Here is a 288,358-nt window from a genome sequence, read left to right as displayed (position 1 = left end):
GGGTCTTTGCGGCCAGTAGTTTGAAGTAGGTTCTCAAACTTGTTTCTCTGGCATGACGTAAGCCATCTGGGAAGCTGTGTTCAAACTTGCTCTCAGGAATACAATTTGTTGGCAGGGTACTAGATGAGGTGTCTTTTCATTTATGGTATACCCCAGTGAGGTTAGCAGTTTCTTTAGAAATGTCAGATGATTTAGTAGCATGTCCTGGCTTTCTGCCTGAATTAGACAATCGTCCAGGGATGGGTAGATTTGAATATTTCTTTGCCTGCAAAATGCAATGACTGGAGATAGGCACTTTGTGAATACCCTGGGTGCAGTAGATAAGCCAAAGGGAAGTGCAAAGAACTGACAGCACCTGTAGCCTGTTCTGAAGTGTAGATTTTCCTGCAATATTCCCTTACTGGAATGTGCAAGTAAGCTTCATTTAAGTCCAAGGTTGCCAACCAGGCATCTTTGCCTAGCATAGGAAGCAGCTGAAGTGTTAGCATTTTGAATTTTGGGATCACCAAAAAGGTGTTCAGAGTAGAGAGGTCCAGGATAGGATGGCAGGAGCTGTCTTTTCTGGGTACCAGGAAAAGTCTTGCATAAAAACCTTGTCCCCTTTCTTCTACTGAGACAGGTTGAATAGCCCTGATACTTAGAAGAGAGAAAACAGCTGTTGAGCCTCTGCCCACTGATTTGGGGGTAGGTCTGGCCAACCGTTTGGGGCTGTGTAAGGTGTGGAAGAGGAATCTGTATCCTTAAACTATATTTAAAACCAGTTTGTCCTGGGTAATGAGTTCCCAGTTTTTTGCAAGCAGGGCGATCTTTCCTCCTAAAGGAGCAGGCAGTTGTGCAGGGCTTGGAAGGTTTAAGGAAAAGTCATTGTGACAGTTTTCTATAAGGGGTGTCTTACTACTTCCAGCTTTGGAAGTGGAAGCCCTCCACTGCTTAGGCCTGTGAGTACCTTGAGACTGTAGTCTAGGTGGTCTGCTGTTCTTGGGTTTGGACTGAGAAGGCCTGAAAGAGTCAGGAAAGGACCAATTCTTAGAAGGCCAATGCCTACTAAATCTGGAAGGCTGTGCTTGCAGAAAATCTTTAACAGTTTGTATAGATTTAGCTTTTTCCTCCATCTTTTTGAGTAGTATTTCTGCTTTGTTGCCAAACAGGCGGTCTTGGTTCAAGGGAGCATCCAGTAATTTAGCTTTAACATGATCTGGCAAATTTTGCTCCTTAAGCCAAGCATGCCTTCTAAGAGTCAATACCACATTGCAAAGTATGTTTACTGACTTTTCAGCACAGTCAGGAATCAACATCATTTTCTGTTTAAGTAGTCCAATAATATGTTGCTGATACTTTAACATATTAAACTGGCAGTTTAAGGCCCTAATGGCCAAAGTAGCAGAAGTGTATACCTTCTCACACCATCTGTCCAAGGCTCTGGAATCTCTATCAGAGGGGGTAGGGTTTTTGGCAGTAGTAGCCTTAATGCCTTTAGGTCCCTGTAAAATGGTCTCTGGGTCCGCAGTAGGATGCTTGAAGAGGATCTTGTGAGAGTCAGGTACTTAATCTGTCAGGTTTCTTGGGAGTTGAAGGTAAAGTGTCTGGGGGCAAGGCAAGATTCCAAGAAGGCATCATCTACAATGTCCAGGACAGGAGGGATAGCTAAAGGCCTGTGTTGAGGTAGGAGTAAGAATACCCTAAGCCTCTTTTTGGAGTCAGAGTAATCCTGGCTTTCTCAGCAGAAATGCTCCCTAAGAGTGTGCACGGTTTCACCAAAAGAAAAATCTTCTGGAGGGGAAGCAGAGGGTATGGAGTCCTCTGCATCAGAATCCTCATAAGTGGATAAGGGCAAATCCTGGTAATCAGTAGAAACAAATTTCAAAATCCTGATCAGAAGAATCGGAAGGAAAATCAGTTCTGGGTCTCAGTGGATGAAGGCTGGCTTCCTCTAATTAAAGTAATAACGTCTTCAGCCATTATCATTTGTTTTTAGGCATATAGGCCTGACCATGCGGGTTTGGATGTCGGTTTTCTAGGAGTGGGTTGAGTTTTAGGCCTTGAAGATGGCGTCGGTTTGAAATGCAAGTCAGTAGGCCTGAATACACCCTCAGAAGCCAGTGCCTGCACAGCGGCACCGGACCCATCCAAGGCAGAGACATCTGCAGGTTCCATAGTCGAAGAAGCATCTCACGGCATACTGGACTCCAAATGGGTCTCAGTAGAGGCCTGCAAATCTAAAGTAGTGGGTATCGGGGGCTGTGAAAGTGCCTCGCTGAGTACCAGCGAACTGGCGACTTGCTTAACGGAAGCATCAGCAGCAGCTTTGGACCTATGCAGTCTGTCTCTGTCGTTATGTTTTTTCAGAATGTCGGTAGTCGGATGGCTTACCGAAGCCATTGCTGGATAATTAAACAAGAGTACTGAAATAGTTTGATGCAAAAATGAACCGACAAATAGTTTGATTGAATAAGGCACAAAACCGATAGCAAGGGACGTTGTGGTCTGGGCCTAAGCAAGGAATGCAGTACTAATAAATATCTTTGAGGCATTTGCTTTCCACAGGTAATACAATTAACTTTTACTGACATCGGTTTACAGCAAGAAAAAGGATCCCCAACAGGGTACTTAACTTTTTTGAAGACTTCGGTTCTGAAACTTGAAAATGAAAATTTCAGGAGTCGGCCTTCCGGCACTTGCGAACTGCTTCTGGTTCGAGCACTGCACGGAAGAAAGACTGATGTAATGGTATTGGCTGCATGCTTTATACCTCTGACATCATGGAAGGAGACACAGCATCCGACGCAGTACCCAAGACTTTGATATTCAGGCTGGCTGAGGGCTACCCACAGGCAGATAACCCAAATGTAATGACTGCAACAGTGAAACACGAAGAACATCTAGCAGATCTAAATGAAAAATTGAAGAGCAGACTTTGGCACTACTCAGAAGCTTACAAAACAGTCCTGGAGACAGCAAATCTGTATCTGGACTAGATTAGTTACAGGAAAGGTGGGAAAAAGTGCAGATGTGGACTTTTAAACCAGAAAGTTGAAAGAGATGGAAAAACTACCCAAATGGCCAATAAGCTACAATTTCTTTACCCAATCTGTCCAGAGCTCTGGAGTCCTTGTCAGAAGGAGTAGGATTCTGATTCTTGGCAGAACTAGTCTTAGCGCCTTTACATCCCTGTGTAATTACCTCTGGGTCTGCAGCAGGATTTCTGTACAGTTATTTTTGAGAATTTGGTACTCTAATACCCTTCAGGATTAGTGGGAGCAGGTGGGAGAGTGTCAGGGGCTAAGCTGGATTCATGGAAAATATCATCCACCACTTCTAAAATAGGGGTGTGGCCAGAGATCTGTGCCTGGGTAGGTCCAGAAAAGTAAAGTTGAGTACACTTACCATAAATGTTAGAGTGTATTCACTGTTGCAGTCATCATATTTTGGTTATCTGCCTGCAGGTAGCCCTCAGCCGGCCTGAATACCAGAGTCTTCGGATTTCTGCATCAGATGCTGTCGCTTCTTCCATGATGTCAGGTCATCAGATGTGTAAAACATGCATCAGATGCCATTACATCAGTTTTTCTTGCCCCAGATGTCAGGGACCCCCACAATAGGAAGCAATTACATGGTATGGAACACCCCCAGCAAAAAGCAAATACACAATATAATATATGCCGAACAAGGAGGAAAGGTCAAGAGAAGGCAGGGGGCTGGAGGGAGGGCAACCAGGACTGCAACAGTGAATACACTCAAACATCTACATTTATGGTAAGTGTACACAATTTTACTATGTTCATGTTTCACTGTTGCAGTCATCACATTTGGGTTGATTCCGAAAGCTAAGGAAGGGTGGAGGTAGTTAAAGAGCATTAGGGCTAACAATAAGGCCCTGTAAAACTGCTGTGGGAAATCCAGCTCTGGATTTAGAAAATATAGGCATGTGGTAATGCTTGGTGAAAGTATGCATAGAGCACCAGGTTGCAGTTTCCAGGATGTCCCTGGGTGGGACTCCTCTGACAAATGCAGTAGAAGTAGATGCAGCCCTGGTGGAATGTGTTCTTATCCCCTGTGGGGTAGGCTTTCCATGGTGGTTGTAGCAGAAATGGATGCAGTGTGCTATCCATTTGGAAATGGTTTGCTTTGAAATGGCCTTCCATTCTTCCCCTGCAGCAAAGCTAACTAGCAGCTGGTCAGATTTTCTGAAAGGCTTAGTCCTGTCCAAATAGAATGTAAGCTGTGTACGTCCAGAGAATGTGGTATCCTTTCCCCTTCATTCTGTGGATTAGGGAAAAAAGTAGGCAAATGGACTGGTTTAGAGCCACACTAGACACCACCTTGGGTATGAAGGATGGATTAGTCCTGAGGGAAACCCTGTCTGCATGGATAATAATGAAGGGCTCCACTGCCACGAGGGCCTACAGTTCAGACACTCTTCTTGCCTAAGCGATGGCTAGAAGTAAAGCTGTTTTCCAAGAAAGGAATTTCAACTCTGCTATAGCAGCTTGCTCAAAGGGGGGAAGAGTGAGTTTTTCCAATACAAAGTTAAGGTCCCAGGCTGGAGTGGGAGCCCTTCTTGGGGAGGGGGGTCAGTATTATAATGTATCAGAGAAGAGGGGTGGGTCAGTATTATAATGTGCTGATATGGCAGAAGCATGAATCTTAATTGAAGAGAAAGATCGGCTCTTGTGCAGCATTTCTGTTAAATAATCTAAAATATGAGGTAAGCTGGGTACCACTGTGCCCATCCCCTGAAACTGGCTCCAGGAACAGTATCTTTTCCACTTTTCTGAATAGGATTTTCTAGTACTAGCCCTCCTTGCCTCTTGAATGACATCCAGCACCTGCTTACTGCGGGTTGCTGGAGGGGAGGTCAGGGAATTAGCCAGGCTGCAAGTTTCAGGGTTTGAAGCGGAGGGTGCAGAATCTGGCCCACCTGCTGGGACAGCAGGGAAGGGATCTAAGGCAGGTGCCAAGGTTGTAGCACCATCAGACTGTGAAAAGGGGGTACCAGTTTTGGCGTGGCCAGTCTGGTGCAATCAGTATTGTCCTTGGCTTGTCCTGTTTGATCTTTAGTAGAACCTTCGAGAGGAGCGGCAGAGGAGGAAGGAATAAACAGAGGCTTTCCCAGGAAAAGTACAGGGCATCCACTTTCCAAGCTTGACTGTGGGTTCTGGTGCAGAATTTGTTCAGTTGGTAGTTCTGAGGGGAGGCAAACAGGTCTACCTCTGGTGTCCCCCATTTGTTCCTCATGAGCTTGAATATTTTGGGTTCCAGTTTCCATTCATGTGATTCCATAAGATTTCTGCTCAAGTCATCTGCCAGTGAATTTAGTTTGCCTGGCAGGAACTGAGCTTGTAGGTTCACTTGGTAGCTCAAGGCTGTGTTCCACAGGGCCATGGCTAGTCTGCAGAGTGGGTAGGAATGTATTCCATTCCTGCTTGTTTATGTAACACATCACTGATGTGTGGTCTCTCTTTACCAATAGTTGGCCAAAAAAACAGCCTCTGCAATGACGCAATAAGAATTCCAAAACACAGTAAATCCAGCAGCTGTAGCACCTAGGATCATTTATTTGAATGTAGTATAAACTACATACACAGAAGAAATGTAAATCAAATGTAGCATAAACTACATATAAAATAAGTATAAATCAAACCGGTTTCAGCCAAATTAACAATGCCTTCATCAGTGTAAAAATGCAATACCCATTTGTATAATACACAGAGTCACATGATAATCATGTGCTCATTAAGACCAGGGGGAAATAACCCATCTAGTTTGATGATCCACTTTTTTTCTTTCCTATTCAGTATATCATGCCAGCCCATTTTGTTTGATGTGCAGTGATTTTGTCAATAATGAAATTAAATGACGCACTTGGATGTAACAAAGTATGCTTGTAAAGTGCATTGGTTGGTTGTGGTGTCTGATCTCACTAAAGTGTTCACCCATTCTAAGTTTAACTGGACGGGAAGCTTGCCCCACGTAAAAGGATAAACAGTGGCATGTAGCAAGATACACAACCCAATCAGATTGGCAGTTGGCAAAAAAATCCTGTGTCAAAAACCCGACTGGTGTTTTTACTGCTGAAAGAAGTGGATTTTATAAGTCTGGTACAGAAGCAACAATGTCCACAAGGGAAACAACCAATCTGTCACCTAAAAAGATGTTTTGTGATAAGGGCAATTTAGATGATAAAAAATGTTTATAGTGGTTAGAGAGAGACCCCTAAATTTCTGCCTTTCTTGTAAGTGAAAGGACATCTGGATGGTAAAATTGTAGATAATGTAGAGTCAGCCAACAAAATATTCCAATGATGATGAACACTATGAATTAGTTTTGCGGCCATAAGTATTCAAAAAACAAATGACTGAAGCATTAGTAGAATTTTTGTGTTTATATTGTAGCAAGTTGGACCTCTCTAAGCCATCAACATGGCGTGCAGCATTATATATGGAACCGGTATCATATCCCCTATCCTTGAATCTGGTGATAAGATCATGCTTGTAGACTGTAAGCCTGTTCATCAGAACAGATGCGTTTACCACATATAAATTGGGATTTTGGGATGTTATGACAAATGTGAGGAGGATGAAAGCTGGAGGCATGGAGGAGTGAATTATATTGGGGGAATTTGCGATGTACTGTGGTGGACAAAGTATGTTCCTGGTAATACTAACATTCAAAAACATGATGGTATTAAGGTCATAGTTGACTGCAAACTCAATACCCCATTTATTCTCGTTGATAGTTGACAAACTCATGTAGTTATTCAACATCAGACCTCCACACCATCCAGCAGTCATCCAAATATCTTCTCCATATGTCCATTTCATCAAGGTATAGGTTGTGAGAATGATCATAGATTATATGTTCCTCAAAATAAGCCATAAATAAATTGGCATAAATGGAGGCAAAAGCCCACATAGCAGTACCCTTATTTTGAAGATAGCATTCACCTTGATAAAAAAAAAAGACATTCTTCGTAAGAGTATGTTCACAAAGAATGAGAAGAAAAGAATTGAAACCAGGTGGATATAGTTCTGATAATGTTAACCAATATTCAAGTGCATCAATGCCAGCCCAATGAGGGATATTCATATATAGAGCCTTAACATCAAGTGTGCACAGAAACCAACCTGGTTTCAATTGTGTATCAAAAATAACCCTTAAGAATTCCGTGGTATCTTGGATACAAGAACATACCCATTTGAGAAGGGGCTTAAGATATCTGGTTAGATATATAGAAAGAGGTTCAGTTAATGATTTTCTGCCTGCAACAATCAGTCTACCAGGAGGGTTGTTAACATCCTTATGAATTTTTGGCAAACTATATATATTGTGTGGCTGGTTCATCTACAGTAAGATGTTGTAAAGTATTTTGACTGATTATGCCCTCATCTTTAGCTGAGAGCAAAAATTTGTCAATCTTCTTTCTGAATGACTGAGTGGGGTCAATAACCAAGTGTGAGTAATATCTAGCATCCAAAAGTTGTCTTTTAGCCTCCATGTCATATTGTGCACAATCCTGCACAACAGCGGCACCCACCTTGGTCATAAGTATGACAAATTGATTATTAGCCATATTTGAAATAGCCTCCATTTCTACCCTGGTTGTATTATTAGGTTTTAACCTACAGTTTTTGGCATGAAAATGCAAATCCTTGAGAACGGATTTCTGAAACAGAGATACAGTACGATTCATTGGTGGCATAAATGTTGAGTTGTGATATCTAAATTCTTGTGCTGAAACACTAGCTTCATTATCGTGAAAAAATTTAAAATTTCATTTTATACAAAAACTCAAATCATCATCCACCAAACAGTCCTCAGAGACAAAATAAAACAGGGATATATGAAAGGCCTTTATTTAAATACCTTGAGTTCGACATCAGAGAGGGTATAGGAAGAAATATTACAAACATTTATTGTTTCTTGGTGATCAACTGTAGCAGGGTCTGCAAATAGTCAACCCTGCTTGTGTTTCCTCCCACCCTTTCTCCGTTTGGGCCTAAAGGGATAATGTTGCTGGAGCATTTGTGAGCTGGTGAGCCTGTAACACCAGAGGCATTTGGTTCATAACTGGATGAAGACTCATCCCCAGTGGATTCAGGCCCAGAGGATGGTGCCTTTTGGAGAATAGAACATGGGGGTTTCCTACTGATAGTATTTTGTGATTGCTGTGAAAACCTAACCCGCTTGGACGTGTCCTTGGTAAATGGGTCCCCACGTTCATAATCAGACAGGTCTCTAAGGAATTTCTTCCTTTTCCTGTCCTTGAGTTGTTCCAACTGTAATAAATCATTGGTTAAAGTTTTAAAGCCAGAATTGTAACCAGGTTGGATATCAAATTTATTGAGTTCCTCACCCAATTTGGTGACTTTGCCAATGTCAGAATCAATAGTATGTTCATTGTGTGCAATCAAAATATGGACAAAGCTCATTGTGGCCTTACGATGAGCATCAGCCCATTCTTTTAACAAAATCTCATCAGGATTATTTACTAATGGTTGGGTATATATCTGTAGACCACGGGGGATAATGTTCTTGGCCAAATATGCCTTAAGTAATTTACAATGCCAGACATTGCTGCACAATGTCCGCATGCTCTTATTAAGTTGTGAGAATAGTGCCTCACAGGTGTCCTCAGAAGGTGAGACAGAACACCCAAGTTCCCCAGAGTTATCAGTGTTTAAGCCAAAAATGGCCAAATCATCACAATCGGAGGGCAAGCCCCATAACAGTTGACACATAATCCATGGTTGTTCACAGCCAAACAGAAAATATAGTTGTAAAAAGGCAAACCAAGCAATAAATAACTTGGCCAAAATAAAGAACATACAAGATATATCACCAATAACCCAGATCAGTTGTTCTCAAAGCAACCAGAACAATGACAATACCGGCCTAGGATCAAACAATAAACATAGGCCATTATAATATATTCTACAAAGAAATCTAGGCCTATGCACAAGTTAGATGAGACAATCATCCAAGTCCCAGCTGAGTCAGAGTTCTGCAACAATAAAAGTGATAATTGTATGTCAAGAGTCAAACAGAGCCTAATACTCTGAAGGCTGTGAAGAACCAGAAAAAAGAATAAATAAATAAACCTGCTAACATGAGCACTTGTAGTGTAGTCCCCCAAGTGAGATAAAAAGGGGGAAGAGGGCCAAGGAACAGTACACCCTCGCGATTGGGATCCCAACCAACAACCCAATAGTATCAATGAAACACAACTGTTAAGATAATGTCTGAATGGAAAAACAATTGGGAAAATGTCATGACAAAATTGTCTGGCCACAATATGGATGTAAGAACACCTAAAATGTAACTATAGTAACAACTGGAGAAAGACAAAATAAAAAATGTGAGTTTGTGTTACCAGTTAATGATACCACTATAAAGTTGTGAATCGCAACTTAATGTCCCTGCAGTGAAAAAAGTCATAAAAAATAAATTATCAATAATGTACTGCCCTAAAGGCCCTCATTAAAGATATTAACCAACTATAAATTGCGAACCCAAGAACACTTAAAGAATGCAAAGATCGCAAATGCTATGTTATGCTTCTGCCACATGCAAAGACAAGTTATAACACTCAAAAAGAGTGTAGCCCCCAATAGAATATAAATGAACAATCAATATTATCTTAAACCAAAAAACAGTTACATGACAAGCATAATTCTGATGTAAACAAACTATACACGTATAACAAACAATGTTCTTTCAATATCCAAGAATTTCCAATAGATGATGGCACAAAAAAATAAAATAATGGATGCAACGGTATCAATAGTTGTCCTGGAAGAATAAGGTCTCTGAAGGCTGTCAGAGCATTCTGCACAGCTAACATTTCTTTTTGATTGATATGCAAGTGCATCTGTTTTGGGTTCCATTTGCCCATGAGCCCCCCCCCCCCCGTGCATAGTCTGATGCATCTGTTCTTAGGGTTTGGGCAACAGGGGGTAGAGTGAAAGGGAGTCCCTTGTTGTGGTAGCAGGCCTCTGCCTACCAAAGGAACTCTGCCCCTAGACAAGGGATAATAGGAAAAAGAAGTTATGTACCTACCATAACGCTCCATGTTAGCTGTCCATCTCACCTTCCTTCTTGCTGGATGGGTTTGGAGCAGATCCTCGGCTCCAACTCGGCCACTTTCTATAGCTCGAGAGCTCTTTACTGGCTCAAGGCTACCCCTTATCCCAGAATGTCCAGTGTCAGCTACCCAGATCTCATTTGAGATAGCTCACACTAGACAATCATAGAAGATAATCCATTATTATTAAACCTGGATATACAGTAAATTGTCATGGTTTGCTTGGGAAGCAACTAAGAACAAAACAAGTTAGCCAGTGAAACCATTGAAAAACACCTCTCAATCCTCAAAGAAGGGGGAAGGACGCAAAAAGGAAGGTGAGATGGACAAAGTACAGTTGTGTACCTACCATAAATGTAGATGTTCGAGTGTATTCACTGTTGCAGTCATTACAATTGGGTTATCCAGCTGGCAGGCTACCCACAGACTGTCTGAATTCCAAAGTCTAGGTCCGGTGTCGGTTGCTGTCACCTCTTCCCTGACGTCAGTGCACCAGGGGTATAAAAGATGCAGCTGACGCCATTTTCTTCAGTTTTTCTTGCCCAGATGTCAGGTGCCCCTAAAATGGTAGGCTAAATTATGACAATAAGCATGCATGCATAAAAAACAACTTTTCCTTCATCTATAATCAAATACATCACATAGGTTGTATAGAATAGAGAAGTACAGATAAGTCCCAGCAAAGGAAAAGGGGGATGGTGGGAGGGTAACCTGGACTGCAACAGTGAATACACTCGAACATCTACATTTATGGTAGGTACACAACTGTACTATGTTCATCATGTTTTACTGTTGCAGTCATTACAATTGGGTTGAATCCCAAAGCTAAGGTTGGGAGGCTGGTGCTAAGTAGGATTAGGAGAGGCTATCAGGCCCTGCAGACCTGCAGCAGCTAATCCTGCCCTGGATTTAGAGTAGAGAGGTAAATGATAGTGCTTTGTAAAAGTATGCACTGAACTGAAGTTGCAGCCTCCAAGATGTCTTTGGTTGGTACTCCTCTGAAGGCTGCTGAAGTGGCTGCTGCTCTGGTGGAATTGTGGCCTGATGCCCTTAGGCACTGATTTGCCATGCTGTGAATAGCAGAAACGAATGCAGTGACTTATCCACTTTGATATAGTCTGCTTTGAGATGCGCTTTCCTTGTGATCTTGCAGCATACCACTAGAAGTTGTTCGGTCTTTCTGAAAGCTTTGGTTCTGTCCAAGTAGAAGCATAGCTGCCTGTGAATGTCTAAAGAATGCAGAATTCTCTCACCCTTATTCTGTGGGTTTGGATAAAAGGTAGGCAAATGAATTGTTTGATTAAGGGCCACACTGGACACCACCTTAGGCATAAATGTAGGGTTTGTGCGCAGAGAAACCCTGTCAGGATGGAAAATGATAAAAGGTTCCACAGCCATGAGGGCCTGTAACTCTGTGACTCATCTAGCAGAGGTTATTGCTAGGAGCAGATCTGTTTTCCAGGATAGGAATTTAATATCAGCTGTAAAGGCTGGTTCAAACAGAGGCAGTGTGAGTTTTGCCAAGACATAGTTGAGGTTCCATGCAGGTATTAGTGCTCTCCTTGGGGGTCTTATGTTTTTGGCCCCTCTGAGGTACTGCCTTAGTAATGGATGAGAAAAAATAGGTGGTTCTGTATTGCAATGAGCTGAAATGGCAGAGGCATGAATTTTAATTGATGAAAAAGAAAGGCCTTTATCAAGCATCTCAGTTAAGTATTGCAAAATCTGAGGAATATTTGGAACAATCGTGTCAAAACCTTGTGCCTGGTTCCAAGCAGAGAATCTCTTCCATTTTTCTGCATAAGATTTTCTGGTGCTAGGCCTCCTGGCCTCCAAAATAACATCCATCACTGCTTTAGAGAGAGGTGTGCCTTGACTGGCTACATTATCCGCCAAGCTGCCAAGTTTAAGGTCCTGAGTTGGCCGTGCAGTATTTGACTGTCCTGTTGGGTCAATAAGTGAAGAATTTGAGGTAAAGTCCAAGCTGGGCATTGAGACAAGCTCTTTAGGATTGGGTACCAGTGCTAGCAAGGCCAGTCTGGGGCAATCAGTATCATTTTTGGTCTCTCTTGTCTGACGTTGAGGAGTACCTTGGGGAGGAGAGGCAGAGGAGGAAAGGCACATACTGTTACGTGTTTCCAGCTGAAAGATAGGGCATCCACTTTCCATGCTTACTTGTGAAAAGTCCTTGTGTAGAATTTCTGTAGTTGGTGGTTGTGAGGAGAGGCAAATAGGTCTATGTCAGGGCACCCCCAGGTCCTTGTTATTATGGTAAATACTTGTGGATCCAATTTCCACTCGTGGGGCTCCATTAGGTTTCTGCTTAGTCTGCCAGAGTATTTGTCCTTCCCGGCAGGAATTGTGCTTGCAGATGTACTTGGTAAGTCAATGCTGTGTCCCACAAGTTCATGGCTAACCTGCAGAGGGGGTAGGAATGTGTGCCTCCCTGCTTGTTTATGTACCACATAACTGTAGTATTGTCCGTCCTTATCAGTAGTTGCCCTGGATGAAGTAGATCCTTGAAGGCTGTCAGGGCGTTCTGAACAGCTAGCATCTCTTTTTGATTGATATGTAGATGCATTTGACCATGTGCCCAGAATCCATCTTCCTGCCATATGGGCCCCCCAGTCATAATCTGATGCATCTGTTGTCAATGTCTGCCTGGCGGTGGGTAAGGTGAATGGCTGTCCCATAATGTGGTGACAGGCTTTTGTACACCATCAAAACTCCTGTTGCAAGCAGGGAATGAGGGTAATTATTGTTTCCAGGCTGTGGCAATGTTGAGTCCAAACACTTTTTAGATACCATTGAAGTTTCCTCACATGCAGTCTTGCATATGGAATTAGCAGAATGCCATGAAGCCCAAAGCCACCATCTGGGCAGTTGTATTTAAGCTTGCACCCAGGAATATTATTTCTGGAGAGGGTACGAGTTTTGATTTCTTTTCATTTACTGTGTACCCTAGACCTGTTAGTAATCTTTTTACAAATGCCAAATGCTGTAGTAGAATGTCCTTTTCTCTGCTTGAATAAGGCAGTCGTCCAAGTAAGGATATATTTGTATTCCTCTGTCTGCAAAAAGCAATCACTGGTGCCAGGCATTTAGTGAAGACCCTGGGCACAGTAGATTAAGCCAAAGGGCAGTGCAGTGAATTGGTAATGCATTGAGCCAGCTATAAATCTGAGGTATCTTCTGCATGATTGTCTGATCGGGACATGCAGGTATGCCTCTTTTAGATCTAAAGTCACAAGCCAAGCTCTCTTGCCTAGCATGGGCAGAAGCTGCTGCAGAGTTAACATTTTGAATTTTGGGATATCCACGAATATGTTTAGGACAGACAGGTCCAGTATTGGTCTCCAGGCTTTGTCCTTTCTGGGCATCAAGAATAGCCTTGAATAGAATCCTAGTCCCTGCTCTTGTTGTGGTACCAACTGAATAGCTCTCATGTCCATGAGGGATGAAACTTGTTTTTGTGCCTCTGCCCACTGATTGCGTGACAGGTCTGGCATACCGTTTGGTCTTGGCAGGGTGTGAAAGTGGAACCTGTAGCCTTGTGATATGATATTTAGGACCCATGCGTCCTGGGTGACCTTGTGCCAATTTTGTGAAAAAAGTGCTAGTTTTCCCCCCAAAGGGGCTGACAGAAGATAAGTGCTTGGTGCTGGCAGGGGAAAGTCATTTAGTCTGTTTCCTGTATGGCTGTGATTTTTCCTCTCCACTTTTGGAGGTAGAAGCACCCCATTGTTTAGGCCTGTATGAGCCTTGGAGCTGTAATCTGCCTCTGGGATGTCTGCATCTGCCTCTGTGGCCTGTCTGACACTGGAAAGGACCAATTCTTAGTAGGCCAGTTCCTGCTAAATCTGGGGGGGTTGTACCTGCAAGAAATCCTTGACTGTTGGCATAGATTTAGCTTTGTCCTCCATTTTGTTCAACACCTCTTCTGCTTTAACACCAAAGTATCTTGCTGTAATGGAGCATCTAATAGTTTTGCTTTAACATGTTTAGACAGATTCTGTTCTTTTAACCAAGCATGCCTCCTAATGACAGAACCCGTAACAGCGGCCCTGCAGGAGGCCTCTAGAGAATCAAAACCACATTGCAATGTATGCTTACCTACTTGTTCAGCTGCATGCAATAAATCCTGCATTTCTTTATTTTCTGCACATTCTGAATTTGTTAACATTTTCTGTTTAAGTAGTGACATAAGGTATTGCTGATATTTAAGCATATGAAATTGGCAATTTAAAGCTCTTACAGCCAAGGTAGCAGAAGTTTAAATCTTTTTCCCCCCATCTGTCCAGGACCCTAGAATCCCTTATCAGAGGGGATAGGGTTTTTTGCAGTGGAAGCCTTGACCCCTTTGGGACCCTGAGAGATGGTTTCTGGGTCAGCAACAGGGTTTTTATAAAGAAATGTATGCGAATCTGGAACCCTGTAGTATCTGTCTGGCTTAACAGGGGCTGGTGGTAGAGAGTGTGGAGATAGACTGGACTCTGAAAATACATCTACAATATCTAAAACAGGAGATATAGCAAGGGGCCTGTGCTGAGATAATAAAAAAAGTCTCTGAACCTTTTCTTGGATTCAGAGTAATCTTGGCTCTCCCAGTGGAAATGCTCCCTCACAGTATGCAGAGTTCCCCAAAAGAATAATCCTCAGAAGGAGAGGCTGAAGGGATAGATTCTTCAGCATCAGAATCCTCATAGGGAGGAAGTGAATATTCCTGATCGGAAGAGGAATCAGAGGAAATGGAAACCTGGTCTGAAGATTCGTATTCTATCTCTTGCCTAGGCCTCTTATCAGGTGGGGGATGGGAACGCCTGATCAAAGTAATTACGTCTTCGGCCATTTTAAGCATCTGTTTTTTTAAGCATGGTGGCCTGTCCAGGAGAATGCTGTACTTGTTTCTTTGTCTTTAGAACTGCTTTAGTCTTTGCCTTTGAAGCTGAAGTAGGTTTTACATATAACTGTGTAGGCCTGAAAACACCCTCAGAAGCCGATGCCTGCTCAGTGGCTCTGGACCCATCTGAGGGAATAGTTTCAGAGTGTCCAATACCTTGAGTTTTCAGCGGCCTAGTCGGCTCCACATGGAAGTCAGAAGCAGCCTGTGGCTCTGAGGTTGCGGGCGTCAGGGGTTGCGAAAGCGCCTCACTGAGAACCAGCGGCAGGCCTAGCGGGAGCCTCGTCATCGGTTTTGGACCTCAGATGCCTGTCCTCTTTTTCTTTGCGCTTTTTATAAACTCCGGTCGTCAGTTGTTCTGATGGCATTATATAATTAAACCTTCTGCCAAAGTAATGAAATGCAAAATCGTACCGACGCTTAATAGTGCGTTGGTTAAATCTAGCACAAAACCGACAACTAGCAACGTTGTGATCAGGGCCTAGGCAAGGAATACAGTAAGAGTGAAAATCCTTATGAGGTATTTGCTTCCCACAAGAAATACAATTATTAACTTTTTCTGACATCGGTCTGGAGCAAGAAAAAAAGTTTCCCCAACAGGGATTTAGCTTTAATGAAGACTTCGGATCTGAAATTCGAATTTGAAAATCTCAGGAGTCGGACGACCGGCACTTGTGAACTGCTTTTGCTTCGGGTACCACGCGGCAAGAAAGACTGAAGAAAATGGCGTCGGCTGCATCTTTTATAACCCTGGAGCACTGACATCAGGGAAGAGGCAACAGCAACCGACGCCGGACCTAGACTTTGGAATTCAGGCCAACTGCGGGTAGCCTGCCAGCAGGATAACCCAATTGTAATGACTGCAACAGGATGAACATCTAACATGGAACTTTATGGTAGGCACATAACTTCTTTATGTTAAGTTGTCCAATCTCACCTTCATTCTTGCTGGATGGGACAGCATCCCTAGCACCTCAGTCCTGGGTGGCTCATTAGAAAGTACAGTTGTGTACACTTGCCATAAATGTAGATGTTCGAGTGCATTCACTGTTGCGGTCATTACATTTGAGTAATCTGCTGGCAGGTTGCCCTCAGTCGGCCTGATTAACAAAATCTTGGGTCCTGCATCAGTTGCGGTCCCTTCTTTCATGAAGTCAGGTCGTCAGGGGTATAAAACATACAGCAGATGCCATTACATCAGTTTTTCTTGCCCCAGAAGTCAGGTGCCCCCCAAATTGGGTGCAAAATATATAAATAATTTTAAACACAAAAATATATACCTCCAAACAAAAGAAAATACACCAAAAAAGCTTTTAAGTGTAGAAAAATAAAGGTGAGGCATAGTAAGAGAAAAAATCAGGGGGCTGGAGGGAGGGAAGGTAACCAGGACTGCAACAGTGAATACACTCAAACATCTACATTTATGGTAAGTGTACACAACTGTACTATGTTCTTCGTGTTTCACTGTTGCAGTCATTACATTTGGGTAGATTCACAAAGCTAAGGTTGGGAGGATGGATTTATACAGTGTTAGGACTGACTATAAGGCCCTGCAAAACAGCAGTGGCAAAGCCAGCTCTGAATTTAAAGAAAATTGGTAAGTGATAGTGCTTGGTGAAAGTATGAACTGAACTCCAGGTAGCAGCTTCTAGAATATGCCTGGTAGGAACACCTCTAAGAAAGGCTGTAGAAGTAGATGCAGCCCTGGTGGAATGGGATCTGATCCCTTGGGGGATAGGTTTTCCATGGTGCTTATAGCAGAAATGAATGCAGTGGCTTATCCATTTGGAAATGGTTTGCTCTGAAATAGCCTTGCCCTCTGCCCCTGCAGCAAATGCTACCAGCAGTTCAGATTTTCTTCGAGATTTAGTCCTGTGCAAGTAAAATCTAAGTTGTCTGTGTACATCCAATGACTGCAGAATCCGCTCCCCTTTGTTCTGTGGACTGGGAAAGAAAGTTGGCAAATGAATGGACTGATTAAGAGCCACACTGGATACCACCTTGGGCGTGAAGGATGGGTTGGTCCTGAGTGACACCTTGTCCGCATGAAAGATGATGAAAGGCTCCACTGCTATAAGGGCCTGTAATTCAGAAATCCTTCTAGCCGAAGTGATTGCTAAAAGGAAGGCTGTTTTCCAGGAAAGGAATTTTAAGTCTGCAGTAGCAGTGGACTCGAAAGGAGGTAGAATGAGTTTTTCCAATACAAAGTTAAGGTCCCAGGTAGGGGTTGGAGCTCTCCTGAGTGGCCTTAGGTTTTTGGCCCCTCTGAGATGCTGCTTTAACAGAGGATGAGAGAAGAGGGGGGGGGTTCTGTGTTGTAATGAGCTGAAATGGCTGAGGCATGGATTTTTATGGAAGAAAAAGATAGGCCTTTGTGAAGCATCTCAGTTATGTATTGCAAAATCTGAGGTAAATTGGGCACTGCTGTCATCATCCCTTGAGATTGATTCCAGGCGCAGAATCTTTTCCATTTATCAGCATAAGATTTTGTGGTACTAGGTTTTCTCAGCTCCAAAATGACATCCATCACAGGTTTGCTGAGGGATGCTAATGGGGGAATTTAAGTGATTAGCCAAGCTGCAAGATTCAATGTTTGGAGTTCTGGGTGCAGAATTTGGTTGTTCTGCTGTGTCAGTAAGGAAGCTGTCCGAGGCAGGTGCCATGGAGAAAGTTGCGACAGACTGCGTAGGAGTGGGTACCAGTGCTGGCGAGGCCAGTCTGGAGCAAGCAAAATCATCTTTGGTTTGTCCTGTGTGACTTTTAGTAGAACTTTGGAGAGCAAAGGCAGAGGGGGAAAAGCATAGACTGATAGGTTTTCCCAGCTGAAGGACAGAGCATCCACTTTCCAGGCTTTTTTGTGAGGAGTTCTTGTGCAAAATTTGCCCAACTGGTAGTTCTGAGGTGGGGCAAAGAGATCTATGTCTGGGCTCCCCCATTTGCATATCAACATGTTGAAAATCCATGGTTCCAGTTTCCATTCGTGTGGGTCCATGAGATTTCTGCTTAGTCTGCCAAAATATTCAGCTTTCCTGGCAGGAATTGGGCTTGTAGTTGTACTTGATAGTGCAAGGCCGTGTTCCACAATGCCATGACTTGTCTGCAGAGGGGGCAGGAATGTGTACCCCCCTGCTTGTTTATGTACCACATAACTGTGGTGTTGTCCATCTTTACCATTAGTTGCCCTGGATGAAGGTAGTCCTTGAAGGCTGTCAGTCTTTCTGTACAGCTAGCATTTCTTTTTGATTGATATGAAGGTGCATTTGATTCGAACTCCATTTGCCCTGAATGCACTTCCCTGCCAGATGAGCGCCCCCCCCCCCCCATACATAGTCTGATACGTCTGTAGTTAGAGTTTGGGCGGCAGGGGGTGGTGTGAATGGCAGTCCCTTGTTTTGGTGGCAGGCCTCTGCCCACCATAGAAACTCTTGTTGCAGGCAAGGTATGATAGGAATCATTGTTTCCAGGCTGTGAGAATGTTGACTCCATAAACTTTTTAAGTACCACTGATGTTGACTCCATAAACTTTTTAAGTACCACTGAAGTTTCCTCATATGCAGTTAGAAGAATGCAGGAGGCCATGAACCCCAAGGCTTGCAGTACTTGTCTTGCTGATAACAGGGTTTTTGTGGCCACCTGTTTGAAGTAAGTCACCAAATGAATTTGCTTTTCTGGCATAAGGTAAGCCATCTGGGCAGTTGTATTCAAGCTTGCACCCAGGAATGCTACTTTTTGAGTGTGTACTAGTTGTGATTTTTCATTTATGGTGTACCCTAGACAAGTTGGAACCCTTTTTACAAACGCCAGATGTTTTAGAAGAATGGCCTTGTTTTCTGCCTGAATTAGACAATCATCCAGGTATGGATATATTTGAATATTTCTTTGTCTGCAAAATGCAATTACTGGAGCCAGGCATTTTGTAAAGACCCTGGGTGCAGCAGATAAGCCAAAGGACAGATCAGAGAACTGATGATGCAAAAAGCCTGCTTTGAAGCGGAGGTATCTTCTGCAAGATTCCCTGATTGGGATATGCAGGTATGCCTCTTTTAGATCTAGAGTTGCCAGCCAGGCATCTCTGCCTAGCATAGGAAGTAACTGGTGAAGTCTCAACATCTTGACTTTTGGAATGTCCAGGAAAGTGTTTAGACAAGTCCAGAATTGGACACCATGATTGGTCTTTTCTGGGTACCAGGAAAAGTCTGGAATAGAAACATTGTCCCTTTTCCCCTTCTGGTACTAGTTGAATAGCCCCCATGTTAAGTACTTGTTTCTGAGCCACTGCCCACTGATTTGGGGGCAGGTTTGGCCATCCGCTTGGAGCTGGCAACATGTGGAAATGAAATCTGTATCCCTGGGACACTATTTAAAACCCATTTGTCCTGGGTTATAAGTTGCCAAGTTTTTTGCATGAAGTGCCAGTTTTCCCCCCAAAGGGGCAGCTAAAATGTAAGTGCTTGGTAATTCTAAAGGAAAGTCATTGAGACTGTTTACCATAGGGAGGTGTCTTGTTGTTTCCAGATTTGGAAGAGAAGGCACCCCATTGTTTAGTTATGAAAGTCCCTTGGGACTGAAACTTGGTGCTTTTGGCATGTCTGGGTCTGGTTTGAGTGGCTCCGGAAGGAACTTGAAAGGACCAGTTCTTAGTAGGCCAGTGCCTACTAAATCTTGGAGGTTGTACTTGTAAGAAATCGTTCACAGTCTGCATAGATTTAGCCTTATCTTCCATCTTTTTTAGAACTTCTTCAGCCTTATTGCCAAACAGACGGTCCTGCTGCAAAGGAGCATCCAAAAATTTTGCTTTAACATGATCAGGCAGAGATTGCTCCTTAAGCCAAGCATGCCTTCTAAGCACAGACCCAGTAACAGCAGTCCTGCAGAGGCCTCCATAGAATCAAAACCACATTGCAAAGTATGTTTTCCAACTTGTTCAGCTGAATGCAATAAATCCTATAATTTTAGCATATGAAATTGACAGTTTAAAGCCCTGATTGCCAAGGTTGCAGAAGTATAAACCTTTTTCCCCCATCTATCCAGCAGCCTGGAGTCTCTATCAGAAGGGGTAGGATTTTTAGCAGAAGAAGCCTTAATGCCCTTGGGCCCGTGAGAAATGGTTTCAGGGTTCGTAACAGGATTTTTGAAAAGGAATTTGTGGGAATCAGGAACCCTGTAGTATCTGCCTGGCTTTCAAGGGGCTGGAGGCAGAGAATCAGGGGCCATACTGGATTCTGAAATACATCAACAATGTCTAGTACAAGAGGTATAGTTAAAGGCCTATGTTGAGGAAGAAGAAAATCCCTAAGCCTCTTTTTGGATTCAGAAAAATACTGACTTTCCCAGTTGAAATGTTCCCTTAAAGTACGTAAAGTTTCCCCAAAAGAAAAAGCCTCAGGGGGAGAAGCAGAGAAATGGAGTCCTTATAAGTAGGTATAGACAAATTCTGTTCATTAGAAGAGTCAGAAAAAATAGAATCCTGTTCAGAAGATTCATAGTCAAGTTCAGCCCTTGGTCTCTTTGAAGGTGGTGGTGGGGTTGGCTACCACTGATTAGAGTAATTACATTTTCAGCCATTTTGACAATTTATTTTTTAGGCATAGGGGCCTGCACATGTGGCCTAGGTGTCAGTTTTTTAGACAGATCGAGATTTTGGCCTAATATTGAAAATGGTGTTGGTTTAATATACAAATCTGTAGGCCTGAATACACCCTCAGAAGCTGGTGCCTGCATATCGGCTCCGGACCCATCCAAGGTAGACACATCCAAGGGTTCCATAATTGAAGCATCTCGCAGCATACCGAACTCCGAATGGGTCTCAGTAGAGGCCTGCGAATCAGAAGTAGCGGGTATCAGGGATTGCAAAAGCGCCTGAGTACTGGCGAACTAGTGACTGGAGACTGGCTTAGAAGCGTCAACAGTTTTGAACCTCAACAGCCTTTTTCTTTGTGTTTTTTAGGTATTCCGGTAGTCAGATTGCTAACCGACATCATTTCTGGATAATTAAACTGTGATCCAAAATATTTAGAAACAAAAATGTACCGATGACAGATAGTGCATTGATTAAATAAAGCACAGAACTGATAGCTAGGTATGTTGTGGTCAGGGCCTAGGCATGGAATATAGTACAAGTGAAAATCCTTATGAGGTATTTGCGTCCCACAAGTAATACAATTATTAACTTTTACTGACATCGCTAAGGAGCAAGAAAAGGTTTCCCCAACGGGGTACTTAGCTTTTTAGTTGAAGACTTCGGTTTTGAAACTCGAAAATGAAAATTTCAGGAGTTGGCCGACCTGCACTTGCAAACTGCTTCTCCTTCAGGCACCGCACAGCAAGAAAGACTGATGTAATGGCGTCGGCTGCATGTTTTATACCCCTAATGACCTGACATCATGGAAGAAGGGACAGCAACCGACGCAGGACCCAAGACTTTGTTAATCAGGCCGACTGAGGGCAACCTGCCAGCAAATTACCCAAATGTAATGACTGCAACAGTGAAACATGAAGAACATCAGTCTCTTCAGAACCGTGGAAGCCCTGCCCCAGGAGACCAAATCTACTTTGTAATGAGAAATAAATGTATGAGGATCTGCCCAAGTAGCTGCTGCACAAATTGAATCTATGTGCAATCTAGATTGAAAAGCTACCCAAGTAGCTACCGACCTAGTTGAATGACCTTTGGGTCTTGCTGGAAGATCTTTTTGTCACAAATGGTAAGTATAGGCAATGGTGTCTGATAACCATTTTGACAAGGTTACTCTAGAAACTGGAAGGCCTTGTTTGTGGTTAGCAAATGAAAGGAACAACTGATCTGATTTTCTCAGCTCTTTAGTTCTATGGAGATAGAAATGTAGTTGTCTATGCACATCCAGTTGGTGTAATCTGTATTCTGCCTTGTTGGAATGATTAGGGAAAAAGACAGGACATTCAATGGAATGATTCAAATTGTGTTCTGAACAAACTTTAGGTAGAAAAGATGGGTTGGTTCTCAGAGAAACTCTTGTCTGTGAAAAAAGTACAGTTGTGTACACTTACTATCAATGTAGATGTTAGCGTGTATTCACTGTTGCAGTCATCACATTTGGGTTATGTGCTTGCAGTAGCCCACAGTCGGTCTGATTAACAAAGTCTTGGGTCCTGCATCGGTTGCGATCTCTTCTTCCGTGATGTCAGGTAGTCAGGGGTATAAAACATGCAGCCAACGCCATTACATCAGTTTTCTTGCCCCAGATGTCAGGTGCCCCCTTAATGGGAAGCAATTATATATGTATATACACAAAAGGATATACCTCCAATAAAAAAGCAAATACACCAAAAAGCTTTTAAGCATAGAAAAAGAGAGTAGGGGTATAGCAAAAAAAAGTCAGGGGGCTGGAGGGAGGGTAACCATGACTGCAACAGTGAATACACTCAAACATCTACATTTATGGTAAGTGTACACAACTGTACTATGTTCTTTGTGTTTCACTGTTGCAGTCATCACATTTGGGTAGATTCCCAAAGCTAAGGATGGGAGGAGGAATTTAGAAAGCATTAGGATCAGCTATAAGGCCCTGCAAGACTGCAGTGGCAAAGTCAGCTCTGGATTTAGAGAAAATTGGCAAATGGTAATGCTTGGTGAATGTATGCACAGAACTCCAGGTAACAGCTTCTAGGATGTCTCTGGTAGGGACACCTCTGAGAAAGGCTGTAGAGATAGATACAGCCCTGGTTGAATGGAGTCTGATCCCCTGCGGGATAGATTTTCCATGGTGCCTATAGCAGAAATGAATGCAATGGCCTATCCATTTAGAAATGGTTTGTTTTGCAATAGCCTTCCCCTCTGCCACTGCAGCAAATGCCACCAGCAGTTTTTCAGATTTCCTTTGAGGTTTAGTCCTGTCCAAGTAAAACCTAAGTTGTCTTTGGTTTGTCCTGTTTGATCTTTAGTAGTACTTTGGAGAGGCAGAGGAGGAAAGACATAAACTGATAGTTTTTTCCAGCTTAAGGACAGAGCATCCACTTTCCAAGCTTGTTTGTGGGGAGTCCTTGTACAAAATTTGTCTAATTGGTAGTTCTGGGGGGAGGCAAACAGGTCTAGATCTGGGCTCCCCCATTTGTTTGTCAACATGTTGAAAGTGTTTGGTTTCTGTTTCCACTCATGTGGGTCCATGAGATTTCTGCTTAGTCAGTCTGCCAGTTTATTTAGTTTTCCTGGCAGGAATTGAGCTTGTAGATTCACTTGGTAGCTCAAGGCTGTGTTCCACAGTGCCATGGCTAGTCTGCAGAGGGGGTAAGAATGGGTACTCCCCTGCTTGTTTATGCAACCAAACAGTGGTGGTGTCCGTCTTTACCATCAATTGTACTTGAAGAATGTGGTCCTTGAAGGCTGTCGGATCATTCTGTTCAGCTAACATTTCTTTTTGATTGATATGCAGGTGCATTTGATTTGGGTTCATTTGCCCTGAATGCACTTCCCTGCCAGGTGAGCCCCTCATGCATAGTCTGAGTCTGTTAGGGTATGGATGGCAGGGGGTAGTGAATGGTAGTCCCTTGTTTTCATGGCATGCCTCTGCCCACCAAAGGAATTCTAACCGTAGGCAAGGTATGATAGGAATCACTGCTTCTAGATCCTGAGAATGTTGACACCATAGGCTTTTTAGATACCACTGTAGTTTCCTCATATGCAGTCTTTCATATGGAATTAGAAGAATGCAGGAGGCCATGAACCCCAAGGCTTGCAGTATCTGCCTTGCAGAAAGCAGGGTTTTTGTGACCACAAGTTTGAAGTAGGTTGTCAAATGAATGTTTCTGTGGCATGAGGAAAGCCATCTGGGAAGTTGTATTCAAGCTTGCTCCCAGGAACAGAATTTGTTGACAGGGCACCAGGTGTGATTTTCTTTTCATTTATGGTGTACCCCAGACAAGTTAGCCCCCCTTGTACACAAGCCAGATGATTCAAAAGTATGTCCTGGCTTTCTGCCTGAATTAGACAATCATCCAGGTATGGGTATATTTAAATATTTTTTTGCAAAATGCAATAACTGGAGAGAAGCACTTTGTGAATACCCTGGGTGCAATAGATAAGCCAAAGGGCAGTGCAGAGGACCGATAGTGCATGTAGCCTGCTTTGAAGCATAGGTATCTTCTGCAAGATTCCCTGATTGGGATGTGCAGATAGGCTTCCTTTAAATCAAGTGTTGCCAGCAAGGCATCTTTGCCTAGCATAGGAAGCAACTGGTGAAGAGTTAGCATCTTGAATTTTGGAATCAACAAAAAAGTGTTTAAAGTAGACTGCGAAGGCCTGGAAGAGGCAGGAAAGGACCAATTCTTATAGGGCCAATGCCTACTAAATTTTGGAGGTTGTACTTGTAAGAAATTTTTAACAGTTTGCATAGATTTAGCTTTTTCCTACATCTTTTTAAAAACTTCTGCCTTGTTGCCAAACAGGCAGTCTTGATTTAAGGGAGCATCCAAGTAATTTAGCTTTAACATGATCTGGCAAGGATTGCTCCTTAAGCCAAGCATGCCTTCTAAGTACAGACCCAGCGAAGGCAGCCCTGCAAGATGCCTCTAGTGAACATTGCAAAGTATGCTTTCCAACCTGTTCAGCAGAATGCATTAAATCCTGTAAATCCTTATTTTCAGCACAATCAGAAATCAACATTTTCTGTTTCAGCAATCCAATAATATGCTGCTACTTTAACACATGAAACTGGCAGTTTAAGGCCCTAATGGCCAAGGTTGCAGAAGTGTATACCTTCTTACACCATCTATCTAGTGCCATGGAGTCTCTATAAGAGGGGGCAGGATTTTTGGCAGTAGTAGCTTTAATGCCCTTGGGTCCATGTGAAATGGTCTCAGGATCCGCAGTAGGATTTTTGAAAAGGAACTTGTGAGAATCAGGAATCCTGTAATATCTAACTGGTTTTCTGGGAGCAAGAGGTAGAGTGTCAGGGGCCAAGCTAGATTCTGAAAAGGCATCAACAATGTCTAGTACAGGAGAGATAGCTAAAGGCCTGTGCAGAGGCAGGAGTAAGAAATCTCCAAGCCTCTTTTTAGGATCAGAGAAATCCTGACTTTCCCAATGAAAATGCTCCCTAAGAGTATGCAAGGTTTCACCGAAAGAAAAATCCTCTGGGGGGGAGCAGAGGGAAGAGAGTACTCAGCATCAGAATCCTCATATGTAGATAAGGGTAAAGCCTGGTCTTCAGAGGAAACAAATTTCAGAATCCTGGTCAGAAGTATCATAAGCAATCTCAGTCCTAAGTCTCTTTGAGGGGAAAAGGTTGGCTTCCCCTGATTAAAGTAATAATGTCTTCAGCCATTCTTATTTGTTTTTTAGGCATAGAGGCCTGACCATGCAGTCTGGCCATCTGTTTTCTAGGCATGGTTCGAGTTTTAGTCCTTGAAGAAGATGGCATTGGTTTAATATGCAAGTCAATAGGCCTGAATACACCCTCAGAAGCCGATGCCTGAACAGCGGTTTCGGACCCATCCAAGGTAGAGACATCCGCAGGTTCCACAGTTGAAGTATCTCATCGCAATCCGATAACCCAAATGTGATGACTGCAACAGTGAAACACGAAGAACATCTAGGTATGGAGGGCGAAGACATAGGTCATGGAGTTCTGAAACACGTCTGGCAGAAGTAATAGCAACTAGGAAGAGAGAAAATTCAAAGAACATGATGCTGCTGGTTCAAAGGGTGGCAGTATCAAGGAGGCCAGAACCAAATTGAGATCCCAAGGTGGAAGGGGCTCTTTCACTGGGGTATAAGTAGAGATGTACCTCTCATGAAGGCCTTAGAGTTTGAGAGACATTATGCTAGAGTTAAAAACTCTATGGCAGCTAGTTGTACTCTGATGTTAGCAGCAGCTGCACCAGCTTGAAACTGTGCTGTTATTAAATCCAAAATCTCGTATATAGGAGCTGTAAAAGGATCTAAATTTCTGAATTCTGCCCAGTAAGAGAATCTTTTCCATTTGCTAGCATAAACCTTCCTTGTAGTTGTCTTATGGAAGGAGACAATATCATGCACTGCTGGGGAAATGTTAGGGAGCCTGGCTAAAATTGGAAGTGGAGTAACCAAGCTGTGAGCTTGAGAGATTGGAGGGATTGGTGTAACCCGCCTGACTGATGAATCAAGAGGTCCAGAATCCAAGGCTGGGCTAGAAGGTGGGGGTGAAGGAATGGAAACCAAATCTGTCAAGGCCAATAGGGAGCAGTGAGGATCATCTTGCAACCCGATTTTGCTTTCTGAATGACTTCTGGAATTAGGGGAAAGGGGGGAAATGCATAAAAGAATCCCTGAGGCCAATCGTGGACTAGAGCATCCCTGGGTGTCTGATCTGGAGGAGGAACAAGGGAGAAGTAGCTGCTGCATTTGTTGAGGGGAGAGGCAAAGAGATCACTGCAAGGCTGGCCCCATTGCAGAAAATAAGATCCACAATTTCCTGTTTCAGAGACCACTCGTGAGGCATGAGGATAGCCCTGCTGAGCCTGCCCACTATTACATTGCATTTCCCAGGGATATGGGCTGCTGTCAGAAAACATTGGGAAGAAATAGCCCATTGCCATAGTCTGAGGGTCTCTCAGCACAAGGTGTAAGACCTGGTTCCGCCCTGTTTGTTGACGTAACAAACCACTAACATGTTGTCCGTCTGTACTGCAATAGTCCCAGCAGGGAGTGTGTCTTGAAGAGTTTGCAATGCTAGGAGCACCACTCATCTCCAGGACATTGATGTGCAAGTGGTACTCGTGATGTTGCCAAGTGCCTTGGATTTTCTTCCCTAGATAATGCCCCCCCCCTATCAGGGAAGCATCCGTGGTCACTGTGGCAACCGGATGGGATTCCATGAAACGTCTGCCCTGAGTCACTAGTGGGGAGACCATCCACCAGTAAAGGTCTCTTTTGCAAGATTCCATAATTAGCATCATGTGAGACATGGGTAATTCCTGGAAGGATCATTGTGTGAAAAGAAGCCACTGAAGGCTTCTCATGTGAAAGCATGTTAAGGGAACTAGAAGAATGGCTGCTGCTATGGACACTAGAGCTTGAAGTACAGTTGTGTACCTACCATAAATGTAGATGTTTGAGTGTATTCACTGTTGCAGTCATTACACTTGGGTTTATCCTGCTGGGCAGGCGACCCACAGTCAGCCCGAGTTCCAAAGTCTTGGTCCAGCGTCAGTTGCTGTCACCTCTTCCCTGACGTCAGTGCACCAGGGGTATAAAAGTTGCAACTGAATCCATTTTCTTCAGTTTTTCTTGCCCCAGATGTCAGGTGCCCCCAGATAGGAAGGCTGAAAAGATATAAATATGCCAAACAACCATGCATATATTACTATAAACATTTCCTTCATCTACAAGCAAATACACCACATAGGTTGCATAGAGTTGAGAAGTACAGAATAGTCCCAGCAAAGAGGGGGATGGTGGGTGGGTAACCTGGACTGCAACAGTGAATACACTCAAACATCTACATTTATGGTAGGTACACAACTGTGCTATGTTCGTGTTTCACTGTTGCAGTCATTACACTTGGGTAGAATCCCAAAGCTGAGGTTGGGTGGCTGGGTCTAGATTGGATGTGGCGAGGATAACAAGCCCTGCAGAACTGCGGTGGCAAAGTCTGCTCTGGATTTGGAGTAGAGAGGTAGGTGGTAGTGCTTGGTTAAAGTGTGCACTGATCTCCAGGTTGCAGCTTCTAATATGTCTTTGGTTGGTAGCCCTCTGAGGAAAGCTGCTGAAGTGGCTGCTGCTCTGGTAGAATGAGGCCTAATGCCCTTAGGCACAGATTTGCACAGAAGCGGATGCAGTGTCCTATCCATTTGGAGATTGTCTGCTTTGTAATGGGCTTTCCTTGTGATCTTGCAGCATATGCTACAAACAGTTGCTCAGTTTTTCTGAAAGCTTTTTTGTCCAAGTAAAATCGTAGCTGCCTGTGTATATCCAAAGCGTGCAGAAGTGTTTCCTCTTTATTCTGGGGATTTGGGTAGAAAGTAGGCAAATGAATGGTTTGGTTTAAGGCCACATTGGAGACCACTTTTGGCATGAATGTTGGGTTTGTTCTAAGAGAAACCCTATCTTGATGAAAAATGAGGAAAGGTTCCACAGCCATCAATGCCTGTAACTCAGACTCTTCTTGCTGAAGTTATTGCTAGGAGCAGAGCAGTTTTCCATGACAAGAATTTAAGGTCAGCTGTGCTGGCTGGCTCAAATGGAGGCTGTGTTAGTTTTTCTAAAACAATATTGAGGTCCCAAGTAGGTACTGGTGCTCTCCTATGGGGTCTTATATTCTTTGCCACTCTGAGGTACTGTCATAGTAGAGGATGTGAAAAAAATAGGAGGATCCGCATTGTAATGAGCTGAAATGGCAGAGGCATGGATTTTAAGAGATGAAAAAGATAGGCCTTTGTCCAACATGTCAGTCAAGTATTGCAAAATCTGAGGTATATTAGGGACCCAGTGGGTCGAGCCCTTGTGCCTGGTTCCAAGCACAGAATCTCTTCCATTTTTTTGCATAAGATTTCCTAGTGCTGGGCCTCCTGGCTTCCAAAATTACATCCATAACAGCTTTAGAGAGAGAGGTGCAGTCTGAGTGGCTACATTATCTGCCATGCTGCCAGGTTTAAGGTTCTGAGTTGACTGTGCAGAATCTGATTGTTTTGCTGTGTCAGAAGATGAGGGATTTGAGGTAGAGGCCAAGGTGGGCCTTGGGACAAAGTCTTTAGGATTGGGTACCAGTGCTGGCGTGGCCAGTCTGGTGCAATCAGGATCATTTTTGGCCTTTCTTGTCTGACTTAGAAGCACCTTGGTGAGAAGAGGCATCGGAGGGAAGGCATAGACTGTCAGGTTTTTCCAGATGAATGATAGAGCATCCACTTTCCATGCTTGAGAGTGATAAGTCCTTGTGCAAAATTTCTGTATTTGGCAATTGTGAGGGGAGGCAAAAAGATCTATGTCTGGGCGTCCCCATTCCCTTGTCATGTTGAACACTTGTGGATTTAGCTTCCATTCGTGAGGATCCATGAGATTTCTGCTTAGTTCGTCTGCCAGTGTATTTTTTGTTCCTGGCAGGAATTGTGCTTGCAGATGTACCTGGTAGGACAGTGCTGTGTTCCACAAAGTCATGGCTTGTCGGCATAGGGGGTAGGAATGCGTGCCCCCTTGCTTATGTACCACATAACTGTGGTATTGTCCGTCTTGATTAATAGTGGTCCTGGATGTATTAGGCCCTTGAAGGCTGTCAGGGCATTCTGTACAGCTAGCATCTCTTTTTGATTGATGTGAAGATGCATTTGTTCCTTGGGCCACATGCCCTGAATACATATTCCTGCCATATGTGCTCCCCAGGCATAATCCGATGCAGCCGTTATTGTCTGCCTGGCTGTAGGCAAGGTGAAAGGCTGTCCCTTGTTGTGGTGACAGGCCTGGGACCACCATCAAAACTCCTGTTGAAGGCAGGGGATCAAGGTTATGATTGTCTCTAGGCTGTGACAATGTTGAGTCCAAACACTTTTTAGATACCATTGTAGTTTCCTCATATGCAGTTTTGCATATGGAATTAGTAGAATTCAGGATGCCATGAAACCCTGGGCCTGCAGAATTATTCTTGCAGAGAGCTGGGTCTTTGTAGCCATCATTTGAAAGTAATGAGTCAGTTGCCTTTGTCTGGTGTGAGATAAGCCATCTGGGCAGTTGTATTTAAGCTTGCACCCAGGAATACTATCTCGAGAGGGCACTAGTTTTGATTTCTTTGCGTTTACTGTGTACCCTAGGCAAATTAGCAACCTTTTTGCAAATGTCAGGTGCTTTAGAAGAATGTCCTTGTTCTCTGCTTGAATAAGGCAGTCATCCAAGTAGGGATATATTTGAATTCCTTTTTGTCTGCAAAATGCAATTACTGGTGCCAGGCATTTTGTGAAGACCCTGGGTGCAGTAGATAAGCCAAAGGGCAGTGCAGAGAATTGGTAATGCATTGAGCCTGCTATAAATCTATCTGAAGTATCTTCTGCACGATTGTCTGATTGGGACGTGCAGGTATGCCTCCTTGAGATCCAAAGTAACTAGCCAAGCCTCCTTGCCCAGCATGGGCAGAAGTTGTTGTAGTGTTAACATTTTGAATTTTGAAACATCCAGGAAGGTATTTAGGATTGACAGGTCCAGTATTGTTCTCCAGGCTTTGTCTTTTCTAGGTACTAAGAAAAGTCTTGAGTAAAATCTTTCCCCTGTTGTTCTTGTGGAACTTTTTGAATAGCTCCCATATCCATAAGAGCAGCAATCTGTTTTTTGTGCCTCTGCCCATTGGTTTTGTGGCAGGTTTGGCATACCTTTTAGTTTTGGAAGCATGTGGAAGTGGAACCTGTACCCCTGAGAAACTATATTCAGCACCCATTGGTCTTGGGTGATCATGTGCCAATTTTTTTTGAGAAAAGTGCTAGCTTTCCCCCTAGGGGTGCTGTCAACTGTAAGAGCTTGGCATTTGCAGAGGAAAGTCATTGTGACTTTCCTATAAGGTTGTCATTTGTCTTCTCCTCCTTTGGGGGCTGAAGCACCCCATTGTTTAGTTCTGTAGGAGCCTTGCGGCTGAGATCTGCCTCTTGGGCATCTATCTGCCTCTTTGTGGCCTGTCTTGACACTGGAAAGGACCAATTTTCTGAAGGCCAGTTTCTGCTAAATCTAGGTGGTTGAACCTGTAAGAAATCTTTCACCGTTTGCATTGACTTTGCTTTATCCTCCATTTTAACACCTCTTCTGCCATAACACCAAAGTATCATGCTGTAGTGGAGCAGCCAATAATTTTACTTTAACATGGTCAGGTAAACTTTGTTCTTTCAATCAAGCATGTCTTTGAATAACTGAGCCTGTAACTGCGGCTCTACAAGAAGCCTCTAATGAATCAAAACCAGATTGCAGAGTATGCCTTCCCACTTGTTCAACTGCATGCAATAAATCCTGCATTTCTTTACTGTCAGGACTTTCTATATTTGTAACCATTCTCTGCTTTAACAATGACATGAGATACTGTTGATATTTTAACATGTGAAACTGACAGTTTAAAGCTCTTACAGCTAAAGTAGCAGAAGTGTAAACTTATTCCCCCATCTGTCCAAAGCTCTGGAATCCCTGTCTGAGGGGACAGGATTTTTGGCAGTGGAAGCTTTAACCCCTTTAGGACCCTGAGAAATTGTTTCTAGGTCTGCAGCGGGGTTTTTGTAAAGAAATTTATGAGAGTCAGGGACCCTGTAGTACCTGTCTGGCTTTACTGGTGCAGGGGGTAAAGAATCTGGAGACAGACTGGATTCAGAAAAAACATCAACTACAATATCAAGCACAGGGGGCATAGCCAGGGGCCTGTGCTGAGGCAATAAAAGGAAATCTGAGCCTTTCTTGGATTCTGAGTAATCCTGGCTCTCCCAATGGAAATGCTCCCTCACGGTCTGCAGGGTTTCCCCTAAAGAATAATCCTCAGGTGCAGTGGCGGCTGGTGACTTCAAATCACAGGGGGGCTGCAGGAGACGCTGAATGGGCGGGGTCAAAGGGAAGGGGTGTGGTCAACCATAAAGGGGAGGAGCTATGCACAAAACCACAAAAAAACTAACTTTAATTAAATACGCTGCCCTGGGTGGCAAACCATCATTATGAAAGTCCAATCAAGACAAAAATAAGTGTAGAAGAATAAAAATATTTCAATGCATTGGCTGCATGACAGCTTACTTAATATCTAGATGGAAACAAAAGGTTGTGAGGCATGAAAAATAAATTACTTTTAAATACATTACTGGAATGCCAGTCAAAATCAAGTATAAGAAAAACCAGAAGCACTCAACTCAAACTACTTCTCCTTGCACTGCAGTTCTAATTATAATATATTCAGCTTTATTAAAGTACCAAGCAACATGCTGAAAGTAGAAATCTATGTGATGCCCCCACTTGTAAAAATGTTTCTTATCCAAAAAGACCTGCTGCCTGACAACGCTTCATGGGGAAAACATGATAAAAGTAAAAATGAAAAGCAAACAAGAAACAAGCTCAAGATACATTGCTTAAAGGATTACTGTACAGGTTATGGACCACACATGATTGGCATTCTGTTTAGTTTACGGGTAAAGCCTGTAGAGATGACTGGAAGTCTCCAACAAGTGTAATGAGCTTTTTAAAATAATGGAATCCTGTCCTTTAATACCCAAGGCTTATACATTATCTAGTCAAGTATTCTCTGCATGGCAACAACAGAAAGGCTTTCAATGTTGGCAATTCTTTAACAGTATGCTTATTAAAGCTTACTTGCATCTTACGATGTCAGACAAGCTTACCTTATGGTCATTAAAGCATTGCTACTTAAACACAGAGCAACAGGCACTTTGAGTAATAAGCATAAATCAACAGTACAAAAATATGACAGAAACCAGACCATTCTGCAAAATCAAGGACAGATGAAAAGCCACTGTAGTACTTATGCAGTGTGTCCTCCCCATCCAAGGTAGATACAACTACTCCTTGCCTTGCTTGGACACATCCAGAGTCACTACATGGGGAGTGGGTGCAACAAGCATGTCACAATTTGAAATCTCTCTGGCTGACTGTGATGGCCCTGACACATTTGTCATACCTCTCAACTTCAAGAGCAAGAAATCTGGACAAAGCCATACACAGAAGTGGGACAAAGGCACAACAAGAAGGACAATTTTTAAATATTGCTCTAATAAACTTAGAAAGATAATAGAATAGGTCTTGCATTAGTATGAATTTTCTGAAGGGTATAAAATCTGAAACTCAAATGTCTGTCATTTTCTAACTTCAGTCTTTAGTGATTTGTCACTAATTTGCCAAAAACACAATTTTATGAAAAATGGACCAAAAATGTGATGCAAAAATATAAAATAGACACACAATACAGCTTCTACCTGTCAAAGAAGGGACACTTTAATATTAGTACTGCTACCTTGAGCAGCTGACAAAATAAAAGAATCTACATGCATTTCAAGTAATCTATAACTTTGATTATTACAGTTATTTCTTAATTGTAAACCCTCCATGTTTTCTTCCAAAATTGCTATTTTACGGAGGGATTATTAGGGGGAAGAGCAACATTTTGAGCCAAAATTGGGGACAGTTGAGAGGTTGGCTATGCCTAATTCTATAAAGCAATTTATTTGCATGTACCTCTCAACCTGTTAATGCAGTAAATCTGAACAAGGCCAAATATATTGGGGGCACATATAAACAGTACTAAAAATTGCTCTTGTATAAATTGAGACAGTTGATAGAATGGCTCTTACTTTAACATGCATTTTTATGAAGGTTATGAAGTCTGAAACTTATTATTTAGTGACTTCTGGCAAATCATTTAGGAATTAAAACTACAAATTTTATGAACAACAAACCAAAAATAAGAAGCAAAAATCTATTCATTCTTTGAAAATCTGGACAGTTGGGAGGTATAGTTCAGCTGGGCCTGTCTGAGTTTGCTGCCCTTCCCCCCCTGACAAAATAATGGTTGAACTGGAGCCTCTGCAGCCATTCCAATTAACCATTACTTGGCTATTTCACTCCATTTACCATAAACACTAATGTGCATACTGCTTTACTTCAATGATTGGACTTCATTTGAAAGTTTTATTTTGTATTTTACAGCACAAACATTAAGTAATCTGTTAAACAAAGCAATGCAGTCTCACAATGAAAACTTAGCATTAAAACTTCTCTGCCCTTGAAACTCACATTCATTGAAACAGCATTGAAACCCACATTCAAAGAAAATACATTTTGCCAGTGGCAGATAAAGATTAATTTTGGGCTGTTTTGAATCATAGGCCCCTTGCATATGAAACATACATGTGCTCTTTGATACACCTTCCTCATTGTACTAAAAATTATATTCCTTGTACAATACAGTACACTTGTTAGAGGGTGTTTTAAATTTGTTTTGAACATTTTTCCAGTAAGCAATGAAACAAAACATATGCACCCATAATGGCAAAACTGCCCAGTTGAGAACATTTATCATAAAAAGTCTACTCAGACTTCCACAGTCCACCATTATTAGTAAATATACACAATTCTACAGTCCACCATTATTAGTAAATATGCACAATTCCACAGTCCACCATTATTAGTAAATATGCACAATTCTACAGTCCACCATTATCAGTAAATATGCACAATTCTACAGTGCACCTTTATCAGTAAATATGCACAATTCTACAGTCCATATTCAGTGAATTCAGTTCTTGCCATAGCTGTCAACCTTAGCACAAAAACCTGGACGAAGCCAATAATGGGGGAATACAGTCCCAAAAATAGGGACAAATTTAAAATATTCATCTTATAAACTTAGAAAATTGCTAGAAAAAAGGTTGTGCTACTATGTATTCTGAAGAACATGAAGTTTGAAATTCAAATGCCGGTCAATTCTACTGCGGACAGAACAAAACAATTTTCAGCAGAGACACAGGGATTAATACTGCAGACACGTCTTTGTAAAATGGCAGGGCATCAGAGCAAATCCACACAAACACAGGCAGGAGATGCAGACTCCAAACAGAAGCCACCCCAACCAAGAATCAAACCAGAAAACCTATAGCTGTGAGGCAACAATACTACCACCGCACCATCAATTATGCAAGGAATTAAACATTCAGAAACCTGAAGTCTGAAATTCAAATGCCTGTCAATTTTACTGCGGACAGAACAAAACCAATTTTCAGCAGGGATTAAAACTGCAGACACGTCTTTGTAAAATGGCAGGGCACCAGAGCAAATCCACACAAACACATGGAGGAGATGCAGACTCACACAGAAGCCACCCCAACCAAGAATCAAACCAGAAAACCTATAGCTGTGAGGCAACAATACTACCACTGCACCATCAAATCTGCAAGGAATCAAACATTCAGAAACCTGAAGTCTGAAATTCAAATGCCTGTCAATTTTACTGCGGACAGAACAAAACAATTTTCAGCAGAGATGCAGGGATTAATACTGCAGACACGTCTTTGCAAAATGGCAGGGCACCAGAGCAAATCCACACAAATACAGGGAGGAGATGCAGACAGTAGCCACCCCAACCAAGAATCAAACCAGAAAACCTATAGTTGTGAGGTAACAATACTATCACTGCACCATCAATTATACAAGGAATTAAACATTCAGAAACCTGAAGTCTGAAATTCAAATGCCTGTCAAATTTACTGCGGACAGAACAAAAACAATTTTCAGCAGAGACGCAGGGATTAAAACTGCAGACACATCTTTGTAAAATGGCAGGGCACCAGAGCAAATCCACACAAACACAGGCAGGAGATGCAGACTCCACACAGAAGCCACCCCAACCAAGAATCAAACCAGAAAACCTATAGCTGTGAGGCAACAATACTACCACTGCACCATCAAATCTGCAAGGAATTAAACATTCAGAAACCTGAAGTCTGAAATTCAAATGCCTGTCAAATTTACTGCGGACAGAACAAAGACAATTTTCAGCAGAGACGCAGGGATTAAAACTGCAGACACATCTTTGTAAAATGGCAGGGCACCAGAGCAAATCCACACAAACACAGGCAGGAGATGCAGACTCCACACAGAAGCCACCCCAACCAAGAATCAAACCAGAAAACCTATAGCTGTGAGGCAACAATACTACCACTGCACCATCAAATACGCAGGGAATTAAACATTCAGAAACCCTTAAGTCTGAAATTCAAATGCCTATCAATTTTATTTAACATTTTTAATCAGGACAGTCTGACTTGGAACAAATAAACAAATTTTCAGCGGAGGCCCAGGAAGAAATAATGCAGACATGTCTTTGTAACATGGGAGGGCACAAAAGCAAACCCACACAAACACAGGGAGAAGATACAGACCCCACAAAGAAGGAACCCCAGCCAAGAATCAAACCCAAGAACCTGCAGCTGTGAGGCAACAATGCTACTACTACACCATCAAATATCAAGCATTGCAACATTTACAAACCACAGATATTATGAGGAACAGATCAGATCAAATATGAGGTAAAAATCTGAAATTTTTTACAAATGGTGGTGGGTAGGGAACTCAAGTCTTTAACACCTGCATACAGGGTACAGGGTTCAAGCCTGAGGCATTCCCTACCACACCACCATAAGCACCTGGGGCATTTTCACACACACACACACACACACACACACACACACACACACACACACACACACACACACACACACACACACACACACTCCAGTAAAGCACAAGCACCATACACAAACTAAACTCCAGTAAAGCACAAGCACCATACACACAAATAAAAAGAAAAATAAACATTGTAAATTGAAAGGCACCTTACCTGAATACATCCAGAGTTAACGTACATACATCCTTCCCGCGCAATACTGAAGACCCGCGAGATCCACATGCTCCTTCCCGACGCCGACGAGATCCCTAAGGCACTGTCCCGAGTCCCTGCTGCTCCTCTTGCAGTCCGGACGCGTCCCATAATCCTGGCGGGTCTGTGCACTGTAAAAGTGCACAGACGCTCTGTGTCCCCTATGGGACGGCGGCTGCCTTGAGCATGTGCATAGACCGATAAGCCGGGACTCGGTCTATGCGCATGCGCGAAGTCCGCGAATTTTAAAAAAATATTTTTTTTTATTTTTCATTTCTTTTTCTTTCTTTCTTTTTGAGGGGGCTGCAGTCCGGCAGCCCTATGCCACGAGCCGCCCCTGCTCAGGTGGTGAGGCTGAAGGAATGGACTCTTCAGCATCACAGTCCTCATAGGGAGGGAGAGAATAGCCCTGATCAGAAGAATCAGAGGAAATGGAAACCTGATCAGAGGAATCATAATCAGTGTCTTGCCTAGGCCTTTTGTCAGGAGGGGAATGGGAGCCCCTGATTAAAGTAATAAGATCTTCGGCCATTTTAAGCATCTGTTTCTTTGGCATGGATGATTGTTCTGGAGAATGCTGCACTTGTTTCCTTGTCTTTAATGGTGTTTTTGACTTTGCCTTTGCTGCTGTAGTAGCCTTAATTGTAAGCTGTGAAGGTCTGAAGACACCCTCAGAAGCCGGTGCCTGCTCAGCGGCTCCGGACCCATCTGAGGTATAGTTTCCTTAGGCCCAATACCTTGAGTTTCCACAGGCCTCGGGGCCTCCATGTGGCTGTCGGTTATGGCCTGTGGCTCTGAGGTAGCGGGTGTCAGGGGCTGCGAAAGCACCTCACTGAGAACCGGCGACTGGCCTAGAAGAGGCTTCGTCGTCGGTTTTGGACCTCAGATGCCTTTTTGTCTTTGCATTTTTTACATATTCCGGTCGTCGGTTGTTCCAACGGCATTATATAATTAAATCTTCATCCAAAATAATGTAAAGCAAAATCAAACATACGTTTAATAGTGCGTTTATTGAATCTAGCACAAAACCGACAACTAGTAACAGTGATCAGGGCCTAGGCAAGGAATGCAGTAAGAGTGAAAGTCCTTATGAGGTATTTGCTTCCCACAAGAAATACAATTAAATTTTACTGATATCGGTCTGGAGCAAGAAAAAGTTTATCCGATGGGGTACTTAGCTTTATTGAAGACTTCGGTTCTGAAATTCAATTTTGAAAGTCTCAGTAGTCGGCCGACTGGCACTTCCGAACTGCTTTTGCTTCGGGCAACTCGCGGCAAGAAAGACTGGAGAAAATGGCGTCGGTTGCAACTTTTATACCCCTGGCGCACTGACGTCAGGGAAGAGGCGACAGCAACTGACGCCGGACCAAGACTTTGGAACTCGGGCCGACTGCGGGTTGCCTGCCAGCAGGATAACCCAAGTGTAATGACTGAAACAGTGAAACACGATGATCATCATATTTGACTTGAATTCCTTTGCTCTTCAGCAGAAGTGACACCTATTGTCGAATAATGAAAACTCTTTCCTGAGGCAATTTTACAACCATTTGTCTTGTGTTATCTGCTCTTATGTATGTAATAGACTGACAGGGCAAAAAGGCAGATTTTTCAAAGTTTACTGTGATGCCTAGTTGAGCACTGGATGTGATGGTGCAATCTTGTGCCTCTAAGTTGTTGCCTGGTGGTAGCAGTGAGGAGCCAGTTGTCCAGATAAGGAAACACCTGGAATACTAGACGTCTCAGGTGAGCCGTAACTACTGCCATGCATTTGGTGAACACCCTGGGGGCTGTGGTGAGACCACAGGGCAGAGCTCTGAATTGGTAATGACTGGCCCCTAGCCGGAAGCATAGAAATCTCCTGGACCGTCTGTCCATTTTCATATGGTAGTACACATCCTGAAGATCTATGGAGCACACTCAATTGTCCTGACCCAGAAAGGGGAGAATGGACTGCAGTATTACCATCCAGAACTTTTCTTTTTGTACAGATTTGTTTAATCTGCTGAGATCCAGAATTGGTCTCCAGTCCCTCTCTTTTTTGGCAGCAAAAAGAATCTCGAGCAAGTTCCAGATCCTACTTGGTCTGCAGAGACTTCCTGGATGGCTCTTTTTTTTTTTTTAGCAGCCTTGAAACTTCTTTGATTGCCTGATCCCTTAGATTGGGTGGAACATCTGGGATGGATTTTTTTGAAACAAGAGAGGGTTTGATGGAAGGGAATCTTGTAACCTCCGGACAGAACGGATAGTACCCATTTATTTTTTGTAATGTTTTGTCAGGCGATTGGGTACAATGAAAGCCTTCTCCGGACTGCCTCCAGAGTTGAGCAGTTGGGCTTCCCTTCAGGGATGTTGATAGGGTTTGGAAGAGAGCGTATCTGTCACCCTGATTTTGCGGACCCCCTCTGCCATGATGGTGGTGTCTGCCATTTTTATTGTTCCCCCTGAGGGTAAAATCACTACGTGCGTCAGGCAAGGGTCCCTGGGATTTTCAAAACCACATCTTTCCACCCTTCTGACCCTTTGGATATGGTCTGGTAGGAGTGGAAAAAACGGACTCCCACATCAGAGAGAGTCTTGACTTCCTGCTGGCACCTGGTAAGACTGTCTTTCACCTGAGGCCCAAAGAGAGGAGCCAAAGGGGGCATTGGTGAGGTACGCTCTGAAAGGTTCTGCAAACTGACAGAGCCACAGCCGAGAATATCTCCTAAGAGCCACTCCTGTTCCTGCAGCTCTGCTCGGTCCATTGGCTGCATATGAAATAAACCTTATGGAGGAGTTGACTACTGAATTTAAAGTCACCAGCTGGGTAGCTACCTTGGCTGAAAGCTCCCTCAGCTGTGGGATCTTGTAGGACATCTCCAAGCTCTTTTAGGAGATCTCTCTGAAGCCTAGTAAAGTGGGAAAGATAGTTCATGGACCTAAGGGAGGAGGATGCTGATGAAAACATTCGCTTCCCATATCGGTCCATCGTATGAGAGTCTTTATTCGGTGGATGGACAGATGAGGCTTCAGCTAACTCTCTGTGGCTGCTGCTACCACAATTGCATCAACTGGGACACCTTTAGTCAGGAACTGTTTGTCTTGGGGAGCTGTGATAAATTTATTAAGTCTCCTGGGGACAGGTTCCATGGAATCTGGAGCTGACCAAGCCTTTCGAGACACTACTGACAAGAGTGGATCAAAAGGCAGAGGACACCTAGGAGGTGAGGAGGTCGGGAACCAAATGCATCCAGGTATACAGACTCGTCCTTGGAGGGGGGCTAGGGAAGTCTACTTATGCCTCTGCCTAAGAATCTCGAGGATGTCCAAAAAGGATACATCTTCAGAGGGGGACCTTGGGGACCCATGCAATTCATCCAGGTCTGTATCTGAGGTGACAGACTCAGGGGAGTCTTGGTGCTTCCTCTTGCATTTTTTCTTCCGGAAAGCCTGCTTAGAATGCTCTGGGGAGGTTTCAGAAGAGGGTTCACCCAATGGGGTGTCCTAGGGCATAGGTTCCCTATGCTTTGGGGCTGGAGGAGCAGAGTCTGGCACAGGCACCGAGGGGGACAGAGCCGATGGGACCGATAGCGGGGCCATTTGTGGGGATAGCACTCTCCACATGACCTCGAAAGAGTCACGGTCTCAACACAGAGAGGGCTCCAGCTCTGAAAAGACAGTAATCCCACTCTGCGCTGAGGGCGATGGCTCCAAGGCTGATGTGGGAGCAGAGCTCAACTGAGCTGATGCTCAGAGAGGGAGAGCGGGGTCGGACAAGGGTCTGATGCCACTTCCCCCCCTCAGAGCCGAGACAGCTTCGGCACCCAGATACCTCAATGGAAGAACCAAGGTAATCTGAGCCAACATCGTAGCCCAAGGAATCACTATCAGAACGTCCATGGACTCTCCAGCTCCAAATTAAGCATAGTCAGAGGAATCGAAGCAGATGGAGCAGAGGCCTGTTGAGGAGGGCTCAAAAGCATTTTTGCAAGGGCCTGTGACTTCAGCAACCTACTGACCACTCTCTCCATGTCCTGATCCGACAACAGAGGACTGAGAGGAGTGGGAAAATGAGGAATGACTGGCTTTGCTCTAAAGTAAGGGTGATTGTGGGCACTGAGCGAATCAGCTCCAATGAAGGAGACCTAGCTCGTTTGTGGCTCCAAGGTACCAGTTGGAGCCAAAGGAGGTGTAGTCTTGTCTGTGCTAGAGGGCACTAACACACTTGGTTTGTCAAGCTCACAGGTCGGTTCTGAGCATGGAGCCGAAGGCTTGACTGACTTCAAAGATTTCACTGGCTGAGATGCTTTAGCCGGAGAATCCTGTTTCAATAATCCATGGAGGATTAGCTTGTTTTTTGCTCCTGCAGGACCCTTGGACTAAAGGCATGACAAAACAAGAGTCCTGCAGGTGTAGAGTCCCCAAGCAGTACACACAACTAGTGTGCCCATCTGTCAGAAATCTTCTGACAGCATGAGTCGCACTTTATAAACCCTGAGGTTTTAGCTTCCTTGCACATTTTTAAGTACCACAAAATGACACTACAATAATGAAAAAGTATATTAAGACCTTAAAGGAGAGCATCTAACTTAAATGGCTGTCCTTAAAGGGGGGGGGGGGGGGGCGAGAAAACTAAGTTAAATGAGTTCAGGGAACAGAAAGCCTAGCAACTAAGAGGTAACGGCCAACACAGCACAAAACACACAAAAAAGGACGAGATAAGGGTTTACGATACGACTAAATAAACTTACAAACTACTATAACAGAAAAAAATGCATCAATTTTTCAAGTAAATTATTTGACTTTAAAAAGAGAAAAAAGTTATACTAAGCTTGAGCCAGTATTGACGCAACCTCTCAGCTAAATTGGCAAACGAGATCTGGGTAGCTGATGCTGGGCATTCTGGGATAAGGGGTAGCCTCGAGCCAGTAAAGAGCTCTTGAGCTATAGAAAGTGGCTATAGAAAGAGCAAAGGCTCTGAACCCATCCAGCAAGAACGAAGGAGAGATTGGGCAACTTAACATTCATTGTTTCCAGGTCCTGAGAATATTGACACCATAGACTTTTTAGATACCATCTGCAGTCTTGTTTATGGAATTAACAGAATGCAAGAAGCCATGAACCCCAGGGCTTTCAGGATTTTCCTTGCAGATAGCTGGGTATTTGTGGCCAGTAGTTAGAAGTAGGTTGTCAAATGAACTTGTTTCTCTGGAGTGAGGAATGCCATCTGGGAAGCTATGTTCAAGCTTGCTCCCAGGAATACAATCTGTTAGCAGGGTAATGGGTGTGATTTCTTCTTGTTGATGGTGTACCCCAGTGAAGTTAGAAGTCTCTCTACAAATGGCAGGTGCTGTAATAGCAAGTCATGACTCTCTGCCCGAATCGGGCAATCAGCCAAACATAGGTAAATCTGAATATTTCTCTGCCTGCAAGATGCAATGGCAGGAGCTAGGCACTTTGGCTTATTTACTGTGCCCAGTGTATTTACAAAGGGCAGTGCAGAGAAGTTATGGTGCCTAGAGCCTGCCCTGAAGCTTAGGAATTTTCTGCAGGATTCCCTTATTGGGATGTGCAGGTAAGCTCCTTTTAAGTATAGATTTGCCATCCAGGCATCCTTAGCTAGCATAGGAAAGAAGCTGCTGAAGTTAGCATTTTGAATTTTGGAATCTCCAGAAAGGTGTTGAGAATAGAAAGGTCCAGAATAGGACACCAGGAGTTTTCTTTTCTGGGAACCAGGAACAGTCGAATAAAAACCTTGTCCCTTTTGTTCTGCTGGAAGAGGTTGAATAGCCCTGATACCGAGGAGAGAGAGCACTTTTTTGGGACCTCCGCCCACTGGTTTGGGGGACGGTCTGGCCATCCACTTGGGGTTGGGAGTGAGTGGAAGTGGAATCTGTATCCTAGGGAAAGAGTTTAAAACCCATTTGTCTTGGGTAAGGAGTTCCCAGTTTTTTGCATGCAGGTCAAGCCTTCCTCCTAAGGGAGAAAGTAGTTGAGCAAGGCTTGGTAGAGTTAAGGATGTCATTGTGCCATTTTTCCATAGGGGTGGCTTACTACTCCCTGCTTTGGAAGTGGGGGCCCCCACTGCTTAGATCTGTGCACAGCCTGAGACTGAAGTCTTGGTGGTCTGCTGCTCCTGGGTTTGGACTGAAGGCCTGAAAGGGACTGGAAAGGACCAGTTCTTTGAAGGCCAATGCCTACTGAATCTAAGTGGCTGTACTTGCATCTTTTAACAGTTTGTATAGATTTATCTTTTTCCTCCATCCTTTTGAGGGCGACTTCTGCTTTGTTGTCAAAAAGGTGCTCTTGGTGTAAGGGTGCATCCAGTAAAGTACAGTTGTGTACACTTACCATAAATTCAGATGTTCGAGTGTATTCACTGTTGCAGTCATTACATTTGGGTAATCTACTGGCAGGTTGCCCTAAGTCGGCCTGATTAACAAAGTCCTGGGTCCTGTGTCAGTTGCTGTCCCTTCTTCCCTGATGTCAGGGGTATAAAAAATGCAGCCGATGCCATTACATCAGTTTTTCTTGCCCCAGATGTCAGATGCTCCCCAAATGGGGAGCAAAATATATATACAAGTAATAAAAAAACAAAAATATACCTCCAAACAAAAGCAAATACACCAAAAAGGCTTTTAAGCATTGTAAAAAAAAGTAGAGGTATAGTAAGAGAAAAACAGGGGGCTGGAGGGAGGATAACCAGGACTGCAACAGTGAATACACTCGAACATCTACATTTATGGTAAGTGTACACAAAGTACAGTTTTGTACCTACCATAAATGTAGATGTCCGATAGACATGCAACTGCAGTCATAACATGTGGGTTGTCCTGCCTCAGGCAGCCCTCGGTCGGCCGGATTCCAAAGTCTGGGTCCGACATCGGCTGATGTCGCATTTCTCTCCATCAGAGCGGCTGGAGTACATAAGCATCAGCCGACACCATCTTCTTCAGTGTTTCTTGCCCCAGATGCCAGGTGCCCTCCAAGGAAGGCTGTAATCAAATTGGAAGTCAAAAACAGGATTCCAGAGAAATAAATGAGCAATAAAACAAATACACCATAACAGATATCCCCAGCCAAGAGAAACAGGGATAGGTGAGGGTCCTAGGCATAGAGGGGTATGGAGGGTGGGAAAATCCGACTGCAGTTGCATGTCTATCGGACATCTACATTTATGGTAGGTACAAAACTGTACTACGTCCTTCAAGAATGCAACTGCAGTCATAACATGTGGGGAGAATACCATAGCTTAGCTGGGGGAGGAGGTATGCTCTAGGAAAAGGATGGTGTGGCAATCAAACCCTGCAGGACTGCCGTAGCAAAGCCTGCTCTGGATCTGGAGTATAGAGGGAGATTGTAGTGTTTGGAAAATGTATGCACGGAGCTCCATGTAGCAGCTTCTAGAATGTCCTTAGTAGGCACCCCTCTTAAGAATGCTGTAGAGGTGGCTGTAGCTCTTGTGGAATGTGGTCTGACATTGGCTGGAACAGTCTTTCCATGAAAGGAATAACAAAATCTGATGCAATGTCCAATCCATTTTGAAATTGTCTGTTTTGAAATTGCTTTTCCTTGGACTGCAGGGGCGTAAGCTACAAACAGTTGTTCAGACTTCCTACTGGCCTTGGTTCTGTCTAGGTAGTATCGAAGTTGTCTGTGATTGTCCAAGGTATGTAACAGTCTTTCCCCCTTATTCTCAGGATTGGGGAAGAAAGTAGGCAAATGAATAGCTTGATTCAAAGAAACCCTAGATACCACCTTAATGAAACCCTGTCTCTGAAAAATTATGAACGGTGGTATTGCCATTAGGGCCTGTAGTTCCGAAACCCTTCTTGCTGAGGTAATTGCCAACAGGAAAGCTGTCTTCCATGAGAGAAATTGCAAGTCAACTGAAGCTGCTGGCTCAAAAGGAGGTAGAGTCAGCTTTTCTAGGACAAAATTGAGGTCCCAGGCTGGCACTGGGGCCTTTCTTGGTGGCTTGATGTTCTTGATTCCCTTGAGGAATTACCTTAGCAAAGGGTGTGAAAAGACAGGAGGATCAGTGTTATATCTAGCTGAAATAGCTGATGCATGTATCTTTATGGAAGAATATGAGAGGCCGTTCTTTAGCATATCCGCCAAATATTCCAAGATGAGTGGGATGTTCAGCAAGTGATGCATCATGCCCCTTGCTGGTATTCCAATTGCTGAACCTCTTCCATTTTGCTAAGTAAACCTTTCTGGTGGATGGTCTTCGAGCCTCTGTTAGTATCCGCTGAACTTCCTTGGAGAGAGATAGGTTGAGGTTATTTATGGGATCTCCCAGGCTGTTAGCTGCAGTGTCTGAAGGTTTGGATGCACTGTTTTGAGGTTGTGTTGAGTCAAAAGTAGTGGCCATTGGGGAAGGGCCCACCTCCTGGTGTGACATATGCTCCTTAGTAGTGGGTACCAGTGTTGTCTTGGCCAGTCCGGAGCTATTATGGCTTGGCTGGAGCAGCAGGAAGAGAGTCAGGGGTAACACTAGAGTCAGAATATAAATCATCCAAAACATCAAGTACAGGAGGAATAGCTAAGGGCCTGTGCTGGGGCTTCTTAAGGAAAGTCCGAAGGCGTTTTCTGGAATCAGAATATTCCTGGCCTTGCCACTTGAAATGTTCCCTCATGGTATGCAGAACTTCCCCAAAAGAAATATCCTCAGGCAGGGAGGCCGAGGGGATGGAATCCTCTGCATCCGAGTCCTCATAGGTCTGGAAGAGCTCTTCCTGGCTATCAGAATGGACAGAGCCCTCAGAGTCTTCATCTGACGGAATAGGGTCAGAGGGTTCAACCCGGGGCCTTTTATCAGAAGGAGGCTGGGATCCTCTCTCAGGATGGGCCTGTGAACCTCTAATCATAGAAATTAAATCAGCAGCCATAGACATAATTTGTGTCTGTGGAGTAGGCTGAGGAAAGCTTTTAGTAGTAAGATGCTTTGTTTTGCTGGCTGCCTTAGCCCTGGTGTAGGCCTTAATAGACATGGCCATAGGAGGCCTGGCAGCTCCACGTGCAGGAGTGACCTTGTCTACAGCAATGGTCTCGGGCATTTCCTCGGTTTCGGGGTCCGGAGGAAAATCAATAACTGGCGTCTGAGTGATATCCGGAATCGGAGTCGTCGGTAATGCGGTGTCTTCAGTTCAGAGCGGTGGAGAGACCGTCTCTGAGGGAACCGGAGCACCCGTGATAGGTTTTGGCGTGGAGTCGGTGGCAAACGGGGGCCGAGGATGTCGGTCCCGGTCTTTTCATTTCTTGGGAGTTTGTGATGTCGGAAGATCCGACGGCATTGTGTAAGCAAATTTATCACCGAAAAAATCTTCCGCGAACTCCGCCCGGCGCCTGAGTGCGCGCTTGTTGAAGCGAGCACCAGCTACACAGGCCGAGACATCGTGGCAAGGAAGACAGTAAGAGTGGAAATCCTTATGAGGTATTTGTTTACCACAAGAAAGACAATTGTTAACTTTTTCTGTAATTTCTGACATCGGCTGAGGCAAAAAAAGGTCCCCAACGGGGTACTTAGCTTTTTTGACGACTTCGGAATCGAAGAATACAGGAGCTGACCGACCGGCACTTGCGAACTGCTTCTGCTTCGGGCACCGCACGGCAAGAAAGACTGAAGAAGATGGCGTCGGCTGATGCTTATGTACTCCAGCCGCTCTGACGTCGGAGAGAAATGCGACATCAGCCGACGTCGGACCCAGACTTTGGAATCCGGCCGACCGAGGGCTGCCTGAGGCAGGACAACCCACATGTTATGACTGCAGTTGCATTCTTGAAGGACATCTGTACTATGTTCTCCATGTTTCACTGTTGCAGTCATTACATTTGGGTAGATTCCCAAAGCTATGGTTGGGGAGGATGGATTTATACAGCATTAGGACCAGCTATAAGGCCCTGCAAAACAGCAGTGGCAAAGCCAGCTCTGGATTTAGAGAAAATTGTTAAGTTGTAATGCTTGGTGAAAGTATGAACTGAACTCCAGGTAGCAGCTTCTAGAATATCCCTGGTAGGAACACCTCTGAGAAAGGCTATAGAAGTAGATGCAGCCCTGGTGGAATGAGATCTGATCCCCTAGGGGATAGGTTTTCCATGGTGCTTATAGCAGAAATTAATACAACTGCTTATCCATTTAGAAATGGTTTGTTTTGAAATAGCCTTCCCCTCTGCCCCTGTAGCAAATGCTACCAGCAGTTCAGATTTTCTTTGAGATTTAGTCCTGTCCAAGTAGAATCTAAGTTCTGTGTACATCCAATGAATGCAGAATCCGCTTTCCCTTGTCCTATGGATTGGGGAAGAAAGTTGGCAAATGAATGGACTGATTAAGAGCCACACTGGATACCACCTTGGGCATGAAGGATGGATTGGTCCTGAGTGACACCCCGTCCGCCTGAAAGATGATGAAAGGCTCCACTGCCATAAGGGCCTGTAATTCAGATATCCTTCTAGCTGAAGTGATTGCTAAAAGGATGGCTGTTTTCCAGGAAAGAAATTTTAAGTCTGCAGTAGCAGCTGGCTCGAAAGGAGGTAGAGTGGGTTTCTTCAATACAAAGTTAAGGTCCCAGGCAAGGGTTGGAGCTCTCTTGGGTTGTCTCAAGTTTTTGGCCCCTCTGAGATGCTGCTTTAGCAGAGGATGAGAGAAGGGGGGGGGTTCTATGTTGTAATGAGCAGAAGTGGCTGAGGTATGGATTTTTATGGAAGAAAAAGACAGGCCCTTGTGAAGCATCTCAGTTAAGTAATGCAAAATCTGAGGTAAATTGGGCGCTGCTGTGCTCATCCCTTGAGATAGATTTCCAGGCACAGAATCTTCCATTTGTCAGCATTAGATATTCTAGTACTAGGACTTCTCACCTCCAAAATGACATCCATCACAGGTTTTCTGAGGGATGCTAAGGGGGGAATTTAAATGATTAGCCAAGCTGCAAGATTCAATGTTTGAAGATGAGGGTGCAGAATCTGGTTCTCCGCTGAGACCTGCCATGGAGAAATTTGTGACACACTGCGCATGAGTGGGTACCAATGTTGGTGAGGCCAGTCTGGAGCAATCAAAATCATTTTTGATTTGTCCCGTTTGACTTTTAGAACTTTGGAGAGCAGAGTCAGAGGGGGAAAGGCATAGACTGACAGGTTTTCCCAGTTGAAGGACAGAGCATCCACTTTCCAGGCTTTTTTATGAGGAGTTCTTGTGCAAAATGTGTCCAACTGGTAATTCTGGGGTGAGGCAAAAAGATCTATGGTGGGCTCCTCCATTTGTGTGTCAACATGTTGAAAATCCATGGTTCCAGTTTCCATTCATGTGGGTCCATGAGATTTCTGCTTAGTTCGTCTGCCAGAATATTCAGCTTTCCTGGCAGGAATTGAGCTTGTAGTTGCACTTGTTAGCTCAAGACCGTGTTCTACAATGCCATGGCTAGTCTGCAGAGGGGGTAGGAATGTGTACCCCCCCCCCGCTTGTTTATGTTACCACATAATCGTGGTGTTGTCCGTCTTTACCATTAGTTGTCCTGGATGAAGGTAGTCCTTGAAGGCTGTCAGTGCATTCTGTACAGCTAGCATTTTTTTGATGGATATGAAGGTGCATTTGATTTGGGCTCCATTTGCCCTGAATGTACTTCCCTGCCAGATGAGCCCCCCATGCATAGTCTGATGAGTCTGTAGTTAGGGTTTGGGTGGCAGGGGTGGCAGAAATGGCAGTCCCTTGTTTTGCACCATAGGAACTCTAGGTGCAGGCAAGGTATGATAGCAATCGTTTCCAGGTTGTGACAATGTTGACTCCATAAACTTTTTAAGTACCACTGTAGTTTCCTCATATGCAGTCTTGCATATGGAATTAGAAGAATGCAGGAGACCATGAATCCCAAGGCTTGCAGTATTTGTCTTGCAGACAGCAGGGTTTTTGTGGCCACCTGTTTGAAGTAAGTCACCAAATGAATTTGCTTTTCTGTCTTAAGGAAAGCCATCTGGGCAGTTGTATTCAAGCTTGCACCCATGAATGTAATTTTTTGAGAGGGTACCAGTTGTGATTTATTTTCGTTTATGGTGTACCCTACACGTTAGAACCCCTTTACAAATGCCAGATGTTTTAGAAGAATGGCCTGGTTTTCTGCTGAATTAGACAATCGTCCAGGTATGGATATATTTGAATATTTCTTTGCCTGCAAAATGCAATTACTGGAGCCAGGTACTTTGTGAATACCCTGGGCGCAGTAGACAAGTCAAAGGGCAATGCAGAGAACTGATAATGCAAGTAGCCTGCTTTGAAGTGTAGGTATCTTCTGCAAGATTCCTTGATTGGGATATGCAGGTAAGCCTCTTAAATCTAGAGTTGCCAACCAGGCATCCTTGCCTAGCATAGGAAGTAACTGAAGAGTCAGCATCTTGAATTTTGGAATGTCCAGGAAAGTGTTTAGACAAGTCCAGAATTGGACACCATGATTGGTCTTTTCTGGGCACCAGGAAAAGTCTGGAATAGAAACATTGTCCCTTTTCCCCTTCTGGTACTAGTTGAATAGCCCCCATGTTTAGGAGGAAAAGTACTTATTTCTGAGCCTCTGCCCACTGATTTGGGGGCAGGTCTGGCCACCCTCTTGGAGTTGGCAACGTGTGGAAATGAAATCTGTATTTAAAACCCATTTGTCCTGGGTTATATGTTGCCAGTTTTTTGCATGAAGAGCCAGTTTTCCCCCCAAAGGGGCAGCTAAGAGGTAAGTGCTTGGTAATTTTAAAGGAAAGTCATTTAGACTGTTTACCATAGGGTGGTGTCTTATTTCCAGATTTGGAAGTGGAAGCACCCCATTGCTTAGTACTGAAAGTCCCTTGGGACTGAAACCTGGTGCTTTTGGAGTGTCTGGGTTTGGCTTGAGAGCATCTGGAAGGAGCTGGAAAGGACCAGTTCTTAGTAAGCCAGTGCCTACTAAATCATGGAGGTTGTACTTGTAAGAAATATTTCACAGTTTGCATAGATTTAGCTTTATCTTCCATCTTTTTTAGTTCTTCCGCCTTATTGCCAGATGGTCCCTGCTGCAAAGGAGCACCCAACAGTTTTGCTTTAACATGCTCATGCAGAGATTGCTCCTTAAGCCAAGCATGCCTTCTAAACACAGACCCAGTTACAGCAGCCCTGCAAGAGGCCTCTAAAGAATCAAAACCACATTGCAAAGTATGTTTTCCAACTTGTTCAGCTGAATGCAATAAATCCAGTAAATCTTTTTTCCACACAGTCAGAAATCAACATTTTCTGTTTAAGCAGTCCCATGATATGCTGTTGATATTTTAGCATATGGAATTGACAGTTTAAAGCCCTGATTGCCAAGGTTGCAGAAGTAAAAACCTTTTAACCCCATCTATCCAGCGCCCTGAAGTCTCTATCAGAAGGGGTAGGATTTTTAGCAGTAGAAGCCTTAACACCCTTGGGCACCTGAGAAATGGTTTCAGGGTCCGCAACAGGATTTTTGAAAAGGAATTTTTGGGACTCAGGAATCCTGTAGTATCTGTCTGGTTTACTAGGGGCCGAAGGCAAGGAATCAGGGGCCATACTGGATTCTGAAAACACAATATCTAGTAGAGAAGGTATAGCCAAAGGCCTATGCTGAGGAAGAAGGAAATCCTTAAGCCTCTTTTTGGATTCAGAAAAGTCCTGACTTTTCCAGTGGAAATGCTCCCTTAAGGTATGTAAGAGGTTTCCTCAAAAGAAAAATCCTCTGGAAGAAGCAGAGGGAATGGAATCCTCTGCATCAGAGTCCTCATAAGTAGGTATGGTATGGAATAAGTAGGTATGGACAAATCCAGGTCATTGGAAGAGTCAGAAGAAACAGAGTCCTGTTCAGAAGATTCATAGTCAAGGTCTGACTTTGGATCTGAAACTCAAACACGAAAATCTCAGGAGTCAGCAGACCGGCACTTGCAAACTGCTTCAGCTTCGGGCACCGTGTGGCAAGAAAGACTGGAGAAAATGGCGTCCGCTGCATGTTTTATACCCCTGACGTCAGGGAAGGGGTGACAGTAGCAGACGCAGGACCCAAGACTTTGGAATTCAGGCCGACTGAGGGCAACCTGCCAGCAGGATTACCCAAATGTAATGACTGCAACAGTGAAACACGAACATCAGAGTCCTGTTCAGAAGATTCATAGTCAAGGTCAGCCCTAGGCCTCTTAGAAGGGAGGGGGTTTGACTACCCCAGATTAGTGTAATTAAATCTTCAGCCATTTGATCATTTGCTTTTTAGGTATAGGGGCCTGAACATGTGGCCTGGGCATCTGTTTTTTAGACATAGATCGAGATTTAGGCCTTAGTATTGAAGGTGAAGTTGGTTTAATATGCACGTCTGTAGGCCTGAATACACCCTCAGAAGCCAGTGCCTGCACAGCGGCTCCAGACCCATCCAAGGTAGAGACATCCACAGGTTCCATAGGTGAAGCATCTTGCGGCATACTGGACTCTGAATGGGTCTCAGTAGAGGCCTGCGAATCAGAAGTGGCAGATATCAGGGGCTGCGAAAGTGCCTCACTGAGTACCGGCAAACTGGCGACTGACTTAGAAGCATTGTCAGCAGTTTTGGACCTCAATGGCCTGTCTTTTTCTTTGTTTTTTTCAGTATTCTGGTAGTCGGATGGGTAACCAACAGCATTTCTGGATAATTAAACAGAGAACCGAAATATTTAGAAGCAAAAATGTACCGACAGATAGTGCGCTGATTAAATAAAGCACAAAACAGACAGCAAGGTACGTCGTGGTCAGGGCCAAGGCAAGGAATACACTACAAATGAAAATCCTTATGAGGTATTTGCTTTCCACAAGTAATACAATTATTAACTTTTACTGACATCAGTAAGGAGCAAGAAAATGTTTCCCCAACAGGGTACTTAGCTTTTAGTTGAAGACTTCGGTTCTGAAACTCAAACGAAAATTTCAGGAGTCGGCCGACCGGCACTTGCAAACTGCTTCTGCTTCGGGCACTGTGCGGCAAGAAAGACTGATGTAATGGCATCGGCTGCATGTTTTATACCCCTGACGTCATGGAAGAAGGGACAGCAACCGACACAGGACCCAAGACTTTGTTAATCAGACCGACTGAGGGCAACCTGCCAGCAGATTACCCAAATGTAATAACTGCAACAGTGAAACACGAAGAACATATTAGCTTTAACATGATCTGGCAAGTTCTGTTCCTTAAGCCAAGCATGCCTTTTAAGTACAGACCCAGTGACAGCAGCCCTGCAAGATGCAAGCATCAAAACCACATTGCAAAGCATTAACTCTTGTAAATCTTTGTGCTCAGAGTCAGGAATCAACATCATTTTCTGTTTAAGCTCATAATATGCTGCTGATACTTTAACATATAAAACTGGCAATTTAAAGCCCTAATGGCCAAAGTAACAGAAATATATACCTTCTTATCCCGTGTTTAAACCTCTAGAATCCCTATCAGAAGGGGTAGGATTTTTGGCAGTAATAGCCTTAATGCCTTTTGGTCCTTGGGAAATGGTATCTGGATCCTCAGTAGGATTCTTGAAAAGGAATTTGAGAGAGTCAGGTACTCTGTAGTACCCGTCAGGTTTCCTGGGAGCTGGAGGCAAAGTGTCTGGGGTAAGGCTGGATTCCAAGAAAATATCTACAATCTCCAGAACAGGAGGCATAGCTAGAGGCCTGTGTTAAGGCAGGTTTTAAACATTCCCCAAGTCTCGTTTTGGATTGAGAATAGTCCTTGCTTTCACAGCGGACATGATCCTCAAGGGTATGGAAGGTTTAACCAAAAGAAAAATCTTCTTGAGGGGAAGCAGAGGGAATGTAATCCTCATAAGTAGATAAGGGTAAATACTGGTAGAAGGAACAGAGATATCAGATTCCTGATCAGAAGAATCCGAAAGAAAATCAGTTCTAGGTCTCTTAGAGGGGAAGGCTGGCTTCCCCTAATTAAGAGAAGGTCTTCAGCCATTCGAATCATTTGTTTTTGAGGCATATGAGCCTGAGAATGCACTTTGGTCATCTGTTTTCTAGAGGCTTAGTGCGAGCTTTAGGCCTGAGGAATTCTATATTTTTAGCTTGAAACAAAGTCGATTTGATATGAAAATCGGTAGGCCTAAATACACCCTCAGAAGCCAGTGCCTGCACAGCAGCTCCAGACCCATCCAAGGTAGAGACATCCACAGGTTCCATAGTCAAAGTAGCATCTCGCAGCATACCGGACTCAGAATGGGTCTCAGTAGAGGCCTGTGAATCTGTAGTACCAGGTATTAGGGGCTGCAAAAGTACCTCACTGAGTACTGGTGGATTGGTGACTAGCTTATCAGAAGCATCGTCTGCAGTTTTGGACCCATGCAGTCTGTCTTTATCCTTATGTTTTTTTCGGGAGAGCGGTAGTCGAATGGCTTAACGAAGCCATTTTGGAGTATGGAGGTAGAGAACGAAAGCATTTAGCTACAAAAATAGCCAGACGACAAATAGTTTGGGCATTGAACAAGGCACAAAACAGACAGCAAGGGACGTCGTGGTCAGGGCCTAAACAGGTGATGCAGCAAGGCCAATTGTTAATTTTTTCTGACATCGGTTAGAGCAAGAAAAACGGATCCCCAACAGGGTACTGATCTTTTTGAAGACTTCAGGTCTGAAACTCGAAAAAAAGTTGTGTCTTACCAAAACATTCCATCTGTATTGTTGATCCTTGTTCAGTCATTATGCATGTGTATCGGTGCCGGCCATTTTCCAAGCTTGCGTCAGGTTCAAACTCTCGAGCTAAACACTTGCCTATAAATCCCCTCTCCATTACTTCAGATTGAGTTTGCAAGTCAAAATAAGGTAGAGGCTACCTCTGGTCAAATAACCTAAGAGAACCAGATGGTGAGATCCACTAGAAGCCACAGGAGTGGGAAGGATGGAGGGTCGTAATGACTGAATGGGGATCAACAATACACATGGAACGCTATGGTAAGGCATAACTTCTTTATCTGATATTGTTAATCCTCATTCATTCCTTACGCATGGGACAGAGTCCCCAGCTACCTCTATTCCTGGGAGGCTCTCATGGAAGGACATTCCTGAGCACCATAGAACCAAAAGATGCTCTTCCCCTGGAGGCCAAATCTAAATTTGTAACGATTGATGAAGGTACGATGCATAGCCCAAGTTGCAGCTGCACAGATGTCATGTAAAGAAGCTCTGGCATGGAAGGCAGCAGAAGTTGCCACCGACCTTGTTGAATGAGCTTTCATGGTAGTAGGCAATGAGATATTACGTTGTCTATAAATGAAGGTCACAGTCCTTCAACCATCTAGCTGTGACCTTAGCAACAGCAGATCCTAATCTAGGTCCAGAAAAGGCCAAAAATAACTGGTCAGATTTACAAAAGGGTTTAGTCCTGTTTAAGTAAAAATGTATTTGCCTGTGGATAACTAGGGTATGTAGGCAATACTCTCCTCTGTTTGAATGATTGGGAAAGAAAACTGGCAATTCAATGGCTTGATTAATGGACATTTCAGAGATCACTTCAGGCAGAAAAGTTGGATTAGTTCTCAGACGCACTCTCTCTCTATGAAAAATCAAGTATGGACTCTTGATACATAAAGCTTGAAGCTCAGAAATACGTCTGGCAGAAGTAATGGTGACCAAAAAGAAGGTTTTCCATGACAAATACTTGAGGTTGCAAGAGGAGGCTGGTTCGAAAGGTGACATTGTCAGAGCTTGTAGAACTAATGATAAATCACATGGCTGAATAGGTTCTCTAAAAGATGGCTTCAGATGATTCATACCTTTTATGAAGGTCTTGCGCAATTTATGGGACATTAGAGGAATCTTGGGACACCCTCATGAAAATTAGAAATTGCAGCCAAATGAACTCTAATGGTAGAGGCCGATAGACCCAACTGAAAAAGGTCGGCCAGATAGTCTAGTATCGACATTGGTGCTGAAAAGGGGTCTACTTGTTGATCTTTCAGCCAACAGGTAAATCTTTTCCACTTGCTCAGATAAGTAATTCTAGTGGAAGACTTATGAGAAGCAATAAGAATATCACGTACTCGTAAAGATCATTCTGCCTGGCAATCAAGGGAATTGGAGTAGCCAAGCCGTGAGCTTCAGGCTGTTCAAGTTAGGATGAATCAGGTTCTGTGGATGCGAGATCAACTCTGGTGTTGGATGGAGAATCCATGGTCGATCTAGTAGGTGAGGCCAAAGGAAGGGGAACCAAATCTGTCGAAGCCAATATGGTGCTATGGGGATCACCTTGCTCTTCAACCGACAGGAATGAGGGGAAAGGGTGGAAATGTGTAAAGAAGACTCAAGGGCCAATTGTGGACAAGAGCATCCCTGGGTGACTGTCCCGGAGGGGGAATTGGGGCGAAGTAGTTGCTGCATTTGTAGTTGGTCAGGGATGCAAAGAGGTCACAGTAAGGATGGCCCCAGCGGTGGAAGATCTCCGCCACTATCAAGGGATTCAGGGACCACTTGTGAGGTTGAAGAATGCACCTGCTGAGTGTCTGCTATCACATTGAAACTCCCAGGAATGTGCGTTGCTAGAAGAAAACGGTAGCCATTGCCATATCCTCATGGCCTCTCGACAAAGGGGGTAAAGATTTGGTTCCACCTTGCTTGCTGATGTACCAGACCACAACCATGTTTGTCTGATTGAATCGCAATTGTCCCACATGGCAGCAGGGGATGGAATGCTTGCAAAGCCAGAAGCACCACCCTCAGCTCTAGAACATTTATATGCAGATGCACCTCTAGCGCGGACCAAGTGCCTTGGACTGTCTGTCCCTGACATAACCCCCCCACCCTATCAGGGAGGCGTCCGTGGTCACTATGGCCTTGGGTTGCTGGGGGGAGAAGGGGCGAGACCATTGTGATGGATTGCGTCATCCACCAATTTAAATCCCTTTTGCACCTGTGGGTTACTCGAATCATGGCTGAAAGAGGATGCTGAAAAGGATACCATTGGGTGAGCAGGGGCCACTGTAGAAGCCTCATGTGAAACCTGGCCAGGGGAACAATGGTGATGGTGGCTGCCATGGAACCCAACAGCTGCACAACTGAGTGAGCAGTGGATTTTTTCCTTGAAAGGATTGGAATTAGTTGTTGCTTTATCCTTAGAATTCTGTGCTCTGGAATAGCAGCTCTGCAGTTTTTTGCATCCAAGATAACCCCTATGAATTCTGTCGACAGATGGGGTGAGATTGAATTTTTACCAGTTTATGGTTCTGCCTAGCCTTTGAGCAGGGAGGAAGAGTATGCCAGGGCTTTTTCCAGTAGATGTCTGGTGGGGCGGAAATGAGCCAGTCTAGGTATAGAAACACTTGGAATCCTTGAAGTCACAAGTGAGCTGCGACAACTGCCATGCACTTTGTGAACACTCTGGGGGCTGTAGAGAGTCCGAAGGGCAGTACTCTGAACTGGTAGTGACTGGCTCCCACACGGAAATGCAGAAATCTTCTTGATGGCTTGTCCACTTTTATGTGGTAGCATGCATCTTGAAGATCTATTGAGCACATCCAATAGTCTTTTTCCAAAAGCGGGAGGATAGACTATTGTGACCATCTGGAATTTTTGTACTCTCACAAACTTGTTCAATAAACTGACATACAAAATTGTTCTCCAGTTCCCGGTTTTCTTTGGCACCAAAAATAGTCTTGAGTAGAATCTGGACCCTATCTGGTCTGGAGGGACTATTTGGATGACTCTCTAACAGCTTTTCTATCTCTAGTGCTGCTTCCTCCCTTTGACTGGGTAGAACACCAGGAAGGTTTTTTGAAGGGGCAGGACAAAGAACGAAGGGGATATGATAACCTCTAGTTATAATCCTTTGTACCCAAGAATTGGTGGTAATGGTTAGCCAGGCAGAAGGGTACAAGGAGAAACATCCCCCAACCACCTCCAGAGGAAAGGAGTTGGGGTGCTCTTCAGGAGCGCTGGTAGGATTGACCAGGGAAGGAATCCCTGGAACCCTGGTTATGCGGACCCCCTCTGCCCTGAAAGGAGCATCTTCCCCGAGAGTTTCCCCCTCTGCCTCTGGGGGAGAACTCTGCCTGTGTGTCACGGAAAGGACCCTGAGATTTCTTGAACATATCTTCCTACTCTTTTGGATTCAGGAGAAAGCACGTTGAGGGGAAGAATAACGGACACCTATGGCAGAAAGCGTCTTACCGTCCCCTGTTCACATCTGGCCAGTCTGCTTTTAACTTTGAGCCCAAACAACGAGGTGGCCTCAATAGGAGCATTAAGAAAAGAAGCCTTAAAGGGTTCTGTGAAATTGCACGAGTGCATCCAGGCGTGTCGGCTCAAGACTGCAGCTGAACCCACTGCTCTAGCTGCTCCTTCTGATGCAAGAGATATCAGTTGCATAGAGGAGCTATAGATTCAATGGTGGCCAGCTGAGAGGCCACTGTCATGGGCCTCAGACACGGCACCAGCCAAGGTTTCAGGGAGCTTTGGAAATCAGATCCCTTTGAAGCCTGGTAAAATGTGCCATATAATTCATGGCCCTGATAGTAAAGGTCACTGAAGCAAAGGTGCTCTTCCCTATCCTGTCCAGGGCCCGGGATTCTCTCAGGCAGATGGACAGTCTGGCTTTCTTCTTACACAAACTTTTCCGGTGGACCACCTCCGCAGGAGAAGCTGGAGAAGACAGCAGAAAAGGGGATTCCTGTGGGAATATATAGACTTCAAAGGCAATGGAGGAGGAGAATTAGAAGGAGTCTTTGGAGACGGGTGATCACCTCTCAAGGAAGGATAGTTCCTGAGGGGTGGGATACCTCTGGCCAAGAGCACTTGATCCACAAGATGCAACACACGTTTGAAAAGGCTTCTAGTGGACCTCACAGACTGAGGGAGAAACAGGCCTGTCCACAGAAGAGGCAAACTCTGTGCCCATCTCATCTGTCCGCACAGAGGACAATGGTACAGGAGACTGGACTACGGTTGACTACACCAAAGAAGTTATCAGTGCCGAGGTCATGGTCTGCACAGACCCAGGGATCGGTGTCGAAGCAGTTGTAGGTGCCGAAGCTGGAACTGAAAACTGGAGTAAAAAATAAAGGCGTCAGTTCCGCGGAAGACCTCTGAGCCAATGCGGTCAAGGTCTGCACCAACTGAACTGTCTGTGCCGATAGTGGTAATAGTCTGTGCCAAGGAGCCCCTCGGTGCCAATATAGTGAAGGCTGCTGAAGAAGACTGAGCAGAGATCACTAATGGAGCCGATGGCCTCTGTGCCAAAGATCTAAGCACCAAAAGCGCTGGGGCTGACCGAGTGAGCTCCGGAGCCAAAACTTTAGCCTTTTTAGGTTTTGGTTGGCGGGAGTCCCCAGCCGGGGATGAAGGCAAAGATTTAGCCTTAGTACGAACATCCAAGATTTTCTTATGGGCTCTAAGAGGGGTTGAGGCCTCCGACCCAGAAATAGCCTCTGAAAAGGGAGATTTAAGAATTCCCTTCAGTAACAGCTTGTTTTTCTTTTTCAACAAGGTTTTATTCGAAAAGTTCTCACAAATAGTACAGAATGGGTCAACAGACAAATGGGAAGCTCCCAAACACACACAGACTGTACATCAGATGTAGGAAGTTTGTGTCCACAATCAGAACACCGCTTAAACCCCGGACTACCTTTATCTGCCATGACAGCAAATTAATAGAAAAGGTACCAGCAATGGTACAAGAGAGTACCCGAAGGTATGAGAAAAAGGGGGAAAGGATTACCAACAATGGTAAAGAGAGATACCTTGCAGTAAAGATAAGATTAGCAAAACCTGAAGAAATTATGTACGCTAAATGTGATAGGGTAAGAGACAATGAAATATAAACTTTTCTGACAGAAAAGTAACCTGAAAAACTATCAAACAACAAACTGTACTTAGCTCGAGAAGTAGCTTGACATGACCGAATGGCAATGCGGCAAACAAAATCTAGGGTAACAGGGAAAGGTGGATTATGGGTAAGAGTTTAGCTCAAGAGTTTGAAGCTGACACGAGCTTGGAAAATGGCTGGCTCGGTTCTGAGGTTGGAACCAATACCCATACCCATGCGTAAGGAATGAATGAGGATTAACAATATCAGATCGAAAATTTTTAGGAGTCGGCTGACCGGCACTTGCGAACTGCTTTGGGCACCGCATGGCAAAAAAGACAGATGTAATGGCTTTGGCTGCATATTTTATACCCCTGACGTCATGGAAGAAGCGACAGCATCAGACGCAGAAATCCGAAAACTCTGATATTCAGGCCGGCTGAGGGCTACCTGCAGGCACATAACCCAAATGTGAGGACTACAACAGTGAAACACAAATAACATCTCTCTTCATAGACTAGGGGAAATCCTGAGACTCCCAATGGATATGTTCCCTGAGGGTGTGAAGGGTTTCCCCAAAGGAAAGGTCTTTTGGTGGGGATACAGAAGGAATGGATTCCTCTGTATCTGAATCCTCATAAGCAGTCAGAGGTGGTTGTTCCTCTTCCAAATCTGAATAATCAGATTCCTCAGAATTCTGAGGTCAATTTCAGAAGGGTGTCGTTTCCTTTTAGAAGTTGTGGCCTGGCTAGCCCTAATGAGGGAGATGAGATACTCCATTTTAAGCATTTGTGCTTGGGGTGGTAGAGCAGGAGCAAGATGGTGGCTAGCAGCAGATTTTCTAGGAGTGGCCTGGCTTCTAGGCCTACAAGTATCCATCGGTCTGACAAATGATAGTCTGATGAGAAGACGTCTGTTTTTATCTAGTAGTGCAAGAGGCCTCCTCGCAAGCCAGTGCCTGTGTCGTGACTCCAGACCCAACAGAGGCAGACACAGCAAAGGCTCAGAAGATGAAGATTTCTGCAGCATACCGAACTCCAAAAGGGTCTCGGTAGAGGCCTGCATAAATACTGAATCTGGCATCAGGGGCTGCGAAAGCACCTCACTGAATTCTGGAGAATTGATGACCTGCTGAGCGGTACAGTAGTCGGAAGGCTTAGCCTTGTGTGGTCTATCGCTGTGTTTTTCAGAATGTTCACAGATTGTTGGCTGATGCCATTTCAGAATGCAAAGATGGAAGATGAAAATACCAGTCTACAATAAAAGCTCTACAGCGAATGGTTCTTGTGTTAAAGAGGGTACAGAACCTGCAACGGGGGATGTCACGGTCCGGGCCTAAACAAGTGACGCAGTATGAATGGAAGTCTGTGTTAAATCTGCTTTCCACAGGCAAGACAAGTAACTTTTTCAGACACTGGTTAGTGCAAGAAAAAAGGATCCCCAATAGGCTACTTTAGCTTTAGATGTTTTCAGCTGTAATTCAAACTCTGGTAGTGACTGACTGGAACACTTGCGAACTGCTTCTGCTACGGGTTCCATGGTAAGAAAGACTGATGTAATGGCGTCAGCTACCTAGCTTTATAGCACCGATGACCTAACACCAGACTACAGGCAACAGCAGCAGACACAGAAAAATGACAGGTATTCAGGCCAGACAAAGTGTACCACAGCAGGGATAACCCACAGGTAATGTCTGCAACAGTGAAACACTAAGATCACTGGTTCCCGTCAGGGCTGGCCTTAGCCGAAATGGCGCCCTAGGCGAAGTAGTGCTCCGGCGCTCCTTAAGCCCGACCCACACTACAGTCATGAAACATTCCTATTTGAGTCACACCCACAGGGTCACTCCCAAGAAAGCCATTCCAGTCACTTCCTTAACGTATTTAAATGCATAGGAAGAATAACATTGCAAGGCATCTAACTACAACTAACTACTTCTGCATAGTATTTTCTACTTTAAATACGAGACCAGATCATGGTCGAATAGGGCCCTAGGCAGGGTAATAGACTGCCCCCCCCAGAGCAGCCACTCCTGCAGCAACCCCCTCCCCCCAGCAGCGGCCCCCTCTTCAGCCATTCCAGTGTTCCATTATTTGGTTATTTCTCAGTTACCATGCATAATGTTCTCTTATTTGCTTCTACAGTCATTACAGATATTGAAATAAAATAGCACAAACACAGGTAGCCATTTGCTAAATACAGTCTTGCAATGAAAACAGACTTGGCATAAGCAGTAAACCTCTCTGCCCTTGAAACTCACATTCATTGAAATGGGAAAATTCATGTTCATTGAAACGGCATGAAAACCCACATTCATAGAAAATGTATCTGGCTAGTGAAGAATTAAGTTTACCTTTGGGCTGTTTTCAAAACAGACTCCTTGAACACATTTTTGGGCCATGCATCCTTGTATTTGTTCTTTGATTCACCTTCCTGATTGCACTGAATTATATTCCTTGTATAATACAGCACCACTTGTTAGAAAGTGTTTTAAATTTGTAGTTTTCAACATTCTTTTAATAAGCAATGAAAAAAATGTATGAGCCAATAACTACCCATTTCAGAAATTTTCAAACATAAAAGGCCACTCAAAACTTCTCGCATCATAATCCACCAACAGTACTCCATACTCACAATCTCTGCAGATGTAAAATCATGTGAATTCCACATTAAAGAAATTTGTACCTAATGAAGAGGTTGCTACCGGCAAATAAACTTCACATATGCCATGGAACAGCTAGTCACTGTTCCCACGAGAGGAGAAAATATACTAGATCTCATTGTCACAAACATGGGGACAAAATGCTCCACACCGGAAGTATATCCCTCATTGGTGAGATCTGATCATAAACTAATCTCACTGGAAATCCACATCCCGCCCCCACCCCAAGCAAAAAAGACCATAGTGAAGAACTTCTCTAAAGCAAACTTCACACTACTCAAGACTGGTGTGGTATCCTTCAAGGCCCCTGAGCCAAAGGAAACCACAACCCAAGCTGCGGAAGCCCTTACAAATGCCTTCTATGAACACCTCCAGGACTGCATGGATCAGGCAATCCCAAATAAAACCAAGACTCTTTCCACAAAGGGCAAACGTCCAGTCTGGTGGACCCCAGCCATTAACAAACTTTACAATAAGAGGAGAAAGCTATTACATGATAGAACAAAATCCATAAAAGGGAAGTCACCCCTGATCATTATTAGTAAAAAAATACGAGCACTCATAAAATCAACTAAGGCCAATTTTGAGAGAAAAATTGCCATGGATTCAAAGGACAATCATAAGGCCTTTTTCAGCTATGTTAGGAACCTGGGTGGAAACTCCCAGATATGCTCAAAATTAGTCCAAAATGATACAAAAATCACTGAACCCACAGACATTGCCAACATACTGGCAGACAGGTTCAGTGCAAACTTCACCCTCCCCCCTAAAGGAGAGATAACTATCCCAGCCGAGTGTAGCCTCCCGGGCATCTCAAATGCGCAGGTGAAAGCTGCTCTCTCTAAAGCTAAAACACAGCATCAATGGGACCGGATGGTGTCCCCGGCTGTGTGCTACACGAGCTAAATGAGGAATTAAACCCGCACATAAGGCAGCTGTTTAATCTTAGCCTTACCACAGGATACGTGCCCAAGGAGTGGCGTACGGCAACTGTGGTCCCACTCCACAAAGGCGGTGCCTCTACGGACCCTGGTAATTACCGCCCCATAAGCTTAACAAGTCTAGTCTGCAAAGCTATGGAGAGGATCATAATGGAGCTCATAAACAAAGTTATAGGGGACTTGCAGACATTGGACCCGACCCAGTTTGGCTTTGTCAAGGGAAGATCATGCCTTTTGAACTTGGTTGACTTCTTCGAAACAGTCACCAAGGCCATTGATGAGGGAAAGGCAGTCCATACAGCCTACCTTGACCTTGCAAAGGCTTTCGACACAATACCCCACTCGGGTATTGTAGAAAAACTTACCAGCTTAAATGTAAACCCATATGTCACAAGATGGGTTGCAAACTGGCTTAAGGACAGAACCCACAGGGTTAGAGTTGCTGGCGCTGTGTCAGACTCCAAGCCGGTCACAAGTGGTATCCCACAGGGCTCGGTCCTTGGCCCCTATTGTTTGGCATCTACTTCTCAGAAGTACAGGCCAACATGGGAGGACTTTGGCTGACAAAGTGTGCAGACGACTGCAAACTGGGCGCCATAGTGGAAAGTGCATCAGACACGGATATCCTTCAGAAGGGACTCACGGAAACAGATAGCTGGTGCCAGAGCCATGGCCTGAAGTTAAACGCCAAAAAATGTATAGTCATACCCTTCGGGAAAAACAAGGTAACCCCAAGCTACCATATAGGTGGCAATCCACTAAGCACAGAAGAGGTTATCAGGGACCTGGGGACCCAGGTTGACAGTGGCCTTTCTTTTGACACTCACATTGCTAAAGTGGTTAGAAAGACCTTCTACATTGCCCACCTGATCATGAAGGGATTCACATCCAGATCTAGTGAGGTCATTGTTCCCCTGTACTCTTCACTTATCAGACCAATGATCGAGTACAATGCCCCATTCGGGATGTATCTCACCCGACATCTGCAGCAATTGGAGAGACCCCAAAAGTTCCTCACCAAAAGGATAAAGGGACTCCAAAATCTGTCATATGCTGCCAGATTGAAGAAACTCCAGCTCTATTCAGTCGCATACCGTCTGCTCAGAGGTGACATGTGCCTGACATACAAGGCCATGTCCAACCCGGAATTAATGGACATGCTCCACCTCAAAAAATCCAAATCCACCAAAACCACTAGAGCAAGCGACTTAAACCTTAGCACGGATATAAATAGACGTGCTGGAGGGATAGATTTATCACTCAGAGACTCCCTATGCTGTGGAATAAAATCCCGGTCCATGTGAGGCAGAGCACCTCGCTGACTCTGTTCAAGAGAAATCTAGACCTGTGGATGGGAGATCATAGGTTTACCCCAGGAATCATCTCTGTGTCACTGCTGGACAGAGGCACAACAAACTAATGGGCACAGTATTTTTTCATATAAGGGGTGGCGTAAGCCACAATAATTTGGGCTAGGCTTATAAATGCCTTAGGGCAGATAGCCTAGTATAAACCTATGAACCTATATCAATGTTTTATCTACAAATTCAGTGCATGCTTTCCTTGAAGAATTAATTGCCTATATTGCATTAAAAAATTGGTAAGTTGGTAATACTGCAATAGGAAATGACCAAGTTCATAATCACTAGGCATCTCATATAAAGGACAAAGGAGTGTAGAACCCCTATCGCCTTAAAATGCACTAAATAATCAACAATCATATGGGCAATATAATTATCAACACGCCATCTACATGGTGTGGGAGCAGAATCTACAGCCTTCTGCACCAAAGGCAATTATGATACCAACACTGCTTTCAGATTTTACAACAGTGTGCCATTTCATAAACAAAAAACAGCTAGTTGCACATAGACACATTTACACTTGTTACAGTATTTTTTAAATTTGTAGTTTTGAACATTTTTCCAGTAAGCAATGAAACAATGTATGCACCAATAATGCCAAAAACTACCCATTTCCTAAACTTCCTTCCAATCAAAGAAATCTATGCAAAATGCCCCCATCTTTACTGACAACAGAAGCACACACTTAAGAAATACTACAGCAAGTCTGTAAAAAAAAAAACTGGAAGAGATATCTCTGTTAACTTACAATTGTGCATGCATGCATATCTTTAGTGCATGATATACATCTCGCACACGCACATCTTTTGTAGTTCAACCAATCGCTGAATACACAAAGAACATGAAGATCCTGGCCTAACCTTAAATTATTACTCAAATAATTAACCGTAGAGTAATACAAGTTCCAATCGACTCCTTGTTAACTGAAAGAAATGAAATAACTTAACATGAAAGATCATCTGTAACGCTGTCTTTTCAACTTAGTCTGATCTAGCAATGATTTATCAATGGTATTTCTGGCTAATTAGATATTACCATATCCGCTTTCCAATGGAATAATTTACAGACACATTGAGAATGTTATACGTTTTGGACTTATTTTATTTTACAAGGGAAATGGACAATTTTATGGGAAATGCCTGACTTAGCTAGGATCCTTAGGCATTCTGATTTGCAAAGCCATCCATAAACCAGAAGACAGCTACTACTGCAAAATGATACTGGCTTCCATCACTGCTACATGGAATGTTTTGTTCTCAATAATGCAGGTAATTTTGCATCATATGATTTAATAGAGGGGACCTAATCTTTGAGCTCTACTGCAAATGTTGGCTGTTAACATTTGACACATTGTATTACTTTAATACATTACCTAAGCTGCTATGTTTTTTTTTGTTGTTGACTTTCTCATAGGTGGCCAGAAATTTCATTTTTCCCCTACTATCTAAACTGTTCTTCACTTTTTAATGTGATTGACTTGTTACTTTCTTCAGTGTTCCGCTGTGCACACTGAAGTTTCAAGTGTTGTGTTTCATGTATTGTACTTTCTGTATGTCCCTGAAGAGAGACATGGACCCAGCATAAAGATTATATCAGGCATACAAATCCACCATTCAAGGTTAATGAAGTAACAAATGCCTTCCCATCAGTGAATGGATGGCATAAGGTAACCCATTTGAACAGAAATGAAATCCTTACTTAACTCTGAGGCTTCATGGAGTTTTGGCATTTGCATCGTTGGTGTTTTTTCTACTGCCTCTAACAGTAAAAAAAAAAACATATTGATAATTCCTAATGTTAGTGCAAACACAATGGAAGGATTCTTCCTGTAAAGGGATGTTATCGACCAAGTCATTTAAATATGATAAATTAGCGGTTGGCCTAATGGTTAAGGTGTTTGCCTTACAAACACAAAGTGCAGGGTTTGAGTCACACAAGGGATAATTGGCTAGGCTTAAAATAGCTTATAAGGGCAGTTAGCCTATGAACCTAAAATAGACATTAAGCAAAACAGCAGGAGGCTATCCAGATAATACACAAGTCCACATTAAGTTAAAAAAAGAAGTTATGTTCTTACCATAACGTTCCATGTGAATTGTTCATCTCGCCTTTGTTCTTGCACATGGGTTCGGAGCTGATCCTCTGCTCCGAGATGGCCACTTCTACAGCTCTGCATCTTGAGAAAACTCAAGGCACAGTCCTATCCCACAATCCCCTAGTGCTAATCCTCAGATCTAGTTTGCTAACACCAGAAGATAACAATGTGCCCCAGGCGCTAGCAGTAATTTAAAGATAAGGGGCAGCAATGCCATAAATATCTAGGTACTGAGAAGTGTACCCGGACAACAGAAGAAGCCAGAGACTGAAAAGAAGGTGTTGAAGACAAGCTGAACTGGAATCCAAATCATCCCATTCTCCAAAAAAAAACCATAGGCCGGGGGATGGAGGGTGGGTAGTAAGAACAAAGGTGAGATGAATAATTCACATGGAACGTTATGGTAAGAACATAACTTCTTTATGTGAAATTGTTCAATCTCGCCATTTGTTCTTACGCATGGGTAGCGTCCCTAGCTCCTTTACCCTGGGTGGCTCATGGGAGAACATTCCCGAGGACCGTGGAACCAAAGGAGGCCATATCTTTGGAGTTCTTGTCCAACTTATAATGGAGAATGAAGGTATGAGGCTTTGCCCAGGTTGCTGCCGCACAAATAGTATCCAACGGCAGACAGGTTGCATGGGCTAGAGATGTGGCCATCGCCCTGGTAGAATGAGCCTTGGGTTGAAAAGGTAATTGCTGTTTTGTCTGTGAATAGATAAATTTTATACAATCAGTGAACCATTTAGACAAGGTAACTTTCGTAACCGCCATACCTTTTTTTGGTCAGCAAAGGATATAAATAGCTGGTCTGATTTTCTGTCATCTTTTGTCCTTTGCAAATAAAACCTGAGTTGTCTGTGGACGTCTAACTTATGCAGCATATATTCCAACTTGTTAGTGTGATTTTTGAAAAAGGTGGGAAGTTCGATGGATTGGTTAATATTTGAAAGTGAACAAACTTTTGGGAGAAGAGATGGATTGGTGCGTAATGTCACTATCAGAGTGGAAAATCGAGTAGGGAGGTCTAACAGCGCGTGTAATTCCGAAATTCTACGAGCGGAGGTGATAGCCACCAAGAATAAGGATTTCCATGACACGAACTTGAGAGGCAGTGGAGGCTGGTTCAAAAGGGGGTAACATCAACTGGGATAAAATTAGGTTAAGATTCCAAGGAGCAACTGGGTTACGAATGGTAGGACGGAGGTGGAAAGTGCCTTTCATAAATGCCTTGCAAAGCCTGTGGGACATGATGGAAGAATTTCTTTCACCCACATGAAAGTTCGATATGGCCGCCAGTTGGACTCTAATTGTGGACGATGATGCTCCTTCTTCAAAGATCTTAGAAACTCCAAAATTTTGTGCACCGGTGCTTCTGTTGGATCTAATCCTTGTTGTAATGCCCAATAAGAAAAATGTTTCCACTTGCCAAGTCTTTGTAGTGGATGGTTTGAGAGAGGAAACAATTATGTGTTTAACTGCAGGGGACAAAAGGCTTGACCTGGCTAGGATGAGAAGAGGAGCAGCCAAACTGTCAATTTCAGGGCCTGCAGGGATGGATGAGGGGCTCCTGATGCATGGGTCAAAAGGTCTGATGCATGGGTCAAAAGGTCTGGAACTGGGTCCAGAATCCATGGCTCCTCGATTTGATGGGCCTGAAGAAAGGGGAACCAGATCTGTCGAGGCCAGAATGGGGCTATTAGAATTATGGTCCTTTCCAGAGGTTTGGCTTTCTGTAGAAACCTGGGGATTAACGGAATGGGTGGAAAAGCATAAAGGAGACCCGGGGGCCAATCGTGAACCAGTGAATCTCTGGGGACGCTCCCTGGTGGAGGGAGAAGGGCAAAGTAGCTTCTGCATTTGGCATTCATCGGCAATTCAAAAAGGTTGCAGCAAGGCTGGCCCCACTTGCGGAATATCACTTCCGCCACTTGACATTTCAGAGACCACTCGTGGGGTAACAGGATGGCTATGCTCAACTTGTCTGCAATTACATTGGACGTCCCGGGAATGTGCATTGCTATCAGAAAGCGTCCGGTGGAGACGGCCCATTGCCAGATCCTGAGGGCCTCTCTGCATAGTGGATAAGACCTTGTTCCTCCCTGTTTGCTGATGTACCAGACCACTGACATGTTGTCTGTCTGGACTGCCACTGTTCCTTGAGGTAAGACGCCGTGAAAGTGTTGCAACGCTAGAAACACCACTAGGACATTGATGTGCAGTTTGCATTCTGTTCTGGACCATTGACCTTGGACCGTCTTTCCCTGGAACAAACCCCCCCCGCCTGATCAGGGAAGCGTCCGTGGTTATTGTCGCTATCGGAGTTGGTAGGGTAAAAGGCCGACCTTGTGTCAAGTCTTGAGATAGCGTCCACCATCCCAGATCCTGCTTGCAGCAGGATGTGATCAGAATTTCGTGCGACAACGGCAGGTGCTGATAGGACCACTGGGCGAACAGTAGCCATTGAAGGATCCTCATGTGCATTTCTTCCTAGAGGGACTGCAACCAGAGTGGCAGACATTAATCCCAGGACTCTCAAAACCTGTTCTGCTGTTGCTCAAAACCTGTTCTGCTGTTGCTTTTGTCTTTTTAAGGAGTACTGCAATTTGCTCCCTTAGTTTTGAAACCCTTTCTGGTGGGAGGCCTGACCCTAACTAAAGTAGTGTCCAGTTCTGCCCCTATAAATGAGATACGCTGTGATGGCGATAAGGTAGATTTTTCGAAATTGATTGTAACGCCAAGACGGGAACAAAGACTGATTGTGTAATCTCTTGCTTGGAGCAGATGATACTCGGTGGTGGCGGAGAGGAGCCAGTCTAGATACGGAAACACCCAGAATCCTTGTCTCAAGTGAGACACTACTGCCATACACTTGGTGAACACCCTGGGGGCTGAGGTGAGGCCAAACGGCAGAGCTCGAAACTGAAAGTGACTGGCTCCTAGCCGGAAGCGCAGGAATCCCCTGGACAGTCTGGCCATCTTTATATGGTAGTACGCGTCCTTGAGATCTATACAGCACATCCAGTCTCCTCCTTGCAGAAAAGGAAGAATTGACTGTAGCGTGACCATCCAAAACTTCTCCTTCACTACGAAAGTGTTTAGTTTGCTGAGATCCAGAATTGGTCTCCAGTCCCTTGTCTTCTTTGGAACTAAAAAGAAGCTCGAGTAAGTTCCGGATCCTATTTGGTCTGCCGGGACTGCTTGGATGGCTCTTTCTGAGCAGCTTTTGGATCTTGAAGGCTGCCTGATTCCGCAGATTGGGTGGAACGTCTGGGAATCTTTTGGTGGTAGGGGGAACGTTTATGAATTTTATGTCGTAACCTCTGGTAATTATAGTTTGTACCCACGAATCTGAAGTTAAATTTCGCCAGGCCAACGGGTACAAAGTTAAGCGTCCCCCGACTACCTCCAGAGCAGGACACTCGGGCCTCCTCTCAGGAGTGCTGGAAGGGCTTGCCAGAGAAAGTATCTCTGTCGCCGTGGTTTTGCGGACCCCCTCTGCCACTTGGTCGGTGTCTTCCATTCCTTCCCCCTCCTCTGCCTCTGGAAGGGGCATTATCACTGTGTGTGGACTGAAAGGAACCCTGTGTCTTACGGAACCACATCTTTCTGCCTCTTTGCCCTTTGGGGTATGGTCTGGAAGGGGCGGAAAAACTGACTCCTACAGCAGATAGGGTCTTCCCTTCTTGCTCACACCTAGTGAGGGTCTCCTTTACTTTGGGGCCAAAAAGAGAGGCACCATCAAACGGGACGTTAGTAAAGGAAGACTTGAAGGATTCCGCAAAGGAGCACAGCCGCAGCCAGGATGGTCTAAGTGCAATCACTGAAGCTGCCTCTACTCGCACCTTCGGCCGCATATGAAATGAGCCTCATGGAGTAGTTGACTACAGAGTTAAGGGTATTAAGTTGTGCTGTCACTTTCTCAGTAACAGCAGCATCTGTACGACCCTGGAGAGTATCTCAGAGTTCCTTGAGGAGATCCCTCTGTAAACGCGTAAAATGCGTCAAGTAGTTCAGCGATCGCATGGGAAAAAAATCGCAGAACTGAAAACGCGCTTCCCATATCTGTCCATCGTCCTGGAATCCTTATTAGGAGGATGGACAGCGGAAGAGGACTCTGACATGTCCTTCTTAGTGGCTGCCGCCACCACCATAGTATCCACTGGAACACCCTTGGTAAGAAAACTCTTGTCCTGGGGGGCTGTTATAAACTTATTCGGTCTGCGGGGAACTGGTTCCATCATGTCAGGTGTCTCCCAAGCCCTACGAGCTATCAAGTCCATAAGGTCATCAAAGGGAGGGGTCACCCAGGAGGTAGAAGGTAGAGCCCCGAATGCCTTCAGCAATACTGATTCATCCACCGAAGGGTTGTGGCTGCCAATCCCCCCTCTGTTTTAGGATCTCCAGGATGTCCGCAAAGGAGACATCCTCAGAGGGGGACCGTGGGGACCCTTCTGCTTCATCTAAATCTGTATCTGATGCAAGAGATTCCTGTGGGGAATCTATGTGCCTCCTCTTGCACAGTCTCTTCCTTGGTACTTCTTCAGATGGGGCTTCTGGAGAAGCGTCCGAGGAACCGGGAGCACCCTCTGGGGGCAGCTGAGGCATTGGGTCTCGACGCTTTGTAGGAGCAGAGGATACAGAAGTCGAACGTGGGCCCTTGGGGGGGGGGGAGAAGTAGAATCTGATGAGATGTCTGTTTCGACAAGACCTTCCTCATGGCGAAGGCACCGGTACCCGGATCCAAAGACCTTCCTGGTTTCGAGAAACCAGGAACAATCCCCGAGATCAGGGGTCCGGGCTCTGACCCAGAGGATGGTGCTGAACTAATCTGAGCCGAGGCTCCTAGGGGGAGAGTCTGTACAGACAGCTCGGTTCGACTGTCTGCCCCGGAACCCAGGAACGATGGTCGGCTACAGGACCCCTCGATCCGTTCCGAGGGCGAGGTCAATGGTACCGAAAGCACGGCTGTAGGCTTCAGTATTGATGGTTCTACCATCATTGGAACTTCGACTCTCGGCTCCGAAGACTCGACAGGTCTCGAAGGAGCAGTAGATTACCCAGGGAGGGCTTCGAGTTTCGAAACCAGCTGGGACGGAACCGATCAATTTGGAAAGGGCAGAGTTCTCCATTAACTTCTGTATCACTCGATCCACATCAGAATCAGATAAGGGTCTCGAAGAGCGGGTCGAAGGGGCCGAAGTAGTCACCGAGTGAAGGATAGATGGCGGCAGAACCTCCGAGACCGGCTCCAAGACCGGAGTCTCGATCAAAGATATACATTAGACAGCCGACTCCGAAGTCTGTGGAGCCGGTGTCTGAATCTTAATTGAGGTGCTCGGAGCCGATGACTTTGGCTCCGACACTCGCGAAGACTTGGACCCCTTCGAAGACTTGGATACCAATTCAGCCTTGTCAAGGGCCTCCTGAAATTCGGGTTTTAATAAACCCGTCTACTAACTTCCTGCGCCTCTCCATCATGACCCTCCTACTGAAGGAATGACAAACAGAACAGTCCTCCTGTAAGTTGAGAGGGCCAAGACAGTAGATGCAGGAAGAGTGGTTATCCGTGATGGACATTTTCTGTCCGCATTGACATTTCTTGAAGCCTGATTTTTGTTTCTCAGACATGTTGTAATACCCAGACATATATATATATATATATATATATATATATATATATATATATATATATATATATATATATATATATATATAAACACCTGAAAATTTAAAGGTATGTATATAACACACCCACAAAAAGACTAAGGACTTGAGCCTTTCCTAAAGAAAAAAACACCCGTTAAACCAGACAGGATAATAGGCCTAAAAAATTGCCTTTAGAAAACTTTATAAAAAAATAATAGTAATAATAAAACTCACACTACAACTACACTAGTAAAAGACTAATATATAGTTATCAAATATCTATACTAATTAAAGTCAAGTTAGAGAAAACTTCAAAAAAAATTGAAAAACTTTACTGGCCCGAGCTTCTGCAATGCATCTGCGGTCACAGCAAACTAGATCTGAGGATTAGCACTAGGGGATTGTGGGATAGGACTGTGCCTCGGAGCTTTCTCAAGATGCAGAGCTGTAGAAGTGGCCGTCTTGGAGCTGAGGATCGGCTCCGAACCCATGCGTAAGAACAAACGGCAAGATTGAACAATTTCACATGCTAGGTTTCATACTCTTGCCCTCAACTGCGTTTGTCCATCTGGTGCCTTTGAAGTCTCGACAGTTTGAGATGCAATGTACATACTTAGTTTGCTTTCTTTTTGGTACCAAATTTGGCTCACTTACTAGCACTTGTTCTCTAGTTGTAAAGGTCAGCTGCAGTCCTAAGTTCTTGATACCCCTGGCAAGACCACAACTTTCCCCATTTTGTACACAATTGTATGCTGCAAACATTTCCTTGGGGGCTGCCTCATTTTCAAGTAATGGGTAAATTTATTTTATTCAGATTATTAAATGTGGTTATGGGCCGATCCAAGAAGGTCCATTTGAGCTACAGACTGCAATTATAAGACTGAACAAGAAGTGACTTACTCCAAATTGAATAACGTTTGCTCTGGCACCACTGAGCAGAAGGATGAAGTCATGACTATGACAAGGTGACCCACATCTGACTACTAGCATGGCAACTACAGGAACCGGGTGGGGGGATGGATATGAGCAGCAAATATCAGCTCATGCACTGGGGGGTGTTGTGTAGGCCCCACATTTTAGTGACACCTAATGGTAGGTGGGTGATTACTTGTGGAAATAGTCTGGAAAGCTTGAGCTATTGCAGTGGTAAGAGCACCACTGAGTAAAGGGGGAAGGCATGTATTGAAGCACTCACATCTCTTCCCAACCAGGCAGCTATTGCAGAATCCAAAAAAAAAAACATCCACCAAGGAGAGGTTAAGGCAGGAAGGGCACTGCTACGGGACTGGCATTTAACCCTTTCCAAAATTCCTGACTCTCGGCTTCCAGGAAAAAATGGCTGGTAAAGTTCTCCAGATAGGAGCAAACAGGCTGCAGGGAACTTATCCAGTATACTGGACACCTTATTCTCACCCAGACTGCAGGGAACTTATCCAGTACAGGGGACACCTCACTCTCACCCTCAAAAGAACCAACAGGAACAAGAGGAGCCAGTGCTGGGCAATTCCTGTAGAGTAAAAACAAAGAAAATAAATATTAGCTATCTCTACTGGCATAAAGGGATAAAATCCTGTGACCCAGGTGACCAGAATTCAGTCACTAACTTAGGCACCTGCTGGAGCTGGCATAGCACAAACAGGAAGGATAAGGCAGATGTTTGGCTCACCTGTTTCAGGGTCAGAGGAAGCAATTATTGCAGATCTTATGACATCAGTTCTGAGGTTAAATACTGATCATTTTGTCTCATTTTCTTAGCCCCCTTTTCATTAAGCAGTTGAGTAACACTTGCAGCGCCCTATAGTTACCCATGTGAAACTTAAATTCAACATCTGCAGTACATACCATAGGGTTTATAAGCCGGAACAACTTTTACATTATGGTCATAATTACTTTTACCAAGAACAATCATTACATTCGTAATCACTTCCGAGTGTACCAACAGACAATGTGCAGATTGGCATTATGACACGCAATATGATAGTTAAAATAGCTAAAGACAATACAGTGACATTATAGAACACTTGCACACCAATTTGATATGCCTAAAATGTTAGCCCCCTTCGCAAAAACAGCACAATACATGTAAACTTGAAACTTCAAATCGAAGCAAACAATCTGCATGGTTTTCCTTCTTGACTGCAGCACATTCTCATATGAAAATGTACGTCGTCAAAACAGGTGTTACAGCTGTACTGCCACTGAGCTCCAGGTAGTTTCACTATGCAAGCGCATTTCACTACCAGTTCTCCAAATAATATACATTAAAAAAAAAATCCCTTCGTACGAACGCCCAATGTACACGCACCTGGAGAGGAAAACTGTCTCAGAAGACAACTTCTGTAGAGAAAAAGTACTGAGACAACCAAGTCTCCCGCAGAATCAAACTTAAACTCCTTTTCCATGTTCACAGTGATGCCTGTGCAGACGTAGCAATGTTAGTTGTATCCCGGTCTCTACATATGGTTTACTTATTTTAATTTACTTTTCTTATTAGAAAAGTAAATTAAAATAAACAAATTGCGCCCTTTACGAGGCCGACCTGCACGGCGCCCTAGGCGGTCACCTAGTTCGCCTATGCCTAAGGCCGGGCGTGGTTCCCATGGCATCAGAAATTGGTGGTACAGCCTCAGCAGACATGCTCTTGCCATGGGATTGTGCAGCATCTGCATAGGTACCTGCTCTATCTGATACGACTGATCCAGATCCTTCTACCAGGCCAGAGATGGCCACAGTCTGAGGACCAGATGGAAGAGGCTCAGTGGTTGATGAAGGCTGTAGGGTCTTGGCCTTTTTTGGCAGTTCTGAAGGAACTGATCCGCTTAAGGAGTTGGTTTTCTAGATAAAGATTTAACACATGCAAGCAGCTGCGGAGGGTCGTGGGTACAAACACCTGGCAAATAGGGCAGGCCTTGTGGTTGCGCGACCGACCCAAACAGAAGAGGCACTTCTTGTGGATGCCCTTGTGGGGGATCTGGCGGCCGCACTGACATCCCCTTTCTGGATGACATTAACAGGCAATAAAAGTTAAAAGGACTGAAAAGGTACTCAATGGGGTACTTATCTGAATTTAGTAGAATCCGATGTCATCAGTAGCAGTAATACCTGCAGTACAACTGGTGGCTGAAAAGTAATGAGGGCTGGTGCGTGCCAACATCACTTATGGCCTTTGTTCCCTCGGCCACGCCTGATGTTAAACACACCTCAGGAGGACTGAAATCTTTTGTATACTGGCCGTACACACACGAGACAAGAGTAAAGCCATATGTAGAATACTGCAACATGGGAATAGGACATCAACCTCATGTTGATCAGGATCGAACACAGGAATGGCTAAGGAGAGGTGAATTCAAACCAAAAGATGAAAGGTTAACAGTGGCAGCACATGACTGTGGACTACCTACATGATTTACAAAGTCCATTGAACATGTGGGAGACCCAGAGAAATTTAGGTTTTGTAAAATAGAAACAGTTGCACTCCTTGTTGATGGCTGTGACATACTAATGGCATAATAATGTGGCAAGACTGTTGCACTGCAGATTGTGCAAACATAATACTGAAGTAGTTGGAAAACACTGGACGTATGAGCCACAAACCATCACAAAAGATTAAGTCTACATCACATAGGATCATCCATTACCAACAGCTCAAAAGACATCTGTGAAAAAAAAAACAAAACAGATGTGGTGGTCCATGAAAAGACAATAAAAGTAGTAAAAGTACAGTTGCGTACACTTACCATAAATGTAGATGTTAGAGTGTATTCACTGTTGCAGTCATTACATTTGGGTAATCCTGCTGGCAGGTTGCCCTCAGTCGGCCTGAATTCCAAAGTCCTGGGTCCAGCATTGGCTGCTGTCACCCCTTCCCTGATGTCAGGGGTATAAAAGACACGGCAGATGCAATTTTCTTTAGTTTTCCTTGCCCCAGATGTCAGGTGCCCCCTAAAAGGGTAGCCAAAATGTATTTATATATATATAAATACATGCACCAATATAAACTTTACCTTCCTCTACAAGCAAATACACCACATAGGTTGTATAAATCAGAGGAAGGATAGGTACCATCAGAAGAAAGGGGGATGGCGGGTGGGTAACCTGGACTGCAACAGTGAACACACTCAAACATCTATATTTATGGTAAGTGTACACAACTGCACTATGTTCTTCATGTTTCATTGTTGCAGTCATTACATTTGGGTAGAGTTCCAAAGCTAGGGTTGGGAGGCTGGAGCTAAATAGCATTAGGCGCGGATATGAGGCCCTGCAAAACTGCAGTGGCAAAGCCTGCCCTGGATTTAGAGTAGAGTGGCAGATAGTGCTTTGTAAAGGTGTGCACTGAACTCCAAGCAGCAGCCTCTAAAATGTCCTTGATTGGTACTCCCCTGAGAAAGGCTGCTGACGTGGCTGCAGCTATGGTTGAATGTGGCCTAATGCACTTGGGCACTGGCTTGCCATGGTGTAAGTAGCAGAAATGAATGCAGTGGCCTATCCACTTTGAAATAGTCTGCTTTGAGATAGCCTTTCCTTGTGATCCAGCAGCATATTCCACTAGAAATTGCTCTGAAAACTTTGGTTCTGTCCAAGTAGAATCTAAGCTATGTCCAAAGAATGCAGAATTCTCTCCCCCTTGTTCTGTGGATTTGGATAAAAAGTTGGCAGATGAATAGTTTGGTTAAGAGCCACACTGGACACCACCTTAGGCATAAATGTTGGGTTTGTCCTCAGAGAGACCCTGTCTGGATAAAAGGTTCCACAACCATGAGTGCTGTAGCTCTGAAACTCGTCTTGCAGAAGTTATTGCTAGGAGCAGAGCTGTTTCCCCAAGATAAAAACTTTATATCAGCAGTAGCAGCTGGCTCAAAAGGAGGTAGGGTGAGTTTTTCCAAGCCATAATTGAGGTCCCATGCAGGCATTGGTGATCTCCTTGGAGGCCTTAAATTTTTGGCTCCTCTGAGGTATAAGGGATGAGAAAAGATTGTTGGCTCTGCATTGTAATGAGCTGAAATGGCAGAGGCATGAATTTTAATAGATGAAAAGGATAGGCCTTTGTCCAGCATCTCAGTTAAGTATTGTAAAATCTGAGGAATACTTGGTATAGCTGTATCAGTTCCTTGTGCCTGGTTCCAAGCACAGAATCTCTTCCATTTTCCAGTGTAAGATTTTCTAGTACAAGGCCTTCTGGCTTCCAAAATGACATCCATCACAGCTTTACTGTGAGGTGTGTTTTGTATGACATTATCTGCCATGCTGCCAAGTTTAAAGTCCTGAGTTGGCAGTGCAGGATCTGACTGTTTTGCTGGGACAGTAGATGAGGTATTTGAGGTAAGGTCCAAGCTGGGCATTGAGACAAGTTCCTTAGTATTGGATACCAGTACTGGCGGGGGCTAGTCTGGGGCAATCAGTATCATCTTTGGCTTCTCCTGTCTAGCCTTTAGGAGTACTTTGGGGAGGAGAGGCAGTGGGGGAAAGGCATACACCGATAGGTTTTTCCAGCTGAAAGATAGGCTGTCCACTTTCCATGCTTGTCTGTGATAAATTCTTGTGCAGAATCTTTTTAGTTGGTAGTTGTGAGGGGAGGCAAATATATCTATGTCCTGGCATCCCCATTTCCTTATGCTGAAGACTTGTGGATCCAGTTGCCACTCGTGGGGATCCATGAGGTTTCTGCTTAGATAGTCTGCCAGAGTATTTTTCCTTCTTGGCAGAAATTGTGCCTGCAGATTACTTGGTAAGTCAATGCTGTGTCCCACAAAGTCATGGCTAGTCTGCAAAGGGGGTAAGACTGTGTGCCCCTCTGCTTGTTTATATATCACATGACCGTGGTGTCTGTCCTTATCAGTAGTTGTCCCAGTCCTTGAAGGCTGTCAGGGCATTTTGAACAGCTAGCATCTCATTTTGATAGATATGTAGATGCATTTAGTTTGATGTGCATGTGCCCTGAATGCATCTTCCTGCCATGTGGGCCCCCCAGGCATAATCTTATGCATCCGTTGTTAGTATCTGCCTGGCTGGGGGTAATGTGAATGACTGTCCCTTGTTCTGGTGACAAGCCTTTGCCCATCGAAACTCCTGTTTCAGGCAGGGAATGAGAATAATCAGTTTCCAGGCTGTGGCAATGTTGAGTCCAAACACTTTTTAGGTACCACTGAAGTTTCCTCATATGCAGTATTGCATATGGAATTAGTAGGATGCCATGAAGCCCAAAGCCTGCAGAAGTTTTCTTGCAGATAACCAGGCCTTTGTTGCCAACATTTTGAAATAGGTAGTCAGTTGCCTTTGTCTGGCATGAGCTGTATTTAAGCTTGCACCCAGGAATCTTGTCTCTTGAGAGTGTACTAGTTTTGATTTCTTTTCAGTGACTGTGTACCCTTAGACATGTTAGAAGTCTTTTCACAAATGCCAGATGCTGTAGAAGAACGTCCTTTTTCCCTGCTTGAATTACACAGTCCAAGTAAGGATATATTTGTATTAGTTTGCAAAATGCAATTACTGGTGCCAGGCACTTTGTAAAGACCCTGGGCACAGTAGATAAGACAAAGGGCAGTGCAGAGAATTGGTAATGCATTGAGCCAGCCTTGAATCTGAGGTATCTTCTGCAATTTTGTCTGATTGGGACATGCAGGTATGCCTCTTTTAGGTCTAAAGTCACAAGCCAAGCGTTCTTGCCCAACATGGGCAGAAGCTGCTGCAAAGTCAACATCTTGAATTTTGGTATATCCGGGAATGTGTTCAGAATAAATAGGTCCAGTATTGGCCTCCAGGCCTTGTCCTTTCTGGGTACCAAGAACAGTCGAGTAAAATTCTTGTCTCTCCTCTTGCTCTAGTACTTGTTGAATGGCCCCCATGTCCATGAGGGATGAGACTTGTTTTTGTGCCTCTGCCCATTGATTTTTTTGGTAGATCTGGCCAGCCATTTGCCTTTGGCAGGGTATGGAAATGGAACTTGTAGCCTTGTGACACGATGTTTAGAACTCACTTGTCCTGGGTTATGATCTGCCAATTTTGAGAATAAAGTGCTAATTTTCCCATTAAGGGTGCTGCCAGGAGATAAGTGCTTGGTGCAGGCAGGGGGGAGTCATTGGGACAGTTTCCTGTATGGTTGTGATTTGTCTTCTCCAACTTTGGAGGTAGAAGCACCCCACTACTTTGACCTGTATGAACCTTGTGCCTGGGATCTGCCTCTAAGGCATCTGGATCTGCCCTTTGAGGTCTGTCTGACACAGGAAATGAACAATTATTTGTTGGCCAGTTCTACTAAACCTAGGTGGCTGTACTTGTAAAAAATCTTTGACAGTTTGCATAGATTTAGCTATGTCCTCCATTTTCTTTAACATCTCTTCTGCCTTAACACCAAAGTATCATGCTGTAAAGGTGCAGCTAATAATTTAACTGACATGCTCAGGCAGATTGTTCCTTTAACCAAGCATGCCTCCTAATTACAGAACCTGTAACTGCAGCCCTGCAGGAGGCCTCCAAAGAATCAAAACCACATTGCAAAGTATGCTTTCCAACTTATTCAGGGACCCTGTGAAATAGTTTCTGGGTCTGCAGCAGGGTTTTTAAAAAGGAATTTATGAGAGTCAGGAACCCTGTAATATCAGTCAGGCTTAATAGGAGCTGGAGGTAAGGAGTCAGGGGTAAGACTAGACTCAGAAAACATCATCTATAATGTCTAACAAAGGTGGAATGGCTAGTGGCCTGTGTTGAGGTAGTAAAAGGAAATCCCTGAGCCTCTTTAGATTATGAAAAATCTTGGCTCTCCCAGTGGAAATGCTCTCATACTATGCAAGGTTCCCCCAAACGAATAGTCCTCTGGAGGAGAAGCTGAAGGTATAGATTCTTCAGCATCAGAATCCTCATTGGGGGGGAAGAGAATATTCCTGATCAGAAGAGGAAGAGGAAGAAGAAATGGAAACCAGATGTGAAGATTCATAGTCTCTTGCCTAGGCCTCTCAGGAGGGGGATGGGAACCCCTGATCAAGGTAATCAATTCTTCGGCCATTTTGAGCATCTGTTTTTTGGGCATAGAGGCCTGACCACATGGCTCTTGAGTTTCTTTGCTTTAGAAGGTGCTTTAATCTTTGCCTTTAAAGCTGAAGTCTGTTTAATGTAAAGATGTTTAGGTCTGAATACACCCTCAGAAGCCGGTGCCTGCTCAGCGGCTCCAGACCCATCTGAAGAAATAGTATCCAAGGCTCCAATACCTTGAGTTTCCATTGGCATGGCCGACTCCACGTGGGGGTCGGCAGCGGTCTGTGACTCTAAAGTAGTGGGCATCAGGGGCTGCGAAAGCACCTCACTGAGAACCGGCAACTGGCTTAGGAGAAGCTTAGTCAGTTTTGGGCGTTGGTTCTCTCCTTTTCTTTGCGTTTTTTGTGAACTCCGGTAGTCGGATGGCTATCCGATGACATTTCTGGATAATTAAATCGGAGTCCAAAATAGTTTAAAGCAAAATCATACTGACGCTTAGTGCGTTGGTTAAATCTAGCACAAAACTGACAACCAGAAACGTTGTGATCAGGGCCTAGGCAAGGAATACAGTACGAATGAAAATCCTTATGAGGTATTTGCTTTCCACAAGAAATACAATTTACTTTTACTGACATTGGTCTGGAGCAAAAAAAAAAGTTTCCCCAACGGGGTACTTAGCTTTATTGAAGACTTCGGATCTGAAACACAAAAATCTCAGGAGTTGGCCGACCAGCACTTCCGAATTGCTTCTGCTTCGGGCAACGCGTGGCAAGAAAGACTAAAGAAAATGGCGTCTGCTGCATCTTTTATACCCAACAACCTGACGTCAGGGAAGGGCCGACGCAGGACCCAGGACTTTGGAATTCAGGCCAACTGAGGGCAACCTGCCAGCAGGATTACCCAAATGTAATGACTGCAACAGTGAAACATGAAGATCATTGATCTCGTTACACCCGGTGACTACAATGTCTTGCGTACAGAGACAAAATCATAAAGTGTCAGGATTTGCAGGCAGAAACAAAAGCAATGTGGAAGAAAGATATCCAAACAGTTCCAATTGTATAAAGAGCAACGGGCCTTAAAAAAAGAATCCACAATCGTATTTAGATATGTTACAGATACACATGCAACTCCATACAAATTGCAGGTTTCATTACTGGGCACATTACAGGTACTGTGAACAGCACTTCTGGATGACAAAGATTGAAAAAACACTAATTTCATGAACTTTATACTTTGAGTTAGGAATGGGGTCCATTCCCATCATAGTATTAAAAACCCAAAAGATGTGGAGAAATTAAAAATAGGGAGAGACTTCCACTGCCATCTGTAACTGACCATTACTTTCAGACTCAATCTGTCAGAAACAGTTGCCAGAGGTTCAGACTTCCTGACAAAACCTTAACTCTTTCAGAATGGGAGTGAGAGAGGATAGTCCTGAATATATTCAGACTTGGTCCTTTGTTCTGGGGGTACGACCCTTCTTTTTGGAAAACCTACCATTGCTTTTTCAAAGCTTGCTTACCAATAGCTTGCTGGGTCTATTTTGCTTTTTAAAGAAAATTGAAGGGATAACATTAATCCCCCTTGGTAAACTTGGAGAAGGTAGACTGAATAAAATTAGAAATCCTTTCAATTAGCTTGTGCCTCTGAACATTAAGGACCTGTGCAGATGATGGACAAAGCACTGTTTTTTGGGCCAAGGGGTAGTTGAAAATGCCATTTTTAACATCTGGGAGATTTTGAAAATGCAAGCAAAACTAACAGTTCTAGTGTCAGCAGCACTGGAAGTGGCATAATCAGAACAATTAAGCACATTGCAAAGGGTGATTAGCGACGACACACAGAAGCAATCAAATTGCACACATCAGTTTTTTTTTCCTCAGAAGAGGAAATGGATGCCATAATATGCCTCATTTTTAGAGGAGACAACCATAAACTAATGCTAGACAGTTGAAAATTCTAAAAATTACATTTTCTCCCAAATCTATCAAAGGCTTTCGCAACCTTGTCAGGTGTAGACTGAATGATGCAGATGTTTAAGCAGCAGGTGGGCTCACCAAAGCAACAGTTGCCGGATCTGAAATGGGATGAGTGCATAAACACTTTGTAAAAAGTTCTCCAATCTTATCTACTTTAGAGGTAGGATGGCAAGCAATCAAGTTGCAGGCAATGTCAAGAACATCGTCCAGAATTGAAAGAACAAAAAGGAATGGGGTAGGCTCCAGAAATTCCAGTTATAAATCATACTACTTTTGCAGAGACTTTGGAATACCATTATGCTCTCACTGAAAACTGATTCATTCTGGAAATAGTTTCAGAAAAATAATCCTCTGAAGGGGATGGCTGAAGCTACACATTTCAGAATCAGAAATCTGAGACAAATGTCTTTCTACTCTTTTGTGATTCAAAAACTTGTACAGAAAATAAATGTATTTTACCAAAAAGAGCTAAACTGAAAGGGTCAAGATTCTGAATTAAACCAAGTTCAATAAATCAATCGTCCAAAGTGTCTAAGGAGAGATAGTTAAAATGGACAGAGGAAGGTGCAGCAGATGAGCCCCTTCAGTAGGGCTGACCCAAACATTGCCCTGGTCCTAGAATCAGCAGAGTAATGTTTTGAGAAAATATGGACAGAGGACCAAGTGGCTGCTTCAAGAATGGAATGTGTAAGCACTCCAAGAAAAGCAGTGATAGCAACTACTGACCTAGTGTAGTGGGTTCTGATCCCCTCTGGTGCTGGTTTCCCATGATGATTATAACACAAGGCAATGCATTTGGCTATCCATCCAGAGATGATTAGTATGTTAATTGGCCTTTCCGCTTTACTTCCAGCAAATACCAAAAGCAAATAATTGCATTTTGTATTTTAATATTACCCAATCTACATGGTGTGTGCATGTCCAATGAATGCAGTCTATTTCCCCTCATTTTGAGGTTTGGAAAGACAGGGAGGTTCCCTTTTGGCATAAATGTGGGGCTGGTACAGAGAGTAACCAGTGTCTCTATGGAAAATTAGACTAGGTTCACCACAAAAAGGCTTGAAGTTCAGAGAATCTCCCAGCAGGAACAGCAGCATTAGACAGCAAATTTCAAGGTGGTTTTCTTTATATATTGGCAGAGATGGTAGGGTCAAAGGGATGTATGTTCAAGCTTCTTTAAGACTCACTTTAGATCTCAGTAAGAGACATGGGCCCTTTTTTGTGGTCTCAATTCCCTTCAGGAACAGTTTTACAGTACTGAAAAAAAATGTGTGTGAATAGGCATCCAAGCTTAAGACAGAAGCACTGCCTTTTACAGAAGCATGACAGAAGTTGTAAAGTTTAAGGTAGTGTAGGACCTGGTGCAATTGGACTTGCAATAGTTTTTTTAATGCATCAGTGACAGAATCCTAACAATTTTGAAATGTAGGATTTTCCAGTGCTTGGTCTTCTGTCTTCCTTTACAAAGGAGATCCTACAGATCCTAACGTGGTGCCTGGATGGTATCTGTATCAAATTATCCTTCCTGCCAGCTTTATTTGGTCCAAGAGGGGATGAATTGTGGACCACCTGTTCTGTGTGACAAGGTCCATTTTTAGAAAGCACCTAAGGCTCATTTCTGGCCAAGCTGAGAAGAATGAAGAACCAGTGCTGCCTGGCCAGAGAGCTCATCCTCCTGATTTTCTAAGTACACTGGGAGACGAGGGTCAAGACAGAATTAGTCTTGTCCGTGTGAAGGGAAAAACATTAATCCCTCTGGGGCTCCCTTGAGCAAGGCCCACTTTCATTTGAGAACTCCTAGGACCCAAGGCATGCCTGAATCCACCAAATGACTTCTTGATGCAGGGAGTGCTGGCCCCATGACTTTCACTGTGTGCAGTCTGGTTAGGGAAATCATTAAGACACATCATTGTACAAGGACCTGATCCATGTCAGATATGGAGTTTTTTCCCCAGAATGTCCTGAAAGTACTGAGTTCAAAGGACTTTGTCCTTGAGGCACACAGCTGCTGTTCCCTGAAAACCAAGTTATGCAGAGAGAAAGGCTATCTTAGTTGACAGCTGTACGTTAGATTTTTGTAGGTTCAGAGTAAACTCTAGGCTGGAAAAACACTCAATGCTGTGATGAAGGAATGTGGTCAAGTCCTCCTGAGAAGGTGGCAACTGAGGCAGTCCAAGTACAGGTAAATGTGGATGCCCCATGTCCTGCACTAAACTATCACTGGAGCAAAGCAGTGGGTGAAGATTTTGGACAGTGGCCAAGCCAGAGGCCAAGGGACAAAACCAACTGACCAACCTCCCTAGCCTTGAAGTGATTGAACTGCCTGTGGTCCTCTGCTATGGGATCTGAAGAGTAGGTGTCCTTCAGGTTCAAGGAAACCTTGATGTAGGGTTCAAAGGTAGTAGCCTTTGGAGGTGAACATTTTAAATTTTGCAACAAGCAACATGCTTAATTATGAGAGGCCTAAAATAGGACTCCATGAACCTTTCCTGTTTTGGGACCAGAAACAACCTAAAAACAATGTCCCGATGTCTTTTTGCTGTAGTGGTTCTAAAGACCCTTGGGCCAGGAATTGTAGGAACTTGAGCCTAAGCCTCAGTTGATCTTCAGAAGGGGGAATGCCGAGTATGTAGAAGTGCTCACAAAAGCATTCTGTATCCCGACTTTTCCAGGCTTAGAACCCACCTTGAGAATTTTAATCTGACCACCTTATCTTTCCAGATTGTGAAACAGCAGGCATGAGTGGTTGGGAACAGGGAAGTAGCTCCTCACCAGGTTGCTGGGGACCACCAGGCTTGGATTTTGGGATGGCTTGCCATTTTCAGGTGAATTTTCCCTTTAACCCTCCCTCCTTACTTTTGACCTAAAAGGCAGGAAAGGACCATGTCAATTATGGCTGAACCTACATGGGGACCTAAAGAAAGCCAATTAGAATCCGTCTGCTTGGTCTTTTGCCTTCCCACTGAGTTTGGGGTCCAAAAAGAAAATCCTCGTCTAAAGAGACAAAGGATTTCAGCTTTAACATACACTGGAACAGACTGTTCGCTTTGGCCAACATGTCCCCTGATAACTGGGATTTGTGGCAGCTGCCCTGGTAGACATTTCCAAAGCAAAGCCACACATTCATAGAATGCTTGGCAACTGGCATCGTAAAGATCTAGCAACTCCTTTTAGAGAACCATACTTTCACTCGCCTCTACATGTTTCATCTCACCCAGGAACCTCACCTAGTTCTTAATCAGAAGCTAGCAATTTAGTTATGTTGGCTATGAGAGCACTATATTTTTTTTGCCAAATTATTCAAAACTATTCTATCATTTGTGAAATGACTTCAGAAGAATGGCCCTTGGCTCCCTTGAATGTAGACTGTCTTTGTGGAGGACATCACCTCAGGATTGATAAGATTCCTATACAGGTGCCAGAGACTCAAACACTCTACAGACTTAGTCTGGTTTCCTAGGAACAGGGTTTGTGTGTCAGTCTGCAGGGATGCATCTTTAATTACATCCTTCATCAAATCTAACAAGAGAGTATTAGAGGTCTTTGCTCAAGATGACCAAGAAAAAAGTTATGTATCACCATAATGTTCCATAGTTATTGGTTTTCACTGGTTTTCAACCTGTGGGTCTGATCACTTGGCCACATTTTCTAGCATCAGATCTGAGCTCCAAGCTCCTCCCCTACCCATAATGTCCCCATCTCCCTCTTCCCCTCAGATAGTTTCCGCCCATAACACCCTGACCTAACCAAGAGCTAACAACTTGGTATCAGTACCTTGAAAGCGCTACAAGAAAGACAAAGCCTTGCCAGTGCACCACAGCCCACAAAAGGCAGGTGGGAAGAAGGGATGGATGGTTGAAGACAAATGAAAAGCAACAACTCAGATGGAACATTATGATGAGTACATAACTTTATCTGAAGTTTTCATTTGCTCTTCAACACATGGGGCAGAGTCCTAGCTACCACAAGACCCTGGGAGGCCCTCATGGAAGGATATTCTGAAGCATGGCAGAGCCAAAGGATGCCCTGTCTCTACACACAAGATCCAACTTATTGTGGGAAATAAACGTGTGAGAAGGTGTCCAAGTAGCCGGAGAACAAATGTGATCCAAGGAAACCCTAAATGCAACTGAAGTAGCCGTAGACCTAGTAGAATGTGCCTTAATTAACCTGTTGGAGATAAAGGATTAGCTGTATATGCCCAAAGTATGCACCGAGAGATCCAATGAGAAATAATTTGACACTGGTTTCCCTAAGAAATGGTTAGAAAAGGAAACAAAGCTGATATGAATCGTGGAAGGACTTTGTTCTATGCAAATAAAAGCGCAACTGTCTGAATGTCAAGTGCAGTTTATAAACTCTCCCTTATTCTGGAAGTTGGTGAAGAAAACGCAGACTGATAACCTGATTAATGTTGGATTCCGAAGCCACTATACAGAGAAAGGAAGGGGTCGTGTGCAAGCATACCCTATCTTTATGGAACACCACATAAGGAGACTTAACAGATGAGGCCTGAATCTTGGATACTTTTGGCCAAAGGCTGTCTTCCAAGACAGAAGTTGCAAATCCACTGTAGCTGCAGGTTCAAAGGAGGAAAAAAACAAGGCTTGTAGAACTAGAGTAAGATCCCAAGGTGACATAGGGTCCTTGATTGGGGGCAGAAGTAAAACAATACCTTTCAAAGACTTTAAAAAGCTTGGAAGAAGCTAGGGAAGCCAAACTGTCTCATATATGAAAACAGGAGATGGCTGCCAGCTAACCCTTAAACCGTAGAAAAGCTGGCACCCTGATGAAAAATATCTGCCAAAAACTCCAAGATAACAGCAACTGAAGCAGTGAAAGGATCCAAATCATGTTGAGATGCCCATATTGAAAAACATTTCCACATACTGGAGTAAACTTTCCTAGTGGACAATTTGAGAGCTGCTACCAAAATCTTAACCAGAGATGACAGCTCGGGAGTCCTAGCTATCACGAACTGGAGCAGACAAGCTGTAAGCTTCAGACTGACTAGATCTGGGTGTGGGATCCCTGAGAAATGACAGATCAGATCCAGAGCTAATGTCCAAGGAGGACACACTACATGAGACCACAGAGAGAGGGAACCATACTTGGCAAGGCCAAAAGGGGGCAATCGGATCACTAAGCTCCCCAGCCATCAAGCTTTCTGAATGAACTTTAGGATCAGGGGAAGTGGAGGATAAGCATACAGAAGAGACTGGAGGGCCAAGAATGAACCACAGCATCTTTGGGGGGGCTGGTTCAGAGTGAAATACTCACTGCACTTCGCACTGGAAGGAGAGGCAAAGATCACAGGCCAACCCCACTTCAGAAAGATTTGCTCTGCTACTGAAGGATTCAGAAACCACTCAAGGCACCAGAATAGATCTGCTGAGCCTGTCCATCAGAATGCTGGACCTCCCTGGGATGTGCATTGCCACCAGAAGATGGCTGGTGGAGATCGTCCACTCAATTTCATGGGTTCACGACAAAAGGGATAAGACCTGGCTCCCAGTTTGTCGATGTACCAGACTACAGGCATGCGGCTTGTCTGGACAGCAATCATCCTTAGGGGAAGATGGGCATTAAGAGAAGAGAGCTTGCAACACCAGCAGCATTGCCCTCATCTTCAGGACATTGATATGCAATTTGATCTCCAGATTAGATCATGTTCTTTGGACTGTTCTTCCCATGCAATGCCCACCACCCGAGAAGGGGAGTCAGCAGTGGTCATCAGGGCAGGGAGGATAAAGGGACAACCCAGAAGATCCAAGAACTGAAGCCAGGTAAGCAAATCCCTGCATGCTATTGACACAGGAACTGGACGGGATAATGGTAGACCTATTAAGGACCATTGTACTGCTAGGGGATATTGAAAAGCCCTCTTATGTAGGATGAGCTGTGGGGATGACTGATCATGGCCACCACGGACCCAAACACCAAAAGAACTGATTCTGCAGGAGGATATTGGTTCTGAACAATGTACAACACATGTCTGAGGGACTGAAGTCTGTCTGGGGTCAGAAAAACCTTCCTCTGAATGGTGTAAGCTCCAATAAAGTTGAGTTTGAACCTTATCCAACAGAGACTTGAGATTTATCGTTACACCTAACTGATGGATGGCTTGGAGAAGGAAATCCCTGGCTTGGTAGAGGCATTACCTGGTGGGGGCAGAGAGGAGCCAATCATCCAGGTAGAGGGAAGACCTAGAACCTCTGCAGCCGCAGGTGAGCCGCCACCACTACCACTTTGGTAAAAACCCTGGGGGTGGTGTGAGACCAAAGGGTATTGCCTTGAATGGGTAATGTTTGGACCCTAGCTGAAAGAGGAGGAAACTCAGAGCGCCTGTCCATTTTTATGTGATAGTACGCATCCTGGAGGTCCACTGAGCATATCCAATAGCTTTTCTGCAGAAAGGGCAGAACTGATTTGGAGAGTGACCATCTGGAATTGTTTTGGCAACAGACGCATTTAGGGTTGAAAGATCCAGAATGAGTGCCTAAAGTCCCCAGTCATCTTTAGCACTAAAAAAACCTGGAACAGATGCCCAATCTTGACTTGTCTGGGGGGGTTGGCTGGATGACTCATTTTTCGAGCAGCTTAGAAATTTCCAGTGCTGCCTCTTCCAGTTATGCAGGTGGAAAATCCAGGTGGTGTTTGGGCAGGATTGACATTTGAATGACAGGGACCAAGTATCATCTGAAAATGATTTTCAACACCCAATGATAGTCCGACTCCCAGGCTGTTGGGTGTAGTGAGAAACGTCACCTGACTGCCTTCAGAAATGAACAGTTGGGCAACCCTTCAGAGCTGTGTGGGTCTGTCCAGGAATGGAGACGCCTCTGGTTCCTCAGACCCCTCGGCTGCGAGGGTGGCATCTGTCATATCCTCCTCTGCCTCTGGGGAGAGCAAATCCTGAGAGAGTCCTGGGAACAGCCCTGAGACTTCTGGAGCCACATCTTCTTCGCCCCTAGCTGATTCTGGGAAAAGAACAGGAAAGGCTGAGAAGCAGATCCCGATGGTAGACAAGGTCTTTCCATCTTTCTCGCTCTGGACCACCATGTCCCGTACAGTCTTTCCAAAAGAGTGGAACCATCATACAAGGCATTAGTGAAAGATGCCTTGAAGGGCTCAGAAAATGCACAAAGCCACAGTTGGGCGTGACGCCTGATGGCAATGCCTGTACCAGCCCCTCTAGCAGTGCCTTTGGTAACATGGGACCGCAGCTATATAGATTTGTTGGAAATGGGAGTGTTGCCCATATGGGAGGAGAACACCTTTTGTCACTCCACTGACATGGACCCAGGGGCAGACTCAGCGACCTTGAACAGGTCTCACGTCTGATCATATGCCGCAAACGTGGCTGAAGCATAAATCCACTTTCCAAAATGGTCCATGGCCCAAGACATCCGGTTGATGGACCGTAGAGCTCTCCTGAGCAAGCTTTCTTTGTGGCCACTGCCATCCACCATGGCATCAACTGGGGACCCTAAGACCACTGTTGCTTGTCTGACGGAGCACACAAAATCCTATCAGGGCACTTTTGAATGGGATCCACTGTGGCAGGCTCTTTTCCATGCCAGAGATGCAACTAAATTAAGTGGATCTGCAGGAAGGGACACCCAGGAGGTAGAGGGTACTGTGCCAAATGCCTCCAGAAACACTCATCCAGGTTGGGATTTTGGACACCCCCCCCCCAAAGCTGGTGGAGAATTTCCATGATGTCTTCAAAGTACCCCCCCAAAGCTGGTGGAGAATTTCCATGATGTCTTCAAAGTACATATCGGGGGGGGGTGACCGAGGGGAAACCCTCTCCAAAACCCTCTCCCCTTCCTCTAAATTGGTGTCTTCTGTGAGGGACTCCAGGTGCCTCCTTTTACAAGTATGTTTCAGGGGAGGCTCCTGGGGGGGGTTGCGGAGGGCTCGGAAACTTATGGCTGTTCCCGTGGAGGAGCTCTCTAGGGTGGAGAGGCAACAGGCTGTTCCTGAAGGGGCAGAATGGCAGAATTCAGACCAGAAAGAGAAATCCAGGACAGACTCAGAGGACAACAGTGTCAAGGGTTTCGACGGAACAGAGGACCCCTCTCCACCACACTGAAAGTAAAAAGAATCTCGGAAGCTGGGCAGAGATCGGGTCCGTAACTGTCAACATGGAAGCCAGACCAGAGCCTTCAATTGCCAAGACTGAGTGGAAGGGCAGCTTCCGAAAGCCCTGTAGCAGACACCACCCCCTTAGATCTGGCTCAGATGGCTACAAGCTACTCAGAGCCAAACCGGTGAATGTCAATGGTCTGTGTCGAGGTACAATCTGTGCTGACCCAGGCCTCAAGAACCCCAAAACCGGGGGTCGGATCGGAGAAGGAGTAATGGCTATAAAGGTGACCTGCATGCTCCCAGCCCCGGAAAGGGGAGGAAAGACTCCCAATCTGGATGAATTTCCACATCATCCTGTCCACCTCAGCTTTGGAGAGGCTGCAGGTGGACCTGGAAGAGGAAGCCACAGAAACTGGCCTGAAGGGGCACCAGGGAGAGACTGATAAATGGGATCTGCCCAGAGATACTTCTGGCTTCGGGGAAAAGCAAGATAAACGGAGCAGAGGGGAACCCGGGCTGGTAGCCGGGCAACCACTTCTTGGGCCTATCCCAGTGTTTGTGCTTCTCTCTGTTCCATGTAGCAGGAGATCAAGTCCCAGAGACCAGGGAGGTAGAAGCAGAAGTTGAAGTAGGGGCCGCCGAGGAAGGTGGAGGAAGGAGCATGAGGATCAACTTGTCCCTGTTGATCAATGCACAAGGAGCTGAATCCTGCGTAGATCGAAAGTACAGTTGTGTACACTTACCATAAATGTAGATGCTAGAGTGTATCCACTGTTGCAGTCATCACATTTGGGTAATCTGCTTGCAGTAACCCTCAGTCGGCCAGATTATCAAAGTCTTGGGTCCTGTGTTGGTTGCAGTCTCATCTTCAATGACGTCAGGTAGTCAGGAGTATAAAGCATGCAGCCGTCATTACATCAGTTTTTTTTGCCCCAGATGTCAGGTGCCCCCCCCTAATAGGAAGCAATGTTAGGGGTCGCCATAGTGGAACTCCAGTCCGCTGTTTGGTAGTGGATTTTTACGTGCAGAGTTACCAGCCCTGATGCACAACCGTCAACGAAGGCATGCCCATTCACTCATGCCTCCACACAAGACGCTCTAGCTGAGAATTGAACAGGACAACGTCTTGCTGCGAGGCGACAACGCTACCGCACACACAGACACACATACAAAGTTATAACTTCAACAAAAACGCAAATACACCAAAGCTTTTAAGCATTGTAAAGGAGAGTAGAGTTATAGCCAAAAGAAGTCAGGGGGATGGAAAGAGGGTAACTAGGACTGCAACAGTGAATACACTAACATCTACATTTATGGTAAGTGAACACAACTGTACTATGTTCTCAGTGTTTCACTGTTGCAGTCATCACATTTGGGTAGATTCCCAAAGCTAAGGCTAGGAGGAAGAATTTAGATAGCATTAGGGCCAGCTATAAGGACCTGCAAGACTGCAGTGGCAAAGCCAGCTCTGGATTTAGAGAAAACTGGCAAATGGTAATGTTTGGTGAAAGTATGCACAGAACTCCAGGTAGCAGCTTTTAGGATGTCCCTGGTAGGAATGCCTCTGAGAAAAGCTGTAGAGGTAGATGCAGCCCTGGTAGAGAGTGGGGTCTGATCCCCTGTGGGATAGGTTTTCCATGGTGCTTAAAGCAGAAATGAATGCAATGGCCTATCCATTTAGAAATGGTTTGCTTTGAAATAGCCTTCCTGTCTGTCCCTGCAGCAAATGTCAACAACAGTTCATATTTCCTTTGAAGTTTAGTCCTGTCCAAGTAGAATCTAAGTTGTCTGTGTACATCTGAGTGCAGTATCCATTCCCCTTTGTTCTGTAGGTTAGGAAAGAAGATCGGCAAATGAATGACCTGATTAAGAGCCACACTTGATACCACCTTGGGCATGGAGGAATTTATTCTGAGGGACACCCTGTCCACATGAAAGATGATGAAAGGCTCCACTGCCATAAGGGCTTGTAATTCAGAGACCCTTCTTGCTGAAGTGATTGCTAAACGGAAAGCTGTTTTCCAAGAAAGGAATTTTAAATCTGCAGTAGCAGCTTGCTCGAAAGGAGGAAGAGTGAGTTTCTCCAAAACAAAGTTAAGGACCCATGCTGGAGTTGAGGCTCTCCTGGGTGGTCTTAAATTTTTGGCCCCTGAGGAATTGCTTGAGCAGCAGTGGACGAGAGAAGGGGGGCGGTTCTGTGTTATAATGAGCTGAAATGGTGGAGGCATGAATTTTGGAGGAGGAAAAAAGAAAGGTCCTTGTGAAGCATCTCTTAAGTATTGTAAAATCTGAGGTAAACTGGGCGCTGCTGTGCTCATTCCTTTAGACTGGTTCCAGGCACAGAATATTTTCCATTCGTCAACATAAGATTTTCTAGTACTAGGCCTCCTTGCCTCTAAAATGCTATCCATCACTGGTTTACTGAGGAATGGTAAAAAAAGATTAGCCAGGCTGCTAGGTGTTTGAAGCTGAGGGTGCAGAATCTGGTTCTCCTGCGGAAACAGAGTAGGAGTCTGAGGCAGGTGCCATGGGGCCAACAGTGGCACTGTGCAAGAGGGGGTACACACCAGTGTTGGCGCGGCCAGTGTGGTGCAATTAAATTCATCCTTGGTTTGTAGTGTTTGATCTTTAGTAGTACTTTGGAGAGGAGGAGAGGCATAAACTGATAGGTTTTTCTAGCTGAAGGACAAAGTATCCACTTTCAAAGCTTGTTTTGTGGCGAGTCCTTGTGCAAAATTTGTCCAATTGATAGTTCTGGGGGGAGGCAAACTGGTCTATATCCGGGCTCACCCATTTGTCAACATGTTGAAAATCGTTGGTTCCAGTTTCCACTTGTGTGGGTCCATGAGGTTTCTGCTTAGCCCGTCTTGCCAGTGTATTTAGTGTTCCTGGCAGGAATTGAGCTTGTAGATGCACTTGGAAGCTCAAGACTGTGTTCCACAATGCCATGGCTAATCTGCAGAGGGGGTAAGAATGGGTACCCCCTGCTTGTTTATGTACCGCATGACAGTGGTATTGTCAGTCTTTACCATTAATTGTCCTGGAAGAATGTGGTCCTTGAAGGCTGTCAAAGCATTCTGTACAGCTAACATTTCTTTTTGATTGATATGCAGGTGCATTTGACTTGGGTTCCAATTGCGCAATACACTTCCCTGCCAGGTGAGCCCCCCATGTTTAGTCTGTTAGGGTTTGGGCGGCAGGGGGTAGAGTGAATGATAGTCCCCTTGTTTGGGCGGCAGGCCTCTGCCCACCAATGGAACTCTAGATTTAGGCAATGTAGGATAGGAATCACTGCTTCTAGATCCTGAGAATGTTGACACCATAGGCTTTTTTAATAACATTGTAGTTTCCTCATATGCGCATATGGAATTAAAAGAATGCAGGAGGCCATGAACCCCAAGGCTTGCAGTATTTGCCTTGCAGATAACAGGGTTTTGTGGCCACTAGTTTTAAGTAGGTTCTCAAATGAATTTGTTTCTCTGACATGAGCAAAACCATCTGGGAAGTTGTATTTAAGCTGGCTCCCAGGAATATAATTTGTTGACAGGGTACCAGGTGTGATTTCTTTTCGTTTATGGTGTACCCCAGACAAGTTAGCACCCTCTGTGCAAAGGCTAGATGATTCAAATGTATGTCCTGACTTTCTGCCTGAATTAGACAATCGTACAGGTTATGGGTACATCTGAATATTTCTTTGCCTGCAAAATGCAATGACTGGAGCTAGGGCACTTTGTGAATACCCTGGGCGCAGTAGATAAGCCAAAGGGCAGTGCAGAGAACTGATAGTACGTGTAACCTGCTTTGAAGCGTAGCTATCTTCTGCAAGATTCCCTGATTGGGATGTGCAGGTATGCTTCCTTTAAATCTGGTGTTGCCAACTAGGCGTCTTTGCCTAGCATAGGAAGCAACTGGTGAAGAGTCAGCATCTTGAATTTTGGAATCACCAAAAAGGTGTTTGGAATAGACAGATCCAGTGCAGAATAGACAGGTCCAGTGCAGAACGCCTTGAATTGTCTTTTCTGCATACCAGGAAAAGTCTCTAGTAGAAACCTTGTCCCTTTTCCTCTTCTGGTACCAACTGAATAGCTCCTATTCCTTTTGAGAGTACTTGCTTTTGGGCCTCTGCCCTCTGATTTTGCGGTAGATCTGGCCAATCGCTTGGGGGTTGGTAACGTGTGGAAGTGAAATCTGTATCCTTGGGACACTATTTAAAACCCATTTGTCCTGGGTAATGAGTTCCCAGTTCTTTGCATGCAGAGCAATCTTCCCCCCAAAGGGGCAGTCAGTTGTGAAGTGCTTGGAAGTTTTAAAAAGAAGTTTTACCATAGGGGGAGTTTTATTACTCCCAAATTTGGAAGTGCCCCCCCCCCCACTGCTTAGTCCTGTGCGTAACCTGGGAGTGAAGCCTGGGTGCTCTGCTGGATCTGGGTTTGGACTGAAGGTCTGGAAGAGGCAGGAAAGGTCCAATTCTTAGAAGGCTAGTGCCAACTAAATCTTGGAGGTTGTACTTTTAAATCTTTAACAGTTTGCATAGATTTAACTTTTTCCTCCATCTTTTTAAGAACAACTTCTGCCTTATTGCCAAACAGGCAGTCCTGATTTAAGGGAGCATCCTGTAATTTAGCTTTAACATGATCTGGCAAGAATTGCTTCTTAAGCCAAGCATACCTTCTAAGTACAGACACAGTGACAGCACCCCTGCAAGATGTCTCTAGTAAATCAAAACCACATTGCAAAGTAAGTTTTCCAACTTGTTCAGCAGAATGCATTAAATCCTGTAAATCCTTATTTTCAGCACAATCAGGAATCAATCTCAATTTCTGTTTAAGCAATCTAGTAATATGCTGCTGATACTTTAACATATGAAGCTGGCAGTTTAAGGCCCTAAGTGCCAAAGTTGCAGAAGTGTATAACTTCTTAACCCATCTGTCCAGCGTCCTGGAGTCTCTATCAGAGGGGGTAGGATTTTTGGCAGTAGCAGCTTTAAAGCCCTTGGGTCCCTGTGAAATGGTCTCAGGATCTGCAGTAGGAGTTTTGAAAAGGAACTAGTGAGAGTCAGGAACCCTGTAATATCCATCAGGTTTTCTGGGAGCAGGAGGAAGAGTCAGGAGGCCAAGCTAGACTCCGGAAAAGCTTCAACAATGTCTAGAACAGGAAGTAGGGCTAAAGGCCTGTGCTGGGGCAGGAGTAAGAAATCCCTAAGCCTCTTTTTAGAATCAGAGAAATTCTGACTTTTACAACGAAAAAGCTCCCTGAGAGTATGCAAGCTTTCACCAAGAGAGACATCCTCTGGGGGAAGCAGAGGGAATAGAGTCCTCAGCATCAGAATCCTCATAGGTAGATAAGGGTAAATCCTGGACAGAGGAAACAAATTTCAGAATCCTGGTCAGAATATCATGAGCGAACTCAGTCCTAGGTCTCAGAGGGGGAGGGTTGGCTTTCCCTGATTAAAGTAATAAGGTCTTCAGCCATTCCTATGTTTTTAGGCATAGAGGCCTGACCATGCAGTCTGGGCATCAGTTTTCTAGGCATGATTCGAGTTTTAGGCCTCGAAGAATATGGTGTTGGTTTAATATGCAAGTCTGTAGGCTGAACATACCCTCAGAAGCCGGTGCCTGCACAGCAGCTCCGGACCCATCCAAGGTAGACATCTGCAGGTTCCACAGTTGAAGCATCTCACGGCATACCGGACTGCGAATGGGTCTCAGTAGAGGCCTGTGAATCTGAAATAGCGGGTATCAGGGGCTGCGAAAGCACCTCACAGAGTACCGGCAAACTGGTGACTGGCTTAGAAGCGTCACCAGCAGCTTTGGACCTAGGCAGCCTGCCTCTGTGAATCTTTGCATTTTTTCGGAATGTCTGTAGTCGGATGGCTTACCGAAGACATATCAGGATAATTGAACTAAGCACCAAAATATTTAAAAGTGAATATACACATGACGGATAGTTTGTGGTTTAAATAAGGCACAAAACTGACAGCGAGGTATGTCGTGGTCAGGCCCTAGGCAAGGAATACAGTATGAATGAAAATCTTTGAGGTATTTGCTTTCCACAAGAAATGCAATTATTTACTTTTACTGACATCGGATTAGAGCAAGAAAAAATTTTCCCAATGGGATACTTAGCTGTTAGTTGAAGACTTCGGTTATGAAACTCAAACGAAAATTTCAGGAGTCTGTCAGCCGACCGGCACTTGCGAATTGCTTCTGCTTTGGGCACCACATGGCAAGAAAGACTGATGTAATGGCGTTGGCTGCATGCTTTATACCAGACTACCTGACGTCATGGAAGATGAGACCGAGACCGCAACCGATGCAGAACCCAAGACTTTGATAATCAGGCTGATTGAGGGCTACTGCAAGCAGACAACCCAAATGTGATGACTGCAACAGTGAAACACAAAACATCAGGTGGTGTCCAAGTGGGTAACCCCTAAGCAAACCATGCACAGGGAAGCTTCTGTCCACACCATGTGCATTTCCAGAACCGTGGCTTAGTGGTCTCAGCCATGGTGACTGAAAGCACATACACACACTACCAAGTTAGAAAGGAAAGAAAGGGAAAGAGGGCTTTTTTTTTTTTTTTTTTTACAGGTTTAGAAGAACACCTGAGCACAAGGGTAGGTGGTAAACTAGAACAAAAAACACTAGAGAGAAAAAATTGATAAATACCAGGAACCTGGAGCAATGGACCATGATGCTTGCAAGAAGAGTGACAAATGAGATCTGAGGGGGAGGAGGAAGACTGGGCATTATGGGTAGGGGAGCAGTTTGGAATCTGATCTGATTCTAGAAAATGCTGCAGAGTTGGATCCGTGCCAGATCAAAGTCCCACAGGTTGAAGAGCAAATGAAACCTTCAGAGCAATTTTTTCTTGGATTGGGGGTCTTCCCGAACTTCCATTTGAAGGACTCATTTTATGTAGTGTCCCTGAAAGATCATGTGGTGAAGGTGACTGACTGTAGAGTATCATCTAAGTTGGCATATGACCCTGTACAAATTTGGTCCATGTGTCAGATGATCCTGAGTCATAAGAGGATGAGGACACCTGTGTGGAAAAGCTTGACAGGAGAGATTATTGGAGCAGAATGGTTTTTAGGATCAAACTGCTTGGATCTTATTAAATCTGAGACCTTCTGAACAAGTTCTGCTGGGATGTACATAAATTGTGGGAGCGAAGGCCCATTACGGTTGAAGCTGGAGCAAAATTGACAAACCGTGTTTGGAGGCTTGGGCCTGAACTTGGCTGTGGTATCGGGTAGGAAGACAGTACAGTTTTGTACCTACCATAAATGTAGATGTTAGAGTGTTTTCACTGCTGCAGTCATTACACTTGGGTTATCCTGCAGTCAGGCGGGCCCGCAGTCGACCCGAGTTCCAAAGTCTTGGTCCAGCATCGGTTGCTGTCGCCTCTTCCCTGATGTCAGTGCGCCAGGGGTATACAAGAAGCAACCAACGCCATTTTATTCAGTTTTTCTTGCCCCAGATGTCAGGTGCTCCAAAAAATGGTAGGCAATACATATTGCTAATAAAACATACAAATAAGGAAAAAAAAAACCTTCAGTAACCAGCAAATACACCACATAGGTAGTATAGGTTAGTCCCAGATAAGAAAGAGGGGCTGGCAGGTGGGTAACCTGGAGTGCAGCAGTGAAGACACCAACATCTACATTTATGGTAGGTACAAAACTATTATGTTCGTGTTTCACTGCTGCAGTCATTACACTTAGGTGGAATCTCAAAGCTGAGTTTGGGTGGCTGGCTCTATAGAGGATTTGGTGTGGCTATGAGGCCCTGCAGCACTGCAGTGGCAAAGCCAGCTCTGGATCTAGAATAGAGAGGCAAATGGTAATGCTTGGTAAAGGTGTGCACTGAACTCCAAGTTGCAGCTTCCAAGATATCTTTGGTAGGTACTCCTCTAAGGTAGGCAAAAGTGGCAGTTGCCTGGTGGAATGTGGTCTAATATTACTAGGTACAGGTTTCCCATCCTCTGTGTAGCAGAACCAGATAGTGTCCTATCCACTTTGAAATGGTCTGCTTTGAAATGGCCTCTCGCTGTGATCCTGCAGCATACAATACAAACAATTGTTCAGATTTTCTGAAAGCTTTTGTTTTGTCCAAGTAGAAGCGCAATTGCCTGTGTATGTCCAAGGAATGTAGAAATCTCTCCCCCTTACTCTGGGGATTTGGATAAAATGGTGGCAAGTAAATAGTTTGGTTAAGAGCCACACTGGATACCACCTTAGGCATAAAGGTAGGGGTTGTTCTTAAAGAAACCCTGTCTTGGTGGAAAATTATGAAAGGCTCCACTGCCATTAGTGCCTGCAGTTCTGAGACTCTTCGTGCTGAGGTTATTGCCAGAAGCAGAGCAGTTTTCCATGATATATATTTTAACTCTGCTGAATTAGCTGGTTCAAAAGGAGGCAAAGTGAGCTTTTCCAAAACAAAAGAGGTCCCAAGTTGGTGCTCTCTGGGGCGATCTTATGTTTTTAGCCCCTATGAGGTAGTTTTAGCAATGGGTGAGAGAAAATAGGAGGATCTGTGTTGTAATGAGCAGAGATGGCAGAAGCGTGAATCTTAATGGAAGAGGATAGTCCTTTGTCCAGCATTTCAGTCAAGTATTGTAGTATCGGAGGAATGTTAAGGACCAGAGGATCAAGGTTTTGAGCCTGGTTCCAGGCACAGAATCTCTTCCACTTGTCTGAATAAGATTTCCTGGTGCTAGGCCTCCTGGCCTCCAAAATAACATCCATAACAGCTTGAGAGAGAGTAGTAGTCTGTTTGGCTAAAGAATCTGCCATGCAGCCAGGTTTAAGGTTTTGAGCTGACTGTGCAGAATCTGATTGTTTTGCTGAGTCAGAAGGTGTGGAATTTGAGGCAAAATCCAAGGTGGACCTTGAGCTAAGTTCTTCAAGATTGGGTACCAATGCTAGCGTGGCCAGTATGGAGCAATCAGAATCATCTGTGGTTTTTCTTGTCTGGTTTTTAGGAGTACCCTTGTAAGAAGAGGCAGAGGTGGGAAAGCATAAACATGTAGGCTTTTCAAGTTGAACGAAAGAGCAACCACTTTCCATGCTTGTGTGCGATAAGTCCTTGTGCAGAATTTTTGTAGTTGGTAATTCAGTGGTGAGGCAAAAAGATCCATGTCCGGGAACCCCCATTTTTGCATCATGCTGAAGATTTGTGGATTTAATTTCCACTCGTGAGGATCCATGATGTTTCTGCTCAAGTCTGCCAGTGTTTTTCTATCCTGGCACGAACTGTGCTTGCAGATGGGCATGGTAGGTTAGAGCTGTGTTCCACAAGGTCATGGCTTGTCTGCATAGGGGGGTAAGAATGAGTGCCCCCTTGTTTATGTACCACATTACAGTGGTGTTTGTCTTTAATAGTAATTGTCCTGGATGCAGAAGATCCTTGAAGGCTGTAAGGGCATTTTGTATAGCCAACATCTGTTTGATTTATGTGAAGATGCATTTGGTCTGTGGTCCATTTGCCCTGAATACATTTTCCTGCCATGTGTGCTTCCCAGGCATAATCAGAGGCATCTGCTAAAGTCTGCCTGGGTGTGGGAAGAGTAAAAGACTGACCCTTGTTGAGGTGACATGCCTGTGCCCACCATCGAAACTCCTGTTGTAGGCAGGGAATTATTGGTATTACCATCTCCAAACTGAGAATGTTGAGACCAAACACTTTTTAGATACCATTGTAATTTCCTCATATGCAGTCTTGCATATGGAATTAGTAGTATGCAGGATGCCATTAATCCCAAGGCCTGCAGAATTTTTCTTGCAGGGAGTTGGGACTTTGTTGCCATCAAGTGAAAATACTGAGTCAGTTGTCCTTGTTTGTCTAGCGTGAGATAAGCCATCTGGGCCGTTGTATTTAAGCTGGCACCCAGGAATATTCTTGCGAGGGCATTCGTTTTGATTTCTTTTCGTTTACTGTGTACCCTAGGCAGCTTAATCTTTTTACTAACGCCAGATGCTGTAGAAGAACATCCCTGCTCTCTGCTTGCATCAGGCAGTCGTCCAGATATGGATATATTTGAATTCCTTTTTGTCTGCAAAATGCAATTACTGGTGCCGGGCACTTAGTAAAGACACTGGGCGCAGTAGATAAGCCAAAGGGCAGTGCAGAGAACTGGTAGTGCATTGAACCAGCTATGAATCTGAGGCATCTTCTGCAATTGTCTGATAGGGACATGCAGGTATGCCTCTGAGATCCAAAGTAACAAGCCAAGCTTTCTTGCCCAACATGGGAAGGTGCTGTTGTAGTGTCAGCATTTTGAATTTCGTAACATCCAGGTAAGTATTTAAAATGGAAAGGTCCAGAATGGGTCTCCAGGCTTTGTTCTTTCTGGGTACCGGGAAGAGTCTCGAGTAAAATCCTTGTCCTTTTTCCTGCTGTAGTACTTTTTGAATAGCTCATGTCCATGAGAGTTGTAATTTGTTTTTGTGCCTCTGCCCACTGATTTTGTGGCAGGTCTGGCATTCCTTTTAGCCTTGGAAAAGTGTGAAAGTGGAACCTGCAACCTTGAGACACAATATTTAGCACCCATTTGTCTTGGGCGATTGCTTGCCAGTTTTGAGAAAAAAGTGCTAATTTCCCCCCTAAGGGAGCTGAGTTTGGCATTGCAAGGGGGAAGTCACTGGGACTATTTCCTGTAAAGTTGACTTGTCCTCACCTCCTTTTGGGTTTGAAGCACCCCACTGTCGTGGTCTGTAAGATCCTTGTGGCTGAGATCTGCCTCTTGGGCATCTGTATCTGCCTCTTGGTGGTCTGACACTAGGTCAATTTCTGCTAAATCATGGTGGCTGTACCTGTAAGAAATCCTTCACTGTTTGCATAGATTTTGCCTTAAACTCCATTTTCTTTAATACCTCTTCTGCCTTGATACCAAATAAATTATCTTGCTGCAAAGGAGCATCCAATAATTTTGCCTTAACATGACCTGGTAAACTTTGTTCTTTTAACCAAGCATGCCTTCGAATCACAGATCCTGTAACTGCTGCTCTACAAGAAGCTTCTAATTAATCAAAACTACATTGCAAAGTATGCTTTCCCACTTGTTCAGCTGCATGCAATAAATCCTGCATTTCCTTATAGTCAGGTTGTTCTGCATTTGTACTCATTTTCTGTTTTAATTGCGACAGTAAGTATTGATGATATTTAAGCATGTGAAACTGGCAATTTAGAGCCCTCACTGCTAATGTTGCAGAGGTGTAAACGTTCTTTCCCCATCTGTCTAAAGCTCTAGAGTCCCTATCTGGATTCATAGCCATGGAAGCCTTAACCCTTTTGGGACCCTGGGAAATAGGTTCGGGGTCAGCAACAGGGTTTTTATAAAGGAATTTGAGAGAGTCAGGGACTCTGTAGTACCTGTCTGGCTTGACTGGAGCTGGGGGTAAAGAATTGGGATTTAAACTAGATTCAGAGAACACATCCACAATGTCCAACACTGGCGGAATAGCAAGGGGCCTGCGCAGAGTCAGTAAAAGAAAGTCTGAGCCTTTTCTTGGATTCTGAGTAATCCTGGCCCTCCCAATGCAAATGCTCCCTCATGGTATGTAAAGTTTCCCCAAAAGAATAATCCTCAGGAGGAGCTGAAGGAATGGATTCTTCAGCATCAGAATCCTCATGGGGGGGTAAAGAATATCCCTGGTCTGAAGAGGAATCAGAATATATTGATACCTGGGGTCAGAGGAATCAATCTGTATCCTGCCTAGGCCTTTTATCAGGAGGGGGATGGGAACCCCTGATCAGCGTTATCAAGTCTTCGGCCATCTTTAGCATCTGTTTTTTAGGCATGGATGCCTGTCCAGGTGAATGCTGTACTTGCTTTTTTGTCTTTAATGTAGATTTAGTCTTGGCTGTAGTAGCAATGGTAAGTTGCGTAGGCCTGAAATCACCCTCAGAAGCAGATGCCTGCTCAGTGGCTCCAGACCCATCTGAAGGGTTAATCTCCATTGGTCCAACACCTTGAGTATCCAAAGACCTAGGCACCTCCATGTGGGAGTCGGTGGCGGCCTGTGGTTCTGAGCGGGTGTCAGGGGCTGCAAAAGTGCCTCACTGAAAACTGGAGAACCGGCAATTGGCCTTGAAGAGGCTTAGTCAGTTTTGGGCATCAGATGCCTTTCCTTATCTCTGCGGTTTTTGTGCATTCCGGTCGGTTGTTCCGATGGTGTTGTATAATTAAACCTTCGCCCAAAGTAATGGCGAGCAAAATCAAACAGACATTTAATGGTGCGTTTGTTAAATCTCGCACAAAACCGACTAGTGACGTTGTGATCTGGGCCTAGGCATGGAATACAGTAAGAATAAAAATCCTTATGAGGTATTGGCTTCCCACCAGACATACAATTAACTTTTACTGACATCGGTCTGAGGAAAGAAAACGTTTCCCCAATGATGTATTTAGCTTTAATGAAGACTTCGGTTCTGAAATCGAATTTGAAATCTCAGGGGTCGGCCGACCGGCAATTGCGAACTGCTTTTGCTTCGGGCACCATGTGGCAAGAAAGACTGAAGAAAATAGCGTTGGTTGCTTCTTATATACCCCTGGCGCACTGACGTCAGGGAAGAGGCGACAGAAACTGACGCCGGACCAAGACTTTGGAACTCAGGCCGACTGTGGGCCCGCCTGACGGCAGGATAACCCAAGTGTAATGACTGCAGCAGTGAAACACGAACATCTGCAGTCATGAAGCAGGCAGCCATGGCCTGAATCCAGTCTTCTGGGAGGTCTTCCCCTCCCCTCTCAGTAATGAGAATCCAGTCAGAAGCGGATGCCTGCCACATGGCTCTGGATCCAAATTAAGCCTGAGGGTTCTTGGCCCAAGCAGACGTCAGCCCCACCAGTAGGCATGGTGGCTTCAAAAGGGATCCCGCAGAGACCTCAGCAACATGGGAAGCAGAGAAGGTTATAAGACTGCCTTGCCTTCAATAATCTTGAGCCTGGGATAGCTGGTTCTCAAAACTTTTCTTCAGGATTTTCTTTTCTAAAGGAAGACCGATACGGATTTGATGCCACAGAGGTCATAAGCTGCTGATGTTCTTAGTGCAGTTTTAAACAGGTTTTGGACCTTCACTTAACTATATGAAAATTAAAGTAGACCTGCTGGGGCAGTTTGGCATATCAGGCAGAGCAAGCAGTGTGTGGAAAATCCAGTGAGGAATAACCTTTTCCACACTCTACACAGACATTAGATAACTAGTCTAGATGTCAGGGAAATTAACATATATACAAAACCTTTTCTTCTCAATGTGTACTTAAGCATTAGAAGTTTTCTGGCTTCAGACTGGCTGACAGCAAGAGAGAACTGAAAAATGGTGCTGGCCAATGACCCTTTATACCAAGATGTTGAAGGGAAGGGCACTGACCAAGCCTGAAGGAAGGAAACCTCTAGTATTCAAGCCTACCTTGGGCTTCTGCAAGGTAGGAAATCCCAAGAGTAACTACTGCAACAGATCAAACACAAACTTGTATTAAAGAAATAAAGACAAGTGAAAACTCCTGCTGGATGCAAAAAGTTGACATTTTATTGTTCAACTTTAACTGGTGCAGTAAATTCAGGACATGGGCAATATTGGCTCAAATGCTATTAGCAAACAAATTGCCCCTGCAGTGTTCATCTTGTAAGGCAAGGATTATAAATAGTTTTCTGTGGAACAAAATAAAATAAATCAGCAATACTTCAAAACTATACACTTGCTTTCAGTAAGTTCTTCTGAAATGCAATGCAACTTCCAGTTGAGTTGCTCTTCAACATTCATTTATTGCCATTCTTTAGTGTCGAGAGTTTGTATCCTCTGGAAAAGACAAAGTGCTGGCTTCAGCTACGTCCATCGGGTGCACATAAAGTACCTATTAATTTAGTCTTATACAAATTATCCAAATGGAGAGGTCAAGTCACAAATGCAAATACAAAACCTCAGTAATAAACACCTGCACTGCTTGACCACACTGCTTGTGGTATAAACAATGAGATCCATTTTAAGTGGAAAAAAATCCCAAGTTACACTGGAATGAGTAAAATAACGCAGCAGTACCCCACGTTTGCTAATTATGGACACCACAGTTATCAGCAACATTTTATTCTGCTTAACATTATGCAACAGTTAAGCTTTCTGACAATTAGGTTCAAGTGAAAATCAAATGTTTAAGCTTTAAATGAAAGCTGCTGACAAAACAGAACAAACGTAAAGTAATATGCTCAGCCAGGCTGCAACTACTGTTCTGGCTGTCAGCATTAGATCAGTCATGTTTTTCCACAAAGTCTACTTAAGTATATCTTGCTCTGAAATTACTTTGGCTCCACTTTATCACTGCAATGTAGAATACAAATCTATATTACACTCAAAAGCTACAATCAGCAATACTTTCACAGAACACGTGGGAATTTAAAATATTTGCTTTCCTGAAACATGGCAGGAAAATGCCACCATGTGACAAATTTCTGCTAAAACAAGCAGATACTACTAACACATTTACTCATATTTTCTCTGCAAAAAAGTGAAATTTAGACTTGAGACAACACATACCGTCACAGCAAAGTCTTAATTACACATTCCTTGCTCTGCAGCAATAGGTGGACCCAACAATAAGACTTTATGAACAATGTAAACAGTAGTTCTTAACTACAGCATTGCTGTCCTATGTAGCACAGTTCTAAATGCCTTGAGATTTTAAGGCTTAAAACAGGGGGCCAAATGGACCATACGCTTAAGGCTCCTGAAGCAAACTTTTTCAAGCCTATATTGAGATGTGCACTGCTGGACCTCTCAATCTAATCTCCAGCATCAGTGCATTTACTTAAACTGTAAACCAGAAAGCAATGTTACATTTCACTCTGAAACATACTTTGGACCAATTTACAGAAGCAAATATGTATGGTATCACCTAAATATCCTTTTTAGAAAAATAACCAGTAGCAAAATTTTTGATAAACAGACTTCTCTGTATATCACTGTGAACTGCGTACTCCTTCCAAAACACATGCAATATTTTTAAAGCTAAAACTGTTTTTTTGAAATACTATGACTAATACTCACACTAATGAACTACAGCAAGATAATGCTCTGTCCAGCTGAGTACATTTGAAATAAGAAATGGTTTAGGAGGAAAATGTTTAGAATTTACCCTACCAACAGAATTAAAAATATTTTAAATGAAATACAGAAACCGTAACATTTTCTAAAAGATTTTCTATTCAAAACCACTAGTGAATACAGCATCATACAAACATTAGATTTAAGACAATCTATGAAGCCAGTCAGCCTTTGGCTGTAGACATCTGTGCAAAATCTCAATTTATAAATCTTTTTAAAGGGTCAGAATTTAAGCATGGACACCAACACTAAGAAAAAGCAGAATAAGAACGCTATATCTATACAAAACATCTGGGTTAACTTCACAAAGCATCCCCCCCAATTTAAGACATTATATGCCACATTAGCCTGCATCAAATTAGCTTTTGCAGACAAGATATCCGCACCTCAATGAACAGAGGACTCTTGCCACAGCTAAACTATACGTTTCCAGAACTTCTACTGACATTTAGCAGACTGCAAAATTTGACCAAATCTTTCCCAAAAGCCACAAAAGACTGTATGGCTCATGAATGGCATTCACATCAGGGCAGGAAACTAGCTACTACATGGTAGTAAAAATGTGATATTCCCTTACTTATAAGGTTATCCGTAGAATATTCAATTTTTTCTCCAAAGGGCCATTAGCAAACTCCTGAATCATGACTTGCAGCAAAGTAGAGAGGTAATAACGGGATTACAATCTATATACCTATAAGTGTTTTTTCTTCATCTGTGCCAGTAGTTAACCACAAGTTGTTTTGCTTTTAAACAGTATTTTTATCCCAGTTTCCCCTTGCACTAATTCAGACCACTATAACTTCCTGCTGTTACCACTGTTAAAAATTAGGGCCAGAGCATATGAATACACGGAATAAGCCATTAGCCTTGTGGTGTCGTGTTTTTCCTCCTAACATTTTCACTCCCACAAATGGCAACGGTCAGAAGTAATGCTGATGGCCCAGTGAAGTGTGCATGATTCCATATATTCACAGACATCCAAGCTGCAGAACTGTCAGGCAGGAGAAGCACTGGGTCTCAGCTTACTGCACACACTGGAAGCATTGCCAGCACCACTTCTCTGGAGGTGTATCCACACACTGAACTGCAGCTCTCATATTAGGATGGGTATATGCTGGCCATTCATTCCCCAAGTAACTCCCTCTTCCAGCACCGGATCAACTTGCATCATTGGGACTGGTAAGTCAGTGGTTCACCCCTGTGCACTACAGAGATTCTTAGACTTATAAGACACAGGCAAAGTCACTACAATACTAAAACTACCATCTTATTTCACCATTCTTGCAATACGTGACATCTTATGATATTAATGAAATGAATGCAATGCTTAAATTCTGGACCATTTAATCAGGACTGTTTTAAATAAATGAAATGTCTGAAAACAATGCAGATCTCAAAACTCAGACTCGCTACAAAAATTAAATTTAAAAATGGAGAGGGGCTACAGCAATTTCTAGAAGTGCAAGTGTGTGTGTGTGTGTGTAGGAGAGTATTTTCTTATTTCCTGAAAATAAATGCACGTTGATAAAAGTAGCAATTTTCTGGTTTACAGTGCAAGTTTAAACTGGAAGGAAATGATGCTGGAGACAGGTTTATTGAAGATACCACCAAAATATTTGGCAAACGTTCCAATATTAAGAACTGTAAACATTATGCTTCCCTTTTCAATTGGCAGCACTTTGAGAAGACAAAAAAAGTCAAAACCAAATGTGCACAGAAATCTCTAGATAAACTGGAAAACCTGCATCTTACCAACCATATAATAACTTATGTTCCCAAACGATAAATTAACTGTGATAGTTTAACTCAAACAAAATGGTTTCTGTACAGCTAACCTGCATGAAATGAAATTAAAATTTGTGCTGTTTGATGATCACAGTATATTACATTTAAATACATATGCTCTGTTATATTCCTGGCACCCAGGAGAATTATATAATTAAATATACATTTCATGTAGGTGGCAGCTTCTTTACATAATAGTTTTTCAAAAATAGTTTATAGCTGTATATAAATAAGCCACCTACATAGTTAGATTCATACTTTTTGCATGAAAACTATAGATCTCTCATTGTAAAGTATCAACATTTTTAATGTTAATAAAGCTGATGTAACTGAAATGGAAATGTTTTCATTTTCCACAAAGGAAATAGCTATTTTAGGAAAAGTCTAGAACAACACTCATCAGTTGTTTTATCCTGAGCGTCTGGCCTACAGAAGATAGCAGCTTTTTTTTCCATTTTTTTTTGCTTTTCATGCATGCTCACACTCACCCTAATACACACATGCAACTCTTTCACACGCTGGGTAGGCCACTTTATGCTTCCATTCTGCTCACAGGAAGCATGTAGCTAAAGTGTACACTAGCAAACACCTTAAGGCAACGGTTACAATGGGGGTCCAACAGCAAAAAGGTCACTAGTTTCAATAAGGATAAGTAACAAACACTAACTCTTCACTGTAGTCATATTTAAACCCTCCATAGTTTTAAACTTCTCATTTTGTGCAAATTACTTAAACCTTCTACCATTTAAGGCAAAGGCCTCATACTGTAAAGGTCAGAGAATACATACTTCTGTTTGCTCACTTGCTACATTAACATATAAAGTATGTTCAGAGTAAATTTAAGTTTGTGACACTGGTTCCCCAGTGATTAAGACGACAAACAGAAGTCTAGTACAGACAAGAAAACAAAAATACTTGGGAAAAAGAAAGCAGCGGTAACAGAGAGAAAAAACTCCCCCATATTGCCAAGGGAGAAGAATGTTCTCTAACTGAATTTTCTCTGATGGTCATCTTTTAATAACTCATTTGGAATTTTAAATAAATAAGCTTAGTTTTTTCCACCAAAAAGGAGCACTTGGAATTGTGAACAGACAACTAATGCCATGGCTCGGCTTGTCGTTGGTCAAATTCTGCTATTAGCCTTTTAATGTGAGACAGTTTATTGTGCAAATATTCACATCTGTGCTTTTCTTCATGGTAATTAGGGTTGTTCTACAGAGGAAAAGAAACCAGAGTTAGGAACAGAAGCATCACAGAATGAAAAAAATTCAAGTTCATATATCAGTTTACTGGTCGAGTTAAGAATCAGTCCAACTCCACATTTTTCTGCCTCATCCTCATGATCAAACAATGCCAACCGTGGGTAAAAATTGATATACCCACACAGTCGTGGATTACTGTTTAAAGATCAACTGTATGATGACACTCTCAGTACCACAAGCAACAGACTACTGTTACTAGATTACACAGTCAAGTCTCACTCGCATGCAGCTCCAATTTGTTCTGGATATCGTTATGAATGTCACAAGCAGCAGCAATGAGTACATCACAGAACTAAACCAAATGTTTCCACATTTCAGCAAACAGAAGCATTCATAAGCACAGGTCATTAAAGAGAAGCATATGTATACAAACCTGCTTAATTTTCTTGTATTCATGCAGAACTTCATCCAGGATGGTCTGTAAATGAGGGGAAAAAAAAAGTGGACTACATTCCTTTCAATAAGCAGATTAAGTTATGTGCATGCTTACAGAACTAGGAAAAAAATAAAGGAATGTTTACTTACAGTAACAGTTCTTCAGAAGTACAGTATGTATACGAGCCTGCCTCACAGAAAAACTGCTAACCCAAGAAAAAGGGTCAGTACTGCAAACACTCAGCCTATCCGCATGGCTTACACCCCCAGAGGCAGACCTTCTGGATATTAAGGAAGCTAGGAGGCTCAGCACAAAAATACTATTCTGCAAAATGGGAGAGATTTACTGCCTGGTGCCACAATAAGGGTCAAAGCAGCACCCATGCCACTCTGACTTTGGTTTTATACTACCTGAGCTCCTGCAGAAGGGATCATACTCCTCAATCAAAATTCATGCCTCCGCTATCTTTGCTCATTCTCCAACAGAGCTGCCTTTGTTCTCATCCCCTGTTAATACAATTCCTTAGAGGGGTGTCGCATCAGACCACCTAGACCACCACCCACTCCAGCATGGGGCCTTAACTTTGTCCTAGAAAAACTGACTACCTCCTTTTGAACCAACTGCCTCAGCAGAACTGAAGCACCTCGCTTGGAAGTCTGCCTTCCTGATGGCCACTACCTCAGCCAGGAGGGTTTCCGAGCTTCAGGCTCTCATGGCCATTGAACCTTTCATTTTCCATGCAGACAGGGTGTCTTAGAACCAACCCCTCCTTTATGAGTAAGATGGTATCTGACGTGGCCCTTAATCAGGCTATTTATCTCCCTACCTTCGTTCCAAACCCACAAAATAGGAGTGAAAGGATTCTCTACACATTAGATGCGCGCAGACAGCTTAGAAACTATCTGGATAGGACCACGTCTTTCAGAAAAAGTACAGTTGTGTACACTTACCATAAATGTAGATGTTGAGTGTCTTCACTGTTGCAGTCATTACATCTGGGTTATGTGCCTGCACGGAGCCCTCAGCTGGCCTGAATATCAGTCTTGGATTCCTGCATCGGATGCAGTCTTCTTCCACGATTGTCAGGTTGTCAAGGGTATAAAACATGCAGCAGACGCCACACCTCCATCAAAAATCAAATACACCAGAAAGCCTAAAAAGTACAGTTGTGTACACTTACCATAAATGTACAGGTTAGAGTGTATTCACTGTTGCAGTCATTACCTTTGGGGTAATCTGCTGGCAGGTTGCCCTCAGTCGGCCTGAATTCCAAAGTCTTGGGTCCTGCGTCGGTTGCTGTCTTCCCTTCCATGACGTCAGGGGTATAAAACATGCAGCAGACGCCATTTTCTTTAGTTTTTCTTGCCCCCGATGTCAGGTGCCCCCAAAAGGTTAGCAATATCATATAAATATACATGTATCAATACAAACTTTACCTTCAACTACAAGCAAATACACCACATAGGTTGTAGAAGATAGAGAAAGAAAGATAACCTTTAGAATGACGGGGATGGGCAGGAGGGTAACCTGAACTGCAACAGTGAATACACCAACATCAACATTTATGGTAAGTGTAGACAACTGTACTACGTTCTTCGTGTTTCAAAGTTGCAGTCATTACATTTGGGGAGAATCCCAAAGCTATGGTTGGGAGGCTGGAGCTAAACAGCATTAGGTGCTGCTATAATGCCCTGCAGTGGCAAAGCCTGCACTGGACTTAAGAGTAAAGAGGCAAATGGTAATGCTTTGTAAAGATGTGAACAGAACTCACAGTAGCAGCCTCTAGAACGTCTTTGGTTGGTACTCCTCTGAGTAAGGCTGAAGTAGCTGCAGCTCTGGTGGAATGAGACCTAATGCCCTTGGGCACAGGTTTATAGGTTCATAGGTTCATACTAGGCTATCTGCCCGAGGGCATTTATAAGCCTAGCCCATAGTTTTGTGGCTTACGCCACCCCTTTAGTTTGGAGAAACTATGCCCATTATTTTGCTGTGCCTCTGTCGAGCAGTGACACTGAGGTAACCCCTGGGGTGTATCTGCGATCTCCCATCCATTGGTCAAGATTCCTCTTGAACAAGGCCAGCGAGGTGCTCTGCCTCACATAAACCGGGATTTTGTTCCACAGCATAGGGAGTCTTTGGGTGATGAATCTATCCCTCCAGCACGTCCTATTAATAACAGTGTCGAGGTTTAAGTCTCCCGCCCTTGTGGCTCTGAGGGATCTAAATTTTTTGAGATGAAGCATGTTCATCAAATCTGGGTTTGACATGGCCTTGTATGTCAGGCATAGGTCACCTCTGAGCAAGCGGTAAGCAACTGAATATAACTGGAGTTCTTTCAGTCGGGCAGCATAAGACAGATTTTTGAGACCCTTTATTCCTTTTGGTGAGGAACTTTTGTGGCCTCTCCAGCTGCTGCAAGTGTCGGGTCAGATACATTCCGAATGGGGCATTGTACTCGATCATTGGTCTGATGAGTGATGAGTATAGGGAGACTATGACTTCCCTTGATCTAGATGTGAATCCCTTCATAAGGTGGGCAATGTAGAAGGTCTTCCTAACTACTTTAGCAATATGAGTGTCGAATGAAAGGCTACTGTCAACCTGGGTTCCCAGGTCCCTAATAACTTCTTCTGTGTTCAGGGGATTGCCACCTATATGGTAGCTAGGGGTAACCTCATTTTTCCTGAAGGGTATGACTATGCATTTCTTGGCATTTAACTTTAGGCCATGGCTCTGGCACCAGTTATCCGTTTCTGTGAGACCCTTCTGAAGGATATCTGTGTCGGATGTGTTTTCAACTACGGCGCCCAGTTTGCAGTCATCTGCAAACTTTGTCAGCCATAACCCTCCTGTGTTTGCTTGTACTTCAGAAAAGTAGATGCCAAACAAGAGTGGGCCCAGGACTGAGCCCTGTGGGACACCACTTGTGACAGGCTTTGAGTCTGACATGGCACCAGCAACTCTGACCCTGTGGGTTCTGTCACTCAGCCAGTTTGCAACCCATCTTGTAATGTATGGGTTTACATTTAAGTTGAGTTTTTCAATGATACCCGAGGGAGGTATTGTATCAAAGCCTTCGCCATGTCTAGGTAGGCTGTATGGACTGCCTTCCCCTCGTCAATGGCCTTGGTGACTCTTTCGAAAAAGTCAACCAAGTTTAGAAGGCATGATCTGCCTTTGACAAAGCCAAACTGGGTTGGATCCAAAGTCTGCAAGTTCCCTATGTCTATTTATGAGATCCATTATGATCCTCTCCATGGCTTTGCAGATAAGGCTGGTCAAGCTAATGGTACGGTAATTTCCAGGGTCGGTGGAGGCACCGCCTTTGTGGAGTGGGACCACAGTCGCTGTGCGCCACTCCCTGGGTATGTATCCGGAGGTGAGACTAAGATTAAACAGCTGTCCTAACTGTGGGTTTAATTCCTCATTGAGTTCATGGAGCACACAGCCGGGGACACCATCAGTCCCCATGGATGCTGTGTTCTTTGCCTTGGAGAGAGCAGTTCTCACCTGGGCGTTAAGAGATGTTTGGGAGGCTACAATCATTTGGTATAGATATCTCTCCTTTAGGGGTGAGAAGTTTGCACTGAACCTGTCAGCCAGTATGTTGGCAATGTCTGCAGGATCAGTAATCTTCACATCATTTTGAACTAATTCTGAGCATATCTGGGAGTTTCCTCCTAGGTTTCTGACATAGCTAAAGAATGCCTTATGGTTGTCTTTAGAATCCTTAGCTATTTTTTTCTCAAAATTAGCTTTGGATGATTTTATGAGAGCTCTTAGCTTTTTACTTATAGTGATCAGCGGTGTCTTACCTTTTAAGGATTTTGCTCTATCTTGTAGTAGCTTTCTCCTTTTGTTGTAGAGTTTGTTTATGGCTGGGGTCCACCAGACTGGACGCTTGCCTTTGGTACAAAGAGTCTTTGTTTTGCTTGGGATTGCCTGATCCATGCAGCCCTGCAGGTGCTGGTAGAAGGCATTTGTAAGTGATTCAGCGGTTTGAGTAATGTTAACCGCCGGCTCAGGGGCGTTAAAGGAGACCACACTAGTCTTTAGAAGTGTGAAGTCGGCTTTCGAGAAGTTCTTTACTGTGGTCTTTTTCATTTCGGGTGGGGCGGGATGAGGACCTCCAGCGAGATTAGTTTGTGATCAGATCTCACCAGTGAGGGGTATACTTCCGGCGTTGAACATTGTGCTCCCATGTTCGTCATGAGATCAAGTATGTTTTCTCCTCTTGTGGGATGGTGACTAGTTGTTCCATGGCATTTGAGTTTATGAATTCCAGGAACTTTTGGGCTAGAGTGTTTGGGCTTGAGTAGTGTTCCCAGTCTATATTAGGGTAGTTGAAGTCATCTAGTATGATGGTGTTCGGAGATACATTTATCCCCTCCAGTGTTTTCAGGAAGGCCAAATGAGGTTCCTGAGTTTGCGAGGGTGGCCTGTAACATGCTACAAATTGCAGAGCAGTCTTGCCTATGATTAATTGCACCTGGATGGTTTCCGATGCATCGTGCGATGCCACCAATCTTGAGGTGTGGATGTCCTTGATGAATATGGATACCCCTCCTCCTTTCTTGGTATTGTCCGGGTTTTGGGGCCTAACGCATGATATGAGGTAAAACCTGATAGTGCTGGGGTGCTCTCAGGAGCCTTGAACCAGGTTTCTGTCACAGCACAGACATCGATGTTCTCCATACTGAGAAGGGCCTCGAATGCGTGCATCTTGAGGTTGAGACTTCTGGCATTGAGCAGCATTACCCTTAGTTTTTCTTTGTTTTGTTCTAGGGTGGTAGGTTTAGAATTTGAGCCTTGCCTAAAAAAGGCACTATGGGGGTGGCAAGAGCCTTTGCCAAAATCCGGAATCCCAGGGGTGACAAGTGCAAGCCGTCCCTTGCGAAGCAGCGTGGCTTGTCCAGCATGTCATCCCAGGCAGACAGACATTGGCTCCCCTTTGAATGACACCAGAGTTTAAGCCAATTGTTAAAGCCGATCATCTTATCTCTGTATTGTGGCATCATTCTTGGTGAAGGTAGGATACTGCTCAAGGTCAGGGTCATACCTGCTTGGGCTACATAATCAGAGAGCTCCTCTATGTCTCTTTTCATGTAGCCCAAGGAGGTACGTCTCAGGTCGTTAACACCAGCGTGGACAATGATTGAGTCGTACTTGTACCTGCTGTTGAGAGACCTGAGTGCATGCGTTATGTGGCGGATTCTAGCACCCGACAGGCAGCTTACTGTGACCTTCTCCTTAGTCTGGTGAGCGGGACGTCAGTGTGTCTGACTATGGAGTCACGAATGACTAGTGTGTCTGGCATTGTGTTTGGCCTTAAGGGCTGTGACTGCTTGACACTCTGACTGTGTGGTCTATGTGTTGCAGGTGTTGTGTTCTGAGGTGGTAGTTGTTTGGGTGTCTGCTTTGGTGGCCTCTGCTGTTTTGGTAGATTTTTGATCAGAGCCTCCAAGTATGTCTGTGTGTTTATGTGTATGATTTGAGGTTGTGATTGTATTATGTGAGACTGGGTCTATAGTGTGTGTGGTTACCTTCTCCTCCTGTCTGGTCATGCCAGTCCTATGTTGAGAGAGCTCAGCCTCCAGTTTGGCCGTATAGTTGCATCTCTCGCATGTACTTGTGTTTTGTGGGAGGAGGAGAGGGTTGTCTGTGTACATGAGGCAATTGTAACATTGCCTCAATATTCCCAGGTTCACCAGCTGAGCAGGAGAGGACATTAGCAACTGATCCCTTGACATGCTAGAAGGAATAGACAGAAAACTTAAGAAAAGGTTCTTGGGGATGTGGGTGACCGAGAAATGGGGTTTGCTTTTTTGGGGTACTTTCTATAACAAGAGTGCTGTATCGAGGTGATAAGTACTGTAGGAGCAAGTGCTTCGCTATACAGATAGAGAATAGTCTACTTGGGAGTCAAGTAGAGATAATTTATAGTTGTAGGATACACTAAATAGAACAGTAGTATACTTTGAGGAAGGTAGTTTTAAGGGAAAATTTGAAGAGTGGACTTTAGGTAGCCCTAATAGTTTAAATCTGATTAACCGGCGCTGCCCTAGTGTGCAACGGTAGCAGCTCCGTGCTAAATCGCGCTAACGCGTGCTTTATAGCAGGGGGCTGGAAAAACCAGGAAATGACCCAAAATGGCCGACGAATTACTAGTTGCTGCTTCTAACCACTCCTCTGAGGACAAACAAGCAGCTCAGTACTCCCCACTCCCACTGGTGAGTAAAGAAACTACCTCTGGCCACACAAGAAAATGGAGGAACACAGAAACCAAATACAAAGCCCAGGGATCAGCAAAATCTGATCACTGGAACAACTAGCTGGTAACTAGCTAGGAAAGCTACTTACCATAGTGTAAGTAGCAGAAACGGATGCAGTGGCTTATCCACTTTGAAATTGTCTGCTTTGAAATAGCCTTTCCTTCTGACCCCGAAGCATATGACACTAGTAATTGCTCAGTTTTTCTTAGAGCTTTAGTCCTGCTCAAGCAGAACCTTAGCGGTCTGCGAACTTCCAAGGAATGCAGGATTCTCTCCCCTTTGTTCTGCGGATTTGGATAAAAAGTTGGCAGATGAATTATTTGGTTAAGAGCCACACTGGAAAACACCTTAGGCATAAAAGTAGGATTTGTCCTCAGACACCCTATCCAGGTAAAATATGATTAAAAGGTTCTACAGCCATGAGGGCCTGTAGCTCTGAAACTCTTCTGGCTGAAGTAATTTCTAGAAGCAGAGCTGTCTTCGATAAGAACTTTATATTAGCGGTAGCAGCTGGTTCAAATGGAGGCAGGGTGAGTTTTTCCAACACATAGTTGAGGTCCCATGCAGGCAATGGTGATCTTCTAGGGGGCCTTAAATTTTTGGCTCCTCTAAGATACTGCTTTAGTAAAGGATGAGAAAAGATTGGTGGGTCTGTGTTGTAATGAGCTGAAATGGCAGAGACATGGATTTTGATTGATGAGAAAGATAGGCCTTTGTCAAGCATCTCAGTTAAGTATGGCAGTATCCGAGGAATATTTGGTTCTGCTGTATCAGTTCTTTGTGCTCGATTCCAAGCACAGAATCTCTTTCATTTGTCAGCATAAGATTTTCTAGTACAAAGCCTTCTGGCTTCCAAAATGACATCCATCACAGCTTTACTGAGAGGTGGTGTTTGTATGATTACCCATACTGCCAGGTTTAGAGTCTGTTGCTGATTGTGCAGTATCGGATTGTTTTGCTGGGACAGTAGTTGTGGTATCTGAGGCAAGGTCCAAGCTGGGTATTGAGAAGTTCCATAGGACTGGGTACCAGTATTGGCGGGGCCAGTCCAGAGCAATTAATATCTTTGGCTTCTCTTCTGACTTTTAGGAGGACCTCTGGTAGAAGAGGCAGAGGAGGAAAGGTGTAAACTGATAGGTTTTTCCAACTGAAGGATAGGGCGTCCACTTTCCATACTTGTCTGTGTTAAGTCCTTGTACAGAATCTTTTCAGTTGATCATTTTGAGGAGAGGCAAATAGATCTATGTCTGGGCTACCCCATTTCTCTGTTATCATGCGGAAGACTTGTGGATTTAGTTTCCACTCGTGAGGATCCATAAGGTTTCTGCTTAAATAGTCTGCCAGAGTGTTTTGTTTTCCTGGCAGGAATTGAGCTTGAAGATGTATTAAGTAGGTCAAAGCTGCGGCCCACAGTGCCATGGCTAATCTGCAAAGGGGATAAGTGTGTGCCCCCTTGCTTGTTTATATACCACATGACTGTGGTGTTGTCTGTCTTTACCAGTAGCTGTCCTGGATGAGTTAAGTCCTTGAAAGCTGTTAGGGCATTTTGAACAGCTAGTATCTCTCTTTCTGGTTGATATGTAGATGCATTTGCTTTGGGTCCCATATGCCCAGAACGCATCTTCCTGCCATGTGGACCTCCCAGGTATAATCTGATGAGTCTGTTAAGGTTTGGCTGGCAAGGGGTAGAGTGAAGGGCCGTCCCATATTTTGGTGACAGGCCTTTGCCCACCATAGGAACTCCTGTTGCAGGGAGGGAATGAGAGGAGACTGTGAATGTTGACTCCATAAACTTTTTAGGTACCACTGAAGTTTCCTCACATGCAGTCTTGCATATGGAATTAGTAGGATGCAGGATGCCATGAAGCCCAGAGCCTGCAGAATTTGTCTTGCAGAAGACTGGGTTTTTGTTGCCAGTTTGAAGTCAGTTGCCTTTGTCTGGCGTAAGGTAAGCCATCTGGGCAGTTGCATTCAAGCTTGCACCCAGGAATGTTCTTTTGTGAGGGTACCAGTTGTGATTTATTTTTGTTTATAGTGTACCCTAGGCAGGTTAGAAGCCTTTTCACAAACACCAGGTGTCGAAGAAGAGTGTCCTTGTTCTCTGCTTGAGACAGTTGTCCAAGTAAGGATATATTTGTATACTTCTTTGTCTGCAAAATGCAATTACTGGTGCCAGGCATTTTGTAAAGACTGTGGGCGCAGTAGATAAGCCAAAGGGCAGTGCAGAGAATTGGTAATGCATTGAGCCAGCCTTGAATCAGAGGTATCTTCTACACGACTGTCTTATTGGGACATGCAGGTATGCCTCTTAGGTCTGTCACCAGCCAAGCATTCTTGCGCAGCATGGGCAGAAGCTACTGCAAAGTCAGCATTTTGAATTTTGGAATGTCCAGGTGTGTTCAAAATTGACAAATCCAGTATTGGCCGCCAGGCCTTGTACTTTCTGGGTACCAAGAATAGTCTTGAGTAAAAACCTTGTCCTTTTTCCTGTTCTGGTACTGGTTCAATGGCCCCCATATCCATGAGGGACGTAACCTGTTTGTGCCTTTGTCCACTGATTTTTGGGCAGATCTGGCCAACCATTTGCCATTGGCAGAGTGTGGAAATGGAATCTGTACCCCTGTGATACTATGTTTAGTACCCACTTGTCCTGGGTTATTAACTGCCAATTTTGAGCAAAAAGTGCCAATTTCCCCCCTAAGGATGCTGTCAAAACATAAGTGCTTGGTGTAGGCAGAGAGAAGTTATTGGGACTGTTCTGTAGGTATGCGCTTTATCTCCCCGATTTGGAGGTAGATGCGCCCCATTGTTTTGACCTGTACGAATCTTGCGCCTGGTATCTGGAACCCTTTGGGCTTCTGGATTTGTCCCTTTGAGCTCTGACACAGGAAAGGACCAAATTTTTTGTAGGTCAGTTGTCTACTGAATCTTGGTGGTTGCACTTGTCACAGGGTCAGCTGGGTTTCTAAATAAAAATTTATGTGAGTCAGGGACTCTGTCAGGCTTACTGGGAGCCGGAGGTAAAGAGTCAAGGGATATGGCTTGACTCCGAAAACACATCATTCACAACGTCTAAAACAGGGGGAATGGCTAAAAGGCTTGTGCTGAGGGAGAAGGAAATCCCAGAGCCTTTTTTTGATTCTGAGAAGTTGACTCTCCCAGTGAAAATGCTCCCTCAAAGTATGCAAGGTTTCTCCAAATGAATAATCCTCTGGAGGAGATGCAGATGGAATAGACTCCTCAGCATCAGAATCTTCAATTCCTGATCAGAAGAGGAATCAGAAGAAATAGAAACCTGATCTGAAGATCAGTGTCTTGCCTAGGCCTCTTATCTGGAGGGCGTCGTTTTTTTTTTTAGTTTTAGAAGTTGTCTTTGCCTTTGGTTTTGCAGCTGTCGTTGGTTTGATATATAAATGTTGAAGTCTGAAAACACCCTCAGAAGCCGGTGCCTGCTCAGCGGCTCAGGACCCATCCGAGGGAGATACATCAGTCAGTCCAATACCTTGAATATCTTGAGTTATGCCAGACACCACATGGGTGTCGGTAGAGACCTGCGACTCGAAGGTAGCAGGTATCAGGGGCTGCGAAAGTGCCTGAGTACCGGCGACTGGCTTAGAAGCTTCAGTTATGGATCTCGACTGCCTTTGTCTGTCCTTTTCTTTGCGATTTTTTAATGTACTCCGGTAGTCAGATTGCTATTAGACATTTCTGGGTAGTTAAATGTTTCCAAAATATTTTGATGCAAAAATATATAGACGCTTAATAGTGCGTTGGTTAAATCTAGCACAAAACAGACAGCCAGGCACGTTGTGATCAGGGCCTAGGCAGGGAAAACTGTATAAATGGAAATCCTTACGAGGTATTTGCTTCCCCCAAGTAATGCAATTAACCTTTTTCGGTAAAAAGAAAGAAAAAAGCTTCTCCAACGGGGTATTTGGCTTAATTGAAGACTTCGGTTCTGAAACCGAAACTCGAATATTTCAGTAGTCGGCCGACCGGCACTTGCGAAATGCTTCTGCTTCGGGCACTGCACGAAAGACTGAAGAAAATGGAGTTGGCTGCATGTTTTATACCCCTGACGACCTGACATCATGGAAGAGAAGACAGCAACAGACGCAGGACCCAAGACTTTGGAATTCAGGCAGACTGAGGGCAACCTGCCAGCAGATTACCCCAAATGCAAGGTCTGCAATAGTGAAACACGAAGATCAAGAAGGAAAGGTAGAGCCAAGAGAAGTCAGGGGGCTGGAGGACTGGAAAGTACAGTTTTGTACCTACCATAAATGTATATGCTAGAGTGATAATACAGCTGCAGTCATAACAGATGGGTTCTCCTGCAGTCAGGCGGGTCCTCGGTCGGCCGAATTCCAAAGTCTAGGTCCGGCGTCGGATGTCGTCACTTCTTCCCTGACGTCAGTGCGACAGGGGTATAAAAGAACCAGCAGACGCCATTTTCTTCAGTTTTTCTTGCCCCAGATGTCAGGTGCCCCCAGAAGGAAGGCAATACATAAAGTTATGTAGTAATGCAATGCAATATAATCAAAAACAGTAGTTGCAAGCAAATACACCAAAAGGATACCCCTAGAGGGGAAGGAGGGAGGGAAACCTGGACTGCAGCTGTATTAGCACTCGAACATCTACATTTATGGTAGGTACAAAACTGTACTATGTTCATCTTGCATACAGCTGCAGTCATAACAGATGGGTAGAATCCCAAAGCTAAGAAAGGGGTGGTAGGCACTAGGTGGAACTAGGAGGAGCCAGAATGCACTGCAAGACTGCAGTGGCAAAGCCTGCTCTAGATTTAAAGTATAATGGTAGGTTGTAGTGCTTGGAGAAGGTATGCACAGAACTCCAAGTGGCTGCTTCCAAAATATCCTTGGTAGGAACTCCTCTGAGGAAGGCTGCAGAGGTGGCTGTGGCCCTGGTGGAATGAATTCTAATGCCTGTAGGTACAGTTTTGCCATGAAAGGAATAGCAAAAGCGTATGCAGTGGGCTATCCATTTTGAGATTGTCTGTTTGGAAATTGGCTTTCCTTGAGCTCCTACTGCATAGGCCACAAAGAGCTGTTCTGATTTTCTGAAAGGCTTTGTTCTGTCCAAATAACGCAGTTGTCTGGATGTCCAAGGAATGTAGTAATCTCTCCCCTTTGTTTTGAGGATTAGGATAAAAAGTAGGTAAATGTATGGCCTGATTTAAAGCTACCCTGGATACCACTTTAGGCATAAAGGATGGGTTGGTTCGTAAGGAAACACTGTCCTGATGGAAGATGATAAAAGGCTGGACAGCCATGAGAGCCTGTAGTTCTGAAACTCTACGAGCTGAAGTGATGGCCAGAAGGAAAGCTGTTTTCCAGGACAAATATTGCAAATCTGATGAGGCAGCTGGCTCAAAAGGAGGCAAAGTCAGTTTTTCCAGAATGAAATTAAGATCCCAAGCAGGTATTCGTTGTTTCCTTGGAGGTCTTAAATTCTTAGCCCCTCTGAGGAACTGTCTTAATAGAGGGTGAGAGAATAAAGGTGGATCAGTGTTGTACTCTGCAGAAATGGCTGAGGCATGGATTTTGATGGAGGAGAACGAAAGTCCACTGCTTAGCAGTTCAGCCAAATATTGTAGTATTTGAGGTAAATTCAGTTTTCCAGGGTTCTGGCCCCTTTTCTCATTCCAGACAAAAACGTTTCCATTTTGCGGAGTAAGCTTTTCTAGTGGATGGCCTTCTGGACTCCAAAATAACATCCTGCACCTCCTTGGAGAGTAGAGCCTGCTGTGATGCTAAGGAATCTTCCATGCGGCTAGATTGAGTGTTTTTAGCTGACTGTGAAGAGTTTTGAAGCTGTGCTGAGTCAGAAGAGGAGGCATTAAGAGGCAGGGTCCATGGTGGGGAATGCGTCAGGCTCCTCAGGAGTGGGTACCAGTGTTGCCTTGGCCAGTCTGGAGCAACGAGGATCATCTTTGGTCTGTCTGCTCTGGTCTTCAATAGGACTTTGGGCAGCAGAGGAAGAGGCGGGAAGGCATAAACTGTCATTGATGTCCAACTGAAAGAGAGAGCATCCACTCTCCAGGCCTATGGATGGAAGATCCTTGAGCAGAATTTTGTCAATTGATGATTTTTGTGGGAGGCAAAGAGATCTATGTCTGGCCTTCCCCATTCTTGGATTTCTGTAAAAACTTTTGGATGCAACTTCCATTCGTGTGGATCTGTCATATTCCTGCTTAGGTTGTCTGCCAGCGTGTTTTCCTTGCAGTTCCATTTGTAAGTCCATGGTCATGTTCCAAAGTGACATGGCCAGTCTGCATAGGGGATAAGAATGTGTTCCTCCCTGCTTGTTTATGTACCACATAACTGTGGTGTTGTCCGTTCTTCTCAATAGTTGACCTGGTTGTAGAAGGTCCTTGAAAGCTATAATAGCATTTATTACTGCTAGCATTTCTTTTTGATTGATGTGAAGGTGCTTTTCTTTTTGGGACCATTTGCTCTGAATACACCGGTCTGTCATGTGCGCCCCCCCAGGCGTAGTCAGAGGCATCTGTTGTGATGACGATTTGCTTGCGGCTTGGTGAATGGAAGACCTGTGTTTGACATGCTTGAGCCCACCACAGAAATTCCTTTTGCAGACATGGAATTAGTGGCATTGTTTCCAAACTGTGGCTGTGTTGAGACCATATGTTTTTTTAGGTACCATTGTAGTTCTCATATGCAGCTTTGCACATGGGATTAGTAAGATGCAAGATGCCATGAATCCCAGAGCCTGCAGGATTTTCCTTGCAGTCAGCCTGGTGCAATTTGCCAGTGTTCTGAAATATTGAATTAGTTACCCCTGTTTCTCTGGCATGAGGTAGGCCATCTGGGTGTTTGTGTCCAAACTGGCACCCAGGAAAATTATCTTCCGAGAGGGTATTAGCCTTGATTTCTCTTTGTTGACTGTGTACCCCAGAGAGTTTAATAACATTACATAAGCCAGATGTTTCAGAAGAATGTGCTTGCTGTCCGCTTGGATCAGGCAGTCATCCAAATAAGGGTATATTTGTATCCCTTGAAGTCTGCAGTAGGCAATTACTGATGCCAGGCATTTCGTGAATACTCTGGGCGCAGTAGAAAAGCCAAAGGGCAATGCGGAGAATTGATAATGGGTTGAACCTGCAAGAAATCTGAGGTATCTTCTGCAATTTTGTCCGATTGGGACATGCAGGTATGCCTCCTTGAGGTCCAATGTTACCAGCCAAGACTCCTTGCCCAGCATGGGAAGTTGCTGCTGTAGAGTTAGCATCTTGAATTTTGGTACGAGTAGGAATGTGTTTAGGATGGAAGGATCCAAAATAGGTCTCCAATCTTTCCCCTTCCTTGGCACCAGAAATAGCCTGGAATAAAAATCTTGACCTTGTTCGGGTGTAGGTACCTCTTGAATAGCTTTCATGTTTATAAGATCTGAAATTTGCTTTTGTGCTACTGTCCTTTGATTGTGTGGCAGGTTTGGCATGCCTCATTTTTGGAAGGGTATGAAAATGGAATTTGTAGCCTCTGTTTATAATGTCCAGGATCCATTTGTCCTTTGTGACATGCCAATTTTTTGAGAATAGTGCCAGCTTTCCTCCTAAGGGGGCTGCCATTTGAGACCTGGTTGGCATGCAAAGTCATTGGGTTTGCTTTATGAAAGATTGTGAGTTGTCCTCACCACCTCTGTGTAGGAGCTTGCCATTGTCTGCCTCTGTACAATCCTTGTGATTGTCCTCTGCCCCTCGGGCGCCTGTATCTGCCTCTGAGGTCTGTCTGTGGCAGGAAGACCAGTTTTTGGAAGGCCAATTTCTACTAAAACGTGGGGGTTGAACCGGCAGAAATTCTTTCACAGTTTGCATTGATTTAGCCTTTTCCTCCATTTTCCGTAATACTTCCTCAGCATTTGCCCCAAATAGTACATCCTTTTGAAGAGGGGTGTCTAGTAGTTTAGCTTTGACATGATCAGGCAAGGCTTGTTCCTTGGGCCAGACATGCCTACGTATGACTGAGCCTGTAACAGCAGCTCTACATGAGGCCTCTAGAGCATCAAAACCACATTGTAAGGTATGTTTACCCACTTGTTCTGCACTATGCATCAAATCCTGCAACTCCAAGTCTGGTTGTTCAGGTTGTGACATTTTACTTTTCAATTGAGATAACAGAAACTGTTGGTATTTTAGCATATGAAACAGACAGTTTAAGGCCCTCATGGTTAAGGTAGCCAAGGTATATACCTTTTTTCCCCACCTTTCTAAGGATCTGGAATCTCTCTCGGAAGGCAATGGATTTTTGGCAATGGAGACCTTAACTCCCTTGGGCCCCTGTGAGATGGTTTCTAGGTCAGCAGCATGGCTTTTGTATAGAAATTGGTGTGAGTCAGGAACCCTGTAGTACTGGTCAGGCTTAACTGGAGCTGGAGGTAGAGATTCCAGGTTAAGGCAGGCCTCCGAGTAAACATCATCTAGGATGTCCAAGACAGGAGGTATAGCCAGAGGCCTGTGCTGGGGTAATAAAAGAAATTCCCTGAGCCTTTTCTTGGAATCTGATTAATCCTGGCCTTCCCAGTGGAAGTGTTCCCTTAAGGTATGCAAAGTTTCCCCAAATGAGTAATCCTCAGTGGGGGATACAGAAGGAATAGACTCCTCTGCATCAGAGTCTTCAAAAGGGGAGTAAGACTGTTCCTGATCAGAGTGTTCTGAAATAATGGAGCCCTGATCAGAGGAGGGGGAATCTTCCTCCACTCTGGGCCTTTTGTCCGGAGGTGGCGGAGAACCTCTGATTAGAGTAATTAAATCCTCAGCCATTTTAAGCATCTGTTTCTTAGGCATGGGGCCTGGAGATGGGCCCTGTGTAGCTGGTCTCTTAGGGTGCAAGGTTGCTTTAGACTTGGTGAAAGCCTTGATGGAGAAAGAAGAGGCAGGTCCGAAGACACCTTGAGTGGAGGTGGACCTGTCCACATTCTGCGTTTCAACGCCAAGAGTGGCTTCGGTATCTGTAGCCGGGGTGTGGGCTGAGGAGCCTGCGACCTCGGGTACAGGTGACACTGCCAAAGATGTGTCGTCTGTAATCAGGGGCTGCGTAGGCGCCTCGCTGAGAACTGGGCTTTGGCATGGTGTCGGTAGAGGTCGTGGACCTATAGTGTCGGTCCTTGTCTTTGCGTTTTTTAGAAAAAACCAGAGTCTGAGTATCCAACGACATGGTATAGTTAAATGCTTTTCAAAAAAAATGCTGGGCGAACTCCACCCGACGCTTAATAGTGCGCTTGTTGAAAGTAGCACAAAAGCGACAGACCGAGACGTCGTTGTCTGGGCCTAAACAAGGTATACAGAGGGAATGGAAATCCTTACGCGGTATTTGCTTCCCACAAGAAATACAATTAACTTTGTCTGACATCAGTCAGAGGCAAGAAAAAAAAAGTTTCCCCAAAGGGGTACTTAGCTTTTAAGACTTCGGTTTCCAAATTTTTCGTAATCTCAGGAGCTGGCCGGCCGGCACTTGCGAACTGCTTCTGCTTCGGGCACCGCGCGGCAAGAAAGACTGAAGAAAATGGCGTCAGCTGGTTCTTTTATACCCCTGTCGCACTGACGTCAGGGAAGGACTTTGGAATTCGGCCGACAGAGGACCCACCTGATGGCAGGAGAACCCATCTGTTATGACTGCAGCTGTATGCACGATGAACATCAGTGAATACACTCGAACATCTACATTTATGGCAAGTGTACATAACTGTACTATGTTTCTTGTTTCACTATTGCAGTCATTACATTTTGGTCGATTCCCAAAGCTAAGGAAGGGAGGAGTACGTTAAAGAGCATTAGGGCCAGTTATTAAAACCTGCAAGACCGCAGTGGCAAAACCAGCTCTGGATTTAGAAAAAATGGGCATGTGGTAATGCTTGAAGGTATGCAGAGACCTCCAAGGTAGCAGCTTCTAGGATGTCCCTTGTAGGGACTCCTCTGAGAAAGGCTGTAGGAGGGAGATGCAGCCCTGGTGGAATGTGATCTTTTCCCCTGTGGGATAGGTTTTCCATGGTGCTTATAGCAGAAATGAATGCAATGTGCTATCCATTTAGAAATGGTTTGCTTTGAAATGGCCTTCCCCTCTGCCCTAGCAGCAAAGCCAACTAGCAGCTATTCAGATTTTCTGAGAGGCTTAGTCCTGTCCAAATAAAATCAAAGTTGTCTGTGCACGTCCAAAGAGTGCAATATTCATTCTACTTTGTTTTGTGGATTACGTAAAAGGTAGGCAAATGAATGGACTGATTAAGGGCCACACTAGACACCACCTTGGGCATAAAGGAAGGGTTGGTCCTGAGGGAAACCCTGTCTGCATGGATGATAATTAAGGGCTCCACTGCCATGAGGGCCTGTAATTCAGACACTCTTCTTGCTGAAGTGATGGTTAGGAGGACGGCTGTTTTCCAAAAAAGGTATTTCAACTCTGCAGTTGCAGCTGGCTGAAAAGGAGGGAGAGTGAGCTTTTCCAATACAAAGTTAAGGTCCCAGGCTGGGGTAGGGGCTCTCCTGGGGGGGGTCTTATATTTTTGGCCCCTCTGAGGAATTGCTTTAGAAGGGGGAGAGAAAAAGGGGTGGTTCAGTATTATAATGAGCTGAAATGGCAGAGGCATGAATTAATAGACTTGAAGGATAGGCCCTCGTGGCGCATTTCTGTTAAGTAGGGAAGGATACGAGGCAAGCTGGGTGCCATTATGCCCATCCCCAGAGTCTGACTCCAGGGAATAGCATCTTCCCACTTTTCAGCATAGGATTTTCTAGTACTAGGCCTCCTTGCCTCCAGAATGACGGCTAGCACCTGCTTACTGAGGGATGCTATTGGAGAGCTTAAGGAATTAGCTAGGCTGCAAGGTTCGGGGTTTGAAGCAGAGGATGCAGAATCTGGCCCGCCTGCTGGGACAGCAGAAAAGGGGTCTGAGGCAGGTGCCATGGCTCCAGCAGTGTCATACTGTGCAAGAGGGGGTACCAGTGTTGGCGTGGCCAGTCTGGTGCAATCAGTCCTTGGTTTGTCCTGTTTGATCTTTAGCAGAACCTTTAAGAGGAGAGGCAGAGGGAGAAAGACAAACAGAGGCTTTCCCAGGTAAAGGACAGGGCATCCACTTCCCAAGCTTGACTGTGGGAGTCCTTGTGCAGAATTTGTCCAATTGATAGTTCTGAGGGGAGGCAAACAGGTCTATCTCTGGAGTCCCCCATTTGTTCCTCAAGGAGGTTGAATATTTTTGGTTGCAGTTTCCATTCATGTGGGTTCATCATGAGATTTCTGCTTAGGCAGTCTGCCAGTGAATTTAGCTTGCCTGGCAGGAATTGAGCTCGTAGGTGCACTTGGTAGCTCAAGGCCGTGTTCCACAGAGCCATGGCTAGTCTGCAGAGAAGGTATGAGTGGGTTCCCCCCTGCTTACTTGTGTACCACATAACTGTGGTGTTTGTCGGTCTTTCCCAATAAGTGTCCTGGAAGAATGTGGTCCTTGGAGGCTGTCAGGGAATTCTGTACAGCTAACATTTCTTTTTGTTTGATATGCAGGTGCATCTGTCTCGGGTTCCATTTGCCCTGAACGCACGGCCCTGCCAAGTGAGCCCCCCCCATGCATAGTCTGATGAGTCTGTTAAGGTTTGGGCGGCAGGGGGTAGAGTGAAGGGAGGCCCTTGTGGTAAGCAGGCCTATGCCCACCAAAGGAACTCTTTATACAAGGAATGATAGGAATCACGGATTCCAGGTCCTGAGAACGTTGATACCATAGGCTTTTTAGATACCAGCGCAGCTTCTTCATATGCAGTCTTGCATATGGAATTAGTAGAATGCAAGAGGCCATGTACCCCAGGGCTTGCAGAATTTTCCTTGGAGATAGCTGGGTCTTTGTGGCCAGTAGTTTGAAGTAGAATGTCAAATGAACTTGTTTCTCGAGTGAGGAAAGCCATCTGGGAAGTTGTATTCAAGCTTGCTCCCAGGAATACAATTTGTTGGCAGGGTACTAGGTGAGATTTCTTTTCGTTTATGGTGTACCCCAGTGAGTTTAGACATTTTACAAATGCCAGATGTTTTAATAGCAATTCTGCATTTCTGCCTGAATCAGACAATCGTCCAAGTATGGGTATATTTTAATATTTCTCTGCCTGCAAAATGCAATGGCTGGAGCTACACACTTTGTGAATACCCTAAATGCAGTAAATAAGCCAAAGGGAAGTGCAGAGAACTGAAAGTGCATGGAGCCTGCCCTGAAGCATAGGTATTTCCTGCAAGATTCCCTTATTGGAATGTGCAGGTAAGCTTCCTTTAAGTCTAAGGTTGCCAACCAGGCATCTTTGCTCATCATAGGAAGCAGCTGTTGAAGTGTTAGCATCTTGAATTTTGAGATTACCAAAAAAGTGTTTAGAATACAGAGATCCAGGATAGGACTCCAGGAGCGGTGTTTTCTGCGTACCAGGAAAAGTCTTAAAAAAAAAAACGTATCCCCTTTCTTCTGCTGGGACAGGTTGAATAGTCCTGATACTTGGAGAGAACACCTACTGTTGCGCCTCTGCCCACCGATTTGGGGGTAGGTCTGGCCAACCGTTTGGGGTTGGTAGGGTGTGGAAGTGGAATTTGTATTCCTTGGGAAACTATATTCAAAACCCATTTGTACTGAGTAATGATTTCCCAGTTTTTTTGCATGCAGGATAAGCTTTCCTCCTAAGGGAGCAGGCAGCTGAGCAGGGCTTGGAAGGGTTAAGGTCAAGTAATTGTGCCATTTTCCGTGGGGGGGGGGGGCTTACTACTCCCCACTTTGGAAGTGGGAGCCCCCCATTGCTTAGGCCTGTGCGCAGCCTGAGACTGTAACCTAGGTAGTCTGCTGTTCATGGGTTTGGACTGAGAAGGCCTGGAAGAGGCTGGAAAGGACCAATTCATTGAAGGCCAATGCCTACAAAATCTTGTAGACTGTACTTGCAGGAAAACTAACAGTTTGCATAGATTTAGCTTTTTCCTCCACCTTTTTGAGGACTTCTGCTTGGTTACCAAACAGGCAGTCTTGGTTTAAGGGAGCATCCAGTAATTTAGCTTTAACACAATCTGGCAAGTTTTGCTCCTTAAGCCAAACATGCCTTCTAAGTACAGACCCAGTGACAGCAGCCCTTCAAGATGCTTCTAAAGAGTCAAAATATTGCAAAGTATGTTTACCAACTTGTTCTGTAGAATGCATTAAATCCGGTAATTCTTTGTGTTCAGCACAGTCCGGAATCATTTTCTGTTCAATTAGTCCTATAATATGCTGCTGGTACTTTATAACATATGAAATTGGCAATTTAAAGCCCTAATAGCCAAAGTAGCAGAAGTATATACCTTCTTACCCCATCTGACCAAGGCTCTAGAATCTCTATCAGAAGGGGTATGGTTTTTGGCAGCAGTAGCCTTAATGCCCTTTGGTCCTTGGGAAATGGTCTCTGGATCCGCAGTAGTATTCTTGAAGAGGAACTGGCATAATGGTTAAGGTGTTTGCCTTACAGACACAAAGTACAGGGTTTGATTCTCACGGGGTAATTGGCTAGGCTTATAATGACCCATAAGGGCAATTAGTCTAGTACTTATCTATGAACCTATGAACTTGTGAGAGTTGGGTACTCTAATACCGGTCAGGTTTTCTGGGTGCTAGGGGTAAAGTATCTTCAGAAAGGCTAGATTCCAAGAAGGAATCATCCATAATGTCCAGAACAGGCAGGACAGCTAAAGGCCTGTGCTGAGGGAGGAGTAAGAATTCCCTAAGCCTCTTTTTGGAATCAGTAATCCTGGCTTTCCAGGTGGAAATGCTTCCTAAGACTGTGCAAGGCTTCATCAAAAGAAAAACCTTCTGGAGGGAAAGCAGAGGGAATGGAATCCTCTGCATCAGAATCCTCATAGGTAGATAGGGGCAAATCCTGGTAATTAGAAGAAACAAATCAATCCTTTTGAGAAGAATCAGAAGGAAAATCAATTCTAGGTCTCTTACAGGGGGAAAGGCTGGTTTCCCCTAATTAAGGTAAAAGGTCTTCAGCCATTCTAAGCATTTGTTTTTAGGCATATGGGCCTGAGCATGCGGTTTGGACGTCTGTTTTCTAGGCATAGGTAGACTTTTAGGCCTGCATGAAGAAGATGGCGTCTGTTTAAAATGCAAGTCTGTAGACCTGAATACACCCTCAGAAGCTGGTGCCTGCACAGTGGCTCCGGACCTATCCAAGGTACAGACATCCGCAGGCTCCACAGTCGAAGCATCTCGCGGCATACCAGACTTCGAAAGGGTCTCAGTAGAGATCTGAGAATCTGAAGTAGCGTGTAACAGGGGCTGCAAAAGTGCCTCACTGAGTACCGGCAAACTGGCGACCAGCTTAACGGAAGCAAAGCCGGCAGTTTTGGACCTATGCGACTTGTCTAGCCTTACAGTTTTTCAGAATATCGGTAGTTGGATGGCTTACCGAAGCCATTTCTGGATAGTTATACAGAGTACAAAAATAATTTACTGCAAAGATAGACAGACAAATAGCTCGGGGGGTTGAACAAGGGACAAAACGGACAGCGAGGGATTTGGTCTGGGCCTAAGCAAGGAATGCAGTACGAATGAAAACCTTTGAGGTACTTTACAATTGTTAACTTTTACTGACATAGGTTAAGAGCAAGAAAAAGGACCCTCAATGGGGTACTTAGCTTTTTTGAAGACTTCGGTTCTGAAACTCGAAAAGGAAAAATTCAGGAGTCGGCCGACCAGCACTTGCTTCTTCTGCCTTGGGCACTGCGCGGCAAGAAAGACTGATGTAATGGCATCGGCTGCATGTTTTATACCCCTGACGACCTGACGTCATGGAAGAGAGCATCCGACGCAGGAATCCAAGACTGATTATTCAGGCTGGCTGAGGGCTACCTGCAGGCAGATAACCCAAATGTAATGACTGCAACAGTGAAACACTAAGAACATCTGACCAGCTGCTGGTCAACTTCGCTCCAGGGGCAGAGGGGAAACCTATATCCAAAGCAGACCATTTCTAAATGGATATCACACTGCATCCATTCTCCTTTCCTGGCAAGATACCTCCCAAATCAATCAGAACACATTTTACAAGGACAACATCAACTTCTACTGCCCTCCTTAGGGTCGTTCCTACCAAGGATATTTTAAAAGCTGCCACCTGGACATCAGTTCACACCTTCACTAAACACTACCAACTAGCTATTTTCTCCAAATCGAGGGCAGGCTTTGCTTCAGCAGTCTTGCAGGGCATTGGTGCTTCCACTTAAAGCAGTGCAAGCCTAATCTATGCCTCCTTCCCTTACGTTTTCGGAAACTATCATATCGTCTCAACGATACGAATTTTGAGTTTCTGAAAACTCGAGCTTCTGACAGACCTGATACAATAATTAAGGCAGTACAGAACTGCTTCAATGGGAGAGAGAGTTAAGTGTCAAGTATAAAGCGATGAGAGAAACACTCCGTAAATTACAGTGGGTTAGTGTATGTGCATCAATATCAGCTTTGAGTTTCTGAAAACTCGAGCTTCTGACAGACCTGATACAATAATTAAGGCAGCACAGAACTGCCTCAATGGGAGAGAGAGTTAAGTGTTAAGTATAAAGCGATGAGAGAAACACTCCGTAAATTACAGTGGGTTAGTGTATGTGCATCAATATCAGCTTACTAAAACTGCAGAATAGGAGTCACTTTCTGATCTCAACACAGAAGTTTCAGTACTGTTGCACAAAGTACAGTTGTGTAAGAACGTAACAGCAGATGAACTCAACACTGCAACAGTAGCTTTTGGTTATTTAGTTGGTTTCCTACCTAGGAAGCATCAATTGGCCTACTTCAATACATCTGGTTCCCTCTCACACCTTCCCTCTGGCTGCTAACTGGCCAGCAAAAATAATCAGCCAGAAGGCATACCTCCTTGATTTTGACTCAAAGTTTAGCTCTGTTCCTCAATCTCTCCTAAGTCTGGTGAGCTTCATAGAAAAGGCGGTGAGTTTTACTTAGACAAACAGAATGACAGACTTTTTTACTTCAGAAAATGTACATTAATTCAGATGCATTTGTCAGCATCTTAACAGTACTAATATTTTAAAAAGTGTTCTTGATTACTTCTGGATCTATCCTCCTTCAGCAGACATTTGTCCCAGATTCAGAGAGCTATGCCAGAAGGAAGTTACTTCAGGACTTTTTTGAATAAGGGTCCAAGAGCCTCTTGATAATGTACCTTGCAAAGCTAGTTATGAACCTGGGAAAGGAACCCAGTTTGTAACGCTTTGAGGACCAATTGCACCCCTTTCCAGTATGCCATTGTAGAGGATAAGGCTCTCGCAGTGTACCTTGATACTACCTGGAACCAATTTGCTATGGTAGGAATAGCAAAAAGCAACAGCTGAGGACAGCCATCTAGAAATAGTTTTGAGACCGGTTACAGTTTTCTCAGTCCCACCATAAGAAATAGCTGATCAGCTTTTCTAAACAATTTAGTTCCGCCAAGACAGCACCTAAGCTGTCTGTGTACGTTTAGACAATGTAGAATTTCTTCTCCCTAGTTTTGAGGTTCCTGGTAAAAACACCAAGAGATGGACAGCCTGATGCAAATAAACAGACTACTTTAGATGCTGGAGCAACAAGAGCAGTTTTCCAAGTAATGAACCATAAGTCTGCCACGTGAGTGGCTTCAAATGGAGACATGGTTAGTTTTTCCAGCACAAAGTTAGTCCTAAGAAGGAGCCATTTTTTAAGTGGCCTTGTGCAAGACTTTTTTCAAGAACTGTTTTAATGAGAAAAAATGGACTAGGTGGGATTGTAGACAACCATACTGAAATGGCTGCAAGATGAAACTTTAGAGGAACAAAACAGGTCACAGGTTAGTAACTCAAATATTTGAGTCAGTGGCATAATCCCTGTTATGGTCCTAGTTACTGGCTAGGCACAAAGTAGAAAATCTTCCATTTGCTGATGTACGATTCCCTAGTAGCAGTTTCTTGCCTCCTTCAGTACCTGGTTACATGTATTTATGAAGGAGCTGCCTAAAAAGGTATAAGAATTTAATCATCCAGGCAATCAGTTGTAGTAATTTGAGACTGGGGTTAGCCATCCCTGGTGTTGACAGAAGATACAAAGAAAAACTGCAGCAACTGCCCCAGCCAATTCTATAAGGGAAAAAGGAAACCTGAATTCTGAGATATGTGCAGTCGCCACCCATGCAGTTCCCTCTTGATAAGGCCCAAAATGAGAATCTGCAATTCCTGAGGATAACATTGGGTCCACATGAACCCTAGAAACCCAGTCTTATATGAAGGGGTCAAAGAGTGGTTTTGAGTATGTATCTGGAACTCCAGACTGGTGAGGAAGGAGGCAATCCATGTTAAAGAATCCTAACTTCTAGAAAAAGACACTGCAAAGATAAGCAAGCTGTCTAAATGAAGACCTACACATCTGCAAAGGGCTACTCCAGGGGCTAGGCTCTTTACGAATACTCACAATAACCCAAAGGGTAATCTAGAGAACTAACAGTGCGACTCAGAATCTGAGAAAAAATATCTAGCAGACGTTTCCAAGCAAATTCTTTTAGTACCAAAATCTGAAATAATGACTTTGTCCCTGTGGCTTAAATGCACTATATCCATCGCATATAGGGTAGCATGCAACTGCACAGGGAGAGACTGAGGTTCTGGGTGTAACAGATACACTGGCAGGAAGGGAGGGGAGAATGCAGGTATAGTCCTTCTAAAGATATAGAGTGTCCCTTTTTGTAGAAAGGTCGTATGTATTTAATGTTCATCTCCCTCCTGCCACCTCTGTGCCATGTTTGCCAGAACTAGGCAGCGACTTCAGACAAAAATTAAGCTGTAGACTAGGGGTATCCAACAGGTGGCCTTACAGTCACAATCTGGCCCACCAAGGCATTTTATCTGGTCCACTGTATATCCTATAAGAAGCGGTTTTGAATGGAAAGATACGTTGGACATGGTAATGTGGCACTACCCTGTCCCCAAACCTTGCCAAGTAGGTAAATGACCCCTAAGCCAAAAGGGGTGCATAACACCCCTGCTGTAGACAGATCGCTGCTCCTTGGAGGTCTTTTAGTTGCTTCCTGAACAGCAGCAAGTACTGAAGTCACTTCCTCCTGGCGGCTACTTACTTGACTGGTGCTATTCAATCAGCAGTCAGCTAGGAAGGTGTAGGAGGGAACCAGAGCTTTTGAAGCAAGCTGGTTGCTTTCAGGAAACAACCCAAATAGTCAAAAGGATAATGAAGTAATGGGAATGATCAATTTTAATCATACTTCACAGTATGTCTGCAATAAACTCAACTATTAGAAAAAGACTCAAAATTAATGGAGCATAACTGAATTGTATATTAAGAGCATATAACCCAAAATAAGCAGAAGATATTGTTGTAGCATGATTAACTCCAAAAAATAAAGCCCATACACTATCAAATTTTAATCCAGTTGTAACCAATATGGAGAGGAATCTCAACTAAATTTTAGATGGTAAATTACTGTAAATTAATACAAAATTTAAAAGGGGTGCTCAGATTAAAACTCACTAATTCAGCAGGTTGATAACATTTTAATATGTACTGTCTAAATTATTTAAATCAGAACCTCCTGACATTATGGCATCATTTAGTTCAACATGAAAACAGTAAGTTTTTAACTTGGAACAACAACTATAACCTGGAGAAACTCCTGTTTTTCCATGCAGATTAATTAAAGTTAAGTCCCTGTGTCTGCAAAACACTATGACCAATCAAAACAGTTTCGAGCTACAGTGAGAGTCCTAACCTAACATTAGGGTGGGAGGCCTTGTGATCATCTGTACCATAATTCTTTTATACAAGTCCTTCTACTCACTTTTGCCAGAGTCCTACCCAGGGTTGCCAGACGTCCCTATATGGGCGGGACTGTCTCGAGATCAGCAGCCTGATAGTCCCACCCTGCCGGTTTAAATCCCGGCCAGCCTCCGCTTTTTTTTTTTGATTGGCCCGTATACCTGGCATACGAGCCAATCAAAAATCGCTAAACACTGAGCTTCTTGTGTTCCGCATTAAACAGAAGTAGCTCAGTGTTTGATTTTTAATTGGCCCGTATGCCAGTATATGGGCCAATCAAAAATCGCTAAACACAGAGCTACTTGTGCTGAATGCGGAACTGCAATGCATTAAACACAAGAAGCTCCGTGTTTAGTGCAGAGCTACTGTTCTATAATGTGGAACTCTGTTCCGCATTAAAGACTTTTTTTTGGTCTTCACTTGCCGTGATCTTCTTTTTTTTTTGCCCCTACCTGGCTGGTTGGAAATCTGGCAACCCTGGTCCTACCTCAGATGTCACTGTTACAATATAAAAACTGATGGACAATGCAGTGAAGCAGCGGTTTGCGCAGTCTCACAGCAAGAGGTTCTCCGATTCGATTATGGGCTGGGGTGCCTTCTGTGCGAAGTCTGCATGTCCTCCCTGCATTCATGTGGGTTTCCTCTGGGTGCTCCGGTTTCCACTCGCATTACAAAACATTGCATCTGGAGAATTTCTCCCTAGGCCTCCACTGAAAACTGGATCGTTCCAAGTCGCACTTTTCCAGTAAACAAATATTAAAATAAAGGTATGCTGTCAAACTATGGACAGAAAATTAAAACAGAAGGAAAAGGCTTTTTCCTGGGCCAAAATGTTAACATTCGAGGGTTAGCCTGCTTTAACAGCAAAGCACACATTCTTAAAGAAAGCACTGCAATGTTTCATGCAAACCCAACATGGTGGAGACTGAGGAAACTAAACAGCCAAGAAATGCTACAGATAAAAGCAGAGGATGAATAGAAACATGTCAAAAAAGGAACCACTACCAAAGTCATGTTTTACTCATAACAAAGCTTAGGTGTCATGTTAATTTACACGAGGGAAAACATTCTGGTAGTACACAATATATTAGAGTCTAGTTCTCCTTTAAACTTCTATACACAAAAATCTACACGCTACAGAACACCTCCAAATAAGAGCAGTGGAAATCCACAAACTGAAATGACACTAGTTCAATTTACATTTAGTCTAAACAGCATTTCTAACAGTTCACAGACTTCCCCTCAAAAGGGATTTCACATGAAGCAAATTTATGGAAGTATACTTACTAAGAAAGATGACAAATAGGATCAAGCCCTACTTACTTTTAGCAGTAGATGTTCATAGAACACATTGCCTGCTACCTTCTCCTATGCCAGTCTACTAAACTCAGAGTCCCTCCTATTGACTCTGTGGGCGTGATGGGCAAATCTGTTACAAGGGATGTCGCACAGACAGCATTCAGCTTTAGGGTGCAGCAGAAGATGAGATGGAAACTAGCTTTGCAAATAACCGCTGATCCAAACCAAAAACCACATACAAAGGCTGCAGAACAGCATTCAACAGCAACCCAAATGCCAAACTATGTATATCCAAAAAGGGGGACGGGGGTGGCCACTGTCAAGTAAGGCGGTGTTCTACAAACCTCTATAGTTACCAATACATTTGTGCAAGTCCTAGTTATGTTCCAACACTGATTTCCTGGCATTCAGGTAGATTCCCAAAGCTTACCCAACCTGGGCGGAGGAAGGATAAGGGTCCAGGAGCCAATGGAAATGGTCCTAGTGAAGCCTGCTCTGAATGTGGAAAATGCATCCCCCACTAGTAGTGCTTCATAAAGGTATGGACAGAGGACCAAGTTACTGCCTCCAGAATACTAGAGCATTATTCCTTTCCAATACGCCACTGAAGCGAAAAATGACCTGGTGGGTAGGTGTAAAGAAAATACTGTCAGACAACCAACAAGCAATGGTTTGCTTAAATACAGGATAGCACTTTTTTGCCCTAGAGAAGGAAATCAGCTTTTGGCCTTCATGAAGGGTTTCTTTACATCAAGTTAGTACCTGAGCTGCCAGTGCACATCCATGGTATGAAATATCCCTCTCCCTCTTACTCTTAAGATCTGGGAAGAATAGAGGGAAGTTGAGAGTGAATTCTGAGACCTTTCAGCATGAGAGAGGGGTTAGTATGCAACACAACCGTGTCCCTGAGGAAAATGCGAGAAGGTTGTCCCACCGTGACAGCTTGCAACTCAGACTCACCTTGCAGACGTTGCAGCAATAAGCAAAACAGTTTTCTAGGTCAAGCACTTCAGATCAGCCTGAGCAGTTTATTCGAAAGGTGGCAAGGTCAATTTTTCTACAACATAGTTGAGATCTCAAGGAAGACTAATTTACTTGCAGCTACGTCTTATATGCAGTACTCCTTTCATGAACTGTTTTACCAAGAGAGACAAGAAAAAGCAGGGATCCAATTTACAGAGATGGCCACTAAGGCACCTTAATGGATGCATATGATAAGCCATCCTGAAGTATCACACACAAATTTCAAGGCCAGAGGGATGCAAACCTCAGGGGACAGCCCTTTTCCCCATTTAGGTACTAGTTGGAAAATGCCATCAGTTTGTAAATGGAAGACTTTCTAGTAGCATGTTTCTGATCTCCTTTAACACCTGCTGCACATCCTCATGAAGCAAGCACCTAAACAGTCAAGATTGAATCACCCTAGCTGTAAGCTGTTGCTCCAAACTGGCAAGACTGAGTAAATCCAGAGGGTGTGGAAATACGTGGCAATTGCCCTTGGGCAATACCATTAAAAGGGAAAATCAAGATTGCCTGGGCCAATAGAGGTAATCACAATACTCTCAATCTTCAGAATTACCTTGTGAATTAGGGTGAAAATGCATACAGGAACATCCCCATCCAAAGGAACAAGGCTGCATCTGCACTTCAAGCATGGCTGCAAGGATATCTGGAACAAAATCTCCAGCTGTTTTGTAAAGGCGGCAAACTTCCATCGGAAGCATTCCTCACATTTGGGCTAGATCCTGGATCACTCACTTGTGATCCACTTGTGTGGGTCTACCCAGGATCTCAGTCTGTCTGCCGCAATGTTTTACTCTGATGGGATTTCTGAGGTCTGAAGTCTCAGCATGCTTTACAGCCAGCTCAGTGTTAACTAGCACAGAGGGTATGACCTTGTACCCCCTTGCTTGATGGACCACATCACTGTGCTGCTGTCCATAACCACAAGAGGATCTGGAGTCCACAGGTGGTGAAAGACTTCCAAGGTGTGGATCACCAAAGTGTGGATCACCAACATTTTGTTGACACTGATGTACTTCCATGCATCCTTGGAACTCCACTTGGCTCATAGCTCCCCATGCAAAGTTAAGCAAATCTGTCCAGACATATTACACTACAACAGGTTGGAAGAAAGGAATTCCTGGATTGATACTCAACTGTTCTCTCCACCAACGCTCATCTGATAGACAGCACAGACAACTGGGAAGCAAAAGAATGCAGATGCTGTTCCATCAGTTTTGTACATACTATCGAATTTTCCTGATGTGGAGACAAGCCAGTGGTATGGATGCTATCATTCCTAGAATTTTTACAAATTGTCTTGCCAAGGTGACGCTACTCCTTGAGAATTCCTGAAATACAGTGTATTAGGACAGGATCTTGTCTTCGGAAGAAAGACCTTTTTTTGTTCGAGTCAAGTACCCCAGGAAGACTAGTCTTTGTAAGGATGGGCAGGCATAACTTCAGAGGTTCAACTTGAACCCTAGCTGAGAGCAAGGTCAAAACCTTTTCTAAAGATTTCCAAACACCTGCAAGCAAACTCTGCATAATGCAGTAGATAGCCGCAAGAGCAATGCAACTGATAGTGCAAACCAGACACTAGATCTCATAACTCGAAGCACGGAGCAATGGGGATAATATGCATCCTTCAGGTCCAGGATCAAAATGAAGCAGTGGTCTGGCAGAAGAGGATGCACCATCTTGCAGGGTAAGCATCTTGAACTTGGGGACCTTGACAGGTACTCAAAGGACAGGTCCACCACCTGTCTCCAGTTTTTGTTTGGGGAGTAGGAAAATTCTACAGTGGAAACTTCTCTCTGAAGGAGTAACTGGCCCTATGACCCTGATTTTGACTAGCTGCTTGAATGCTTAACTTCATTACAAGGGAGAAATAGTGGGCTCACAGGGAAGGGAAAGAGTGGAGCCACACACTCACACTGTCACTATCACATGAGAGGGATGGCCATGTAGAGGAACAGCCTGGGATCAGTTAGACTCAGTAAGCCACAGAGAGGTGGTGGCCTTCAAAAAGTGCAAAGAAACAAGCACTTAACAAGCAGAAGGCATTGTGTTGTGGTCACATACTTCGCTTATCCCCTTGCCCAAGAGGATGTGAACAGGCAATTTTATTACTGAGATGCCAGTGAGAGCAAACAAAATTGCTGAACAACCCCACCAAGATGGCGCACTCAGCACCAGCTGAAATCTGAAGAGTGAAAGAATTAATGGACTGTAAATCAAGGGGAGTGTTGAAGGTCACCAAGCACAGGGTCAAACGAGATCTAGGGAAAAAAATATGCTCTTACATCACTGATGTCTTAGTTGGATTTTAGTCTCAAAAATCAGAATTTAACATTTCCAAAAAGTCATGAGGTGAACATACACATGTACACTCCCCACTGGCAAGTGAATAGGCCCTAGAGCCGGGTTGAATTGCAGTTACTAAAACAAGCAAGGCACAAGTCAGCCATAAAAAACAGCAAGAAGGCATTATACTGAAGAACAAACAAGAAGCACCAACTTCATGTCTACAGAGAGGGATGGTTACTTAGTAAAAGAGCAGGTTGGACCAAAGGATAACAATGACCAAGCTTGCCAGGAACAGGTGAAGCAATCACTGGAAGCATCAAACACAGCAGCATGCAAGACCATAGCCTGTGCAGATGGGCTGAATGCTCCCAACAGCACAGGCAGACAAATACCCTCTCCAACACAAGCCCTGATCGTGACCACAGTTGGGGAAGGACTATAAATCCAATTCAGAACTAGCAACGTTTGGGAAAGCAACCCTCCTACAGAAAAATGTTGCATTCACAGCAGTGAGAGGGCTTGCTTGTTGCTCACAGTTTCTGGTTGTAACAGAGAAATGGGAAACCACCTGCTCAACAGATGTGAACCCCCCCCCCCCCCTTGAGGAAGGAGGTCACTACCAACAAAACCCAGAGTACAGGACACCCAGAAAAGGTAGGACCCACAAGGAAGGGAAAACACCCTCACAAAACTTCCATGCCACAGGTTCAAGAACTCAACGGCAGACAAACATGCTTTATAAACAAATTCAAAACTCCTAAAGGTAGACAGTGTCCATGAGTGAGAAGCCCTTAAACCAAAGGGCTGAAACCAGTCTGTACTGATGTCCAGTCAGCCTGAAAGACAAAGAACAGCCATAAGGCTTAAGTTACTCAATGCTTAGCAGAGCCGAATACCTAGTCCTGTAGTATGTCTGCTACTTCCTCTGAACTCCACTTGGGATTTTTCTACGTCTGTGTCATACCTCAGAAAATACATTTAGGAAAAAGAGGCCAACTCCTATTCATCTTCAACAGTGGTGCAGTCAACACTTCCGGGAGTCATGCCTGCAACAGACTGATGGCTGGCCTGACTTCTAGGGTTGCACCTTCCCCCTGCTGGTCTTGGCAGACACCATCAGGGCATCAGTGGTTTAACACTAGCATGGGCAAACACCATCTTCAGATTTTTTCTTGATCTGGTTGGAAAAACAGCTTCTCCAAGACATCAAAACACTAGTGGACCCAGGGGAAATCAGAGGGGACAATAAACTACCCATGAGCAATAACCTGCCTCCCTGTCTTCATGCACACTCTGTGGAAAGCGTTCCTGGTAAGCAAAGAGAAGAATGGTAGGTATAAAGAGAAGAGGTTACCCATCCAACCTCAGGATGCCCAAGCAGGAAAGCAGAAAGGATGGTGGGAGGCAATAGGTGCTGCAGTAGTGAATAAACTATCTACAATTACAATAAATTCCTAACACAACTGTATCATGTTCATTCATCACTTTTGGGAAAACTCCCATAATACAAGGACAAATGGATGTTTGGCCCAGACAGGGTTACTAGGAGAGCAGACACTGGAGGAGAGCCACAATAAAGTCTGCTCTGACCCTGGACAGTCTGAACTGTAATATTCTGGAACAGATGTGGACAGAAGACAAGGTGGTTGTTTTCAGATTAGACAGAGTACTGACCACTCCCCAATGACTAGTATAATGGCCACTGACATGACCTCGCACAGGCTTTGTCTAGCAGGAACAGCAAAAAAAATTTAGCTAGCAAGCTTTTTGATTAAATGCTTTCCCTCCGTGCTTCTTGCACAAGATGTAGACTATCCGACTTTTCAACTTTAGTTCTCTACACATAAAAATCTCAGCTATGTACAGCCAAGGAATGCAAGGCTGTTCTTTGTTTTGGGGCCTTGAGAAGACTGCCTGATTCAAGGATGCCACTACCCTAGGAATTAGAGTTGAGTTTATATATAGTATGACCCTGTCCCGCACACCCAAAGCGAGTGCTCTTTGCACATTAAGGCTTGTAACTCAAATTCTTCTAGTAGAAATGACAGCCATCAAAAATACAATTTTTCAATAATTAACTGATTCAGAGGATGCCAGGACGAGTTCTTGCAGTGCACAGTTTAGGTCCAATGGTGGAGTAGTGTCCCATTTGGGAGATCAGAATTGGAGTACTTTTGACTGGAAGTTGAAGTAACTCCATTTAGGAGCTACTTAACTAGTAAATGAGAATAAGCTGGTGTGCGCGTGTGTGTGGGGGGGTGACATGATGAAACATGTATAGAAGCAAAGTATAGCTGTACTTTTTAAACATCTGCTACCTGAGCACCAGACACAATCTGAAATGGAGTCATGAGCACTATTTGCCAAGTGCAATTTCCTCGTTAGTTTCCTAACCTTCCTCAATACTTGGCCTGTCCTTCAAAAACATACACGTGGAAGGGATGAAGTTCATCCAAGCTGTCAGCATTAGGAGTGTAATAAGGGCCCTTTTTAAGAGTCAAAAGAGTTGCACTCAGAGGCAACACTGACTCAGACCTTGCTAGATTTGGCAGAAAGGAGAGCTAATACTGCCTGGCAGCATTTCTGGACCTTCCTCATTGATCTTTTGCAATCCCTTGGGGATCACACGCACTGGAGAGAAAATAGAGAGGAAAAGACCTTCACTCAAATGTATACAGAAAGCATCCCTCTTCCTGGAGTTGCTGTCCTGCACCAAAACATTAAGTGACATGCTTTACAGAGAAAGGAAGATGGTCTACTTCGGGCACACTGCACCTAAGGGTCAAATCCAGAAAGACATTCCTATTCAACATCCATTTGTGAGGGTGTGTGACCTGTTCAACATATCTGCTGATATGCTCTCAAGACTCCATAAGTGTCAAGCTTGACTACTGGGCTATCTCAAAGGCCTACAGAGCATTCAAGAATGGGTAACCCCCCTCCATGCTTGTTGACTTAACATATCACTGATGATTTTCATAAGGATGTGAATGGTCAGGTCATTCCACAGAGTCCAAATCTTTCTGGATGATTTTTTTTTTTTAGTGAAAACTCCCATAAAGGAAAGTTGTGTAAAATCTTACCATAACCACAGATGTCCTCTTCCATGTTGCAGTATTCACTAGTGAGTTTACCCTTCTTCCAATCAGCTTGGCCAGCCAGGTTTCCAAAGCTTTTCCAGTCCCCGATGGTGCGGATGTCGTGTTGGCAGGTATGTAGGCCATAAATGTGACATCTGTGCACAATGGTCCTCAGAACCGAGGAAGCCCCACATGGAGCCAGTCCTGATGGCCTAGCCTGTACAGAAACAGAGGACAGCAAGTGCAAGGATAAGAGTGGGATGGTGGGAGGGAAGGAATACTGCAACATGGAAGAGAAGGACATCTATGGTTATGGTGAGATTTTACACAACTTTCCTATGTCCTATTCCAATGTTGCAGTATTCACTAGTGGGGGGAGTACAAAACTCACTGTTGGCTCGGAGGTGGTCTGGATGAGGATTCCAGGAACCCATGCAGGATAGCCCTGGAGATGTGGTCCAATTTATAGTGTCTGGTGAAAGTGTGCACAGAGGACCAGGCAGCTGCTTCCAGAATGGAGTTGGCGTCTAGGCCTTTAAAAAAAGCTCAAGAGGAAGCCATGGCTCTTGTGGAATGGGCTCTGACGTTTCCCAGTGTATTCCCATGGTGTGTGCAACAAAAGGAAATGGCTCTAGCAAACCAAGAAGAAATGGTTAGTTTTCCCACAGCTTTCTCCAGAGCCCTGGGGTGGAAGGAAAAAAGAAGTTATGTTCTTACCATAACGTTCCATCTGAGTAGTAGACTTCATTCTTCTGCACATATGGGTATACGGATCAGATTCAGATCCGAGCCGGCAAAACTTTTCAAGCATCAGCTCAGAGCTCCTCCCTAACCTATATTACATCACTTCCTCCTATCTAGCCCCAGATCGAGTTTGCTGATACCAAGTGGTAACAACCACAATCCTAAACAGGAAAAACCTGAAGAGTGAGGGGGATGGAGGGAGGGAAGGTGCAGAAGAATGAAGTCTACTACTCGGATGGAACGTTATGGTAAGAACATAACTTCTTTATCTGAAGTAGTTGACTTCATTCATTCTGCACATATGGGACAGAGTCCCCAGCTACTAGTATTCCTGGGAGGCCCTTATGGAAGGATATTTGAGCACCGCAGAGCCAAAGGATGCTCTCCCTCTAGAAATAAGATCCAATTTATAATGAGATGAATTAATGAGATGAATGTGTGCGAATTGGCCCAAGTCGCTGCCGCACAGATATAGTCTAACGGAACTCTTGACCAGAAAGCTGCAGAAGTGGCCATTGCTCTAGTGGAATAAGCCTGCAATACACCAGGAGGAGATAAACCTTTGTCCTTGTAAACGTGTGCAATACAGAGAGTGATCCACCTTGCTAAGGACACTTTCAAAACTGCTTTGCCCAAAAATGGTTTTGAAAGACACAAAACTGATCAGACTTCCGGAAGGGTCTAGTCCTTTGGAGGTAAAAACAAAGCTGTCTATGGACATCCAATAAATGAAGCTTACGTTCACCTCTATTTTGGAAATTTGGGAAGACTGGCAAATTTATAGATTGATTAATATTGGCTGCTGAAGAAAGGAAGGGTTTGTACGCAGAGAAACCCTATCCTTGTGGAAAACCAAATAGGGGGCAAGGAGGATAAGGCCTGCAACTCAAACTCTCTTGGCTGATGTGATGGCGACCAAGAAGGCGGTCTTCCATGACAAAAACTTAATCGGAACTGAACCGGCTGGCTCGAAGGGGGAGAGGTCAAAGCCTGAAGGACTAAAGTCAGATCCCAGGGGGGCACAGTTTCCTTAACTGGTGGTTGCAATAAAAAGGTGCCCTTCAGGAAAGCTTTACACAATTTGGCAGAAGCCAGAGCAGCCTTATTTTCACCCACATGAAAATTAGAGATGGCAGCCAGCTGAACCTTGATGGTAGAAGCACTTGCGCCTGATCGAAAAAGATCAGCCAGAAAATCCAGTATGACCAGAATGGGGGCTGTAAACAGGTTCAGATTGCGCTGAGGCCCAAACGCAAAAGCATCTCCACTTGCTATTGTAGAGTTTCCTAGAGGAGGCTTTAAGCGAAGCTACCACAATATTCTTAACAGGGGACAAAAGTCCGGGAGTCCTGATGATCATGGAAACTGGAGCAGCCACGCAGTCAGCTTGAGACTGCCCAGGTTGGGCAGGGGCAAGCCGAGGGGTGAGAAATCAGATCTGGCCATGGATCTGGAGTCCATGGAGGAGCCAATAGGTGAGACCATAGGAAGGGAAACTACACAACGCGGCCAGAAGGGAGCTATGAGAATGACTTTGCACTGCAGCCGGCAAGCTCTCTGAAGGAACTTGGGAGTAAGCGGTAACGGGGGATAAGCATACAGTAGCCCGGGAGGCCAAGCATGGACTACAGCGTCCCTGGGGACATCCCCCAGAGGGGGGATCAGAGCGAAGAAGTTGCTGCACTTTGCGTTGGAAGGAGATGCGAAGAGATCGCAGGAAGGTCGACCCCAAACACGGAAGATCTTCTCCGCCACCGATTGTTTCAGAGACCACTCGTAAGGCAGAGGGACTGCCCTGCTGAGACTGTCCGCTACAATGTTGGAGCGTCCCGGGATGTGCGTTGCTATGAGGAAACCGGCTGGTGGATATGGTCCACTCCCAAACCCTCATGGCCTCGCGATAAAGGGGGTAAGACTGGGTCCCTCCCTGTTAGTTTATATACCAAACTACAGACGTCTGATTGAATGGCTACCGTCCCCGGAGGTAGGACAGGGTGGACGGCTCTCAATGCTAAAAGCACTGCCCTCATCTCCAGGACATTGATGTGTAGCGTGGTCTCTAGAGGGGACCACGTGCCCTGGACTGTCCTTCCCAGGAAGTGCCCCCCCCCCACCCGAGCTGGGAAGCGTCCGTAGTCACCATGGCTTGAGCCGGAGGGGCTAGAAAGCTGCGGCCCGCGAAAATGTCCGCTGATTGAAGCCACCACTGGAGTGACGTTCTGCATGTCAGATTGATTCGGATGTGGAAATTCATCGGAAGGTCTAGCCAGGACCATTGAACTGCTAGATTCCACTGAAGGACTCATGTGAAGATGTGCAAGATGGAGGATAGAGATTGCGGCTGCCATTGAACCCAGGGCCCTGAGAACATCGGCTGCTATGACTACAGAGTGATCCAAGATAGCCGATGCATGGAGTCTGAGATTTTCTATCCTTTCCGGGGTGGGAAAAATCTTTGAATCGAATCCAACCGTGCCCCAATGAAATCTATGATCTGAACTGGAGCCAGGTGGGACTTGTTGATATTGATAGTGATGCCTAACTTGTGAGCCAGACCGAGGAAATAGTGTAGGGCTCGACACGAGACGTTTGGTGGATGCAGCGAAGAGCCAGTCTAGGTAGGGGAATACCTGAATGCCCTGAAATCTCAGGTGAGTCGCTACGACCGCCATAACCTTGGTGAACACCCTGGGGGCTGTGGTGAGACCACAGGGTAGGGCTCTGAATTGAAAGTGACTGTCCCCTAGCCGGAAGCGTAGAAACCTCCTGGAGCTCCTGTGGACCTTGATGCGATAGTGAGCGTCCTGGAGATCCAATGAGCACATCCAGTCGCATTCTCTCAGAAACGGTAGAATGGACTGTAGAGTGACCATCCAGAATTTCTGTTTCTTTACCGTCAGGTTGAGGATAGACAGGTCCAGAATGGGCCTGAGGTCCCAGTCTCCTTTGGCACTAAAAAGAACCTGGAGTAGATGCCTGATCCAGATTGATCTGGGGGGACCGGCTCAATGGCTCACTTTTGTAGTGGCTTCGAAACCTCTAAGGCTGCAGCCTCTCTGTGAGCGGCTGGAACATCTGGAAGGCGTGCTGGAGTTATGGGACATGAAATGAAGGGGATAGAATATCCTCTGGATATGATTTTTAACACCCAGCGGTCTGCAGCAATGGACTCCCCCATGCTGCTGGATGTAAAGAAAATCTTCCCCCAGCTGCCTCCAGAATAGAGCAGCCGGGCAACCCCTCAGGGTTGATGTGCGGGTCTGTCAGAAAAGGGTTCCCTAGACCCAAAGTTTCTGGGACCCCCTCTGCCTCTGGGACTGCATCGGTCTTGTCCCCCTCTGCCTCTGGGGGACGAATATTCCTGAGCGTCACAAAAGGACGGATTTCCAGAACCACATCTTCTCTTGCCCCTTTTGGTTCCTGGAATAGGACCTCTGGGGGTTAGAAAAGCAGATTCAGACAGCTGACAAAGTCTTTCCGTCCTTCTCACTCTGGGTTAGTGTCTCACGTACAGTCTTCCCAAAAAGGGATGATCCATTGAAAGGGGCGTTGATGACAGACACCTTAAAGGGGTCTGCAAATTGACAGCCTGATCCAGGCGTGACGCCTCAAGGCAACGCCTGTACCAGCAGCTCTAGCGGCTCCCTCTGTAGCATGAGAGAGGAGACGCATAGAGGTATTTGTCACTGATTTCAGTGTAGTCATCTTCGCAGTGAAAGACTGCTTGTCCTGTTGCGACAGACTCCAGGGGCGACCCGTTAGTTCTGATATAAGGTCTCGCTGCAGTTGGATAACGTGCCAAGTAATTCAGTGCACGAATAGAAAATGTCACTGACGAGTACATGCACTTCCCGAAACGATCCATCGACCTGGACTCTGGTGGACGAACAGAGGAACTCTCCTGTGCCAGTTCCTTCTTTGTGGCAGCTGCAACCAAAGTGTCTACCGGGGCTCCTTGGACCATGCCTGCCTGACGGTGGGGAAAGAATTTTGTCTGGTCTTTTGGGTATAGGCTCTACGGTGTCAGGATCCTTCCATGCCCTAGTGGTGATGAGGTCCACCAAAGGGTCCGCTGGAGGGGAGACCCAAGAAGTAGATGAGCCCGCTCCAAAGGCCTCCAGGAATACTGACTCATCTGCAGTGGGTTTGGGGGCTGACCAACCTCCTCTTTGGTGGAGGATCTCCATAATGTCTCCGAACGAGACGTCCTCGGTAGGTGATCTGTGGGAACCCTCTCCGTCATCCAAGTCTGTATCAGTGGTAACAGACTCAGGGGAGTCCAAGTGCCTCCTCTTACACTTGTGCTTACGTGGTTCCTCTCCAGTGGGATACGCTGGAGAGGATTAGTAAAACTTCGGGGGTTCCCTGAGGGGAACAACCTGGGGTTGCTTTGGCACGGGCTGTCCCTGAGACAGGGTAATGGGAGCAAAATCCAAAATCAGAGGGCTCTGGGCAGAATCCGAGTAGGTAAGCTCTGGTCTCAACCCCCTGAGAGAGAGAACCCTTTCCACTGCCCCGAACGCCGATGGAGAGCACACCTCCATAGAACATACTGAAGAGGCTCTCCCCGGCACCGAAGCAGGGATCGCAGCCGACGGAGGGGTAGTCCGGGCACAGAGGATGGGACCCAAAAGAGTGAGATCTCAACCCTCTGGTCCGACTTCCCTGACCACGGCTCAGAGTCTCCTGGATCTGAGACTGGATCAGAGGAACTCAACGTGACGGCTGGCATCGAGGAAACAGTAACAGGCCTAACAGCCCACTCACACACACACTTAAACAGGGATTGGGCTTAGGCGGGAAACCAGTATAAACAAAAACACTTTTTTACAACTACACGACGATCGAACACGAAGGGAGGAAAAAAAGGGAAAGGTATTCACACTCAACTATCACAAAAAGACCAAAAACCCTTACCACCTTGCTTAGAGCTCAGAGACCACGATGCTGACTGAGCGGCAAACAAGATCTGGGGCTAGATGGGAGGAAGTGATGTAATATAGGTAAGGGAGGAGCTTGGAGCTGATGCTTGAAAAGTTTTGCCGGCTCGGATCCGAATCTGATCCGTACACCTATATGTGCAGAATGAATGAAGTCAACTACTTCAGATCAAACAGTTGGTCTGATTTGCATAAAGGCTTTGTTTTATGCAAACAGAATCGAAGTTGCCTGTGTACACTCAGGGAGTGGTGGACACTGTCTCCCTGAGGACTTGGAAGGTGGGTATGTGAACAGCCCGATTTAGGGAAAGGTCATTGAACACCTTGGGGGTGAAGGAGGGATTAATCCTGATGGTGACCCTGTCCATATGGAAAACCAGGAAGGGAGGGGTAGCCATAAGGGCTTGGAGCTCAGAGACCCTCCTGGTGATGTCAGAGACCCTCCTGGTGATGTCAGAGCTACTAGTAGTACTGTCTGCCAAGTGCAAAATTTCAAGTCAGCCTTGCCAGCTGGTTCAAAGGGTGGCAGAGTGAGTTTTTCTAGGACATATTTAAGGTCCTAGGAAGGAGGGGTCGGTTTTCTGGGGGGTCTTAAGTGTAAGACACCCTTTAGGAATAGCTTGGCTGGAAGTCTGGAAGCTAGCAGAGGTTCCATAGGCAAGCAGGCAAAAATGGTAGACAGGTGTGCTTTTAAGGAGGAGCAAGACAAGCCTGTCCTTAGGAGTTCACACAGGTAGGACAGAAAGAGGCAGGTGTCCAGTGGCTCCATCTGTCTTTTGTTACACCACATAGAAAACCTTCTCCATTTTGAGAGATGAAATTTCCTTGTGTTGGGTTTCCTGGCCTCCTGCAAGACTGAGAACACGCCCTCGTTGTACAGGTGTCTGAAGGGAATCTGAATCCTATCAGCAACAGGGAGAGGTGCAGGGATCTCCACTGTGGGTGAATCTGTGTCCCCTTGTGCTGTGCGAGTAGATCCTCTGGGTTGGGGTAACTTGTGGTGATTGCCCTTGGAGAGATGAAGTAGGGGAACCAGTGCTGCCTTGGCCAATAGGGAGTCACCAACAAGAGTTTTGTGGAGTCTTGCTGAATTTTCAGTAGAAGACTCTGGATCAGAGGGAAGGGGGAGAAAGCGTACAGGAATCTCCCCTTCCAAGACATTAAGAAGGCATCTGCTTGCAGTGCCTTCGGGTCGTGAGTTCTGGAGCAATACTCTGGAGTTGCCTGTTTGTGGAGGCGGCGAACAGGTCTGTGGAATACCCCACCTGTGGATCAGATCTAGGAAAACATCGACAGCATCCATTTGTGACCATCTGAGGTGGTTCTGCTTAGAAAGAGTCTGCCTGACAATTGCACTTGGATGTAGGCTGCCTGGAGGGAGATCCCCCTGGGAGATGGCCAGACCCCATACCTGTAGGGCTAGCCTGCAGAGAAGGTAGGACTTCGTCCTTCGTCTGTTCAAGTACCACATCACTGTGGTGTTGTCTGTAAAGATCTTTAGGGTGCCCTGTCTGAGGAAAGGCTGAAAGGCCTGCAGGGCAAAAAGAATGGCTGACATTTCCTTGATGTGCCAGTGTCTGTCCACAAAGCTTGCACCGTTCGTGTCCAGAGTCACCCCCCATCCCAAATCTGACATGTCTGTATGCATGACTTGGGAAGGGAGGAGATCTGCAGAAGAAGGCCCAGGTTTTGGGCTACCAGGGCCAGCCACCACTTCAGTTCTTGGTGGAAGCAGGGTAGGAGTGAGATCCTGAACTCGAGGAGGTGAGAGTACTGGTTCCATACAGAGTGTAGATAACACTGCATCTTCCTCGTGTGTAACCTTGCCAGAGGTACATGGGAATAGTGGCTATGTGCTCAAGAACGCAAAACAGAAATCTACCAACTAAAACAGCTGGTGCAAAGTAGCAAACAAACACCAACTGTACCACAGCTAGGAAGTTTATTATAAAACAGGTAAGCGCTTTCAGTGATGTGCCCCTTCATCAGACAACTCAAACAATTCATTCCTTATATAGTAGAAGCACCTATCAATTAAGCCTTAAAGATACAATGTTAAATACAAATGCTTTAACATTTTCCACTCTAGTATCTTGAATATGCATATATCTGGTTCAAAAATTCACAAATATTAGAACACATTATGTATACGAGTCATGGTTAATGGCATAATGGTTAAGGTGTTCACCCCACAGACAACATGCAGCATTCAACCCTCACATGGGGCAACCGTCTAGGCTCAAAATGGCCCACAAGGGCACCCAGCCCAGCACCAATTCATGAACCTATAAACCTTTATTAAAATTGCTAAAACCATGTCCTACTATGTAAATATTTTTTTTTAAAACAAACATGCAACATAGATATAAATATATGTAGTGCACTAACAACCTGTAAAATATAATATGTATGTGTATGAAAAAGCATGAACTATAACAGTATCCAAGTATAAATATGTATGCACGTGTATAAAAAATATATATAAAAAAATGTATATAAATATCTAGAAAATATAAAAATATACACGTACATATGTAGATAAAAATGTATGTATATAAAATGTATATACATAAGAAATACAAACTTAGTATGGCATAATGGCAGAACATAAATGCAATAAATAAAATTATACATTAAAGTTCTAAAATCCTAACAGTCAATGTTTAAGTGGACAAGCTTTTAAGAATGGTTTCAAGGACACCATATTGTTAAGACCTGGTGGTTTACAATCCATTTTTGTTCTGCAACCTCAGTGTCATTCGACAAATCGCCCCCTCTCAATCTCTCTGGCAGGACTTTTAGAACAAGTAACTTAAAATTATGGTCTGGTCCCTCCTCCTTATGCATGGCTTTAGCACTACTCTCTTTACAATTCCTGATGTCTCTGTAGTGTTCCAATATTCTCTCTTTCAACTGCCTGTTAGTCTTACCTATGTAGAAACTAAAACATACTGTGCAAATAGGCAAGATACACTACATTAGATGCTGTACAATCAGCATATTGACTGCTGTTAAAACTGAAACCCTTAAATGGGTGTACGACGCTTCTACCACTGTGAATATACTTGCAGGCTGTGCAATCTCTACATATGTAGGTACCCAATCTATCAGATCCATTCTTGGTTGATGTATCATTCCTATAGCAAAGATGACTAATGCTGTGTTATTCCTAAATGTAAAATTAGGTTAAGGCCCAATAATGCCTTGTAGCTCACTAATTGTGGAAAGAATACCCCAATTCTTGGTAACCACTTTACAGACTACTAGCAAATGTTAACGGCATCCTTAGGGTGTTATCAATAACCCCTTGGATATGGCTAGTCATATTAATGATTTGAGTATTTGGTTCAATGCTCCCTTCATAGAAATAAGGTCTGCACCTTTCCCATCTCTATTACTCCAACCTTTGTTAATACATTCATCTATATCACATTATATCCCCTCTCTAAAAATTCTATCTTCAGTAGTTGTAGAGCACTAGCTAGTTCACTGTCATTGTTGTACAATCTCATGGTCCTGTAGACTTAACCCTTAATGATATTCTGCTTGGTATGGTTAGGATGCATTCTTGTGCTATGCAGGTAGTAGTTCTTCCCAACAGGTTTCCTATATAGGCTGGTTTTAAAATGAATTAAATCTTTCCTAACCTTAACACCCAAGAAATCAGTCTCATGTACAGAATACTTAGATGTGAACCAAAGGAACGTACAATGGCAACGTTTTCATTTTGAGGCATGTCTTAGGCATAACCTTGTGCCTAGAGGTCTCCGTGTATTGACAATGCCCATATATGGACAAGTTTATCCTGAACTACTCAGACAGTGGCAAATTATTAACCTACAATGCAGTGCAAGGTATTTACATTTTCTGATAGATTTTTTTTGGCCACAAGAATATGAACTGGCCAAGGACATTAATGTTCTATATAATAAAATACTTGACTCCTACCCCTCTGAATTAGTTGGTGTTAAACTTGAAACCTTACATGACAACATTCTGAATTATGAAAAAAGGCTATTCAACGTCAAGACAAGTTAAATAGGGATTTCAAAGATTTTCAAATGGGGGATGTGTCCTCTTGGGCTAGAGAACGCCCCCCCCCCCATGAATAATACACGTCAACTTGCGTCACAAGAGCCAATCGCAATAGTGAGGCAGCAAAGTGCTATTTTGAATGAGCAGCCACCTAACGCCCTCCACATTACATGCGACGTACATGAAAAGTAGCAAAATGGCTACCAAATGTACAGGCGTAACAAACTGTTCTGCACAATTACCTATTGATTTAATGGACATGCAGACTCCAAATGGAGATAGCAGGCATCTGCAATCTTCCAACAACGGAATGATGACACCAGCAGGGTCCAGCTCAACTAACGAAGTGAATTGTTTTTTTACTACAGAAGCCTTTACCCATCAGGGGACGTCCAAGGAATCGGCAACAGCAAATACCAAGGAGTCTGGAAGGGCACAACAGGAAAAGATTCAGGCAAGTTTAATTTTCAATATTTCCACTCATACGCTTACTGAAACTCAGACTATGGTGTTAAATAAAAGCTTAACTTTTGTGCCAGTGAAGAAAGCACATCTACCTGAAGTTCTAAGATTTGCATTGGTTTGGCAGCAGTCTAACTTTAAGAACTATGTTTGGTACCAACACTCAAATGAATAAATGTATTTTTAAGAAGCCCAGCACATATGTCCCCCCCAGTAATGCTATTACAGACACATTTACTGAAGTATGTGACAGATTAGAGAAGTATTAAATGCTGGTAATTGTTCTGAGACTTTTTATAATTTAAGCACATCTGAATACAAAGACCTGGAAGAGTTGAAACTAATGAACTCTATTGAGATACAGCCTGCCGACAAAGGAGGGATTGTTATTATAGACAAGGGACTATATCTATCTTGAATTAGAAGTTATGCACTTACCATAACGTTCCATCCAAGTAGGTGGATTCATTTGTCTGCAACCTGTGGGTATGGATCCGATATCGGATCTGAACAGGCATGGTTTATCCAGCTATGGATCCGAGCTCCCAGCTCCTCCCCTCACCCATAATGCCCTGCTCTCCCTACATGACCTCAGATCAAGTTTGCCCTGCACCAACTACCCTAACCAAAGGGTAACGCACCCTATGCAGGAAACGGACAAGGCCAGGGGGATAGGAGGAAGGGATGGTTGCAGACAAATGAATCCACCTACTCAGATGGAACGTTATGGTAAGTACATAACTTCTAAATCTGAAGTAGAAGAATTCATTTGTCAGCAACCTGTAGTACAGAGTCCCCAGCTACCTGAATCTTGGGTGGCCATCATGGAAGGATATTCCGGAGCACCGCGGAACCAAAGGATGCTCTACCTCTAGAAGTGACATCCAGCTTGTAATGAGTAATAAAGGTATGAGATGAAGCCCAAGTGGCTGCTGAACAAATGTCATCCAGAGGAACCCTAGACTTAAAAGCCGCTGAAGTAGAGAGAACGGGTCGAATGAGCATGGACTCCTCCAGTGCGGGCCTCCCAGAGGCTTGGCACGCCAACAGAATACACTGAGAAATCCAGCGTGACAAAAACTTTGGAAATTGGTTTACCCAGATTGAATTTGGCAAAAGAAATGAACTGGTCTGATTGCCTATGACCAGCTGTCCTATGAAGGTAAAAACGAAGCTGCCTGTGAACATCCAAGGAATGCAGCTTGTATTCGCCTTTGTTTTGATACTTCGGGAAGAAAACAGGGAGGTTGATGGACTGATTAATGTTAGCTTCCGAAGCTACTTTAGGAAGAAAGGAGGGATTGATCCTGAGGTACACCCGGTCAGGATGAAAAATCAAATAAGGCAGTTTCATGGATAGGGCGTGAAGCTCTAAAACTCTCTTAGCCGAAGTAATGGCTACCAAAAAAGCAGTCTTAAAGGACAAGTGTTTAAGATAGACTGTGGCCGCAGGTTCGAAGGGGGAGCGGTCAAGGCCTGAAAAACCAAGGAAAGGTCCCACGGGGGAACCGTTTCTTTGACAGGGGGTCTGAGCAAAAAAGTGCCTTTTAGGAAGGTTTTGCATAACTTAGCCAACATAAGAGGCCCTGAATCGTGTCCAACGTGGTAATGCGATATGGCCGCCAGCTGAACTTTAACCGTGGAACTACTGGCGCTATCCTTAGAGAGTAGTAAGGAAGTCTAGAACCAAAGGAAGGGGAACAGTGAAAGGATCTAGGCCTTGCCGCTCTGCCCAAATGGAGAAACGCTTCCATTTACTGCGGTAAATTTTTCTGGTACAGGGCTTGTGGGCCGCTACCAGAATGGCCTTTGAAGCAAGCACAGGCAGCACAGGCAGAGACGTCGTGGTCTGGGCCGAGGCAGGGAAGGCAGTAAGAATGGAAGTCCTTATGAGGTATTTGTTTACCACAAGACAAACAATTAACTTTTTCAGTTTTGTCTGACATCGGCTGAGGCAAGAAAAGGTTCCCCAACGGGGTACTTAGCTTTTTTGATGACTTCGGTATCTGAAAACACAGGAGCTGGCCGACCAGCACTTGCGAACTGCTTCTGCTTTGGGCACCGCGCGGCAGGAAAGACTGAAGATGGCGTCGGCTGATGCTTTTATACCACAGCCGCTCTGACGTCAGGTAAGAGGCGACATCAGCCGACACCGGACCCAGACTTTGGAATCCGGCCGACCGAAGGGCTGCCTGAGGCAGGACAACCCATATGTCAGGACTGCAGTTGCATTCTTGAAGGACATTGGCCTTAACTGGGGACGAGATACCAGGAGTCCTGATTAGGAGTGGAACTGGAGCAGCAAAGCAGTAGCTTCAGGTTGTCCAGTTTCGGAGTTGGCAGGTTTGACGGGTGTGATATCAGATCCGGAATGGGATCTAGAATCCAAGGTGGATTCACTGAATGAGACCTTAGGTAAGGGAACCAGATCTGTCAAGGTCAGAACGGGGCAATGAGGATCATTCTGCACCCCAACCGAGAGGCTTTCTGAAGTACTTGTAGCATCAGAGGTACAGAGGGGTATGCGTAAAGAAGACCGGGAGGCCAAGCATGCACCAGAGCGTCTCTCTGAGAATCCCCTGGAGGGGGGATTACAGCGAAAAAACTGTCGCACTTGGTGTTTAAAGGAGAAGCAAAGAGATCGCAACAGGGAGTCCTCCACTGTGCGAAGATACATTTCGCTACTTGAGAATTGAGAGACCACTCGTACGGGGAGAGAATGGTGCGACTGAGCTTGTCCGCTAGGATGTTGGTCCGACCTGGAATATGCGTTGCGATGAGAAAGCGGTTGGTGGAGATCGCCCATTCCCACACTCATGGCTTCTCGACATAAGGGGTAAGACCTGGTTCCCCCCTGTTTGTTGATGTACCAGACCGACATGTTATCTGATTGAATCGCAATTGTTCCCAGGGGAAGGAGGGCCTGAAGTGCTTGCAACGCCAAGAGCACCGCCCTCATTTCCAAAACATCGATATGCAGGGAGGTCTCTGAATCGCTCTACGTGCCTTGGACCATCTGGCCCGCAAAATGCCCCCCCCCCCCAACCCGAGGCGGGAAGCGTCTGTGGTCACCGTGGCGAGAGGGGGAGATGCACAAAAGGGGCGGCCCCTGTGGAGGTCCAGAGAATGAAGCCACCACAACAGAGACTGCTTGCAAGCCTTGCTGATTGCAATGGGATGATACAGGGGGAGGGAAAGAAATGACCATTGCACCTGAAGTGTCCATTGAAGCACCCGCATGTTCAAGCGGGCGTGCAGAAGAGTAATCGCTGCCGCCATAGAACCTAGCGCCCTCAGGATCAATTCCGCAGGTGATGAGCTGGAGTGAAGGATGGCCCGCACCTGGAGTCGCAGATTCCGAACCCAGTCGGTTGTGAGAAAGGCTCTTAAATTTCTCGTGTCTAACCTGGCTCCTATAAATTCTATTCTTTGAGTAGGGACCAGGTTGGACTTCTGTATGTTTACCGTGATGCCTAGCTTGGGAGCTAGACGAAGGAAGGAGTCTCTTGCCAGAGTAGATGCCTTGTTGGAGCGGTGAGAAGCCAGTCGTCTAGGTACGGAAAAACCTGCACCCCCTGAAGCCTCAGGTGGGCCGCAACAACTGCTAACACTTTGGTGAACACCCTGGGGGCTGTGGTGAGACCAAAGGGAAGGACCCTGAACTGGTAGTGACTGGCTCCCAGCCGGAAGCGAAGAAACCTCCTGGATCATCTGTCCATCTGAATGTGGTAGTACGCGTCCTTGAGGTCTGTAGAGCACATCCAGTGTTTCTCCCCTAGAAGGGGGAGGATGGACTGCAAAGTGACCATCCAGAACTTCTCTTTGGGAACTGACAGGTTCAACAGGGACAGGTCTAGAATGTGTCTGAGGTCCCCAGTCTTTTTTGGGCACTAAAAAGAACCTGGAGTAGAACCCTGATCCGATCTGGGGGGACGGGCTGGATGGCTCTCTCTCAGCAGATGGCCAATTTCTGCTGAAGAGGCCTCCCTCTGATCGGGTGGAACATCGGGGAGGATTTTTAACTTTGGGAGATGAATAAAGGGGATCTTGTAACCTCTGGATATAATCCGGAGTACCCAGCGGTCCGATGTAATGGACTCCCATGCCGCTAGGTGCTCCGAGAAACGTCCACCAACTGCCTCCAGAGTGGAGCAGCCGGGCAACCCCTCAGGGTTGCTGCGTGGGCTGTTCAGAGAATGGTTCCCTGGACCCTAAGTTCCTGGGAGCCCCTTTGCCCCTAGGGCGGCGTCCTCCCTGTCCTCCTCTGCCGCGGAAGGACTGGTTGTCCGGAACGGGTTGGAAATGCTGCGACTTCCGGAACCACATCTTCTCCTGGCCCTTTTGGTTCCTAGAGTAGGACCTCTGGGGCACAGAGAAGCGGACTCAGACGGCAGACAGCGTCGTCCCGTCCTTCTCGCTCTGAACCAAGGTATCGAACAGTCTTGCCAAAAAGGGCAGAACCGTCAAAGGGGGCGTTCGCAAAAGACGCCCTGATGGGCTCTGTAAAATCGCAGTGGTGCAGCCAGGCCTGCCGTCTTGTGACTAGGCCCGCTCCCGCAGCTCTAGCGGCTCCCTCGGTAGCGTGGGAAAGTAACCGCATAGAGGTGTTAGTCACCGAATGAAGAGTGGCGATACGGGTGGAGTGCATAAGTTTGTCCTCCTCCGACATGGACTCTGGGGGGGGGGGATGCAGCGTATTCCTTGATTAGATCGCACTGCATCCTGATGACGTGTGCCAAATAGTTGAGCGCCCTCACTGAGAAGGTCGCTGAACTAAACATTCGCTTTCCCAAACGGTCCATCATCCGAGACTCCTTGCTCGGGAGATGGACTGAGGGACTCTCCTGGGCGAGTTCCCTCAGTGGCTGCTGCCGACAACATGGCATCTACCGGGGGTCCCTTACTCCAGTGGGCCCGGTCAGCAGGGGGGGGGGGGCTTAGGATCCTGTCGGGGCTCTTAGGGATTGGCTCCACGGTGTCCAGTTCCTTCCACACCCTGGTGGTAATAAGGCCCATCAGGGGGTCGGCAGGAGGGGACACCCAAGAGGTAGACAGGCCCGCTTCAAATGCCTCCAAGAACACTGACTCGTCCGAGAAAGACTTTGGGGCAGACCACCCACCTCTAATTCGTAACATTTCCTCAGGGGGTGATCTTGGGGAGCCTTCCCCTTCCTCCAAATCAGTGTCTTCAGTCAGACTCGGGGGAGTATGTGCCTCCTCTTGCACGAATGCCTGCGAGGTGCTTCCCCTCAGGGGGGGGCTGTCCGAGGAGCCCTCGCCAGCAATGTCCAGAACCGCAGGAACTGCTTGGGGCAGTGAAGCGGGCTGTCCCAGTGGCCGGGTGATGGAAGCCTGGCCCAGAGCAGATGGAGTGCGGGACGGAGCCGAAGCAAGGGCCGGGGGTTCGGATGCCCTCAACAGAGCCCTCTCCACTACATCAAAAGCTGAGGGGGAGCCAGTCTCGACAATAGGATCCGAAAGTCGGCTCCCCCTCGACAACAGGATCTGAAAGTCGGCTCCCCCTCGGATCCGATGAGTGGATCGGAGCCGTCGCCGAGCCCCTCTGATCCGAGGGACCAGTGTGCTCCGACAAGGACGGCGCCGAAGGCACACTGAGTCCCTCGGATCCGAAGCTCGGGCCAAGGCTCCGAGAGGTCGGATCTGATCCGAACCCGGGTAGCGGGTCGGAGAAGGAGCAATGGGCTTAAAAAAATGGGGTCGAGCTCCCCCCCAGAGGGGGGGGGGCAGGAGCACTCCCATCTGCATCCGGGCCTGGATGAACCTTTGCATCATCCGGTCCAGATCAGCATCGGAGAGGCTGTAAGCAGACCTCGACGAGGCTACAGAGGTAGGCCTTGAGTGCCGCCTCGATAGCCTCGACTGAGATCGGGTCTCCTCATCCTCAGGCTCCGGTGAAAAGCACGGGGACCGGAGCCGAGGAGGGGGAAAAGCCAGCAGCCAGAGAGGCCGGAGGAGAAGCCCGCTTAGCCGGCGGGGCCGAAACGGAGGTCTCGGCCCGCCGCTTGTGGTGCTTTTCTCTCCGGTCCTTTTTCCTGGCTTCCCTCTCCTCCGACCCTTTGGTGGGAGTTTGAATCCCGGGTGGAGGAGGGGAAGCAGGCAAGGCAGGGACTGCCGAAGCAGTGACCACCAAGAGGGCGGGGGCCGAAGCAGAGTCTGGGGGCAAGAGTCCCGCCAAGACTAGCTTCGACCTCCACTCCAATGCCCTGGGGTTGAACCCTGCACAGATTGAACACCCTGAAGTGAGGTGTTCAACCCCAAGGCATCGAACGCACAGAGTGTGGCCATCAGCAGGGGAAAGCTTATGGCCACACTCGGTGCACTTTGAAAACACAGCCTTTGGGGCCTCAGACATTACTATTTTTTTTTTTTAAAATAGTAAACTAAAAAACACTCACAAAGGCCCCAAAGAAACACACACACACCAACTATGCAGCCAGCGAGGGGAGGGTAAAAATAAATTAAATTAACCCAAAAATTATAAAAATAGAAGGGGAACCTATATCTTTCACACAAATTTAAAGTTTAAAACAATTTTAAACACCCTTTAACAAGAAAATATCAACTTAGCTTTAGGAGCTCAGAAGACCAGCCTACACCATGCGCGGCAAACTAGATCCGAGGTCATGTAGGGAAAGCAGGGCATTATGGGTGAGGGGAGGAGCTAGGAGCTCAGATCCATAGCTGGATAAACCATGCCGGTTCGGATCCGATATCGGATCCATACCCACAGGTTGCTGACAAATGAATTCTCCTACTTCAGATCAAATGTTTGAATAGTTAAATAATGATGTAACATATCAATCTGTATCATGCATTGTTGTGAAGGGCATTATAGATGGTTTCCTTTTTGATCTGTTGATTACAGGGATGGTTGATGAGCAATTAGAGTATTTTACTGTGAGCAGCCCTACTATTCCAGAGGTATATGGTTACCCAAGATCCATAAAAGTCTGTATATACCACCAATGCACCTCACTGTATCTAGCAAAGGGTGGGTGACATAGTCCCTTTCGATTTTTGTTGAAAAAATCTACACCCATTACTGAAAGATTGTGATAGTGTGCTTAAAGACTCAAACATTCTTGGAAACTCTTAGATCGAAATGGGCTGAGATTAATGGTGATAGCAGTTGTTTCCTTGTGACATTGGATGTAGAATCACTTTTCACAGTCATCCCCAGTGAATGGGGTATTGACAATGTAAGGGAATTACTTATTACAAATCATACCAGGAATAAATGCGAGTTGATTTGTGCATCTTTGGACATCATTTTGACCAACAATGTTTTCATTTTTCACAAGAACAATTTACAGAAAGTTGCCATGGCTATAGGCACAGCTTGTGCCAATAGCTACGCCAACCGTTCCCTTGTACAATGGGAACAAACTCATGTATTATCTAATGCTAAATACAGTAAGCATATTAGCTGGTACACTAGATTTGTGGAAGACATCTTTTTGCTATGGAATGGTACTGAGACTGAATTAAATGAATTATTTGCTTATTTGAACAATACTACTACGTTCCTTAGGTTCACATCTAAGTATTCTGTACACGAGATTGATTTCTTGGATGTTAAGGTTAAGAAAGATGATTTAATTCATATTAAAACCAGCCTATATAGGAAACCTGTTAGGAAGAACTGCCACCTGCATAGCACAAGCATGCATCCTAACCATACCAAGCGGAATATCATTAAGGGTCAAGTCTACAGGACCATGAGACTGTAAGACAGTGAACTAGCTAGTGCTCTACAACTACTGAAGATAGAATTTTTAGAGAGGGGATATAATGCACACTATATAGATGAATGTATTAAAGGTTGGAGTAATAGAGATGGAAGGTGCAGACCTTATTTCTATGAAGGGAGCACTGAACCAAATACTCAAATCATTAACAATAATGTGACTAGCCATATCCAAGGGGTTATTGATAACACCCTAAGGATGCCGTGAACATTTGCTAGTAATATTAATTCTGTCTGTAAAGTGATTACCGAGAATTGGGGTATTCTTTCCACAATTAGTGATCTACAAGGCATTATTGGGCCTAAACCTAACTTTACATTTAGGAATAACAGAACATTAAAGAATCACCTTTGCTATAGGAACGATACAGCAACCACCAAAAATAGATCTGATAGATAGGGTACCTACATATGTAGAGACTATGTAGAGACTGTAGAGACTGCACAGCCTGCAAGTATATTCACAGTGGTAGAAGCTTCGTACACCCCATTTAAGGGTTTCAGTTTTAACAGCAGTCAATATGCTGATTGCACAACATCTAATGTAGTGTATCTTGCCTATTGCACAGTATGTTTTAGTTTCTACTTAGGTAAGACTAACAGGCGGCTGAAAGAGAATATTGGAACACTACAGAGACATCAGGAATTGTAAAGAGAGTAGTGCTATAGCCATGCATAATAAGAATGAGGGACCAGACCATAATTTTAAGTTCCTTGTTCTACAAGTCCTGCCAGAGAGATCGAGAGGGGGCAATTTGTCGAAGGACAAGGAGGTTGCAGAACAAAAAATGGATTATGTTGTTTAACGCAGATCCACCACCAGGTCTTAATATGGTGTCTTTGAAACCATTCTTAAAAGCATGTCCACTTACACTGACTGTTAGGATTTTTAGAACTTTAATGTATAATTTTATTTATTGCATTTATGTTCTGTCATTATGACACTAAGTTATGTATTTCTTATATGCATTTTTATATACATAAATTTTTATCTACATATGTACATGTATATTTATATATTTATATATTTTCTAGATATTTATATACATTTTTTCTTTTCTATATATTTTTATACACATGCATACATACGTATACTTACATAGATACTGTTATATTTCAACATCCTTTTTCATACACATACATATTGTATTTTACATGGTGTTAGTGCACTACATATATTTATATCTATGTTACATGTTGTAGTTTGTTTTTAAAAATTTTTTTTGCATAGTATAACATGGTTTTAGCAATTTTAATAAAGGTTTATAGGTTCATGGATTGGTGCTGGGCGCCCTTGTAGGCCATTTTGAGCCTAGCCAGTTGCCCCATGTGAGGGTCGAATGCTGCATGTGGTCTGTGGGGTGAACACCTTAACCATTACGCCATTAACCATGACCCATAGGTTCATAGGTTAGTACTAAGCTAACTGCCCTTTCGAGCCATTTTAAGCCTAGCCAATTATCCCTTGTGAGACTCAAACCCTGCACCTTGTGTTTGTAAGGCAAACACCATAACCATTAGGCCACCCTCCCAACCCTATATACATGTGTTCTAATATTTATGAATTTTTGAACCAGATATATGCATATTCAAGATATACCAGAGTGGAAAAGATTAAAGCATTTGTATTTAACATTGTATTTAATTATTTTTGTGAGTTGTCTGATGAAGGGGCACATCCCTGAAAGCGCTTACCTGTTTTATGATTAACTTCCTAGCTGTGGTACAGTTGGTATTTGTTTTTATGTGCTCAAAAAGTCAGAGGAATTCCCTTGTAGTCAGGATGGGCGAGAGGACAGCCTGTAGATGGTGGGTCAGGGAAAGCACTTTTTCCTCCGGTAGGAAGGCCACCCTGAGGTCTGTCCTGATTCCACATCCTAGAAAGACGTTTTGTGTAGAATTTAGTTGGGATTTGGGGAAGTTTATGAGGCACCCTAGAGACTGTAGCAGGCACAGGAACTCATTTGTGTGGACGAGGAGGGTTTGTCTCTGCTGCTTGAATGAGGTCGTCTAGGTATGGAAAATTTGCATTCCCCCTTGTCCTGCTGTAAGTAATGACTGGGGCTAGGCATTTTGTAAATACCCTTGGTGCAGTGGAGAGTCCAAAAGGGAAAGCACAGAACTGAAAATGAGAGGAGCCTGCTTTGAATCTGAGGAATTTCCTGGAGGATTGTTTTATGGGAATGTGCAGGTAGGCCTCCTTGATGTCCAGGGTCACCATGAAGTCCTGAGGAAGGATGAGGAGAAAAAGAATGGTAGTGTTATCCTGAAGGAGAGAACCTTCATGAAGAGGTTGAGACTGGAAAGATCTAGGATGCGTCAACATGGTCTTTCCTGGGCACCAGAAAATTCTGGAGTAGAAGCCTTTCCCTTGAGCCGGGGGGGTTGGACTAGTACTACAGTGCCTTGCAGTAACAGGTTGTTTAGGACCTCGGGTAGGAGGGACCTTTGAGGGGGAAGAGATGGGTAGTCTTGGAGGAGAGATCCAAGACGTGAAGTAACCCTCCTCCAGGATTGTCAAAAACGATTTGTTGGATGTCACTAGGGCCCATGCAGGGAGGCAGTGAGAGAGACAGGAAGACAGAGGTATGGTGGGAGGAGGTGGGGGAAGAAAGGGTGGCAGGCAGACACTGCCTGCCCTTTCTGGAAAGGGAGGTCTCTGGGGCAGTGGTCTGAGGAGTCCTAGGCTGAGTAGATGGTTTCCTGTGGGGTCTTCTAGACCAGTTTTCCTTATGAATTGTGCCTTGGCTGGGTAGTTTCTCTGGAACTTTGGGATTGGAGAGACAAGGAAATGCTTTAGGTCTTGGAATTCTTTCCCTTTTTGTTGGGAGTGACTTGAAAAGGTCAGCCACCTAGGTGCCAAAAAGGGCAGAGTGATCCAAGGGTGCATCCAAGAGTTTGGCATTGAAGTAATCCGGGAGGGGCTGTAGACACAGCCAGGCGCATCTCAACACAGAAGTAGATGCAGCTGACCTGGCAGAGACCTCAGCTGCATCATATGCACACCTGAGAGTTTAACTTGACAGATGAGCCCAATCAAAGAAGACGGGGATGCCTTTGCAACAGTCAGGGATATCATTGAGATTCCATCTGGATCAGGTCACAGAATCTTTTTCGAGTCTCAGACATGTCTGAGCATTACCATTTAAAATGTTCTTAAAGTTGACTTTGTCCCCGAAGGGAAGGTCTTCCACAGGTGAGTCAGGTTCTGCAGAGGCTTCTTCTGGGGATCCATACCCCAGAGGGGAAGAGATCTGTGAAGAGTAGGACAAGGAATCCTCCAAGGAGTCCGACATTTTCTCCTCTGCATGTTGGCTAGGTGTTCTCTCAGACAGGAGAGGCCTTGGGCTGAGAAGAGGTGGAGCAGCCGAAGGAATGCCTGCAGTATGCCTACCAGGAAAGCGTTGTAGAGGCTCTGGCTAAAGGCCTGCCAGTTGGGCAAGGCTTCTGGGGTTGATGGAATATGCCTAGTCTTATATTTCTTCTTGGTAGGCCTAGCCAGTGTCTGGCTGGCGGTAGGCCTGGAAATCACTAGAAGCAGTGAAGGTCTGGTCCAAAGTGCTCCAACCGGACATGTCGTCCGTTCTGGATTGTGTGGCGGCCTGATAGGTGCCCGCTTTATCTGAAGTGGAGGATGCCAGTTCCCTGGCCAAGCGGACGGGCTACAGGCTGAGAATCAGTGGAGGGAGGCGCAGTGGAAGTAGATTGCGTGGGCATGGCCTCTTCCTGGCTGGGTCGGATGGGGCACTGGAGGCGGCTTCCATACAGAGTGTGATCTGTCTAAGGCACTGGTTTTCAAGGTACAAGTCAAGTGCCTGAAGTTGGCGACAAAGGGTCTTGGGGATGAACGACTTACAAATGGCGCAGTTTTTACAATCGTGATCCCTGCCCAAGCAAGAGACACACTGGTTGTGGGTGTCTTTATGGGGAATCTGGCAACCACAGTTGCACTTGCACTTACTGGACATTAACAGACTATAGTACTACAAAATAAGGACTGAAATAAATCCCCAACAGGGTACTTATCTTGATGGGAAACTGATCCAACGCCCATAAGTAGCAGGAACACCTGGCGTACGTGTTGGCAGGTGAAATGTTCTGAGGGCCGGTGCACTCGGACGTCACATTTATGGCCCACGTACCTGCCAACATGTCAGATGTCCGATGCACCATCAGGGACTGGAAAAGCTTTGGAAACCTGGCCAGACAAGCTGATCCAAAGGGTAAAACCCACTAGTGAATACTGCAACATAGGAATAGACATTTTCCTTTACATGCATTTCTAATGTCCTTGTTCTAAACAACATGGACATGTACAGCCCCCAGAGAGGTTTCCCAGGCAGTATTTAAGGAGTCTGTGGCGTGTCCAAGTGCCCTGTGCCATTTTGTGGATACCCCTAGGTTGAGATTACCAGATTCATTTACCATGAGAGCATTTTATAGGATGCAAAATGGGGGCAAGAGTCTACAGAGAGTGCGGCACCATTGGTGTTGAGATGTTACTGTAACACTTCCGCATAGGTGTTTACTAAGCTAATGACCACAAGGGCTTTTTTTTAGCCTAGCCATGCATTCCAAATCTGACTAGTTCTGTTGCCCCTGATGACTAAACAGGGGTCTGGGAGATTAATTTACAGGCTGCTTGTGTCCATTAGAGACATAGGTACCAAAACCAGAGATTAATTTCCTGTTCTCTATCCAACTGTTCAAGTTGCACTTGAATGAGGTTAGGAAGGAAGTCTACTTCACATGGATGGGTAGCCTTTCCCAGAGAAGGGGCAGTCTCTAGGACACATACCCGTCTCTCCAGCAGGTCCCATTTCAGGTAAGTCTTTAGAATGGGTAATTCTAGTGTTTATGCAGATATGCAGGAGGTCCATCAGAGTGGGGTCTGACTTGACTGCTTTGGACCTGGATGCCATACCTTTGTTTATAAGTTGCACAACAGAATTAATTCCTTATTACAGTAGATACGCAAGGGTAAAATGCTGGATTACTGGTCAGTGTGTATCCTCAAGTCCATGACTACTCTGTCAACTCTTATGGGTGTGTTGTCAATATGAAAGTTACCAGGGGAGGGTGGACTTCCTGAAGGATACTAGTATGCATTTCTTGGCATTGTCCATGGCTGTCTGTGCCAGCCCTTCACAGAGAATATTTGTGTCAGTGGGGGATTCAATAACAGCTCTTAATTTGCAATCTGCAAATGCATTCAGCCAGAGGCCACTGACGCAAGCCTTGACTTCACAGAAATGCCAATAAGAACGGTCCTGAGATCGCTTCCCAAGGGACTACACTTTTGACTGGCCTCTTACCAATGCAACCATTATACAAGAGACCATGTACCCCAGATCCTAAGAGGAATTTCCTTGCTGTGATGGTGTCCTGTCAAATCTAGTAATGCTCCTAGGAACAGCACCGTGGTCAGCTGCAACTTGGAAAACAGATTTTTTATTGTATCTTTTGTTGACAATAGCCCCACTACAGTAAAACGCTGGGCCCGTGTAATGGTACACTACAAGGCCTTCGAAAGCCCCCTTTATGGAATCTACCCAAATCAGGCAATTGATGATAAATATGTACACCCTTGGTCCTACAAAAAGTAATTACTGGAGCCAAGCACTTTTTGAATATTTTGGGTGCAGCAGACAAAACAGCCAGCAGGTGAACTGGAGGTGAAATCCCACTGAATTCAATAAATACCTTCTCTGTATCTTTGCAATGGGAATGTGGAAGTAGGTATCCTTTAGGTCTAATACGGCCATGAAAGGTAGTAGGGATGAAAGACCAAGACACCCTTGAAATGTAAGCAGTTTAAATTCTGGTACTAACAGGAACTTGTTTAGCCTAAAAAAGTCTACAGGCCTCGGACTCCCTTTTCTTGGTACAAGAGAGTTGCGCAGAATCCTGTATTTTCCTCTCACATTTGAAGAGCATTTGCTCCCAGAGTGCAATGAACTAAAAAAAATCTGCGCTTGATTTGTAGTCTAACCCCCCATCTCAGAATGCAGAGAACCAACTAATCCTGGAGTACATTCTGCCACAAATCAGACCCAGGTGACCCCCAATTTTCAGTGTGTGTGTGTGTGTGTGTGAGAAAGGAGTATGATATATGAATCAAGAGGGCTGGGTGGGATTTCTAGGGAACCGTGATTAGGTAAGCTTGACTGAGCCATAGCTGTTCCCTCTGCTAGTCCAAGCCCTGAGGGCTACAGGCTTATCCTTTTACTGTGACTTATTTTCTGCAGCACACCCTTTGTTTTGTTTACACTTCTGTGGTTTGGGCAAAAGTGCCCAGCTCTTACAGGGCAGGTATGGACGTACTTTGATATCTAGGAATGAAAAAAGACAACTGCTTGATGTGCATCATATCTTCCCTTTTTCCTTCAGCTTCTTAAATTCTCAGCCAAGGGTCAGAAGACGTCTCATCTAACTGGGGCTTTAAGCCCTGTATAACAACTAGTGTCACAAGAGCCACCCTTCTTGGAATGCCTAATCACCTAGGATTGTGCATCCTCTCTACCTATCTTTTCCTTAATCACCTCTGCCTTAGACTAATGGAGGAATGCTCTGGCCAGTTTTACGTGTTAAGACTCTAGTAATCCAGAAGCCCCACAGTATAACTAGACTTGCAGACGTTAGTGTTGCTCCCTTACAGCACCTGGTTCTCTGGTGTGTTACCTTCTGTGGGGAATCTACATGTCCTTCCTAGATCTGCACAAGGCTTCCATCAGTGTCTACAGTTTGTTCCAACATTCTCACATATGACTCCATAGATGAAGTGACACCATTACTGAATTTTGCATGCAGAGCGTTTGTAGTTTTGTACTGTCTACTGCAATGGACTGATGCTATCTTCAGGGCTTCTGTGCTTAAGCCTGATGTAAAGCATAGGTCCTGGCTACCCTGTGAGCTTCAACAACAAAGTAAGCATCTGAAAGTGAATGAACACAATACAAAAATTTTCTTTCATCCATTTCTACCTTGCCCTCTGCCTGTCAATTTGTCCTTCTCCCCAGTCTTAGTTCTCATCCTCTTCCCCTCATTTCTATCCTTCCCTGCCTGATAGTTTTTCCTCCTCTTTCCAGTCTCAGACACCTTATCCTCTTCTCTACTGCCTTCTACCCATCTTAACTACTTGTTAACTTACTCAAACCCCACTAACTCTATCCCAGTTATGTGCTCTTTGAAACCTGCCACTCCCCATTCTTTAGTTACTACCACATCTACTTCAAAACTCTTGGTCTTTGCTCTTCCAAGAGAATGCCGTGGTTGCCTTCTGTAACCAACTAACCACTCCTTTCCAGCCTACAGTGACACAAGTGCTCTGGTCTGACAAAATCTCTTGCCCCAATACCTCCACAATACCCACCACACCATTTTCCCACTTAAATGTGCCCACATCTTCTAATGCCTGCCTCATAATGCATACTTATTGTCCTTCACCAGTTTCCCTATAAATACTTCAGTGTTCCACCAAAGAGAAGAACCAAATATTTTTTTTTGTTACTCAGTGTCCCATACCCATTACTAATGATGCATACAACTGCAGTTCAAGTCCAACACCTCCCCTTAAAGTTCTGTTCAACCAATATGAGCTACCTTCTCATTCATGAGTAATACGCACTTGTCTCCAAACTAAACAGTTTAGTCTACAAGTTGTCGAATGCCATAGTAAGGCTGCCTCTGCAGCACTCATTCCCTTTTTCCCCGTGTCACTGTACAAATATGTGCATATTTTGAGTCCTACTTGGCCCCACTTACATCCCTCATTACCAACTCACTATTGTCTCCACTTTCTCATTTCGTTAGCCATCCCTTTTCCAACTCTCTACAAAAAAATTGCCTTCAAGATTTTAACATCACTCATATCCATTTTTTACTCTGTCTTGCCCAGTTTATACCAATGCTACATCTTTACCCTTCAAATCTGGAGTACTGGCGAAATTGTTTGGTCAGGTGTACAATCTTTTCACAATGCGGGTGAAAACCCTCCCTTAGATATTCTTACATTTAAGAACATCTTGTTCCACTCCTCACCTTAACCTGGCAACTTGGAATAAAGACACCACTAATGCCATCCTCACCCCCATTCCAAAAACCCACTTCCAATAAGGCCTTTGGAGATTGCCAACACTGGATATCCACATTTTCACAAGAAAAAAAATACTGCTAGGTGATGTGGTTGTCAATAGATTGGACAAACTAACTCCCCTACATCTAGCATGAATGCACATTGTTTCACACAACTAAATAATAACCCCACACATTATAGCAAAACATCAAATTCCCTATTAGACTGGAATTAGTATAAAACCCTAGCAAATACACCACAGGCACAATGTCACTCTCCTTGATCATCGTCAAATCTATACAACCAGATGTCTCTCACCCAAACAGCGTACTTATAAAATGCACAACCTTCCAAGTTTACCCCAGAAATGTTCATTACTACACTATCATCTATTAACTGGAACTGCCTAAACATCCTCCCCTTAGATAATGTTGTAAATTCAACAACTTTTCTAAATATCCTGAATAGCCTTGCACTTCCTAGAAGGAAGAGACCATTCTCCCTCTGCACAAAGGAAGAAACTCAAACTTTAAAAAGTTTAGACCTATAGCAATCCTCTCTCCCCTTGCCAAAATACTTAAAATGTATAGAAAAATAATTACTAATATCTCCTGCAGAAAAAAACTCCTATCCCCAACACAACATGGCTTCCATCCTTCCCATAGCACTAGCACTGACCTCCTCACCTATATATAGATTCCGACAAAGCTAGAGATAATGAAAAACTACTAGCTTCCTTATTTGTAGGCTTGTCTAAAGCCTTCGACACAGTTTGTCACAGCAAACCTCTACTTCAAAGGTCCTCACTAATTCTCTCTCAGCCCACTTTTGTAGTTTAAAAACTACCTGTCCAATAGATATCAGTCAGTACAACAGCACTCCATGCTTTACCTCCCACTCACCACCAGTGTACCATAAGGCCCTATATCCTTTGTCCGTTCCTCTAACATTTTCACCACCACCCTCTACACAACCACCCTAATACAATACGCAGACAGTTCCACTCATTTGCACATCTGACATGGTACACCTCCAAAAAATCTCAGGAAGCAGCCACCGAAAATGGCTTCGTAACTCAACTCATGCTCAACTACTCCCCAAATCCCTCTGATGAAAAAACAAAAAAGTCCAGTCTCTCAATAATACAATCATTGAAGTCACCTTTCACAGCAAATAAGGGGTGATTGTAGATGACATTTGACCTGCATATAAAAAAACAGAAAAACTCAAACTAAGGATGCTTACAGAGCCAAAAACTCTCACCAACACAACTAAAACTATACTTGCCACTACTTACCTCCTCCACCACACTTCTTTATGGTGCTCCCATCCTTACCAACATTAAGGTTTCACAAAAATTAAAACCTGAATAATGCTATAAAAAAGTTGCAAAATTTGCAAGAAATACCCCTTTCAGAACCCATCACTGTATAGCACTAAAATGCCTAAATTAGCTAGAACGGCCTCATCAACTAAGACAGTTCATCACCATCCATTTGCCTGTCCAGCACTAAAAGCCATTCTAGACAATTATGTTCCCAATTGGTCACTGCAACCCAGTGACCAAAACTTCCTGTCTACAAACCTATCAAATCTGTTGGGCATTGTCTGCACTTGTACAAGGTTGCCAAGGCCTGGAACTTCTTACCTGTATTTATTAGGTCAATACCTTCTCCCATCTTTCAAAACCGCTAAAAGACTTGCTAGCTAAAATTTGGATCTGTTCTTGCTCAAAGCAAGAATAAACTGTATTCCTAAATGTGAACAAGTACCTTTTCATTCCTTACACCTCCTTACCATCCCCTTCATTTACTTCATTACTTCTACCAAATTCTCTTCCCCGACTTCTCCTCTAAATATACCATAAGCCTGTTTTCCCTCACTTCATACAGCAATTGCACTTATCTTTAAATTTCTAAACATTAAATTGTCATACAACTTGAATAGATTCTTAACCAAAACTTTTTATATTGTCTATTTTTTAAACCGATATTTTGTTTTATTTTTGAAGACTGTAAAATATTTTTTTTTTTAAACACCTTTATGTAATCAGTTGTGACAGGCAAATTTACTTTCATATAAAAGTAAACTATATTAACATGAACTTCACAACAAGAATATTAAGATGAACTTCACAAAATACAGTTGTGTACACTTACCATAAATGTAGATGTTAGAGTGCATTCACTGTTGCAGTCATTACATTTGGGTAATCTTCTGGCAGGTTGCCCTCAGCCTAAATTCCAAAGTCTTGGGTCCTGCGTCAGTTGCTGTCTTCTCTTCCATGACGTCAGGTAGTCATTGTCTTTAGTTTTTCTTGCCCCTGATGTCAGGTGTCCCCAAAAAGGTAGCAATATGATATATATAAATATAAATATACATGCATCAATATAAACTTTACCTTCATCTAAAAGCGAATACACCACATAGGTTCTAGAAGATAGAGAAGGAAAGATAACTTCAGAATGACAAGGGGATGGTGGGAGGGAAACCTGGACTGCAACAGTGAATACACTTGAACATCTACATTTATGGTAAGTGTTGTCTACATTTATGGTAAGTGTACACAACTGTACTATGTTCTTAGTGTTTCACTGTTGCAGTCATTACATTTGGGTAGAATCCCAAAGCTATGGTTGGGAGGCTGGAGCTAAACAGCAATAGGTGCGGCTATAAGACCCTGCAGCACTGCAGTGGCAAAGCATGCCCTGGAATTAGAGTAGAGAGGCAAATGGTAATGCTTTGTAAAGGTGTGAACAGAACTCCAAGTAGCAGCCTCTAGAATGTCTTTGGTTGGTACTCCTCTGAGAAAGGCTGCTGAAGCAGCTGTAGCTCTGGTGGAATGAGACCTAATGCCCTTGGGCACAGGTTTACCATGGTGTAAGTAGCAGAAACGGATGCAGTGGCTTATCCACTTTGAAACTGACTGCTTTGAAATAGCCTTTCCTTATGATCCTGCAGCATATGACACTAGTAATTGCTCAATTTTTCTTAGAGCTTTAGTCCTGCTCAAGTACAATCTTAGCTGTCTGTGTACGTCCAAGGAATGCAGAATTCTCTCCCCTTTGTTCTGCGGATTTGAATAAAAAGTTGGCAGATGAATTGTTTGGTTAAGAGCCACACTGTAAACCACCTTAGGCATACAAGTAGGATTTGTCCTCAGACACCCTGTCCGGGAGAAATGATAAAAGGCTCTACAGCCATGAAGGCCTGTAGCTCAAACTCTTCTTGCTGAAGTAATTGCTAGTAGCAGAGCTGTCTTCCATAAGAACTTTATGTCAGCGGTAACAGCTGGTTCAAATGGAGGCAGGGTGAGCTTTTCCAACACATAATTAAGGTCCATGCAGGTAGTGGTGATCTTCTAGGAGGCCTTAAATGTTTGGCTCCTCTAAGATACTGCTTTAGTAAAGGATGAGAAAAGGTTGGTGGTTCTATATTTTAATGAGCCAAAATGGCAGAGGCATGGATTTTGATTGATGAGAAAGATAGGCCTTTGTCAAGCATCTCAGTTAAGTATTGTAATATCTGAGGAATAAGTAGTTCTACTGTATCAGTTCCTTGTGCTCGATTCCAAGCACAGAATCTCTTCCATTTGTCAGCATAAGATTTTCTAGTACTAGGCCTTCTGGCTTCCAAAATGACATCCATCATAGCTTTAATGAGAGGTGTCGTTTGTATGATTACATGATTAGCCATGCTACCAGGTTCAGAGTCTGTAGTTGACTGCGCAGGATCTGATTGTTTTGCTGGGACAGTAGTTGTGGTCTTTGAGGCAAGGTCCAAGCTGGGTATTGAGACAAGTTCCTTAGGACTGGGTACCAGTATTGGTGGGGCCAGTCCGGGGCAATTAATATCATCTTTGGCTTCTCGTCTGACTTTTAGGAGGACCTTGGGTAGAAGAGGCAGAGGAGGAAAGGCGTAAACTGATAGGTTTTTCCAACTGAAGGATAGGGCATCCACTTTCCATGCTTGTTTTGATGTCCTTGTGCAGAATCTTTTCAATTGATAATTGAGAGGCAAATAGATGCCTGGGCTCACCCATTTCTCTGTTATGCGGAAGACTTGTGGATTTAGTTTCCACTCGTGAGGATCCATAAGGTTTCTGCTTAAATTGTCTGCCAGTGTTTTGTTTTCCTGGCAGGAATTGAGCTTGAAGATGCATTTGGTAGGTCAAAGCTGTCCCCCACAGTGCCATGGCTAATCTGCAAAGGGGATACGAGTGTGTGCCCCCTTGCTTGTTTATATACCACATGACTGTGGTGTTGTCAGTCTTTATCAGTAGTTGATCTGGATGAAGTCCTTGAAGGCTGTTAGGGCATTTTGAACCGCTAACATCTTTCTGGTTGACATGTAGATGCATTTACGTTGGTGCCCATGTGCCCAGAATGCATCTTCCTGTCATGTGGGCCCCCCCAGGCATAATCTGATGCGTCTGTTAAGGTTTGGCTGGCAGGGGGTAGAGTGAAGGGCCTTCCCATGCTTTGGTGACAGGCCCTTGCCCACCACAGAAACTCTTGTTGCAGGCAGGGAAAGAGGAATCAGATTCCAGACTGTGTGAATGTTGACTCCATAAGCTTTTTAGGCACCATTGAAGTTTCCTCATATGCAGTCTTGCATATGGAATTAGGATGCCATGAAACCCACAGCCTGCAGAATCTGTCTTGCAGAAGACTGGGTTTTTGTTGCCATCAGTTTGAAGTAGTCAGTTGCCTTTGTCTGGCGTGAGGTAAGTCATCTGGGCAGTTGTATTCAAGCCTGCACCCAGGAATGTTATCTTTTGAGAGGGTACCAGCTATGATTTCTTTTTGTTTGTGTACCATAGGCATGTTAGAAGCCTTTTCACAAACGCCAGGTGTCGAAGAGTGTCCTCCTTCTCTGCTTGAATGAGGCAGTCGCCCAAGTAAGGATATATTTGTATACTTTGTCTGCAAAATGCAAGTACTGGTGCTAGGCCCTTTGTATAGACTCTGGGTGCAGTAGAAAAGCCAAAGGGCAGTGCAGAGAATTGGTAATGCATTAAGCCAGCCTTGAATCTGAGGTATCTTCTGCACAACAGTCTTATTGGGACTTGCAGGTATGCCTCTTTTAGGTCTAAAGTCACCAGCCAAGCTTTCTTGCCCAGCATGTGCAGAAGCTGCTGCAATGTCAGCATTTTGAATTTTGGAATGTCCAGGTGTGTTCAAAATTGATAAATCCAATATTGGCCACCAGCCCTTATCCTTTCTGGGCACCAAGAACAGTCTTGAGTAAAAACCTTGTCCTTTTTCCTGTTCTGATATTGTCCGAATGGACCCCATATCCATGAGGGACGCAACCTGTTTGTGCCTCTGCCCACTGATTTTTTGGCAGATCTGGCCAACTGTTTGCCATTATGCAGAGTGTGGAAATGGAATCTGCATCCCTGTGATACGATGTTTAGTACCCACTTGTCCTGGGTTAACAACTGCCAATTTTGAGCAAAAAGTGCTAATTTTCCCCCTATGGGCGCTGCCAAAAGATAAGTGCTTGGTGTAGGCAGAGGGAAGTCATTGGGATTGCTTTCTGTAGGTTTGCGCTTTATCTCCTCCAGATTTGGAGGTGGATGCGCCCAATTGCTTTGACCTGTAGGAGGCTTGCGCCTGGTATCTGGAACCCTTAGGGTGTCTGGATGTGCCCTTTTGAGCTCTGACACAGGAAAGGACCAGTTTTTTGTAGGCCAGTGTCTACTGAATCTTGGTGGCTGCACTTGTAAGAAGTCTTAACAGTTTGCATAGACTTAGCTTTGTCTTCCATTTTCTTTAAAACCTCTTCTGCCTTAATACCAAACAGAGTCATGCTGTAAAGGTGCATCTAGCAATTTAGCTTTAACATGATCAGGCAAATTTTGTTCCTTTAACCAGGCATGCCTCCTAATCACAGATTCAGTAACTGCGGCCCTGCAGGAGGCCTCTAAAGAATCAAAACCACATTGCAAAGTATGCTTTCCAACTTGCTCAGCTGCATGCAATAACTCCTGCAAATCTTTATTTTCTGCACATTCTGAAATCAACATCATTTCTGTTTCAGCAATCCCATAACATGTTGCTGGTACTTAAGCATATGAAATTGACAATTTAAGACCCTGATTGCCAAGGTTGCTGATGTATAAACCTTTTTTCCCCATCTGTCCAGTGCCCTTGAATCTGTCAGAGGGGGTAAGATTTTTTGCTGTTGAGGCCTTAACTCCCTTTGAACCCTGTGAAATAGTTTCAGGATCAGCAGCAGGGTTTCTAAATAAAAATTTATGCGAGTCAGGGACCCTGTAATACCTGTCAGGCTTACTGGCAGCCGGAGGTAAGGAGTCGGGGGTCAGGCTTGACTCGGATAACACATCATCCACAATGTCTAAAAACAGGGAGAATGGCTAAAGGCTTGTGCTGAAGGAGAAGGAAATCCCTGAGCCTCTTTTTTGATTCTGAGAAGTCTTGACTCTCCCAGTGAAAATGCTCCCTCAAAGTATGCAAGGTTTCTCCAAATGAATAATCCTCAGGAGGAGATGCAGATGGAATGGACTCCTCAGCATCAGAATCCTCATAGGGAGGTAAAGATAATCCCTGATCAGAAGAGGAATCAGAAGAAATAGAAACCTGATCTGAAGATTCATAATCAGTGTCTTGTCTAGGCCTCTTATCTGGAGGGGGATGGGTACCCCTGATCAAGGTAATAAGGGGTTCAGCCATTTTGATAATCTGTTTTTTAGGCATAGAGGCCTGTGCACGTGGCTCAGGAGTCTTTTTTTTAGTTTTAGAAGTTGCTTTTGTCTTTGATTTTGCAGCTGACGTCAGTTTGATATACAAATGTTGAGGTCTGAATACACCCTCAGAAGCCGGTGCCTGCTCAGCGGCTCCGAATCTGTTGGTCTAATACCTTGAGAATCTTGCGGCATGCCGGACTCCACATGGGTGTCGGTAGAGGCCTGCGACTCGAAGGTAGCAGGTATCAGGGGCTGCGAAAGCACCTACCAGCAACTGGCTTAGGAGAAGCTTCGTTGGTTTTGGATCTCGACTGCCTTTCTCGGTCCTTTTCTTTGCGTTTATGTACTCAGGTAGTCTGATTGCTATCCGACGATATTTCTGGGTAGTTTAATCAGTTTACAAAATAATTTGATGCAAAAATATACAGACACTTAATAGTGCGTTGGTTAAATCTAGCACAAAACAAGCCAGGCACGTTGTGATCAGGGCCTAGGAAAGGAATACAGTATAAATGGAAATCCTTGAGGTATTTGCTTCCCACAAGTAATACAATTAACTTTTTCTGACATCGGTAAAAAGCAAGAAAAAAGTTTCCCCAAAGGGGTACTTAGCTTTAGTGAAGACTTCGGTTCTGAAACTCAAACTCGAAAATTTCAGTAGTCTGCCGACCGGCACTTGCAAAATGCTTCTGCTTCGGGCACTGCGCGGCAAGAAATAAAGAAAATGGCATCGGCTGCATGGTTTATACCCCCTGACGATCTGATGTCATGGAAGAGAAGACAGCAACTGACGCATGACCCAAGACTTTGGGATTCAGGCTGACTGAGGGCAACCTGCCAGCAGATTAACCAAATGCAATGACTGCAACAGTGAAACACGAAGAACATTGTGAACAATATACTTCACATACATTGCTATATTATTGTTCTTAAAATGTTTTGTAATAATGTGGAGCTTTTCTTCTTGGGCCTCTGGTGAAAATGGGCTTTATACCCAGTTGTACTTTCCCAATAACCAAATGTCGATCACTAAAACAAACTTAAGAAATCCAGTCTCCAAGGCTTCCTTTCTAACTCGTGCATTACAGCTTGCATACTAACCACACCTATACCAATCACTAACCCTCCCCCATAAGCCTTTACACAGGGTCCTCTCACTTCTTCACTCCCTACTGTATTTTCAGGTTTACTCAGTCCTTGTACAACCCCTAACCAAAGCCACTGACATTCTCCAATATTTGCTTCATTGGTCTTTCAAGCCTTTTAAGTACATACAACAGCACACTTTTGCAGTGCTGTACTTCAATCATAAGGCTTACATACATAATACAATGTTTGCATTCCACACATAAGCAGTCACCTAATGTCACAATGACATGAACAGCATGTGGCATACAACTACTAGACACAACATACATGTATTTATGTATACATATTACTTGCATACATAGAAAATTTATTTTATACTGAATGTGTGTAATAAATCTCATGGATATGCTTAAAGGCAGTTTTAAGACCCCCTCCCCCAAAACCATACTTTGACCCCCTGTAGAAGTTAAGGTGTTAAAACTGATTCACTGCAATAAAGGAAAGTTCACTTGTTTCCATTTTAACCTAAATTAGCACAGATTAGGACAGTCAGAAATCATAGAAGGCAAACGTACTCTGTTTAACATCTCACACAAACACGATTATGGCTAGCCAATTTCTGTTAGTGAGAAGCACATTTTTAATCATAAGTGCAGTGATCACGACAGAGGTTTTATGGCTATGAATGACAGCAGCAAACAAATACATGTGGTTATTGCAGCAATTATGGTGGGACTGATTGTAAATGACAACAGCAAATTAAACTGAAAAGAAAATGACCACTGTTTTACAGTTAGAGAGGCAGTCTTGAAAAGCTCATCTTAAGTTTTTTTTTTTTTTTTGGCTCTTGCAGGTTATTTTTAACAGTTGGGACACTGGGTTTTTCTATCATTTTAAATTACAGTAATCGGGATAGGGGTGGTGGGTGAGGAACAAACGGCTACGGTTAATTTGTGGAAAATATTACCATAACCATAGATGGCCTTTCTCTTCCAGTATTCATAAAGTACAGTTGTGTACACTTATCATAAATGTAGATTTTGTGTATTCACTGGTGCAGTCATCACATTTGGGTCATCTGCTTGCAGTAGCCGTCAGTCGGCCTGATTATCAAAGTCTTGGGTCCTGAGTCGGTTGCGGTCTCATCTTCCATGACATCAGGTCATCAGGGGTACAAAGCATGAAGCCAACGCCATCAGTTTTTCTTGCCCCAGATGTCAGCTGCCCCCCTAATGAGGAGGGATTAAATACATATAAACACACACACAAGGTTATACCTCCAACAAAAAAGCAAATACACCAAAAAGCTTTTAAGCATAATAAAGGAGAGTAGAGGTATAGCCAAAAGAAGTCAGGGGGCTGAACGGAGGACAACCAGGACTGCAACAGTGAATACACTCGAACATCTACATTTATGGTAAGTGTACATAAAGTACAGTTGTGTACACTTACCATAAATGTAGATGTTAGAGTGTATTCACTGTTGCAGTCATTACATTTGGGTAATCTGCTGGCAGGTTGCGCCTTCAGTCGGCCTGGATAACAAAGTCTTGGGTCCTGCGTCGGTTGCGGTCTCCTCTTCCATGACATCAGGTCATCAGGGGTATAAAACATGCAGCCAACGCCATTTTATTCAGTTTTTCTTGCCCCAGATGTCAGGTGCTCCCCCAAATGGGGAGCAAAATATATATATATTGTATATAAATATACAACAGAAATAAATGTAAATGCACTTTTAGCAACAAACTTTGCCTTCATCTAAAAGCAAATACACCACAAAGGCTTTAGTATATAGTGAAGGAAATAAAAGTTATAGAAAAGGGGGATGGCGGGTGGGTAACCCGGACTGCAACAGTGAATACACTAACACCTATATTTATGGTAAGTGTACACAACTGTACTATGTTCTTCATGTTAAACTGTTGGTCATTACATTTGGGTAGAATCCCAAAGCTATGGATGGGAGGATGGAACTAAATAGTATTAGGAGTGGCTATAAGGCCCTGCAGAACTGCAGTGGCAAAGCCTGCCTAGATTTGGAGGAGAGAGGCAAATGATAATGCTTTGTGAAGTATGAACAGAGCTCCAAGTAGCAGCCTCTAGAATGTCTTTGGTTGGAACCCCTCTGAGAAAAGCTGCTGAGGTAGAGGCAGCCCTGGTGGAATGTGACCTGATCCCCTTGGGCACAGGTTTACCATGGTGCAAGTAGCAGAATCTAATGCAGTGGGTTTATCCACTTAGAAATAGTCTGCTTTGATATAGCCTTCCCATCTGACCCTGCAGCAAATACTACCAGTAGTTGCTCAGACTTCCTTAGAGATTTAGTCCTGTTTAAGTAGAATCTTAGTTGTGTGTTCATCCAATGAATGCAGAATCCACTCCCCCTTGTTCTCTGGATTTGGGTAAAATGTTGGCAGGTGAATTATCTGGTTAAGAGCCACACTAGATACTACCTTAGGCATAAAAGGATTGGTCATGAGGGACACCCTGTCAGTGTAAACTGTAATAAAAGGCTCCACAGCCATGAGAGCCTGTAGTTCTGAAACCCTTCTTGCTGAAGTGACTGCCAAGAGGAAAGCTGTTTTCCAAGATAGAAATTTTGTATCCGCAGTAGCTGCTGGTTTCAAAAGGAGGCAGGGTGAGTTTCCAGCACAAAGTTGAGGTCCCATGCAGGAGTTGGTGATCTTCTGTGAGACCTTAAATTTTTGGCCCCCTCTAAGGCACTGTTTATGCAGGGGATGAGAAAAGAGGGGAAGCTCTGTGCTGTAATGAGCAGAGATGGCAGAGGCATGTATTTTTATTGAAGAAAAAGATAGGCCCTTGTGAAGCATCTCAAATATGTAAAATCTGAGGAATATTGGGTTTTGCTGTAGGTCTGTTCCTTGTGCTTGGTTCCAAGCACAGAATCTCTTCCATTTATCAGCATAAGATTTTCTAGTACTAGGCCTTCTGGCTTCTAAAATGACATCCACAGATTTACTGAGAGGAGGTGTTTGAATAATTAAATGATCAGCCATGCGGCAAGGTTCAGAGTTTGGAGCCGAGTGTGCAGAACTTGATAGTTCTGCTGAGACAGTAAATGAGGTATTTGAGGCAAGTACCATAGAGGAAGCAGAGACATTCCTTAGAATTGGGTACCAGTGCTGGAGAGGCCAGTCCAGAGCAACTAGGACCATTTTTGTTTTTCCTGTCTGACTTTTAGTAAGACTTTGAGAGAAGAGGCAGAGGGGGAAGGCATAGACTGAAGGTTTTTCAACTGAAGGATAGGGCATCCACTTTCCATGCTTTTCTGTGATACATTCTTGTGCAGAATTTGTCCAGCTGATAATTTTGGGGAGAGGCAAATAGATCCATGTCTGGGCTCCCACATTTCTGTGTTAACATGCTGAAGATGTGTGGATCCAGTTTTCATTCGTGTGGGTCCATAAGACTTCTGCTTAGGTTGTCTGCCAGAGTATTCTGTTTTCCTGGCAGGAATTGAGCTTGAAAATGTATTCAAGTCAAAGCGGTGTTCCACAATGCCATGGCTAGTCTGCAAAAGGGGGTAGGAATGTGTACCCCCCTGCTTGTTTATGTACCACATAACAGTGGTGTTGTCAGTCTATCAGTAGTTGTCCTGGATGAAGCAAGTCCTTGAAGGCTGTCAGAGCATTCTGAACAGCTAGCATCTCTTTCTGGTTGACATGCCAATGCATTTGTTTTGGGTTCCATTTGCCCTGAATGCATCTCCCCGCCAGGTGGGCCCCCCCCCCAAGCATAGCCTGATGAGTCTGTAGTTAGGGTTTGGGTGGCAGGGGGTAGAATGAATGAGTCCCTTGTTTTGGTGACATGTCTCTACCCACCAAAGAAACTCCTGTTGTAGGCAGGGAATGAGAGGACTTTCAAGACTGACCATGTTGACTCCATAAACTTAGGTACCATTGTAGTTTCCTCATATAAAGTCTCACACATGGAATTAGTAGAATGCAGGATGCCATGAACCCCAAAGCCTGCAGAATTTGTCTTGCAGATAACTGGGTTTTTGTTGCCATTTGTTTGAAGCATCTCAGTTGCCTTTGGTGCAAGGTAAGCCATCTGGGAAGTTGTATTCAAGCTTGCACCCAGGAATGTAATTATTTGAGAGGGTACCAGTTGGGATTTCTTTTCATTTATTGTGTGCCCTAGGCATGTTAGAAGACTTTGTGCAAATGGCAGATGTTGGAGTGTCCTTGTCCTCTGCGTGAATGAGACAGTCATCCAGATAAGGATAAATTTGTATGCTTCTTTGTCTGCAGAATGCAATTACTGGTGCCAGGCACTTTGTAAAGACCCTGGGCGCAGTAGACAAGCCAAAGGGCAGTGCAGAGAATTGGTAATGCATTGAACCAGACTTGAAGCGGAGGTATCTTCTGCAGGATTCCTTGGATTGGGATATGCAAGTATGCCCTAGTCACTAACCAAGTGTTCCTGCCCAGCATAGGCAGTAGCTGTTGTAAAGTCAGCATTTTGAATTTTGGAATATCCAGGAATGTGTTCAAAATCGATAAGTCCAGTATTGGACACCAGACATTGTCTTTTCTGGGTACCAGGAAAAGTCTTAAATAAAAACCTTGTCCTTTTTCCTTTTCTGATACTGGTTGAATAGCCCCCATATCCAGGAGGGACAACTTGTTTCTGAGCTTCTGCCCACAGATTTTGTGGCAGATCTGGCCAACCGTTTGGAATTGGCAAAGTAGGAAATGAAATCTGTACCCTTGGGATACTATGTTTAATACCCACTTGCCCTGGGTAATTAACTGCCAATTTTGAGCATGAAGTGCTAGTTTCCCCCCCAAAGAGGCTGCCAAAAGATAAGTGCTTGAAGGTAGAGGGAAGTCATTGAGACTGCTTACTGTAGGGTTGTGCTTGGTTTCCTCCAGATTTGGAGGTGGAGGTGGAGGCACCCCATTGCTTTGACCTATAAGAACCCTGTGATTGGTATCTGGAGCCTTTTGAGCACCTGGATTTGCCTCGAGTGGCTCTGCTGGACACAGGAAAGGACCAATTTTAGTAGGCCAGTGCCTACTGAACCTGGGTGGCTGCACTTGCAAGAAATCTTTTGCATAGATGTAGCTTTGTCTTGCATTTTCTTTCCATAATATTTCTTTGTTTTTCATTATTTTCCACAACAAAACACTCACAAGAGTAAGCTAGTGATAATTAAGGTAGTACTAACAATATATTTAAAACATGTTTACACTATTTACATGAATGCTTTCATATTTTTTCTTAGTGGTAGAGAAAAAAGGTAGTTTCCTCCAGGGTTAATGTCTTAGAATATTGGTTTCTAAAACATGATCTGTTCCCATGATGTAAGCGGACAGTTTTCTCTGCCAAAATTTTATGCCAGAATGATATTGAAGATCTGTTCCCATAACTTAAAGATTATATGGATTATTGTTTTGTTTGTTTAGTATTAACTTGTGGGCTAATATATGTTTTATCGCTAATGTTTTAAAATTTTCCCATGAAGTTTTAGATGGGGTTAACCAGTTTGTAGCTATGTAGAGTTTCATTAGTAGAAAGATATTAATTAGGGTGGTCATTTGGGTTTTAGATAGGTTGTTTGGAGGGATATGTAGAATTGTAAATTCCCAAGTAAGCGTTGAAGCTTGGTATCCCATTTTTTGTAATTGTAGTTTCAGGGAATTCCAAAGTTTAAATATACATTTGCAGCTCCAGAACATATGCAAAAGGTCAGCAGTTTCATCTTTACAATGTGGACATTTTGGTGAGTTTTTAGGGTTACATTTATGCAAGCTAAGGCGCGTGTAATATGCATTACTGTACATCACGAGTGGAGTGAAAGCTAGCGTCTGAAGGGAAATAGAATTTTTCGTTAAATTAAATGCTTGTAGTATTTTATTTTCCTCAGTCGATGGTATTTTTTCCCTCCAATAATTAGGCAATAGTAGCTGGTCTTGAAATTTCATGTCTTTCAACAATTTGTATGAACATGCTATAAATTTCCTATTTTGAAGAAGAGCTTGCCATAATGTAACACATTTCATTAGATCGTCTTTATTAATGGATATGTTTTGAAGATAACTTGTAGACATTTCTTTGATCTGTCTCAAAATCAACAGATATGATTTAGGAAGGCCCAGTTGATGTCTTAATTCATGAGCAGAACCATTAAGATATGGGTATATATCTTGTAGTGTTAAGTTAGCAAGTGGGAACCTTTCCAGATCTATTAGTTGATTATTGATTTTCAGGTTAGGATTTTTATGAATAGGTTGTAGGATTAACATATGATGGAAGAGATTTACTGATCTAAAGAGTTTTTGTGTTAATGATATAGTTTTTAATGTGTTCCATTAGATTATATGTTGTAATGTTTTCACTATTTAAAAAAGGTAATGCTTTGGGGTTTATGTTCAAATTTTCTATATGTTTATATCCCAGTCTTAACCAATATGGGAACCAATTTTTACTTCGTGAGTCGTAGTTTGCAGTTCTTAGTGTTCTATTCGCATTTATGATTTGGTAGTTTTCAAAATTAGGTAGATCTAGTCCTGCTCTACTTTTCGGGGTCAATTTATCATAAGATATTCTACTTTTTTTGGATCCCATATAAATTTAGCAAATTCAGTATGAATTTGTTTAAAAAATTTCTTGGGTATTAGTATCCGAGCAGACATAAAAATGTATAATAATCTGGGTAAAATATTCATTCTAATGATAGACACTTTTGCTAATGTCGGTAATTTCAGATTTTTCCATCTCTAAATCACATATGTGCTCCCAGTTTTGTTTAATATTAAGAAAAAGATTTTTGTTATCTGTAGAGAATGTAATTCCTAGATATTTGATCTTTTCCTCAGAATTAATTTTTCCTACCAGTGGTAAAAGTGAGAAAGGTTTTGGAGATCTTAAGGGAAATATATTGTTTTTTTTAAGGTTTATTTTATATTCTGATATTAGTGAAAAATCATTAATAGCAGATAGTATTTTTTTGAGTGTCCGATATTGGAGTTGTACAGTATATGTTAAGGTAGTCTGCAAAAGCAGACAAGGAGATTTTTGTATTATATATTATTGGGGCATTGTGGTAAATATTTTGTTTAAGGGGTAGCTTTGTCTTCCATTTTCATTAAAACCTCTTCTGCCTTATTACCAAACAGAGCATCATGCTGCAAGGGGGCATCCAACAATTTAGCTTTATCATTGAACAGGCAGATTTTGCACCTTGAGCCAGGCATGCCTTCTAATCACAGATCCAGTAACTACGGTCCTGCAAGAGGTCTCCAAGGAATCAAAACCACATTGCAAAGTATGCTTTCCAACCTGTTCTGCTGAATGCAATAATTCCTGTAATTCTTTATTTTCCACACCATCAGAAATACATTTTCTGTTTCAGTAAGCCCATAACATGCTGTTGATATTTAAGCATATGAAACTGGCAGTTTAAGGCCCTAATTGCCAAGGTTGCAGACATAAACCACCTTTCCCCATCTATCCGGCACCCTGGAATCTATCAGAGGGGGTAGGATTTTTGGATGTAGAGGCCTTTACACCCTTTGGACTCTGTGAAATAGTCTCAGGATCAGCAGCAGGATTTTTGAATAGATATTTGTGGGAGTCAGGAACCCTGCAATATTGGTCTGGCTTGCTAGGAGCCGGAGGTAGGTAATCAAGAGCCATGCTTGACTCCGAAAACAAAATGTCTAATACAGGAGAGGTATTGTCAAAGGCTTATGCTGAGGAAGAAGGAAATCCCCAAGCCTCTTGATTCAGAGAAATCCTGACTCTCCCAATGAAAACGTTCTCTTAAAGTATGTAAAGTTTCTCCAAAAGAGTAATCCTCAGGAGGAGATGCAGATGGGATGGATTCCTCTGCATCAGAATCCTCATAGGGTGGAAGAGAAAATTCCAGATCAGAAGAGGAATCAGAAGAAATGGAAACCTGATCTGAAGATTCATAATCAGTGCCTTGCCTAGGCCTTTTAGCATGGGAGGTTGGGAACCCCTGATCAAGGTAAGTCTTCAGCCATTTTGATAATCTGTTTTTTAGGCATAGGGGCCTGAGCACGTGGCTCATGCGTCATTTTTTTTTTTAAGACATAGAAGTTTTTGACTTGTTTTTGAGGCTGGAGTCTGTTTAATATAAAAATGCTGAGGCCTGGAAACACCCTCAGAAGCCGGTGCCTGGTCAGCGGCTCCAGATCCATCCAAGGGAGAGACATCCACGGGTTCAATGCACAATCTCGCAGCATACCGGACTCCGAATGGGTCTCGGAAGAGGCCTGCAACTCAAAAGTAGCGGGTATCAGGGGCTGCGAAAGTGCCCGAGTACCGGCGACTGGCTTAGGAGAAGCTTTGCAGTCTGTTTTGGACCTAGACTGTCTGTCTTTCTTTGCGCTTTTTGTGAACTCCGGTAGTCAGATTGCTAAGACTACATTTCAGTATAATTAAATCTTGAACCAAAATATTTAGAAGCAAAAATATACAGACATTTAATAGTGCGTTGTTTAAATCTAGCACAAAACCGACAGAAAGGCACGTTATGATCTGGGCCTAGGAAAGGAATACAGTACAAATGAAAATCCTTAAGAGGTATTTGCTTCCCCACAAGTAATGCAATTAACTTTTACTGACATCGGTAAGGAGCAAGAAAAAAAAGTTTCCCCAACGGCGTACTTGGCTTTAGTTTGAAGACTTCGGTTCTGAAACTCGAATGCGAAAGTTTCAGAAGTCGGCCGACCGGCACTAGCAAATTGCTTCTGCTTTGGGCACCGCACTGCAAGAAAGACTGAATAAAATGGCGTCTGCTGCATGTTTTATACCGCTGACGACCTGACGTCATGGAAGAGGAGACAGCAACTGACGCAGGACCCAAGACTTTGTTATTCAGGCCGACTGAGGGCAACCTGCCAGCAGATTACCCAAATGTAATGACTAACAGTAAAACACTAAGATTTGTACTATGTTCTTGTTTCACTGTTGCAGTCATCACATTTGGGAATTCCCAAAACGAAGGATGGGAGGAGGAATTTAGATAGTATTAGGATCAGCTGAAAGGCCATGCAAGACTGCAGTGGCAAAGCCAGCACTGGATTTAGAGAAAATTGGCAAATGGTAATGCTTGCTGAAAGTATGTACAGAACTCCAGGTAGCAACTTCTAGTATGTCCCTGGTAGGGACACCTCTGAGAAAGGCTGTAGAGATAGATGCAGCCCTGGTTGAATGGGGTCTGATCCCCTGTAGGATTGGTTTTCCATGGTGCTTATAGCAGAAATGAATGCAATGGCCTATCCATTTAGAAATGGTTTGCTTTTAAATGGTCTTCCCCTCTGCCCTTGCATCAAATGCCACCAGTTCAGATTTCCTTTGAGGTTTAGTCCTGTCCAAGTAAAATCTAAGTGGTCTGTACACATCTAAGGAGTGCAGCATCCATTCCCCTTTGTTCTGTGGATTAGGAAAGAAGGTTGGCAAATGAATGGACTGATTAAGAGCCACACTGGATACCACCTTGGGCATGAAAGAGGGATTGGTTCTGAGGGACACCCTGTCCGCATGAAAGATGATGAAAGGCTCCACTGCCATAAGGGCCTGTAATTCAGATACCCTTCTTGAAGTGATTGCTAAAATCTGCACTAGCAGCTGTCTCGAAAGGAGGAAGAGTTTCTCCAATACAAAGTTAAGGTACAAGGCTGGAGTTGGGGCTCTCCTGGGTGGTCAAATTTCTGGCCCCTCTGAGGAACTGCTTCAGAAGTAGATGAGAGAGGAGGGGAGGTTCTGTGTTATAATGTGCTGAAATGGCTGAGGTGTGAATTTTGGAGGAAAAAGAAAGGCCCTTGTGAAGCATCTCAGTTAAGTATTGTAGAATCTGAGGCAAGTTGGGTGCTGCTGTGCTCATCCCTTGAGATGGTTCCAGGCACAGAATCTTTTCCATTTTTCAGCATAAGATTTTCTAGTACTAGGCCTCCTTGCCTCTAAATATCCATCACTGGTTTACTGAGGGATGGTAAAGGAGAGATTAGGTAATTAGCCAGGCTGCTAGGTTCACAGTTTGAAGCAGAGGGTGCAGAATCTGGTTCTCTTGCTGAGACAACAGGGTATGGATCTGAAGCAGGTGCCATGGGGCCAACAGTGACACTGCGCAAGAGGGTGTACCAGTTTTGGCGTGGCCAGTCTGGTGCAATCAATAACATCCTTGGTTTATCCTGTTTAGTAGTACTTTGGAGAGGAGAGGCAGAGGAGGAAAGGCATAAACTGATATTTTTTTCCAGCAGAAAGACTGAGCATCCACTTTCCAAGCTTGTCTGTGGGGAGTCCATGTGCAAAATTGTCCAACTGGTAGTTCTGGGGGGAGGCAAACAGGTCTATATCTGGGCTCCTTCATTTGTCAACATTTTGAAAGTCTTTGGTTCCAGTTTCCACTCGTGCGAGTCCATGAGGTTTCTGCTTAGTCCGTCTGCCAGTGTATTTCGTTTTCCTGGCAGGAATTGAGCTTGTAGATGCACTTGGTAGCTCAAGGCTGTTTTCCACAGTGCCATGGCTAGTCTGCAGAGGGGGGTAAGAATGGGTACCCCCTGCTTATGTACCAAATAACAGTGGTGTTTTCCATCTTTACCATTAGTTGTCCTAGAAGAATGTGGTCCTTGAAGGCTGTCGGAGCATTCTGCACAGCTAACATTTCTTTTTGATCGATATGCAGGTGCATCTGACTTGGGTTCCATTTGCCCTGAATGCACTTCCCTGCCAGGTGAGCCCCCCATGCATAGTCTGATGCATCTGTTAGAGTTTGGGCAGCAGGGGGTAGAGCGAATGGTAGTCCCTTGTTTTGGTGGCAGGCGTCTACCCACCAAAGGAACTAACCGTAGGCAAGGTACGATAGGAATCATTGCTTATAGATCCTGAGAATGACACCATAGGCTTTAGATAACACTGTAGTTTCCACACATGCAGTCTTGCATACGGAATTAGAAGAATGCAGGAGGCCATGAACCCTAAGGCTTGCAGTATTTGCCTTGCAGAAGGCAGGGTTTTTGTGGCCACTAGTTTGAAGTAGGTTGTCAAATGAATTTGTTTCTCTGGCGTGATGAAAGCCATTTGGGAAGTTGTATTCAAGCTTGCTCTCAGGAATATAATTTGTTGATAGGGTACCAGGTCTTTTCGTTTATGGTGTACTCCAGACAAGTTAGCACCCTCTGTACAAAGGCCAGATGATTCAAAAGTAGGTCCTGGCATTCTGCCTGAATTAGACAATCGTCCAGGTATGGGTATATTTGAAAATTTGCCTGCAAAATGCAATGACTGGAGCTAGGCACTTTGTGAATACCCTGGGCGCAGCAGATGAGCCAAAGGGCAGTGCAGAGAAAGTACAAAGGGCATTGCAGAGAAAGTACAGTGGTGTACACTTAATATAAATGTAGATGTTGGAGTGTATTCACTGTTGTAGTCATTACATTTGGGTAATCTGCTGCCAGGTTGCCCTCAGTCGGCCTGAATAACAAAGTCTTGGGTCCTGCGTAGGTTGCAGTCTCCTCTTCCATGAAGTCAAGTCATAAGGGGTATAAAACATGCAGCAGATGCCATTTCAATCAGTTTTTCTTGCGCCAGATGTCAGGTGCCCACTCCAAATGGGGAGCCAAAATATATAAATAAACTGTACATATATATAAACGCACCTTAGAAACATAAAATTTGTGTTCAACTAAAAGCAAATCACAAAGGCTTTTGAGTATAGTGAAGGAAAGAAAAGGTATAGAATGGGGGATGGCGGGTGGGTAACCTGGACTGCAACAGTGAATACACACACAACTGTACTATGTTCTTAGTGTTTCACTGCTGCAGTCATTACATTTGGATAGAATCCCAAAGCTGGATGGGAGGATGGAACTAAACAGCATTAGGGGCAGCTATAAGGCCCTGCAGGACTGCAGTGGCAAAGCCTGCCCTGGATTTAGAGAAGACAGGTAAATGATAATGCTTTGTGAACCTAACAGAGCTCCAAGTAGCAGCTTCAAGAATGTCTTTGGTTGGGACCCCTCTGAGAAAAGCTGCTGAAGCAGAAGCAGCCCTGGTGGAATGGGATCTGATCCCCCTTGGGCACAGGTTTACCATGGTGCAAATATCAGAAACGAATGCAGTGGCTTATCCATTTAGAAATAAATAGTCTGCTTTGATATAGCCTTCCCCTCTGATCCTGCAGCAAATGCTACCAGTAGTTGCTCAGACAGATTTTGTCCTGTTTAGAATCTTAGTTGTCTGTGCACATCCAATGAATGCATAATCCACTCCCCCCTGTTCTGCGGGTTTGGGAAAAATGTTAGCAGGTGAATGGTCTGGTTAAGAGCCACACTGGATACCACCTTAGGCATAAAAGGATTGGTCCAGAGGGCCATCCTGTCCGGGTAAAATATAATGAAAGGCTCCACTGCCATGAAAGCCTGTAGTTCTGAAACCCTTCTAGCTGAAGTGACTGCCAAAAGAAAAGCAGTCTTCCAAGATAGAAATTTTATATCTGTAGTAGCTGCTGGCTCAAAAGGAGGCAAGGTGAGTTTCCAGCACAAAATGTTCTCCTAGGAGGACTTACATTTTTGGCCCCTCTGAGATACTGTTTTAGCAGTGGATGAGAAAAGAGGGGAGGGCTCTGTGTTGTAATGAGCTGAGGTGGCAGAGGCATGGATTTTTATTGAAGAAAAGACAGGCCCCTGTCAAGCATCTCAGTTAAGTACTGAGAAATGGGAGGAATACTGGGCTTTGCTGTGCCTATTCCTTGTGTTTGGTTCCAAGCACAGAATCTCTTCCATTTATCAGCATAAGATTTTCTAGTACTAGGCCTTCTGGCTTCCAAAATGACATCCATCACAGGTTTACTGAGAGATGTGGTTTGAATAATTAGTTGATTAGCCATGCTGCAAGATTCAGAGTTTGGAGCAGTGTGAGAGACAGGAGGTGTTTGAGGCAAGTACCACGCAGGAAGGTGTGATATTCCTTAGAAGCGGGTACCAGTGTTTGCGAGGCAAGTCCGGAGCAATTTTTGGTTTTTCCTGTCTGATTTTTAGTAAGACCTTGGAGAGTAGAGGCAGAGGGGGAAAGGCATAGACTGATAGGTTTTTTCCAGCTGAAGGATAGAGCATCCACTTTCCATGCTTTTTTGTGATGAGTTCTTGTGCAGAATTTGTCCAACTGATAGCTCTATTTGCCTCTCCCCAAAACTATGTCTGGGCTTCCCCATTTCTGTGTTAACATGCTGAAGATTTGTGGATCAAGTTTCCATTCATGCGGGTCCATAAGATTTCTGCTTAGGTCGTCTGCCAGAGTATTTTGCTTTCCTTGCAGGAACTGAGCTTGAAGATGTATCTGGCAAGTCAAGACTGTGTTCCACAAGGCCATGGCTATTCTGAAAAGGGGGTAGGAATGGGTACCCTCTGCTTGTTTATGTACCACAACTGTGGTGTTGTCCGTCTATCAGTAGTTGCCCTGGATGAAGTCCTTGAAGGCTGTCAGAGCATTCTGAACAGCTAGCATTTCTTTCTGGTTGATATGCAGATGCATTTGGTTTGGGCTCCATTTGCCCTGAATGCATCGCCCTGCCAGGTGGGCCCCCCCAAGCATAGTCTGAGTCTGTAGTTAGGGTTTGGGTGGCAGGGGGTAGAGTGAATGACCGTCCCTTGTTTTGGTGACATCTCTGCCCACCAAAGAAACTCCTATTGGAGTTTGGGAATGAGAGGAACCATTGTTTCCAGGCTGTGACAATGCTGACTCCTTAAACTTTTTGGGTACCATTGAAGTTTCCTCATATGCAGTCTCGCATATAGAATTAGTAGAATGCTGGATGCCATGAACCCCAAAACCTGCAGAATTTGTCTTGCAGACAACTGGGTTTTTGTTGCCATTTGTTTGAAGTATGTTGTCAATTGCATTTGTCTGGCGTGAGGTAAACCATCTGGGCAGTTGTATTCAAGCTTGCACCCAGGAATGTAATTTGAAAGGGTACCAGTTGTGATTTATTTTTGTTTATGTTGTACCCTAGGCATGCTAGAAGCCTTTTTACAAATGCCAGATGTTGAAGAAGAGTGTCCTTGTCCTCTGCCTGAATGAGAGAATCATCCAGATAAGGATAAATTTTAATATTTTTGTCTGCAGAATGCAATTACTGGTGCCAGGCACTTTGTAAAGACCCTGGGTGCAGTAGATAAGCCAAAGGGCAGTGCAGAGAATTGTTAATGCAAAAGACCTGCTTTGAAGCGGAGGTATCTTCTGCAAGATTCCCCGATTGGGATATGCAGATATGCCTCTTTCTAGTCTACAGTTACTAACCAAGCATTCTTGCCTAGCATAGGCAGTAGCTGTTGTAAAGTCAGCATTTTGAATTTTGGAATGTCCAGGAACGTATTCAGAATCGATAAGTCCAGTATTGGACGCCATGAATTGTCTTTCCTGGGTACCAGGAAAAGTCTTGAATAAAATCCTTGTCCTTTTTCCTGTTCTGGTACCGGTTGAATAGCCCCCATATCCATGAGGGACATGACTTGTTTCTGGGCCTCTGCCCACTGGTTTTGTGGCAGATCCGGCCATCCGTCAGGAATTGGCAAAGTATAGAAATGAAATCTGTACCCCTGGGATACTATGTTTAATACCCACTTGTCGTGGGTAATTAACTGCCAATTTTGAGCATGAAGTGCTAGTTTACCCCCCAAGGGGGCTGCCAAAAGATAAGTGCTTGGAGATGGTAGAGGAAAGTCATTGAGACTGCTTACTGTAGGGTTGTGCTTTGTTACCTCCAGATTTGGAGGTGGAGGCACCCCATTGCTTTGACCTGTAAGCTCCCTGTGATTGATATCTGGAGCCTTTAGAGTGCCTGGGTTTGCCCTGAGTGGCTCTGTTGGACACAGGAAAGGACCAATTTTTAGTAGGCCAATGCCTACTGAACCTGGGTGGCTGCACTTGCAAGAAATCTTTTACAGTTTGCATAGATTTAGCTTTGTCTTCCATTTTCTTTAAAACCTATTCGGCCTTATTACCAAACAGAGTATCATGCTGCAAAAGGGCATCCAACAATTTAGCTTTAACATGATCGGGCAGATTTCGCTCCTTGAGCAAGGCATGCCTTCTCATCACAGATCCAGTAACGGCAGCCCTACAAGGGGCCTCCAAGGAATCAAAACCACATTGCAAAGTATGCTTTCCAACCTGTTCTGCTGAATGCAATAAATCCTGTAACTATTTTCCACACAATCAAAAATCATTTTCTGTTTCAGTAAGCCCATAACATGCTGTTGATATTTAAGCATATGAAACTGGCAGTTTAAAGCTCTGATTGCCAAGGTTGCAGATGTATAAACCTTCTTACCCCATCTATCCAGCGCCCTGGAATCATCAGAAGGGGTAGGATTTTTGGCTGTAGAAGCCTTAACACCCTTGGGACCCTGAGAAATAGTCTCAGGATCAGCAGCAGGATTTTTGAAAAGAAATTTGTGGGAGTCAGGAACCCTGTAATATCTGTCTGGCTTACTAGGAGCTGGAGGCAAGGAATCAGGAGCCATGCTTGATTCCAAGAACACATCAACAATGTCTAATACAGGAGGTACTGCCAAAGGCCTATGCGCTGAGGAAGCAAGAAATCCCCAAGCCTCTTTTTTGATTCAGAGAAGTCCTGACGCTCCCAGTGAAAATGCTCCCTTAAAGTATGCAAAGTCTTTCTAAAAGAGTAATCTTCAGGAGGAGATGCAGATGGGATGGATTCCTCTGCATCAGAATCCTCATAAGATAGCCAATTCCTGATCTGAAGAGGAATCAGAAGAAATGGAAACCTGAAGGTTCATAATCAGTGCCTTGCCTAGGCCGCTTAGCAGGGGGGGGGGTTGGGAACCCCTAATCAAGGTAATTAAATCCTCAGCCATTTTGATAATTTGTTTTTTAGGCATAGGGGCCTGAGCACGTGGCTCATGCGCCTTTTTTTTTTTTTTTTTTTTTTTTTTTTTTAGACAGTTTTTGTTGATGGCATCAGTTTAATATAAAAATGTTGAGGCCTGAAAACACCCTCAGAAGCCAGTGCCTGCTCAGTGGCTCTGGACCCATCCAAGGGAGGACATCCACGGGTTCAATACTTTGCAAATCTCGCAGCATACCGGACTCCAAATGGGTCTCTGTAGGGGCCTGCGATCCAAAAGTAGCGGGCATCAGGTGCTGTGAAAGCACCTCACTGAGTACCAGCAAACCTCCGGTAGTCAGACTGCTAACGGACGACATTTCAGGGTAGTTAAATCTTGAACCCAAATATTTACAAGCAAAATAGTGCGTTGGTTAAATTTAGCACAAAACCGACAGCAAGGCATGTTATGATCAGGACCTACGCAAGGAATACAGTACAAATGAAAATCCTTATGAGGTATTTGCTTCCCACAAGTAATGCAATTATTAACTTTGGCTGACATCGGTAAGGAGCAAGAAAAAGTTTCCCCAACAGGGTACTTTGCTTTAGTTTGAAGACTTCAGTTCTGAAACTCAAACAAATTCCAGGAGTCGGCCGACTGGCACTTGCAAACTGCTTCGGGTACTGCGCGGCAAGAAAGACAGACTAAAATCGCATCGGCTGCATGTTTTATATCCCTGACGACTGAAGTCATGGAAGAGGAGACAGCAACCGAAGCAAGACCCAAGACTTTGTTATTCAGCCTGAGGGCAACCTGCCAGCGGATTACCCAAACGTAATGACTGCAACAGTAAAACACGAAGAACATCTGATAGTGCGTGTAGCCTGCTTTGAAGCATAGGTATCTTCTGCAAGATTCCCTAATTGGGATGTGCAGGTACGCTTCCTTTAGAGTGTTACCAACCAGGCATCTTTTGCCTAGCATAGGAAGCAACTGCTGAAGAGTCAGCATCTTGAATTTTGGAATCACCAAAAAAGGTGTTTAGACAGGTCCAGAGTAGGACGTCATGAATGGACTTTTCTGGGTACCAGTACAAGTCTTGAGTAGAAACCTTATCCCTTTTCCTCTTCTGGTACAGTTTGAATAGCCTTTATGCTTAAGATAGAGTACTTGCTTTTGAGCCTCTGCCCAGTGATTTGGGGGTAGATCTGGCCAACTGTTTGGGGTTGGTAACGTGTGGAAGTGAAATCTGTATCCTTGGGACACTATATTCAAAACCTATTTGTCCTGGGTAACAAGTTCCCAGTTTTTTGCATGTAGAGTTGAGAAGTGTTTGGAATTTTTAAAAGTTAAGTCACAGACAGTTTTACCATAGGGAGGAGTTTTACTATTCCCAGATTTGGAGGGGGAGGGGGGGGGGCATTGCTTAGTCCTGCACGTACCCTGGGACTGAAGCCTGGGTGTGCTGCTGGATATGGGTTTGGACTGAAGGCCTGGAAGAGGCAGGAAAGAACCATTTCTTAGGTCAATGCCTACTAAATCTTGGAGGTTGTACTTGGAAGAAATCTGTAACAGTTTGCATAGATTTAGCTTTTTCCTTCATCTTAAGAACTTCTTCTGCCTTATTGCCAAACAGGCGGTCCTGATTTAAGGGAGCATCCAGTAATTTAGCTTTAACATGATCTGGCAAGGATTGCTCCTTAAGCCAAGCATGCCTTCTAAGTACAGAACCAGCGACAGAAGCCCTGCAAGACGCTTCTAGTGAAAACCACATTGCAAAGTATGTTTTCCAACTTGTTCAGCAGAATGCATTAAATCCTGTAAATCCTTATTTTCAGCACAATCAGGAATCATCATTTTCTGTTTAAGCAATCCAATAATAGGCTGCTGATACTTTAACATATGAAACTGGCAGTGTAAGGCCCTAATGGCCAAGGTTGCAGAAGTGTATACTCTTACCCCATCTATCCAGCGCCCTGGAGTCTCTATCAGAGGGGGTAGGATTTTTGGCAGTAGTAGCTTTAATGCCCTTGGGTCCTTGAGAAATTGTCTCAGGATCTGCAGTAGGATTTTTGAAACGGAACTTGAGAGTAGAGAATCAGGGGCCAAACTAGAGTTCGAAAAGGCATCAACAACAATATCTAGTACAGGAGGGATAGCTGAAGGCCTGTACTGGGGCAGGAGTAAGAAATCCCTAAGCCTCTTTAGAATCAGAGAAATCCTGACTTTCCCAACGAAAATGCTCCCTAGGAGTATGCAAGGTTTCACTAAACGAGAAATCCTCCGGGGGGGGGGGGGTGTCGGGTCAGAGGGAATACAGTCCTCAGCATAAGAATCCTCATAGGTAGATGAGGGTAAATCCTGGTCAGAGGAAACGAATTTCAGAAAACTGGTCAGAAGTATCATAAGCAAACCTCAGTCCTAGGTCTCAGAGGGGGTAGGTTGGCTTCCCTTGATTAACGTAGTAAGGTCTTCAGCCATTCTCATTTGTTTTTTAAGCATAGAGGCCTGACCATGAGGTCTAGGCATCTGTTTTCTAGGCATGGTTCTAGTTTTAGGCCTTGCAGAAGATGGCGTTGGTTTAATATGCAAGTCAGGCAAGTCAGTAGGCCTGAATACACCCTCAGAAGCCGGTACCTGCACAGCGGTTCCGGACTCATCCAAGGTAGACATCCGCAGGTTCCACAGTTGAAGCATCTCGTGGCATACTGGACTCCAAATGGGTCTCGGTAGAGGTTTGCGAATTTGAAGTAGCGGGTATCAAGAAAGCGCCTCACTGAGTACCAGCGAATTGGCGGATGGCTTACTGAAGACATATCTGGATAATTGAACCCAGCACCAAAATATTCAGAAGCGAAAATATACAGACGACAGATAGTTTGTGGTTTAAATAAGGAACAAAACTGACGGCGAGATAAGTCGTGGTCAGGGCCTAGGCAAGGAATACAGTACGAATGAAAATCTTTGAGGTATTTGCTTTCCATAGGAAATGCAATTATTTACTTTTACTGACATCGGTTTAGAGCAAGAAAGTTTCCCCAATGGGGTACTTAGCTTTAGCTGAAGACTTTGGTTCTGAAACTTTCAGGAGTCTGCCGACCGGCAATTATGAACTGCTTCTGTTTCGGGCACAGCAAGAAAGACTGATGTAATGGTGTCGGCTGCACGCTTTGCACCCCTACCTGACATCACGGAAGATGAAACTGCAACCAACAGAGGACCCAAGACTTTGACAATCAGGCTGACTGAGAACTACTGCAAGCAGATAACCCAAATGTGATGACTACAACAGTGAAACACAAAGATCATGAGGGATTCTCCATCTAGGTGGCCCAAACGTTCAGCCAGTACACAAAGACTTGTTACTGTAAGATATGTGGGATGTCGCATGAAGGCAGCCGGATGCATAAACTAAGTGATATCCGCACATACCACCCTCAGAACTGAATGCCCCACTCAGAACACCAGCCCAAGGATAACAAGGAAAGGCAAACTATCATTCAGAGAAATACAAGGACCAATGAGGAAGGAAGGTGGAATAGAATACTGCAACATGGAAGAGAAGGACATCTATGGTTATTAGTAAGATTTTACAGAACTAGTCTATGTCCTTCTATTCTCATGTTGCAGTATTCACAAAATGGAGAGTACCAAAGCTCATGAAAGGGAAAAGGGGGATGGAATAGAGGAAACATCCATAAAACCATGCAGGATTGCTCTGGCAAACCCTGCTCTGGATCTGGAGATGCCATCCAGCTTGTAATGTTTGGTAAAAGTGTGGACAGAAAATGTAGCTACCTCCAAGATGAAAGCAGTGTCCAACCCCTTGAAAAAGGCCCCAGATGAAGCAACAGCCCTAGTGGAATGAGCTTTCACTGGGGAAGAAAGATTTCCATCATGGAAAACAGCAGAAATAAATGACCTTAGAAATCCATGGAGTGTTTTGACACAGACTTTCCCAGCATTCTTGGGTGAAAGGAAAGAGTTTCTCTGACTTCAAGGACTTTGTTTTATCCAGGTAAAATCCGAATTGTCTATGCACATCCAAAGTATGCAACACCCTTTCACCGGAATTTTGAGGGGAGGGAAAGATAGACTGGTAAATTAGATTGGTTAAGGGACAAATCAACCACATTGGGTATGAAAGAGGGGTTAGTATGTACAAAGCCTTTGTGGAAAATGAGGAAAGGTTGACATACTACTAAAGCCTGGAGTTCACAGACTCCTAGCAGAAGTGACTGCCACCAGCAGCATAGTCTTCCAAGTGCAAAGCTTTAAGGAAACCATGGCAGCAGGCTGAAAGGGGGGCTTGGCTAAGTTCTTCCAGTACAAAATTCAAATCCTAGGGTGGAGGAACAGCTTTCCTGGGAGGTCTGACATGGATACCTTTAAGAAAAAGCTTAACCTCTAGCCTACAGGCTAAGTGAGGGGACAGATGTAGACATACAGAAATGGCAAACAAATGGGATTTTACAGAGAAAGCCAATCAGACCTTAAGCAGCTCACACACGATGAAACTAGAGGGATATCCAGTGAAAATGGATCTAGCTGTTTCTTTAGACACCAGATGGAGAACCTCTTCCATTTAGACAAGCAGGATCTCTTAGTAGTAGGTTTTCTGGCCTCCAGCAGGACTAGAAGCACGTCCTCAGAAAAAAAGGTGTCAAAAAGGGATTAGAAGCACATCACCCAAAGAGTTAGGCTCAGGGTTAAGTGTGGGTATAAGAGTGATCCCTTATCTTGTGAGGAGATCCACGTTGTGAGTTGCTGTGAAGACTGCCCTTCGCTAAATGCAGAAGAGGGAAACTGTTGTCTTGGCCAAAAGGGAGTCGCCAACAAGATTTTTGGTTTGTCCTGCTGAATCTTCAGCACAACTTCCAGAATAAGTGGGAAGGGGGCATGCCTAAAACATCCCCTTCTATGATATTGTAAGGGCATCGACCTTTCATACCAGAGGATCTGGTACAAAACTGTTCAGAGTGGAGGCAAAAAGATCTATTTGAGGTGTACCCCATTGGTGAGAATGTTCAGAAACATCCCTGTGGAGCATCCATTTGTGAGATTAAGTCATGGACCCGTTTAGTGTGTCTGCCACATTTTGAGCTGAAGGAATGTAAGTGGCTGGTAAGGGGACGTTTGATTGGGAAGCATCTCCCACGCCTGAAAAGCCAACCTGCAAAGCAGATAAGACTTTGTTCCCCTCCCGTTCACATACCAAAGGGCTGTGGTGCTGTCTTTAACAGCTACATGGGGTCTGGGCGAAGACGTCGGAAAGCTTGAAAAGGAAAAATCAAAGCCTTCATTTCTTTGAAGTTAACATGTTCCTTCTTTACAGCAGGGGACCAAAGACTCTGGACCTTCAGATTTCCCAAGGTTGCTCCAAACCCCAGGTCTGAGGGGGTCTGTGAAAGTACAGTTGTGTACACTTACCATAAATGTAGATGTTGGAGTGTATTCACTGTTGCAGTGATTACATTTGGGTAATCTGCTGGCAGGTTGCTGTCAGCCTGAATTCCAAAGTCCTGGGTCGTGCATCGGTTGTCTCCTCCTCCATGACATCCAGTCGTTAGGGGTATAAAACAAGCAGCAGACGCCATTTTCTTTAGTTTTTCTTGCCCCAGGTGTCAGGTGCCCCCCAAAAAGTGGCACAACGATATACATAAAAACTATATATACATGCATCAATAAAAACTTTACCTTTGTCTACAAGCAAATACACCACATAAGGCTGTAGAAGATAAAGGAAAGAAACTCCAGAATGAAAGGGGGATGGTGGGTAACCTGGACTGCAACAGTGAATACACTCTAACATCTACATTTATGGTAAGTGTGCACAACTGTACTATGTTCTTAGTGTTTCACTGTTGGTCATTACATTTGGGTAGAATCCCAAAGCTATGGAAGGGAGGCTGGAGTTAAACAGCATTAGGTGCAGCTAGAAGGCTCTGCAGAACTGCAGTGGCAAAGCCTGCCCTGGACTTAGAGAGCCAAATGGTAATGCTTTGTAAAGGTGTGAACAGAACTCAAGTAGCAGCCTCTAGAATGTCTCTGGTTGGTACTCCGAGAAAGGCTGCTGAAGTAGCTACAGCTCTGGTGGAATGAGACCTAATGTCTTTGGGCACAGGTTTGCCATGGTGCAAGTAGCAAAAACGAATGCAGTGGCTTATCCACTTTGTAATAGTCTGCTTTGAAATGGCCTTTCCTTCTGATGCTGCAGCATATGTCACTAGTAATTGCTCAGTATTTCTTAGAGCTTTAGTCCCGCTCAAGTAGTCTCGTCAGTGTACGTCCAAGGAATGCAAAATTCTCCCCCTTGTTCTGCGGATTTAGATAAAAGGTTGGCAGATTAATAGTTTGGTTAAGAGCCACACTGGAAACCACCTTAGGCATAAATGAAGGATTGGTCCTCAGACGCCCTGTCTGGGTAAAAATATGATAAAAGGCTCCACAGTCATGAGGGCCTGTAGCTTTGAGACTCTTCTTGCTAAAGTAATTGCTAGTAGCAGAGCTGTTTTCCATAATGAGAACTTTACATCAGCAGTAGCAGCTGGTTCAAATGGAGGCAGGGTGAGATTTTCCAACACAATTGAGGTCCCATGCAGGTATTGGTGATCTTCTAAGAGGCCTTAAATTTTTGGCTCCTCTAAGATACGGCTTTAGTAAAGGATGAAAAAAGATTGGTGGCTCTATTGTAAAGAGCCGAAATGTCAGAGGCATGGATTTTAATTGATAAGAAAGATGGGCCTTTATCAAGCATCTCAGTCAAGTATTGTAATATCTGAGGAGTATTTGGTTCAGCTGTACCCGTTCCTTGTGCTCGATTCCAAGCACAGAATCTCTTCCATTTATTAGCATAAGATTTTCTAGTACTAGGCCTTCTGGCTTCCAAAATGACATCCATCACAGCTTTACTGAGCGGTACTGTTTGTATAACTACATGATCAGCCATGCTGCCAGGTTCAGTGCCTGGAGTTGATTGCGCAGGATCGGATTGTTTTGCTGGGACAATAGTTGGTCTTTGAGGTAAGGTCCAAGCTTGGTATTGAGACACGTTCTTTAGGAGTGGGTACCAGTATTGGCGGGGTCAGTCCGGGGCAAATATCATCTTTGGTTTCTTGTCTGACTTTTAGAAGGACCCTGGGAAGAAGAGGCAGAGGAGGAAAGGCGTAATCGGATAGGTTTTTCCAGCTGAATAATAGGACATCCACTTTCCATGCTTGCATGTGATAAATCCTTGTGCAGAATCTTTTCAATTGATAATTTTGAGGAGGCAAATAGATGTACGGGCTTCCCCATTTCCCTGTTATGCTGAAGACTTGTGGATCTAGTTTCCACTCGTGAGGGTCCATAAGGTTGCTTAAATAGTCTGCCAGAGTACTTTGTTTTCCTGGCAGAAACTGAGCTTGAAGATGTATTTGGCAAGTCAAAGCTGTGTCCCACAGTGCCACGGCTAATCTGCAAAGGAGGTATGAGTGCGTGCCCACCTGCTTGTTCATATACCACATAAACGTGGTGTTGTCAGTCCATCAGTAGTTGCCCTGGATGAAATAAGTCCTTGAAGGCTGTCAGGGCATTTTGAACACCTAGCATTTCTTTTTGGTTGATATGTGATGAATTTGTTCTGGGGTCCATATGCCCTGAATGCATCTTCCCGCCATGTGGTCGCCCCAGGAATAATCTGATGCGTCTGTTAAGGTTTGGCTGGCAGGGGGTAGAGTGAAGACCCGTCCCATATTTTGGTGACATGCCTTTGCCCACCATAGAAACTCCTGTTGTAGGCAGGGAATGAGAGGAATCATCGTTTCTAGACTGACAATGTTGACTCCATAAACTTTTTAGGTACCACTGAAGTTTCCTCATATGCAATCTTGCATATGGAATCAGTAGGATGCAGGATGCCATGAAGACCAAAGCCTGCAGAGTTTGTCTTGCAGATAACTGTTGCCATTAGTTTGAAGTAAGTAGTCAGTTGCCTTTGTCTGGCGTGAGGTAAGCCATCTGGGCAGTTGTATTCAAGCTTGCACCCAGGAATGTTATCTTTTGAGAGGGTACCAGTCGTGATTTCTTTTCATTTATAGTGTAACCTAGGCATGTTAGAAGCCTTTCCACAAACGTCAGGTGTTGAAGAATGTCCTTGTTCTCTGCTTGAAAGACAGTCATCCAAGTAAGGATATACTTGTATACTTGTCTGCAAAAAACAATTATTGGTGCCAGGCATTTTGTAAAGACCCTGGGCGCAGTAGATAAGCCAAGGGGCAGTGCAGAGAATTGGTAACTGCATTAAGCCAGCCTTGAATCTGAGGTATCTGCTGCAGAATTGCCATATTGGGGCATGCAGGTATGCCTCTTTTAGGTCTAATGTCACCAGCCAAGCATTCTTGCCCAGCATGGGCAGAAGATGCTGCAAAGTCAGCATTTTGAATTTTGGAATGTCCAGGGAGGTGTTCAAAATCGATAAATCCAGTATTGGCCGCCAGATCTTGTCCTTTCTGGGTACCAAGACCAGTCAAGTAAAAACAGTGTCCGTTTTCCTGTTCTGGCACTGGCTGAATGGCCCCCATATCCATGAGGGACGTAACCTGTTTGTGCCTCTGCCCATTGATTTTTTTGGCAGATCCAGCCAACCGTTTGCCATTGGCAGAGTATGGAAATGGAATCTGTATCCCTGTGATACTATGTTTAGTACCCACTTTCCTGGGTTATTAAATGCCAATTTTGAGCAAAAAGTGCTAATTTCCCCCCTAAGGGTGCTGCCAAAAGGTAAGTGCTTGATGAAGGCAAAGGAAAGTCATTGGGATTGTTTTCTGCAGGTTTACGCTTTTTCTCCTCCAGATTTGGAGGTAGAAACACCCCATTGCTTTGACCTGTAAGAATCTTGTGCCTGGTATCTGGAGCCCTTAGGGCGTCTGGATTTGCCCCTTTGAGCTTGGTCTGACACAGGAAAGGACCGATTTTTTGTAGGCCAGTGTCTACTGAATCTTGGTGGCTGCACTTGTAAGTCTTTTACTGTTTGCATAGACTTAGCCTAGTCTTCCATTTTCTTTAAAACCTCTTCTGCCTTAATACCAGAATATGCTATAAAGGTGCATCCAGTAATTTAGCTTTAACATGATCAGGCAAATTTTGTTCTTAGCCAGGCATGCCTCCTAATCACAGATCCAGTAACTGCGGCCCTGCAAGAGGCCTCGAATGAATCAAAACCACATTGCAAAGTATACTTTCCAACCTGTTCAGCTGCATGCAATAATTCCTGCAATTCTTAATTTTCTGCACAGACACCATCATTTTCTGTTTCAGCAATCCCATAACATGTTGTTGATACTTGAGCATATGAAACTACAGTTTAAGGCCCTAACTGCCAAGGTTAAAGACGTATAAACCTTTTTTTCCTCTCATCTATCCAGTGCCCTTGAATCTGTCAGAGGGGGTAGGATTTTTTGCTGTTGAGGCCTTTGGACCCTGTGAAATAAATAGTTTCAGGATCAGCAGCAGGGTTTCTAAATAAAAATTTGAGAGAGTCAGGGACCCTGTAATATCTGTCAGGCTTGCTGAGAGTCAGAGGTAAGGAGTCACGGGACAAGCTTTACACCGAAAACACATCATCCACAATGTCTAAAACAGGGGGCATGGCTAAAGGCCTGTGCTGAGGGAGAAGGAAATCCCTGAGCCTCTTTTTTGATTGAGAAATTTTGACTCTCCCAGTGAAAATGCTCCCTCAAAGTATGCAAGGTTTCTCCAAATGAATAATCCTCAGGAGGTGATGCAAATGGTATAGACTTCCCTGCATCAGAATCCTCATAGGGAGGTATAGATAATTCCTGATCAGAAGAGGAATCAGAAGAAATCGAAACCTGATCTGAAGATTCATAATCTGTCTTGTCTAGGCCTCATCAGGAGGGGGGATGGGAACCCCTGATCAAAAAGGCTGAAGACCTTATTACCTTGATCATATTTTTTAGGCACAGTGGCCTGTGCACATGGCTCATGCATCTTTTTTTAGTTTTAGAAGTTTTTTTTCTTTGGTTTTGCAGCTGTCATCTGTTTGATATAAAAAGGTTGAGGCCTGAATACACCCTCAGAAGCCAGTGCCTGCTCAGTGGCTCTGGACCCATCCGTGGGAAATGCATCCATGGGTCCAATACTTTGAGTATCTAGCGGCGTGCAAGACAACACATGGGTCTCGGTAGGGGCCTACGACTCAAAAGTAGCGGGTTTCAGGGGCTGCAAAAGCGCCTCACTGAATACTGGCGAACCAGTGACTGGCTTAGAAGCTTAGTCGGTTTTGGACCTAGAAGTCTGTCCTTTTCTTTGCGTTTATGTACTCTGGTAGTTGCTATCAGACGACACTTCTGTGTAGTTAAATCTGTTTCCAAAATACTTGAGGCAAAAATATACCGACGCTTAATAGCGTGTAGGTTAAATCTAGCACAAAACCGACAGCCAGGCACATTGTGATCAGGGCCTAGGCAAGGAATACAGTATAAATGGAAATCCTTATGAGGTATTTGCTTCCCACAAGTAATACAATTATTAACTTTTCCAGACATCGGTATGGAGCAAGAAAAAAGTTTGCCCAATGGGGTACTTAGCTTTAGTGAAGACTTCGGTTCCAAAACTCAAACTCGAATATTTCAGGAGTCGGCCGGTTGCTTACGAAATACTTCTGCTTCAGGTGGCAAGAAAGACTAAAGAAAATGGCGTTGGCTGCTTGTTTTATACCCCTGACTACCTGACGTCATGGAAGAGGAGACAGCAACCGACGCAAGACCCAAGACACTGGAATTCAGGCAGACTTGAGGGCAACCTGCCAGCAGATTACCCAAATGTAATGACTGCAACAGTGAAACACGAAAAAAATCAGCTCCTGCATAAGACAAGGAGGCTGCAGAGGAATACCTTGGTTCAGTGAGATTTACCAAATCCATCACTGCAGGTTTTTCTTCAGACAAAGAAAAGGAAGAACAAAATCCAGGGGATGTGCATGCAGACCAGACAGATTTCAGATACCACTGGAATTTCCTCGGAGTTTGGACAAGGGTAGCATGGGAATAATGGATGCCATGAATCCTAGAAGTCTGCGAAACTATTAGGAGTTGCTGGAAGCAGGCTGAGAGAGACTGCACTTTCTGAAGGGGCAGAAATGCCACCATAAGATCTGTCCTTATCCTGTACCCCAGAAACACCTGGTCCTGAGGAGTGAGGGAAGACTTCTTGTAATAGACAGTGAACCCCAGGCTTAGAAGCAAGCTGATGGTTGTATGGAGATTCTCCAGCAGAATTTCTGGAGGAGTTACTTGAATGAGGTTGTTCAGGTAAGGATAAACATGGATTTCTTGAAGCCTGCAAGACAACACGAGCCTTTCATTTCATGAATACGCTTGGGGCAGTTGACAGCCCAATGGCAAAGTACAGAGCTGAAAAGGAGATGAAGCAACAGAAAAACTTTCTGAAAAGGGGCTGAATGGGGTTATGAAGATATGCATCTCTGATGTCCAGAAAAAGCAGAAAGGCCTGTGGCAGTAAAAACGGGAACAAGGATTGGAGGGAAAATATGCATAAGGTGGGAACCTGAAAGAGTCTCCATAGGCAATCCTTCCTGGGAACTAGAAACATCCTTAAGAAATAATGTCTTGCTCTTTGCAGGGAAGGGACTTCTGAATGGTTCCCTGTAAAACCAAGTCCTGACGTACATAAGGGAAAGAGAAAACTGGTCCTGAAGGGATTGGAGGGATAGCCAAGAAGGGTGGAATGGACTTCCAATATCTGTTTTGGACAACTGAAAGCACCCACTTGTCTGTAGTAATGTTTGCCCAAGAAAAAAGGGAGTGAAACACTGGGAAAGGGGAATATTTTTAAGACTGGGCAGGTAGACAACTTGGGTTGTCTGGAATGGGGGGCTTTTGAGTAGTGGCAGAGTCCTGGAACAACTGTGTGGCCCTTTCTAGGAAGTGGAAGGAAGGATACAGGACTGTTTCCTCACAAAAAGTGCCTTGGAAGGATAATTCATGTGGTACTTAGGAACTGGGGACACAAAAATGCCCTTCAGTTCCTATAATTCCTTCCCTTTTTCTTGGAGACTTGAAAAGGGCGACTGCATTTGCTCCAAAGAGTGCAGAATTTAACAGCAGCATCCATAAATTTTGCCTTGATATCAGGCAAGAGCTGTAATTTTAACCATCATCTACGGACAGAGCCAAATGCAGCTGATCTTGCAGATACTTCAGCTGGATCACAACTGCAGTTTATGGAATGAAGAATCACTTGGAAAGAGGCTGTCAAGAGGGAGGAGAGCTGAACCTTGACGAGTCCAGAAGGTCTGACAGCAGCTGCGAAGCCTGAGAGAGCACAGCAAAGACATATTTGGACATACGAGTGGTAATTAATGGCCCTGAAGGCCAGTATAGCTGAAGTAAAGACTTTTACCCAGCCTCTCCATCATCTTACTGTGGAAGGCAAAATGTTTAGAAAGGTCCAACAGCTCGATCTATAGGAGAACACTTAAAGAAAAAGTACAGTTTTGTACCTACCATAAATGTAGATGTTCGAAGATCCACATTGCTGCAGTCCTTACTTATGGGGTAGTCCGCTGTCCTCGGTCGGCCCGAATACCAAAGTATTAGGCTGACGTCGATCATGGGCGCCTAGATCTGACATCAGAGCATCAGGGTATAAAGGCGCATGATCGACGTCATATCCTCAGTCTTTTCTTGCCCCAGATGTCAGAAGACCCAACTAGAAAGGCCACAGCCAAAAAGAGAATACCTCCCAAAAACATGCCCAACAACAACCATCACCTAAAGCATAGCACCAAGTCAAACTACAGTGGGGAAGGAGGGAGGGTAAATTGGACTGCAGCAATGTGGATCTTCGAACATCTACATTTATGGTAGGTACAAAACTGTACTATGTTCTTCATCTCACATTGCTGCAGTCCTTACTTATGGGTAGAATCCCAAAGCAACGGGAAAGGGAGGATGGTAAAAATCATAAAGCAGTAGGGGCCGCTAAAATGCCCTGTAAAATTGCAGTGGCAAATCCAGCCCTAGACTTAGAATAAAGAGGAAGGTGGTAATGTTTAGAAAAGGTATGCACTGAACTCTAAGTAGCTGCCTCCAAAATGTCTTTTGTAGCTACCCCCCTTAGAAAGGCCGTAGAAGTAGCAGTAGCCCTAGTGGAATGAGGCCTGATCCCAGCAGGAATCTCCTTACCATGATGGGAATGAGGCCTGATCCCAGCAGGAATCTCCTTACCATGATGGGAATAACAGAAAGAGATACAAAACCCAATCCATTTTGAAATAGTTTGTTTTGAAACAGGTTTACCCTGTGAACCCAAAGCAAAAGAAACAAACAATTGCTGAGACTGTCTGAACTCCTTGGTTCTGCTCAAATAATGACGCAACTGCCTGTGAATATCCAAAGTATGCAAAATTTTCTCCCCTTTATTTTGGGGGTTTGCATAAAAAGTAGGCAAATGAATAGTTTGATTTAAGGCCACACTAGAAACCACTTTAGGCATAAAGGAAGGATTAGTACGCAAAGATACCCTATCCTTATGAAAAATCAGGAAAGGCTCCAATGCCATGAGGGCCTGTAATTCAGAAACCCTTCTTGCAGAGGTAATGGCCAACAAAAAAGCAGTTTTCCATGACAAATACTTTAACTCAGCAGTAGCTGCAGGCTCAAAAGGTTGTAGAGTAAGTTTTTCCAACACAAAATTGAGATCCCAAGCAGGAGTAGGAGCTCTACGTGGGGGTCCTATATTCTTTGCCCCTCTCAGAAATTGCTTAAACCAAGGATGAGAGAATAAAGGAGGGTCACAATCATAGTGAGCAGAAATGGCTGCAGCATGGACCTTTGAGGAGAAAGACAAACCCTTGTCCAATAACTCAGTAAGATATTGAAGAACAACACTTAAATCAGGTTTGGAGACATCAAAGTCCTTTCCTTTGCTCCAAATAAAAAATCTCCTCCATTTATCAGCGTAAACTTTTCTGGTACTAGGCCGCCTGGCCTCCAAAATAACATTCAAAACTTGTTGTGGAAGCTGAGACCCTCCAGAGTCTAAAACAGAATATGCCAGGCTGTGAGATGCAGAGACTGAATCTTGACATTGAGGAAGTGACTGTCCTCTTGTGACAAAAAGTGCGGAATCAAAGGCAGAGGCCATGGAGGTTCTCGTACTAAACTCCTCAGTAGTGGGTACCAGTGTTGTCGAGGCCAATCTGGTGCTATCAAAATCATGGTTGGCTTGTCTTGTCTGGCCTTCAAAAGTACCTTGGGAAGAAGAGGCAGAGGTGGAAAGGCACATACATGCAGACTGTTCCAACTGAATGATAGAGCGTCCACCTTCCAAGCTGTGTGATGAAACATTTTTGTGCAAAACTTTGGCAACTGGTAATTTAGTGGAGAAGCGAACAGATCTATGTCTGGAGTTCCCCATAACACTGTCAACTTTTGAAATACATGAGGATCCAATTTCCACTCGTGAGGATCCACTATTTGTCTGCTCAATACATCTGCTAAGGAGTTCTGTGCTCCTGGTAGAAACCTTGCCTGAAGATTGAGGTGTAGATTGAGAGCAGTTTCCCACAGAATCATCGCTTGCCTGCAAAGAGGATAAGAATGGGTTCCCCCCTGCTTGTTGATGTACCACATGACAGTGGTGTTGTCTGTTTGAATCAACACCTGCCCTAGGTGAAGTAAATCTTTGAAAGCCATCAATGCAAACTGGACTGCTAACATTTCCTTCAAGTTGATATGCAAATGTTGGAGTGTGACAGGCCACGTGTTTTGCACCCATTTTCCATTGAGGTGTGCTCCCCAAGCCTTGTCCGAGGCATCTGTCGTTAGAATCGGACTCTCCTCTGGCCGGGTCACAGAGAGTCCCTTGTTTAGGTGACATTCCTGCGCCCACCACAAAAACTCCTTCTGAATGCAAGGTATTATCTGAATGACAGTGTCTAGATCTTGGCAGTGCTGTGTCCATACATTTTTGAGATACCATTGAAGCTTCCTCATATGCAATTTGGCATTGGGAAGCACCAGAATACAAGATGCCATGAACCCCAAGGCTTGAAGGACTGTCCTTGCAGTCAGCCTGGACCGGAGAGACATTTGATGGAAAGAGAAAGGCTTCTTTGTCCGGGGTCAAAAAAGCCATCTGGGAAGCTGTATTCAGTCTCACACCCAGAAAGCACATGTCATGAGAGGGTACTAGACTGGACTTTGTTTCGTTCACAGAATACCCTAGGCATCTTAACACTGCCATCACATACTGTAGATGAAGAAGTTCTTCCTTTTCTTGTGCAATAATCAGGCAATCGTCCAAATAAGGATAAATCTGTATTCCTCTTAGTCTGAAAAAGGCTATCACTGGAGCCAGAACCTTCGTGAACACTCTGGGCGCAGTAGATAAGCCAAAGGGCAATGCAGAGAACTGATAATGTAAATTTCCAGCCCGAAAACGCAGGTACCTCCTGCAACTGGGCCTGATAGGAACATGAAGGTAAGCCTCTGAGATCCAGAGTAACCATCCAGTGATCTTTCCCCAACAGAGGTAAAAGTTGTTGTAAAGTCAGCATCTTGAACTTTGGAATGTCCAGGTAAGTGTTGAGGATAGATAAATCCAAAATTGGTCTCCACGTGTTCCCTTTCTTTGGAACTAGAAACAGGTGAGAATAAAATCCTAGGCCCAGTTCTGACAGAGGAACTGGCTGTATAGCTCCTATCTGAAGAAGTAAAGAAATTTGTCTGTGAGCCTCTATCCTTTGCTGAGGAGGGACGTCTGGCATGCCTTTGAAAGGAGGCATGGTATGGAAATAGAACTTGTAACCTCGGTTTATAATGTCCAATACCCATTTGTCCTGGGTGACTAAATGCCAATTTTGCTTGAAAAGAGCCAACTTTCCTCCCAAAGGAGCTGCCAGGCAAGAAGGATCTGGCAGCTGAAAATGCAGGTCATTGGGCCTGTTTACGAAAGGACCGGCCCCTGCCCTCACCAGCAGATTGAGCAGGCGAACTCCATTGTCTCAGCCTGAAGGTATTCTGAGCTCTGTCCCTACCACGCCGAGATCTACCCCTAGACTGAGAATCAGAAGAAGGGTACGTCCACCCCTTAGTAGGCCAAGTTCTACTAAACTTTGGAGGTTGTACCTGCAAAAAATCTTTAACAGTCTGCATAGACTTAGCCTTGTCTTCCATTTTCTTTAAGACAGACTCCACAGGAGGACCAAACAAAACTTCAGACTGTAAAGGGGCATCCCGAATTCTAGACTTAACATGCTCAGACAAATTCTGATCCTTAAGCCAGGCGTGCCTACGAATAACTGAACCAGTGGCAGCCACCCTAGAAGAAGCCTGTAAAGCATCAAAACCACATTGCAAAGAGTGCTTACCCACCTGTTCAGAAACATGCACTAAATCCTGCAATTCTTTACACTCTATGCCCTCTGCCAAAGCATCCACTTTAGATCTTAACTGAGAAAGGAGGAAATTTTGATACTTCAACATATGAAACTGGCAGTTCAAAGCTCTCATTGCTAAAGTAGAAGAGGTATACAACTACTTACCCCATCTATCCAAAGCTCTAGCTTCCTTATCCAGAGGAACCGGAGTCTTAACAACAGAGGCTCTAACACCCTTAGGCCCCTGACTAATAGTTTCTGGGTCCGCCCTAGGACTCTTATACAGATATTTATGAGCCGCAGGCACCCTGTAATACCTGTCCGGTTTAACTGGGGCAGGAGGCACAGAATCTGGATTAAGGGGAGCGTCCGAGAAAACATCTGAAACAACATCCAAAACCGGAGGTATAGCTAAGGGTCTATGCTGTGGTAAAAACAAGAACTCCCTAAGTCTCTTCCGTGAATCAGAGTAATCCTGTCCTTCCCACTCAAAATGCTCCCTCATGAAATGCAGAGTTTCTGAAAATGAAAAATCCTCCGGAGGAGAAGCAGAAGGAGTGGAATCCTCTGCATCAGAATCAGAATAAGGAGGGAAATCTTGAATGTCTTCAGCAGAAGACTCAATCATCTGAGGCCTGCTCCAAACTTTCCAACTCTGGCTCCATCCTGGGCCTCTTATCAGGAGGGGGCATAGAACCTCTAATTAAAGTAATCAAATCCTCTGCCATTTTAAGCATGTGCTTTTTAGGCACAGACCCTGACGAACCAGAACTGACACCAGAGGAAGGCAAAACAGACCTGCCCTTAGAAGGAGCCTTAGAAACAGTAACAGAAGGCCTAACCACCTTAGGCATAGAAGGCCCCTTCAGCCTGACCTGCCTCCTGAGAGGCCACATCATGTAAAATCAAAGTTTCCCCCTGGGACTCAACAGAAACGCAATCTAACCTCCGTTTTATAGTGCGCTTATTAAACCTAGCACAGAACAGACACCCAACTACGTCGTGCTCCGGTCCCAAACAAGGAATACAAAGCGAGTGGAAATCCCTATGCGGTATCTGTTTCCCACAAGAAATACAATTATTCACTTTTTCTGACATCCGGTAAGTAACTGAGGCAAGAAAAAACAAAAATATTCCCCAATGGGGTACTTAGCCCAACTTGGTATCGGTCTGAAACTCCGAAAACGAAAAATTTCAGAACGCCGAACGGCACTTGCAACGCTGCTTCTGCATCGGACCATGCGGCAAAAAAGACTGAGGATATGACGTCGATCATGCGCCTTTATACCCTGACACTCTGATGTCAGATCTAGGCGCCCATGATCGACGTCAGCCTAATACTTTGGTATTCGGGCCGACCGAGGACAGCGGACTACCCCATAAGTAAGGACTGCAGCAATGTGAGATGAAGAACATCTGCTGTCCTCTGGCACCTTTTAAAATCTATCTAGCCTTCTTGAGGCAAGAGATTCAAAGTCAGACTCCTTGGATGCTGACAAGAAGGCATCCCAAAAGGCAGGCAACAGGGGGTATTGCAGAAAGGGAAGGGGAGACTATCTGTAAGACCATAGTACTGCTTCTGCACCTCAGACTTGAGAGCAGTCCCACCAGAAGTCTCTCATACTAGAAATGGATTTCTCCAAAAGAGATGTCCTCCTCAGGGGAGTCAGTACCATTTGACTATTTCAGGGGAGACATAACCCAAAGAAGCTGTCTGGGTGGAAAGAGGAAACCTCTTCAGAATGCACCTACACCAAAGGAGAGCTCCTTGGAAATGAAGTGGGAGAAACCGGGGGAAGAGAAACAGCAGAGGAATGTCACAAAGCAATAAAGGCATTAAGAATGCCCTGTGAAAAGGCTTGCCAGTCTGGAGTAGGGTAGTGAGGGGTAAAACATGCTTTTACTTTAGTTTCCTTTTAAGATGAGGATTTGCTTTAGGCCAAGTAGAAGGGACCGACATAGACCTACCCTCTGGCACAGATGGACCGTCTTCATTGGCTATGTAAACAGAAGTACTTAGAGAGCATTCGAAGAGATGAGCCATGGTTCGCCCTTACCACCCTAACCAGACATCTGCGACACCTCTGTGGACATGCTAATGGCAACTTCCTTAGTAGATTCTGAAGCTGTACACACCACAGGAAAAGTGCCAGCAACCCATATGGCCCTCTGGGCCTTCAGCTTCGAGAGAATGTCCAGATTCTGAGGTGCAGCCAAAGATTTGGGCCCAAGTCTTTTGACCCTCTTCGGAGGTTCACCAGATGTACTCTCCATAGCAAGTGCTAGTCACTAGTCTCTGGTTCTCCAGATAAATAGTTAAGGCAGACAGACAGCGGAGTGTCAGACAGAAACCTGAAAAATCGTGCACACCTTATAATCGTGTGCAGACCCTAGAGAGAGAACGGACACTGCTTGCGATTACCCGTGTGTGGAATCTTTTCCACAAAGGCACTCTTTCTTGGATGACATGAATCTCCAAAAACATGCAGCAGCAAAAAATGAATACAAGAAAAAACACCAAAAGGGCACCAATCTGAAAACAGCCAACACTTTGCAATCAGATGAACGAGAGAAGATGGCGTTTGGACTGGCAGCAGAGAAGATGAGGATGGAATGTGTGGACGTCACTTATGACTTGTGTATCCTGCTGCCTTTGTGCGATGCATCTTGCAGTAGTAAAAGGATTTTTTTTTTACTGGCTGTTCAGGTTGCCTAGGCAGAGAATCTCTCACGTTATGAATACTACAATATGGGAACAGGAGGACATCTATTAGAGCTGAAGGAACTGAGGTGGCAGCAGCATACACATAACTACTGCCATCATTAGAAACTGACATGGGAGGGGGCAGTGAATGATGGCAGCAAACTGACATTACTGTAGTCACAGTAACTGATGTCTAGGGTGTCTGAGAATGACAAAGTACATTACCTTGCCTGGTACCATGACCTGGGATATGTGTGGCTGCAAAAGGGATGCGGCCATTTCTTTTACTTTCTTTGCAAAAATGAAGATGATTGAATAAACCAATGGATGCTTTAGGTAATCCCTGTACAACTAACTCAGGAATGTCTATGTATTTGCAGGACACCTTATTCTTCCTTTAAAATGACTATATTACCTGTGCATAAGCCAAGCCACTAAGAATTGTTATAAATCTCAAGTTATGCACAAGTACATATGGTATGTACATTATACACACATCCATATATGTAAATACAATTTACATGCACACAAACATTTACACCCACATACATATAAACAATGCAAGCATTTGCATACTGCCAGATGAGGGGACAATCACTGACTATATACAGAACACACATGAAAATCACTTGCATTTTAATTTACAACTTAAATATGAACAATGTTAAATAATGCAGAATTGTGTAGTTAACGCAATATCTGTCTTGTCCATAGCCGGACTCAATTAGCTCAAAGTGGATTAGAAAGACTCAGTCCTTCTCTGCTTGTTTCACTGCTCTCAAATTTCACTAATGCAACTCTCTCATGTGCTCAGTGACAGAGCTGCTCTTCAGTGATGCTACCAATTTCTGGGACCCTTTTCTCCTTCAACATCCTACAAAATGTATCCCTCTTTCCTTGGTCTTGATGATCTACCTCCTTTGCCATCCCACAGCAATAGCTTCCACACTTCTTTTCCCTGCAGTGCGTTTCCAAGTTTCCTTTTCCATATTTTGCTCTACAGATCTCTGCTTTTCTATGCAGAGCTTCCTTTTTCTGATTCTCTGCCATTACTCCCCTGAACAGATTTAACTGACAAAGGAAAAACTCATCTCGGACATCTACCTACCTGTTGACATTCAAGGAGATGCAGTGTCAGCCATTTTGCCTAAGTGACTTTGGAAACAGATTTTCAAAACTTGGATCCTGAAAGACAGGAATAACTGGCCAAATTTTCAAAAAGATTTAGTCCCAAGTAGAAACGTTAATTGTCTATGCACATATACACAAACACACAAAGACATACTTGGCGGCTCTGATCAAAAATCTACCAAAACAGCAGAGGCCACCAAAGCAGACACCCAAACAACCACCACCTCAGAACACAACACCTGCAACACATAGACCTCACAGTCAGAGTGTCAAACAGTCACAGCCCTTAAGGCCAAACACAATGCCAGACACACTAGTCATTGGTGACTCCATAGTCAGACACACTGACGTCCCGCTCACCAGACTGAGTAAGGAGAAGGTCACAGTAAGCTGCCTGTCGGGCGCTAGAATCCGCCACATAACGCAGGCACTCAGGTCTCTCAACAGCAGGTACAAATATGACTCAGTCATTGTCCACGCTGGTGTAACGACCTGAGGCACCTCCTTGGACTACATGAAAAGAGACATTGAGGAGCTCTCTGATTATGTAGCCCAGGCAGGTATGACCCTGACCTTGAGCAGTATCCTACCTTCACCAAGAATGATGCCACAATACAGAGATAAGATGATCAGCTTTAACAATTGGCTTAAACTCTGGTGTCATTCAAAGGGGATCCAATGTCTGTCTGCCTGGGATGACATGCTGGACAAGCCACGCTGCTTCGCAAGGGACGGCTTGCACCTGTCACCCTGGGATTCGGACATTGGCAAAGGCTCTTGCCACCCCATAGTGCCTTTTTAGGCAAGGCTCAAATTCTAAACCTACCACCCTAGAACACAAAAAGGAAAAAACTAAGGGTAATGCTGCTCAATGCCAGAAGTCTAAATCTCAAAATGCACGCACTCGAGGCCCTTCTCAGTATGGAGAACATCGATGTCTGTGCAGTGACAGAAACCTGGTTCAAGGCTCCTGAGAGCACCCCAGCACTATCAGGTTTTACCTCTTATCATGCGTTCCGCCTCCAAAATCCGGACAATACCAAGAAAGGAGGGGGGGTATCCATATTCATCAAAGACACCCACACCTCAAGACTGGTGGCAAAGCACGATGCATCGGAGACCATCCAGGTGCAATTAACCATAGGCAAGACTGCTCTGCAAATTGTAGCATGTTACAGGCCACCCTCACAAACTCAGGAACCTCACATGGCCTTCCTGAAAACACTAGAGGGATAAATGTATCACCAAACACCATCATACTAGGTGACTTCAATTACCCTAATATAGACTGGGAACACTACTCAAGCCCAAACACCCTAGCCCAAAAGTTCCTGGAATTCATAAACTCAAATGCCATGGAACAACTAGTCACCATCCCCACAAGAGGAGAAAACATACTTGATCTCATCATCACGAACATGGGAGCACAATGTTCAACACCGGAAGTATACCCTCACTGGTGAGATCAGATCACAACTAATCTCGCTGGAGGTCCTCATCCCACCCCCACCTGAAATAAAAAAGACCATAGTAAAGAACTTCTCGAAAGCCGACTTCACACTTCTAAAGACTAGTGTGGTCTCCTTTAAGGCCCCCGAGCCGACGGAAAACAGTACTCAAGCCGCTGAATCACTTACAAATGCCTTCTACCAGCACCTGCAGGACTGCATGGATAAGGCAATCCCAAGCAAAACAAAGACTCTTTGTACCAAAGGCAAGCGTCCACCCCAGCCATAAACAAACTCTACAACAAAAGGAGGAAGCTACTACAAGATAGAGCAAAATCCTTAAAAGGTAAGACACCCTTGATCACTAAGTAAAAAACTAAGAGCTCTCATAAAATCATCCAAAGCAAATTTTGAGAGAAAAATAGCTAAAGACTCAAAAGACAATCATAAGGCCTTCTTTAGCTATGTTAGAAACCTGGGAGGAAACTCCCAGATATGCTCAGAACTAGTTCAAAATGATGTGAAGATGACTGATCCTACAGACATTGCCAACATACTGGCCGACAGGTTCAGTGCAAACTTCTCCCCTCCCCCCCAAAAGGAGAGATATCTATACCAAGCGATTGCAGCCCCCCAAACATCTCCAACGCCCAAGTGAGAACTGCTCTCTCCAAAGCAAAAAACACAGCATCCATGGGACCTGATGGTGTCCCCGGCTGTGTGCTCCACGAACTCAATGAGGAATTAAACCCACAGCTAGGACAGCTGTTTAATCATAGTCTTACCTCTGGATACGTACCCAGGGAGTGACGCACTGCAACTGTGGTCCCACTTCACAAAGGCGGTGCCTCCACCGACCCTGGAAATTACCGGCCCATTACCTTGACAAGCCTTATCTGCAAAGCCATGGAGAGGATCATAATGGACCTCATAAATAAAGACATAGGGAATTTGCAGACTTTGGATCCATCCCAGTTTGGCTTTGTCAAAGGCAGATCATGCCTTCTAACTTGGTTGACTTTTTCGAAACAGTCACCAAAGCCATTGATGAGGGAAAGGCAGTCCATACAGCCTACCTCGATCTGGCGAAGGCCTTTGATACAATACCCCACTCGGGTATCATTGAAAAACTCATCAGCTTAAATGTTAACCCATACATCACAAGATGGGTTGCAAACTGGCTGAGTGACAGAACCCACAGGGTCAGAGTTGCTGGCGCCATGTCAGACTCAAAGCCTGTCACAGGTGGTGTACCACAGGGCTCAGTCCTGGGCCCACTCTTGTTTGGCATCTACTTTTCCGAAGTACAAGCAAACACAGGAGGGTTATGGCTGACAAAGTTTGCAGATGACTGCAAACTGGCCATAGTAGAAAACACATCTGACACAGATATCCTTCAGAAGGGTCTCACAGAAACGGATAACTGGTGCCAGAGCCATGGCCTAAAGTTAAATGCCAAAAAATGCATAGTCATACCCTTCGGGAAAAACAAGGTTACCCCTAGCTACCAAATAGGTGGCAATCCACTGAGTACAGAATAAGTTATCAGGGACCTGGGGACCCAGGTTGATAGTAGTCTGTCATTCGACACCCATGTAGCTAAAGTAGTTAGGAAGACCTTCTACATTGCCCACCTTATCATGAAGGGATTCTCATCTAGATCAAGGGAGGTCATAGTCTCCCTATACTCATCACTCATCAGACCAATGATTGAGTACAATGCCCCATTCGAATGTATCTGACCCGACACTTGCAGCAGCTGGAGAGGCCACAAAGTTCCTCACCAAAAGGATAAAGGGTCTCAAACATCTGTCCTATGCTGCCCGACTGAAAGAACTCCAGCTCTATTCAGTCGCACCGCTTGCTCAGAGGTGACCTTTGCCTAACATACAAGGCCATGTCAAACCCAGATTTGATGAATATGCTTCACCTCAAAAATCTAGATCCGTCAGAGCCACAAGGGCGGGAGACTTAAACCTCGACACGGCTATTAATAGGACGTGCTGGAGGGATAGATTCATCACCCAAAGACTCCCTATGCTGTGGAATAAAATCCCGGTATATGTGAGGCAGAGCACCTCGCTGGCCTTGTTCAAGAGAAATCTTGACCAATGGATGGGAGATCGCAGATATACCCCAGGGATTACCTCAGTGTCACTGCTCAACAGAGGCACAGCAAAATAATGGGTATAGTTCCCCATACTAAAGGGGTGGCGTAAGCCACAAAACTATGGGCTAGGCTTGTAAATGCCCTCGGGCAGATAGCCTAGTATGAACCTATGAACATACAATAAATGCAAATATTCTCCTTTATTAGAAAAATTTGGGAAGAAAACTTGCAGGTCAATGGATTAATATTTAACTCAACCTTTGGCAGAAAGGAGGGGTTAGTCTGAAAAGATACTCTGTGGAAAATTATGCAAGGTGGTTTTACGCAAAAGGTCTAATTTTGAAATTCTTCTCGCAGAGGTAATGGCTACCAAGAATAAAGTCTTCCAAGACAAGAATTTCATATCGTGAGTGGCAACAGGCTCCAAGGGATGACTAGTCAACGCTTGTAGGACCAACATCAAATTCCAAGGTTCTCCGGCTCTTTGAAGGTTAGTTTTATATGTAGGACTCCCTTTAATAAAGTTTTACAGAAAGTGAGATACTAAAGAGGAATCTTGGAAACCATTATGGAAGTTTGAGACAGCTGTTAAATGGACCCGTGCTCCAACACCGAATTAATCTGAACTGAAAAGGCGTCAAAGCCCTTTTTCTACAGACCAAAAAACAAATCTGCTCCTTTTACTATAAATTTTTCTGGCAGACAGCTTATGGGAAGCCAAAAATATTTTTCGTACAGGGGAAGATGGGTTATTTTGCCTGGCAATTACTGGAAGTGGAGGTATCAAGCTGTCAGCTTGAGGCATGATAGGTTTGGATGGATCAAACCCTGAGGGTGCGACAGTAATCCTGGAGTTGGATCCAGAGATCACGGTCAGTGAACCAGGTGAGGCCAAAGGAAAGGAAACTAGACTTGTCTGAGCCAACAGGGTCCAATGAAGATTACTTTGATTCTCAGCCGAAGTGCTTTCTTTAGAAATTGTGGAATGAGAGGAAAGTATGGAATGCATAAACAGTCCCGGGTCCAATCATGTACTAGAGCATCTCTCGGGACTCAGGATTAGGGAAAAGTAGCTACTGCATTTGTAGTTGGTGGGAGACGCAAGTAGATCACAGCAAGGCTGACCCCAGTGACAGAAAATCTTCGTCGCTACTTCAGGAATGACGGACCACTCGTGAGACGGGACAGAAAGTCTGCTCAGCTTGTTCACAACCACATTGGAATTCCCAGGAATGTTCACTGCAACCAGAAAGCAGTTGGAAGCAATCGCCCATTGCCAAACTCTCATGGCTTCCCAACACAATGGGCAAGATCTGCCCCCCCCATTTGACATATCAGACAGACAGGTTGTCTGACTGGATAGAAACTGTCCACAATGGGAAGGCAGACTGGAATGCTTGCAATGCCAGAAGCACCACCCTCTCATCTAGGGCACTGATATGCAAATTGGCCTCTAAGAGGGACCAAGTGCCTTGGACTCTTTCCCTGAAAATGCCCCCACCCCATCAGGGACGCATCTGTGGTCACTACAGCCTTGAGCTGAGAGAGTGAGAAGGGAGGACTCCATAATTCCATTTCTGGCTTCATCCAATTCAGATCTTGCTTGCAGAGCTTTATTATGCAGACTGGGTAGGGGACATGGGATGTGTCAATAGGGACCACTGTGATCCAGGGAGCCACTGTAGAAATCTCATATGGAATCTTGCTAGGGGAACTAATAGTAATCGTTGCTGCCACTGAGCCCAGCAGTTGAAGTACTGAATGAGCTGGGACTTTGTCCTGAGAGAGTATCACTGAGTTGAGATCTTAGCCTCTGAAGCCTGTGAAGAGGAAGGGCAACCAGGCAAGAGACCTTGTGTTGAATGTTGCTCCTATGAATTCTAGGTTTTGAGTAGGTGCTAGTTTTAACTTATCCATTTACTGCGATCCCCAAGAGTAGTGCTAGCTGTACAGTGTAGTGCAAGGTGAAAAGCAGTAGATGCTTGGTGGGGGCAGTAAGGATCCAATCGTATAGATATGGAAACACCTGGAATCCTTGTAGTCTCTAGTGAGCTGTTACTACTGCCATACATTTGAACACACTGAGGGCTATGGAGAGACCAAAGGGCACCGCTTGAAACTGGTAGTGATTGGCTCCCAGCCAGAAGTGGAGATATCTTCTGGAGTTTGTCCATTTTTCTATGGCAGTATGCATCCTAAAGATCTATCGAGCACAGTCTTTCCAGAAACGGGAGGATAAACTGAACTGTGGCCATCCAGAATTTGGTATGTCTGACTAACTTTAGTATGCCAAGGTCCAAAAAGTACAGTTTTGTACCTACCATAAATGTAGATATTAGAGTGCTAATACAGCTGCAGTCATAACAGATGGGTTTTCCTGCCGTCAGGCGGGTCCTCGGTCGGCCGAATTCCAAAGTCTAGGTCCGGCATCGGTTGTAGTCACTTCTTCCCTGACGTCAGTGCGACAGGGGTATAAAAGAACCAGCAGACGCCATTTTCTTCTTGCCCCAGATGTCAGGTGCCCCCAGAAGGAAGGCAAAACATAAATTTATGTAATAAAGCAAATGCAATATAATCAAAAAACAGTAGTTGCAAGCAAATACATCATAAAAGAATACCCCAATGAGGTTGTATGAGGAGGTGTTAGCCATTAGAGTGTTAGCCTGTCCCAAGAGGGGAAGGAGGGAGGGAAACCTGGACTGCAGCTGTATTAGCACTCGAACATCTACATTTATGGTAGGTACAAAACTGTACTATGTTCATCGTGCATACAGCTGCAGTCATAACCGATGGGTAGAATCCCAATGCTAATAAAGGGGTGGTAGGCACTAAGTGGAACTAGGTGGAGTCAGGATGCCCTGCAAGACTGCAGTGGCAAAGCCCGCTCTAGTTTTGGAGTATAATGGTAGGTGATGGTGCTTGGAGAAAGTATGTACAGAACTCCAAGTGGCTGCTTCCAAAATATCTTTAGTAGGAACCCCCCTGAGGAAAGCTGCAGAGGTAGCTGTGGCCCTTGTGGAGTGAGATCTGATGCCTGTAGGTGCAGTTTTACCATGAAAAGAGTAACAAAAGCGTATGCAGTGGGCTATACATTTTGAGATGGTCTGTTTGGAAATAGGCTTCCCTTGAGCACCTGTAGCATAGGACACAGAATTGCTCTGTTTTTCTGAAAGGCTTTGTTCTGTCCAAATAAAGGAGCTGTCTGTGAATGTCCAAGGAATGCAGTAGCCTCTCCCCTTTGTTTTGTGGATTAGGGTAAAAGGTAGGCAAGTGGATAGCCTGATTCAAGGCTACCCTGGATACTACACCTTTGGCATAAATGAAGGATTGATTTGTAAGGAAACTCTGTCCTGATGGAAAATGATGAAAGGCTGCACAGCCATGAGGGCTTATAGTTCCAAAACCCTGCGTTGCTGAGGTGATAGCTAGAAGGAAGGCTGTTTTCCATGACAAATATTGCAGATCTGTTGAAGCAGCTGGCTCAAAAGGAGGCAGGGTTAGTTTTTCTAGAATGAAATTGAGGTCCCAAGCAGGTACTGGTTGCTTCCTTGGGGGTTTTATATTCTTAGCCCCTCTGAGGAACTGTCTTAAGAGAGGGTGAGAGAATAAAGGAGGATCAGTGTTGTACTCTGCAGAAATGGCTGAGGCATGGATTTTGATGGAGGAGAATGAAAGTCCACTGCTTAGCAGCTCAGCTAGGTACTGTAGTATTTGAGGTAAATTCAGTATTCCAGGATTCTGATCCTTTTTCTGATTCCAGGCACAAAACAGTTTCCATTTTGCGGAGTAGGCTTTTCTAGTAGAAGGCCTTCTGGCCTCCAAAATGACATCCTGCACCTCCTTGGAGAGTAGGGTCTGCTGTGAATTTAAGGAATCCTCCATGCGGCTAGATTGAGTGTTTTCAGCTGACTGAAGTGTTTTGAAGGTGTGCTGAGTCAATAGAAGAGGCATTAGAAGCAGGATCCATGGTGGAGAATGAGTCAGGCTCCTCAGGAGTGGGTACCAGTGTTGTCTTGGCCAGTCTGGAACAATGAGAATCATCTTTGGTCTGTCTGCTCTGCCTTTTAATAGAACTTTGGCCAGCAGTGGAAGAGGTGGAAAGGCATGAACAGTCATTGTTGTCCAACTGAAAGAGTGCGTCCACTTTCCAGGCCTGTGGATGAAAGGTCCTAGAGCAGAATTTTGTCAATTGGTAATTTCTGTGGGTGGCAAAGAGATCTACGTCTGGCCTTCCCCATGCTTGAATTATCATTGTAAAAACTTGAGGATGCAACTTCCATTCGTGTGGATCTGCTATATTTCTGCTCAGGTTGTCTGCCAGTGTGTTTTCCTTCCCTGGCAGGAATTGTGCTTGAAGTTGGATTTGCAATTCCAGAGCCGTGTTCCAAAAGGACACGGCTAGTCTGCACAGGGGGGTATGAATGAGTTCCTCCCTGTTTGTTTATGTACCACATCACTGTGGTGTTGTCTGTTCTTATCAATAGCTGGCCTGGATGCAGTAGGTCTTTGAAAGCCATAATAGCATTTATTACTGCTAGCATTTCCTTTTGATTGATGTGTAGGTGCTTTTCTTTTTGTGACCATTTGCCCTGAATGCACCGATCTGTCATGTGCGCCCCCCCCCCAGGCGTAGTCCGAGGCGTCTGTTGTGATGACTTGATTTGCTTGAGGCTTGCAGAATGGGAGACCTATGTTTCTTTGGCATGCTTGAGCCAACCACAGAAATTCCTTTTGAAGACATGGAATCAGTGGTATGATTGTTTCCAAACTGTGGCTGTGTTGCGACCATAAGTTTTTTAGGTACCATTGAAGTTTCCTCATATGCAGCTTTGCACATGGGATTAGCAGGATGCAAGATGCCATGAATCCCAGAGCCTGCAGGATTTTCCTTGCAGTCAGCCTGGTGAAGGTTGCCCGTTTTCTGAAGTATTGAGTTAATTGCCCTTGTTTCTCTGGCGTGAGGTAGGCCCATCTGGGTGTTTGTATCCAAGCTGGCACCCAGGAAAATTATTGTTTGAGAGGGTATTAGTCTTGACTTTTTTGTTGACTGTGTATCCCAGAGACTTCAACAACATTACAAACGCCAGGTGTTTCAGAAGAGTGTGTTTGCTGTCCGCTTGGATCAGGCAGTCGTCCAAATATGGGTATATTTGTATCCCTTGAAGTCTACAGAAAGCAATTACTGATGCCAGACATTTCGTGAACACTCTGAGCGCAGTAGATAAGCCAAAGGGCAATGAAGAGAATTGATAATGGGATGAACCTGCAAGAAATCTGAGGTATCTTCTGCAATCTTGTCTGATTGGGACATGCAGGTATGCCTCCTTGAGGTCCAATGTTACCAGCAAAGACTTCTTGCCCAGCATGGGAAGAAGCTGCTGTAATGTGAGCATCTTGAACTTTGGTACGAGTAAATGTGCGTTTAGGATGGATAGGTCCAAAATAGGTCTCCAATCTTTGCCCTTCCTAGGTACCAGGAATAGTCTGGCATAAAAACCTTAACCCTGTTCTTGTGCAGGTACCTCTTGAATAGCTTTCATGCCCATGAGATCTGAAATTTGTTTTTGTGCCTCTGCCCTTTGATTGTGTGGCAGGTTTGGCATGCCTCTCATTTTTGGAAGGGTGTGAAAGAGGAATCTCTAGCCTCTGTCTATAATGTCCAGGATCCATTTGCCTTTTGTGACAATATGCCAGTTTTTCGAAAATGCCAGTTTTCCGCCTAAAGGTGCTGCCATTTGAGCCTTGCAATGTGCAAAGGGGAAAGTCATTGGGTCTGCTTTCTGAATGGCTGTGAACAATCCTCACCCCCTCTTGGTGTAGGTGTTTGCCATTGTCTGCCTCTAAATGATCCTTGAGATTGCCCTCTACCTCTCGGGCGCCTGTATCTACCTCTGAGGTCTGTCCGTGGCTGGAAAGGACCAATTTTTTGCAGGCCAATTTCTACGGAAACGAGGCGGTTGTACCTGTAGGAAATATTTCACTGTTTGCATTGATTTTGCCTTCTCCTCCATTTTCTTTAATACCTCCTCAGCTTTAACACCAAACAATACATCTTTTTGAAGAGGTGCATCTAGCAATTTAGCTTTGACATGATCTGGTAAGGTTTGCTCTTTGAGCCAAGCATGTCTACGTATGACTGATCCTGTAACAGCAGCTCTACAAGAGGCCTCTAAAGCATCAAAACCACATTGCAAGGTATGTTTACCCACTTGCTCTGCACTATGCAACAAATCCTGCAACTCCTTCAAGTCTGGTTGTTTAGGTTGTGACATTTTGCTTTTCAACTGAGATAACAAAAACTGTTGATACTTTAACATATGGAACCGACAGTTTAATGTCCCCATGGTTAAAGTGGCCGAGGTGTATACTTTTTCCCCCCACCTTTCTAAAGCACTGGAATCTCTCTCTGAAGGTAATGGATTTTTGGCAGTGGAGGCCTTAATTCCCTTGGGACCCTGTGAAATAGTTTCTGGGTCAGCTGCATGGGTTTGTATAGGAAATGGTGTGAATCAGGAACCCGGTAATACCCGTCAGGTTTGACTGGAGCTGGAGGTAAAGAATCTGGGTTAAGGCTGGCCTCTGAATACACATCTAGTATGTCTAAGACAGGAGGTATAGCCAGAGGCCTGTGCTGAGGGAGCAAGAGGAAATCCCTGAGCCTTTTCTTGGAGTCAGAGTACTCTTGGCCTTCCCAGTGGAAGTGTTCCCTCAAGGTATGCAAGGTTTCCCCAAAAGAGTAATCCTCAGGGGGGGAGATAGAGGGAATGGACTCCTCTGCATCAGAATCTTCAAAAGGGGAGTAAGAATGTTCCTGGTCCTCAATGTTCTGAAGTAATGGAGGCCTGGTCCGAGGAAGGGTATTCTTCCTCCACTCTGGGCCTTTTGTCCGAGGGGGGGTGAGAACCCCTGATAAGAGTAATCAAATCCTCAGCCATTTTGAGCATCTGCTTTTTAGGCATGGGGCCTTGAGAGGGGCCCTGTGGGGCTTGTCTTTTAGAATGCATGGCTGCTTTAGATTTAGTGTAAGCCTTAATGGAAAAAGAAGGTGGCCTGAAGACACCTTGAGAGGTGGCAGGCCTGTCTGAACTCAGTTTCCCTGCCAAGAGTGGCTTCAGTATCTGTAGTCGGGGTGTGGGCCAGAGAGCCTGCGACCTCGGGCACAGAAGACACCGCTAATGAAATGTCATCGGTAGTCAGGGGCTGCGTAGGCGCCTCGCTGAGAACCGGAGCACATGTAGTCTGCTTTAGCGTGGTGTCGGTAGAAGTCGTGGACCTCTTATGTCGGTCCTTATCTTTACATCGTTTACTCAAAATTGGAGTCGGAATATCTGACGACATGTTGTAATTAAACTTTTTGCCAAAATAGTGTTGGGTGAACTCCACCCGACGCTTAATAGTGCGTCTGAATGTAGCACAAAAACGACAGGCCGAGACGTCGTGGTCTGGGCCTAAGCAAGGTATACAGAGGGAATGGAAAAACTTATGCGGTATTTGCTTCCCACATGAAATGCAATTAACTTTGTCTGACATCGGTCTGAGCCAAGAAAAGTTTCCCCAACGGGGTACTTAGCTTTCAAGAAGTCTTCGGTTGAAAAATATTCGTAATCTCAGGAGCTGGCCGACCGGCACTTGCGAACTGCTTCGGGCACCGTGCGGCAAGAAAGACTGATGAAAATGGCGTCGGCTGGTTCTTTTATACCCCTGTCACACTGTCAGGGAAGAAGCGATGACAACTGACGCCGGACCTAGACTTTGGAATTCGGCCGACCGAGAACCCGCCTGACGGCAGGAAAACCCATCTGTTATGACTGCAGCTGTATGCACGATGAACATCTGGCCTTCAGTCCCGTCTTTTTTTGGCACTAAAAAGAACCTAGAGTAAAATCCAAATTCTATCTGGTCTGGTGGGACTATCTGGAGGACTCTTTGGAGCAGCTTTCGAATTTCTTGAGCAGAGTCCCTCAAACTGGGTGAACGTCAGAGATTTGCCTTTTCAACCTCTGCTAAAATTCGAAGGGGATGTGGTAACCTCTGGTAACCGTCTGCACCCAAAAATCTGTTATGGAATGCCAGGCTAAGTGGTGCAGAGAACAGTTCCCAGACTGCTTCCAGAGGCAAGCGATCGGGCCACTCTTCAGTAGTGCTGGTAGGGCTGCCTGGAAAAGGAATATCTGAACCCCTGGTTACATGGACCCCTTTTGCCTTGAGGAGTGTGGGGGGGGGGGTCTTCCAGATGAGTTCCCCCTCTGTCCCAGGGAGAAAACTTGCCACGTGTGTCATGGAAAGGCCCTTGAGATTTTCTGAACTACATCTTTCCATTCCTTTAATTCCTAGAGTAGGATCAGTGGGGAGTGGAAAAACATATGCCCACAGCAGATAGGGTCTTGGTGTCCTCCTTGCACCTGGCTAGTATGTCTAACTTTTAAACCAAAGAGGGAGGAAGCATAAATGGGAGTGGTGACAAAGGAAGACTTGAAAGGGTCTGCAAAGTCGCACAAGGGCATCCAGTCGTGATGTCTCATGACAACACCTGCACCCGCTGCTCTGGCTGCCCCCTCGGTTATATGTGCAATCAACCGCATGGAGTTAGATATGGATTCCAGGGTGGCAATCTGTGAAGCAACTTTGTCACATACCTCATCAGATACTGCTCCTGAGGTTCCTGAGAGTTCTGTGATCGGGCCTCTCTGGAGGGAGGTAAAATGTGTCAAACAGTTCAATGACCGTATAGCAAAGTATGAAGTGTAAACCTGCTTCCCTAGTCTGTCCACCGTCTGAGACTCCCTGTTTGGAGGATGGACAGTGGGACTTCTCTGCGAGTTCCTTACTTATGGCCGACACCACCACCACAGCATCTACTGCCAAGCCTTTGGACCAATGGGGCTAATCCTCTGGAGGGGAGAAGATTTGTCTGGTCTCCAGGGGACTGGCTCAAGTGTCAGGGTCCTTCCAGGCAGTTGCACGGTGAGCTTGACCAACCCATCTGCGGGTGGGGTCACCTAGGAAGTGGAGGGTTGAGCACGGAAAGCCTGCAAGAATACAGATTCTCAGAGGAAGGGTTTGTGGGCTTCTGGACACCCCTCTGTTTCAGGATCTCCAGAATGACATCCTCAGGGGATGGCCCGTGGGGACCCTTCCCCTCATTGTAATCTGTATCTTCGGTGAGATTCCTCAGGGGAATCAATGTGCTTCCTCTTGCACGATCTCTTATAGGGTGGCTCTTCAGGGGGAACGTGTGAAAATGACTCCTAAGAGTGTGTACCCTGCAGTAGGGTATCTTGCTGCTATCATACCTGATGTCCCAGTGCAGTGGACTGTCAAGCTGCGAACCAGAGGGCATGCACTTGTGATATTCTGGCACCGAGGGAGCCAACTGCGAGCCTGCAAAGGCAAGTGCCCTCTCCATAACCTGGAAGTCAGGCCCATCCGAAGAGGGATGGGAGCCCGAAAATGGGAAAGAACCTCGGAACCAGGGTCACATCCCACTCTGAGCCCACCTCCAGGAAAGGAGCTGCAAGAGGACTCCACTGCCAAAGCAACTGGAACTGTAGATGGCACCATAAGAAAAAAAAAAACGGTGCTGTACTAGGGGTCACTGTGCCGATAAACTAGTCACTGTCTCGAGGGTGGATCGGCTCCGACTGAGCTGTGCTCCACAGGCTAGGTTCCTGAACCACAGTAAGATCTACCAGTGGAACTGAAGCTGGAACCAGGATAGGAGTCTGAATTAAAGGCTCCAATTCCTGGGGGAGGTTGAAGGAGGAACATATGTTGGGAATCTGTGGAGAGAAAACCTCTGCTCAAGGTGGTAGGGAGGTTCTAGATGGAACTGGGATGCCTCTGACCACTAGAAGCTGATCCACTAGTTTCACTACATCGAAAGGCTCCTGGTTGAATGAATTAACATCCCTGATGGAGATTCAGGCCAAGCAAGGAATGGACTTGGTTGCTGTCCAACAAAGGAGTCAGCAGATAGAAAATATTGGGTTCTGGTTAATGCCTCGACCTTCTGCACCATGGTCAGAAGACCAGAAGGTTGTGATTGGGGGGGGGGGGGCAGTTTTTAAAGGAGAAATTATTTTTGGTGCCAAAAGGGTCTGCGGTACAGTGGAAGGGGGGTCAGTACTGTGGGAACATTAGTACTTGTCGGTTCCGTGGTGAAGGACAGCACTGTTGATGGAGTTTCAGACTCCGGTGCCAAGACAGGTGTCAGTCATTTTTGCATGTTTTGGTTTCGGTTCCATATGAACCTGGGCCTTTGTTTTTTGATTCTTGAGAATGAGGAAAAGCCCCAGAGAAAAGGGTTTTTAAACTACCTTTTAAGATAATTTTTTTCTTGCACTCAGATAAGGTGCAGGCACTAAAGCCCTTACAGTGCTCACAAGGAGGTGGAACCTGTAAATGTGGTACTCCTAGTCAACAGTACTCCTAGTCAACACAGAGGAGATATGCCCATCAGTTTGGCATCTTCCTGCTACATTTATCCACACTAAGACCCATAGTGCCCTTTTTGTCCATTATAAAAAAATCCAATCAACAGTACACAGAGCAAAGAAAAATAGTAAACAGGCAAAGCAGTAGAGATTGTCACAATAGGCTACAGACACGCAACAAAGGATTTTTTTTTATATTACAAAAAAATGGAATACCACCCAAAGGGTAAAGGGAAAAGAACCAACGATGGCATTTGAAATACCCAAGGGAAAGGGAGGGGCCTGTACCAACGAAGGTACTAAGAAATACCAGTAAGGTAAAAGGGAAAGAATTTCACTCACAGGTAGGAAAGTATCAAGTATGAATAAAAGGATTATAGGCGATTATAAAGGTAAATTGTAAATAAATTAAAAAAACTTATGAGAGCTAGCCTGATGCATCTTGAAACTACATGGCAAATAAGATCAGGAGAGGGGCACTATGCGTAACCTTAGCTTGAGAGTTTTTGGCTGGGGCGAGCTTGTTATATCGGCAGAGTCGGTTCAGAGGATGGAACTGAGACCCATCACTCACGACTGAATGAAGATTATCAGATTGGTAGTTCTGTCCTTGCCACAATCATTCACTCCTGAGAACTACTTATACACCATTAGATTCTTCTGGAATAGGGCCCAATTATTCTTCTGGAAGAAATGGACTCTTACCAATACACTTTTCAACTTCCTCAAATGGTACCGGTTCCACTCATATGAAATGGAACAAAAGACTAAATGTATGCATCCTGTTTGCACATCTACGCTAGGTCCTTGCTCTTCTACTCTGAGCCCATGTTGCAAAGCACACAGCCATCTGGCAATAATGGTCACTACAGTTTTGGCTGCAATGACATACTAGGGCCTTCTAGTCCCAAGATACCCAGCAAACTGGAAGTTCATCGGAGAAGTCTTAAAATCAATTTTTGAGAGAAACCACTTTCTGCTCTGTTCATGCATTAATGAAGCTGGTGGCCAACTGAGACCTTTATTATACCCAATGACAGCAGTTCCACTTCAGTGGTGTTGGGTGAGCTTGACGCTTTAAGTCTGTGACCAGCCACTCCATTAATTTTATCATGTTTCACTCTCCATTACATACTACATCAACTAACACCTCCTTTACATAACCTCCTCTTACAATGCACATCAAAGCCCACAAATAAAAGCATCAGTCTCCTTGGGGTTCTATCATTGCAGCAAGTACTTTCTGAACACATACAGCAAATGCACAATTTGTTAAAAATATATACTTTTCCAGATTCCTTCAAAAGACAAAACCGTCAAGTTCATGGTTACATACAATATGCATCATGTGAACAGCAATTAATTTTCTCTTGCCCATTCCTATAATCAGTACAACAAGTTTATGGGCAAAAATCACTAACAATATGTGGAACGTTTAAGTAGCCTACACGTTCAACAAACTCAATGTCATTAGAAAAGCTTACATTAAACAAAATAGAAGGCCCCACTAATAGTCTTTTATTTCAACTTTTCTCACTAAGGTCACTGCCTCATTTGACTTACCAGACTCATTCTCAAACTTTTCTAGAATGTATATTGCATTAGAGAGCTTTCCCTCTGCAGCTTCCATTGAAAATGGGTTACTCTCATCATGGCATCCAGGCCAACAAACATGAGTTTCCTTCAGTTAATTTCTTACTCTAAAAAGGCTTGAGGGAAATAACTTAAGGATCTACCACATTCATTTCAACACTCAATCAAGCAGCTTAACTTCAAATGATAATGCTATGGAAAGCATTTTTCACATAATCAATGCATCAAATGTGAAATCACTTTCATTATATAAAATGAAGGAAATGGCACATGGTCAAAATCATCTTTCCCCAAATGACCCCACTAACATGTGTGCACTCTCAAGCTACAGTTCTCAGCAAAACGGTTTAAATATCCAATATCGTAAGGACAATTTGCACATTCAACCCTCCCTGTAATAGCTATTTTGTCAATTTTTTTCAACAGTAAAAAAAATTTTTTTTAATTTATTTTTTACATATCCCCAGATATACATATGCTTGACTGAACATCTGGTAATACGACTTTGTACGAATGCTTTCATTATCAAACAATGAACAAAGATTAAATTCACTCACTCCCCCAGCCCTGATCATAAGAATATATCATAAAGGTCCACTTACCTGGTATTCTTTTGAGCCGGCTGCACAGCTCTTTCGTTCTGCATCAAGCTTCACAAACTTTCTAGTAACACTTTCAACCCTTGCATGCAAGTGCCTATATTCATCATATTCAGCATTGAAGTCATCTTTATAGTTCTGACGTTGTTCGTATGAGGCAATAGCTTTGTATTTACTGTATAAAAATAAATACACATTTAATGTCATTCTAGACTAAATTACCACTTATCTACAAAATATCTGCAATTACATCAAAGAGCTTCAATATGGCTGGTCTCCCAAAGGAAGCAGAAAACAGTGTCAGCATATAAAACATTTTCCTAGGAAAGGGCTACCACACTTTTCAGCTCGTGTATTTGCATGTCTGTGCACGAATGTAAAAATGCATTAAGTGACATTATATAGATATCAATGTAAAAATGTATTAAGTGACATCATATGGATATCAAAGAATTGGGGTATCTACACAAAACCCAAGATTATTGATATGCTAGAAGGCTGACTGAATTTTTCTGAAAGAGGAAAAGTGGTATACTGTCGCAAAAGAATTAGCACTGTGCAAGCAGTATGCTAGCACTGTAAAAGTAAAGTAAAATCACACCTGCAGGACTAACATGACCAGCTCTGACAGATACTATGGAATACAGTGAAACAGGCTGAAATATAAAAAAAAGTCCTTCTAATCAGCATAAGTATCAGTTAACTATTCTCAGGTCATCCTCTTATTCACCTTTTCACATTCTGCGGTCTTACACCAGCTGCTCGTCACTCTCCTCTGGCAACTACTTCCAATAACAGAGTATACTTTAAGCACTTTACTGAATTATCACTTCTGACAAGCACATTTACATAAAGGTAATCAAACTGTACAAAGTTAAAATTAAACATTATGCTTCATATATACTGCTATATCAAATAATCCAATATACTGCTACATCATATAATCCAAGCAACATTACATAAATTATTCAATTCCTGCCCCTTTTTTAAAAGGACTTTTTTTAAACTACAACTTACGACAATCATACATTTACGTAAATGAAAACAAACCACACAGACAATCCTAGTTGCAAGCATTTTGCATCACAAACCATATGGACACTCCCAGTTGCTACATCACTTGAGCCATTAAGAGTATATTACAATAAATTAACAGTTGCAAAATCAAAGCAGTAAAACACTTACCACCTTGTTTAACAGGGATTCATGCTTTACTGACCACAACTGTCGCCAAATCATGTAAATGTATTTTAAGCAGGTTAATGAATCATGCATACCTGCCTAAACCTTTTAAAACATTTCTGTTAAAGACAGCTGCAGTCCAATACGCTTGGAACTTTGCTAATGACCCTTTCCATATCAGCACGAGTACTACAAAGTTTCTTCCTCAGAGGTCAGTCAACTAACTGCTTTGAAGAAATGTATACCAGATGATGCACCAAGATAAAACATTTGTTTACATCAAAAAACTCTGCTACAGAGAAACTAAGTGACTGGATGACCAGGAGCACTATCAGGGTAAATGGCTTTCTCACAGTTGCATATAGGTAAATGGAGACTGAGAAATCAAGTTCAGAATTACATCACGCTAACCCTTAGTGTCAAAACAAAATTTTGGGTTAAACTGACAGTTAAAGATTGCTATTAGCTCAACTGACAAAAATGATTGTGACGGCTGGCTGCAACTAACTACCTCCGGGGGTACCAATGAACTTGGTTTACTTACACAACGTTCTAAATTTATTGGAAAATTAAGTAATGTTGATGCCCAGGATTACAGAAAGGCTGTTGCATGACAAATTTGTGCAAATCAGTAGCTGAGACACAGATCTAGTTTTAATGGAAGGGGTTAAACGTGCAATTACATTACTCACAGAATGTAAATATGGCTGCTAGGGAATGTATTACAAAAAACGAAGTGATAATTACTGTAGAAATGGTAATTACATTTACTGCAAATCAGGTTAAACAAAGCTTTTAGCTCCATTCTACATTTGGTGATACTACCACCTTCATTTCTTACAACTAAAGCACATCAACTAAAACGCTACAACACAGTATTGCACACTTCGCCACCTCTAAAGTTGCTTAAATACATCAGATGGAAGTCTTGCTTGTTCAACAAATGTTACCGGATTACACAAAAGGGGGCAAATAAAATATTACATTACACTAATAGTTATTCTAAGCCTTAGTTCTGATTTAAGCACTTGGGTTCCAAACAAGTTACCTCACATTAGGAAGGTTTGTGGTGTACTCTTTTGTGGCAGGAGCGGTAGCTTACACCATTCTGAGTTGGGAATTGCTGTCTGAAGGCTTGCTGAGTGTTATTCTAAAAGTACATGTGTCCTGGTTTAAGTACTTGTACTCCAAACCAGGTATTTGACATTATGAAGGTTTGTGGTCTACACCCTTGTGTCAGGAAAGGATGACCTATGACATGAGCTGGGAATTGCTGGTCTAAGTCTTATTGTGCATTTGACTGGCTTGAGGGCTAACTTGTTTAAAATTTGCATCTCAGTGCCTGAAGCGTTTGGCAACCATGCTACTCGAGAAAAGTGTTGCTGGTTTCTGCTAAACTCTACAAAAGCCAACGCTTACATTACCATATGTATGGTTTCACTTTTTTCACATTTATGACAGCTGCATTAATTGAATGTTTTCTGTGCTGAATATCTGCACACACCAACCTTTTTTTATAGTCTTTAGATATCAAGCAAAACGTGTTGGTGATCTATAGACAGTATAGCCAGATATACCAAAGAGCAACTCCCCCTTGTAACTTGTGTAGACATAAAAATCTTGCAGTGCAAGTTTCCCTTAACATACTGTTTATACATTTTTTTTTAACTACAAGTCTGCACAAAGCAGAGTGTTGCTCCAATTCCTTGCGTTACTGACCTATTTGATATTTAAATTTCACTCACTCCTCCCTAGAAGATCAGTAGCCATGAATATGCACACCCCCTGACTCACTGCAGCCAATCTGGTAGAGATGGGTATTCAGAGGCATTACAGCAATTGCTTCATGTACATTGACATGGATATGCACTCCCCGACTCTCTCTGCAGCCAATCTGGTTGAGACGGGTATTCTAAAGCATTACAGCAATTACCTCCTGTACAATGACAGCCCACTTAGTAAGACGTGTGTGAGGTTTAAGTGCACTTTAAAATTGGAAGCAGCTCTCTCATACAACTAAAACAAATCCTATACAGGCTGTCAGTGACACATGCACCGCATCTACTGCACAGGGCAAAGACCTTGCACAAAACTACTTGTATTCAAACACTTACACTAACTGCCCTAAAACACAACTCCTGCAGAGCAGGATCAAAGACAGGCTTTAATCCTTTAAATTGCCACCCACAGCCACACACACTGCATCCAATACTTCTGTTAAGCCCTTAAGGCAAACCAATGCATAGCCAAATTTCCAGGTCATTGGTGATTCTATAGCGAGGCACACTGATTTCCCCCTCACCAGACTAAGTAAGGAGTGTCACAATTAGCTGCCTTTTCAGGGCTAGGAGCAGTCAAGTTACACAGGCACTCAAGTCAGTGAACTGCAGGTACTAGTATGACTAGTACTAGTCCCAATGTGGGTGTTAAGACTTCATAAAGTGAGACATGATGGAACTTGCTGATTACGTGTCTCGGGCAGGTATGAGCCTAGCACTGAGCAGCATACTACCTTTTCCAAGGATGATGCCACATTACCAACAGAAAACAGATGGCTTAGCTTCTGGTGTCAATCCAAAGGGTAAAATATCTGATGGCCTAGGAGGACATGGTTGAAAAAAAGATATTCTTGTAATTGGAAATTATTAGGAGCAACTGATGCTTACAATTTGCAGAGAAGACAATGAACAAAATTAGAGGATGTGGCAAGCTTTAGAATGCTTTAATACAAGTATAGGTCGGTTTTTATTCATGACTGTACAAATGATGCCATCTGCAAGGACTCTTAGTAGGGAACCTACAGCAGTCTTAGCACACCTTGTACAGGTGTTGAACGTATTTTTCACAAATCACATATAGAAAGGAGAGTCAGGTCACATGGAACAAAAAGTTTGAGTAAATACCTACATAAAAACATATTTTTAAAAAATGTAAATGTGTAGAGCATCTGAACCTAATTTTGGGCACACATGCTCAGATAGGATGGTGTGCATTTGTCAATATCAGGGAAGAGAACTTTTGCAGCACATACTTTGCAATATTTAACAAAGACAGGATTTTTGCCAGGCCAAAAATTTAACAATTCAAATAGTAACCTGATTGCTGCCAAGACATGTGCATTAATAGTTTATTGGAAAATTTGTTAGGTTCCCACAAGATTGTGAAACCAGTTCTGTCAGGGTATAAATGTTTTTACTGCTACAGACTCGGCATGCAACAGGCAGTAACAAAATAAGTGAAGGTGTTCTGATGGTGACTAAAGATTGTTAGGAGACCTGCGATTACATGTTCAATGATAAACACCAGTACTACACACTGTGTAACAACTTTGGAATATAAAACTGGAGGTCTGTACACCTCCAACAAATTGCTGATGTCCCAGAAATCATACATTTCTTGCATGAAACATGACGAAAGAATATTTAATTTTACCAGAAATAGACTGGAATATTGATTCCACATTAAATTACTCAATACACATTCAGGAATAATTGCTTCAGACTGTACAAAACCTTCAAGTGAACAGAACATACTAGACCATACTTAATTGTACAGATTTTTGCAGAATGTCCAGATTTTTGCCTTGTGGTCCGTTTTTCATAAAATTGCAGTTTTCTGACAAAGTACTAAATCAATAAAAATTGAAGTCAGAAGAGAGACATTTGAGTTTCAGACCTCATACCCTTCAGAAAATTCATGCTGATGCAAAACCTGTTATCCTTGCTGATGCAAAACCTGTTATTCTATCAACTTTCTAAGTTTGTAAAAGCAATACTTTAAATGTCCCACTTGACATATGGCTTTGTTCAGATTTCTTGCTCTAAAAGGTTGAGAGGTATGAACTCATTACAGCCGAGTGACGTCTCCAGGAGTTTCTGCAGTTACCACCTACTGTGCCTCTAAGTGTCAAATATTGCCTGTGTATATTTGCATCAATAATTCCAAAACCATGCTACAAACAAGGTATCAGAATATTTTATCTTGAAGCATACCTGATGGCAAACATAACTGTATTGCTATTTGACCTCTGTCAATGACTGTTTGAAGTCTAAGGAAATGACTTCATTTTTAAAGGCTGAAGCCACACCCACTGGGAGATAAAGGTAAACACTAAGGGCTGTACTGGAGGGAATGAGTTAACTAGACACTGCGTTCTTACAGAAACTACTGTTGCGTCACGTCAAGTTTTAGCACAATTAATGTGCAGTGATCATGGAATTATACAGGTTAATTTGTTGCTAGATAACTCTGCCAAAATGAAATCTAAAGCAACAGGGACGTCGGGAGGCATACGCACTGTACTGATTTCAGTACAACTTTTGTAGAAGGGGGTAGCTTTTTTGGAAAAAAAAAAAAAAGTACGTATTTAATGGGTGTTGGCTCCTTTAAGGAGCATACCAGCCAGTTGGAAGTGAGCTCACAATGTCCGGCTGGCTGTGAGCAGGAAACAATCTTGGCAAGCAATTGTTTCGCGAGCGGGAAACTGGAAGGCAAGGATTATCGGAAGGAAGGCAAGGCGGCGCGCGCGCAAGTGCATCTGGAAGGCGGCGCGCGCGCAAGTGCATCTGGAAGGCGGCGCGCGCGCAAGTGCATCTGGAAGGCGGCGCGCGCGCAAGTGCATCTGGAAGGCGGCGCGCAAGTGCATCTGGAAGGCGGCGCGCGCGCAAGTGCATCTGGAAGGCGGCGCGCGCGCAAGTGCATCTGGAAGGCGGCGCGCGCGCAAGTGCATCTGGAAGGCGGCGCGTGTGCAAGTGCATCTGGAAGGCGGCACTTGTGCAAGTGCATCTGGAAGGCGGCGCGTGTGCAAGTGCATCTGGAAGGCTGTGTGTGCGCGCCCCCACATACCACACCTGCTGGCTATAGGTGTTCAAGCTCAAATCCTGTACCTTTGCTTCAGGGTAAGAACAGCCTAAAGTCCCTAACCACCACCATTTCTGAACTTTGTTCAGATTTGCTTTTCTAATGGTTGTGAGCTATGGTGAAAGTTGCATTTCTCCCATTGTTTTTGAAGTTTGTCCAGATTTTTTGTGATTAAGGTGTGAAGTGAGAACTGAATTTGTATTCCCTCATTATTGGCTTTGTTTGTCCAGGTTTTTTGTGCTAAGAGGTTGAGAGCTATCTAAATGATAGCCATTAAGTTTGTCTTCCTATTTTTCAAACTGCTGATTTAGCATAGTGGTATAGTGCATATGGTTCTGGGTTCAAGACATGTATGGTGATAACACAGCATTTTATTCTAGCAACTTTTCAAAATTATACAAGCAATGTTTAAAATGTGTCCCTGTTTTTTGGGCTTTTTGTCCCCCCCAATAAATGTTGGATTTTTCCAGATTTCTTGTGCTGCAAAGTTCAGAGATACAGCTGAATGTCAACATTTTACAAGGAGCTGAGAGCTGCAGGGGAACTTAAGTTTAGTGCTGCTTATGCAGAGTCTGCTTGTACTGCTAATAGCACAACAGGTAGTGTACTTGCTTTTGATGCAGAAGGCTGTGGGTTCTTCTCCACACAGTAAGTAGATACATTGCTGATACTGTACTGTGTTGTAAAGGGGGGTGGATGCTGTAGTCTGTTTTGGCATAGATATCTAGTAGTAATAGTAACTATGAACCTGTTATCAGTTTGCCATCCATTCCCTATTGCAATATTACTAGTGCATCATTGTTTTTAATGCAACATAGGCAATTTATTCCTCAAGGGCAACAGGCACATTATTTGTAGATGAAACCATGAAATAAAGTTGTTTGCTAGCAGCAGCCTCTTCATTGGTTACAGATTTCTCTAATGTGGAATTATGTAGATGGCTTTTACTAGTTCAGAGATCGTGCATATTTACTGATATTGGTGGACTGTAGAAGTTTGAGTAGACTTTTATGATGGAAGGTGTATCAAAGAGCACGTGTATGTTTCATGTGCAAGGGGCCTATGATTTGAAAACAGCCCAGAGTTAATCTTTATCTGCCACTGGCAAAATGTATTTTCTTTGAATGTGGGTTTCAATGCTGTTTCAATGAATGTGAGTTTCAAGGGCAGAGAAGTTTTAATGCTAAGTCTAGTTTCATTGTGAGACTGCATTGCTTTGTTTAGCAGATATTTATTGGTGTTCGTGCTGTAAAATGCAAAATTAAAACTTTTTCTGGCAAATCATTTAGGAATGAAGTCACTAAATAATGACCGATGTTAAGTTTCAGACGTCATAATCTTCAGAAAAATGCATGCTAAAGCAAGACCAGATATTCTAGCAACTGTCAAGTTCATACAAGGTCAATTTTTAGTACTGTTTGTATGTTCCCCCAATATGTTTGGCCTTGTCCAGATTTCCTGCATTAAGAGGTTGAGAGGTATGTGCAAATAAATTACTTTATAGAATTAGGAATATCCAAACCTCTCAACTGCCCCCAATTTTGGCTCAAAATGTTGCTCTCCCCCTAATAATCTCTCCGCAAAATAGCAATTTTGGAAGAAAACGTGGAGGGTTTACAATTATAAATAACTGTAATGATCAGTTATACATTACTTTTATTTCAGAAATGCATGTAGATTCTCTAATTTTGTCAGCTGCTCTAAGTTAACTGTGCTCGTATTAAAATGGTGTCCCTTCTTTGACAGGTTCCCAGCTGTATTGTCTGGCAATTTTATATTTTTGCATCACATTTTTGGTCAGTTTTTCATAAAATAAACTGAAGTTAGAAAATAATGGCAGACATTTGAGTTTCAGATTTCATACCTTTCCGAAAATTCGTACTAATGCAAGACCTACTACTATTCTATTATCTTTCTAAGTTTATAAGAGCAATATTTAAAAAAAAGTCCTTATTTTTGGGCCTTTGCCTCAAGTTTTGAGTTTGTTGCTCTAAGAGGTTGAGAGGTGTGTGTGTATACTAGGTAGGTAGCATACCTCTCATGTCCAGATTTTTGCCCCATATTTTTTGTCTGTTCCTCATAGTGATTCTTCTAGAAAATCATTGAAGACTGAAGTTGCTAAATAATGACAGACATTTGAGTTTCAGACTTCATGTCCTTTAGAAAAATTCATACTAGCACAAATCCTGTTATTCTTGCAACTCTCATACTAGCACACATCCTGTTATTCTAGCAACTTTCTAAGTTCACGCGAGCATTATTTAATATCTGTCCCTGTTTATTTTAGGCTTTGTCCATATTTCTCGCACTAAGAGGTAGGTAGGGGTGTGTGTGTGAATGAAACATCCTAGTTAGGGGTAGCAGGTGGTTAGTAATTTACTTAAGCTCAAAACTTGAACCTTAGTTACAGAAAACAAAAGCATAAATTCTCTACCCCAACTACTATGCTGCATTTTTCAAAGAACTGACATTTCAGGTTAATTTTCAATTCAAGGAACAGAGTGAGTGAATTTATATTATATTACATTACTGAAGAGGCATTACAGCGAATGCCTCTTCGACACTAAGAGTGAACCGTGAATTACGAGAATGGTCGTAGCTTGGCTGGGGAGGGGGGTAGCAGTTTGAGAGCTGCGAGTACAAATTTGAAAATCCTAGCTACACCCCTGTAAAGCAATACACAAGATTAATGAAGCAAAACAGTCACCATGTAAAACTAGAGTGATTCATTCAGTGGAAAAACTGCAGATGGAATGTAGAGAACTTGAAAGAGAAATTGCTTGAGTGCAAAAAAAAATGATAAACATCAAGGGCATACATTTCCATAAGATACCGGACTAAGGTGACAAAAAAGAAATGGAAGAGTTCTAGAACTGCAACTTTGAAAACTGAACATGCTGGACAAACAAATTAGGCATAACGTGAGAAAGAAAATTTACAAACAGACTGAACAAAACAGGAAACCATTTTAAAAATACAAAAGATATGGAATAAGTAAAGACCTACAAATTGATAAACTGCATATTCTAAAATGTATTCAGACTAGATATATTCACAAAATCTTTTGCAAAGCAGTTTGGCTCCACAAAAGAGGGTGATAAGTTATCCTAGTGACATCCAGGTAACCTCAGACCAAACTGGATTGGGGGGGGGGGGCATGCAAATTGGATCCAAACAAAGCCCAGTGAGGAGAATTAGTAATAATGACCAGAGAACACTTCAGGAAGAACTTATAGTACCATTCTATCCATTTATGTCATACAAATATGGATAGACTACAAGACTGGAGACATGCACTTAAGCCTGTTAATAGAAGGGGGAGTACGACAAACTCACACAGACCCTTAAGTCTACTTTCATGCTGTGGAAAAATAACGAAGGTAAAGTTGGGTAAGTTGTCAGAATTGGAAAGGTTGGGATTTGAAACCATATATCAGCATGCATATGCTGAAAATACATTACCATCTGTAACATGACATTCTGCAACATAATAGCTATGAATGAAAAACTGTGCTGTGATGTAATTTACAAAGACTTAACTTCAGCATTTAACAGGGTCATACATAAAACACTGATTAGTAAGTCAGAACTAGGTATTGATGTACTCGTAAGATGGATAACTGCATAGCTTACAAACAGGACATGGCAAGTATCATGCAGCAATTGGACATGTGAAATTCCTGGTTACACAGGGCTTTGTCCTAGGCCCATACTTGTTTAGATTGCATCTTTCAGACCTTTTTCATCAGAGGTGTCTGTGTGCAGATGACTTGGATAAACTGATGTGTTACAGACAGGGCATGTCCACAAAAGAACTTGACTAAATTGAACGCATGGGCACAAGAGAACGATATGCTAATAAATGCATCAAAAAAGTAAGCACATGGATTTGGGAGACAAATTGAAAGGTGAAAATTTAACACAGCTCAGTGTGATTGAAACTGAAGACTTGTTTAAGGACCTGGGTTATATGGGTAGATCCAGCTTTGAGTTTTTTCTAATCATATTAACCAACTGGTTAATGATAATTAAAGAACTATATGTTATATAAAGATTTATAAAGTCTAGAAAATTAGAAATGAAGTCACTGTCATATTAGATCCAAACTTGAGTATGGAATAAAAATATGGATACCTTTTAAGAAAACAAGCACGAATAAACTGGAAAGAGTACAGCAGAAATATAGCAAAGCATCTATGGATGTGAAAATTTAAATTATGAAAAACTAAAATATTTATAAACTTGTACAGTTCTTTATATAGATATTTAAGAGGAACCCTTATTCAGGTATGCTGGGCATTTAGAGGCAATTACCTCTGGGAATGTTTGGTATCATTAAAAAGCAGAAGAGAATCAGACAACCTATGTGGAAGATTTTACAGGACTGTGAAATGTACTATGTGGTTCTCAGACAGCAGCTGATGCACAGAACAGACTAAAATTAATATTATATTAAAGCATGCACTACTTTAGATACGTTTAACAGCCTGGATACTTATTACAGGGAGCAAATGTTTTGTTATATTGGCAGGCTAGGAGGATATTAATGCCTGTACTTGAAATATGTATACTGCTTTGCCAGGGATGGTCTACACTTATCCCCTTCTAGACTTTCGGACATTGGTATGGACCTTTCCCACCCCCATAATGCCTTGTTTTAGGCAATCCAAAACTGATAACCTCCTGACTTAAGTGAACCTACAAAGGAACATCTGAAGGTGATACTCCATTCTCTACAAGCCTTCCTCTCCCTGGAGTGTGTAGACATCTGTGTAGTAACAGATACAGACAGCTCCCCAGCTGTCCAAGGCTAAAATGCCTTTCACACTTAGACCAGCTACTGCACAAAAGGTGGAGAAGTTTCAGTCGAAATTAAAAAACTTCACATTCAGACTAGTTATACATGAGCAACTCAGCATAAAAAGGGCCTTGTACCACATCCTTGCAACCTATAGGTCCCCCTCATGTCCCTGGAAACCCACACTACCTATACATCAATATACTACAGCCCCTCATCAACCCAATATGATCTTCATAGGGGATCTCAAATACTCCTGTATAGACTAGGAATCCTACACCAATTCTAATGCACAAGTCCAACAATTCCTAAACTTCATTAATACCAACATCCTGGAAAGTAGTTGTGTAAAATTTTACCATAGCAGATGTCCTCTTCACTGCTGCGGTATTTCTACATTGTAGTGGTCGCCTGCCAAGGATAACCAAATGTCCAGCAATTACACCAAAGCCTTTAGATCTTGTATGCAACGTACACTGCGCACAGGCTCCCTGAACAGGATGCAGGGCATAAAGATGATGTATGGACAGTTACCCAGAACTGAAATGGACCAGTAGAGCAGTCTCCATAGGACAAAACATGCACATCCTAAAGGAGGAAATGCAGATGGAAAGGGGGGGCCTCGGCCAAGGGGGAAACCAAACCAAAGCCCACAAGGGGGACAGAGGGAGGAACCAAATACTGTAACTGTGAAGAGAAGGACATCTACGGTTATGGCAAAATTTTACACAACTGTACTATGTCCTTCAACATCACTGTTGTAGTTTTCTTTAACACAGAGTACAAAAGTTCAAGAAAAGGAGTGGGAGGTGGAAGGCTGGGAAAAGCCCTCAGACCCATGCAGGATGGCCCTTGCAAAACCTGCCTTCCTCTAGAAACCATATCAGATTTATAATGCTTAGTAAAGGTACGCACCGAAGACAAAGTAGCAATTCAAGAATGGAATTGGTATCCACACCTTTGAAGAAAGCAACAGCCCTGGTGGAATGAACAATAACTGAAGGTGGCAAACATGCCATGAAAAGAAAAACAAAAGGAAATGGCTTTAGATATCCAGGAGGAGATGGGTTTGCTTACAAACAGCCAAATCAAATGTCCTGGTATGTAAACAAAAATGCTGGTCAGACTTATGAATGGTCTTAGCTTTACCCAAATACTAGAGATGTCTATACAAATCCAAGACATGCAGGACGTTCTCACTAGCAGACTGTGGAGAAGAAAAAAGGAAGGGAGTTGTACTGCCCGATTTAAAGACAACTTAACTTTGGGCATAAAAGGATTAGTATGAAGAGACACTGTCTCTGAAAAACAAAAAAGGAGGAATGGCCGTAAGGCCCTGAAAGTTAGACACCCTGAGAGCAGAAAAGCAAGCCAGTCTTCCAGGTACAGTGTTGCAGAGAAGTTGAAACTGCAGAATCAAAATGAGCCAGTCAATTTTTCCAAAAAAAAAAATGAAAGTCTCAAGGGGGAAGAAGAGATTCAAAGGATAAGACTGAGAACTGGTAATGTGATCCAGACATACAAAACCTTAAGAAACGTCTGAAGACTGTACGACTAAGGATGTAATGAGCATCTTAAGTGCTGCCAGGAAACTTGAGAGAAAGGAGGCAACAAGTCAAGTGACATTTTGAATTTGGGCACCATCGCAAATAGGTTTAGGAAAAAGATCTAGAATTGCTAGCCAATAATTTTCTTTGGCACTAGGAACATCTTTGAATAAAAACCCATCCCCACTTAGGTAGGAGGAACTGGTTCTATCACTTCTTGGGACAAGAGGGAATATATTCCCAATATCCTGCCATAATGAAATCTTGAACGATTTCCAGAATCCATTTACATGAAACAATCCGTTGCTAAATAAAGAATGGAGATTCAGAATTTCTGGAAGAAAAAAGGGACCAGGGTAAGAGGGGTTCAACAAGGTCTCGAACAGTCACACTAGTTGGGCTGTCCCTTTGCTTTGGAAGGCTTGAAAAGTACAGTTGTGTACACTTGCCATAAATGTAGATGTTAGAGTGTCTTCACTGTTGCAGTCATCACTGTAGGGTTCTTTCTGTCGGCAGGCAGCCCTCGGTCGGCCAGAATCCCAAAGTCTGCGTCCGGCGTCGGCTGTGTACTCACCCTTCCTGACGCCAGTGCGCCAGGGGTACAAAGCTCCCAGCAGACTCCATGTTCTCCAGTTTCTTGCCCCAGATGTCAGGTGCCCAAAAGTAAAGGCTAAAAGTAAAACAAAAACGTAACATACAACAAACCCCATACCCTGTAGCAAATACACCTCAGAAGGGTGAAGCAGGGAACCACACCAATAAAAGTATAAGAGGGGACAGGACGGGGGGGTAACCCAGACTGCAACAGTGAAGACACTAACATCTACATTTATGGTAAGTGTACACAACTGTACTTTGTTCAGTGTTTCACTATTGCAGTCGTCACTGTAGGGTTGAATCCCAAAGCTGAGATAAAGGGTGGTGGTTACTGAGTAGAAGGGGCGGCTAGAAGGCCTTGTAAGACTGCAGAAGCAAAGCCCGCCCTAGATTTAGAATAAAGAGGGAGATTATAGTGCTTAGAGAAAGTATGCACTGAACTCCAAGTTGCAGCTTCCAAAATATCTTTGGTAGGGACTCCCCTGAGAAAGGCAGCTGAAGTAGCAGCAGCACTGGTAGAGTGTGTCCTAATTTTTCCTGGGATTTGCTTTCCATGATGAGTAACAAAATCTGATTCCATGAGCAATCCATTTAGAAATGGTCTGTTTTGAAATAGCCTTGCCTTGGGAATTTGCTGCATAAGAAACAAAACAGTTCAGTTTTCCTGATATCATTGGTTCTGTCCAGGTAAAAGTGAAGCTGCCTGTGCACATCCCAAGAATGCAAGATCCTCTCCCCCTTATTTTGTGAATTAGGGAAAAAGGTTGGCAGGTGAATAGTTTGGTTTAAAGCCACTTTAGAAACCACTTTAGGCACGAAAGTAGGGTTAGTCCTCAAAGAAACCCTGTCTTGATGAAAAATAATGTAAGGTTCCACAGCCATGAGTGCTTGTAACTCAGACTCTCCTGGCTGAAGTTAAAGCCAGTAGGATAACAGTCTTCCATGATAAATACTTTATATCAGATGTGGCCGCAGGCTCAAAAGGAGGCAGAGTAAGTTTTTCCAGGACATATAATTGAGGTCCCAGGCAGGAATGGGTGGTGTCCTAGGGGGCCTTAAATTCTTTGCTCCTCTGAGATATTGTTTCAGAAGTGGATGTGAAAAAATTGGAGGATCTGTACTATAATATGCAGAGATAGCAGAAGCATGTATTTATGGAGGAAAAAAAAACCCTTATGCAACATACCTGTTAGGTAATGTAAAATCAATGGAATATTTGGAATGTGAGGATCTGATTCCTGAGCATGCATCCAGGTGCAAAATCTCTTCCATTTACCATCATAAGATTTCCTAGTGCTACGCCTTCTGGCTTCTAAGATAACATCCATGACCTGTTTGGAAAGGGTAGGATTAATCAAAGACCCTGAATACGCCAGGCTGCGAGTTTTGATATGCGAGTGCAGGACCTGGCCATGATGTTGAGACAAAAGATTTGGAATCTGAGGTAGAATCCAAGGAAGTTCCTGAGATAGATTTATCAGTGTTGCGTACCAAAATTGTCGAGGCCAATTCAGGGCTAGTAAGATCAGTTTTGGTTTGTCCTGTTTTATTTTTAATAACACCCTTGGTAGAAGAGGTAGTGGTGGAAAAGCATACCCAGACAGGTTCCTCCAACTGAATGAGAGAGCATCCACTTTCCATGCTAGCTTGTGATATGTCCTTGTGCAAAAAGTCTGTAACTGGTAGTTGTGGGGAGATGCAAATAGATCTATGTCCGGGCAGCCCCAGGCTTCTGTAATCAGCTTGAATATTTGGGTGTCTAGCATCCACTCGTGTGGGTCTGACAGGTTCCTGCTCAAGCTGTCTGCCAGAGTGTTTTGTTTCCCTGGCAGGAATTGAGCTTGTAGGTCCAATTTGCAAGCTAGTGCTGTGTTCCACAGAGTCATGGCTAGTCTGCAAAAGGGGTAGGAGTGTGAACCCCCTTGCTTGTTTATGTACCACATAACTGTGGTGTTGTCTGTTCGTATCAATAGCTGCCCTGGCTGTAAAAGATCCCTAAAAGCCAAGAGGGCATTCTGCACAGCTAACATCTCTTAAATTGATATGTAGATGCTTCTGATCCTCTGTCCAAAAACCTTGCAGGCCTTTCCCCTGCAAGTGGGCTCCCCATGCATAATCCAAGGTGTCCGTGGTTATCACTTGGTAGGCTGGAGGTAGACTGAAGGCTTTCCCTTTGTTTTGAAGACATGCCATGGCCCACCAATGGAATTCCTTTTGCAGGCAAGGCAAAACAGCAATCACAGTTTCCAGACTGACAATGCTGGGACCATACGCTTTTTAGGTACCATTGTATCTTCCTCGTATGCAGTCTTGCATATGGTATGAGTAGGATACAGGAAGCCATGTAACCCAAAGCCTGCAGGAATTTCCTTGCAGTTAGCGGAGACATTAACACCAGGCTTTTGAAAGTTGAAGCCAGCTGTAGTTGTTTTTCTGATGTCAGGAATGCCATCTGGGTTGTGTTTAAAAGAGCACCCAGGAAAGTTATCTGCTGAGTGGGTGCCAAATTTTACTTTTTTACATTCACAGTGAATCCCAGGTACTTGAGTAGATTTTGAACAAATTCCAGGTGCTGGAGTAAAATGTCCTTGCTGTCTGCTTGAATAAGGCAGTCGTCCAGATAATGGTAAATTTGAATTCCCTTGAGTCTGCAGTAAGCTACTACTGGTGCCAGGCACTTGGTAAAGACCCTGGGCGCAGTAGACAAGCCAAAGGGCAGCGCAGAGAACTGGTAATGTTTCAAGCCTGCCTTGAACGTGAGGTACTTTCTGCACTCCTGTCGGATAGGAATGTGTAGGTAAGCCTCCTTTAAAATCCAATGTCACCATCCATGCATTTTTGCTCAACATTGGCAGGAGCTGCTGCAGAGTAAGCATCTTGAACTTTCGTATCTCCAGGAAAGTTTAAGACTGACAGATCCAGGATGGGTCTCCAAGTATTTTGCTTTCTGGGAACTAGAAAGAGTCTTGAATAAAAGCCTTGTCCCGTCTCTGAATTTGGAACCAGTTCTATGGCCCTCATAGGCATGAGGGACCTCACCTGTTTTAATGCCTCTGCCCATTGAGTTTTTGGTAGGTCTGGCTATCCGTTTGGTTTTGGTAACGTGTGAAAGTGGAATTTGTAACCTCTTAAAACTACATCCAGAACCCACTTGTCTTGGGATATGCAAGCCCAATTTCGGTGAAAAAGAGAAAGATTTCCTCCCAGAGGAGCTTCCAGGAGAAAGGATTCTGGAGCCATGCAGGGGGAGTCATTGAGCCTGTTTTCTATAAGGCTGAGACCTATCTTCTCCACCCCTGGGGGTGGAAGCACTCCACTGTCTAGGTCTATAAGAGGTCTGTGCTTGGGTCCTCCCTCTGGGGTGCCTATATCTATCCGAGGCCTGTCAGAGCTGGGAAAGGACCAGTTTTTTGCTGGCCAATTTCTGCTAAATCTAGGAGGCTGAACTTGTAAGAAATCCTTAACCGTTTGCATGGATTTTGCCTTATCCTCCATTTTCTTTATAACCTCTTCAGCGTTAGATCCAAACAAAACATTATGTTGAACAGGAGCATCCAGTAACTTTGCTTTCACTTGATCAGGCACATTTTGTTCCTTTAACCAAGCATGCCTTCTAATTACCATGCCAGTGGCAGCCGCCCTGCAAGAGGCCTCCAAAGCATCAAAACCACAGTGTAAGGTATGTTTCTCCACCTGCTCAGTAGCATGCATCAAATCATGTAATTCCTTATTGTCTGCACATGCAGAAATGGTACTCAGACAAAAGGTATTGCTGATACTTCAACATATGAAATTGACAATTTAAAGCCCTAAGAGAAAGTAGCAGAAGTGTACACTTTTTTGCCCCATCTCTCCAAAGCTCTAGAATCCTTATCTGACGGAATAGGGTTCTTAGCAGTGGCAGCCTTAACACCCTTAGGACCCTGAGAAATGGTTTCTGGATCAGCAGTAGGATTTTTATAAAGAAACTGGTGGGAGTCGGGGAATAATCTATCAGGCTTAGCAGGGACCGGAGGAAAGGAGCCAGGAGTTAAATTAGACTCAGAAGAGACATCATCCACAATATCCAAAATAGGAGGGATAGTCAGGGGTCTGTGTTGGGGAAGAAGAAAATCCCTAAGTCTTCTCTTAGATTCAGAGTACTCCTGTCCTTCCCAGTGAAAATGTTCCCTCATGTCATGTAAAGTTTCCCCAAAATAATAATCCTCAGGAGGAGAAGCTGAAGGAATGGATTCCTCGGCATCAGAATCCTCATAAGTAGGGAAAGTATAATCCTGTTCAGAGGAAGACACTGAAGAGATAGATGCCTTATCAGAGGATTCATAATCCAATTCTTGTCTTGGCCTTTTGTCCGGAGGGGGATGTAAACCCCTAATCATAGTTAGCAAGTCCTCCGCCATTTTAAGCATTTGTTTTTGAGATTTAGGTCCCGGATAAGAGGAGGCCTGGGATGGAGTCTTTGCCTTTGTCTTTGCTTTTACCTGAAGCTGCGTAGGCCTGAAAACCCCCTCAGAAGCCGGTACCTGCACAGTGGCTCCGGACCCATCCGAGGGAGCATTATCTGAAGGTCCTGCACCTGGAGTATTCCAAGGCCTAGTTGGCTCCTCATGGGAGTCCGTTTTGGCAAGTGGTTCTGTAATGGCCTACGACAGGGGCTGCGAAAGCACCTCACTGACAGCCGAACCGGCAGCTGGCTCTGATTGTAAACTGTCTGATTTGGACCTCGGAGGCCTATCCTTATCCTTGCGCCTTTTATGAACTCTGGTAGTCAGAAGAGGGTCCGACGACATGTTATAATTAAATCGCCCCAAAGTAATGAAAGGCAAAATCGTATCTCCGTTTAATAGTACGTTGATTAAATCTAGCACAAAACAGACAACTAGCTACGTCGTGGTCAGGGCCTAGACAAGGAATACAGTAAGAGTGAAAATCCTTGAGGTATTTGCTTCCCACATGAAATACAATTAACTTTTTCTGACATCGGTCTGGAGCAAGAAAAAAGTTTGCCCAACGGGGTACTTAGCTTTGAAAGGAAGAAAGTCTTCGGTATGAAGCACCAAAAATAACAGGAATCAGCAGACCGGCACTTGTGAACTGCTTTCACGGCACGGCAAGAAAGACTGGAGAACATGGCGTCGGCTGGGAGCTTTGTACCCCTGGCGTACTGACGTCAGGGAGGGTGAGTACACAGCCGATGCCGGACCCAGACTTTGGGAATCTGGCCGACCGAGGGCTGCCTGCTGGCAGGAAGAACCCTACAGTGATGACTGCAACAGAGAAACACGATGATAATCATCTTTTTGGACCCCTTTTGTAATTTCTTGTATTTTGTTGTATTCTGTTTTTGCCAACATTGGAGGATGAGATGGTTAACACCCCGGAAATTTTGGGAAACTGCAACACGAAGAACATTCTTAGATTTCCCCCTGACCAGCTTGAACACGAAGAACATTCTTAGATTTCCCCCTGACCAGCTTGACCATTTCTTCATACTTTTTGATCACCTTTGTAGCAGAGGGGTCAAACACTGCAGTTCTATTCAATGGAAAATTTAAAATCTCAACATCTGGGAGGTTCTGAAAATGCAGCCATGCAAACCTCCTCAAAACAGTACCAGAGGCCATAGACCATAGCCCTGGAAGTATAAATCAAGTCAGAACACTTAAGTCAACTTGTACAACAGAAGAAAAAAAGCAGATTTTCCTTACAAAAAGTTAGATAAAACATTTTGCACACTTTCACAATTTGTCAGAACAAGTTAACATAGCAGCCTTACAATTCAAAATTCTGAAAATCAAAGTTGCAGAATTATGCACTTTTCCCCCATACCAAACAATAATTTTCCACTCTTATCAGAAAGTACAGTTGGAATTCAATGCTTAGCAGCACTGAGATGCAATAAACTATAGCTGGTGGGTCAGCTTTGGGAGAGAGATAAAAATTTAAGACTGAGGAACTTTATACATCCCATCTGCCTGTTTAGGCCCAGCTGGATGATCAGGAAAACTGAAGGCAGTACCATCTGCTAAAGTAGGCAAAACAGGAGGAAAGGGTACAAGTTCCAGAAAAACTTTCTGAAACAACTTATTACTTTGAGGGACTGAGAAACCTTCGTATTCTCCCAGTGAAAACCCTGGCACATTCCATCAATAGTCTCAGAGAGAAACCCCACAAGAATCAGTACAGTTGTGACCTACCATAAATGTAGATGTTATAGTGTATTCACTGTTGCAGTCATTACTCTTGGGTTATCCTGCTGGCAGGCTACCCGCAGTTCGCCAGAATTCCAAAGTCCTGGTCCGGCGTCTGTTGCTGTCACCTCTTCCCTGACGTCAGTGCGCCAGGAGTATAAAAGATGCAGCAGACGCCATTTTCTTCAGTTTTTCTTGCCCCAGATGTCCCCAAAAGGGTAGGCTAAAAATATTATGCCAATAAACATACATGCAGTAAAGAAACATTTCCTTCATCTATAAGCAAATACAACACATAGGTTGTATAGAATTGAGAAGTACAGCAAAAGAAAGGGGGACGACAGGAGGGTAACCTGGACTGCAACAGTGAACACACTTGAAAATCTACATTTTGGTAGGTACATAACTGTACTATGTTCGTGTTTCACTGCTGCAGTCATTACTCTTGGGTTGAATCCCAAAGCTGAGGATGGGTGGCTGGGCTAAATAGAATTAGGAGAGGCAATGAAGCCCTGCAGAACTGCAGTGGCAAAGCCTGCTCCGGATTTACAGTAAAGAGGTAAGTGGTAGTGCTTTGTAAAAGTGTGCACTGAACTCCAAGTTGCAGCCTCTAAGATGTCTTTGGTTGGTACTCCTCTGAGGAAGGCTGCTGAAGTGGCTGCTGCTCTGGTAGAATGAGACCTAATGCCCTTGGGCATTTATTTGCCATGCTGAGAATAGCAGAAACGGATGCTATGGCTTATCCATTTAGTCTGTTTTGAGATAGCCTTTCCTTGTGATCCTGCAGCATATGACACAAAGTTGCTCAGTCTTTCTGAAAGCTTTAGGTCTGTCCAAGTAGAAGCGTAGCTGCCTGTGTATGTCCAAAGAATGCAGAATTTTCTCACCCTTTTTCTGTGGATTTGGATAAAAGGTAGGTAAGTGAATGGTTTGGTTGAGGGCCACACTAGACACCACCTTAGACATAAATGTTGGGTTTGTCCTCAGAGAAACGCTGTCTGGATGAAAAATGATAAAAAGTTCCACAGCCATGAGTGCTTGTAACTCTGAGACTAGTCTTGCAGAGGTTATTGCTAGGAGCAGAGCTGTTTTCCAGGATAAGAATTTTATATCCGCTGTGGAGGCTGGCTCAAAAGGAGGCAGTGTGAGATTTTCCAAGACATAATTGAGGTCCCATGCCGGAATTGGTGCTCTCCTTGGAGGCCTGATGCTTTTGGCCCCTCTGAGGTACTGCCTTAAAGGATGTGAAAATATAGGTGGTTCCGTATTGTAATGGGCTGAAATGGCAGAGGCATGAATCTTAATTGATGAAAAGGAAAGGCCTTTGTCCAGCATCTCAGTTAGGTATTGTAAAATCTGAGGGATATTTGGTACATGCGTGTCAATGCCTTGTTCCTGGGTTCCAAGCACAGAATCTCTTCCATTTTTCTGCACAAGATTTTCTGGTACTGGGCCTCCAAGATAACATCCATGACAGCTTTTGAAAGAGGAGTGTTCTGAATGGTTACAATATCCGCCATGCTGCCAGATTTAAGGTCCTGAGTTGGCTGTGCAGGATCTGATTGTTTTGTTGGGTCAGCACGTGAGAAGCTTGAGGCAATATCCATGCTGGACCTTGAGACAAGCTCTTTAGGATTGGGCAACAGTGCTGGCGTGGCCAGTCTGGTGCAATCAGTATCATTTCTGGCTTCTCTTGTCTGACCTTTAGGAGTACCCTGGGAAGGAGAGGCAGTGGAGGAAAAGCATATACTGTTAGATTTTTCCAGCTGAAGGATAGGGCGTCTACTCTCCAAGCTTGTGATAAATCCTTTAGCAAAATCTCTAATTGGCAGTTGTGAGGGGAGGCAAATAGATGTCTGGGCATCCCCATTTCCTTCTTACCATGCTGAAGTCTTGTAGATCCAGTTTCCACTTGCGGGGATCCATGAGGTTTCTGCTTAGTTCGTCTGCGAGAGTATTTGTTTTTCCTGGCAGGAATTGTGCTTGCAAGTGAACTTGATAAGTCAATGCTGTGTCCCATAAGGTCATTGCTTGTCTGCAGAGAGGGTAGGAATGTGTACCTCCCTGCTTGTTTATGTACCACATGACCATGGTATTTATCAGTAACTGTCCTGGATGAAGTAGGTCCTTGAAAGCTGTCAAGGCATTCTGAACTAGCATCTCTTTTTAATTGATGTGAAGATGCATCTGGCTTGCAGGCCATGTGCCCTGAATACATTTTCCTGCCATATGGACCCCCAGGCATAATCCGATGTATCCATTGTCAGTGTCTGTTTGGCTGTGGATAAAGTGAATGGCAGACCCTTGTTGTGGTGACAGGCCTGTGCCCATCGAAACGCCTGTTGCAGGCAGGGAATGAGTAATTAGTCTTCAGGCTGTAGCAATGCTGATTCCAAACACTTTTTAGATACCATTGTAGTTTCCTCATATGAAGGAATGCATATGGAATTAGTAGAATGCAGGATGCCATGAAACCCAAGGCCTGCAGGATTTTCCTTGCAGTTAACTGAGGTTTTGTTGCCAACTTTTTGAAGTAAGAAGTCAGTTGCTTTTGTTTGTCTGGCGTGAGATAAGCCATCTGGGCAGTTGTATTTAAGCTTGCACCCAGGAATATTATCTCTTGAGAGGGTACTAGTTTTGATTTCTTTTTGTTTACTGTGTACCCTAGGCAAATTAGTAATCTTTTTACAAACGCCAGATGCTTCAGAAGAATGTCTGTTCTCTGTTTGAATAAGGCAGTCATCCAAGTAGAGATACATTTGAATTCCTGTCTGCAAAATGCAATTACTGGTGCCAGGCATTTTGTGAAGACCCTGGGCGCAGTAGATAAGCCAAAGGGCAGTGCAGAGAATTGGTAGCGCATTGAGCCAGCTATGAATCTGAGGTATCCTCTGCAAGGCTGTCTGATTGGGACATGCAGGTATGCCTCTTAGGTCCAAAGTTACAAGCCAAGCCTTCTTGCCTAGCATGGGCAGTAGCTGCTGTAGAGTCAACATCTTGAATTTTGGAACCTCCAGAAACGTGTTTAGTATAGACAGGTCCAGTATTGGTCTCCAGGCTTTGTCCTTTCTGGGTACTAAGAAAAGTCTGGAGTAAAATCCTTGCCCCTGCTCTTGTTGTGGTACTTGAATGGCCCTCATGTCCATGAGGGCTGTAATTTGTTTTTGTGCCTCTGCCCATTGGTTGTGTGGCAGGTCTGGCATACCTTTTGCCCTTGGTAGGGTGTGAAAATGGAACCTGTAGCCTTGGGACACTATGTTTAAGACCCATTTGTCTTCGGTAATCTTTTGCCAATTTGAAGAAAAAAGTTTTCCTCTTAAGGGGGCTGCCAAAAGAAAAGTGCTTAGATCTGGCAAAGGAGTCATTAGGACTGTTTCCTGTAAGGTTGTGATTTGTCTTCTCCGCTTTGGAGGTAGGAGCACCCCACTGTTTAGGGCTGTATGAGCCTTGGGGCTGAGATCTGCCTCTGGGATGTCTTTATCTGCCTCTGTGGTCTGTCTGACACTGGAAAGGACCAATTTTTAGAAGGCCAGTTCCTGCTAAATCTGGGTGGCTGTACCTGTAAGAAATCCTTAACTGTCTGCATGGATTACGCTTTATCGTCCACTTTCTTGAACACCTCTTCTGCTTTAGCACCAAACAAAGTATCATGCTGTAATGGGGCATCTAATAATTTTGCTTTAACATGATCAGGCAGATTCTGTTCCTTTAACCAAGTATGCCTTCTAATAACAGAACCTGTAACAGCGGCCCTGCAAGAGGCCTCCAGTGAATAACCACATTGCAAAGTATGCTTTCCCAGTTCGGTTGCATGGAAAAAATCCTGCATCTCCTTGTTCTCTGAACATTTAGAAATTGTCAACATTTTCTGTTTAAGCAGTATTGCTAATCTTTAAGCATATGAAACTGACAATTTAAAGCCATTGCAGCCAAGGTAGCAGAATCCCCCATCCGTCCAGTACCCTAGAATCCCTATCAGAGGGAACAGGGTATTTTGCAGTGGAAGCTTTGACCCCTTTGGGACCCTGAGATGTAGGTTCTGGGTCAGCAGCGGGGTTTTTATATAGGAATTTATGAGAATCCGGGACCCTGTAGTATCTGTCTGGCTTAGCAGGTGCAGGGGGTAAAGAGTCAGGGGATAGGCCAGACTCTGAAAATACATCTACAATGTCTAGAACTGGTGGAATAGCAAAGTCTCGGCGCTGAGGAAGTAGCACAAAGTCTCGGCGCTGAGGAAGTAGCACAAAGTCTCGGCGCTGAGGAAGTAGCACAAAGTCTCGGCGCTGAGGAAGTAGCACAAAGTCTCGGCGCTGAGGAAGTAGCACAAAGTCTCGGCGCTGAGGAAGTAGCACAAAGTCTCGGCGCTGAGGAAGTAGCACAAAGTCTCGGCGCTGAGGAAGTAGCACAAAGTCTCGGCGCTGAGGAAGTAGCACAAAGTCTCGGCGCTGAGGAAGTAGCACAAAGTCTCGGCTGAGGAAGTAGCACAAAGTCTCGGCGCTGAGGAAGTAGCACAAAGTCTCGGCTGAGGAAGTAGCACAAAGTCTCGGGCGCTGAGGAAGTAGCACAAAGTCTCGGCGCTGAGGAAGTAGCACAAAGTCTCGGCGCTGAGGAAGTAGCACAAAGTCTCGGCGCTGAGGAAGTAGCACAAAGTCTCGGGCGCTGAGGAAGTAGCACAAAGTCTCGGCTGAGGAAGTAGCACAAAGTCTCGGGCGCTGAGGAAGTAGCACAAAGTCTCGGGCGCTGAGGAAGTAGCACAAAGTCTGGCTGAGGAAGTAGCACAAAGTCTCGGCGCTGAGGAAGTAGCACAAAGTCTCGGCGCTGAGGAAGTAGCACAAAGTCTCGGCGCTGAGGAAGTAGCACAAAGTCTCGGCGCTGAGGAAGTAGCACAAAGTCTCGGCTGAGGAAGTAGCACAAAGTCTCGGCGCTGAGGAAGTAGCACAAAGTCTCGGCGCTGAGGAAGTAGCACAAAGTCTCGGCGCTGAGGAAGTAGCACAAAGTCTGAGCCTTTTCTTAGATTCGGAATAATCTTGGCTCTCCCAATGAAAATGCTCCCTCATGGTATGCAGGATTTCCCCAAAAGAATAATCCTCAGGAGGAGAGGCTGAAGGAATGGATTCTTCAGCATCAGAGTCCTCATAGGGAGGAAAAGCATAATCCTGTTCAGAAGAGGAATCAGAGGAAATAGAAACCTGATCAGAAGAATCATTCTGTCTCTTGCCTAGGCCTCTTATCAGGAGGGGGATGGGAACCCCTGATCAAAGTAATTATGTCTTGGGCCATTTTAAGCATCTGTTTTTTAGGCATGGAAGTCTGAGTAGGATAATGCTGTACTTGTTTCTTTCTCTTTAGAGCTGCTTCAGTCAGTCTTTGAAGCTGAAGATGGTTTAACATAACTGTGTAGGTCTGAAGACACCCTCAGAAGCAGATGCCTGCTCAGCGGCTCTGGAACCATCTGAGGGAATGATTTCAGAGTGTCCAATACCTTGAGTATCCAGAGGCCCAGTCAGCTCCACGTGGGAGTCAGAAGCGACTTGTGGCTCTTCGGTAGCGGGCACCAGGGGCTGCAAAAGCACCTCACTAAGAAACTGCGACTGGCCTGAGGCCTAGTCGGTTTTGGACTTCGGATGCCTATCCTTTTCCTTGTCCTTGTGTTTTTTGTAAACTCCGGTCGTCTGTTCCGACGGCACTATATAAAATCTTCGGCCAAACAGTGGCAAAACCAGCACGGGATCTAGAGTATAGAGGCAAGTTATAATGCTTGGCAAATGTATGCACGGAGGTCCAAGTAGCAGCCTCTATAATGTCCTTGGTAGCCACTCCTCGTAAGAAAGCTGTGGTAGTGGCTGTAGCCCTTGTGGAGTGAGTCCTGATGTTCTCTGGAGTTTTCTTTCCATGGTAGGAGTAACAAAATATAATGCAATTTCCTATCCATTTGGAGATTGCCTGTTTAGAAATTGGTTTTCCTTCCTTTCCTGTTGCATATGCTACCAGAAGCTGGTCAGTTTTCTATTGTTTTTGTCCTGTCCAGGTAGTAGCGTAATTGTCTGTGTACATCCAAGGTATGTAAGAGCCTTTCTCCCCTGTTCTGTGGGTTGGGGAAGAATGTAGGAAGGTGGATAGCCTGATTTAAAGATACTCTGGATACCACCTTAGGCATAAATGTAGGATTTGTTCTCATGGACACTATCTTGATGGAAGATCAGGAAGGGTTGCACTGCCATTAATGCCTGTAGTTCAGAGACCATTCTTGCTGAAGTTATTGCCAGCAGGAAAGCAGTCTTCCAGGATAAGTATTGTAATTCTGCTGTTGCTGCTGGTTCGAAAGGAAGAAGAGTCAGTTTTTCTAGCACAAAGTTCAAGTCCCATGCTGGCAATGGAGGTTTCCTGGGAGGTTTTACATTTTTAATTCCTCTCAGAAACTGTCTGAGCAGAGGGTGCGAGAAGACAGGAGGATCCAAGCTGTATTCTGCTGAAATAGCTGATGCATGTATCTTGATGGAAGAGTAGGACAGGCCTGTATGGAAGAGCTCCGCCAAGTAGTCCAGGATGTTGGCTATGTTCACCAGTGTCGCATCTTGCCCCTTTGCAGTACTCCAGATGAGATATCTTTTCCATTTTGCTGCATAATTCTTTCTTGTTGAAGGTCTATGAGCCTCCAGGATTATGTCTTTAACCCTTTGGGATAAATTTGGGTTAATTGCTGTTATGTAATGTTCCAGGCAGTTAGCTGCAGAGTTTTTAGGTTTGGATGCAGGATGTTGTAGTTGTTCTGTGTTAGCAGTAATGGGATCAGGGGCAGTGTCCATATTTGTTCCTGGGACATGCTCCTCAGCAGTGGATACCAATGTTGTCTTGGCCAGTCTGGGGCTATCAGAATGATCCTCGGACGTTCCTCTTTGATCTTCAGAAGCACCTTGTGCATCAAAGGAAGTGGTGGGAATGCGTATGCTGTCAGGCTTTTCCAACTGAAAGATAGGGAGTCCACCTTCCAAGCAAGTGGGTGGTAAGCCCTTGTGCAGAATTTCTTCAACTGGTGATTGAATGGAGATGCAAACAAGTCTATTTGTGGTAATCCCCATTCTCTTGTGATGGTTTTGAAGACGTCCGGATGCAGCATCCATTCGTGGGCATCTGTTGTAGTTCTGCTTAATATGTCTGCTAGAATGTTTTCCTTCCCTGGTACATAAATTGCCTGTAACTGAATGTTGTAGCTCAGAGCCACATCCCATAGGTCCAGTGCCAGCCGGCATAGAGGGTATGAGTGTGTGCCTCCCTGTTTGATGTACCACATAACTGTGGTGTTGTCTGTCCTTATCAACTGGCCTTCTTGGAGAAAAGGTCTGAATGCCTGGATCGCCAATTTTACTGCCATCATTTCTTTTAGATTTATGTGCAGATGCAGCTGGTCTTGAGTCCATAGGCCTTGAATGCACTTGCCCATCATGTGTGCCCCCCAACCGAGGTCGGAGGCATCTGTCGTGATGGTTTGTCTTGGTTGACTTTTGCAGAAGGGCAATCCTGTGTTTGATTGGCAGGCCTGAGCCCACCATAGGAACTCTTGCTTCAAGCATGGGATCATTGGAATTTTGGTTTCTAGGCTGTGCTTGTGCTGGGACCACAAATTCTTTAGGTACCACTGTAGCTTTCTCATATGCAGCCTGGCATGAGGGACCAGTATTATGCAGGATGCCATGAAGCCTAGAGCTTGTAGCACTTTTCTTGCAGTTAGATGGTTCTGCTTTGTTAATGCCAAGAAGTAGAGAGGAAGTTGCTCTTTCTTTTCTGTAGTTAGAAATGCCATTTGTTTTGATGTGTCCAGTTCTGCACCCAGAAAGGTTATTCTTTGGGATGGAATCAGCCTTGACTTTTTTGTATTGACTGTATATCCCAGGGCTTGCAGCAGGTAGATGACTCTTTGTAAGTCTTCTGTTAGTTTGTTTTTGTTGTCCGCTTGTATCAGGCAGTCGTCCAGGTAGGGATAGATTTGAATCCCTTGAAGTCTGCAATGAGGGATTACTGATGCCAGGCATTTCGTGAACACTCTGGGCGCAGTAGATAAGCCAAAGGGCAATGCTGAGAATTGATAATGCTCTGATCCTGCAAGAAATCGGAGGTATCTTCTGCAAATTGGTCTTATGGGGACGTGCAGGTATGCCTCCTTGAGATCTAGAGTTACCAGCCAAGACTCCTTGCCCAGCATGGGAAGAAGCTGCTGTAGGGTCAGCATTTTGAATTTTGGAACAATGAGGAATGTGTTTAAAGCGGACAGGTCTAGAATAGGCCTCCATTTGTTTTCTTTTCTTGGTACCAGGAAGAGTCTGGAGTAAAATCCCTTCCCTTGCTCCATAGATGGTACCTTTTCCACAGCTCTCATTCTTAATTGAGATATTTGGTTTAGAGCTTCTGTCCTTTGAGTAGGTGGTAGGTGCGGCATTCCTCTTTCCTGGTAGAGTATGGAAATGGAATCTGTAACCTTGGTCTATAGTTTGCAAAATCCATTTTTCTCTTGCAATGCAGTGCCAGTTTCTTGAAAATAGGGTTAGCTTTCCGCCTAAAGGTGCTTCTAGTTGTTCCCTGGTAGGCGGTGCCACCGCCAAGTCACTGTGGTTGAGTTGTAGTGGTGGTGGCTGTATCCGTGCCTCGTTGGTTGTTACCCTGCCACTGGCGACCCCTGTAGGCACCCCTGGATTGGTTTCTGCCTCTAGAGCGCCTATTCCTGCCTCTTTGTGCCTTAGAGGAGTCTGGAAAGGACCAATTCTTGGAGGGCCAGTTCCTGCTAAACCTTGGAGGTTGAACTTGCAAGAAATCTTTCACTGTTTGCACAGATTTTGCTTTCTCTTCCATCTTTTTTAATACCTGCTGTGCAGGGGAACCAAATAAATTGACCTTGTCCATAGGTGCATCCAAAAGTTTAGATTTGACATGGTCTGGTAATGCCTGTTCTTTCAACCATGCATGCCTCCTGATAACTGTGCCAGTCATGGCTGATCTAAAGGAAGCCTCCAGTGCATCATAGCCACATTTTAAAGAATGGTTACTAACCTGCTGTATGTTATGTACCATTTCTTGAACATACTTTTTATCTAAAGATTCTTCAGAGGACAGCTTTTTAGTCAACTGGTCAAGCATAAACTCTTGATATTGAATCATATGAAATTGGCAGTTCAAAGCTCTAGCTGACAAAGTAGCAGAGGTGTTTTTTACCCCATCTCTCTAAGGACCTGGATTCCCTTTGAGAGGAGGGGGTTTTTAGAAGAAGTAGCTGCTACAGCTTTTGGACCCTGGGAGATAGTCTCTGGATCTGCAAAAGGAGCCTTATATAAATGGTGATGAGTGTCCGGGACCCTGTAGTACCTATCGGGCTTAGCAGGAGCCGGAGGTAAAGTATCAGGAGCAGTGCAAGCATCATTAAACAGAAAGAACTGGAGGTATAGCTAAAGGCCTATGCTGTGGCAAATGTAGAAAGGTCCTAAGCCTTTTTCTAGAGTCTGAGAAATCTTGGCCCTGCCACTGAAATTGTTCCCTCATAGCATGCAAAGTTTCCCCAAAGGAAAATTCCTCAGGAGGAGAGGCTGAAGGGATGGACTCCTCAGCATCAGAGTCCTCGTAAGGAGAATAAGAAGCCTCAGGAGGGTCTGTATGTTCTGAGTCATCAGAGGAATCATCTGTGGATACTGGCTCAGGGGGCTCTGCTCTAGGCCTCTTTTCTGGAAGAGGGAGAGAGACCCTGTCTGGATGAGGCTGGGCTCCACGAATTAAAGAGATGAGATCCTCAGCCAAAGAAAGCATATGGGAGCTGGTGCTGGGCCTGTGAGGGGGGGGGGGGCTTGGCAGGCACAGGTTTTGATGCTTTGGCTGCTTTAGCCCTGGCAAAGGCCTTAATAGACATAGCTGGAGGAGGCCTAGCAGCTCCACGTGCAGGGGTAGAAATATCCAGGGGAATGGTGTCTGAAATCCTGTGAAACCGCAACAGAAGGTTGGATTTCAGAAGGCGTTTCTACCAGGTTAGAAGAGGCCTCGGTAGAAGGCAAGTTATCGGCTGAAGAAAGAACCGCTTGCTCGGCTTCGGCCGAAACAGACACTCGTGGTTTGCTTAACCGCGGTTTTGGCCGAAACCGCGGACCGCGAGTGTCTGTCCTTTTCTTTGCGTTGTCAGAGGATCCGATGGCATAATGTAGGCAAAATCGGAGACGAAAATCTGTTCAGCAAAGTCCGATCGACGTCTAAGCGTCCGCCGGTTAAAAGAAGCACAGGCTAGACAAGCTGCTACGTCGTGGTCTGGGCCTAAACAATGTATGCAATAGGAGTGGAAATCTTTGAGGTATTTGTTTCCCACAAGATAAACAGTTATTAACTTTCTCTGACATCGGCTGAGGCAAGAAAGTCCCCAACGGGGTACTTAGTAGTATTCGGTAGTAGTAATCTCTGGATCTGACCGACCGGCACTTGCGAACAGCTTCTGCTTCGGGCGCCACGCGGCAAGAAAGACTGGGGAAAATGGCGTTGGCTGATGCCTTTATACCCGAACAACTGCCGCAATGACGTCGGGTGAAGTGCGACACCAGCCGAAGCCAGACCCAGACTTTGGAATCCGGCCAACCGAAGGGCTGCCTGACGACAGGACAACCCACTTGTAAAGACTGAAGATGCATCCTTGAAGGACATCCCTTATGAGGTATTTACTTCCCACAAGAAATACAATTGTTAACTTTTTCTGACATCGGTCTGGAGCAAGAAAAAGTTTCCTCAACGGGGTACTTAGCTTTAATGAAGACTTGCATTCTGAAATTCGGATTTGAAAATCTCAGGAGTCGGCCAACCGGCACTTGAACTGCTTTTGCTTTGGGCACCACGTGGCAAGAAAGACTGGAGAAAATGGCGTCGGCTGCATCTTTTATTCCCCTGGCGCACTGACGTCAGGGAAGAAGCGACAGCAACAGATGCCGTACCAGGACTTTGGAATTCAGGCCAACTGCGGGTAGCCTGCCAGCAGGATAACCCAAGAGTAATGACCAACAGTGAAACACGATGAACATCTGAACTTCCTCAGAGACTGAATGAGAAATCTGATTGGGAAAAAATGTATATGTCGCTGCATCTTCCTGTTCAGTTTCAGAATCATGAATCTCTTCAGGAAGAGAATAATCCCTCTTCTACTAGAAACTACTTTAGAAGAATCAATAGCCTGAGTTAAACCTTGAGCTTGACCTAGAAAACTACTCCTATCCAAAGAAAATTGAGTAGTAGATAAACGCTTGGTTTTCCATTGCTTTGACAGGAAAAATGGAGCCAATTGCATTCGTAACGGCAGCAGCAGCTTCCCCAGGGATGGGCACAGCATTCTGACATAACAGGGAAACCTTCCCTGCCCCCCCCACAAGACTGAGAATGGCTCTTGTCCAGTGAAGGGACTCCCAAGAGCTGCAGAGGACATGGCTAATCCCCCCCCCCCTCCAAAGTGGCTGAAGGTGCTACACCAGAAAGAGTTGGGGTAAAACAGGAGTGGTCTGAGCAGGGTCACCCACCTGTGGCTGAGGCAAACTGCAAGTGTGCTGTGGCAGCAAAGGCTGTTTGGTGGCTAAAGGACAGACTGTGGGACAGGTGGGCTGTTCCATGGTCAAGCTTGTGCCGCTTTCCCAAAGAGAAGCAGCTGGTGCTGTCAAACCCTACCAGTCCACAAAAGTTACTTTGACAGAAAAATACTGCAAAAAGCACTTCAACACTATGCCAGCCCCACAAAAGTAAAAAAAATTTCTCCACAGAAAAAAAAATCCAGTTACTTTAAACCGCTATTAAAACGTGACAGAAGAAAAAAAAAAGCACTCCATTTAAAAGTACATTACAATCTCGAGATATTCCATTAAAATACAACCCTCTTAAAATAACGTTTCTGAGCAGGAAAGTAACTCAAAAGTTAAGAAAATGGAAGCCCCCCCCAAAAGGAAACTTGATTGCTCAGCAAAGGAAAGCACAAGCAGAATGTATATCGTTATTGCTTCAGAGCAGCATACGCGCCAGGAGAAGTAAAGCTGAGAGGCTTCATGCCCAAACTTGCCTTTTTATTCAGCTTGAGCTGCCTGACAGTTTGGACACATGTAAGGTGCCCTGAAGCTTTGGAAGCTGTCTGGCTGTTGTATGTTTGGCAGGTTATTATCCATATAGCTTGCACTACAGCAGCAGTGATAAATGTTCTGAATCTCTCAAAAACAGAGATAAATACAGAAAAGTTGGAGAGAAACTCTGGTGTCCAGGAGACACCTCGGGAAAACAATCATGTGGGAAAAGAAAGAGTTAAGACAATATTTCATGTTCTTCTGTAACCCCAAGTCTGTACAGGCGATACTTTACAGAATGAGAGACTCCTGACAGTTTAAAAAAAACACTCTGCACAGATAAGCATGTCATATTAAGTGGAAGTGTGAATAGTCTGTAGAAGGCTATGACAGGACAGACGCTTTGTGAATAACCTTGAAGTGATGGATAGACCAAAGGGAAATGCACAGAAATTATGTGATCCAGATACAGAAAACTCTGAATCTAGAGAAATGTGATCACATGCATCTTTTACATCCAAGGTCACCAGAAAATTCAAATGGGAATAAGAAAAATTCAAATGGGGAATAAGAGGTATAACAGCAGAATACAACTCATGTAGCCAAGGTTACCGGAGTGATCCATATGATGAACATCAGACACTAACAGCAAACTGGTGCATCCTTTTCAACTTTACTCAATTAGGTTGAACTAAAAAACCAGAGCATAAAGTACAGTTGTGTACACTTACCAAAAATGTAGATGTTGTATTCACTGTTGCAGTCATTACACATAGGGCAGCCTGCCAGCAGATTACCAAAGTCGGCCTGAATTCCAAAGTCTTGGGTCCTGTGTCTGTTGCTGTCTCCTCTTCCATGACGTTAGGTAGTCAGGGGTATAAAACAAGCAGCCAATGCCATTTTCTTTAGTTTTTCTTGCCCCAGATGTCAGGTGCCCCAAAAAAGTAGCAAAAGTAATTGCTAGTAGCAGAGCTGTTTTCCATAATAAGAACTTTATATCAGCAGTAGCAGCTGGTTCAAATGGAGGCAGGGTGAGATTTTCCAACACATAATCGAGGTCCTATGCAGGTATTGGTGATCTTCTAAGAGGCCTTAAATTTTTGGCTCCTCTAAGATACGGCTTTAGTAAAGGATGAAAAAAGATTGGTGGCTCTGTATTGTAATGAGCCGAAATGTCAGAGGCATGGATTTTAATTGAGAAAGATGGGCCTTTGCCAAGCATCTAAGTCAAGTATTGGAATATTTGGTTTAGCTGCATCAGTTCCTTGTGCTCGATTCCAAGCACAGAATCTCTTCCATTTATTAGCATAAGATTTTTCTAGTACTAGGCCTTCTGGCTTCCAAAATGACATCCATCATAGCTTTACTGAGCGGTGCTGTTTGTAAAACTACATGATCAGCCATGCTGCCAGGTTCAGTGCCTGGAGTTGATTGTGCAGGATCGGATTGTTTTGCTGGGACAGTAGTTGAGGTGTTTGAGGTAAGGTCCAAGCTGGGTACTGAGACAAGTTCCTTAGCATTGTGTACCAGTGTTGGCAGGGCCAGTCCAGGGCAATTAGTATAATCTTTGGTTTCTCTTGTCTGACTTAGTAGGACCCTGGGAAGAAAAGGCAGAGGAGGAAAGGCGTAATCGGATAGTTTTTTTTCCAACTGAAGGATAGGGCATCCACTTTCCATGCTTGTCTGTGATTTTGCAGAATTTTTTCAATTGATAATTTTGAGGAGAGGCAAATAAATCTATGTCCGGGCTCCCCCATTTCTTTATCATGCTGAAGACTTGTGGATCTAGTTTCCAATCGTGAAGGTCCATAAGGTTTTTGCTTAAATCGTCTGCCAGAGTATTTTGTTTTACTGGCAGGAATTGAGCTTGAAGATGTATTTGGTAAGTCAAAGCTGTGTCCCACAGTGCCATGGCTAATCTGCAAAGGGGGTATATGGGTGCGTGCCCCCCTGCTTGTTTATATACCACATAACCGTGGTGTTATCAGTCTTTATCAGTAGTTGTCCTGGATAAAGTCCTTGAAGGCTGTCAGGGCATTTTGAACAGCTAGCATATTTTTGGTTGATATGTAGATGCATTTGTTCTGGGGTCCATATGCCCTGAATGCATCTTCCCATGTGGGCACCCCATGCATAATCTGATGCATCTGTTAAGGTTTGTCTGGCAGGGGGTAGAGTGAAGGCCCGTCCCATATTTTGGTGACATGCCTTTGCCCACCATAGAAACTCCTGTTTGTTGTAGGCAGGGAATGAAAGGAATCATTGTTTCCCGACTGACAATGTTGACTCCATAACCTTTTTAGGTACCATTGAAGTTTCCTCATATGCAGTCTTGCATATGGAATCAGTAGGATGGAGGATGCCATGAAGCCCAAAGCCTGCAGAGTTTGTCTTGCAGATAACTGGGTTTTTGTTGCCATCAGTTTGAAGTAAGCAGTCAGTTGCCTTTGCTCGTCAGGCATGAGGTAAGCCATCTGGGCAGTTGTATTCAAGCTTGCACCCAGGAATGTTATCTTTTGAGAGGGTACCAGTTGTGATTTCTTTTCGTTTGTGCACCCTAGGCATGTTAGAAGTCTTCACAAACGCCAGGTGTTGAAGAATGTCATTCTCTGCTTGAATGAGACAGTCGTCAAAGTAAGGATATATTTGTATAGGTCAGTCTGTAAAAAGCAATTACTGGTGCCAGGCACTTAGTAAAGACCCTGGGTGCAGAAGAGAAGCCAAAGGGCAGTGCAGAAAATTGGTAATGCATTAAGTCAGCCTTGAATCGGAGGCATCTTCTGCACGATTCCCTTATTGGGACATGCAGGTATGCCTCTTTTAGGTCTAATGTCACCAGCCAAGCACTCTTGCCCAGCATGGGCAGAAGCTGCTGCAAGGTCAACATTTTGAATTTTGGAATTCCAGGTATGTGTTCAAAATTGATAAATCCAGTATTGGCCGCCAGGTCTTGTCCTTTCTGGGTACCAAGAACAGTAGAGTAAAAACCTTGTCCTTTTTCCTGTTCTGGTACTGGCTGAATGGCCCCCATATCCATGAGGGACGTAACCTGTTTCTGCGCTTCTGCCCATTGAAATTTTGGCAGATCCGGCCAACTGTTTGTCACTGGCAGTGTGTGGAAATGGAATCTGTATCCCTGTGATACTATGTTTAGCACTCACTTGTCCTGGGTTATTCACTGCCAATTTTGAGCGAAAAGTGCTAACTTTCTCCCTAAGGGTGCTGCCAAAAGGTAAGTGCTTGGTGAAGGCAGAGGGAAGTCATTGGGACTGTTTTCTGTAGGGTTGCGCTTTATCTCCTCCAGATTTGGAGGTAGAAGCACCCCATTGCTTTGACCTGTAAGAATCTTGTGCCTGGTATCTGGAACCCTTAGGGAGTCTGGATTTGCACCTTTGAGCTCTGACACAGGAAAGGACCAATTTTTGTAGGCCAGTGTCTACTGAATCTTGGTGGCTGCATTTGTAAGAAGTCTTTTACAGTTTACATAGACATAGCTTTGTCTTCCATTTTCTTTAAAACCTCTTCTGCCTTAATACCAAACACAGCATCATGCTGTAAAGGTGCATCCAGTAATTTAGCTTTAACATGATCAGGCAAATTTTGCTCTTAGCCAGGCATGCCTCCTAATCACAGATCCAATAACTGCGGCCCTGCAGGAGGCCTCCAAAGAATCAAAACCACATTGCAAAGTATGCTTTCCAACTTGTTCAGCTGCATGCAATAATTTCTGCAATTCTTTACTTTCTGCACCTTGAGAAATCATTTTCTGTTTCAGCAATCCCATAACATGCTGTTGATACTTGAGCACATGAAACTGGCAGTTTAAGGCCCTAATTGCCAAGGTTGCAGATGTATAAACCTTCTTTCCCCATCTATCCAGTGCCCTTGAATCTCTGTCAGAGGGGGTATGATTTTTTGCTGTTGAGGCCTTAACTCCCTTTGGACCCTGTGAAATAGTTTCAGGATCAGCAGTAGGGTTTCTAAATAAAAATTTGACAGAATCAGGGACCCTGTAATATCTGTAAGGCTTGCTGGGAGCCTGAGACAAGGAGTCAGGGGTCAAGCTAGTCTCCGAAAACACATCATCCACAATGTCTAAAACAGGGGTATGGCTAAAGACCTGTGCTGAGGGAGAAGGAAATCCCCAAGCCTCTTTTTTATTAAGAAATCTGGACTCTCCCAGTGAAAATGCTCCCTCAAAGTATGCAAGGTTTCTCCAAATGAATAATTCTCAGGAGGTGATGCAGATGGGATAGAGTCCTCTGCATCAGAATCCTCATAGGAAGGTATAGATAATTCCTGATCAGAAGAGGAACCAGAAGAAATAACCTGATCTGAAGATTCATAATCAGTGTCTTGCCTAGGTCTCTTATCAGGAGGGGGGTGGGAACCTCTGATCAAGGTAATAAGGTCTTCAGCCATTTTGATAATCTGCTTTTTAGACATAGCGGCCTGTGCACGTGGCTCATGCGTCTTTTTTAGCTTTAGAAGTTGCTTTTGTCTTTGGTTTTGCAGCTGTCAGTCTGATATAAAAATTTTGAGAAGCTCCGGACCCATCCGAGGGAGATACATCCGTGGGTCCAATACTTGAGTATCTCGTGGCATGCTGGACTCCACATGGCAGTAGGTGGGGGCCTGTGACTCGAAAGTAGAGAGCATCAGGGGCTGCAAAAGCGCCTCACTGAGTACCGGCGACTGGCTTAGAAGCTTCATCTGTTTTGGCCCTTGACTGTCTGTCCTTTTCTTTGCGTTTTATGTACTCAGGTAGTCTGTTTGCTATCAGATGACATTTCTGGGTAGTTACATCCGTTTCCAAAATACTTTGAAGCAAAAATATACAGATGCTTAATAGTGCGCATTGGTTAAATCAGCACAAAACCGACAGCCAGGCACGTTGTGATCAGGGCCTAGGCAAGGAATACAGTACAACTGGAAATCCTTATGAGGTAGTTGCTTCCCACAAGTAATACAATTTACTTTTTCTGACATTGGCATGGAGTAAGAAAAAAGTTTCCTCAATGGGATACTTAGCTTTAGTGAAGACTTCGGTTCTGAAACTCAAACTAGAATATTTCAGGAGTCTGCCGACCGGCACTTGCAAAAAGCTTCTGCTTCAGGCACCACGCGGCAAGAAAGACTAAAGAAAATGGTGTCTGCTGCTTGTTTTATACCCCTGACAACCTGACGTCATGGAAGAGGAGACAGCAACTGACGCAGGACCCAAGACTTTGGAATTCAGGCAGACTGAGGGCAACCTGCCAGCACATTACCCAAATGTAATGACTGCAACAGTGAAACATGAAGAACATCTGCATAGCTACTGCCAATCAGGGTAATGCTAACAAAAATGCTTATCCCTGATGTAGAAATACAGCAAGAGATCCTGATACTGTTGCAGCCACCAATACATCGCATGCAAAGAATGCAATGTTGGCTAGGTATACTAATGTACATATGCAAATGTAAGCAGTAAAAAAAAAAAAAAAAAGTACATCCATGCGATTCAACAGTTTTTTCTAACCTTTAAAACATTTTGAGTACTGCAGATGTCAAACAGTTCACATACTTTCCAGAGTAAAATAACGTAAGCAGGAGGCCAAGCAAAACCAGACTTGGGAGGTCAGATAGCACCTTTTTCAAAGTACCCTTTCAACTAGGCATCTTAAGACTGACCAACCCTAGGTAATCTTCAGACCAACCTACCCTATGAAGGGAACAGCTTTGGTTTAACAAAAGACAGAATTAAAAGGAGTCACTGAACTCCATATTTTGGAAGGTCTATTCCACACCTTGAATACAGCAAAACTTTTGACTTTTGGTGGTGGAAACCAATGTTTCACCAGTTTACCTTTCAAATCCCACCTGCAGGTTAGCCGAAGCATTTTAATAGCATCTCACTGAATTCAAGAAAAATCTATTAAACACTATGTATCTATTGGTCACTGAAGGTACACCTATGTTAGCTGAAAAAAGTTACCCCGTCCCTATTTACTTGTAGAAAAGAGGTAATACAGAAAGCATGAGTCAGGTCTGGCATACCACCTGTGACCCAGAGGGTGACGGGACAAGGATTAGTCCAGATAAAATCACTTCAGCCAGCAGATCCAAGAGACTCTCTCCCTTGGATACCCTCCCTGTTAGAGGAATAAAGAAGCCTTGAAGCTTCAAGTAGCTTATTTAAATCAGGTAGCTGGGTGAGTGTTCATTTACTTGTAGGTTCTTTTAAGCTTTCTCCTATTTTGTAGCAACAAACTAAGAAATGCTATATTTAAGTTAAGGGATTTAAACATTTCCTTACAGTCTTCTCTTAAATCACACCACATAATTACTCCAGTCCTCTTTACCAGTAAATATTTGACCATAATTCTGTCTAATCATCCCATCTGTGCCACAATCAAAACAGGTTTGCTTATTGAATTATAAGCAAGAAATGTTAAGATGCCCACCTGCTGCAGAATTATACTAAACTGACATTCCTGAGTATTAAACTAAGGGGCCAACACTACAGAGAATACCCAGTATACACTCCTTACAGCACAAATTATTCCTAGTTGGCTACGTTCATTCTTGATCTTATATTTGCTATCAGGTGCTTATGTTCAAAGCCACCTTGTCAAATGACTTTACTATCACATTCATTTTTTCAAACCTTTTTGTACTTCTGGACTTGCTTAATATCTATCCTTTGAGAATCCATACCCCTTTGCCCCCCATCACCAGGGCTACTTGCCCAATATGGCACAATAGTCAAACAGCTAAGATTGGCTCTTCTGTTTTTGGCCCAAACCTCTCGGGTGGCAGCTGTTCAGTGCAAACTTAAGGGTCTGCTCTGCTTCTGAATGTGCACCATTCTTGTGCCCCATACAGGCTGCTGCACCACTGTACCTCTCTGCAACACTGGAGACCAGACTGACCACTCTGTCCCACTACAACAGCAGAGCCTGCCTTGGCTATTCACTTCCACCCTTTCTTGATGGTTCCTCCAGCACTCACCTGCTAACCCCAGACATATTTTTAGGAGTTAATTTCTTGCAGACCCCCCCCCCCCCCACACACACACACACTTGAGAAAAGCCTTACTAGCAGATGTCGAACCACATGCAAATATTTTGGTAAAATCAGTTTTACAGCAGCTATTTTACCCAAAACTGAGAAAAAGTTAGTCCATTCCTTCTGCTTTCTTTCAGATTCTGTCAAAGCTGACTGCAAGTTTTACTCGAAATCTATCCAAATCTGGAGAGATTACTACACCCAAATAACTTACCATGGGGTGGAAAAAGCCAGTGCACATTCTTGGCACCAATTCAAAGGTAAAATTTTAATTTTCTGCCTATTCACTCCAAGCCCTGGCAACTAATGAAAAATCTCTGCTACATAATCATCCATTAATGCCATTATGCTGTCTCTAGTAGCTTTGAAACCTGCAATCCTGTGTTTGCATACAGGAACAGAGAAAAATTATGATGCATAAAGAAATGTCAGTGAAAGTGGGCAAATTAGCAGGAGCCATTCTGGAGACTTCTCACACACCCATTTATTAGTACTATGGTCTAGGACTGACAGCAGCTGGAGTTGGACTTAATTCTGAACTTCAAAAATGGACCTTAAGTAACCTTGCTCCACTGTTGCAGAAGAATGAAGCTCAGATTACTTTCAAGATACTCCAGGATCAATTACTGACTTTGGCATCAATCACACCTAGCCAGGACAAAAAACTATCCTGGACGGAGAGCACGTAGGTGAGGGTGTATCTTTCTTGAAGCCCTGTTGGAAGCAGAGGTTTGTGAGATTGCTGGGCAAGGCAAGTAAAAATCGGGTCTATATTATATCCTCGAACGCTTAAAAAAGTGAACGCTGATTGAGCTACCTAATTTAAGGGAAAGCTTACAATCTCGAACTGTCAGATCAGTGATTTTTTTCCCGGGGGGGGGGGGGGGGTCGCTGATCCAAAACAGACACAACACAAGCACACCAAACAGAAATCCACACACACACACCTAAAATCTGATAATTACCTCTACACTAAACTATGCACACACCACTAACTACCCACTTACCTTAACCCAAACCCTAAGCTCCGTCACTATCGCACACTCCTCACCTGCTCCATAACCCTAACTCACTTAAATCCGCCCCAACCCTCATGTCCACTCAATCGCACATACACCTAACCCTAACTCACCTAAATCACCCTAACACTCACATCCACACAATCCAATACATCATAGTCAGCCCAGTAAATCAGTCACAATGTATTTATTAACTTCCTCTGCAGTTTACACTCACCCCTCATCTTCATGGAGGATCAAAATGCCTCATACCCTGCAACTTGCATTTTATTTTATTTTTTTCTATCACCTGAAATAAGAGCTACATACTGTAGCTACCACACAATTTAGTACATTAACCCAGCTTATGCAGGACAGCAAGTGCACTTACCAAATAAGGGGTCACTCAATGCCCCTATGGATTTAGATGCTCACAGTGCTTTTAGTAGAAATCTATGCCAGTGCTTTCTGGGTTTAGTATGGCACCTCTTAAAATGCTCAGTTGCTAATCTAACCTCTTCCACTAACTATTTTACCCAAAATTAACCAGATCAGTTTAACTGATGAATGTCTGCATATCCTCACTTCTAAGCTGCTATTGGGCCTGATAAAGCCTTTAAAAAATCATGCCTCTTCAAACTTCAGTGGTCGTCTCTAACCTGCTGTGATTTATCTACTGAACACGTCACTCAATTCTTTTTTTTTCCATAAGGAAGGCATTGATTATTTCCTCCTGTGCTCAATAATTCTGATTATTCAAATTTCACATTTTTCCTTCTATCACGGTTTGTCAGCTCTTTTAAAACTGCCTCACTTCACTTGCCCGTTTATCTACTGCTTTTACTAAAAGTTAACCCGACTGGGCTGTGATAGCCCTTTTTCAGCACAGGTCTGGCGAGAAAGGCTCCAGTAATAAGGCAATTTTATACAAGAGAAAAAATGAAATGCTTCAAGTTACAATATGGCCATACAATAATGAACAGGCACCTAAACTAGAAAAAAGTGCAAAATACACAGCGAGGTTTAAAAACATTTTACATTATGAGTAAGAGGAAAGTAGAAAGCAGAGAGGAGGTGAGGAAAAGAAGAGTGTGCACACTTATGTAATGTGGAAAAAAAGTTGTAGTGAAGTTAATGCAGATGTGGAAGCTATAGTGAGTAGGAGCTGGAATTTTGCTGGAGGGACGGACTTGTTAGGTAATGAGTAGAGACAACAGAAGTGGAAGTAAGGGGAAAGGGATAGAAGACGGAAGGAAATTAACACTGAAAATTTGCTTTGTTGTAACTGTGTGTAAGGGCCAGGGGGTAATCTAGCTTAAGAAGGTGCAAGAACAGAGCCAAATGTTTAGACTGTGGAAACTCGAGTCCAAGGACAGACCTGCAGAGGTGTGGGTTTTAGTTGCAATTAATAGGTTTTGTCAGAGGACTGTAGTGGTCATGCAGGAGTTATGGTTCCACTAAGGATTGCAGTAGACGTTTTGAGGTTTATAAATGACATTATGAATGAATTGGGTCACTATAAAGTTCTAACCAGCCTATTTTAAGGTTTTGCAGATGGGTTAGTGGTGAATTTAGCTATCTTGTTATATCACCGTTTGACTTTGTTAGAGATAGCTGAAGGTTGCTGTTGACTTTGTTAGAGATAGCTGAAGGTTGCTGTTGATGAAGGCAGCATATAGTAAAGGTAAGAGATATTCAGACATTTTTGGCATTGCTAATTAAAAAGTGTTTGCTTTGACAGAGTTCATTTTTTATTATTTTATTTATTTTACATTTGTTAACCAGGGGTGTCTGAGCTGAAAAGGCCCTTTTTCAGCAAAGGCCCGGGGAGAAAAGCTTCACAAAGAAAAATTACAGACACATTTAGTTATTTAGACATGATCAGTATACAGACAAATTACAAAGAAATGTTTTTACAGTGGTATGCGGCAGTTACAGTGGAGAGAACAAACAAGATATTTTAAAAATAAAGGTAATTAATAGATTTGTGGTGTACAGTTGAAATTTGGAACATAGGTAGAATACATACATAGTACACAGGTACAGTACATACATTATAGATTAGCCAGTGTTTGAGAGTTAAGATTGAAAACTATCATCAAGTGCTCCAGATTAAGTATGTACATGTTATCCACTTTCACTAGCCTGGGAGCAATCATGGCACTGCCGACTTTGCTTGAAATGTTGCCTGATGAGGTCTTTAAAGGAGGCTTTAGATGATGCGTTTTGAATGCTAGTGGGGACAGAGTTCCATTTTTTAGCCATTGAACTACTATATAGTGCATCTCCAAAGCTACTGTAGCTGTTGGTGACTTCTAGTAGTAGTTTCCTTGATGATTCAAGAGGCCTTTTGGCTGTGTTGTACTAGGTTTTTGAGGACAGGACACTTATTGGGGAGGTAATGGATAGAATGACAGAGGCAGAGCGGATTTGTAGGTTAGGAGGTTGGGCTTTTAGTGGGATTTCTTGATAACTTGTTTTATTTGAAATTTAAACTGTAGGTGGCTATCAGTAATGACACCAAATATCAAACTTCTGTCCTACAGAGAGCAAAGACTGTTTAATGAGGTGGAGAAATTATTTTTGTACAGGACAGATTTTGGTGTGAAAGTCAATAACTTTATCTTGGCATTCAGCAGGAGGAGAAAATTGCTGAGCCATGCTTCTATAGAAGAGAAAGCTTTTGGGGTATCTTCCTGAAGTTTTTGTAGGGACTTGGCTGTGGCGATCAGTGTAGCATCATCAGCATAGTGAATGACAGTACTGCTTACCTCAAAGCACTACTTTGGCAACAAAATGGCTACCCTAAAAACTTCTGTCATTTAATCTCCATGTCTTTTTTCAAAGTAGGGACAACATGTCTTAATATTAATCTAGAGATGAAAAAATAAGTTCTGGAATTTTAGATGCTGCTACCTCACATATTCCCAAAATGCCCCATGTTCTTAGGAATAAATTTTTATTTTACTTTGTTTTCATTTACTGAGGTTTGCCTGACTTGTCAAACGACCCATTTCAGCAGAGACCTGGGGAGAAAACATTTTTAAACAGACATTCAGTAATATACATGAAAAGGCACCAAGTAATGCATATAGAAAATTAATTTGCTAATTACTTTACATTCACATGAAATAAAGGCAACTATTAAAGTTTAAAAGTCTTCAGTAGATGCTAAACACTGAGCATCTGAAGAGGTACAAGTGGGTTCGTCAAATAGATAAGAGATCATGTTAGTGCTTATAAAATTCAAAGAAATGGAAGTGAGGGAGTTAAGTAGGCAATACAGTTAACACTGCAGTTCAAAGCAGATTCAGATAATTATATATATGGCTACTGCAATGTCAACATTAGAGATACGCAGATAAGGTAAGCAGTATCACAAAACTACATATATGGCTGGCAGATGTTAGTAAAACTTCAGGTTTCAGTGAGCAATGGTTGCAGGGCATAGCATTCTAAAAGAATGGGTTGAAGATATGGCAAGCTGAAGATAACAGTGGTATTTATCCTGGATCCATTGATTTGATAGGCAAGTTTTAAATGAGTTTACATTCTAAATTGTTTCCAGTAGTAGTGGTATGTGGGTCTATACTTCAGATAGACTCTTCTAATACACCGAGTCACCTGCAGTACTTGTCAATTTGCTATAGTGATTTCTCTGGTGATTAAAATTATACTGGGGTAGTAGTGTTGAAATATGTTAAGGGCTAAGCAATTTTCTGGCTTGTAGAAGGAAGCCTGGGTACTGTACTTCGCTGAGAAATGTAATGTAGTAGGGCTAGTAGTGCTGTGTTCTATTCTTACAGAATACTGCAAATTTAGCTTTAAAAACATTGCTGAAGTATGGACAGTTGAGAGACCTGAAGGTGCTTCAATTTCAATAGGTCTAGTATCAATGATCGCTGGAATACTTAATGCCTCAGTTATCTTGTACAGTAAAGCAATGTGTGCAATGTGTGATCTGATAACTATAAACATTTTTTTTTTTAAATATCCAAAAATCTGAATCAAATGGCATTTTCCAGAGAGCACAGTTGGTTCTTGCAGCTCTGATTCAGCAAAATCCAAGTTTAATCCCATTTCCTCATGGTTTGTAGTCTACATGATAAAAAGTACAGTTTTGTACCTACCATAAATGTAGATGTTCGAAGATCCACATTGCTGCAGTCCTAACACTTGGGTAGTCCGCTGTCCCAGTCGGCCCGAATACCAAAGTATAAGGCTGACGTCGGTCAAGGCGCATTTGTCTGACATCAGGACGTCAGGGTACAAATGCGCATGACCGACGTCATATCCTCAGTCTTTTCTTGCCCCAGATGTCAGAAGACCCTAAAGAAAAAGGTCCAAACCCATAGGCAACAGCTAAACAATCAACCAGCCTAACACCAAGAGTATGTACAATATATACAATATATACAAAAAACACAATATACCTCAGATGTATAACCCATCCCAGACAACCGCCTCAAACTACAGAGGGGAAGGAGGGAGGGTAAATTGGACTGCAGCAATGTGGATCTTCGAACATCTACATTTATGGTAGGTACAAAACTGTACTATGTTCTTCATCCCACATTGCTGCAGTCCTAACACTTGGGTAGAATCCCAAAGCAGAGGTAAGGGAGGATGGCTAAACTATAATGAAGCAGGAGCCGCCAAAATGCCCTGCAACACAGCAGTGGCAAAACCAGCCCTGGATTTAGAATAGAGAGGAAGGTGGTAATGCTTGGAGAAAGTATGCACTGAACTCCAAGTAGCTGCCTCCAAAATGTCCTTAGTTGCCACCCCTTAGAAATGCTGTTGAAGTGGCAGTAGCCCTAGTGGAATGAGGCCTAATCCCAGCTGGAATCTCCTTGCCATGATGGGAATAACAGAATGTAATGCAAAACCCAATCCACTTAGATATAGTTTGTTTTGACACAGGCTTACCCTGAGAACTCAAAGCAAAAGAAACAAACAACTGCTGAGACTGCCTGAAATCCCTAGTCCTGCTTAAATAATAACGCAACTGCCTGTGTACATCTAAAGTGTGCAAAATCTTTTCGCCCCTATTTTGGGGATCTGCATAAAAAGTAGGCAAATGAATAGTTTGGTTTAAAGCCACACTAGAAACCACCTTAGGCATAAAGGAAGGATTAGTACGTAATGATACCCTATCCTTATGGAAAATCAAAAAAGGCTCAACCGCCATAAGGGCCTGCAATTCAGAAACCCTTCTTGCAGAAGTAATGGCCAACAAACAGCAGTCTTCCATGACAAGTATTTCAATGCAGCAGTAGCTGCAGGCTCAAAAGGTTGTAGAGTAAGTTTCTCCAACACAAAATTGAGGTCCCAAGCAGGAGTAGGAGCTCTACGTGAGGGTCTTATATTCTTTGCCCCTCTAAGAAATTGCTTGAACAAAGGATGAGAAAATAATGGTGGGTCACAATCATAGTGAGCTGAAATTGCTGCAGCATGAATCTTAATGGAGGAGAAAGACAAACCTTTGTCCAATAACTCAGTAAGATATTGAAGAGCCACACTCAAATTAGGCTCTGAAACATCCAAATCCTTTGCTGCACTCCAAAATAAAAATCTCTTCCATTTTTCTGCATACACCTTACGTGTACTAGGCCTTCTGGCTTCCATAATCACATTCAAAACTTGTTGAGGAAGCTGAGACCTGCTGTGGTTCAAAACAGAATATGCCAGGCTGTTAGATGAAGAGAGTGAAGCTTGACATTGAGTAGATGACCGTCCCTCTGAGACAAAAGGTGTGGAATTAAAGGCAAAGGCCATGGAGGCTTCCTGACCAGATTCCTCAGTAATGGGTACCAGTGTTGCCGAGGCCAATCTGGAGCTATCAAAATCATCCTTGGCTTGTCTTGTCTGACCTTTAGGAGTACCTTTGGGAGGAGAGGCAGAGGTGGAAAGGCATACACATGAAGATTTTCCCAACTGAACGAAAGAGCATCCACTTTCCAAGCTGTGTGATGAAACCTTTTCGTGCAAAACTTTGGCAGCTGGTGGTTTAGTGGAGAAGCGAACAGATCTATGTCTGGAGTTCCCCATGGCACTGTCAATTGTCGAAATACATGAAGATCCAGTTTCCACTCGTGGGGATCCATGATTTGCCTGCTTAACACATCTGCTAAGGAGTTCTGTGCTCCTGGCAGAAACCTTGCCTGAAGAGTAAGCTGCAAGCTGAGTGCAGTCTCCCACAAAATCATTGCTTGCCTGCATAGAGGATAAGAATGTGTTCCCCCTTGCTTGTTGATATACCACATGACAGTTGTGTTGTCTGTTAGAATCAACACCTGCCCTGGGAGAAGTAACTCCTTGAAAGCCATCAATGTAAACTGGACTGCTAACATCTCCTTCATGTTGATATGTAGATGCTGTAGTCTGGCAGGCCACTTGTCTTGTATCCACTTTCCATTCAGATGAGCTCCCCAAGCTATGTCTGAGGCATCTGTCGTCAGAATTTGACTCTCCTCTGGCCGGGTCTCAGAGAGTCCCTTGTTTAGGTGACATTCCTGAGCCCACCACAAAAATTCCTTTTGAATGCAAGGTATTATTTGAATGACAGTGTCCAGATCCTGGCAGTGCTGTGTCCATACATTTTTGAGATACCATTGTAGCTTCCTCATGTGCAGTTTGGCATTGGGAAGTACTAGAATACAAGATGCCATGAACCCTAATGCTTGAAGGACTGTCCTTGCAGTCAGCACGGACTGATGAGATAGTTGATGGAAGTAAAGGGATAGACTTTTGTTTGTCCGGGGTTAAAAAGGCCATCTGGGCTGCTGTATTCAGTCTCACACCCAGAAAGCACATGTCTTGAGAGGGTACTAGACTGGACTTTATTTCGTTCACAGAATACCCTAGGCATCTTAGCACTGCTATCACATATTCCAGATGCTGAAGACGCTCGTCCTTTTCTTGAGCCAGAATCAGGCAGTCGTCCAAGTAAGGATAGATTTGTATTCCTTTCAGCCTGAAAAAAGCTACAACTGGAGCCAGAACTTTTGTGAATACTCTGGGCGCAGTAGATAAGCCAAAGGGCAATGCAGAGAACTGATAATGTGAATTTCCAGCTCGGAAACGCAGATACTTCCTGCAACTGAGTCTGATAGGCACATGAAGGTAAGCCTCCTTGAGATCTAAAGTTACCATCCAGTGATCTTTGCCCAGCAGAGGTAAAAGCTGTTGTAACGTCAACATTTTGAACTTGGGAATGTCCAAATAAGTGTTGAGGATAGACAAATCCAAAATTGGTCTCCACGTGTTCCCCTTTATTGGTACTAGGAACAGGCGAGAATAAAATCCTAGGCCCCTTTCTGGCACAGGAACCGGCTGAATGGCCCCTATCTGGAGCAACAGAGAAATTTGCTTGTGAGCCTCTTTTCTTTGTATAGGAGGAATGTCTGGCATGCCTTTGAAAGGAGGCAAGGTATGGAAATAAAACCTGTAACCGTGGTGAACGATATCCAATACCCATCTGTCTTGGGTAATAACACTCCAATTTTCTTTGAAAAGTGCCAGCCTTCCTCCCAAAGGTGCTGCCAGATGAGAAGGCTCTGGCAGCTGAAAAGGCAAGTCATTGGGTCTGCTTACGAAAGGACTGACCCCTGCCCTCACCAGAAGACTGGGCAGGCGAACTGCCTGTTCTAGGCCTAAAAGAACCTTGAGCTCTGCCCCTACCACGCCTAGATCTACCCCTAGACTGAGAATCATAAGAAGGATAAGTCCACCCCTTAGTAGGCCAATTTCTACTAAACTTTGGAGGCTGGACCTGCAAAAAATCTTTAACAGTCTGCATAGACTTAGCCTTATCCTCCATTTTCTTTAAAACTGCTTCCACAGGCGCACCAAATAACACATCAGATTGTAAAGGAGCATCTAAAATCCTTGTCTTTACATGTTCAGCTAAATTCTGATCCCTCAGCCAGGCGTGCCTGCGAAGAACAGAACCAGTGGCTGCCACCCTCGAAGAGGCCTGTACCGCATCAAAACCACATTGCAAGGAATGCTTACCCACCTGTTCAGAAACATGAACCAAATCCTGCAACTCTTTACACTCAATACCTTCCGCCAGAGCATCTACCTTAGACTTCAATTGTGAAAGGAGATAATTTTGGTATTTCAACATGTGAAACTGGCAATTCAAAGCCCTCATGGCTAAAGTGGAAGAAGTATACACCTTTTTACCCCATCTATCCAAAGCCCTTGCCTCTTTATCAGAAGGAACAGGATTTTTAACAGAAGCCTTAACACCTTTAGGGCCCTGAGAAACAGCTTCTGGGTCTGCCCTAGGACTCTTAAAAAGATACTTATGAGCTTCAGGTACCCTATAATACCTGTCCGGTTTAACTGGGGCAGGAGGCAAAGAATCAGGGTTCAGGGAAGCCTCTGCAAAAACATCCTCTACCACATCCAGAACAGGAGGTATAGCTAAAGGCCTATGCTGGGGAAGAAACAAAAATTCCCTAAGCCGTTTCCTAGAATCAGAGAAATCTTGACCTTCCCATTTAAAATGCTCCCTCATGGAATGAAGAGTCTCTGAAAAAGAAAAATCCTCAGGAGGAGAAGCCGAAGGTGTAGAGTCATCTACATCAGAATCAGAATAAGGAAGATACTCCTGCAAGTCTTCAGCCGAAGACTCAGAAGCCTCCGAACACTGCTCAAAACTCTCAAGCTCAGGTTCCACCCTAGGCCTCTTATCGGGGGGGGGGGTAAAGAACCTCTAATCATAGTAATCAAATCTTCTGCCATTTTAAGCATATGTTTCTTAGGCAGAGACCCTGAAGAACTAGGGGAGACCCCTACTGAAGTTAACCCTGGCCGGCTTCTAGAAGGAGCCTTGGAAACAGAAGGGGAGGGCCTAACCACTTTAGGAAGGGAGGGGAGAACAGCTACCTGAGAAGCCCCTTCAGCCTGGCCTACCTCCTGAGAGGACACATCTTGCAACAGTAAAGTCTCTCCCTGAGAATCCAAAGGAACTTCTGGCAGAACCACCGGCTCCACTGAGCCCACTAAAGAACCGACGTCCGGGACAGACTGTTCTTCAACCCTAGGCTTCGCTGCTTTGTCTTTGCGCTTTTTAGATGAAGCGGGCGTCGGAGCATCCGACGGAATGTTGTAATTACGCTTCCCAAAAACTAACCTGGCACAATCTAATCTTCTCTTAATAGTGCGTTTGTTAAATCTAGCACAAGAGCGACAGCCAACAACGTCGTACTCAGGCCCTAAGCAAGGTATACACAAAGTATGGTAATCTCTATGAGGTATCTGTTTCCCACAAGAAATACAGTTATTCACTTTTTCTGACATCCGGTTAAATACTGAGGCAAGAAAAAAACAAAATATTCCCAACGGGTACTTAGCCAACTTTGATTCGGTCTGAAACTCCGACTTCAGAAAATTTCAGAACGCCAACCTGCACTCGCAATACTGCTTCTGCATCGGACCATGCGGCAAAAAAGACTGAGGATATGACGTCGGTCATGCGCATTTGTACTCTGACGTCCTGATGTCAGACAAATGCGCCTTGACCGACGTCAGCCTTATACTTTGGTATTCGGGCCGACTGGGACAGCGGACTACCCAAGTGTTAGGACTGCAGCAATGTGGGATGAAGAACATCTGCAAAAAAAAAAAACCACTGCTGTGAAACTAACATGAGGTTCTCATCCCTCCAGCCACTGTCTAATGGGTACATACCCAAAAAGTACAGTTTTGTACCTACCATAAATGTAGATGTTCGAGGATTCCATTGCTGCAGTCCTGACTATTGGGTATAGTCCGCGTCCAGTCGGCCCGAATACCAGAGTATAAGGCTGACGTCGGTCAGGGCGCATTAGACTGACGTCAGTACGTCAGGGTACTAATGCGCATGACCGACGCCATATCCTCAGTCTTTTCTTGCCCCAGATGTCAGAAGACCCTAAAAAGACAAGTCCCAAAAAACCTGCACCAAAAACATGTACAATATATACAACAATATATACAAAAATATAAGCATGTAACCTCACCTACACAACCACCCCTAAATACAGAGGGGAAGGAGGGAGGGTAAATTGGACTGCAGCAATGGAATCCTCGAACATCTACATTTATGGTAGGTACAAAACTGTACTATGTTCTTCGTCTTCCATTGCTGCAGTCCTGACTATTGGGTAGAATCCCAAAGCAGAGGTAAGGGAGGCTGGCAAATTATAAAGAAGTAGGAGCTGACAACATGCCTTGCAAAACAGCTGTGGCAAAACCAGCCCTAGACTTAGAGTAGATAGGAAGGTGATAATGCTTAGAGAAAGTATGCACTGAACTCCAAGTAGCTGCTTCCAAAATATCCTTAGTTGCCACCCCTTAGAAATGCTGTTGAAGTGGCAGTAGCCCTAGTGGAATGAGGCCTAATCCCAGCTGGAATCTCCTTGCCATGATGGGAATAACAAAATGCAATGCAAAAGCCAATCCACCTAGAAATAGTTTGTTTTGACACAGGCTTGCCCTGAGAACTCAAAGCAAAAGAAACAAACAACTGCTGAGACTGCCTAAAATCCTTAGTCCTGCTTAAATAATAACGCAATTGCCTGTGTACATCTAAAGTGTGCAAAATCTTTTCCCCTTTATTTTGAGGATCTGCAAAAAAACGTAGGCAAATGAATAGTTTGGTTTAAAGCCACACTAGAAACCACCTTAGGCATAAAGAAGGATTAGTGCGTAATGATACCCTATCCTTATGGAAAATCAAAAGGGCTCTACTGCCATAAGGGCCTGCAACTCAGACACCCTTCTTGCAGAAGTAATAGCCAACAGAAAAGCAGTCTTCCATGACAAGTATTTCAATTCAGCAGTAGCTGCAGGCTCAAAAGGTTGTAGAGTAAGTTTTTCCAACACAAAATTGAGATCCCAAGCAGGAGTAGGAGCTCTACGGGGGTCTTATATTCTTTGCCCCTCTAAGAAACTGCTTGAACAAAGGATGCGAAAACAAAGGTGGGTCACAATCATAGTGAGCTGAAATTGCTGCAGCATGAATCTTTATGGAAGAGAAGGACAAACCTTTGTCCAATAATTCAGTAAGATATTGAAGAGCCACACTCAAATTAGGCTCAGAAATCTCCAAATTCTTTGCTGTACTCCAAAATAAAAATCTCTTCCATTTTTCTGCATACACTTTCCTTGTACTAGGTCTTCTAGCTTCCATAATCACATTTAAAACTTGTTGTGGAAGTTGAGACCTGCTGTGTTTCAACACAGAATATGCCAAGCTGTTAGATGAAGAGAGTGTAGCTTGACATTGAGCAGATGACCGTCCTTCTGAGATAACAGATGAGGAATCAGAGGTAAAGGCCATGGAGGCTTCCTTACCAGACTCCGTAGTAGAGGGTACCAGTGTTGCCGAGGCCAATCTGGAGCTATCAAAATCATCCTTGGCCTGTCTTGTCTGACCTTTAACAGTACCTTTGGAAGAAGAGGTAGAGGTGGAAAGGCATACACATGAAGGTTTTTCCAACTGAAAGACAGAGCATCCACTTTCCAAGCTGTGTGATGAAACCCCTTTGTGCAATACTTTGGCAGCTGATGGTTTAGTGGAGAAGCGAACAGATCTATGTCTGGAGTCCCCCATGACACTGTCAGTTTCTGAAATACATGAAGATCCAGTTTCCACTCGTGGGGATCCATGATTTGTCTGCTTAACACATCTGCTAAGGAGTTCTGTGCTCCTGGCAGAAACCTTGCCTGAAGAGTTAGTTGCAGGCTTAGCGCAGCCTCCCATAAAATCATTGCTTGCCTGCATAGAGGATAAGAATGTGTTCCCCCTTGCTTGTTGATGTACCACATGACAGTTGTGTTGTCTGTTAGAATCAACACCTGCCCTGGAAGAAGTAACTCCTTGAAAGCCATTAATGCAAACTGGACTGCTAACATCTCTTTCATGTTGATATGTAGATGCTGTAGTCTGGCAGGCCACTTGTCTTGTATCCACTTTCCATTTAGATGAGCTCCCAAGCAATGTCCGAGGCATCTGTCGTTAAGATCTGACTTGCCTCTGGCCGGGTCACAGAGAGTCCCTTGTTTAGGTGACATTCCTGAGCCCACCACAAGAATTCTTTTTGAAGGCAAGGTATTATTTGAATGACAGTGTCCAAATCCTGGCAGTGCTGTGTCCATACATTTTGAGATACCATTGTAACTTCCTCATATGCAGTTTGGCATTGGGAAGCACCAGAATACAAGATGCCATGAACCCTAATGCTTGAAGGACTGTCCTTGCAGTCAGCACGGACTGATGAGATAGTTGATGGAAGTAAAGTGACAGACTCTTTTGTTTGTCCGGGGTTAAAAAGGCCATCTGGGCTGCTGTATTCAGTCTCACACCCAGAAAGCACATGTCTTGAGAGGGTACTAGACTGGACTTTATTTCGTTCACAGAATACCCTAGGCATCTTAGCACTGCGATAACATATTCCAGGTGCTGTAGAAGAACTTCCTTTTCTTGAGCCAGAATCAGGCAGTCGTCCAAGTAAGGATAGATTTGAATTCCTTGAAGCCTGAAGTAAGCTATCACTGGAGCCAGAACCTTTGTGAACACTCTGGGCGCAGTAGATAAGCCAAAGGGCAATGCAGAGAACTGATAATGAGAATTTCCAGCTCGAAACCGCAGATACTTCCTGCAACTTAGCCTGATAGGCACATGAAGGTAAGCTTCTTTGAGATCTAAAGTTACCATCCAGTGATTTCTGCCCAGCAGAGGTAAAAGCTGTTGTAACGTCAACATCTTGAACTTGGGAATGTCCAGATAAGTGTTGAGGATAGATAAATCCAAAATTGGTCTCCACGTGTTTCCCTTCTTTGGTACAAGGAACAGGCGAGAATAAAATCCTAGGCCCCTTTCTGATACAGGGACTGGCTGAATGGCCCCTATGTGAAGTAACTGAGAAACTTGCTTGTGAGCCTCTTTTCTTTGTGGAGGAGGGACGTCTGGCATGCCTTTGAAAGGGGGCATTGTATGGAAATAAAATCTGTAACCGTGGTGAATGATATCCAACACCCATTTGTCTTGAGTAATTAAATCCCAATTTTCTTTGAAAAGAGACAGTCTTCCTCCCAAAGGAGCTGCCAAACGTGAATCTGCTGGCAGCTGAAAAGACAGGTCATTGGGTCTGTTTACGAAAGGACTGACCCCTGCCCTCACCAGAAGTCTGAGCAGGTGAACTCCTGTTCTAGGCCTAAAAGAACCTTGAGCCCTGCCCCTACCACGTCTAGACCTACCCCTAGACTGAGAATCATAAGCAGGATATGTCCACCCCTTAGCAGGCCAATTTCTACTAAACTTCGGTGGCTGCACCTGTAAAAAATCTTTAACAGTTTGCATAGACTTAGCTTTGTCCTCCATTTTCTTTAAAACTGCTTCCACAGGCGATCCAAACAACACATCAGACTGTAAAGGAGCATCCAAAATCCTTGTCTTAACATGCTCAGCTAAATTCTGATCCTTCAACCAGGCATGCCTGCGAAGAACAGAACTGGTAGCAGCCACCCTCGAGGAGTCCTGTACAGCATCAAAACCACATTGCAAAGAATGCTTACCCACTTGTTCAGACACATGAACCAAATCCAGCAACTCTTTACACTCAATACCTTCCGCCAAAGCATCCACCTTAGATTTCAATTGTGAAAGGAGATAATTCTGATATTTTAGCATGTGAAACTGACAATTCAAAGCTCTCATGGCTAGAGTGGAAGAAGTATACACTTTCTTTCCCCACCTATCCAAAGCCCTTGCCTCTATCAGAGGGAACAGGATTTTTAACCACAGAAGCCTTTACACCCTTAGGCCCTTGAGAAATAGTTTCTGGGTCCGCCCTAGGACTCTTAAACAAATATTTATGAGCTTGGCACCCTATAATACCTATCAGGCTTAACAGGAGCAGGAGGCAAAGAATCAGGGTTCAGGGAAGCCTCTGCAAAAACATCTTCCACCACATTCAACACAGGAGGAATAGCTAAAGGCCTATGCTGGGGTAAAAACAAGAACTCCCTAAGCCTTTTCCTGGAATCAGAGTAATCCTGGCCTTCCCATTTAAAGTGCTCCCTCATGGAATGCAAAGTCTCTGAAAATGAGAAATCCTCAGGCGGAGAAGCTGTAGGAGTGGAATCATCCACATCAGAATCAGAATAAGTGGGATACTCCTGCATATCTTCCATAGAAGATTCTGAAGCCTCTGAACACTGTTCAAAACTATCAAACTCCGGTTCCACCCTAGGCCTCTTATCAGGCGGGGGCATAGAACCCCTAATCATAGTAATCAAATCTTCTGCCATTTTAAGCATATGTTTCTTAGGTACAGAACCCGAAATGCTAGGAGAAACCCCCACTGAAGCTGAACTAGGCCTACCTCTTAAAGAAGTTTTGGCAACAGAAGGAGAGGCCCTAACTACCTTGGGAAGAGAGGGAAGAACAGTCACCTGAGAAGCCCCCTCAGCCTGGCCTACCTCCTGAGAAGGCACATCCTGTAAGAGTATAGTTTCTGCCTGGGACTCCATGGAAACTCCTGGCAAAACCTCCGGCTCCACTGAGCCTTCTAAAGAACCGACGTCCGGGACTGCCGGTTCCTCAACCCTAGGCTTCACTGTTTTATCCTTGCGCTTCTTGGAGGAAGCGGGCGTCGGAGCATCCGACGGCATTTTATAATTGCAACGCTTCCCAAACACTAACCTGGCACAGTCTAACCTCCTCTTAATAGTGCGTTTGTTAAACCTAGCACAAGAGCGGCAACCAACAACGTCGTGCTCAGGCCCTAAACAAGGTATACACAAGGTATGATAATCCCTATGAGGTATCTGTTTCCCACAAGAAATACAGTTATTCACTTTTTCTGACATCCGGTAAAATACTGAGGCAAGAAAAAACCAAAATGTTCCCCAACGGGGTACTTAGCCAACTCTGTTTCGGTCTGAAACTCCGGTTTCAGAAATATTTCAGTACGCCAACCTGCACTCGCAAAACTGCTTCTGCATCGGACCATGCGGCAAAAAAGACTGAGGATATGACGTCGGTCATGCGCATTAGTACCCTGACATACTGACGTCAGTCTAATGCGCCCTGACCGACGTCAGCCTTATACTCTGGTATTCGGGCCGACTGGACGCGGACTATACCCAATAGTCAGGACTGCAGCAATGGAAGACGAAGAACATCACCCCATATCCTGGGTAGAAAGCATTTAAAGTTTGATTTCAGAGGAGGCAAAAAAAAAAACCCATCAGGGTACAAACAATCCAGACTGTTAGTCTATTCTAATACAATTTACGGATATAAAACACGGCATCTTGATCACATTCTTTAACAGATTACCAGGAGTTGGCTCTCAGCTTGTTTCATATTGCTCTCCCATCCTTTCTGAACAGAAAAGAACAGTTGTGTACACTTAACAAATGTTAGAGTGTATTCACTGTTGCAGTCATCACCTGTGGGTTATCCCTGCTGTGGTAGCCCTTGCCGGCCTAAATACCAGACTCAATGTTTTTCTGTGTCGGCTGCTGTCACATGCTGTCTGACATCAGGTTGTCAGTGCTATAAAGGAGAGAAGTTGACAATTACATCAGGTTTTCTTGCCCTAACCCGTCAGAGCACCAAGTAAATATGGTAAAGTGGTCCTGGTGGCAAAGTCACCTTTTGAAACTTATGTCGCCTTAAAGAAGATAAACAGGAAGGAGGGTGGGAAACCAGGAATGCAACAGTAAATACACTAACATCTATACTTATGGTAAGTGTACACAACTGTACTATGTTCGTGTTTCACTGCTGCATTCATAACCTGTTGGAGGATTCACAAACCTGAGGATAGGGGTGGTAGGCTTAGTAAGATACCTAGGAATGGGTCAGCATGCCTTGCAGAAATGCAGAGGCAAACCCTGCCCTAGCCTTAAAAAAGAGGTAGGTGGTAAAGCTTGGTAAAGATATGGACAGAAGTCCATGTGGCAGTTTCTAGGATGTCCCTGGTGGGAACTCCTGAGGAATGCTGAGGAAGTGGAGGCTGCCCTAGTGGAATGGGTTCTAACAGACTTGGGGGGGGGGGGGTCCATGCAATCTGTAGCAAAAAATGAATACAGTGCGATTATCCATTTGGAAATGGGCTTCCCCTCTGCATCAGGGCTCAATGGCCATCAGTGCCTGAAGGTCTGAAACTCTCCTGGCTGAAATGGTAGCCAAGAGAAAAGCAGTCTTCCAGGAGAGGAATCTTAGTTCTGCTGAAGCAGCAGGTACGAAAGGTGGTGAAGTTAGTTTTTCCAAAACATAAGTCGCAGGCTGGAGTGGGTGGCCTTCTGGGAGGTCGGATATTAGAAGCCCCACTGAGGAATTGTTTAATCAAAGAATGGGAGAAAGTACAGTTGTGTACCTACCATAAATGTAGATGTCAGTGTATTCACTGTTGCAGTCATTACTCCTGGGTTATCCTGCTGGCAGGCTACCCTGTCGGCCAGAACTCCAAAGTCTAGGTCCGGCGTCGGTTGCTGTCACCACTTCCCTGACGTCAGTGCGCCAGGGGTATAAAAGATGCAGCTAATGCCATTTTCTTCAGTTTTTCTTGCCCCAGATGTCAGGTGCCCCAAATAGGTAGGATGAAAAATATACCAATAAGAAATGCATGCACAAAAATCACACTTCCTTCATCTACAAGCAAATACACCAAAAATGTTGTATAGGATAGAGAAGTGCAGATAAGTCCCAGCAAAGAGAAGGGGGATGGTGGGTGGGTAACCTGGACTGCAACAGTGAACAGACTAACATCTACATTTATGGTAGGTACACAATGTACTACGTTCGTGTTTCACTGTTGCAATCATTACTCTTGGGCAGAATCCCAAAGCTGAGGAAGGGTGGCTGGGCTAAATAGGATTAGGAGAGGCTATGAGGCCCTGCAGAACTGCAGTGGCAAAGCCTGCTCAGAGTAGAGAGGCAAGTGGTAGTGCTTTGTAAAGGTGTGCACTGACTCAAATTTGGAACCTCAAAGATTTTTGGTTGGTACTCCTCTGAGGAAGGCTGAAGTGGCTGCTGCTCTAGTGGAATGAGGCCTAATGTCCTTAGGCACTGATTTGCCATGTTGAAAATAGCAGAAACGGATGCAATGGCCTATCCATTTAGAAATAGTCTGTTTTGAGATGGCCTTTCCTTGTGATCCTGCAGCATGACACAAACTTGCTCAGTCTGAAAGCTTTAGTTCTATCCAAGTAGAAGCGCAACTGCCTGTGTATGTCCAAAGAATGCAGAATTCTCACCCTTGTTCTGTGGATTTGGGTAAAAGGTAGGCAAGTGAATGGTTTGGTTGAGGGCCACACTGGACACCACCTTAGGCATAAATGTAGGGTTTATCCTCAGTGAAACCCTGTCTGGATGAAAAATGAAAGGTTCCACAGCCATGAGTGCTTGCAACTCCGAGACTCGCCTTACAGAGCTTATGGCTAGGAGCAGAGCGGTTTTCCAAGATAAGAATTTTATATCTGCTGTTGATGCTAGCTCGAAAGGAGGCAGTGTGAGTTTTTCCAAAACATAATTGAGGTCCCAGGCCGGAATTGGTGTTCTCCTTGGAGGCCTAATGTTTTTGGCCCCTCTGAGGTACTGTCTTATTAAAGGATGAGAAAAGATAGGTGGTTCCATATTGTAATGTGCTGAAACGGCAGAGGCATGAATCTTAATTGATGAGAAAGGCCTTTGTTCAGCATCTGTTAGGTATTGTAAAATCTAAGGAATATTTGGTACAGACGTGTCAATGCCTTGTTCCTGGTTCCAAGCGCAGAATCTCTTCCATTTTTCTGCACAAGATTTTCTGGTACTGGGCCTCCTGGCCTCCAAGATAACATCCATAACAGCTTTTGAAAAAGGAGTGTTCTGAATGGCTACATTATCCGCCATGCTGCCAGATTTAAGGTCCTGAGTTGGCTGTGCAGGATCGGATTGTTTTGTTGGGTCAGCAAGTGAGAAGTTTGAGGCAATATCCATGCTGGACCTCGAGATAAGCTCTTTAGGATTGGGTACCAGTGCTGGTGTGGCCAGTCTGGTGCAATCAATCATTTTTGGCTTCTCTTGTCTGACCTTTAGGAGTACTCTGGGAAGGAGAGGCAGTGGGGGAAAAGCATATACTGTTAGATTTTTTCAGCTGAATGATAGGGCGTCCACTTTCCATGCTTGCTTGTGATAAATCCTTGTGCAAAATCTCTGCAATTGACAGTTGTGAGGGGAGGCAAATAGATCTATGTCTGGGCATCCCCATTTCCTTATGCTGAAGACTTGTGGATCCAGTTTCCATTCGTGGGGATCCATGAGGTTTCTGCTTAGTTCGTCTGCCAGAGTATTTGTTTTTCCTGGCAGGAATTGTGCTTGCAGGTGAACTTGAAAAGCCAATGTGTCCCATAAGGTCATTGCTTGTCTGCAGAGGGGGTAGGAATGTGTACCTCCCTGCTTATTTATGTACCACATGACCATAGTTGTCTATCAGTAACTGTCCTGGATGAAGCAGGTCCTTGAAAGCAGTCAGGGCATTTTGAACAGCTAGCATCTCTTTTTGATTGATGTGAAGATGCATCTGGTTTGCAGGCCATGTGCCCTGAATACATTTTCCTGTCATATGGGCCCCCCAAGCATAATATGATGCATCCGTTGTCAGTGTCGGTCTGGCTGTGGGTAAACTGAATGGCAGACCCTTGTTGTGGTGACAGGCTTCTGCCCACCATCGAAACTCCTGTAGTAGGCAGGGAATGAGTGCAATTACTGTCTCCAGGCTGTGGCAGTGTTGAGTCCAAACACTTTTCAGATACCATTGTAGTTTCCTCATATGCAGTCTGGCATATGGAATTAGTAGAATGCAATGCGAGTCCGGGACCCTGTAGTACCTATCGGGTTTGGCAGGAGCCGGAGGGAGAGAATCAGGGGTTGTGCTAGAGTCAGAGTACACATCATCAATGACATTCAAAACAGGAGGAATAGCTAAAGGTCTATGCTGAGGCAAATGTAAAAAGGTCCTTAATCTTTTCCTGGAATCAGAGAATTCCTGGCCCTGCCATTGGAAATGCTCTCAGTGTGTAGCGTCTCCCCAAAGGAAAACTCTTCAGGAGGGGAGGCAGAGGGAATAGATTCCTCTGCATCAGAATCCTCGTAGGCCGAAAAAACCTCCTCCTGGTGGTCCGAGAGAGTAGAGCCATCAGAGGCCTCATCGGAGGAGTGGGGATCAGAGGGCTCAACCCTGGGCCTTTTGTCTGGAGGAGGTTGAGAGCCCCTGTCCGGATGAGGTTGAGAGCCCTTAATTAAGGAGATAAGATCCTCTGCTAAGCTTAGAATCTGTGAACCAGTAGAGGGTCCCTGAGGAATAACCTTGGGAGGCAAAGCTTTTGAGAGTTTAGCAGCTTTAGCCCTGGAGAAAGCCTTAATGGACATGGATGCAGGAGGCCTGGCTGCACCACGTGCTGGTGTAGATTTGTCTAAAGGAATGGTGTCGGAAGGTTCCAGGACACCAGTTTGTTGGAAATTCAATAACAAACTCAGCCGGGGCCTCCGGGACTGAGGAGGTCGGTTGAGCGGTTTCGGTAATAGGAAGTACCAAGGACGGTTTCAGCAGAGACAGACACTTGCGGTAGGCCTTGCCGTGGTTTCAGCCAAAACCGCGGCCCGCGTGTGTCGGTCCTTGTCCTTCCATTTCTTAATTAAATGTGAAGTCGGAGTCTCCGACGGCATCTTATATGAAAAACTAGCCCCAAAAAATTCCTCTGCAAACTCCGCCCGACGTCTAAGAGTGTGTCGGTTGAAGGAAGCACAGGCTAAACAGGCCGAGACGTCGTGGTCTGGGCCTAGGCAGGGAAGGCAGTAAGAGTGGAAATCCTTATGAGGAATTTGTTTCCCACAAGTTAAACAATTAACTTTATCTGACATCGGCTGAGGCAAGAAAGAGTCCCCAACGGGGTACTTAGCTTTTTGAAGTCTTCGGTAGCTGAATTACAGGAGCTGGCCGACGGGCACTTGCGAACTGCTTCTGCTTCGGGCACCACGCGGCAAGAAAGACGGAGGAAGATGGTGTCGGCTGATGCTTTTATACCCCAGGCGCTCTGACGTCGGGGAAAGTGCGACATCAGCCGACGCTGGACCCAGACTTTGGAATCCGGCCGACCGAAGGAGTGCCTGAGGCAGGACAACCCATATGTGATGACTGCAGATGCATCCTTGGACATCCAAGGCCTGCAGGATTTTCCTTTCAGATAAGTGGGTTTTTATTGTCAATTTTTTGAAGTGGTCAGTTTTTGCTGGTCTGGCGTGAGATAAACCATCTGGGCAGTTGTATTTAAGCTTGCACCCAGGAATATCTCCTGAGAGGGCGCTCATCTTGATTTCTTTTAATTTACTGTGTACCCTAGGCCAATTAGTAATCTTTTTACAAATGCCAGATGCTTTAGAAAGAGTGTCTGTTCTCTGCTTAAATTAGGCAGTCGTCCAAGTAGGGATATATTTTGAATTCCTTTTTGTCTGCAAAACGCAATTACTGGTGCCAGGCATTTTGTGAAGACCCTGGGCGCAGTTGATAAGCCAAAGGGCAGTGCAGAGAAATGGTAATACATTGAGCCAGCTATGAATCCAAGGTATCTTCTGCAAGACTGTCTGATTGGGACATGCAGGTATGCGTCTTAAGTCCAAAGTTAAGAGCCAAGCCCTTTTGCCCAGCATGGGCAGTAGCTGCTGTAGAGTCAACATCTTGAATTTTGGAACTGCCAGAAGCGTACTTAGTATAGACCAGTCCAGAAATGGTCTCCAGGTTTTGTTCTTCCTGAGTACTAGGAAAAGTCTGGAGTAAAATCCTTGCCCTGCTCTTGTTGTGGTACTTGCTGAATGGCCCTCATGTCCATGAGGGCTGCAATTTGTTTTTGCGCCTCTGCCCATTGATTGTGTGGCAGGTCTGGCATGCCCTTTGACCTTGGTAGTGTGAAAATGGAATATGTAGCCTCGGGACACTATGTTCAGGACCCACTTGTCTTGGGTAACCACTTGCCAATTTGATGAAAAAAGTGCTAGTTTCCCCCCTAAAGGAGGCTGTCAAAAGAAACTGCTTGGAACTAGTAGAGGAAAGTCATTGGGACTGTTTCCTGTAAGGTTGTGATTTGTCTTCTCTAATTTGGAGGTAGAAGCACCCCATTGTTTAGGCTTGTATGAGCCTTGGGGCAGAGATCTGCCTCTGGGACGCTTGTATCTGCTTCTTTCTGGTCTGAGACTGGAACGGACAAATTTTTAGAAGGCCAGATCCTGCTAAACCTGGGTGGCTGTACCTGCAAGAAATCCTTAACTGTCTGCATGGATTTTGCTTTATCCTCCATTTTTTTTAACACCTCTTCTGCTTTAGTACCAAAGTATCATGCTGTAATGGTGCATCTAATAATTTTGCTTTAACATGATCAGGCAGATTCTGTTCCTTTAACCAAGCATGCCTTCTAATAACAGAACCTGTAACAGCGGCTCTGCAAGAGGCCTCCAGTAAATCATAACCACATTGCAAATAATGCTTTCCCACTTGTTCAGTTGCATGCAATAAATCCTGCAATTCCTTGTTCTCTGAACATTCAGTATTTGGGACATTAAATATTGCTGATATTTAAGCATATGAAATTGACAATTTAAAGCCCTTACAGCCAGGGTGGCAGAAGTGTAAACTCCCCCCCCCATCTGTCTACAGCCCTAGAATCCCCATCAGAGGGGACAGGGTTTTTTGCAGTGGAAGGTTTAACCCCCTTGGGACCCTGAGATAGTTTCTGGGTCAGCAGCGGGGTTTTTATATAGGAATTTGAGAATCCGGGACCTGTAGCATCTGTCTCTGGCTTAGCAGGTGCAGGGGGTAAAGAGTCAGGGGACAGACCGGACTCTGAAAATACATCTACAATGTCTAGAACAGGTAGAATAGCAAGGGGGTCTGTGCTGAGGAAGCAGAAAGTCCGAGCCTTTTCTTAGATTCTGAATAATCTTGGCTCTCCCAGTGGAAATGCTCCCTCATAGTATGCAGTGTTTCCCCAAAAGAATAGTCCTCAGGAGGAGAGGCTGAAGGAATGGATTCTTCAGCATGAGAATCCTCATAGGGAAGCATGGAGTAATCCTGTTCAGAAGAGGAATCAGAGGAAATAGATACCTGATCAGAAGAATCACACACTCTTGCCTAGGCCTCTTATCAGGAAGGTGATGGGAGCGCCCCTGATCAAAGTAATTAGGTCTTCGGCCATTTTGAGCATCTGTTTTTTTAGGCATGGAAGTCTGAGTAGGAGAATGCTGTACTTGTTTCTGTCTTGACAGCTGCTTTAGTCTTTGAAGTTGAAGATGGCTTAATATATAGTTGTGTAGGTCTGAACACACCCTCTGAAGCAGATGCCTGCTCAGTGGCTTCGGACCCATCTGAGGGAGTGATTTCAGTGTGTCCAATACCTTGAGTTTCCAGAGGCCCAGTCGGCTCCATGTGGGAGTCCGTAGCGGCCTGTGGCACTGAAGTAGTGGGTGCCAGGGGCTGCGAAAGCGCCTCACTGAGAACCGGCAAACTGGCGACTGGCCTAGTAGAGGCTTCGTAGTTTGTTTTGGACCTCAAATGCCTATCTTGTCCTTGCGTTTTTTTGTAAACTCCGGTTGTCGGCTGTTCCGACGGCATTATATAATTAAATCTTCGGCCAAAGTAATGAAATGCAAAATCGAACCAATGCTTGATAGTGCATTGGTTAAATCTAGCACAAAACCAACAGCTAGCAACATTGTGATCAGGGCCTAGGCAAGGAATACAGTAAGAGTGAAAATCCTTATGAGGTATTTGCTTCCCACAAGAAATACAATTGTTAACTATCGGAC

At 44.2% G+C, this 288,358-nt stretch overlaps 1 long non-coding RNA gene across 1 annotated transcript; it reads right to left on the bottom strand.

The window, feature by feature from the left end:
• Window positions 1-102,350: 102,350 nt before the first annotated feature.
• Window positions 102,351-226,413, bottom strand: LOC122795788. Its single transcript, XR_006363855.1, has 3 exons — window positions 226,243-226,413; window positions 107,363-107,407; window positions 102,351-106,939 (listed from the first exon to the last, which is right to left on the bottom strand). It is a non-coding gene; the product is annotated as an uncharacterized LOC122795788 (long non-coding RNA).
• Between the last annotated feature and the right edge of the window lie 61,945 nt (window positions 226,414-288,358).

Source organism: Protopterus annectens, chromosome 2.part2, assembly GCF_019279795.1.
Source record: "Protopterus annectens isolate FY-2018-M chromosome 2.part2, PAN1.0, whole genome shotgun sequence".
Classification (NCBI taxonomy): Eukaryota; Metazoa; Chordata; order Ceratodontiformes; family Protopteridae; genus Protopterus; species Protopterus annectens.
The sequence above is the reverse complement of the archived record's forward strand: the minus strand, read 5'-3'. Positions and strand labels throughout refer to the sequence as shown.